The sequence below is a fragment of the Castor canadensis genome, chromosome 12, assembly GCF_047511655.1.
Source record: "Castor canadensis chromosome 12, mCasCan1.hap1v2, whole genome shotgun sequence".
NCBI lineage: Eukaryota > Metazoa > Chordata > Mammalia > Rodentia > Castoridae > Castor > Castor canadensis.
The window spans coordinates 84070039-84313831 of record NC_133397.1 but is presented as its reverse complement, the minus strand read 5'-3'; the positions used below and the strand labels follow the sequence as shown (position 1 = coordinate 84313831).

Here is a 243793-nt window from a genome sequence, read left to right as displayed (position 1 = left end):
CTCTCTCTCTCTCTCTCTCTCCCTTCCTCTCTCCCTCCCTGTCCCTCTCCCTCTCTTTTTCTTCTTTCAGGGACTCACCCTGTGTCCCTTCACATAGTTCTCATGTGGTTTTAAATCTGCCATCCTGATACTTCTGCCCTGGCTTGTGATTCAGGACAATAATATAGGATGGCCATACAATCTGGGTGCATAGCTATTATTGCTTTGTTTTGTTTCTTTTCAGATTGAATTTATTTTATTCCTTCTTATGTGTGCTAAAAGTGCAGGTTTATTCAGTGAAAAATCAAACACACGAATCACAGGAGAATGTGCATCTGGGTGTCTACTCAGGATTGATAGAAATGTGCCATCACACCTACACCATTGCTCTATAAAGCCAATAATCTTTTTAGTATAGTAAAAATAATAGTAAAGTTTGTTAGGAAAGAAATTTAGTATTACAGAATAAAAATGGGGAGAAATGGGTTAAAAAAGAAACATTTCCTGTCCCCCATACAGTAAATGGGAATAGAGAGGCTCAAATCTTTTTAAATCTCACACTGTACTTTATTTATTTATTTTACAAAATTAACTGGACAGACAAGGGAAGTTTAATAGCAATGTGAAATTTTTCAGCAGCACAAAAAAGTGCCATTATATTTAACCATAGCCAACTGGAGATTTGCTTTATCTTAACTATGTAAAGTATGTTTAACATGTATTTTTGTATGTATAGTGTTGTACATATCAGCCACCCCTAAAAAGTATCAACCTTAAAAGCAGTCCATGGAAGGTAAAAATTATAAAAATCTTGGTAACTAAAGATTTTAATAAAAAAACTCTTATTGTTCACTTATTTTAAAACAAAAATAAACCACATTAACTCAAAAAAGCAAAACTTAGTTGAAAACTCAAGAAGATACTATAATAAACCACCAAATGAAAGCTACCCCAAAAGGAATTTAATCAGCTATCCATCTTTCAAATGCTACCCTGGAGGGCAAAACCTACTGAAAGGAGCTAGTTGGAGGACCAATACAGATTTCCTAAACAGGAAGGGGCATGCATGGTGTCCTGGAGCTGTGACACTGCTGTTCTAATAGTTAACAGTACCAAGACTTCTAATAAACTAGCCTCTTCATCTTTCATGAGTGTTTTTGTCTTCTGTACTAAGCTTGGTATACAGAACAACCAGAGAACATTGACTTTGGGTAATTTTTCTAGGGTAGTCATGATGAATTGGTATGGTACCATTCATATGCCATCTGGTTTTCTTTGTGTCTAGTGAGATGCATATTTTATGGTTGTTGAAAGACATGGAATAGAATGATTTGTTGGGTAAGGCTAAGGAACTTGTATAATCATCTACCCAATTCAGTTTCACATTGCTTTATTTAATTTCAATTTTTTGTATTATGTATAATAAACATTCAGAAACAGATGTCCCTACCAACCAGAAGGTTGTCATTAACTATCCTTTTGGTTAAAATGAAAGACTTACTGTTAAATGCCCATGAGACATATTCATCTTAAAACTACCATTGAATGGCCATACTAAGCCAGATGTCGAACTGTGCCAATGTTCCTGGAATCTAAATGTGCTTCAGAACTTAAAAATGATTTTAAAGTTAATAATCTTTAAAAATGATTTCAATAATAAGGACATCATTTTTTTGTTTGTTTTTTTGAGAAAAGGCCTTGCTGTACAGCCCAAGCTGGCCTTGGACTTGTTATATAGTTCAGCATGGCCTGGAATCTGTGATCCTCTTGCCTCTGCCTCTTAAATCCTGGGATTACAGGTGTACCACCACATCCAGTTTAAAAATGTATTTTATATGAGCCAGCAGTTACCATTTCTGGGACTTTTTATCTATCTGTGTAATTTCTGAGTTAATTTAAACCGAGTTTTTTTTTCCTAATTTGTGTTGTATTTTTCTTGCTTCTTTGTGCATCCTTGTTTCTAGGCCAATTTTTGAGTGGATGCCAGACAGCATAAATTTTACCTTGTTGGATGGTGTATATTTTTGTATTTCTTTAAGTATTTATTTACTTATTTAATTTTGATGGTATAGGGGTTTAAACTCAGGGCCTTGCAGTTGCTAGGCAGGTACTCTAAATATTTCCTTATTATACAAAACACCTTTTTGTTGTTGTTGTTTTGGTGATACTGGGGGGTTTGAACTCAAGGTCTTGTGCTTGCTAGGCAAGCACTCCACTACTTGCACTACTTGAGCCATAACCACAGTCCTCCTCTAAGTTTTTTTGTTCTGGGGCATGGCATAGTTATTTGGAAGCAGTGTGATCCTTCCAGGTTTTTCTTTGTAGCTTTGTTAGTTGGGACTGGAAGAGCATTTAGTCTGGGTCACTTTTGCTCTCCTGTGCAGGCAAAACCACCTGAGCATTTTACCTGATGCCCCGTTTACAATAAGGGTTTCCACTCTGGCTGGGGGAAATGACAAATACTCCAGCCCTGTGTGAGATGTAAGAACTGCTCCTTCTAGTCTTTTGGAGCCTTGAGTAATTTCCTTATAGCCAAACTGTCCACTGAGCTGAAGACTCAAGGGGTCCCTATGCAATCTCCAGAGTTCTCTTTGTAGCACTCTTCTCTTCCACGCACTACCCCGTGAACTCCAGCTGCTTTAGTGCTCTCAGGATCCCAACCTCCATCTCCTCAATTCAGGAAGTTGCCAGGCTCTGCCTGGGCTTCCTCTTTCCTATGCTGCAGCTTAGAAACTATCTCTAAGGAGTAAGCTGGGGCACTCATATGACTTAGCCCATTTGTCTCTCAAAGACCATTGGCTTTGATACTGTTCCACACATTTTATCAGGTGTTTTAATTGCTTTGGATGGCAGTCCTAATATAGTTTGTTATTCCCTATTGGCTGGAAGTGGAAGTACATGGTTGTAATTGCAATTTCTCCTAGCTCATTGAATTAGGCATCATCATCAAACATATCACATAGAATCAGTGAACACCATGCATTGTAATATAACACCATTACACTAATATGTCTATTTGTCCTGTGGTTCTTTATTTTTATGTTTTGTTTTTGAGTCAGGGTCTCATTATTATTTTTTTTATTGTTTCATTATTCATGACAGGGTCTTATTATGCAGCCCAGGCTGACCTGGAACTTTCTATATAGTGCAGGTTGTGGTTGAACTTATGATCCTCCTGCCTCACCTTCCTGAATGCTGGGATTATCAACATGTGTCACCATGCCTGGCTTCCCTCTAGTTCATTATCCTTGAACATTCCCTACCACCAAACAATGGTGATTGATCCAATAAGAAAGTGGAGATGAGGGCTGGTGACATGACTTCATGTGGTACCACATGAAGGCTCTGAATTCAAACCCGGTACCATCAAAACAAAACAAAACAAAACAAAAAAAGGAAAGTGGAGATGAAAAGAAAGAGATGGAATAGAGAGAGAAAGTAACCACCTTCCCAATGCCTGATGGCATCTCTCTGGAGCCTAACACATTGTCAGCACTCGCTTGTTGAGTGATTGATTGAATGAATTCATGCAGACTTAGATGTTTGCTTCAGCGAATGACTGTGACTGGATGAATGTTTTTTTCCCTACCCACCAGTTCTCCACTGGGCAGAATAAACACCCTGCACCCTTCAGACCCTTCTCCCAGGACACAGACTTGGAGTAGAGGATTGCTCCAGAGCCTTCCTGCTGAGAAGAAAGCTGGGTTTTGTTTTTGGAGTGAGGTTCCGGGGAGGTACCTCCTCACACAGGGTCTCCTGCCTTGTTTTGGTTACTATTTTTAGCCTGATGTTGAGGCTTCCTGTTTTTGAAAGTGGATTCTTCCTTTAATTCAAGAATGTGAATACCACTTAACTATGTTGTAAATGAGCATCACAACTCTGCCCTATTTTTTTTCTATTTGCAAAAGGCCTCCAATATGTTTCTGATTAGTGATATGTATCTAGTCCCGGGGCTATTACCAATTAGAAAAAAAGAGAATTGGGGAGAGCTATTTCAGCTTTGAAATTAGTGAGCAGAACTGAATACTTTTATATGTCATTGCTAAAATGTGTTCAAATAGTAACAAGTGAACAGCTCACTAGTTTTGAAGTGTTTCAATGTAAGAGTTTTTATTCTGGTTCTGCACACTCAATTAGAGAGACCTAAAACAGACTACAGACAAAAATAATTAGGAAGGGCTCAGTAAAAATGTCCAGAAAACAGTAACATAGAGAATATCCAGGTTTACAGAGCTGAGAGGTTATCAGGGCTTAATTTCAGTCCTCACATGAGTGACCAAATCCCTAATTTAGGTAGGATATTCAACTTCAAACAAGACTGCAGGCTTGGATTCTAAGTACAATGACTTTCTCCCAAAACTGAAAATCCTATGACAGTAATCTATCAAGTTAGAACTAGGTATGCAGAGTGTTCCAGAAGATGGAGAACAATTTTGGAAGACTGGGGAAAAATAGCATAAAAAATGGTCAGGAAAAGCTAGAACTAATGAGCTCAAACAGGTAGCAGGCAAGATTGGGGAAGGAAAGGGGGGGCTACACCTTTGTTTCAAACGGGGAAGGCACAGATGGAATGAAGGTGAAGGGGGCCTTACCTCAGCAGAGGACTTGCTCCACAGGGTTGAGTGCTGAGGTCTGGGCAGCCCTGGAGGAACATTGGCTCGCTTAAACTTAGTTACCACTAGCCTGTTTTAGGTTTCTCGTGATAGTCCTCAGCCCTTTGCTGCTGTGGGTGGCTCAAAGGGGGCAGGACAGGGGCTGCTTCAGGGAGAGGTGTGGCAGTGAAGGGGAGGCTGGCTGAGCAATAGGCCCTGGGCCTAAGGCCTTTTCTGAGGAAGTGGACATCAGCATGACTTCAGCGGGCTACTGGTTTTGCAGTGTGGGGACCTACACTGGCCTGGAAACTGGGGAATGACCTCACATGCACTATTCATGAAGGAAATTCCAAAGTGCTCTGGAGATTCACAGAGTTAACCCCCCCCACCTCCCACCTTGAGCTTGGGCTCCATCTTGGGGTGTAACTCTTGGGACCTGTTGTCATGGGAAGAGCCACGTGTCTCTGCGGACACCATCTCCTGGAGAGGCAGCTTTTTGGTAGGTTTCTTTTTCTTCCTTCTAGGGTTTTCCTCTCTTGGCTCTTTTAAATTCCCCGTGCCAACTTCTTTCACTGGCCAGAAAGTAGAGCTCCTCTCCTTTTCCTCCTCATCCTCTCTAGAGAAAGAGAAGAAGGGGAGGGGGAGGGGGAGAGGAAGCGGGGGGGGGGGGGGGGGGCGGGAGAGAGAGAGAGAGAGAGTTAGTTATCAGGTATACTCAGGCCTTAATGGCTGCTGTGTCCACAGAGATGTCCAAGCCAGCTCCATGGGGTTTCCTATCTCCTTGTCCACTGTCCTGAGGCCAGTACTTTTGGCTATATTTAATTCCACTCAGTGCCCTTCCACAGGCCTTTGGTGTTTGGGAGACTTGTATAGCAGGGAGAATCTTACCACATGGACCTTGTCCTGACCACGTCAATGAAGGAAAAACTCTACCCTGGAAGTCTCTGAGCATGCCTCAGCATCAACCCTGTTTACCTGGAAAGGACCAACTTGGTCCTGGGGACTGGAGCTTGTACCATAGAATTACGTCTAATGACGTAATTCAAGGTGTAACATCAGAAACACTTCAATAAATGCCAACAGTGATCTGACTTTTAGTTACATTTCATTGAAAAAACTTAGGCCTGAATATGAAGTCATAGAGCTAGACATTTGAAAAATGGGTAAAACTTATTTATCCAGAGGTATTGTATTTCAAAGGTGGCATCTTGGGAATGCATGACCTCATTCCAGTCCTCCAACCATGGCTCACTGTTTTGGGAAGTCACCTCTTTCAGGACTCAGGATAAGTTAAGGGTACCAGATACCTGGTGTTAAACCTTATTTTGTTCTCTTGTAAGCATCAGCCACCTTTCTCTCTCTGCCTTCACTCAGAAAAATTTTTGTTTTGTTTTGTTCTTTTTTTTTTTGATGGGACTGGGGTTTGAACTCAGGGTTTTGTGCTTATAAAGTAGGGTCTACTACTTGGGCCACACCTCCAGTCCACTTTGCTGTGGTTATTTTGGAGATGGGGGCCTTGCAAACTGTTTTCCCAGGCTGGACTCCAACTGTGATCCTCCTGATCTCAGCTTCCCCAAGTAGCTAGGATTACAGGCATGAACCACAGGCCCAGGGCTCTTTTGTTTTGTTCTTACTCTGAATAACTTTGAAATCTTGCTGCTTCAGATACTTCTGGAAGATGTCAGGAAAGTGACAATAAACTCAGAAAAGATTTTTAATTATTTCCAAATAGAAAATTCTGTCATTCAAATCTTTCAGGACTTACCATACATGATAACTTTCAAAAATTGGCTCAAAGATTCAGGAGTGAATTTCCCAGAGGGATTTAAAAATTACCCTCTGAGCAGTAGCATAGAGGAACAAAGGCATTCCTGGAGGCCACAGACAAGTCATCTTTAAAGGTAAGGCCAGTGTTTGTGTGGATGTGGATATACTCCGTGATATTAGGTGCTTAAACACGTTTGACATCACACTTTGAGGTTACAGTCACTGTGCTTGCTCTGTGAACTCTGAAGCCTTGTCCTCCAGAGCAGAGAATTTTCTAGAAGTATCAAAAGAGTAAGGTAGAGGAGGGCCCTCCCTATCTGCCTGCAGAAACCCCAGAAGAAGGAGGAAAGGGGGAAAGAGAAGGAGGGAGAGGAAGTGGAAGGGGTGGTGGTGGTGGCTGAGGAGGAGGAAGAGGAAGAGAAAAAGGAGGAGGAGGCAGGGACCAATGGGCAAGTGCACTCAGCCTCAGTAGGGCTTGGTCACATGGGTAATGAGGCACCTCAGTAATGGAATTCTAGTGAAGCAATAATGAAACAAGAAGTGTCACTACCATGGAAAGAAGCAAATCACACATGGTTAAGTGGGATAAATGTTACAGAACAGAATGCAAATCACATTTTCACTGCTGTTATTAAGGCTGTGAATATGCAGGGATGGGTGGAAGCCTTTTGGCCCTGGATTCCAGGCACTGTGTCTTCATTAGTTCTTCAGAAGGGGAAAAAGCATGGAACAGCCACTCCATACTCTCTTCTAGGATCAAAATTCACCTTATTCACTTTCTCCGTAGTTTTTTTTTAAAGGATGTTTTTTGCAGCTGTCATACATGAAAAGGAAAAGTAATACTTTTTGTTTTCAGGATAAGTAAGAATCAACTTACTTAGAGGAAAATGTGGATAGTGATTACTTTTGAAAAAAAGAGGTCAGGGATGATTTTTGTATTTTTTCACTTGTTTTTAATTTATACATTATATTAACTATGAGTTACTTCCCATAGTTAACAATAAAACAAGTTTGTTGATGAGAACAAAAAGCAGGCCAGGGTTTTGATCAAGGAAAAACCGTTACATGAATCAAGCAGGTATCATGTGGGACCCTGGATTTCACTTGCTAGAATGACATTGACCAAGTTCAAGTTACTAACAAGGAAATGTCGCCTTATGGGGTGTGGGTAGGAGAAAGGAGCAAGGGAGCTGTGAATCTGAGGTGGAAGCTATTTTTCTTTTCCTTTTTTGGATGAGGGATTTTGAGACATGGTTTCATTATGTAGTCCAGGCTGGCCTCAAACTTGTGATTCTCTTGCCTCTATCTCCCCTTTTGTAACTGGATTACAAGTGTGCACCACATGGGTGTGTGATATGAAAGTTCTTATCCTCTTCCCAATGTACCTCACTGTTTTTTGGCCCACACCCACTCTGGGAGAAGGGAAGGACCACCATGATCTTGACTTTCAGCCAATGGGCATTCTCCATGAGCACGTCTGGAAACGACTCATAAAAGAACTTTCTTTTGTTCAATCTCATACCAAAACGGCATTAAATCATGTGCCCTATTAATTATTTTAGGCTACAGATTTAGCTGAATACACATTAAGGGTCCCTTATCCAAAAGGGACCAGAAGTGTTTCAGATTTTTTTCTCTGATTTTGGAATATTTGTACATTCATAGCGATATTCCTTGGGGATGGGACCCAAGTCTAAACACAACATTTATTTGTGTTTCATACACACCTTATACACATTGTCTTGGGTAATTATATACAATATTTTTGGTGTGCCTGCATTTTGACTGTGACCTGTCACATGAGGTCAGGTGGGGAAATTTCCACTTGTGTTGTCATGTTGGTGTTCAAAAAGCTTCATATTTTGGAACATGTCAGATTTTGGATTTTTGGACTAGGGAAGCCCAACCTATAAACAGGACAAAAATATGGAGATTGTGGGAGTGGGGCAGGGATCCAGGTATTGTGTTTTCACTGGCTTTTTAGAAGGGCTGGCCCCAGGTCTGGGGAGAAAACACTGAGCACCCATTTAACACTCTTGTGGGGTCAAAATCCACCTAATTCACTTAATCAAGCATTGCTATGCTGGTGTTGTTACTGACTCCCTGAAGCCTCATTTTTACACTGTCCCCAGGCTGTCTGTCAACAGGCTGTCTTGGACACAGAGAAAAGGAATGGTCACCAAAGAGATAGATGTCTGAGGAGGATCAGAGGCTGCTAAGTTTAACAACTGAAGGGACAGAAAATGAAGAGACTGACACCATTGGCTGAAGTTGGAGAATCTCTGTGACTCTTCATGTTCCCTTGTCCCATGTATTAGGATACCATAGATGCCTCCTGAAAGTAGGCAATGACATTTATCTTCAGGGATATTCACAGATGGATTTATTGCAAAGCTGCTCATTTTTCAAGGCTTTGCTCCTGATAGAAAATGGGGCTCCTAATCTGACCAGAAGGGACGAAGTGGCTTAATGACTTCAAATGTACCACTCCTGCTAAGGATAAAACTGTCAGGAGTGACTAGGTAGGCTGGAGAGAAGTGATTCATGTCATGTAATGTCAGAGGCAGTGCTGAACCTGGAAGTTTCAGTCAATGACTTAATTTCATTGCTGTCAGGAAGACAATGTGAGGCTAGACCACATGGAGTAAAGGAAGGAGGGTTAAATAATGTAGGAATTATCACTTCCATTGGGACATGCTCCTGAAGCCAATGGCTTCATGAAAAATTACTGAATTGCTCAAAAGAGAGATAATGAGAGTTTTTTTTCTCAGTGGTACTGGGATTTGAACTCAGAGCTTCATGCTTCCTAGGTAGGTGCTCTTCCACTTCAGTCACACACACCGCCCCTCCCCCAGCCTTTTTTGTTGTAGATGTTTTTGGGATAGGGTCTCGTGGCCTGGACAGCGATCCTCCTACTTATGCTTCTCACATAGCTGGGATTGACAAGTGCATGCCACCATACCCAGCTATTGGTTGAGATGGGGTCTTGCTAACTTTTTGCCTGGGCTGACCTTAAACCTCAATCCTCTTGATCTCTGCCTCCTGAGTAGCTGGGTTTATAGACATGAGTCACTGTGCCCACAGAGAGGCTAATATTTTGTGTTATAGGAATTGGGAAGTTGCCCATAGATGCAGCCAAACCACATCTAAGTCCTGTGAGGGTCTTACTTATTACCACGTCCCCAACATCAAACAATGACAATCAAGCAGTAAGGGAAGAACATTCCTTGCTTTAGAGATCTCAGGACCCAACAACTTTCTTCAGATGCCTAATGGTTTTTCTGGAGCTCAAAGGACCTGATTAGTCCTGATTAATCCTATTTGATTTTCCTGAGATCACATTTGGAGTGATAATTCTTATTTTGTAAATCACATTCCTTCTAAAGAAAGTCTAAAGAAAGGGGGGGTGGGATCTTGGAGAGTTAATTTGCCTAAGCCTAGCTCGTCAAGAATGCAGGGAAGGTAGCTGCAGGGATTTCCAGCTAGTTGTAGAATGAGTAACACCTGGTAGAGGCAGCTCTCTTCAGAGCAAAATACAAGAAGTTAGAGCAGCAAGTCTACCAGGTCCTTCCCCTGCAGCAGTCAGAGGCCATTTCCAGGGGAGGCAGCCAGGGAAGAACATGGTCTATGTCTCCTGTCCTAGTGAGGACAGAGGATGCCAAATGGGGAAGGGGGATTCCTTTTGCTCTACTTGCTTCTTGTAGAAGCAGAATTGAGATCACAACAGGGAAATTACACATGTGTTCTCTAAGTGAAGTTATAGACAGGTTAGAGAATATTTTCACTCAGAAAAAGCATCTATGATGCCACAGAATATAGATAGACACTAGTGAGGGGACTGGAAAAGGAAAAGCAGTCATTTCCTTCCATAGAGACCCGTTTTCAGCTGTGGAGTCAGAAGAAAGAAGAAATCTGCACAGCCTGGCCCATTTGTGTTGTGAATATGGTGATGACCTTGCTCTCCCTTGAGAAGTAGCCATTTGGAATTTGGCAATATAGGTGACATATTTTTGCAAGTCCACCCATGTTAAAAGTCTTTGAGAATTGTTTAGGTAAAATGAATCTTTTTGGGCCATACTGGATCAATTTTGAACCCTTTACCCTCCAAATACTTTCCTTCCTGTCTGTTACTGTGTCCCTTCTCCATCAGGAACCAGAGGTCAAATGGATGGGACCACGTGATTTTGGACTTGCAGCCTTCAAAATTGTGAGCTAAATAAAACTCAATGACAGGATTGAATGCTTTCTGAAGGGCCAAAAAAAAAAAGTGATGTTGAATTCAAGATTAGAATAAGAAGGAGCAAGAAACTGCAATTAAATGTGTCAGTGAAGGGATATAGTCTCCCGCCTCTGCTTTTCTCCTTAGTATTTGGAGATTATGGACTTAAACTCAGGAACAGATTAAAGGTACAAAGATACAAGTTAACTTTTAAGGAGTAAGAGGTGGGTAAACTTACACTTTTGGATCCTCCTCAATTGGGGGTGGTCTTATATGAGAACAAGAGAGAGCATACTTGCTTTGGCTGATCTTAATAAGTGCACTCCGAGGGCAAAATTCCTGTAATAATATCAAAAGAGTTCACTTAATTTAAATCAGAAAAGCCCAGAGTTCAGAAATAATTTTATTCTAGTGCAAACCATGATAATAGCAACTAGTCATTATCCTAGTCAGGGTGACACTTTTAGGAGAGCAGGTTAAATTCAAAGCTTTGCTTGATAATTATTTGCTAAATAAAAGTCATTGTTGATGCTGCCATTTCTCCAAATTTTAGGTTAAATGCCAAGTCTGTCCACATAAATTCCACAGGCACACACATCCTTTCTACCTTTCTTCCTTTCTATCTTTGTTTCAGCTGTGGCCATCTCTTTCCTGAATAACTGCAACTACCACCCTTTTGATCAATGCCCCACCTTTAGTTTTGTACCTTTCCCCAGAATCTCCAGCAGAACTGTCTTCCATGTCCTCTCCCCTGACCACACTACTCTGGCCCCTAGGGACGCCCTGCCCTATGGGTTGGCTCCAAAGTCCCTCCCTGGGCTCTGAAGCTTTTCCTTGGGCTCCTAGGCCAGCTCATTAACTGTCTCTGCAAACTGGTGTGTGCTTGGGAACATCTTTTCAAGTGTCCTTTGATTTGCTCTCTCCCCTTACGCAGTAGATGGTCCAGAGCAGTGCCATGTGCTGGAAACGCTTCCTTGTGTTCTGCTCTTCCAGACTGCTCCACTTTCTCTAAGGGGCTTTTCTTGAGTTGATGGGAAGACACCCCCTTTTCCCTCTTGTTCTGTCAGATTAGACACAGTGCGCCTGCGGCCACTGGCCCTGACGACCTTCACCTTTCTCCCGTACCTTAAAATTAATTTACCACAGCCTATCCCCTAATGGAATTACCTCATGCTACAGTTACGAGTTTACTGGATATTTAGATTCTGTGGACCAGGCAGTTGAACACAGTGGTTTAGAGTGCAGGTCATGGAGCCAGAGATTCAAACATCTGCACAATTGCTTACCAAGTTTGTGACTACCTAACCTTTCTGCCTCAACTTCCTTATATGAAAACGGGGATAAAAAGAGTCTCTACCTCACAGCGTGCTCAAGAGTCATTTGCTTAGTACCTGTAAAGCACTTGGATTAGTACCAGTGGCAAATAACAAAGGCTTAATAAAGTTAGCCTTGTTACTTTGGTTTTTTTCTGCTCACCAATATATTTCACTTTCCAGTCAATTTTCCAGGCATGTTAAGTGGCCTATCAAAGCAATGTCACTTTCCATTGGAAATGTCATTCATTCAACTAATATAAAAACCACTGCGAGAACCTTCTTGTCATCAGGGGTTTCTCTGGGGGAGCATGTAGAGAGGAATAAACCAGAGTCCCTGCCTGTGTCAGGAGATTGGTGACAAAGTCAGCGTGGGGGGAAGGCTGGACAGAAGAACCATGAGGGAGTCCAGCAGGAAGTTAATAACTGGGCAAGTCTTTAGGACAACAGGAGTTTCCTATGAAAAGGAGATGGCAAAATCAGTCCAGGAAGACAGAAATATCCTGAAGCTTAGAAAAGTCCACTGTGTTCAGGCAGTGGCAAATCTGCTACTTGCTGGAAGTCATGTTTTTGGGGCAAGATGAGCCCATGCTGAGACCAGAATGGAATTCTCCTGGAGGGTGATGAAAGTATGTGTGTGGTCAAGAAGCCACAGGACAATCAGATTTGTAAACTTTTTTGAAAACATAGGAAAAATGCATGGAGAAATATGTTATTAGGAAGGATTTCTTAAAATATAAGGCAATTCAAAAAGGAGAGGACAGACAGATCTGACCATATTAATATTTATAGCTTCTCTATCAACAAAGATTCTAAAATTTAAAGATAAGCAATAGAGCAGGAAAAGAATATCGGTTGCATATATTTTCAAGAATTACTATCCAGAAGACACAGGGAGCCTCCACAAATCAATGAAAGAGATAAACGATCCAATAGAAAACATAGAAAACATAGACCCTTCACAAATGTCTGTGCAGTGAGGGAATCAATCTAGAGGGGAGGGAGTTAACCAAATGGCTCCCATTCATTGACCATGGGGAGCACAGAAGGAAAATAATTCACTGAGGCTACTAGTGCAGCAAAATCATCACTGCTATACTACCTATTACAGGCTTGTCATGCAGGTCTTCTATAGATATTTTACTTAAGCCTCACAATCACCCTGCAAGATACAGATAGAGGGAAGGAGAGGGGAGGAGGATAGATAGATAGATAGATAAATAAAATATTCCTTTCATATGCGATGAAACAGGCTCAGAGAGGTGAAGCAATCTGCCCAGGTCAGACAACCAATAAAGAACAGAGCTAGTGTTCAATAAATCCAAATGCAGGTCTTTTAAGAGGCACAACCTGGATGAATCCCCCAGCTGAGAGGGTATAAATAGCCCCAGGACGCTTTGAGCCTCTTAGCTTCCACCCTCTGCATGCTGAGGGGTGCTCCTTTTATCCCTTTCTATTTCTCTCTGCTTTGTCCTGCTTTGCTAAATAAATCTTTGCTGGGCTTCTTAAAGAAAAAGAAAACAAAAGTACATCCTGTGTTTTTCTACCTTGGTCCACCTTACCCCTGTGCTCCCCCTTCACCTTCAGTTCAGGCCAGCCCAAGGGTGTTTCCACTAGGTGGTGGTACTCCTTGATATTGGGAAGATAGGAGGAAGAACGCTCCTGGAGGCAAGGTGACATCCCTGCCTTTGACACTTTGACTTTGAGATGCCTGTGGTTCATCCACAGGGAGTGGTCTAGTAGGACCAAGCTACAAATGCAGGGTTGGAGCTCAGGGTGGGAGTAGGGGCTGTCTCCCAAGCACAGAGCAGGGGTCCCAAGATGGAGGCTCACCCAGGAGACAGGCCATGAGGTGGCAGAAGAGAATAGGACTGGGAAGGACCTAGAAGGCAGCCATATCTGCAGGACTTGCAGAGGAGCACAAGGCAGGAGCAGGAGACAGGCAGCAAAGGTAAGAAAGGGGAGGGCAGAAGTGGGAGGTGTTACAGGAACCCAAGTGAGCCCACCCAGATGTCAAATCCAAAGCACAGAGGCAACCAGAGTCAGAAGACTGTCCTGTACAGGAGAAGGAAGGCCATGACCATTTCACTGTGTGCAGAGTCCATGTGATCTCCTACACCAGTGGGCAGAATCCAAACCACAGAGGGTGCTGGGGGCAGGAGGGGGAGGAAGATGCAACTGAGATCATTCTTTGAAACATCTGCATGCCAGGAGAGAGCAAGGCACTGCACAGGCAAGAGCCACTATCTGCCTAGTAGGTAAGTCCTTTTCTAAACAAAAGTCTACTTACCCTCCGGTTGTTAGATTTCAAAACTGTGTAGAATTTTTCTGAGGCCACATTTTGATCTGGAAGTGCTATGACAATGGCAGGGACGTAGAAGTCAAATCCTTTGGGTATCACAATTTTGGCAAACACATAATCTCCGATCTATAGAGGATAACATATTTGATATTAAACCTAATATTAATATCAGCTTGTTTCAAAACAACCCCCAATGACTGCTAACTGATGCTGAAATTCAAATACACATTTTTTTTTCTCAGATAAGAAAGAGTTCCAGAATTCTCTGGGTTCTTTGGGCTGTGTCTGGAATTTTTTTCTTTTCTTTTTTTCAGTAGTACTGGGGATTGAACTCAGGGCCTCATGCTTACTAGGCAAGTACGCTACCACTTGAGCCGTGCCTCCCATCCCACACCGGGACTTTTCTGATCAGTTTGGGGAGACCCCATTTTGGTAGGACTTCAGCAACTGACAAGGGTCCAGGGGACAGCCAGCAAGATTGTTAGGGTTCTAAAATGTACATCCTACAAAGACATAGGAACAAAGATTAGATGGAAGGAGCTGACTGGGATATTTGACATAAAGAGATGTCAGCAGTGCCTCATGTGTCAGAAGGGCTGTCACTGATACAAAGGAAAGCAGCAGGCTTGGTTGATGTTGTTCCAAAACATATATTTGGGTTCCAAGGGTAAAATTTGCAAAGAGGCAACTTGCAGCAGAAAGAGAATCTTGTAGAGGGCTGTTGGCCCTTTGTCAGGCACCAGGGGAAAAGTGCACTGAGGTGTGCCGGGGTCAGTCCAGGGAAGGACGACCAGCTGATCAAGGTTAACGCCTCTGATTCCTCCTCCTGGCTGATACCAAGAAACGGCAGCAAAGGTGATTTGCAAGTCTTTATCTCTACTCTCTAGTCTTTGTGCCAGACTGGAGGACAGGCCAGGCACAGTGTAGCTTTTATGAGTTCGTGAGCAGATGAGGACAAGTCAGTGTGGCTCATCTGTGCGGTGTGCACAGGGATAACTGTGTATGACAGCATCATAGCCTGATGTCAACTGACTACAATGTCGTTGTTGTTCTGTATAATGCAATATTATCTTTCATAAAGTGTCAAGAGCATAAGGAGCTACAGCAACTCCCTTCCCCCAACTCCTTCTTGTCTTGTAATGTGACAAGTGCTACAAGGGGTGATATAAGCCAGTCTGCATAGTGGTGAGCTGCGTAAGAGGGAGATGATGGCAGATCAGTCATGAGCAAAGAAATGTCCAAGCAATGGGGCCCAGAAACAGTGACCACCGCTCTTCTTGCCCAAATGCAAGCTTCCTGCAGGAACCCATTTGAGTGCAGCAAAAGGCCACATAGTGGTTCTGCCATCTTCTGTTATCCAAACCCCCGTGGATGGTGAAAAAGGACCCCAGCAGGTACCTGCAAAAGTGGGCAGGGCATGGCGCCCCCAACAGGTGTGATGAAGGAGGTGGGCACAACCTTGGTGTCTCCATACCTGAAGCTCACCAGTGCGTGGTTGGGGCTCAGGCCCCTCTTCACAACTCCTGGGAAGAATCAAAGAAAACATAAAATACAGAGACAATAATGCCTGCTCCTTTAGGCTTGCCTCATCCTAAATTGCACTGAATCCTAAAGTGCACTGAATTCTAGCACTTTGCCTGTTTAAATCAGCATACCCCTTTGATTTCTCTAGGAAATAGTGCAGGCTGCAGTCTGGTCCTGCTGGGGTTGAGCAGTGCAGAAGGGAACCATGGAATGCTTGTCTGGAGTGCCCTGAGAGAAAGCCAAAAGGATGGAGGGAGCTTGTCATACAGCACCACCAGCCTGTGCCCCCTGGGAGCACCATTCTGAGAAGCAGGGATCTTCCTCCTGGACACCTCTCCATTGCATTTTCTTATTTAATTATTTTAGCCTTATTTCCTTCCATAAAGACAGAAAATGGATGTTGTCAAATTGTGAAAGTACAAAGGAAGTACAAACTCCCACTCAAATCAGTTTTCATCTGACATTAGAAAACAAAACGGCAATCAGGTTGAACACATCCTTTGGCTTCCTTAAAATATGCGGCCAAAAAGGAAAAAGAAGCAAGAAGTTTGCCTTTTAGTTACATTCAGAGGACTTTATTATATGATCTTTGCTTATATAATATTTCACACATGTGCAGTGGTGGGGATTATACTCAGGGCTGACACATGTAAGAAAAGCACTCTTTTACATATAACTTATATGTTACCATTGTACATACTCTAGTATAAGAGATTATTAAAATAGGGAGAGCTACTATAATAGGAAAAGTAGATACCCATGTTAACATTGACATTTTTGTGACTTATCCAAGTTGAGATTTACTTTCCCATTAATAAAAGATTCTAAATTTTAATTCCAATTAGGGAGATATTTGACATCGGACACTTTCCCTGGCAGTCGCAGCTGTTCATGGCTCCCACCCAGTTTACATATTCACCTTGGCAAAGTCCCATGTCATTTCATGAGGTGAAGAAATAGCTGTTGACTTTCATGTTGACTCATCTCTCTTGTTTTAAATGGCTGATGAAGAGGAAATTTTTCTATTGTATGTTTTCTTATTGAACTAAAATGTTTAATTTGGGTTTGAAGTCTTATTTACACATTTTCTATTGTAAACTGGTTTTATTTACACTTTTAATATGAAAAAAAGCAATGCTACTTAAAAAAATTTTTTTGGTGGTACTGGGGTTTGAACTCAGACTCACACTTGCTAGGCAGGTGCTCTACTGAGTCACTCAGCCAGCTGTAAGTTTAGGGTTTTCTGACCCTATATATGACACTTGAGGAGAGTATTCAGTTCTCCCTCCTTTTCCTTCTTTCTCCTTCCTTTTCCTTCTGTCCTAACTTGTTCCTATGGCATGGGGTAGAAAACACCATGACTTTCCTCAAATAAAATGTTTCTTGTTACTGAACAACAAGAAGGATGACCCATTTCCACAAGTAATGATCTCATGTGGCTTAAAATGTGCTTCCTTCTTGCCTGTCACAAGCCAGGCTAATGATCAGCTTGTCACTTCCATTCTGTATAAGGTAGTCATTTCCTCCCCAAGCAATCCACACTGACCCTAGAACGGAGGTGGCCACATGTAAATCCCTTCCAAGATGACAAGGTTGGCAGCAACAGCCAGCCAGGTCAACTATGCTCCATTGTAGACCTGGCCTTAAGCAGACACACAGCTCCAATCTCTCCAAATGCCAGTCATTTTTAAAGCCAGTCATTTTTCACTAGAAATGCCTTTGAGGTTTTGAACAACAGTTACTAGAAAAGGAGTCATCAATGACTTGTGCTCTATCAAACTCTATTTGATCTTCTTTTTGTTTTACGAGAGAAGGGAGATAACAGCATAGAGTGACCAGGTGATCTAAACTGATATCACCTGATATCAGTTATCTAAACTGATAACTAATGAGGGCACACGGACATCATATAGTTGTCTGGGTAGGATGACATCCTCCCCGAGTGACAACACTCAGGTAGTATTCTGGCCAGGAATGCCTAAACTAAATCTTATGTAACCTAAATTGAGTAAGACCATCCTATAACTGGTTGTAGTCTCAAATAATGTCAATATCATTAAAGATTATAGACGAGTCCAAATAATGATTCTAGATTAACGAGGACTAAAACGACATATTAACAAAATGCAATACATGACTCTGGATTAAGATCTGGAATAGAGAAGAAAAAACTATAAAGGCTATTATCAGGACAATTAAGAAAGTCAAAATATATAGATTAGATAAAAGTGTTATGATAATGTTAAATCTCCTGACTTTAATCTTTATTGTGATTATATTAATATAACACCTGTTCTTGAGAAAATGGCATGATGGAAGAAGTGTGTATGTTGAGAAAAAGAGAGTAAGGAAAATAAAAAGAGAGAGAGAGAGAGAGAGAGAGAGAGAGAGAGAGAGAGAGAGAGAGAACGAAATTGCTTCTCTAACATTTTCTGTTGGACATCTCACAGGCACCTACCCCAGGCACAGCTCTGGTTTTCTGTCTCCTCTACCATCTCCCATGGGTTCCTATCTACACAATGGCCCAAGCCAGAGGCTGCCATGACATCCTAATCTAATTTGCAGCCACTTTTCACCTGGCAATGGACAGGATCCTTTTTAGACTCCATGTGTTACTATACTTCTCTCTGCTTAAATGTGGCTTTTAATGCCCTTAGAGTGAAGTTCAGATAGGACCTGTTATGAAAGACCCCATACCTACATCTCTGAAGAATATTACTATTTTCTACCCTTCTTTTGCATTCTAGGTTCCACCCAGAGTCCATTGTATGTCTCCAGAAATAAAATATCTTTATTCACCCTTAGCTCTTCATACAGATTATTTTCACTACCCACAATGCTTCTTTTATTGTCCACTTCCTGCTGAATTGCACTTGGCTGATTCCTTTAGGAAGCCTTGTGCGAATCTCCCAGGTTTAGTCAGACTGGTCTGCTTGCTCTTCTTCCAGTATGCCATGTGCACCACAGCCTTAGATCTTGGTCCTACTGCTCCCTCCACTTAGATCTCTCTTTGCCCAGATAGTCTCATGGTGTCCCCTCCTTTAAGTCCTTATTCATATGTCACCTTGCCCAGGAATGCTTCTTTAACCATTATATTTAGAATTGCAACCTTCACCTTGACACTCTCAATTCTCTTTGTGGCTTGAATTTTCTCTACAACACTGCATCTGACATACTACATATTTTTTACTTATTTATTTGTTTCATAAGAGGTAGAGTCCATTAACACAAGAACTTTCATGTGTTTGCTCACTATATTAGGGCAGTACTTTCAGAATAGTGCACATACAAGAACATAGAAGGTAATAATAAAAATTTGTTTTCAAAGCAAATGAAAGATTAAAATAACATTTTTTCTGGCTATTTTTGCAGCAAATTGCCCATGATAATTTCCTATTTGAGAAGTAGAATACTGTAGTCTATCTCATGACATGTCAGTTTTCTAAGGAAAGCACATGTTGAAACCTCTGGCTCCTAGAATGAAATTACTTAACAAAGGAGTCTCACAAAATAATTTTTTTAATTACCTGGAAAATAAAAGCCATTTTCATCACATCTTGCAATAACCTTCTGGCCTTTGAGAGGATCTACTTTTTTTGATTTGATTTTCTTTGTCAGATTTTCTTGCAATTTATGTTGCTGAAAAAGACAGTAACAATTAATGAGAAAAACTCAATGCAGATAGTAAAAACCATAAGTAATGTGTAGCCTGAGATTCTCACCCGAGTATCACAGGATTGATGAGTTACAGAATCTATGTGTACTATATAACTCACTTTGGAATACTTTCTGCTCTATGTTAATTAAAAGTTACCTTTTTGGTATTTTATGCCCTCCATAATTTTCATACTTAGCTCAAAGTTAAAGGAGAATTGGATAATTAACTGAAGGGAAATAAAAAAATATATGCAACTAGAATTCCTAAAATTCTGTGATAGCTTCAAACCTTCAAAGCAGTCTTTGCTTAAGAAGCAAAGAATCATGGCCTATGTTGCTGTGCTTCCTAGAATTGTGAGAGGTGAATGAGTCCTTCAGCAGAAAAGATGATCATCAATTGGCGACTTTGAGAGATAAGCACAGAAGCACAGAAGTTTACAGAATCACAATAGTCCACCCCACTTCTTCAGGACAAAGAAAACCCCTTATTGCAATCACCGTCTTACAAAGAGGAAAGAAATCCATGAGTTGAGATTGACTAATGAATGATTTTTGCTCCTCAGACCTGATTGTGCTGAGTGGGTGCTAGAAGGCAATGGGCCATGCTTTCAAAGTTCCGAGACAAAGTAGCTTCCAATCTAGAATTCTAAACACCAACAAACTATCAAACAAATTAAGCAGAAACTTTTTCCTACCATTCATCCTGTCTTTGGAAGTTACTTGAAAATATACTCCAGCAAAATGAAGGAGTGAAGCAAAAAAGAGAAATACATAAAATCTAGGAAACATTGGACTCATCCCAAGAAAGAAGGGAAGAGAAATATTAAGATGATGGCTGTGTGCAGGCCATAAACAGCAGGAAGTCTCCTAGAGAGGAGGGGATAGCTCAGTGGTAGAGAGCTTGCCTAGTATTTGTGAGGGTCTGGGTTTGAGCCTCAGCACCTCAAAAAAATACTGAAAATACATATACATATAAAAGCATGCATATATATGCAAAAATGGTTCAAAAACAGAGCAACATTAGGGCATAATATTAAATACCAAGGGAGAAAAGATAAAAAACCCCTTTTCTTGATGCTATTAATATTTTTTTTAGTTGGCTGACATATCACCTAAGACCTTCAAGAAGGCCAAGTACTTTGAATCTATGATTTGTCTCAGTATTAGACAAGATTGATCCAATTATAATAAAACATTATTTTGTTTTATTATTTTGTGGTTTCTTGAAAAGTTAAACATTTCCAATGAAACTGTGGAATGAGGCACACAACCAACACACAGTGTTCTAAGTGCAGGTCTATTCAACATTGTACTTGTGGCTCTAGCCAGCAATCAGACAAGAAAAAACTGCATCCAGATTGGAAAGGAACAAGTAAAACTATCTTTATTGATTGATAATATAATTCTATATGTAGAAATCCCTAGGGAATCCACCCAAAAGCTATTTGAATTAATAGTAAGTTCAGAAAAAAAAGTTGTCATAAGATAAATATTTACAACTTAGTTTTTCTATATACTAGCAATAATCTGAACATAAAATGAAGAAAATTTTACTTATAATAACATTAAAATAAAGATAATATTCCCAGAATAAATTTATTGATATGCACTAAACTATGAAACATTACCAAGAACAATCAAAGACCTAGTAAGTGAGTTAGTGGAGTGATATGCCATGCTCATGGATGAAAAGATTTGACATTATTCAGAGAGCCATTTTTCTCAGATTGATTTATCCATTCAATATATCTCATGTTGAAATCCTAACAACTTTTTTTTTGCATAAATTGAGGTAAACCATAAATGCAAGGACCCAGAATTTTGAAAAAGAGCAAACTTGAAGGTCTTATACTCATTGATTTCAAAACTCACTACAAAGCTACGGTGATCAAGGTGTGTGGTATTTAGAAGGACAGGCATGTTGGCCAATAGGCAGGATCAAGTGTCCATTAATAAATTCTTACAATTACGGTCAATTGATTTTTGGGAAAAAAATTGGAAAAAATTTGATACTTTCTTACAAAAATAAATGAACTTACAATATGACCTATGGATAAATCAAGTAGATTAGATATTTAGCCAAGAGAAACAAAACATGTACCCGTATATTTTGAATAAACAAAATATGGTATATGATAGGATTTTATGCATCCATTTACATATAAAATATGTAAATTTAAAGAGCTAGAAATTGATTAGTGGGCACTTGGATTTGAGGATGTGGACAGAGGTTGATTGGAAATGGGCACGAGGGATCTTTTGGGAGATCTAAAATGAGATTGCAGTGGTGGCTGACAACTCAGTTTTATTAAAAATTATTGAATTGAAATAGGTGAATTTTATGGAAGGTGAATTATACTTCCACAAATCTGGGTTTGTTTTTAAGGTAAAAATAGATGGCTGTTTACTTCTAGTTTGTTCTATATAACCATTCATGGTATTTTGCATACAGTGAGTGGGCTGAATGAATGAATGAGCACAGATAAATGTATAAAAATTAGTTTTTCTGAATCTACATTGAGCCACATCCCCAGTCCTGAATCTTTTGAAATCAAAAGATAAACCAAATAGGCCTCTCCCTCCAAATTTCTATGCTGCAGAAACCAGAGATTTTCCATACTAGCTTTTCCTTTACTTACTAATTGCAGGGTTTCTTAAAGAAATTAATTAGAATGATCAGCAAAATTATTCTCTTCTTTGCAGACTATCAAATGCCCCTCTTCTCTATGATGCAAAGCTCACTATAAAACATCTCCACAAGCATTTTGATGCCACTTTTTTCTGCAGTGTTAGCTATATAACTAGAGCTACGTATTTGCAGTGTTATAGTTATATCATAAATAAAGTATTCAATGCATACTTTATGAGTTCAGCTGCAGGCCCCCACTTAAGGAAGTCTCTAAGTTATGAGGCAGTGGACTATAACAATTTAAGTAACTTCAGGCAGCATGAAGACCACATTGCTCCTGGGTCATTACTCATGCTTAGTACAGTTTGGGCTCTGATAATTAGAGGGCTCATTTCCACAGTACTCTGATTGACTGGGTTCTGTTGTTGCCATCTATCACTGAGATCTGTTTGGAGATGCTTTTTAGGTTCATTAAAAGAAGTGGGAGTACGGTTTATTTTCCTCAGAGATGAAAATTCAGATGGAGTGAAGAATTAATGAACTCAGTGATTATAGTCTCTTCAAGGGCTTGTGGGATAATATTGTCAAGTCTTCAGGTTTAAATTGCTCGTAGCCTCTGAAGTCATGGATAAAAATGTACAATGAATACTTCTCTTTTTTATGATATTCCTATTTATTCAGCTTTTGCTTGGTCTCCTCCCTTCTCTGGAATTTGTACTTTCACTGAAATAATCAGTATATCAAAGAGAATGGACCAACATCAGTGGTGGATGACAAAGGCTGCCTTCTTACTCTTGGGGTTTCATCCAGAGGAGAAACCTAAGCCCTCTTCCCATGGGAGATTCAGAATGACATAGTTAAGTCTAAAAATGGCCTCACAGAGAGGATCCTGGTCCTCAAGACAGGAGAAATAGGACTGAGTGGTGCCCACCTGGCTGTGTGACTTTGTCACTATCTTTGACCTTCCTAGGCTTTGGTTTTTGCATATGCAAAAGGGGAGGAGAAGCGGAATGATGTGTAACATCCTCTAGTTTCCTGTTTCTGTCCAGAAAGACCTGAACCTGTACTCCTGGAGTATCTGTTAGGCTGTGAGCATTCAAAGGTAGGGATACAAGTGTGCCACCAGAGTTTATGGTTTCCCTAATGGAAGAGAAATGCAGCGAGCAGAGATTGTTCATCGTCAGAATCCAAAGAGTGGCCCCACACAAAATTTTCTACCATCAGTAACTCAATGAGAGACTCCATGTAAGCATTCCAATCAATGAGAGAATTTAGAAACTGGACATGCCAGGTTAAATCAGCTGTTGCTTAAAGACCTCACCTTCATGCAAAGTTTAACTCCCAGAGCCAGTTTGCTTCTTGCCACTAGTGTTCACATCAAAAACCAACTGTCTGTTCATCTCTGAGGACACCAGACAGCCTCCAGACATCTATCAACCTGTTATTCTGCAGACATGTCCACATTGATTTCAGAAAGATATTTTATTCCTTTAGATTTCACCAGAATGACAAGTTGCTTATTAAAATCTATGTCTAGATACACTTAAAGATCCTTCTTAAAATTCTCAATGAGTGTAATCACATAATTTATTTAGCTAGCTCCTTTTAATCTTTGGATTCCAAGTATTGATTCTCTCAATGTCCACATCAGAAACTAATGGATGAGATTGCTTCTTAAATTTTTGGAATGGGTTGGAGGTATAAATCTGTGAAGTCAGTTACCTAAAATAATCAGAGACTCACTTTTTCTTTTCTCTTTTCTTCCCCTTCATTGTTGCTCACTTCTCAATTCATGGTGTGTAGACTGGCCATTGTGGAGGCCTTCTCCATGCTTGGGCAACAATGAATGGCAACAACCCAGAGTGCTCCAGTGCTCATTTTTAACACTAAAAATGTCCTTCTAAATGGCTAAAAGCATCATTCCCCTTCAAATCATTCACAGGTGTGTGAGTTCATCTGAAAGGACCAGGAAAGGGTTTTGTACCAGTAACTCCAGTTTTTGTCTCCAATTGTTCTTATTTTTGACACTTGAATGAATGAATTTCTGGTTGATTCCACAGAATGTGGTGCTATGGAGAGAACCACTCACTATGGCCTCCTTAATGACACATTTATACCCCAGCATGATCAATTCAGCTCCACCATGAGTAAAGCACAGTAGCCAAGGTAAAAAAAAAAAAAAAACTTATCAGGTCAGCTTTAATACAATGGTTTGTCCCATAGAAACAAACAGTGGCCTTCTCAGGAAGGAAAGACCTTATTAGGGCAGCTAGACATGCCATCTCTTCAGCCAGAATATTGATATCCTGCTGCTTTTTGAATCTCACAAAAGGACTTCAGAGCTGCTGTACAACCCACGCTAAAGAACAGCCTCCAGTCCTGTTCCATTCCTGCCATGCCTCACCTATGCATACACACACAAAACCTAAGCAAACTATTCAGTTTTAAAAAGAAATCCATAGAGGACGAGAGGATCAGAAGAGACAGAGAGAACAAGAAACTCTGGCACTACAAGAGAATACTCTGGCACATGAAATAGCTGCAAACCAGTTTTGGTGAGAAGCCAGATGGACAGACCCCAGCAGAAGAGGTGCTCTCCACTGTGCAATTTGACTTAGACCTCTCTATAAAATCCAGAGAATCCAACTCAGTTCCTTGCCAGCTTCAATCACCACATGATGCACAGCAGGGTCCCAAGGGATGCTACTCTCCTTTCATTTCATTGCTTTGTTTTAAGATCATGCTCTGGGGTTTGTATGGGTGGAGATAGTGAAGTTACTAAACGTCTGATGCTTTAAAACTTCCCATGTCATAAGTTCCATGCTTCCACACTGGGTATAGGACACATTTCTACAATTTAACTACAACTTGTCTCCGGCTCAAAAATTGTATTAAAAAATGACTAGTAAATGTTTTTCCTGTCCTGAATCATTGAACACCACATACAATTCCCAAACTGTACAGACAGTACCTTCAACATGCTTCTCTGTCCAGGTGTTGTCCTTGGGGTCAAGTAAAGTTTGTGACTGCTGTAATTAAGACAATGGATGTAGAGTCAGTATGTTTTGACCCTTCTCTCTAGGATTTCCAATTATGATACCTGGAAATTTGTAGACTGTCTCTGTGAATAATTCAACTCCATTTAGAGTCTTGGTGAGCAGGACAGAAAGCAGCCTGGAGAATTTTCTGCATTTCCCTCTCTTTCCCCTCACGTAAATCCCTAGGGGCTTCCTCTACCCAGAAAATAGCCTGGGTCTTTATCTCTTTAAGAAATAGAGAATAAAAAAAAATCTATCAGGAAAATGTACATCAGGCCCAATCCCTGGAGGCCCTGAACTGAGTGATCCTTGGTAAGTGAGTTAGACAGCCTCAGAGTATTTGCATTTTAGTAGAAGGCAAATAGTGTGCCAAAAAAAGTGAAGCTCTAAGCAGAATCTCTTACCTTAGCCCTGAAGAGGAAATGAAGTCTTCTTGCAAGTCCCCTACAAGTAGCAGTTCAGGACTGGGGTTCACAGGAAAGTTGGCCTCACTGCTTATGAGTCTGAGGTTTAGGGGATTTTTTTTTTTAATCTCCTCCCCTTTTGTTAGCCTTAGGCACTTAACCTTGCTTTTAGAAACAGAGGGCTGTAGAGGTGTGTTTCTGTGAATCTGTTTGTCTTTTCCCTTCCTCGAGGAGGGTGAGAAAAACAGGTCCCCCAAACTTCCTATGCTTTACACGTCTCTCCCCCGGGGCTGTTTTTTGAGTAGATATCAGACCCAGCAAGTTACTGGATTTTTTTGCTCATCTGGTTTGGTGGCACTTTGTGTTGTGTGAATGGCTGTTTAAGATGCACAGGAACACAGAACAGAGATGAAGCCCTGAGGTAGGAAACGGCCCCTTTTCCTCCCCAACACCCCAGGGCAGGCTGGGCTCTGGAGAGGAGTTAATCACTCTGAAAGTAAAATCTCCAAACAAGTGTTAATAGCAACTTCCAGAGCTTTTATGAAAAGATGAATATTTCCTGATTGCTTTTTTAGAGAAAAATCAGAGAGAGAGAAATTTGAAATGTTTTAAATATTTTATGCTGAAAATCACCAAAGCCTGGAGGATTTGTAATTTGGATGTCACTGATACATCTTCTGCTACTCCAGAAATGAACAAAAGCCATACTTCAAAGTCACATTTGTGACACTGCCTGATGTGTGGCCCACCACCAGTGGAGAGCGTTTTACAGACACTAGGGAGCTGGTCTTCCCACAAGACCCAGATATCAGAGCAGACTAAGATTCTACTGGTAGAATGAGAAAAGCTGACGAGTGGGTTAAGGTGTGATGTCTCCCACTCCTTTTAAAGAGGGAGTCTGGAAAACTAAACAAATGGGTTACAGAGTAAGAATGGCAATTGGTCTAATTACTACATGGGGACAAAGATAAAAGCTTTGTATATATGGCTTCATTTTATATAACTCAAAGAAGTTTTCCTCTATGTCTCTCCAACTAGCATTCTCCTGTAGGCACCGTGTCCAAGTCACAACCCAGCATAATATTCCCAAATCCAAATGGTCTCTCTCCTCTCCATTCTCCCAGTTCCACCTCACTCAGCCTCACCTGTACCCCCTTCCCATGTGCATTTCCCTAAAACACTTTCTTCTGGACAGTTTTTCATGGATCAGAACATCAAGCTTGCCATTTGTTAAAGCCACAGACCCCAGTATCCTGGTTAGTCATGGCTTTGAGAAGTAAACATGTGTAGCCAGTTGTGAAGGTGCAATTCCAAGACTTCTTTTAGGGTTGCTTACCACTGCTTACAACTTACACAAGATTTTATGCCTCAAAATTTTCCAAGGTGGTCAAAGACATGGGTGTAGAGAGGCTTTGGGTCTTTCTGGGTCTGGAATCCGTAGGATTTGCTCTGGAGAACAAGCTGTACTTATTAAAAATATGTTCAGGACAGCACATCTGAGTTGCCCTAGACCAGGCTCCCAGGGAGCCTGCAGAAGGTTAATTATAATTTCCAGATGCTCCTCACTGCTCAGCTTGGAGGGCTCAGGATTGGCTAGCAAGGGTAAAATCTATAATCATGGCAACAAGACCCAAGGAGAATTTTATAATTTCAAACTTCAGAGTTCTTCTTTCATTATGTGGCCAATGAGCCAAGGACCTGTCTCTAGGGACACCACAACATCAATGGACTATGGAAATAGCAGAGAATTATTATTTGATCAAGCATGGAATGTGACCAGCATGGGATGCCAGGGGGAGCAGGTGAGAATAAAGTTTTTCCTTAGATCTGATATGGAGCCAGCTAGGGACTGTCGGTGGAAACCTGGGGGTTGAAAAGCCAGCCCAAATTCGCAGCCATAGCATTTGCAATCATGCCTCATTTCCACCTCTGGATCTTACATACAGAAAAATTATGAGTCTGTCCCAAACTCAGGAACCCACAGGGCAGCTATGTTGGGTGACAATATCACTTCTGAAGATGGTATGAGAAAGCCTCAGAACAAGGCTTAATGGCTCAGGCCTATAATCGTAGATACTTGTGAGGCAGAGATTGCGAGGATCATAGTCCAAGGCCAGTCTGGGCAGAGTTCACAAGACCCCTTCTCAACCAATGACTGGGTGGGCGGTAGACATCTGCCATCGCAGCTACACGGGGAAGGACAAATAGGAGGATTGTGATCTAGGCCAGCCTGGACATAAAGCAAGATCCTACCTCAAATATAACCAATGCAAAAGGGCTGACGGAGTGGCTCAAGTGGTACAGTGCCTGCCTAGCAAACTGTGAGGCCTTGAGTTCAATACCTATCGCCTCCCAAAACTCCAAAACAAAAGAGCCTTAGAACCCCAAACTTCATAATGCACACTGTAGTGGGCCAAGCACAGTTACCGCTGTCCTAACAAACACGGGCATTTCTGATTGGATTCCATTCCAGAGGAACTTCTTTTTTCTCGACAGTACTCAAGTTTGAACTCAGGACCTTGTGCTTGCTAGGCAAGTGTTCTTCCGCCGGAGCCATGCCCAGCTTCCAGAGGCACTTTAATCACATTTCGCTGCATTATCAATAAACCCTAGGGGGTCTTGATGATTAGTGAAAGTTTCTTCTACTCTAATTTGCAATCATTGATAAAAATCTTTGGCCTTTGCTAAAAGAATTTAAAAAGAGGCTATATTTATATATGACTAAGAATGACTTGGCATCTGCGGTGCATTTTCACCCTAGGATCTTAAAAGGCCTCGGAACTTGACCTTGCAACCTTGAGCTTTGTACCCACCAAAATTTTTCACTCTGGAGGTTGACCTGCTAGTGGGTTATGAAATTAAATCAATGTGGCATGATAAAAATGGGATGAAAAAAACCCAGAGTATATCAAACATGGTAAAAAAGTATTTTTTATAATTGTGTTAGCTTTTTATTATTTTTTCAATTGTGAGTAAGTGTGGTTTTATTGTGAATCCAGAGCACAGACAACAATCGCCCAAGGACCACACATTCTTCAGGTAGAAGGTAAGGGATACATGGTAAATTGAGTACATCAGTCAAAAGAGAAGCGTCACTGTTTCTCCTGTTGATTTTTCTCCTGTCTCCCCTCTATTCCACTTTCATTTTTCTTTTTATTAATTATTGCTGCACTGGGGGTACACTGTGACATTTCCAAAGGTTTGTACAATATATTATAGTTGAATTCACCCCTTACATCATTCTTATTCCCCCTCCTCCCATTCATGGAATAGTTCCAACAGGTCTCATTTTTCGATTTTAATACCTGAGTACAAAATATTTCTACCACATTCACTCTCCTACACCCTTCCCTTATAGCCTCCTTGCTCCCACTGGTACCAACTGCCAGATAGGACCTGTTTTACCTTTCTATCCTCCGTTTTTTGAAGAAAAAAAAGACATTTTTGTTTGTTTAAGATAGCTCTACAGGATGTTTCTTTGTGGTATTTCCATGTATATATGTATTAAAACCTGAATTTGCTCATACTTCTATTATTCTCTTTTCTACCTTAGTTCCCCTTTCATGGTGATTTCAACGGGTTTACATAAAAAGAAGCATTGTTTCAAGGAAACAATATATAAAATTTTCCATTGCAGAAGACTGTTTTCCTGAGGTGCAGAGGCTGGAAGAAGTGATTAATAGTGACTGTTCTCCCGATTGTCTGAGGCAGACAGTATGTGGGCATCTCCAACTTTGCTCTCAGTCACCCCATACATTCAACTTTCCAGCAGCACATGTCTCTTTTACATGTTCTCTTCCCACTTTTCCTTCTTGGTTCAAAGACTCAACCCCTCTCAATTGGAGAGCTGTACGATTTTGGTCTTTTTCCTGTACACTGGGTCTCACTTGTTACCAAGATAAAGCAAGACACAAATCTGCTGATGTCTTGCACCTGCTGAAAAGCCCTCCCTGGGTGTGGATTCCCTACAGGCATAAGTCCCTAACCCTAGCAGAGAATTCTGAACCTTTCCTGTTCTGGTGTCAGCTTCCCTGTCCTTTCTCCTGCCACGACCTAAGTGAACATCCCATCTTCTTTCCAACCTCCCTGCCTTTGCACAGGCTGTTTCCTTCACTCAGAAGTTTTCTCACACCCCAACTTCCAATTCCTACACATCCTTCCAGACCAAACTGGATTAGTCCCCTTCTGTGAAGCCTTCCCCAAGTCCCAGTCAGAATTGGTCACTTTTTTCATTGTCCTATTATTCTGTGGGTATGCCTCAGCTGTCAAGTTTACAGTACTCTGCTTCAAAGAGCTGAGTTTCAGTCATTCAATACGTATTTGTTGAGTGTCCACTATGACCCAGGCTCCATTCTTGGTGCTATGGATAAAACTACAAATTGGGCTAGACAAAGGCACAGCCCTCATGGTTATTTTCTATTCCAGTATGTCTCCTCTACTACGATGGGCCCAAGTCTTCAGTCAGTTAAGAACTCTCAATTTTATGGCTAATATATAGTCTCACCCAAGACATTCCAGTGTGGGAGAGAATGAGACCAGTTACTCACTGCCTGGTATCACCTATGCCAAACATACTTGCATCCATGGTAGGGAATGAACAGATATTTTTGAATGAAGAAATCATGGAAATTAGTTTTGAGAAGGGGAAAAACAAAAGTTAATTTAATTAATTTGAATTCTGTAAAAAGTGATCTTTTGATTGCCAGGATTCCAGACAAATTCAGTAGAATACATCACGTTTTTCTGATTCACAAGAAGCTTCTTTTCACTCCACCAGCAACATTTTCTTTTTGCAAATTTAATGTAAAGCATAGCTAACATAATGCTAGCAAATTCTGCTGTTAGGCAGTGCTGTCTCCACAGATCAACATGAGGAAGTCCATCACCAGTAAAGATCTGTCTTCCCAGTAGAATGAGGATAAGACTTAGTGTGTTGTGTTCTAGGGATCACTAATGTCCAGACTTGTAAATATTTCAATGAGTAAATGAAAGAACAAGAAGACAGAAAGATACATGAAAGGGCATGTTTTCAGGCAGAGGTAAGTAATTCACTTTGGCCCTCTTGATTCTGAGGACCACAGGACATTGAGGTAAGGAAGACCAACAGACAGAGAAATGTCTGACAGCATCAAATAATGCTTCTTTAGGAAAAATTGGGTAATTCTATGAGGAAGTCTCTTTGTTTGAATAACATTAAGAGACATAAAGTGTTTTGTGATAAAATTTTGCATTCTTCACAAAAGATACAACTTTTAACACGGAAGGAAAAAATGTGATTTGCCGAAGAAAAAATAAAATGAAAGGAAAACAAACAAAATACCAAGAATCTAAAGCAGTAGATATAGAAGTTGTAACCAAGCAAAACCTGTACCACTTAACAAAGACTGAAACTAAAAACATGACCTAAAGGTCAGTTCCTTGGGAATGATTTTTAGCTTATCATATGATGAATACATGAACATTACCAGGATTCAGTAGATTTTGGATAAACTATCCCACACCCATGCATATGCAATCAGAAAGGGGCATTTCATATTGGCAGTATATTGGCCTCCAATGTTCATGCCCTTTAATCCAGGAATTCCACTCCTAAGACTGTCTTCTAACAAAATGATTCTACTATATGCATTACAAGAGCTATGAAGTATGAGAAACAGCAAAAAATGGAAAATAACCCCAAAGTCCAACATGTAGTAAAGAGTTAAATTATATATACCATGGGCTGGGCACTAGTGGCTTATGCCTATAATCCTAGGTACTTGGAAGACTGAGATCTGGAGGTTTGCAGTTCAAGGCCCCATCTCCAAAATAATCCGAGCAAAATGGACTGGCTCAAGCTATAGAGCACTGTGCTGAAAGCATAAAGCCCCAAGTTCAAACCCCAGTCCCACCAAAAAAAATTATATATATATATCACAGAATATTATTTAACCCTTAAACATTCAGTAAAGCATAAAGAGAGTTAATAAAATGCTGTTACATTAAAAGCAGAAAAAGCAGCCTCTTCAACAAAAACTGCTGGGAAAACTGGTTAGCAGTCTGCAAAAAAACTGAAACTAGATCCATGTATATCATCCTATACCAATATTAACTCAAAATGGGTCAAGGATCTTAATATCAGACCACAAACTCTAAAGTTGGTACAGGAAAGAGTAGGAAATACTCTGGAGTTAGTAGGTATAGGTAAGAACTTTCTCAGTGAAACCCCAGCAGCACAGCAACTAAGAGAGAGCACAGATAAATGGGACCTCATAAAACTAAAAAGCTTCTGTTCATCAAAAGAAATGGTCTCTAAACTGAAGAGAAACTAAATTCTTCCAAAACTAATGAACCAATAAAGAAATGGGCAAGTGAACTAAAAGAACTTTCTCAAAAGAAGAAATTCAAATGGTCAAAAAACACATGAAAAAATGCTCACCATCTCTAGTAATAAAGGAAATGCAAATTAAAACCACACTAAGATTCCACCTCACCCCTGTTAGAATAGCCATCATCAGCAACACCACCAACAACAGGTGTTAGCGAGGATGTGGGGAAAAAGGAACCCTCTTACACTGTTGGTGGGAATGTAAACTAGAACAACCACTCTGGAAAAAAATTTGGAGGCTACTTAAAAAGCTAAACATTGATCTACTATTTGATCCGGCAATACCACTCTTGGGGATATACCCAAAAGACTGTGACACAGGTTACTCCAGAGGCACCTGCACATCCATGTTTATTGCAGCACTATTCACAATAGCCAAGTTATGGATACAACCAAGATGCCCCACCACTGACGAATGGATTAAGAAAACGTGGTATCTATACACAATGGAATTTTATGCAGCCATGAAGAAGAACGAAATGTTATCATTCACTGGTAGATGGATGGAATTGGAGAACATCATTCTGAGTGAGGTTAACCTGGCCCAAAAGACCAAAAATTGTATGTTCTCCCTCATATGTGGACATTAGATCAAGGGCAAACACAACAAGGGGATTGGACTTTGATCACATGATAAAAGCGAGAGCACACAAGGGAGGGGTGAGGATAGGTAAGACACCTAAAAACTAGATAACATTTGTTGCCCTCAATGCAGAGAAACTAAAGCAGATACCTTAAAAGCAACTGAGGCCAATAGGAAAAGGGGACCAGGAACTAGAGAAAAGGTTAGATCAAAAAGAATTATCCTAGAAGGTAACACACATGCACAGGAAATTAATGTGAGTCAACTCCCTGTATAGCTATCCTATCTCAACCAGCAAAACCCCTTGTTCCTTCCTATTATTGCTTATACTCTCTCTTCAACAAAATTAGAGATAAGGGCAAAATAGTTTCTGCTGGGCATTGAGGAGGTGGGGGGGAGAGGGAGGGGGTGGAGTGGGTGGTAAGGGAGGGGGTGGGGGCGGGGGGAGAAATGACCCAAGCCTTATATGCACATATAAATAATAAAACAATTAAAAAAAACCATCAAAAAAAATAAAATAATTATACATTTTTATGTCACCTGTGTAGAACACAGTTGTTTAAGGAGACAAAACTAAAGGAAAATGCTCTGAAGTGGTGCTAATAAGATAGTCAGGTCATACAATGCTTTTTTTTTTAAAGATTTGTTTTGTTATTAATAATAACTGCTAACATTTATGTGAAGCTTTTAATACTAAGTACTTAAAGTCCTTATTTTATCTCATAACAGAGATAAAATTAGTAGTCATATGAGACAGACACTACTAATGCTCCTATTTGAAAAACAAGACTACTGAGGTTTAAAGAGAATGAGTAGCTATCCAAGATCACCCACAGATCAGGTGACAGATCTGAGACTCCAGTCTGTGGCTCCAGTCTAGAAGTCTAGGCTTTTAATCACTATACTATCCCTTTTTTAAGTTTTGTTTTTCAATTAAATGATGTGTTGTTTTTAAAATAAGATCACATTAAAATCAAATGGCATTTCCTTTGTGATTAAAAGATGTACTGAGACCTTAACTGGATTAGCTCTAACTCTTAGAAATCAGTGTGGTGAAGGGTGGGAGAGAGAAGGGAGGTTGATGGAGGATGGCAGTCATTGGGCAGGCAGGGAGGGAGGGAATGTGGAGAGCTCCCTGGCACCCACCTCTTCCATAGCCTTTCTCATGCAGTTCTTCTTGGCAGCCTCCTGCAGCTCCATGGCCTGCTGAATGTACATTTTCCCAGTCAGAATTTCATTTTCCAGCATTGACAATTCTTTCAATGAAATTGGCCAATTCAATCGTTCCAATGCCTCATTTAAAGCTGCCTTGTTTTCCAAGTACTGTATTGGCTTGATTGCATCTAACCTGAAAAATAAACAAACAAAAATAAACAAAAGGAAAATAAAAGATCACAATAGAAAAAAATATATAACAAAATGGTTTCTCAGTAAACTCTCCCCTGAAAAACAGGCACTGATGTCAGATGACAGTCTCAGCCATACCCTCTGGTCCATCAGGATTTTGGAAGCTTATATAGGTAAAAAACCAATCATCTTTGTAAGTTCCGGTAGATTCTTTTACATATTGACTCATTTGATGACCTGGTTTTAAATATGTTTGATATACACAATTATTTTCAGTAACATTTCCCAGTAGATTTGGAGCCAATTTCTTTTTCCCTGTGCCTAACATCTAGAAGAACCAAACATGAGCTTCAAAGAGAATTCACACTACTATGCCTAGCACTGATTCTAGAAAGCAAAGTAAGATAAAGAACAAAACCAGACATTTACCTCAGTGAAGTAATTCTACTAGCTTGTTTTAGCTATTATGATCTTCTTTCCTCCACCTAAGCCTAAATAGACCTGGTTTTGTTGTCTGGTTACATAAGGAGCAGAAGCCAAACTTTCTATAAATCCATGAACAGTCTATTTTATCCTAGAGGAAGCTAACATGGTGTGACAGCCCAAGTCCTACAGTCTATTTTCAGTCCCAGCTGTTCTGAGTCAGACATCTCTGGAAGAGGAGGGACTTGGAGGTAAAAAAATCACATTTCTTTTATTACTTAAAGCATCATGCTGGGTGCTGGTGGCTCATACCTATAATCCTAGCTACTCAGGAGGCAGAGATGAGGAGGATCACGGTTTGAAGCCACCCCAGGCAAATAGTTTGTGAAACCCTGTCTTGAAAAACCCTTCACAAAAATAGGGTTGGTGGACTGGTTCAAGGTGAAGGCCCTGAGTTCAAGCCTCCAAACTGAAAAAAAAAAATTTAAAAAAGCATCACTTATTCCTTTAGATGGCAGATATTGGCAGAGTAAACTCAGCAAAACCACAAGACTAAATCCATAAACAAAACTTCTCTAGAATACAACACAAAGTTCATATTAAAATTTAAATTGGAAAGATGTCACCAAGATGGTGGACTAAGAAGCTCCAGGCCCTGACCGCCCCACAGAAACACAGATTTAACAATGATACACTGACCAAATTTGAGAATTCTAGAGGCCAATGAAATTGCAGCACTTCAAACAAGTACAAAGATAAGAGGAGTCACACCTAATGGGGTAAAAAACTTTGTTGCATTTTGCCTGTCACAACTTCCACCTTTCCCCAGAACAGTGTAATGCAGTGGAAGAAAACTCCCAAATTCTGGTTTCTCCCTTAGAGGGAAAGAGAATGGAATGTGTACCCAAAGTTCTCAATTTTCAGGTGCTCCCTAAGGAATTGGTTTCTGTCTTGTCTGACTTACAGTGCTGACAGCAACAATGGTATGTTTTGGATTCAAGGTTGGGGTCTGCTGAGAACAAATAGGAGTGTCACTGTTTGCAATGGCAGTAGAGATACTATAGTACTATAGAGACACATTGGTGGAGCAAGAGCTTTCAAACTCCTGAGAAAAACCAGGGAAAACTTAAGAGAAATTGCACACTTAAGACCAGCGAAGACAAATTCCCAGAAAAAGTTTGTGAGATTCCCAGAATCTTTAGATGAGATGGGATGATTAGTAAAGTCTTTCCCCTGTAATAAGCCAGTCTTTTCTTCCAGTAAAGACTGGAAGAGGTATCATTTTTCAAGTACCCTAATCTCAACTAACGGTCACAAAGCATGCAAATATATGGGGAAACATGGCCCAATCAGATGAACAAAATAAATCTCCAGAAACTGGCCCTTGAGAAATAGAGATATATTAATTACCTGACAAAGAATTTTTTAAAATGTTAATGATGCTTGATGAGCTAAAAGAGAAAATATATCATGAAAGAAAATGAGAGAAGTATGCATAAACAAAATGAGAATTTAAACAAACAGAAAGAAACTATAAAAAGGGACAGAAGAACAGAGCAGAAATTCTAGAACTGAAGAATGGAACTAAATTGAAAAACTCACTAGATGGAGTTCAACAGCATACCTGATCAAGAATAAAAAAATCAGTAAAGTTGAATAAACTTTAAATAATAAATTGTTGTAAAAGATAAAGAAGGACATTATATAGTGGTAAAAGGATCAGTCTACTATGAAGATATGACAAATACACACACACACATACACACACACACACACACACACCCCTGACATCAGAACTCCCAAATATATGAGTCAAACATTCACAGAATTGCAGGAGAAATAGATGGCAACCTTAAGAGTATAATATGATACTCTACTTTCAATAATAGAACAACCACAAAGAAGATCAATTAGGAAACAAAAGACTTGAATAACAGACCAATTGCACCTAACTGACATAGATAGAGCACTTTGCCAAACAACATTCTTATCAAGTGTACATGGAATATTTTTCAGATTAAATCACATATATTAAAATCACATGTATTTTAATCACAAGTCGTAAAAATTTTAAGACTACTGAAAGCATAAAAAGTATGTTTTTCTGAGCAAAGGGTAGTAAAGGTAGACATAATAACAAAGGAACAATTGGAAGACTGTAAAAATTAAACCACCTACTCTTAAATAACTAATGTGTCAAAGAAGAAATCAGGAGAAATTAGAAGATGTCTTAAGATATATGAAAATGAAAACACACATACAAAAACTTGTGAAATGGAGTGAATGTAGTATTAAAAGGGACGTTTATAGTGGCAAGTATTAAAAATGAAGGAAGATCTTGAATAAACAACTTAGCTTTACCTCTCAAGGAACTAGAAAAAGAACAAACTAAAGCCAAAGTTAGCAAAAGGAAGGAAATAAAGATTAGAGTAGAAAATAATTGAAATAAAGTATAGGAAAACAATAGAAAACTCAACGAAACTAAGAGCTTTTTTTTAATAGATCTATAAAATAGGCAATTACTTAGCTAGATTAAGAAGCAAATGGAACCCCAAAGCAAGCAGGAGTGGCTCTATTCATATCCACAAAGCACACCTCAAAACAAAATAAGTCATAAGAGACAAAGAATATTACTTAATGGTAATAAAGCAATACATCCAGATGATAAAACACTTGTAAATGTACCCACATCAAATGTCAGCATCCCAATTTCATTAAAAATATTGGACATAAAGGCATAAATAAAATAATAAATGAAAATAATACTGGGTGATTAATACCACATTCTTACCAATAGAGAGATAGTTCAGAATCACCAAAGAAACTTCAGGGTTAAACTACACCAATGTCCATTTGGACTTAGCAGACATCTACAGAGTAATCCATCGAATAACTGCAGAATATACAGTCTTCTCAATAGCCATGGAATGTTCTCCAAAACAGATCATATTTTATGATATAAAGGAAGTCTTAACAAATATAAGAAAACTGAAATAACTTCTTGGTTTTTTAAATTCAGATCACAATGGAATAAAACTAAACATCAAGAGCAAGAGAAACTTGAGAAAATATACAAACACATAGAGACTGAACAATGCACATTTGAACAACCAGTCATCAAAGAAATCAGAGGGGGGGTTATAAAAATTCCTATAATCAAATGAAAATTAAAACACAAGTTACCTGTGGGATATAGTGAAAACAGTTCTAAGAAGGAAGTTGGTAGCTATAAACGCTTACATTAAAAAATCAGAGCTACTCAAATAAATAACTTAATGATACACCTCAAGTTCATAGAAATACAAGAACAAGTCAATCCCAAGTTTAGTAAAAGGAAAGAAATAATAAAGATCTGAGCTGACACTAAAGAAATACAAAGGATCAGTGAAATAAAGAGTTGGTTCTCTGATAAGATAAACAGGACTGACAAAACCTCGTTCACACTAACCAAGAGAGAGAAGTTACAAAGTAATAAAAGTAGAGTAAAAAAGGAAATATCATAACAGATGCAATTAAATTTCTACACAAACATGACTTACTAAAATCAACCCAAGAAGATATATGAAACCTTGTTGCTATAGTGAGCAACAAGATCCAAGCAGTAATAAAAGTTTCCCAACAAAGAAAAAGCCCAGGACAAGATGGATTCACTGCTAAATTCTACCAGACTTTTAACAAAGAAAATCCTCTAAATATTCCATGAGATGGAAAGATAAATAATGCCACCAAGCTCATTCTATGAAGCCAGTATACCCTGATACCGAGACTGGATATGAACACAACAATACAAAAGAAAACTATAGGCCAATTTCTTTGATGAACATAGAAAAATTCTTAATAAAATGCTTCCAAACTGAATTCAACAAGACATTAAAAAGAACATATCCATAATCAGTAGTGCAGATGTCTATCATATATATGTATATTATATATACAAAGAGAAAGAACAGTATGAATAGTTACATGCCAAAAAATAGATAATCTAGATAAAATGGACAAATTCCTAGATAATACAAAGGACCAAAACTGACTTCGGAAGAAATACTTTTCAACAGTGTATAACAATTAAAATCACTGAATAAAGACTCAAAACTTCCCCCAAAAGTTCACTTCAGAGGTGAATTCTAAAAAGAAAACATCAATTGTTCTCACACTTTTCCAAAAAATAAAAGAGGAAAAACACAGTCACAGAATTACCCTGACACCACCGCCAGGCAAATATTCCCAAGAAAACTACAGACCATTTTTCCTTATAAATATAGACACAATACTCTTTTTTTTTTTGGGGGGGGAGTGGAGAAAAAAAGAAGCTGGACGGGGCGTCCGCCCCCGCGAACCTCGGGCGATCGGGAGAGCCCCGCCCCGCCCCGGTCGCGCCACCGTCCCCCCCCCACGCCCCCTCCCCGCGTCCCAGTCCCGGGCCCGCGAGGCCCCGGCGGGGTGCAGGGAGGGCGCGCGCGCTCCCGGACGCGGGGACGGCGGGAAGAGAGAGGCCGGGCCGCGGCGAAGGGAGGGAGGCGCTTGCCGAGGAGGCGGGGGGGGGGGGGGGGGGTGGGGGGGGGGAGGTTTTTTTCCTGGGGTGATGAAAAAGGTTTGAGCCTAGGAAGAGGTGGTGGTTTGCACAATGTTTTGAATATTCTAAATACCATTGGATTGTACACTTTGAAATCATTAGTTTTTGCTTACACAAATTTCATTGAAATTAAAAAATAGTGATGAAGGAATGGAACATGGCTTACTTTTCTTTCTCCTCTTGCGATAATGCTTGCCAAACAATTTTATTCAAGCGCCTGTTTTTAAAAAAAAGCAATGACAGTAATTTAGAAACAAAACTTCATTTCATGGCAAAGGATTAACTCCAGGCAGAGCCCAAGCCCAGCGCCATCCCACTGGACCAATGCCACTGAATTCTGCTTAAAAAACACTGGATATGAGTGCGTCCCTCTCCCAGAACCACTGCAGGAAACTTTGGCTTTGTGGCAGCTGTGTCAAATGTTAAAGGCAGGCTCAGCTCTCAGCTGTCAGAGTAAATGCAGTAAACAAAACTTGTCCTTATCTTTTTTGCATTAAGTTTCTAGACACCCACTCTTTTCCCCTGAGGGGAACATAGCTGTGTCCTTAGATTGCCTTCTGTAGACACTCTTCTGCCTGGATTCTCAGAGCTCTGGCTTCAGGCGGTAGTCTCCATGAAAAACTGCTTCAATAAAATGAGGTGGGGAACACCACCCTCTCCAGGAGGAGTTCTGCCCATGCTGCCAGCATGTGTTTGGATGGAGGACTTTACCTGCTCTGCTGGCCGGTCATAAGCCTGGGGAAAAGGCCAAGGGAGTCTGGCATGGAGGAAGGGCACAATCCAAGCCGTGCAGGGGCCCAAAGCTCAGTTAGCATTTCCCTTTCCTAGCTGTGAGACTGTGAGCCATTATCAAACTTTGCAGTCAACTGAGGTAACAGTAGTGTCTCCTCCTAGGGAGCTGAGGACTCCACGAATTCGTCTGTGCACAGCACATGTAATTGTGTCTGACACAGGAAAATGCTTGTAAGAGTCAGGAAGAGGGAAACTGGTACTTCTGTGTCACTTGAACTGTTCTTTGGAGCCTATTTAGAAGCTGGGTTTCTTTAATTGTGTGGTTCCTATAATGGCGTCTAAGACTTAGTAAAAGATTCATGGCATGCTTTTCCCTAAAATAAAACTTCAAAATCCTCACAAATCCAAACTAGAAAGTGGCTCAGTGTAATGGGAGTGGCTAGAGTGTGGGCAAGGCTTTACAGCAACATGGGTCTGTGATGTTGACTTGCAATTAGAATAAGCTGCAGAAATATAATTCCAGAACCCAGATGGCACTGGAAATACTCCAAGCATCCTTTTGCTGCTTTGAAATCCTGTGTTACAGAACTGTTGTCTCAGTTATTTTAATTGCAATTCTAAAGTCAAGGTCACAGCCCTAAATATCCCCAGGAGAAACCTCAGTCCTAACCTGGCTCAGAGACCACACGTAGAAAACTATGGTCACCTATTTGTTGAGTTACTGGCTGATCCAACATCTGAAGTGTCATTAGTCACAAGTTGCTTTGTAAATGAGTTAATCATTGGTACAGGTAGATTTGAATACTAGATACAGAATGCAACCCCTCAATTGACAAAGCACGGAAAACATTACCTATCCTTGGCATTGAGAGGATGAAGTAAGATAAATATATAAAGTGACCTGGGATAACTCAGTGTTCCTTGTCTCCAGGCTTAGAAACTTGGAGAAACCATTGGTGAACGTGGGTCCAATAAACTAGAAAATGTCTCAAATTTTAATCCCATCCTTCAGAAAACATTTTTGTAAGAGCACATGATTGTAACCTCTGTTATTCCTCTATTGTCTATCTCCACTGAAATATTTTAATGCTCTACTGAGCAGGGTGGTGGCTGTAGGAAACCACTAAGTGTATGAGATGAGGAAAGTTCATTTGGCATGAAAGAGGGTCCTGGATGTGAGGGCTTCTCTGAGACTGGTCCAGCCCCTTGATTCAGGGTTTTTATTAATTTATTATGTTTTCACGTTTATTGTAGGAAAGTGAAATTTTATTGAAGGGTTGCATTCACTGTTTCTGTTTCTAATATTTCTAGTATTCAAATCTACCTGCACCAACAACTGACTCATTTGCAAAGCAACTTGTAGCTAATGACACTTCAGATGTTGGATCAGCCACTAACTCAGCAAATAGGTGGCCATAGTAACGTTTTCTAAGCCTGGTTCCTGAGCCAGGTTAAAACTAAGACTTCCTCTGTGGGTGTGAGGGCTGTGATGTTGACTTGCAATTAAAATAAGTTGCAGAAATATCATTTCAGAACCCATATGGCACTGGAAATACTCCAAGTTTATGCTCAGACATGAAAAGCCAAAATTGCTGACTCAATTCTTGGCCACATATGGACACTAGGACCAAAATGGCTAGTAGATGTCATTATTTTGGCAAAAGACTGAACTTCCCATTTACTTGGTCATCACTAACTATAATGGATTTAAGGCTAGGTGAAGTTTACATTTAAAGTTATATCTAGGACTGGCTATGTAGCTCAGACAGTAAAGCCCTCGCGCTGCAGGCGAGAAGTCCTGAGTTCAGTCTTAAAACTGTGGAACTAACTAACTAACTAACTAACTAACTAACTAACTAACTAACTAAACATTAAGTAATGAAGTTACTTCGGCTTATTTTTGCTGGGAAACTCCTTTTAATGTTACATTGGAGACTGGAGGATTAATCATTTCATCACTTTTCATGCTTTACATACCTTGAGAAAGGTAACCTTAAGATATAAAGGGAATTAACATTTACACCAATAAAATTCTTACCTTTTTACGGTATTAAGGATCAAACCTACGGCCTAGCATATGCTGGGCAAGCACTCTACCACTTGAGCCAGGCCCCAGTCCTTGAATGCAAAAGATAAGGAAGTTTTTGTTCGGTGTGACATTAATGTTAATCTTGATATTAAATTAATATTAATTAAGCAATCTAATATGAGCACCAAATTAATAATACTATGTAATCAATGTTAAACCAATAATCTTAAACATTACTGTACATAAGTTATATTAAAGTTAATTTTATGAATATTAAAATTATTGTCATTATTAGTAATAAAAATATATGGGTTGAGTCTCTTACCTGAAATTTTAGGAACCACATGTGTTTTGGATTTTTTTCAGATTTTGAAATATTTGCATATATATAATTAGACATCTTGGGAATGGGACTCAAATCTAAACACAAAATTCGTTCATGTTTCATCCACACCATATCCACATAGCCTAAGGGTAATTTAGTCAGTATTTTTAGTGCACCTGCATTGTTTTACTGCAACTTGTCACATGAGGTCAGGAAGAGAATTTTCCACTTTAGTGTCATATAGGTGCTCTGAAAGTTTTGGGTTTTGGAGCATTTGGCATTCTAATTTTTGAGTTAGGGATGCTCAATTTGTAGTGACAACATTGCTCTAGAGGATACTAACAGGCTTTTCCAGACTCACTCATTGGGAGTAAAGAGAGGGACAGGTCACTTACTAAATCTGTATTTTCATTTTGCTTTTAAGGAGGCAGCACTTTTCTGCCTGAGAACGGGTGTGTGTCCGTGTGTCCGTGTCTGTCATGGGACACTTGAGAAAAAGCTCATGTACTGCCAAGAGCTGTGTGACTGATTATACATTAGGTGTTTGTGGTTATTTTAGGATCAGCAGATTCAGGGGATGAAGGGGGCCAGTAATTCACATTATTGCTCTTTATATATGATTTACATACGCCTCACAACAACCCAGTGAGATCAGTTCTGTAAATAAGGAATTTGAGGCTTATGAATGTCATGTACTTTTCCAGAGTAGATGTCAAGCCAAGAATGAAACCCACGAGTACTGGCTGATCTCCACTTTCTAGCTTGTGGCCCCACACCAGGTGCTCACAGATGAGAACTCAAATAACTGAATTATTCAAGCAAATTACAGGAGAGTGTGAATGTTATTATATTACATTTTGAATACCTGAATTTGAAAAATTTTAATAACTAAACTGGAATCATATCAAATTTGAATTAAATTAAAATAGCCAAATACACAGACAACCTGCTAAGAATACATGAAGAAAAGATTGGTCAACCCTATGGCCTAAAAGCTGTAACCTAGTGGACAGAGATGTTTGATAAGCCATAGGCCTGTGCAGTAGCTATGAGGGCTACAGGGGCACACACACAGAAGGCATGGCGAGGGACTAATGAAAACCTCTCTGAGGAGGCCATTGAATCTAAGACAAGAGTTGATGAAAGACCAGCTAGGGGACAGCAGCATGGCAGGAAGGGGAGCAAAACTTGGGGGCCCTTAAGGAGAAGCCTGCCTGGAAGGGTCAGATCTATGGGACAGGTGGTGAGTCATAGCACAGTTCATCCTGCCATCAAGAGAAAGGAAGAGAGCAGGTTAAGACTCAGGGAAGTATGGGATGAGCATTCTTAATTAAAAAATCCTAAATGATCAAAATCTAAAAGCTTCTAAGTGGTGATATGACACTGTAAGTGGAAAATTCCACATGATAATACTTCACACCCTACACAAAATTATTTAAAATACTGTATAAAAGTACCTCCAGGTTCTGTGCATAAGGTGTACAAAAAGTAAATGGATTTTGTGTTTATCTTGGGTCTCATTTCCAAGATAGCTCATCATGTATACACAAATATTCTAAAATCTGAAAAAAATATCCAAAATCCGAAACACTTCTGATTCCAAAGCATGTTGAATAAAGGAGACTCAACCTATACCAAAGAGCCCACGGAGGCTACTGAAAGAACCCACATAAGACTGTGTCAGTCCTTATTGGGAGAATGGTGGGAGAGGCTGAAGCTGAAAGGGGTTTGGAGAGGCCTGTGCTGGCATGGTGGGAAAAGGCCTTTCAGAGGGCTGGATTGTGACTCCCTGTGGGCACGAGTCAGGTCTTAAGCTTGTTTTGAACATACAGTAGAGACTGCAAAATGACGACTAATAAATGCTTAGCTGAACACATCAATCCTTACATTGGGCTTCATTTCATTTTGCCTGTCACGTGATGGTAAAAGAAAGCATAACTGCACAGCTTCCAGAATGAAGAAGAGGTTTGCCTGAAAAATCTGGGTGTGGTCGAAGTTCAATGAACTGCTGTATACCAGGATTAATTCTATGCTAGGGGTGGGGGTGGTTAGGTCATGGGCAAGGGGGGGTGACTGGATCATCTATTGCTGAGGAGCATGGACACAGGAACTGTGGGAGAGTAGAATTTTCTCTGTAAGTCAACTTGATTATCATCTTGAACTTGACACAAAAAATTTAAATAATAATCTGTACTTATACAGTCATCCCCAGAATCCCTGGGGGCTTGGTTAGGAGGATTGGTTCCAAGGATGCTCTGGCCCCTTACATAAAAAAGCATAGTATTTGCATGTAATCTACGTACACCCTCCCAAACGGTAAATCATCTCTAACTTATTATGATACCTAATACAATGTAAAATCTATGTACATATTCGTCATGCTATATTATCTAGGGAATTGTGACAAGAAAACAAAGTCTGGACATGTTCAGTATAGATACATGTTTTTTTCTGGATAATTTTTGAGCTGCAGTTGGCTGAATCAGCAAATGTGGAACCCAGGGATATGGAGGGCCAACTGCATTATCTCCATTTACTCATTTCTGTGGAGTTTTATTAGTCACTTTACAGAATGTCAGATGCCAAAATGGTCACCTTCGCTGTCATAAAAGGAAAAATTTAAAGATCTCATGGATACAGGAGATTTCAATGGAGTTGGGAAAGGGAAATTGCTTCTTTAAAACCCTGAGACAGTCAGGTAAAGGATTTAATGCACTGTCTGGCACATGGGACGTCCCTATGTGAACTGCCTGCTTTTGTTAGTAGACAATTTTTAAGTTGCTGTTTTCAATAAGACAATTTAAGCTAAAACAAGAAAATAAGCTAAAACAAATACCGCATCCATTTAAGAGCAGTCAGGAATGATACTCACTTTTCATAGGATTTAATTGCCTGTTCCACTTTTTGCTTGTAGATGTTGAGTTTGACTCCTTGGGGGTTAATTAATGTCATCTTATTTGTGTCATTGCACACATGTGCTAGAGGGAACACCTGCACATCAACACGAAAGGAAAGGAAGTGTCACTTGACAGGTTAACACGAACCTTCAGAAGTCTGTTCACATGGCTGTATGTTTTTCTAATTAGAAAACAATAGATTAAAAATAGAAAGATTAGGGCTGGAGACATGGCTCAAGTAGTGGAACATTTGTCTGGCAAACATGAGGCCCTGAGTTCAAATCCCAGTACCACCAAAAAACATGTACCAAAATTACAATATGTAGTTAATCACAAAGAAAAAATACCAGAGATATCATTGCTAACCTTTTCCTTCCAATTTTTAAAACTATGTATTTTAAGTCACTATCACGACACACTTACGCAAACTAAAAATGACAACAAAACCCCCAAAACTATTTCAGGAAACCCTAATCAGATTGAGTATTATCTTTAGAAGCTTCTATAACAAGTTGGTAAGAGCAGGCAATAAAAAAATAGGATGCCATAAATATATATAATTTTATGTGTTAATAAAATTCAAAAGAGAAATAACATATTAAGCACTGTGCCATCACATATAAAAAAGGAAAAAAAAAGAAATAGGCTCTCACTGTTGCTTCTTTGTAAATTACTAGTTGGGTAAGTACCTTTTTCACATGTTTATTTCACATTTTATTCTCATTTGAGAATATCTGATTATAGTATAACCATTTCCTTATCAGTTTGTAAGATATTTTTATAGATGTCAAACAAAGAAGGCTTACTGGTCAATGAGCCCACATGCTACAAGAATAGCAGACTGCCAGAGATTCTTCTTTTGAGTTCTGTCTGATACAGGTGTTTACCTCTGATTTTTGAAAAACTTCTGATTCTATGACAGGTAATTCCAAGGGATAAAATTGTAAACTTATTGCTGGTAGCGAATTCTGGCCTCCCTCCTCAATTCTTTTGAGACCATTCTGATATTAAATTTCATTCATTGCAACTCCATGTATTCTGTCCAAGATTAGTAGTTGTTATTCAATGGGAGAGTCAGGGTGAATGCTTACCCCACCAGAATCAGAACCCTCTGACAGTCTTCTCTTTCCAACTCTGCTTTCATCCTAATAGTACCTATAATTTTATGTTTACCTAGCTCCATACTACCCATTTCTCCTTAGCAGAACGTGAGCTCTTTAAATGCATAAACTTTGTTTTATTCACTACTGTGTTCCTATTGCCTAGCACAGTAGCTGACATAAAGTGTACCCTCAACAAATATTTGTTGATAAATGAATGAATTCATGATTATGAAGCATTATTATTCCATACTTAATATTTAAAAGAAAAAGTCTAACATGAAAATACTAAACTATACTATCATTGTTTCAAAGTTGTGTAGATTCTGACCATTAAGTAGTCTATAGTTATTTTAGAAATGTGAGGAATTACTTTTAAGAAGGAAATTTTTTTAGTTTCAATCAAGATGATATAGTTCATGCTTTTATGTTCATCCCTTGCCTTTAAAAATCATATAAAAATTTATGATACTATTATAGTTCAAGAAAATAATTCAAAGAAAGAAGAGAAGAGAAAGAAATGTGCATGGTTGATAAATAGATTTTTAGAAATAAAAAGCTGAATAGAAATGTGAACAAGTGAGGAGGGTGGAAGCGGTGGGCTGTTGGCTCTGTGCCTGAAGATGGCAAGACAATGGGAGCTGAACTGGAAAGCAAGTGGGACTGAGTGCTCTGAAAATCAGGGCCTGCATCAGGCTCAGTGACTAAGCTCAGCTCTGGTAGGAGGGCCTCACACCTGAAAGAAGACCTATAATGGGATGGGAGCAGGGGCAGCAAGAGGATGGACTTAGGCAACTACAAAACAGAAGGAGAAAGAAGAAAAAGAGTAGGTTTCAAAATCTTGTTAAAGTGAGCCAGCATACAAAAATTCTCAAACACACACACAAAAATAAGATGTTAAAAATGATAGCTGAGTAAACCAACAATCAGAATGTCAATGGACTTAAGAAATTAATTTTATGAGCCATCTAACAATGACTTTAAATTAATTATGATTAAAATGACTTATGATTAAGCTAATCAAAGACATAAAGGACATTTAAAATTATAAAAACTTATTGAAGTGAATGCCATAAGAAAAAATGGATGCGGAAAAGCAAATTTATCTATTTATTTTCTTTATTCACATGTGCATACATTGTTTGGACCATTTCTCTCCCCTGCTTCCCGCCCCCTCCTTCTCCCCCGCACCTGCCTCGCTTCCAGGCAGAACCTGTTCTGCCCTTTTCTCCAATTTTGTTGAAGAGTAGACATAAGCAATAGTAAGAAAGACATAGTAGAAAAAACAAATTTAAAAGCCTATCTTGAAGAAAAGTCATTGGAACTGAAACAAAAAAAAAATCATCCTAACAAAATAATCTTAATAGTCTAAACTAGATATATTGATAATTGAGAAAGGATGGAGAACTAGGAGATAGTAATAGATTCCCCAGAATACAGCATAAGAATTCAGACAGTAGGTGATGATAGATAGATGGGTAGATAGATAAGAGGCCGAGAAACTTCAACATTCTTCCCAGAGAATAGAAGATTGTTAGAGAAGCAACATTTGAAAATGTGCAGGCTTTACAAAACGGTGGCTGTTGTTATAGTGTTAAGTCACAAGGGCGTTGGATATTATGATTAGGGCTGGCAAAGTAAAGCTGTATTATAAGAAAGCGATTAGGTGTGGTCACATTCTTTGTGTTGTTTGGGGGAGGGGGTCCATTGTACAGCAAGTGCAAAGGCTGCCTGCTAAGGTCAGCTCAGATGGGATGGGGTGGGCTGCATGCAGCTCGGGTCAGAGGTTCAGCTGCTGTCTATCTGAGCTCTAACAATGACCTTCACAACTCCATTTTCAGTATCCTGAACGGATACTACTCCATTTCGATTCTTTTCTTGACAGTATAAAGTTGTAAACCTATACATTTTAGTACTTTTGTATTAAAAATATTAAAACATATATGGAAACACAGGCTATTGTTTATCTCTGGGACCAGACAAGGTGGCACAGGGGTCCTCAACTTTACCTGCAATGGTTTATTTTGAAAAGTATCTAAAACATACATAATATTAGATATAAAATTATCAACAGTGGTTACTTCTATAACTTTTCATGACAAGTGAGGAGGTACATCTTTTACTTCTTACTGTTTCATTTTTTTAAAACTACATATATTAATTTTATAATTAAACCATCAAGACACAAAAAACCCAAAATAATAGGCAAAGATTTAGAAAGCTGAAGAGAAAGAAATGAAGTTAAAGCCTTCATAGTCCAACCTAGCTACTTACAAACCACACGAATTTTGCATGTGGTTTCTAAAAAATTCTTATCAAAGGAAAGAGACCAGAGCAGTGGGCTAAAGGTGAGATAACTGGACTTTGAAACTGAAGCTTGCATAAGTAGAAAAAATCATCTCTCAAAATAGAGCTAATGTTACATAAACTTTCAGAGGAAAAAAATCAATCCCAACAAAATGAAAGGCACTTATGTTTTCTTTCCCCTGCAAAAAAATACCCTTTTAGAAGTCTATATATAGTTCTCCTAGTTTGCCAACTATGGCCCAAGTGCAAATCAATTCCACAAAATATTTAGCAACATTATAACATTTCACCATGATCAGCTTCACTCCTGACTTCATGTACTTAAAGAAAGTCCACTGTGTTCTACTTTCCTCTCTCTTGGATTTACATCTCATGCCTTGTGTGGCCATCATGCACTTGGGTGCTGTAGTTCAGATTTGACCTGTGGGCACCCTCTCTCCTTGCTTTCTGCATGTAGGTTTAGGAAAAGACAAAGTCATACTCCACACCTTCAATCTGTGGTCCTAGTTTTCACAACATGACGGTGACATGTGGTCAGATGAGGTATTCTCTTTATGATGTCAAATTGAGTGTGAGATCATAAAGGGCTTGCTCAGGTTTTGGGGGATCAGAATTATGGCTCCCCAGCTTCTGTAAGGAACAAGTGTTTCCAGAAGTGGGGTTTGTGAAGAAGCCTGGGGCTCTGTTTGAGGGGGAATAAAACCACCTAAGCATAGTGCCTTTGGAGATGCTTTCTTAGGACTTCTATGATGCAAGCAGGGACCCTTCTGGACAATGTGGTAACAAAAGGGAGCCTCAGGTATTACCTACTTCAGTTCTCTTGAGATTAACCCAGAGGCCTTATCGAATGGAGGCACAGCTAGAGGGTGTGTGTGTGTGTGTGTGTGTGTGTGTGTGTGTGTGTTGGTGGGTGTGTGGAGAAGGAGAAATGGAGGGAGGGAGAGGAGGAAGGAAGGAAGGAAGGAAGAAAGAAAAGAAGGAAAGAAAGAAGAAGGAAGGGAGGGAGAAGGAGGAAACCAATGACCATAAAAGCAGAAGAAATTGTTGGAATTCATGAGGAGGTCAATTTGGGCTGATTGTTAGAGTTTTTTCCACTGTTAGATGAAATTCCCTAAAGCAATCACTGAACTCAAAATAACTATTGATAATGCTAGGAACTAGGCTTTCTCTACATATTTTGTCATCTAATCCCTCTATAAACATTTAATATAGTTTTTGTTATATGACTTTTCTTTCCACCAAACTCTGTAGTTCTTTATTTTCTTTTTAAAAATAATAGTTTATGGCACTATATACAAACAAAATAACTTTATTGAATGCATGAAAAACTAAAACTATATATAAATTAGAATGATGACTGAGGCCTCTCAAGTTTTTAAAAGATTATCTTATTGTGAAATGTTATTAAGTTTGTATTGCATTAAAATTGAATTCTCAGTAATTGGGGCACAGGGTGAACTGCAATTTTTACCATTTTTAAAGAGAAGCTTGCTAAGAACATGAATAATATGAGTTTAAACTCTAGTACTGCCAAAAATTTTTTGGCTGTCCCATGCTATTAAATTACTTAGGGCTGTTTAAGATACTTCCATGTTCTGACATTTAAGACCTCTTGTCAGGTAATGTGACCCTATTGGGAGTGTTCTAATTGTGATCCTCATTTTAGAAAAAAATAACACTGTTTGTTGTAGCAGTCATTATTTATGTTTGTCACTTTCATTCTTCAAAATAAAATCCACATGGAGAGAGATCCCTGCCTCAAAAAAATATGAGTAACGTGAAAAAGATTTTAAGAGGTGCATTTAGCTTAATAAGACAACTATTCAAAAATGACAAAATAATTAAAGTATTGTACTCTTTTACATAGTGAATGGGAGAGTTGGAGGTTATTTTTGTTTGTTTTGATTTATTCTCTATTGAGAGCAAAAAGATATTGGAAAATGAACACTACTGAAATTCCAAGTAAGCTGCTCAATAGTGGAAGAAAAAATAAATTGTAGCCAATAGTGTAATTGAATATTAGAGCAATCTTTAAAATCCACCAACAAATTATCTCTACTTGGAAAATGTTCAGAACATATGCTAAATGAAGAAAGGAGGGTGTATAATTATATACCCAGCTACTATGGTTAAGGTAGAATAGGGAGAATTTACCAGACAGCATTCCAGATGTGTTTAAAAATCAATCCCAAACATTTTCAAATTGAAAAAACAGTGTGAAAGTAGTGATTATATCTTTATTGTTCAACTCTGACTGAATTCACCAAATTCAGTGGTTCTTAACTAAATCAGTAAATATTCAATAAGTATTCCAAAAAATAGCTCAGAACTTATGACCAGATTGATAAAGAGAGGTTCTGATTGGACATGTGTAATGGAAATGCAAAAGCTACTCAAATTTCACCTGGATAAGTCTTTGAATATAGATGCATGGCTTTGTAGATATCACATTTGTACAAATTGCTGAGTGCCGAATCTTAAATGTCTGCTTTTCAAACAGAAATATCTGTAGGCTCCATAGAACAAAGTGAAGGCAGGGCCACGAAATCAACTGGCAAAGCGTGTATCAGTAAGATCACTCATAAACCCATGAACATGGATTACTGCAGGATAGATTGCACCTCACAGTTTTAACCCAAACTTTTTTTTTGGCGATACTGGGATTTGAACTCAGCATTTCACATTTGCTAGGCAGGTGCTCTACTGTTTGAGCCATACCTCCAGCCCTTAAAGTTTTAAAAAAATAGATGAGTATATACTGGCATTGAGTGATGTTCTTGATAAGTAGTGAGTAAAAATGCAGGTAAAAAAATCATATATTCAGTTTGACTTCAATGTAGTAAAAACAAAAAAGAACAAAGGATACATATGTAGAGGAAAAGATCTGACCAGATAACCATCAGATGATTCATCTCTTGTGGAATTATAACTCTGTTGCTTCTTTTAATTTACCTATATTTCCTAATCTTTCTGTACAATGAATATATGCATATATATGAGTTTTGTAATAACTGTCACTTAAATTTTTAATTTCAAAAAGCTTTTCAAACAATATATAGTTTATATTCAAGCTTCCTGGGTTTTAAAGCAACAAAATATTATGATTTTAACAGCATTCTTAATCTCTTTGCATTCTTTATCAGCTAAATGATGAGAAGAATGGCTACCTCAGAGGTTGCTCTGTTTTAGAACAGATACTTTAATGGTATCAAATGCTTTGCTCGGAACCTAGTATGTGATGAGGGTTCATTACATAATAGATCAGGGACTTTGCCAAGGTCCTTTAGGAGTAAATGACAGAGCTGGGGAATAAATTCACAAAGCTATGTGCAGAATCCAGAGTAGGAAAAAGCAGGAAGCCCTGATGAGATGTTGTAAAAGACATGATGATGATAACAACTCCAGTAATGCAGGCTAATCTTCCAAATTATTTCCATCTTTTTTCAAAGGAATTAGCAATAAAGGGTTTTGAATTCTAGGTTCATCAAATTTGGCAAAAGCAGTTTTATTCTGTATATGATTTGGTGATGAATTAATCTTTTTGAAAGAGCTAAGAAAATTATCTGGCCCATTTCATATCTTGTAATGAAGAGTTGCTAGGGCAACCCCTTTGCTCAATACTCATCTCCAAGGTGACAGATTTGATGTTGGTCCAGGAAACTTAAAACCAAGACAGCATTGTGTTCCAGAAGAAGAAAGAGCCCATACATAAATCATGAATGAAACACAGAGCAGGGGACAAAGCCAAACACTGCTTCTCAACCCAGGCAGATGTGGCCATGCATAGAACAGAGAAGGAAAAGTCTATTAAAATTCTCAGGAAGGTGGGGTAAGATGCCAGCATGCTTCCTTTTCAGTTTCATTCTGCTGTTGGTCCACTCTTTCACAAAATGCTAGGTCTAAATCTCAAAAAGCTATACATCTCATAAAGTAGGAAATATTTTAGATTATTTTATTCTATTCTTTCCATTTATAGCCAAAGGTCTCTTCCAGACAATATTAGGGAATAAAAGAAACAAAAGACATTTGAAATTTACTCTTAGTTGTTTTAGAATATGTATTATTTATGACTATAGTCACCCTACTGTGCAATAGATCTCAAAACCTACTCTTGTCCATCTAAAACTTTGTACCTTTTGATCAACAACTCCCGATGGCCTCCCTCTCCACATCCCCACTTTAGCCTCAGGTAACCATCCTTCTTCATTCTCCTTGTATGAGTTCATCTTTCATATATTCCACATATAAGTGAAATCATGTAGTCTCACCACAAAAAAGAATAGGTAACAATGAAAGAAATTATTTTTCACAATTAATATATATTGAAAAAGATAAGTAAGCAAGGTGATGGATATGTTAATTAGCTTGATTTAATCACACCACATTGTATACGTGTATCAAAATACTATTGTACCCCATAAATATATGCAATTATCATTTGGCAGTAAAAATATTAACAGCATGAAATGTGCTCTGGAGGTGGAATTGGAATTTATTGCACCACATTTGTATCATCATCATCATTTTTGTACCACTGCCACTGCAGGTTTGTGATGAGAATTTACAGTGCCACAAAAGGCACCAAGCATAAGTGCCCATGGAATGCCCTTGAGCAATATCTATCCCCCTCCCTTGGCTTTACTTTCCAGAAGCTTCTGGAGAACAGGATCCTCACTCCTCCTCCTCCTCCTTTTTTTCCTTCTCAATAATCCAGGTTGGAATTTAAAGAATTTCTCTTGAAGCTGGGCATGTGGTTTATAATCCCAGCACTCAGGAGATTGAGGCAGGAGGATCACAAGTTCAAGGCCTGGGCCAGATACCGAGGTCCTGACTCAAAAACTCTCCCACTCAAAAAAAAAAAAAACCACTAGACACTTTTCTCTCTCAGTCCCACATTGTTCAGTACTGTGGATCTGACTTCACAGCTTAGGTTTATCCCCAGGGTTGCCACTGTCCTCACCACCTACACTTGCCTCCTGAATGACCCCATCTTCCCAGCCTCGCTCCTCCTCAACTATCCTCCACAGGGCAGCCAAAGTCCAAAGCTAATCTCTATCCTGCTAAAACCCTCCCATTCCCTTGGGGACTAAATTCAAGATCCTCATCTCAACTATGTCTCTTCTTTTCCCAATCTTTTTTGCAGTACTGGGTTTGAACTCAGGGCCTCCACCTTGAGCCACTCCACCAGCCCTTTTTTGTGATGGGTGTTTTCGAGGTTGGGTCTCACTGTTTGTCTGAGCTGGCTTCTACTGCGATCCTCCTGCTCTCTGCCTCCTGAATAGGTAGGATTACAGGAGTGAGCCCCAGCACCTGGATCCTTCTCCAATCTTAATTCCTCCCTTCAATCAGGCTGCCCCTCAGCTCCTGCTGCTTGGGACCCGCTTCCCTGTCCCCTCACTTTCGTGACTTCCCTTTTCCCTCAGGCTGACCCAGGATACCACTTGCTGAGGCAAGTCTTCAACACCTGGGTGAGGCATCTCTTGCACCTGCACTCAGCACTTCTCACTCATCACCTTCTTCTACAACTTTTACTTTTCATAGCTTTTTCCTCCACAAGACTGTAAGTTGTTCATGGGTAGGAATGTTGGCTATTCTTTTTGACACCTATTCTAGGGCCCAGTATTTGGTGGTACTCAGGTCTGCACTGAGTTTACTTGAGCCATTCCTCCAATGGCCTTTTAGTTTATTTTTCAGATAGGGTCTTGAGCTTTTTGACTAGTGATGGCCTCAGACCATGATCCTCCTACCTCTGTATCTTGCCTCCCTGAGATTATAGGCATGCACCACACCAAGGTTGTTTTTTGAGATAGGGTTTTGTTAACTTTTGCCTTGGCTGACCTGGAACTGTGATCATATCTTATGGCTGCCTCCCATGTAGCTAGGATTACAGGTGTATTGTTGGCTATTTTTATAATAAAGCCAACATTTATTGAGTGCTTTCTAAGTACTACCCATTACAAGCAATACTCCTTTGAATCCTGTAACAACTGGAGAGTAGGCAGTTGTTAGGGTACAGGTACATTGCATACATTATGAAGAACAGATTTCTTAACATTGGGCTGTGTTACTAAATTTACTCTTCCCCAGCATGGAGCCAGTGAAGAAGGGATGAGTTGAAGGAGGATTTTTTGTCTGTATACTACTTTCAGGATTTTCAAAGTGTTGCTACACTCATAGAGGTAATGATTATCAACAGGTAGTCTATGTAGTTCCTCTTAAGAAAAGGGCATTATTGTATGCTGCCTGTGCAGATGCAAGCTGGTAGAAATGTAAAATATATAGGGAGAATAATTTGGACTTATCAAATTTTAAATGCACATACCCTTTGGGTCCAGCAGTCCCGTTTGAGGGAATCTATCCCAAAGACAGACTTGTACATGTGTCCCAAAAGCCTTTGTACAAGGAAATTTGTGACAGGATTATTTGTAATAAGGCAAGGAAGGAAACAGCATAAGTGCTTGTTAATAATGGGGAAGAATCTTGCAACTAATGGAAAGGAGAAAGACCCATCTCTATTTTTTGTGGAAAAGTCTCTAAGATGTTCATTGTAAAATATAAAATGGCAATCCATATGGTACTGCCTTATTTATGTTTATTAAAATTCATGCATATGTATGTATACATATGTTCTGCATATGCATATACATATGTGCATGCAGAGAAAGGACTGAGAGGACATTTATCAATTTAGTTAGTGCTTTCTCCATGGATGAGGATGGTTGTGAGAGAGGTACCCATACTTTCCTCAAAGGACTTCTGCACAGTTTACATATCACACACTGAGACTGGATTCAGGTATTACTCATCAAATGAAAATAAAATAATTCAAAATTAATTTCCTTCTATATTTTCACCATTTCCATTTGCTTTTCTCCTTAACTCTTTTTTCAGTATATAATAAATATATGTTCAGAGTTTAAAGTACTACAATAAAAGTTTAAAAAGTATATAAATAAAAACAAATACCTCCTGTATTTGTTACCTGTTAACATTTAGGTAAAAGAAGAAACGGAAGGAGGAAATGCTGTTTGTCTCTATCATACATATAATAAAATTGCTAACATGCTGTATATGGAGTTTTGGACTCTGATTCTTTCTTCTTTGTTTTTTTGTGGTGCTGGGGTTTGAACTCAGGGCCTATACCTTGAGCCACTCCACCAGCACTTTTTTTGTGATGGGGTATTTTTAAGATAGGGTCTGGCAAACTATTTTCCCAGGCTGCCTTTGAACCATAATCCTCCTGATCTCTGCCTCCTGAGTAGCTAGGATTATAGGCATAAGCTACTGGCCTGATTCTTTCTTTTAGTAAGATATTGAGGACTTTCCCCCATGTCATTACTTATTCTTCATTTAATGAATGTACCTTCTAGGTATTTAGGCTGATTCCAAGTTTCTCATTCTTAGATAGTAGACAGCAATAACTATTCTCTGCATATATTTGGATCTCTATTACTGTATTTCCTTACATAGATTCCTAATAATATATGGACCTGTAGGGACAAATGTTATCTCTTAAGTCTTCTGAACATATTACACCAGTTGCACCAATTTAAACTTCCACTAACAGCATATAAAATTTCTTAGTTTGTTTTTGCTGGCATTGCTTATTGGTATTTTTTAACCTTGCCAACTTAATGAGGGAGAGGTTGTCTAATTAATTTTCAATTTGCATTCATCTGAGTCATATATTTACTAAAGTCAAACCTTTTTGTATAAAGTTTTGGCTTTTTCCCCTGTTTTTCTCTCTAGGTTTTCCACTGAGACAATCTCATTTTCTTATTCTTTTCTGGTGTGGATGTATGTGTATGTGCACATACATGTGTATGTACACTGACCACTGATTTATATATACATACTGACATACATTAAAGATATTCTTATGAACTTTTGTCCATTGTAATATCACAGATTTTTTTTGACATCTGCATTCACTTTATATGTTTTATGCAAAATATAATTTTATGTATTCAATCTATAAATCTTTCCTTTCTGATTTCTTCCTTTGATTATATGCTTGTACTTCCCTAGCCTATCATATTTATTTTTGAGAAGTTTACTTCCTAGTGTATCTCAAGTTCTTAGGTGCGCTAGGAGGGAGCATGATGAGCCCAAGACAATTCTGTTCCAGCAGAGTTCACTAAATATGTTTGATTCCACGTACAACTCAAGAATGTCAATCCAAGAATGCACACAATATGAAGGAACTGTCACCAAACTTCTGAGAAGAAATCAATCCCTGTCACTTGCTCTGTGCTGCTTCTGGAATCTTGAGGCACAGTAGGCAGAGACCAGGGTAGTGATGCCACCACAGCCTTCAGAGTAAGACTGGTGATGTCCACAGGATGTGTGTGGACTTCCATGGATTTTATTTTAAATGCGACTAACTGAAAAAGAATTCACTGGCTCACCTGCTTTGTCCAAATATATTAAGTCTTATCTATTTCAAGGCCAATTAGATAGTCTTTTCTTTTTGAAAAGTTTTCCTGCTTTTGATTTTTTCAGTATTTTTATATGGAAACTTTGAAATATACAAAAAAAGCAGAAAGAATAGTACAGCAAGCCTTGCACCCCTCAATCGTCTTATTATCCAAATTTAGCAATTATCAACTTACAGGAAATCTGTTTCATCTATTCCTACCCTCCTCCCCCAACACTCCTCCCACCATCTAGATTATGTGGAAGCAAATCCTACACCTTATCACTTCCTCTGGAAACACTTCAGGATGAGAAAGCCTTTAAAGGCCTTGCTTCTATTTAGCAAACAAGCCTGAAGTGTTGCTATGTAAGTCAATTGTTGCTGTTATATTTGCTAGGAAGCAGTGGAGGTCAATGTTCATGTTCACATTTTTTCTGTGTTTGTCATCTAACTGCAACCTGGATTCTCCACTGGAATTGTTTTTGCTACAGATTCAATGGTGACTTGTCCTTTGGAATGGGCAGGGGATTCCCTTCAAATGCCATATTCCACAGATGCTCAAGACCCTTATGCAAAATGGAATGCTGGCATACAAACTAGGCACATCCTCCCATATTCTTAAATCATCTCCAGATGGTTTATAAGATTGGGCATGAAGTAAATGGTATGAATACTGTATTAAATAATAAGGACAAGAAAAATATTCATGAATGTTCAGCACAGACGCAGTTTTTGATTAGAGGTTTGTTGAATACATGGCTACAGAACACACAGATACCAAGAGCCAACTGTGCTTCCTCCACATTTAACTCTATCACACCCTTCTCCTGGAAGCTCTTTCTCCTCTGGAGGACATGACTATCACTCTCTGGAGGCTCCCTCTCTCACACAATCAGTCTCTCTCTCTCTCTCTCTCTGTTTCTCACCCCCCCCACATTTCTGCAGCTCCACATGCTCACATGTCTGCAATGAGCTATGAACTGCCAACCTAACAAAGGCCAGTTTCCTCTCCACTTAAAAAGAGAATTCTTAAGAGCCTTTCTTTCTCTTTCTACAAATAATTGAAGCAGTTTATTCTTTATTTGAACAGAAAATAAAAATTACCTCAAGTATGGACATATAGGCAATCAGATTACCTCATCAAAGACTTTAGAAACAACATGCTTGTCCAGAACAGGAACATAGGTGGGACTGTGTGGCACGGCGGTCACAGACAAGGCATCCATGATGGTGAGTTTCTTGGCCACCAGGCTGTGTGTCTGGAGCCACTTTTCTGATGACATCTCTTTAGAGCTTAAGAACACAGATTGTGGGGTTTAAAAACTTGCAATAGGAAGGGTAAAAAACCAACAACATAACAAAACTGTCCTGTGAAATTAGAGCACTCACTTGTCATAAACTTGGCTCCCTTCTCCAGTCAATCTTATTGACAATTTGTCGTCCAGACACTCATTCATCAGCAGGAACCTCATTTCTGTGAAAGGGGAAATGGCAGTTGTGTATTTTCCTTATATGTGGGGTTTATATTAAAATGAAGAAGGATCTACTTGCTCAGTTCAATCGTGACTGAGGGCTAATAAATGGACCATATTTAGAGACCGTATCTTGACCTGTCAGAGTGGCTTCTCAGGCAATATTAATTTGCAATTTGCATTAAAGACCAAGGCACAGGTAATTATGACTCTGTCATTGTTTTGCTTATCTACCTCACCCTACATCTGTTGAGATCTCTCTCCATGAAAGAATCAGACATACTCATTCTCTCGCCAGAAAACACATTTTTAAAATGTTCAACGAGAACACCATTAACCAATGATTGTTCACTGTTGACTTCATTAGGGTCTCCCACAATTACAGAGGGCCTTGATCAACATTTTAGAGTCTGATAGTTTGTTCTGTGGTTCCTCAGCTCTATGTGGAAAACCAAAGACTGTTAGGTTCTATTTAAGTTCAAATTTTAACATTATTTGGGGTTTTACCAAATCTTTTTTTTTCTTTTTGGCGGTACTGGGGTTTGAACTCAGGGCCTCACGCTTGCTAGGCAGGTGATCTTACCACTTGAGCCACTCCACCAGCCCTTGGGGTTTTAAATGTACATACTTTTGTAAACTTGGATTTATAAATGGAAAAGAATATTATCCACTGAATGAGCAACATCTAGAAGGAGGGGTGTTTGGGTGTGAGCTGGTTAAATGCCTAAGAAATCATGTCCTATTCATCTTATCATAAGATCTTTAAGGACTGTGGATATGGCTGATTGAGAAAATACAGGCTAATTGAGATTGAGAAAAAGATATCACACAGAACAGCACTGAAGAAAACGGCTTGATTAAGGTATGATGAGTGACAACAGGAAGACTGTCACTCATGTGCTTTCTACTACCTAGGGGATTGTGTACAACATGTGTGTTTGAGATTTATTATTTATCAACTATTTGAAATGTAGCAAGATACAATAGGACATAAGCTTTTTATTTTAAGAATAATAATTTTGACCAACAGTGAATATTGAGTCATGCTTTCCTCACATTTAGCCCCCAGAGTTTGAAAATTTAGACTTGAGAGGGGCTCACTGGGTAGTATCACCTGTCATGAAGAGATAAAAACAAACCCGCTATGAAGGATTAGAGTTTCAAAAAGCACAGCATGGCAAGCATTACCAATAACACAATAGTTTTGTGAGTCACAAGTGTGTTAAACACCCAAGCATGAGTAACACAAGTCTAGTCCTAAGAAAACTCAGCGTGCTGAAGCTGGCAGACCTGATTTACAAGGGAGTATTTGAATAGAAAGCAATCTGTGAGTATTCAAAATATCATTTGTTTTCCTCAAACATGGCTATCCCCAAGTCTTTGAGGAATAGCTATATTGGGCTAGAGGCTGGCCTGTGTTTCATGGGGTAGGGACCTTCTGGGCTTGCCTTTGTCACTCAGAAAAGTGTTCCAGCGTCTGGAGTTGGAGCGGCTGTCCTTCCTTTCATTGTCAGCAAAGCTCTTGAGGGTGGACATCTGACTTCTGAGGAGGCTGGTTTTGGTTGATTCTTTGGCATCGCAGGGAGACGGGTTAAAAGAATTTGGTGAGATGGAAGGAAATACTTTATTAGATACAATTATTTTGTTGGATCCTTAGAAAAAGAATGCAGCTTTAGTTTCTCAACCCTCAGAGGATGGTCCTGCCACAACTCAGTGCTTCAATATGGCTTGCTCCCTTTCTCTGAATTCAAGCTGTGACCCTCTTGGAAGAAATCCACTTCCAAGGTCATTCAGGTTGCTGACAGAATGGTTTCTTGCAGTTGCAGGACTGAGGTCCCCATTTCTTTACTGGCTCTAGGCCAGAGCCTTTCTCATCTCCTTAAGGCACTATATCACTTCCATGTGGCCCCACTATCTTTAAGTCAGCAATGGTGCAGTGCATTCTTCTCATGGTTCAAATCTCCCTGATTATCTTTTCTGCTACCAGCTGGAGAAAGCTCCTGATTTTAAGGTACTTCATGTGAGCACCCTGGGCCCACCAAGACAATGTTTGTCTTTAGGTCAATGCAGCGTAATCATGGGAGCGGTGTCTCATCACAACCAAAGGGTGCAGGGTTTAGGGTAGACATCTTTGGCAAGTCATTAAAAAATTCTGCCTACCTTTTCTATCCAGGCTTCTATTTACATCATGTTCTACTTTTTGTTGGGTCTCTTCAATTGGCAAGTAGACATTTTCCAAATATTGACATTTGGTCTGAGTATTTTAAGGGATTATGAGCCTATGACAAAATATCTTGATAACTTCTCATATCTGATAACACAAACACATTGATCAGAAATGTGTTTTGTGTTCTTCACAAGTTAGAGGCACAAGTACCATGGCTTTATGTAAGGATATGTGAATGAAATGTACCCATGTTTTCAGTGAGAGGGGACTCATTCTTTCCTACAAGAAGTTAGACACTGGAGTGATGATTAGTTAGTAACCTGCAAATGGTCTATCTTTTGCACAGAACAGCAATACCAATGGTCTCTATACATGAAGAATGGAAACTGGAGCATGAAATTCATTGTTTTTCTAGGCAACAAAAGGGTGAGACCTGTCTTGACAACCTCTGTAACCAGGAATTTAGAAAGATAATTTTTCTTGGGATCTATGTCTGTGAGCACAAGAGACTGATGATCCACATAAGAGAGACAAGTCACAGCTGCTGACCACACTGGTAGGCCGCCTTGACCAAAATCACTAGGCAGAAACAGTCACATACACAATTGTGCCAGCAAGCCCTCAATGTCCCCAAACATAAACATGGTACTAGTCCCAAACCCTGCAAATACTGAATAAAAACATTTATTTATATGTGAATTCAAGCATTTAACTACTCCCAAAACTGTCTAGTCACCACATTTCATCACTCTTCTCCATTAAAAATGGAGATGAAATAAAAATCCAGCACAGGGTTGCCCATCAATACCAAGGATCCTAAATTTAAGTGGAATGATGAAAGTGACAAAAGGCCATTAAAATGTTTAGAATAAGTATCAAAAACAGCTGTAGCAAAACTTATGTTTACTGGGGTAGGCAGGCAGGACTGGAAAAAGGGATGAGACACACAAGTGGCCTGGTATGTTTGTCCTGATGGGCCTTAGACTCTCTTCTCTTAAAGAGATATCAGAAACAATGAGACAGCATGCAAGAGCAACAGCGATTGACCATTTGAGGAATTCTTGGGTCCCTGCGAGGTAAAGGCTTGCTCTCTTCTCCACCTAGAGACATAGAGACATCTAAGGGACAGCATTGGAGAGGCCACCACAACCCTCTCCCTGTGGGACATCTAGCATCTGGTCTGCAGAGACCTCTGCTGCCATCTCAAGTGGTACCAGCAGGGAACAGTAGGAAACCCAGGGACACCAAAAAAAAAAAAAAAAAAAAAAAACCAAAAAAAAAACAAGTACCAAAATAATTCTGCAAAGGCTATGAAAATTAAATTGCCCACAGCAGCAGGCCAAGGCCTATATGCTAAATTTAAACAGTGACTACTTTTCAAAATAAAAGACTGAAATAGGACCCAGTATTGCTAACATAACAGACAAAATGCCTGTAGTATTATACCAAATAACCACTCATTCTAAGAACTAAGAAAATCATGCATTAAATAAGAAAAAACACCAAATGATGACAACTCCAAGGTGAGTCAGAAATTAGAATTATCTGACAAGGATTTCAAAGAAATATAAAAATGCTTTAAGGATTTAATTTTTGAAACAAATGAACAAATAGAAAATAAGAACAAGTAGAACCAAGACTGAAAAAGAAAAAGAGAAGATAGATACAAAGCACTCTTATTAATAATTGAGACAGGAACATTGCAACAGGTCTTGCAGTGACTAAAGAGGTAATAAAGGAATATAGTGAACACTTTGCCTCATACATTTAACAAATTAGGAAAAATGGGCCAATTTCTCAAAACCCACAAATTTTAAAAATGCAGATGAAATAGAAGAATAATCTTAAAACCATTACAGAAAGCTGGGCATAGTGACATACAGCTATAATTCCAGCATTTAGGTGACTGAGGCAAGAGGATCATGAGTTCAAGGCCAGCCCATGATACATAGTAAGACCCTGTCTCAAATCAAATGTGGAGAAATTGAATTCATAATAAAAACTTTCCTGAAAAAAAGAAACCTCTAGATCCAAATGGTCCCATGATAATTTTACCAAACATTCAAAGAATTACACCAGTTTTTCCAGACATAGAAGAAGAAGAAATTTTCTCAACTTATTTGATGAAAACAGTATTAGCTTAATACTAAAATTGGATTAAGTATTAAAAAAAGAAAGGAAAGAAAATCTTGGACTCCAAACTGATCTGTAGATTTAATGTAATTCCTAACAAAATTACAAGGTTTTTTTTTTTTTTAGAGGTACTGGGATTTGAACTCTGGGCCTCATGCTTGCTAGGCAGGCACTCTACCACTTGAGTCACTCAAGGGTGTTTTCTTAAAGAAACATAGATGAACATAGCAATGTGTACAGAAACTTTAGGCCCTAGAATAACTAAAAATAATTTTGAAAAAGAAGAATAAAGCTGAAGGAATCACTGTACCTCACGTTCAGACTTTCCATGTAACTACATTGATCAAGACCATGTGGGATTGGCAGAGGAACAGACATATGGATCAATGGAGCAACACAGAAACTAGATTCAACCCACACAAATAAGCCCTATTGATTTTGACAAAAGTGCAAAATTAATTCAGTGAACTGCTGCTTTTTAAATAAATGGTGTTAGAGAAATAATTATAGCACTCCCCCTCCATAAAAGAAAGAAAAGGAGAGAGGGAAGAAGGAAGGAAGGAAAGAAGGATGCAGGAAGGAAGGGAGGGAGGGAGGAAAGGAGGGAAAGAATAAAATAATTATGACATAAACTTCAAATCTTATACAAAAATGAACTTGAACAGATCATGGACTTTAATGTAAAGCAGAAAACTATAAAACTTCTAGAAAAAAATAAAACCCTCAAGAATTAAGGCTAGTTCATTAGATTTGACAGTGAAAGTGGGATCAATGAAAGACTGACAAATCAGATTATCAAAATTAAAATCTTTTGCTTGAAATTAGAGATAAGGGCAAAATAGTTTCTGCTGGGTATTGAGGGGGGGAGCGGGAGGGGGTGGAGTGGGTGGTAAGGGAGGGGGTGGGGGCAGGGGGGAGAAATAAACCAAGCCTTGTATGCACATATGAATAATAAAAGAAAAATGAAAAAAAAAATAAAATAAAATCTTTTGCTTGACAAAAGCCCCTGTTAAGAAGATAAAAAGACAAGCTACAGACTAGGAGAAAAGATTTGCAAACAGCATATCTGACAAGGGTCTAGTACATAGAATATGTGAAGAACTCCTAAAACTCAACAGTAAAGAACAAATCATTCATTTAGAAAATGGGCAAAACACATGCACAGACATTTCACTAAAGATGATCTACAGATGTCCAATAAGTACATGAAAAGAACCATGAGCAATTAGGGAAATACAAATTAAAACCACCATGAGGTATCACATAATCCTCAGAATGGTTAAAATTAGAAAACAGTGACAGCATCTCATGCCAGTGATATAGAGTAATGGGACGGATCACTCACTCATTGTGTGAAATGGCAGTTACCATGGGAAACAGTTTGGCAAAATATCCCTATTTGCAGACAATATGATCCTATACCTTAAAGACCCAAAAAAACTCTACTCAAAAGCTCCTAGACACCATCAACAACTATGGCAAGTTAGCAGGATATAAAATCAACATAGAAAAATCATTAGCATTTCTATATACTAATAATGAACAAACTCAAAAAGAATATATGAAAACAATTCCATTTACAATAGTCTCAAAAAAAAATCAAACACCTAGGAGTAAACTTAACAAAGGATGTAAATGACCTCTACAAGGAAAACTATAAACTCCTGAAGAAAGAGATTGAGGAAGACTATAGAAAGGGGAGAGATCTCCCATGTTCATGGATTGGTAGAATCAACATAGTAAAAATGTCTATACTCCCAAAAGTAATCTACATGTTTAATGCAATTCCCATCAAAATCCCAATGACATTCATCAAAGAGATTGAAAAATCTACCATTACATTTATTTGGAAACACAAGAGACCACAAATAGCCAAGGCAATACTCAGCAAAAAGAACAACTCTGGAGGTATCACAATACCTGACTTCAAACTATATTACAAAGCAATAACAATAAAAACAGCATGGTACTGGCACAAAAACAGACATGAAGACTAGTGGAACAGAATAGAGGACCCAGATATGAAGCCACACAACTATAACCAACTTGTCTTTGACAAAGCACTAAAAATATACAATGGAGAAAAGACAGCCTCTTCAATAAAAACTGCTGGGAAAACTGGTTAGCAGTCTGCAAAAAAACTAAAACTAGATCCATGTATATCACCCTATACCAATATTAACTCAAAATGGATCAAGGATCTTAATATCAGACCCCAAACTCTAAAGTTAGTACAGGAAAGAGTAGGAAATACTTTGGAACTAATAGGTATAGGCAAAGACTTTCTCAATGGAACCCCAGCAGCACAGCAACTAAGAGATAGCATAGATAAATGGGACTTCATAAAACTAAAAAGCTTCTGCTCAACAAAAGAAATGGTCTCTAAACTGAAGAGACCACCCACAGAGTGGGAGAAAATATTTGTCAGCTACACATCAGACAAAGGACTGATAACCAGAATATATAGGAAACTTAAAAAACTAAACTCTCCCAAAATTAATGAACCAATAAGGAAATGGGCAAGTGAACTAAAGAGAACTTTCTCAAAAGAAGAAATTCAAATGGCCAAAAAACACATGAAAAAATGCTCACCATCTCTAGTAATAAAGGAAATGCAAATTAAAACCACACTAAGACTCCACCTCACCCCTGTTAGAATAGCCATCATTAGCAACACCACCAATAACAGGTGTTGGCGAGGATGCGGGGAAAAAGGAACCCTCTTACACTGCTGGTGGGAATGCAAACTAGCACAACCATTCTGGAAAAAAATTTGGAGGCTTCTTAAAAATCTAAACATAGATCTGCCGTATGATCCAGCAATACCACTCTTGGGAATACACCCAAAAGACTGTGACACAGGTTACTCCAGAGGCACCTGCACACCCATGTTTATTGCAGCAGTATTCACAATAGCCAAGTTATGGAAACAGCCAAGATGCCCCACTATTGATGAATGGATTAAGAAAACGTGGTATTCAAAAATCGTATGTTCTCCCTCATATGTGGACATTAGATCAAGGGCAGACACAACAAGGGGATTGGACTTTGAGCACAGGATAAAAGCTTTAGCACTCAAGGGAGGGGTGAGGATAGGTAAGACACCTAAAAAAATTAGTTAGCATTTGTTGCCCTTAACGCAGAGAAACTAAAGCAGATACCTTAAAAGCGACTGAGGCCAATAGGAAAAGGGGACCAGGAACTAGAGAAAAGGTGAGATCAAAAAGAAATAACCTAGAAGGTAACACACACGCACAGGAAATTAATGTGAGTCAATGCCCTGTATAGCTATCCTTATCTCAACCAGCAAAAACCCTTGTTCCTTCCTATTATTGCTTATACTCTCTCTACAACAAAATTAGAAATAAGGACAAAATAGTTTCTGCTGGGTATTGAGGGGGTGGGGGGGAGAGGAAGGGGGGCGGAGTGGGTGGTAAGGAAGGGGGTGGGGGCAGGGGGGGAGAAATGACCCAAGCCTTGTATGCACATATGAATAATTAAAAAAAAAAAGAAAACGTGGTATTTATACACAACGGAATTTTACTCAGCCATGAAGAAGAATGAAATCTTATCATTTGCAGGTAAATGGATGGAACTGGAGAACATCATCCTGAGGGAGGTTAGCCAGTCCCAGAAAACCAAAAATCGTATGTTCTCCCTCATATGTGGATTTTAGATCAAGGGCAAATATAACAAGGGGATTGAACTTTGATCACATGATGAGGCGAGAGCACACAAGGGAGGTATGAGGATAGGCAAGAAATAAAAAAAAAATAAAACCAAGGTAGCATTTGATGTCCTCAATGCAAAGGAACTAAAGCAGAAACTTTAAAGCAACTGAGGCCAATAGGAGAAGGAAACCAGGAACTAGAAATAAGGTTGGTTTGCAAAAAATTAATTTAGAATGTAACACATATGTACAGGAAAGCAATGCGAGTCAATTCCCTGTATAGCTATCCTTATCTCAACTAGTAAAAACCCTTGTTCCTTCCTATTATTGCTTATACTCTCTCTTCAACAAAATTAGAGATAAGGGCCAAATAGTTTCTGCCTGGTAGCGAGGGAGAGGAAGAGGGTGGGAGAAAAGGGAGGTGGCAGGGGAAGGGGGGAGAAATGACCCAAACAAAATTGTATGTACATATGAATAAAAGAAATAAAAAAAAGAAAGAAAACAGTTTGACAATTCACTTTTTAATAAAACATTCAATTGCCATGTGACTTGGCAATTGTACTCTTGGTGATTCATCCTAAATAAATGAAAACTTACATGTACATAAATATGTACATGATTGTTCATAAACTGCTTTATTTGTAATAGTCAAAGTTGGAAATGTTTCAGATGTCTTTCAACAGATAAATTGTTAAACCAACAGTTGTCCATCTACCTCCTGGAGTACTACTCAGCAATAAAAAGGAATGAACTATTGATAAATGTTAAAACTTGATAAATTTTTAAAAAGCCAATCCCAAAAGGTTATGAACTATGATTATATTTATATAACATTTTTGAAATGGCAACATTTTAGAAATACAGAACTTAATGATTCCCAAGGGTTAGGGAAGGAAATGCAAGGGGGGGGAGTGTGGTTATAAAAGGGCAGCATGAAGAACCCTTGGGATGAGGGAATTCTTCTGTATTTTGAGTGTCTTGGTGACAACTGAAACATAGACAGATTACTGGATACACACACAAATGAGTACAACAAAACTGGGACAATATGAATAAAATCTGAGGATTGCATCAATATCAACATTTTAGTTTCAATTCGTAATGTTAGTTCATAATATTTTGGGGAAGTATGGTACAGGATGGGTTTATGGGATCATATCAACATATAGTTATCTTAATAAAAATTTCAGTTAAAAAACCCTACAAAAGGCTGATTATAGCTCAGTGATAGAGTGTTTGCCTAGCATGCACAAGACCCTGGGTTTGATTCCCAGCACTGCGAAAAACAAACAACAAAACCCCACAGATTTAGGGCTTCTAAAAATACTATGTGGGTTTGGTTTTAGCCTCTCTTGTTGAAGGAAAACCAGCAGAATCAAGTCATTTTGTTCACTGATACCTGCATGGAGGACTTTCTTTTTCTGAGTTTTTTGATTCAGAAGGTCCCATGGTCCTTTCAGTATATTTACAGGTGAGGTAACCGTTGATTCAACATCACATTGAGGTTTTGCACATTTTTCTGGGGTTGAAACCATGGAAGAGATTTCCTTTTGATGCCTGTTTTAATTTAGATAAAAGGTAGACCCAAAAATAGAATGGAGAACAAAAACAAAACGGAAGAAAAAAAAGATTTTCATCAAGAAGGAAGAGGTAAATCAAAACATTCATGTTGAGCATTACAAACTTAGAGAAATGACCTTTCCCTATTTGAGTTAATATAAAGGTGTGGCTCCCATCACACATCTGTTTCTTCCCAGATGTGTGACCTCATTCAAGTTGTTCAACCCTCTCTAAGCTTCTTCACGTTTGTCATCTGTGTCACAGGAAACTTCTTCACCTGTGCGTCAACTACATAGAGCCGAAGTGATGATTAATGGGTTACATTACAGAAACCCATTTCTCTAACCAAAGTGTCAACCAGGAAGCTCTTATAAAAGCAAAAGAAAGGATCTCCTGTCTTGGACCTCCCATGCCTGTAAGATATCATAGTAAGCCATTCTGGAGAAGATCTGGGGCCAGAGCGACCCAGAAATTCTGGAATATTTTCCAAAACATTTCTTTCTCTGAAGCTCTGAACACAGCAGCCACAGAAAGGAAAGTCTCCAGAACAAGCTCCTACTTCAACACTGTTAAGTGCACTCTTCCTCCTTCACCAGCCTCCCACCCCACTCCCACTCCAGGAGTGCCCACCCCACATTCTGTAGTCCTTTGTGTGCCTGTATGCACACTGTGCAATCCGGTGGCAGAAAGGACCAGGCTTACATTCATCTGTGCATCTCAGGTCTCCTGGTGCATGATTTGTTCTCAATAGATCTTTCAAGAAAGATTTGGGGGCTGGTAATTTTTTTCACCTAATGGAAAACTAGAAAAAGCCAGCTTATTGTTAGCTATAGCTAAGTGAGAGATTAAACTTTTAAAAAAATGTTGTTTAATTAAAAGAAAGTATGGAATCATGGTATCTATAGAATGATGTGATGCTTTTTACTCTTTCCTTTATATTAAGTTAGAGCTCTTATTATGTGCCAAGCACATCCTCATTTAATCCACCCAGGGGCCCTGTCACTGCCATTACTGCCATGTTTAGATGAGGGATCTGAAGCTTAGTGAAGTTAAGTAATTTTCCCAAAGTCACTTATGATGTAATAGTTGGAATATTGAAACGTTTCTCTGCATGACTTCAGAACTGCTCCTTCTAGCCCTCAAAAAACAAACAAAACAAGCCTGCATCTATTATTAAAACTGCAAGCACAGTCAACTGACCAAGTCAACTTCCAAGCAACAGCTGGTCACTTTGTCCTGAGATTTTAAGTTTGATTGAACAAGGGGAAGAAGACATCTAGGGCACTGATTGAAAGTATGGAGAAGGTAACTTATACTTAAGTGATGCTTATTGGTTTAAAGTTGCCAAATTTAGAAGATCTATTTGTGCTTTCCCAAATTCTTAAAAAGTAATACAGTAAGATCTTATTGTAACATGGCCCATCACATTCACCTCTTTTTTCCTAATTCCAAACCATGCTCTGTCCTCGCCCCCAGCCCACATTCATGCTTGGCTTGTTAATAAGAGGACAGTAAATTTTGATGAGCAATAAATTATGATTGATACGTGTATTATCATGCCTTCACTTTGCTATCACTCTTTTAATTAAAAAGACATCCTCCTGGCATGGTAGGTTGGGACACTTGAAGATATCTATACAAACAACCTTAATCATTTTAATAAAACTTGACACATTTCTTGAGTGTCATTTAAACTACTAATTAGAAACGTATTATAATACAAGCTAGAGAAAGGCCCCTAGAAGTCATCTATCCTAAACCCACCTCCACAGCTGTCATTTTAAAGATGAAGAAACAGACTGGCAGTGATGGAGAGGAGCAGAAAGAAGTTAAGGCATCCGCGAGGTCACACTCTGTGACCTGGTCCACCTGGTTGCTGAATTAATTCTCCTTCATGGCACAGCACATTCTCTGCCCTGGCTCTGCTTGGGTTTGGGGCGCCTGTCCACTCTGGTGTTGCATATGTGGCTTCCTCAACTCCATTGTTATAAACTACTAATTCTCCTTCCTTAAAAATAATCCTAACTTAATCACACTATGTGGTTCTTTCACTGAAAGCTCCCAAAGCGTTTCAGGAAGCAGGTTGTCAGAACAAGCAGAGCATCTGAGAGGACCCTCAAAGAAGGGGGATCAGGCAGCTAGCTCACTCACTTGCTCTCTCCTTCCTTTTCTTCATGGTGCCACCAGTCCATGGCCAAGCACTCAGAATAAAGCGTTTGCACCTTCTCCAGATCACTATACCCCTGTTCCATTTCCTGAATCAAAAGAGTCAGGTCTTCATTCTGCTGAAATGAGAAGTAGATACCTCATGAGATTGCACAAGAGTTCAAATTTCAAACACTTTGAACTGAAAACCAACTGCAACAGGAAGAGAGAATCTAAGGAACGTCATGGGATTCTCATATTATTCCATGTCTATCCAGCTTTATGGACATATAATTCACGTAAAAGAAACTGAACATACATAAAGTATACTGCTTGAAAAGTCTTGACATTCACACGTGTGAAATCATTATGATCAAGGCAATGAGTATGTCTCTCGCTCCCCAAAAGTTCCCTTATGTAAACCTGCCCTTCTTTTTGCAATGCCTCTCCACAGTTCCCAATGAACTACTCATCAATGTTCTGACACTACACATTAGTTTGACTTTTCTGTAAATGGAATCATACAATAAATACTCTTCTTGTACGACTTCCTTTACTCACGCAGTTATTTTGAGATTTACTCACATGTAGTGTGAATCAACAGATCATTTTGCTGCTGAGTGTTCTATTGTATATTAAATATCAAAATGTATTTATCCACTCACTTATTGATAGACAGTTTAGTTTTTTCCAGGTTTGGGCTATTATAAATAAAATATGGACATTTGTGTTCAAGTCTTTGTATGGACATTTTCCATTGATCTTGGGTAAATGAGGAGTGGAATAGTTGTATCATATGAATGGTGATGTCAAGCTTTTGGAGAAACTATCGAAGTGTTTTCCAAAATGGTGGCATCAGTTTGCATTCTACCAGCGATATATGAGAGTTTTAGTTCCTACTGGTATAGTCAGTTATTTAAATTTTAGGCACTCAAATACTGTGCAACAGTGTCTATTCATGCTTTTTATGTGTGTTTCCCCAGAGGCTGATAATCTAGAGCACCTTTTCATATCCTTACTGACCATGCATGTATCATTTTTGTTGCTGCTGTTTTGGTTTGGGGGGTATTTTTTATTTTGTTTGTTTTTTGGTTTTGGTTTTTGAAGGTCTGACTACTTACCCCAGGCTGGTCTTGAACTCTCAATCCTCCTGCCTCTCACTTCCAAGGATTAGGATTACAGATGTATACCACTACTCCCAGTTCATGAATATATCCTTTTTGAAAAGGTTCCTGTTTACACTTTTGCCCACACTTTGAGTTTCACATTATAGAGTTTTGAGAGGTCATTTGAATATTCTGGATACAAGATCCTTATTAGATACACAATTTGAAATTTTTTTCTCCTACTACACAGCTTTTATTTTTATTATTGAAGCATTACCTTTAAGATAAGAAATTTTTAATTTTGTTTGATTCCAAAATTTATCAGTTTATTGGTCTGTGGATTATACTTTTGATATACTATCTTAAAATATCTGTCTACACAAATTCACAGATGTTTTTTCATATATTGCACTCTAGAAGGAGAATAAACATAGTTTTACATTTAGGTCCATGAACCATTTTGAATTAATTTTAAGTATGATATGTGGTTTAGTGTAAAGTTCATTTATGTGCATGTGGAGTTTAATTGTTGGGGGGAAAATGGGGAGATAGGACTATCCTTTATGAACTTGCCTTTGTACCTTTTTCAAAAATCAGTTGTTCATATATGTGCCAGTCTATTTCTTGTTTTTTCTCTCCTGTTCTGCTGTATCTTTATGCTAATCCTGCCCTATCTTGATGGCTATTGCTTTAAAATGAGTCTTGATATCAGGTGGTGTTAGTCCCCAACTTTGCTCTTTTCAAAGTTGTTTTAATGATTTTAAATCTTTTGCATTTCCGTAGAAACAGTTTGTTAAATTTTACAAAAAATCCTGCTGGGTTTTTTATTGGGATTGTGTTGAGTCAATAGATCCACTGGGAAAGAATGGACAATTTAACATACCTCTCAACAGTATTTTGTGGTTTTCTATGTAAAGGCATTGTACATATCTTGACTGATGTATCTCTATAGAGTTGTTATTTATGATTCTCTTATGAATTATTTTTATTTAAACTTTTGATTGTTTTTTGCTAATATATAGAGAACAAATTCATTTTGTATATTTTCCCTTATAACTTATAATTTTGCCAAATTCAGTAATTAGTTGCAGTAGCTTCTTTGTACATCCTATAAGATTTTCTACATAAATGACAGTTTTGAAAATACAGTTTTGCTTCTTTCTTTCCATTCTGGATGCTTTTTTCTTCCTGTTTTTGTTGTGCTAATTAAAGCCTCCATTACAATGTTGAACAGGAGTAGTGAGAACATGGCTTGTAATTTTCCTGATATCAGGAGGAAAGCATACAACTTTTAACATTAAAGTATGATGTTAGCTATAGGTTTTTCATAAATGTTGTGTATCAGAGGTATATTCTATGCATATCTTGCTGAGAACTTTTATTAGAAATGTATGATGAATTTGATTTTTAAAAGTTTTTTCTGTATAGACTGAGATGACTATAGCTTTTTTTTTGTGGTACAGGTGTTTGAACTCAGGGCCTCACACTTGCTAGGCAGGTGCTGTACCACTGGAGCCACTCTGCCAGCCCCAGACTTTTTTTTTTTAAGTAAGTGTGCTAAAATGGTGAATTATGTGTTGATTTTCAAATGTTAAGCCAGTCTTGTGTTTCTGGGATAAACCCAACTTGGTTCTAACATATCAAACTTTTAATACATTACCATCTTTGTCTTTGACCTGTTAAAATTTGTTTATATTGTTTACATCTCTATGCATGGGAAAATAAATTCCTTTTCTTATAATGTTTTTGTGAGGTTTTGGTATTGGGTTAATGTTAGCCTCATAGAACGAGTTGAGTAGTCTCTCCTTTCAAATTTCTGGAAGAGTTTGCATAGAATTTATATTTTTCTTTGTTTTGTGGTTCTGGGAATCAAACCTAGCACTCTACCACTGAGCCACAACCCCAGCCCTAGAATTTATATTCTTTTCTTCTTAAATGTTTGGTTTAAATCAGCAGTGAAGCCATCAGGGATTGAGGTCTCCTTTGTGGAAAAGTTTTTAGCTATGAATTTAATTATTTTGATAGATGTAGGGCTACTTCCATTTTATTTGAATGTCACTTTTTATTCTTTGAAATATATGTTCAATAAACCAAGTATTGGGTAATAAAGTAATTAAATAATTAGGGGTTTTGCTCGTTTGTTGGTTCTTGCAGTACTGGGGTTTGAACTTAAGAGCCTGTGCTTGCTAGGCAGGGGCTTTACCACTTGACACTTAAGTCATGTTCCCAAGCCTTTCTGCTTTAGTTTATTTTTCAGATAGGGTCTTGAACTTTTGCCCCAGGCTGTCCTCATATCAAAATTCTCCTACCTCTGTCTCCTGAGTTGCTGGGATTACAGGCATGTGTCACCACATCTAGCTAAATATTTAATTTTTAAGGAAACTACCAAATTATTTTTCAGTGTGACTGGGCCATTTTACATTCCCGCCAGCAAAGTATTAGTGAACCAGTTGCTCTTCGCCATTGCCAGCAGTGATAGCTCATGGTGGTTTAGTTGGCATTACTTTAAGACTAATGATGTTGAAGATATGCTTATTTGCCATCTGTGAATCCTCTTCAATGGAATCTTTGCATACATTTTGCCTATTTTCTGATTTAATGTTTTGTCTTTAACTGCTGAGTTGTGAGAACTCATCATATATTCTAGGTATAAGACCTTTTTTCTGTGTTTTCAGGTACTCTCTACAAGTGTGTAACTTATCTCTTCATCCTCTTAACAGGATCTTTCACAGAGCTAAAGCTTTTAAATTTGAAGATGTCTAACTTATTAAAACTCTTTTTATGGTACTTTTTATATACCAGGCATTTGGTATCAGGACTAGGAATTCTGCACTTAGCTCAGCCCATCACATTCTTACCTGACCAGCCTCCTGAGGAATAGGGTTCTTGTAGCCAAAGTGATAAGAATGGAACTCGCCTCCAGTCAAAGAAGCAAGCTCTTTCAAAAATCCATTTGCAGTCTCATCATTGTAACTGAAGGAGATGGTATAAATAGGAATTGTTTGAAAAACTTTGACTTGGTTGATCACTGTTTCAGGTGGCTGAAATGATAAAAAAAATACAGATAGGAAAAGAAGAAGAGAAAGAAGAAAAATAAGCTGTGTAAACCTTTACCATTTGCCATAGATGGTGAAATTCTTAAATACTAATTCCTTGTATAGTGGTGAGCAGCGTTCTATAAATGTGTCAATTCAATTCAGTAAACAAACACTGCCAGACAGACAGTACAAAGACCCTTGCCCTCTGAGGTCACACACTCTGATGAGGAAAAGAAGCTAGGAAAAAGATCTGTCTAACCAAGTCACCGACTTTAGGTGCACCTAAGTTTAGAGCCTATGCTGTTAAGGTGTTGGGATGAGCTTTTAGACCTCTTAAAGTGCTTTGGCCAAAACCCATGGGTAGAATATTCTGGCTATTGGGATTCCAGAGTGGGCCCTTGGAGTCTCAGTGTGGCTTCAAAAACATCTCCACCAAGAGAGTATTTCACAGCTTCCGTGTGCTATGGGCATCTTGCTTCCCACAGAGACTGAAGGAAGAAACATTTATTAAAAGGCCTTCCTTATGCTAGGAATTTAGTTTGGGGTCTACACTCCTGGTTAATTCTCACAAGCATCTTGTGTGGTAGTTACAAAAAGAATGATCATTTGCCCATCTATATCCATTTCTCTTCCCCATTTATATTGTCAGAGCCCTGGTTTTCTTTCCATGGCAGCAATGTACCTAGGTAAAAAAACAACACAAATAAATAATGACAATACACACACACACACGCACACACTCTTTACCTTCTTATATATTTCTGCAGCTAGAGATGGCCAATGAGATAGGCAGAAGTCCTCAGGGAGAGATTTCCTTTCTCCAATCAAAAAATAGAGACTTACAAGGAAAGAAACTAACGTCCTTCCCCTTCTCCTTCAATGGGAAATGGCCCTACTCCTGGAAGGAGAGCAGCCAAATTGTGACCATGAGGGTGGAAGTAATATACAAAGGTAGTGGAGTGTGAAGACAAAGGAAGCATGCTTTCTAGGAAACATTCTAGTAACTGTACAACCTAGACTAGTTAACACTGGACTTAGCTAACACTGCAGTTAGGACTATCTCTTGGTAAAGGTCAATTCTCAGCAAACGACTCTCAGGAAAGATTTGCCCTACCATCTTCCTAACCATCACCACAGCCCAGCTGACAGCCATTAGAGATGATATCCAATTATCCTGGTCCCCTTCCTCTGGGCTTCTCAGTGTCAGGTATCTCTCTTTGATGACCTCACTTGTTGGCTCCTTCAACCAGTTCCTATACTCTACCTGTAGCTCCTACCCTTTGACCTTTAACATTTCCTCATAGAGTTTTCCACTGAGCCCTGGAAAGACGGGGTGATTAATGAGAGGGGATTCTGGACTCACCACTGGCTGGCCCTGGGCATATCACACCTTGCCAAGGAGGGCACTGGTTAAAAGGTCCCCCAGCACATGATCTCATGTAAACCATAAATTATGCACAGACTATCTCTGCACCCAGCTCCAGCCTCAAGTCTGCACTTACCCATAAGTTTATTTCTCCCTGACCTTCAGCTGGTTTCCTAACTAAACACCAGCCTAACCTAGCTGAAGAGCCCATTCCTCTCATCCAGTGCAATAATGGAGCAAAGCCCCTAGTGCTATCTCCTCTTCCTTCAGCTCAGCTTCCCTTTCTGAGAACTTTCTAAGTGCTAGATACTAAAAGCTCTACTTGCATCCTTCCTACTATTGCTATTGCTAGTCTCATTTCTTACCAGAGACTTCCAGCCTCTGCCCATCATCCCCACATGCCAGACTAGAGACTGACCTAAATTCTGCTAATTTGATAGACACAGTGTCAACCAGGAACTTCTCCTGCATTGACTTATCACTGAGATATTGGGGAAAGAAGAAAAGGAACATTGACTCAGTACTGACTGTATGGGTGCTAGGTACTGTGAGCAGCTTTTCCACCTTTTCATATGCTACCTGGCATCATATATTTATTTGCTCATGGCTGCACTCTGCATTAACATATAAGCTTCCCTGAAGGCAGGCACCTTGCCTATCTTGCTCACTTCTGTATCCCCAAGCTGATAGCCATGCCCTGCTACCAAACAAGGTACTCAGTAAATATCTGTGGAATGCCTTCAGTGAGAACACCATCTCATTTACTCCTCATGGCAATCCTGGGAGGCTGAGGAAACCCACATTAGAGAACAGTTGACTAAGGTCATTCAGATGGACAGTGCTGGGGGTGAACTTCTAGCCCAGGTTTCTATCTGTAAGCAATTTCTATCACTGCATGCAGTTATAGAGTGAGAACACATGAGAGACCATTGGGTGTATCACTGTAAGCAACACCCAGCCCTGAATGGCCCCCTTGTGCTAAGCTGGCATGATGTTCCAGTGCCCCATACGGTGTTAGAGAGCTGGGCAGAGAGGACGGAGTGCCTCTCCCGGGCAGAGCAAGCTTCGTTCCTGCAACGGGAAAGAGCCACACCTGTCCTCTGCCCCTGAGGATTCCTTTAGCTAGTTTACAACTTCAGAGCTTTGAAGAGCTCTGACTCTTTCCAACCATTTATTCTAGGAGCTTCCCAAGGCTGTGAAGTGGAGGGTCCACACCCTGTCTAGCCCCTGTACAGCAGCGATGATGATTGTCCTAGCCCGGGACTCCCCTATACACCCCTGACAGAGGCTGCCTGCTCTGTGAGAAGTATACAAGGCAAGCAGCACAGAGGAGCAGCCAGAGCTCCTTCCACCTCAAGCGTCAACCTGGAGCAGCAAGAACACAGGGAGCCAGTCTTCACACGGCCTAAGGAGGTCTGTTTGTGCAGGAAGATGGTCCCGGGCCAGTCCCATCCCCCGGCCCTCCCAGACTCAGGCCAGGCTTTAGCTATTACTTTATGTTTAGAATGATTCAGATGTCTTCATCATGTCATTTTCATGATTCCTGCCAGGGCAAGTCTATGACTTTGAAGAAGTCCTAAAATGACCACAGCCAAAGCTGGGTTAGGCTTCTCCTAGAAGAGCCCTCCTATGTCTGTGCCCTCCAAAGGACACCTATCTAATGTGAATCTGATTCCATTTTCATGAAGACTGATATTCTAGAACCCCTGTAAGCTGGTTAATTTTGAAGACTTATGTTACTTTTTAACACTGGCCTGGCCACTTAATAAACAAACAGTAAGCTGACATCCTTGCAACCAAATCCAGAATAACATTTTTGTGTGTTCTTTCAAGTAGAGAATTCTGCTGAATATTTTGAGTAATAACATTGGTCTTACACATTCAGTTCCTTCAAAGTTGGTGAAAATTCAAAGACAAATGGAGACTGAGTGGCACATCTTAGTATCTTTAACTAGAACATGAATCTCTGATATCCATTTGCTTTATTGGGAGGATCTAAGAGGTAATTCAAAACAAACAGATGTATGTATAAGAAGGCAGATATACATACAAAAATCCTCAAGAGTTTATAAATTGTTTTGGGTAATTTATATACTTCTGATTCCAACTATTATTCATATCCTGAGTTCTTCATCTTTAAATGGACCATAGATTTTCTGAGGATCTAGTAGAAGCTATAAATCTTCAGAAAAATGTATGCTCATGTTTTGTGTACACTATCGGGGATTCCAGACTCTAGGTAGTCTATGAAGGGCTGTAGATTGAGAATCCTTCTCAACATATTGCCTGTAGGAGTGTGACTTGGGATAGTGTCCTGGGGGAGTTATTTGCAGTATCTATCAATATGCATAGTTTATTTTTTTTAACTCAAGGCCTTGTACTTCCTAGGCTGGTTCTCCACCACTTGAGCCACACCTCCAGGTCAAAACATATACCTTTTGACTGAGTCTACTTCTCTACTCACACACATGCAAAATGATGGATGTATACAGTTCCTTTTTCAATATTATGCATAATGGGACAACTGGGAACAACCCAAATGTCAATCTCTACAGGTCTGGCTAAATGATAGAAACATATAAAAGAATGAGGAGCTGGGTACTTGTGGCTCATGCCTGCAATCCTAGCTACTTGGCAGGCTGAAATCTGGAGGTTTGTGGTTCGAGGCCAGCTTGGGTAAATAGTTCACAAGACATCCATCTCCAAAATAACCAGAGCAAAATGGCCTGAAGGTGTGTCTCAAGTGGTAGAGCACCTGTTTTGCAAGCACAAAGTCCTGAGTTCAAACCTCAGTCCCACAAAAAAAAGAGCTTATTAAAAATAAAAAGGTCTCATGTTCAGATGACTCTGAAATTGGAATCCCTAATCCATCTTTCTCAAATCATATTCAACCTCAAATCTCTGGGGACTTCTGAACATCCAAGTACCACAAATGCACAAACACAGCTTCCTTCATCAGCACTCCCCCTAAGCTTGCTCCTTGAAATTTAAATTTCAATTAGCTTACTTCTTGAAGTTTAAATTTCAATTAGTTAATAACAATCATCATAAATAATAAATCGGCAATCTTGATTTCATTCTACCTTGTTCCCACCTTCCACTCATCCCTATCTTCTGCTCCCAAACGGATCACCAAATCCTGTTGATGCTACTTCTGCCATCTCTTCTCTGGAGACAGTCCCCTCTTCCTTATTCCTGCCACTCCTGCCCCAAGGCTGAGTCCTTATTAGCCCTTATCAAGTCCAAGCAACAGCTCTGGCAGAGCCAGCCTGTCCCTGGCACTATTAGGACATGTTTCTAAACTATGGACAGGTGGGACAATCTGCTACTCTGAGAGTCCCCACTGCAGTGACTCTCTTTCAATGACACATTCAAGGACTTTCACAACCTCCTCCTGCTCACCTTTCTCAACTCAGCCCTATACTGCCCTACCTCAACTTGTTTCTCTAAACTGCCCTTCATATGTCTACACCTCTGTCCCTACTACCCAAGACATCATAATCAGATAAAAAACTGCTTCTCCTCTTTCCAGACACAGTTCAATGTCCCCTTCTGGGTGGGCTCTTCCCTGATCTTCTTTCTGATTCATACAACAGAATCCATTCCTCTGTGCCACCAGACATAGCATAGCAACCCCGTTCCCTGGATTGTGTCAGAATTAACTGTATACATCTAGCACATTTCCCTAAGTGTAAACTTCCCTGGGCGAGGGTGACCTATTCATCTTTGTAGCCTCAAACCTTGGCACCATACAGGCAATCTAAGAGAGACACAATAAACTCCTTTTGAAGAGAAAACACAGTGAAAGTGATAGGAAAACCATTTGAAATAAAATTTCACTTTACACACCACTTTTCTCTCAGTCATAAAGCTATTCTGTGGTAAAATCCAGTTGCTTTAGAATTTAATCCCTGAGCTATCTGACAAAGGATATTTTAGAATATTTGCTTGGCAGTCTGCATATATAAACATTTTACAAGGAAGGATACAAATTGATACTAATTCACTTTAGCACTTAATTTACATTGTGCCTGCCTGGAAAAATCTTTCTATTTATTTAATGCCTAAAGCACTGGTCTTTCACTCACAAAGCTCAAAAGAAGCTGAACAGTCTCTAAAACTTTTCAAATATTTTCCTGTCAGGCTAAACAAAACAAAGAACATTTCACTAGAAAGGCATGCTTTTGTTTAAATTAGGACTAAGTTAAAATTAGGGGTAAAACTGAGGACGTTGCACAGTGACAAGTTTAGATTGAGTCCTCAAAGGAAGAAATCAAAAACATTCTCCTCACTGTTAAGTTCGTAGTAATATAAACCAGTCTTCAATGGAAGGCAGATGTCTCCTTTCCTGGGTTATGTCACCAGGCCTATGAGAATGTGTCACATTAAGCAGACAACATTCACCATCACATAGATGCACCTCAGAGTATGGAAGACAAAGGAATTCCTCAGTGTGTTTTCTCACCATGGTTCTGGGTCCCTAAGCCAAGGAAGTACTGCAACAACTTTTTGATAGCACTTGTAAAGGTCCCCAAAACCCATTCTCAGCACTGGCTTTCAAAGTATTGGTGAGTTTCTCTTTGTTTCCAGCTTTGATAAGTACCTGATCAGGTCTCCCATCTGTCAAAAGATAGATTACTTGTGTTTCTTTATCAGCAAAAGCAATTTTCAGGGCATTCAGGGTGTTTGTGGAGCTTCCAACCTATGAAAAAAAAGAAATACTGAAAAAACAAACAAGTGAAATTTATTTTCTGCCTCCAGAAAAGAAGAAGGAGGCAGAGAAGGAGGAGGAAGTGAAGGAGGACTTGTGATTCCAAGAAACCAAATAGTGAGTGTACCATAAAAGTCTCTATCCAATCAGTCTAAGGCAAGAAACCAGGACTGTGGATTTCCTGTCTTGATGACAGAAATCTTAATGCAATTTTATCTTTGTGTGCTTCTATGTGAGATGCAAACTCAGTTACAGTTCGCCCAGCTTTCAGCAGAGCCTAAACATGCAGCTCAAATGTACCCCAGTGGGGATCATGTTTGTTTCAATCCAGGATTTATTTGTGACATTCAATATTTACAAATATGGGTGTGGTCTCATTAACTATCTAACAATTGACATAAAGACATATACCATCATAACTTGAATCCATACAGGTTTTGAACAAATACTATTAGGTCTTATGTGAGCACACGGTCTTAAGTGAGGGACTCTAAATGTTCTACTTTACATATGATGGAAATAAACAGTATGGGCACTCTGTATCCATACAAATAAATACAGTGGGCACTCTGTATCCATAAGCTTCATAGCCATGGATTCAATCAACCAGGTTAAAAAATATTTGGAAAAAAATCATACCTGCACTGAACACGAAGACTTTTTTCCTTATCGTTATTCCCTAAGAATACATTAGAGCGACTGTTCACATATCATTTATATTGTATTTTATATAAGTAACCTAGAGATTATTTAAAGCACACAGGAAGATGTGCATAGGTTATATTCAAACACTGCTCCATTTTATGTATGAAACATGAACATCTGCAGATTTGCGTATTCACAGGAGTGGGGGAGGGAGTTCTGGAACCAATCCTTCATGGACACCAAGGGACAACTGTATCAATCCAAATCAAAATCAGACATGACTGAAGGCAATAGGTTATGGCTCATTGTCTCTCCCACATGTAATTTTCATTGTAACTCCACCCACAACTCTTTATGCAAAAAAGAAAATGCATACATTGTATGTCAAAGGAAATTCATAATAGGTTTTAAAGCAATCTGTACAATCATATTAAACAATTACAAATTAGAAAATATCCTGAGTGTTTGTCAATATAGAAAGGCATGTACTTTCAGATAAATATAAATCCACTGGAATGTGCTTTCCTTAATGTGTAAAAATGATCCTTACCTAGATATCTATGATATTCTCTATCAGTGAAAAATACAGGACTGTAAGACTCCCAAAAGCCACATTAAGCATTCCCCCTCATCTCAGACCCAGGGTATCAATTTAACATCAGTGCTAAGCATGAACACCAATTGTGGTTGATTCAAGCAGAAAGGAATTTATGAAAAAGGCATTGGGGTGGCAGGAGAACCAACTTGGGAACTCACACCAAGAGCAAGGGCCCCAATATCCTGCTGTAGATTTGCCTTGTGGGGTTCCCACAGCAATACCACTGCCAAACACAAGACCAGCAGCCCACTTCCTCTTCTAGGAGCTACATCAGTCTGTATCTGCCACCACTGCCACTGTTCTCCCTGCTAGGCCCACCATCTGGAGTCACTGCCAGTCATTTCAAAGCTTAGGTGGTCATTTTTACTGGTGGTGCCTGGATCACATTACTCACACCATAGTTCAAGGGAGGCTAGAACTTTCAACTTCAATAGGGTGAATAGATTCTGCTTCCCATACCAAGAATCAGGATAAGAAGGGAGTAAAGACTGATGACCAAAGGAATGACAAATACCCAACACATATCCAAGTCCTGACCCAAGCTGTCTCTAAAACCTCACTATATACTGTAGACTCCCTCTTTGTTAAGAGTTTCTCAGACCCAGACACAAGTGGGGATGCTATGCCCTGACCCATCCAGTTGCTCCCATCTAAGGGGATATTAGTAAGTTCCAAGTGCTAGATATTTTGCTAGATCTAGAACATAACTTACAAAACCAGTCCAAATTCTGTATCTTGAGGCTTAGAAACCACTACCAAACACTGTGCTAAAGTTGCCAGATATCACACCCAGAATTAAACAGAACTTGCTCTTGTTAAGTGGACAGCTAAAGACATATCATGGGAGGATTCCAAGATGGCGGCTAGAGGTAGGAAGCAGAAAGCGAGCCTCCTATAGTGAAATCTTGGAGAGACGCTGGAGACACACTTTGCAGGCATAATCACCGAGAAAAGGCATAACTTTGACTCCTTCACATCTCCAGCCGGTGCAGAGAATCTCCACTTCACGTTAAACGGAGAACCGAGGAGGCCCCCGGGGCCGCCAGTGGCCGGTGCCCATACGGCTTGGGAACACGCGGACCAGGTGAGCTTCGCGGTACCGCGGTTCCCCCACAGACAAGCCTGGGCCAGAGCAGCATAGCCCCCTGGACAGACTGACCTCCACCCGGGGAAAAAAAGAGAAACTGAGTACTAAGCAATAAGAACAGTTAAGACACGCTGGAAAGAGGGTGGGGCGCCCTGAGCGCTGAAGATTGGGGGAAGGGAATCCTTCCCGGGACTGTAAATAAACGAGCCGGGCGGGCCGGAGAGGCTCTGGCGGGAGCGGGGCGCACCCAGCAACCAGGAGCGGGGACGCTTGTGAGAGGAGGGAAGACCCACTTCCCACGTGAACTGTAAATAAACACGCAGGCCTGACAACGCGGGACAGTGTTACCTTTCCCAGTGCTTGGAAAGGGAAAAGCCTGTAGCAGAGGCCGCCCTCCCCCGCACAGGAGAACTCTGAGCAAACAAAGCCTGTGGGACCAGGTGAGTGCTAAGCTCACCCCAGAGATCTGCATAAATAACGCCGCCAGCTACAGGCTGAGAGCAGCAGGCAGGCAAGCCACAGTTGCAGATACCACTCTCAGAACAGCCTCCAGACGCTTTTTTTTCTTTTTCTCCCTACCTTTGATGAGAGAACAACCGAATTACACCTGCAAGCCGAAAAACTTACTGAAACTATTGCATTTGAACTGGGGACGCTTGGTGGGGCTTTTTTTTTATTTTTTCTTCTGTGTGTGTGTGAGTGTAGTTTTGTTCTACTTTATGCATCCCCTTTGATGAGACAACTACAGAACAACATCTGAGGCACCAACTCCAGGACTGGAGATTAAGACGGACATCCAAATTATTAAGACTGAAATTGCATTGCATATAAACTTGGAAGTTTTTTGGTTTTTTTTTTTTTTTTTTTAATTTCCTATTTTCCATTTTATTTTAATTCATTTTTATAAATAGATATTACTTTCATATACTTATTTTTTATTTTTTTTATCTTTGATTTTCAGTCCTCTCTCTGTCTCTCTATTGTCTGTTCAGCTTACTGTCGATTAGTACACTAACACTCCCTGTTTATACCTTTGAAACTCTCTTGTCTGATACCTTGTTCTGCTTTCTCCCTCTTGTCTGTATATTTGTTTTCCCCTTTTCTTTAACTTCTTGCTTTCCATCTCAGCTCACTCTTCCGTTCTCAATATTACCATTGTTATTATTACAAGCTAGAAAATACTTAATTACACACAGTACAGGGACAGTAACAACACCAAGGACAATGACAGGAAGACAGAAAAAACAAGGAAACCAGTTTCCCCACAGCAAAAAATTAGTACAGGAACCAGAGGGGAATGAAGAGAACAGAAACTCAGAGCCAGACTCCAACAAAATGAAGATAAACTATGCCAAAGGACCCAATGAAGCCTACAAGAATAATTTAAAAGAAGACATACTACAAGTACTCAATGAGAATTTTATAGAGATGATACTGGATAGGGTCAACCAAAATGTACAGGAGACACTCAAGAAATTCCAAGACAATAAAAATAGAGAATTTGAAAAAGCAAAAGAAGAAATAAAGGAAACCATAGAAGCACTGTATAAACACCAAAGTGAAAGAGAGAACACAATGAATAAATGGATAAATGAACTCAGGACAAAAATAGACAACAATAAAGAAGAAAACAGCCAGGATATGGAAAACCTCAGAAAAAAGAACGAAACAGAACTGCAAAACAAAACGGAAAGCCAATCCAGCAGAATAGAACAAACAGAAGACAGAATCTCAGAACTTGAAGATGAAATGGTAATTAAAGGAAAAACCGAAGAACTATTAATTAAACAACTCAAGACCTGTGAAAAGAAAATGCAAGAACTCACCGACTCCATCAAAAGACCAAACTTGAGAATCATGGGCATCGAAGAAGGAGAAGAGGTGCAAGCGAAGGGAATGCGTAATATATTCAACAAAATAATAATGGAAAATTTCCCAAATCTAGAGAAAGATATTCCCATACAAATGCAAGAGGCCTCCAGGACACCAAACAGACCAGATTAAAATAGAACTACTCCACGACATATCATCATTAAAACAACAAGTTCAGAAACTAAGGAAAGAATATTGAAGGCTGCAAGAGAGAAAAAACAAGTAACATACAAAGGTAAACCCATCAAAATCACAGCAGACTTCTCAACAGAAACATTAAAAGCAAGAAGAGCGTGGGGTGAGATCTTCCGGGCACTGAATGAAAATAACTTCAACCCCAGGATACTTTACCCAGCAAAGCTATCATTCAAAATAGATGGAGCAATAAAAGTCTTCCATGATAAGCAGAAACTAAAACAATATGTGACCACAAAGCCACCATTACAAAAGATTCTGCAAGGGATCCTGCACACAGAAAGTGACACCCAACTTAACCATGAAAAGGCAGGCAGCACCAAACCACAGGATAAGAAAAAGCAAGACAGTAGAGAGTAACATCAAGTTAGGTACACACAATCAAACCTTCAAACAACTAAGATAACTAAATGGCAGGAATCACCACATACCTATCAGTACTAACACTTAATGTCAATGGACTTAATTCACCCATCAAAAGACACCGTTTGACAAAATGGATTAAAAAAGAAGATCCAACAATTTGTTGCTTACAGGAGACTCATCTCACCGACAGAAATAAGCATATGCTTAGGATGAAAGGCTGGAAGAAGATTTACCAAGCTAATGGCCCCCGAAAACAAGCAGGAGTAGCAATACTTATCTCTGACAAAGTAGACTTCAAACCTACATTGATCAAACGAGACAAAGAAGGACATTCCATACTAATAAAAGGGGAAATAGACCAAAAGGAAATAATAATCATCAATCTGTACGCACCCAATGTCAACGCACCCAATTTCATCAAACATACCCTAAAAGACCTAAAAGCATATATAAACGCCAACACAGTGGTTGTGGGAGACTTTAACACTCCATTATCATCAATAGATAGGTCATCCAAACAAAAACTCAATAAAGAAATCCAAGATCTAAAATATGCAATAGATCAAGTGGACCTAGTTGATGTCTACAGAACATTTCATCCAACTGCTACACAATATACATTCTTCTCAGCAGCCCATGGAACCTTCTCCAAAATAGATCATATCCTAGGGCACAAAGCAAGCCTCAGCAAATATAAGAAAATAGAAATAATACCATGCATACTATCTGACCACAATGCAGTAAAAGTAGAACTCAACAACAAAAGTAAAGACAAAAAACATGCAAACAGCTGGAAACTAAATAACTCATTACTTAATGAAGAATGGATCATCGATGCAATAAAAGAGGAAATTAAAAAGTTCCTAGAAGTCAATGAAAATGAAAACACAACCTACCGGAACCTATGGGACACAGCTAAGGCAGTCTTGAGAGGAAAGTTTATAGCCATGAGTGCATATATTAAAAAGATTGAAAGATCCCAAATCAATGACCTAATGATACATCTCAAACTCCTAGAAAAACAAGAACAAGCAAATCCCAAAACAAATAGAAGGAGAGAAATAATAAAAATAAGAGCTGAAATCAACGAAATAGAAACCAAAAAACCATACAAAGAATTAATGAAACAAAAAGTTGGTTCTTTGAAAAAATAAACAAGATCGATAGACCCCTGGCAAACCTGACTAAAATGAGGAGAGAAAAAACCCAAATTAGTAGAATCAGGAATGCAAAAGGGGAGATAACAACAAACACCATGGAAATCCAGGAAATCATCAGAGACTACTTTGAGAACCTATATTCAAATAAATTTGAAAATCTTAAAGAAATGGACAGATTTCTAGATACATATGATCATCCAAAACTGAACCAAGAGGAAATTAATCACCTGAATAGACCTATAACACAAAATGAAATTGAAGCAGCAATCAAGAGTCTCCCCAAAAAGAAAAGTCCAGGACCTGATGGATTCTCTGCTGAATTCTATCAGACCTTTAAAGAAGAACTGATACCAACCCTCCTTAAACTGTTCCATGAAATAGAAAGGGAAGGAAAACTGCCAAACACATTTTATGAAGCCAGTATTACACTTATCCCAAAACCAGGCAAAGACACCTCCAAAAAGGAGAACTATAGGCTAATCTCCTTAATGAACATTGATGCAAAAATCCTCAACAAAATAATGGCAAACCGAATTCAGCAACACATCAAAAAGATTATCCACCACGACCAGGTAGGCTTCATCCCAGGGATGCCGGGGTGGTTCAACATACGAAAATCAATAAACGTAATAAACCACATTAACAGAAGCAAAGACAAAAACCACTTGATCATCTCAATAGACGCAGAAAAAGCTTTTGATAAGATCCAACATCATTTCATGATAAAAGCTCTAAGAAAACTAGGAATAGAAGGAAAGTTCCTCAACATTATAAAAGCTATATATGACAAACCTACAGCCAGCATTATACTTAACGGAGAAAAATTAAAACCGTTCCCTCTAAAATCAGGAACCAGACAAGGATGCCCACTATCTCCACTCCTATTCAACATAGTACTGGAATTCCTAGCCAGAGCAATTAGGCAAGAAGAAGGAATAAAAGGAATACAAATAGGTAAAGAAACTGTCAAAATATCCCTATTTGCAGATGACATGATCCTATACCTTAAAGACCCAAAAAACTCTACTCAGAAGCTTCTAGACATCATCAATAGCTATAGCAAAGTAGCAGGATATAAAATCAACATAGAAAAATCATTAGCATTTCTATACACTAACAATGAGCAAATGGAAAAAGAATGTATGAAAACAATTCCATTTACAATAGCCTCAAAAAAAATCAAATACCTAGGTGTAAACCTAACAAAAGATGTGAAAGACCTCTACAAGGAAAACTATACACTTCTGAAGAAAGAGATTGAGGAAGACTATAGAAAGTGGAGAGATCTCCCATGCTCATGGATTGGTAGAATCAACATAGTAAAAATGTCGATACTCCCCAAAGTAATCTACATGTTTAATGCAATTCCCATCAAAATTCCAATGACATTCATTAAAGAGACTGAAAAATCTACTGTTAAATTTATATGGAAACACAAGAGGCCACGAATAGCCAAGGCAATACTCAGTCAAAAGAACAATGCAGGAGGTATCACAATACCTGACTTCAAACTATATTACAAAGCAATAACAATAAAAACAGCATGGTACTGGCACAAAAACAGACATGAAGACCAGTGGAACAGAATAGAGGATCCAGATATGAAGCCACACAACTATGAGCAACTTATCTTTGACAAAGGAGCTAAAAATATACGATGGAGAAATAGCAGCCTCTTCAACAAAAACTGCTGGGAAAACTGGTTAGCAGTCTGCAAAAAACTGAAACTAGATCCATGTATATCACCCTATACCAAGATTAACTCAAAATGGATCAAGGATCTTAATATCAGACCCCAAACTCTTAAGTTGGTACAAGAAAGAGTAGGAAATACTCTGGAGTTAGTAGGTATAGGTAAAAACTTTCTCAATGAAACCCCAGCAGCACAGCAACTAAGAGATAGCATAGATAAATGGGACCTCATAAAACTAAAAAGCTTCTGTTCATCAAAAGAAATGGTCTCTAAACTGAAGAGAACACCCACAGAGTGGGAGAAAATATTTGCCAATTATACATCAGACAAAGGACTGATAACCAGAATATACAGGGAACTTAAAAAACTAAATTCTCCCAAAACTAATGAACCAATAAAGAAATGGGCATGTGAACTAAACAGAACTTTCTCAAAAGAAGAAATTCAAATGGCCAGAAAACACATGAAAAAATGCTCACCATCTCTAGCAATAAAGGAAATGCAAATTAAAACCACACTAAGATTCCACCTCACCCCTGTTAGAATAGCCATCATCAGGAACACCACCAACAACAGGTGTTGGCGAGGATGTGGGGAAAAAGGAACCCTTTTACACTGTTGGTGGGAATGTAGACTAGTACAACCACTCTGGAAAAAAATTTGGAGGCTACTTAAAAAGATGGACATCGATCTACCATTTGATCCAGCAATACCACTCTTGGGGATATACCCAAAAGACTGTTACTCCAGAGGCACCTGCACATCCATGTTTATTGCGGCACTATTCACAATAGCCAAGTTATGGAAACAGCCAAGATGTCCCAGCACTGACGAATGGATTAAGAAAATGTGGTATCTATACACAATGGAATTTTATGCAGCCATGAAGAAGAACGAAATGTTATCATTCGCTGGTAAATGGATGGAATTGGAGAACATCATTCTGAGTGAGGTTAGCCTGGCTCAAAAGACCAAAAATCGTATGTTCTCCCTCATATGTGGACATTAGATCAAGGGCAAACACAACAAGGGGATTGGACTATGAGCACATGATAAAAGCGAGAGCACACAAGGGAGGGGTGAGGATAGGTAAGACACCTAAAAAACTAGCTAGCATTTGTTGCCCTTAATGCAGAGAAACTAAAGCAGATACCTTAAAGCAACTGAGGCCAATAGGAAAAGGGGACCAGGAACTAGAGAAAAGGTTAGATCAAAAAGAATTAACCTAGAAGGTAACACCCACACACAGGAAATCAATGTGAGTCAATGCCCTGTATAGCTATCCTTATCTCAACCAGCAAAACCCCTTGTTCCTTCCTATTATTGCTTATAGTCTCTCTACAACAAAATTAGAGATAAGGGCAAAATAGTTTCTGCTGGGTATTGAGGGGGGGAGCGGGAGGGGGTGGAGTGGGTGGTAAGGGAGGGGGTGGGGACAGGGGGGAGAAATGAACCAAGCCTTGTATGCACATATGAATAATAAAAGAAAAATGGAAAAAAAAAAAAAAAGACATATCATGGTGGAGATGGCAGGAAGACAATTAAAAGATGAGTAGAATAGGGAGGCAAATGCAGAAAAGATGATGGGTGCCCTAGGACAGATATTTTGTTCAGGATTTGAGAGAGGCTAGAAAAGTGATGGTAGTAATAATAATCATAAAATAACACCTATTGAGTTTGTCCTGGGCTAAGTACTTATTTTTCCTGCATATACCTTATTGCAAAGACACTCAGCCTCAGCAACTTCTGTCCCTGTGTCTGCAGAAGGTCACCCAGCAACAACAGGCGACCTGGGGATATGCCTTCTACGCCTGCAGGCAGCACCAAGGAGGAGCATGAGGTGGCTCAGAAAACTAAACTGTCACTGAACATGATAAACCTAATCACAGTGGCTGATTGCTAAATTAGAAGATTAAAATGAGATTAGAGTCTCCTAATAAATAATCAAATTGTCAAGGATGCAATAAAAAAATCACTCATCATACCAAGAACCAAAATGCCACTTTTGACTAAAAAGCAATAAAAAATACCAATACCACTACAGCCTCAGAGATCTCTGAGAAGATACAGTACTCAGACCATGAAAGCTTCAGAAAAGAGAGAAGAAAGCAAAGAACTTGAAAAATATTTAAGAAGCAATGGCTTAAAAAGCCCCAGATTTGGTGAAAGATACAAAAACTACAAATCAACAGCTGAGAAAAACCCCAAATAGGATGAAACCAAAGAAATCCACATCAAGACACACTGTATTTAAATTTCTGAAAACTAAGACCACCAGCCCTGGGAGTATCGGACATGAGATGGACTAACAGTCCACTGCCTCTGCCAGCCCAGGAGAAAAACCCTAAAAACAGTCAAAGAGAAATAACAGGTTACAGTACCTACAAAAGAACACCAATTCAAATGACAACCACTTCTCATCTGAAACCACTGAGATCAGAAGGAACAGACACAGCTTGTTTCAAGTGCTGAGAGAAGTGAATTGCCAGCCATAAGTCATGTATCTGGTGAAAATATCCCCCGGAGCTGGAGAAGACTTGGGAGAATCTATTGCTGCAAGACTTATCCTTAAAAGATGGCAAATGGAAGCCCTGAAAATAGAAAACAGTAATGGGAGAAATACTGGCTTTCAGAAAACATAGAACAAAGGAATGAGGAAACATGGAAGTTAGCATAGTAAATAATCCTTACCTTTGTGAGTTTCTTAAATCATGTCTTATGATTTAAATGAAAATTAACATCATCTAATATAGTGTATAGTGTAAAAAGAAATACTTCAATTATATATATTTAAAATAAAGTAAAGAGACCTAAAATAGAAGTAAGGTTGTGCACTTTAAGGAGGAAAACATGAATATCAGAAGGCTATGATCAGTAACATGTATGTATAAGGAAATCCTTAGAAGAACCATTAAAAGAAACTATACAAAGCAACTTCCTAAAACATAATATAAATAAATTTAAACAGAACACCAAAAATGCTAAATAACTTGTAGGAAGGCAAGAAAAAAGAAAGAAATGAGAAATTGAGGACATGCACAGAAAGCAAGTAACCAAGTGGAAGACATAAGCCTTAAATATCAGTAAGTGTATGAAATGGCCTGAATATACAGACTACAGGACAGAGGTTGAAGAGTGAACAAAAACAGATCAATTTTGTGCTGTTTATAAGGAACTCATAACAGCATAAGTGTAGTTTAGTTGAAGATGAAAAGATGGAAAAGATACACAAACATTTTTTTGGCAGTTCTGGGGTTTGCACTCAGGTCTTCACACTTGCTAGGCAGGCATTCTACCACTTGAGTAAAGCCTACGTCACAAACATTTATTTTTTTAAGAAAGCAGCAGTTCACTATATTAATAGCACACACAGTACACTTTTAAGAAAAGAAAATTACTAGGGACAAAAACGACATTACATAACGATATAAGGTTCATTCTGCAAAGAAGACAGAAATCCTAAATGTACATGCACCAAACGACAAAGCTTCAAAATGCACAGAGCAAAGTCTGATGGCGCTGTAAAGGTAAAGAGATAAATCAGCAGTTATGACTCTTTTGTCATGTTTCCATTCTTTTTTTATTGGCCTACGTTAAATTGTACACCATAAATTTCCATCATGACATTTCCATACATGCATATAATCTACTTTGATCATATTTCCCTTAGCCCATTTTCTTTCTTAGAGTTGACAGAACAACTAAATAATGAACAAGAGTATAAAACAATACAATCAACTAACCAGATCTAATTAACATATATAAGACACCCTACCACTGTACCTTGAGTCATCAGACAACACTATAAACTTAAAAGAGCAGAAGTCATGTAAAGTATATCTTTGACCATCATGGAATCAAAATAGAAAGCAAAACAGAAAGACAACATGAAAATCTCCAAACACTTGGAAATTAAAGGGCATGCTTCAAATAACTCTCCGTTCAAAAGACAAAATAAAAGGAAATTACTATTTTCTTTTTGTGGTACTGGGGTTTGAACTTAGGACCTCACACTTGCTAGGCAAGTGCTCTACCACTTAAGTCATGCCCAGTCATTTTTGCTTTAGTTATTTTTTGGATAGAGTTGCTTTTTTGCCTTTGATGTCTTCAGACCCCATTCCTCCTATCTATGCCTTCCATGCAGCTGGGATTACAAACATGAACCACCATGCCTGGCTTGCTTGTTGAGATGGGGTCTTACTAAGTTTTTGCCCAGGCTGGACTCAAACCATGATCCTCCTGATCTCTGCCTCTTAAGTAGCTGGGATTAAAGGTGTGTGCCACCATGCTTTACCCCACAAATAAAATTTTTTAAAAACAAATCAAGTTTAGTGAAAGTTAAGTAAAATATTTAAATTTGTGGGATACAGCTAATGCAGTGTTGATGGAGAAACTTGTGGTACTAGTAGCTTACATTAGAAAAAAAGGAATATCTCAAGACAAGAATCTATGCCCTAACTCAAGAACCTTGGATAAGAAGAACAAAATAAACAACCAAGCAGGAGAGTAAAGAATGGGGTTGAACTGACCAAAGTCAAGTGTACACACAGAGGGGACACATTGAAAAACCCCTTTGAACATTGACTTAGGAATTAATAATGAAAGACAGGACTGTAAAACAGGTACAATGTGTGGGGTTACTTGTGGGAGCAGGAGAGTGGATGGAGGAGATGAAGGTGAGAGTATATGGTTGATGAACTTCATATACTTACACGAAATAGGATGATGAAACCTCTTGCAATTGTTTGAAGTGGAGTGGGGAGGGTGTTGCGGGGGAGGATGCTGGGGCAGGGAGCAATGTAACCAATGTACAATGTAAGCCTATTTGGAATTGTCTTAATGAATACCCCCCGTACAGTGAATATATCCTAATTTTAAAAAAACAAGCAGGAGAAAGTAAATAATAAGGAGCAGAAATCAATGAAATTCAAATACTAAATCAATACAGGAAGTTAGTGAAAAAAGGACTGATTGTTTAAAACTATCAACAAAGTTGACAAACCTCCGTTAAGATTGAGAAGATAAAGAAAGAAGACACAAATCACCAATATCAACTATAAAACAGAATATCATACCATTTCTTATAGTCACTGGACAGGATAATAAGAGGATAATATAAATTAAAAAACCTTTATGCTCATTGTGCTAGTCCTCTTTCTGTTGTGACAAAATACCAGTGAAGAACAACTTGAAAGAGAAAAACCTAATTTTGGCTTATGGTTTCAGTCTTTGGTCACTTGGCCTTGCTACTTTTGACCAATGGCAGCACAGTTCATCATGGAGAGAACACGTAGTAGAACAGAGTGGAGGAAGTCTGTTCATGTTATGGGAGCTGGAAAATAATGAGAGAGAGAGAGAGAGAGAGAGAGCGATGCTACAATCCCAATATGCCCAATACTCCAACTTTGCTCCATTAGGCCTGCCCTCCTAAAGGTTCCACAGCTCTCAATAGCCCCATAGGCTGGTGACTAATCTTTCAATACACGGGCCTTTAGGGGACACTGCAAAGCTGAACTATAGCACTCATAAATTCAACAGGTTGGAAGTGGAATGATTTCTCAAAATCTACAAACTACCAAAATTCCACTGAGACAATATATAGCTATAACTACTAAAAAATTGAATATGTAATTTTAAAACTCTTCCAAACAAATCTCCAGGTCCATATGGCTGTACTAGAGACTTTTATAAGCACTCAAAGCAGAATTAGCACAAGTTTTACATAATCTACTCCAGAAAACAGAAGAGGAGGAAATACTTCCCAATTTACTTTATGAGACCAGTATTACAGTGATACATGAACCAGACAGACAGTGTACACACGCGCACACACACACACACGCACACACACACGCACGCACACACAAGATCAACATCTCCCATTGAACTTAAACAAAAAATTCTCGACTAAACTTAGGCAAATTCAATCCAACAAATGTATAAAATCAATAATCCACTACAAGCAGCCGGGATTTGTTCAGGCATGCAGAGCTGGTTTGGAATTCAAAAATCAATCAGTATAATCCACTATGTTAGCAGGTTAACAAAGAAAAATCATACAAGCACATCAATTTACGCAAAGGATATGACAAAATTCAATCCCACTCAACATAAAAACTCAAGATATTAGTACTAAAATGGAACTTTTTCAATTTCACGAAGAAAGTGTACAAAAATCCTTCAGCTAACATCATTCTTAATGGTGAAAGATTGAATGCTTTCCTTTCATGACTGGGCAAAAGGAAAGCATGCTGCTGTGTAATGCTTACTACATGTACTACTGGAAGTTCTGACCTCTGCAATAAAGCAAAGCAGTAAAAGTCAAAGAGATTGGAAAAATGACTCTAGTTGCCAAATATCAGATTACATACATAGAAAATCTCAAGAAATGTGCCAGAAAGAAACAAAACAAAAAACAAAACTCTTAGAATAAGTAAGTCTAGTCAGGGCTATTGCATATAAAACATATAAAAACAATTACACTTTTACAGGGTGAAAATGAACAGTGATATCCAAATAAAAATGCAATACATTTGTTATTGCTCCAAAAAATGGAATATTTAGTGTACGTTTAAACATATACAGGATCTATATGCTGAAATTTACAAAATGCTGATGAAAGAAACCAAAGAACTCCTAAATACTTGGAGGGACATACCATATTCATGCATTGGAAGAATCAATGTAATCTTCCCAATTGGATCTATAGGCTTAACATGATTCCTATCAAAACATCAGCAATAGACATAAAGAATCTTGTTTTAAAGTCTTATTTTGAAAGTAAATGCTTTTGAATAACCAATTCTGAAAAATAAATATAAAGAAGTAATTTAAAGAGAAGTGATTTTTTCCCCTGATCTTAAGATTTGCTATACAAATAGTTATCAAGAAAGTGTGGTCCTAATGGAGACATAAACCCAAAACAATAGAACAGAACAGACAATCCAGAGCGAAGCCACAGATATACCTGCTTAGTGTTGTATATTTTAATTGGCTTCATCAAGACATTTTCATGCATGTATATAATATACTTTGATCATATTTACCCCATTACCTGCTCTTGCCCCCCACTTCCCCTCCCACTGATCTCCTTCTTCTTCTTAAATAGTCTTTCTTCTACTTTAATGTCTTTTTAAAAAACACCTAGATTCTGCATATAAGAGAAAAAGTGATTTTTTACAGAGTCTGGCTAACAATCTGCAAATGACATAATTTCTTTCTTCTCTATGGCTAAATAATATTCAATGTGTATGTGTACCACATTTTCTTTATCCATCCATCAGGTGATGAGAATGTAGGCTGATCCCATACTTGGCTTTGTGAATAGTGTTGCAATAAACACGGATGTGCACTCCTGATTAATGTTTGACAAAGCAACAAATGCAACTCAAGGGAGGAGGGACGTCTTTCCAGTGTGTGATGTTGGAGCAATTGAACATCCGTGGGCAAAAAGGCAAGCCTCAACTTAAATTTCATTCCTTGTATAAACATCAATTCAAAACAGATAATAGATGTGTGTGTAACACATAAAACTATAAAATTTCTAGGAAGGAAAAAGCACAGGAAAAAATTTCAGTATCAAGGACTAGGTAGTCCTTAGACCTTGACATCTTGAACTGAATGAAAATAATTATGAAATAGAAATTTGTAGGATAAAACTAAAGCAATAGGGACATTTAATTAGCATCAAATTCTTAAATAAAAATGGAAGTCTAATTTTAAAAAATGAAGCAAGTAGAAGTAGGAAAAATGAAGATAAAAGCAGAAATCAATGAAATTATAAACATTTTTTAAAATTAGAAAGTCCATGGGTTGGGGCTATAGCTCAGTGGTAAAGCACTCGCCCACATGCATGAGATCCTGAGTTCTATCCCCAACACCATAAAATATTAGAATGTTAATAAAGTTGAAAGAAAAAAACCTCTTCAAAATGTCAAGAAATAAAGAGAATAGGAGGGGAAAAAAGCCAATATCACAAATGAGTAAGGGGACATCATTATAATTCACACAAATGAAAATAATAAGAGAATATGATGATATTCTATGTGCCTAAATTTGACAACTTGGAACACATGGATGGCTTCCTTCTAAAAGACAAATGACTAAAACTAACACAGAGAGATACAGGTAGCCTCAACAGCCCTGTATTTATTAAAGAATTTGAATTCATACTTTTAAAACTTCCAAGGCCCAGATGGTTTTATTGGTATATTCGAGGAAACAGTTAACGGAAAAACACCAATTCTTCTAAAAAAAATAGAAGAGTGAATAGTTTCCAGCTTGTATTATTAGGTTGGCATTCTCAGGTACCACAACTAGACAACAATTTCTAAGAAAAGAAATCTACAGACCAGATTTCTTCATAAACACAGACAAAATATCCTCAATGAGACATTTTAGGCAAATTTATTGTAGAATATATAAAATGCACAATATATCAATAGAAAGTGGATATTATTCCAGAAATGCAAGGCCAATTCAACATTCAGAAATCAATCGATTAGTTGGTGGCATAGCTCAAGTGGCAGAGTGCCTGCTTAGCAAGTATAAGGCCCTGAGTTCAAACCTCAGTGCCATCAAAGAAAAAATATCAATCAGTGCACTTTACCATATTTATAAACGACACAGCTTACCTCAATAGATATAGAAAATACATTTGACAAAGTTAAACATTCATTTATGGTAACAATTCTTATAAATTGGGCTGGGGATGTAGCTCAGTGGTAGAGTACTTGCCTAGCATGTTCAGGGCCCTGGGTTCGATCCCCAGCACCACAAAAACAAACAAAACCAAAGCAATAGAAAGTTAACGTCATTAACTTGATGCAGCACATCTACAAAATACACATAGGAAAACGAACCCTACAACTAGCAAAGTGAAAGGTTGAACACTTTGCCTTTGAGATTAGGAACAAGGTAAGGCTGTCCCTTCATCATTTCTATTCAACATCATTTTCAAAGTCCCAGCCATGCACTGAAACAAGAAAATGAAAGGAAGACTATACAAGTTGAATAGGAAAAGTAAAATCATCCTCTATTCATAGACAGTATCATTGAAAATCCCAGGTAATCTAAAATAAAGCTTCTAGAACAAGTGAACTTACTAAGGTCAAAAGATATGGGTCAAAAATCAATTGGAACACATAAAATTTAAAATTATATATATGAATGAACAAATAAAGGGAGAAAATGAAACCATTCTTTATAGAATATTCAACAAATAAATGTAAAAGGAAGGAAATAGAAGATCACTGCTAGTTTAGTAATAATTGCTACAGGGAAGATCTACCATTGAATGCCAAAATTAGTGGGGAAAAGTGTACGGAACGAACTTTGTAGAGCATCAAAATATCTCCCCCAATCCCTTTATTATCTACAAAGGTAAAAACAGTACTTTTACAGGGGAGAAACCTGGTAGGTGCCATCTTAACTAAATGGTCAATGCCAACCTCACTGATGACAAGGCATTTCTATACAAACCTGAACACAACACATTGAGAAGACATATCACCTCTGTGGTATTCTTCCTCAAACTCTGTAACTCCAGTCTAATCATGAAAAAACATCAGACAAACCCAAACTGAAGGATAGCCTACAAAACAACCAACCAGTGTTCTTCACAAGTGTGGAGGACATGAAAATCAAGGGAAGATGGAGGAGCTGTCACTCCTGGAGAAGACTAAGGAGACATCACAACTAAGTAGTGTGAAATCCTAGAATATTAACAGAAAGCACACTAATGAGAAATCTGAATAATGTCTGGAATTTAGTTAATAGTGTGAATGTGAATTTCTTAGTTTTGACAAATATACTACATCTGTGTCAAATGTTAACATTAGAGGAAGTCAGGTGAAGGGTGCATGGGAACTCTGTACTATTTTTTGGAACTCTTTCAAAATTACCTCAAATTTGAAGTTAAAAACAAAAGAAAGCCAAACCTTTGAGCATGATTTGGGCAGCAGAAATGTAGCTCCAATGGTCAACAGAACAACTTTTCCCGCAGAGCCCAAATCTAACAGGCTTTGGTTGAGAAGCCTGTGGTTGGGGCCATGTTGAAAAGATGGCAGCACAGCTGGTCGAAGGCCACACTTAGAGAACCCCAAGAAACATGGCAATTAGTTGGTGCCTGTGTTGCATGTGCTTCCTCAGAGGCTTCTGTCAGACCCCACAGCCACGTACCCAGCAGGCACCGCCAGATTTTGCTTCCCTGGCCTTAGTAATAAGCTTTGCCTGCTACTCTATGACACCAGTGCAGAGCAAGCTGAGAAAGCCACAGGTGGTGTCCTGAATTTACTGAGTTCATTGCTGAACCAAATTAGTCAAAGAATAACAGAAGAATTTAGCCTTCTTTATTATTCTTATTACCATTATTTTAATTGACAAAAATTATATATATTAGTGGTATATGACATGATGCTTTTATATATGTATACATTGTGAAATGATTAGGTAAAATCAGCTAATATGTCCATTAACCCACAATTTTTTGCTGTGAGAACATTCAAAGTCTACGCTCAGCAATGTTCAGTTATACAATACATATTATAGTCACTATGATGTGGAAGAGATCTGCAGAACTTATTTCTCCTGCCTACCAAACTCTGCACCCTTTCTGAAAGTCTCCTTATCTCTTTGCCCCATATCCTAGGCCCTGATAACCACCATTACATTCTCTGCTTCTATAAGTTCTACTTTTTTGGATTTCGTATATGAATAAGATCATGTGATATTTGTCTTTTTGTGCTGGATTATCTCACTTAACATTCTCCAGGTTCATTCATGTTGTTACAAATAAGATTTTTGAAAGATGGTATAGTATTCCCTTGTGTATATATACCACATTTTCTTTATTGTTTGTCATCTTGAAAATGAATTTGGGACACTCAGCCAGCAAGTAAGAAAGCATTAATGAATATTTTTGAAGACAGCGGAGTTATGCTTTACAAACACAATTTGAGTTATGGCTTTAGCTGTATGGCTAAAATGTAAACATATGGTTGACTCTGTTCCTTAGTGAGTTTTATATATAGTAGAAGCCATTCTGTTCTTGTCCAATGAGATTACCTGTATAATTTCTTATTATAACAAACCCTAAGAAACAGTGTGCTCTGAATTAACAAGTTACTTCCTATTACCTATACCTCATAAATAGAGAGAACATGTGTCATAAGTAAACTTATTGCTTAATCCTGGAAATTTAACAAGTTCTGTGTGAATTTAATACTAATTTCCAAAATAAGGTGGCTAGATGGGACAAAATCTTATAGGTCTTATTTTTTTTTTCATTTATTCATATGTGCATACAATGTTTGGGTCATTTCTCCCCCTTACCCCTCCACATCCTCCCTTTCCCCCGCCCCACCCCATCTCTCTCCCCCCCACCTCCTCGCTTCTAGGCAGAAACTGTTTTGCCCTTATCTCTAATTTTGTTGAAGAGAGAGTATAAACAATAATAATAAGGACAGAGCATTTTGTTTTTGAGCTATACAGGGAGTTTACTCGCATTGCTTCCATGTACATATGTGTTACATTCTAAATTAATTTTTCTCAAACTGACCTTTTCTCTAGTTCCTGATCCCCTTTTCCTATTGGCCTCTGTCACTTTAAAGTTTCTGCATTAGTTCCTTTGCATTGAGGGCATCAAATACTATCATGTTTTTTGGGTTTCTTACCTATCCTCATACCTCCCTTGTGTGCTCTCGCTTTATCATGTGACCAAAGTCCAATCCCCTTGCTGTATTTGCCCTTGATCTAAAGTCCACATATGAGGGAGAACATATGGATATTGGTCTTCTGAGCCTGGCTAACCTTGCTCAGAATGATGTCTCCAGTCCCATCCATTTACTTGCAAATGATAACACTTCATTCTTCTTCGTGGCTGAGTAGAATTCCATTGTGTATAGATACCACATTTTCTTAATCCATTCGTCAGTGGTGGGGCATCTTGGCTGTTTCCATACCTTAGCTATTGTGAATAGTGCTGCATAAACATGGGTGTGCAAGTGCCTCTGGAGTAACCTGTGTCACATTCTTGTGGGTATATCCCCAGGAGTGGGATTGCTGGATCATATGGCAGATCTATGTTTAGTTTTTTAAGAAGCCTCCAAATTTTTTTCTGGAGTGGTTGCACTAGCTTGCATTACCTCCAGGAGTGCATGTGGGTTCCTTTTTCCCCACATCCTCACCAACACCTGTTGTTGTTGGTGTTACTAATGATGGCTATTCTAACAGGGGTGAGGTGGAATCTTAGTGTGGTTTTGATTTGCATTTCCTTTATTGCTAGAGATGGTGAGCATTTTTTCATGTGTTTTTGGCCATTTGAATTTCTTCTTTTGAGAAAGTTCTGTTTAGTTCACTTGCCCATTTCTTTATTGGTTCATTAATTTTGGGAGAGTTTAGTTTTTTGAGTTCCCTATATATTCTGGTTATCAGTCTTTTGTCTGATGTGTAATTGGCAAATATTTTCTCCCACTCTGTGGGGTTCTCTTCAGTTTAGAGACCATTTCTTTTGTTGTGCAGAAGCTTTTTAGTTTTATGAACTCCCATTTGTCTATACTTTCTCTTAATTGCTGAGCTGCTGGGGTTCTATTGAGGAAGTCCTTGCCTATACCTATTACTTCCAAAGTGTTTCCTACTCTTTCCTGTACCAACTTTAGAGTTTGGGGTCTGATATGAAGATCCTTGATCCATTTTGAGTTGATACTAGTACAGAGTGATAAACATGGATCTAAAGAAACTGTCAAAATATCCTTATTTGCAGACGATATGATCCTATACCTTAAAGACCCAAAAAACTCTACTCAAAAGCTCCTAGACACCATCAATAGCTATAGCAAGGTAGCAGGATATAAAATCAACATAAAAAATCATTAGCATTTCTATACACTAATAATGAACAAACTGAAAAAGAATATATGAAAACAATTCCATTTACAATACCTCAAAAGAAACAAAATAATTAGGTGTAAACCTAACAAAGGATGTGAATGACCTCTACAAGGAAAACTATAAACTTCTAAAGAAAGAGTTTGGGAAGACTACAGGTAGTGGAGAGATCTCCCATCTCATGGATTGGTAGAATCAACATAGTAAAAATGTCTATACTCTCAAAAGTAATCTACATGTTTAATGCAATTCCCATCAAAATTCCAATGACATTTATTAAAAAGATTGAAAAAAATCTACCGTTAAATTTACATGGAAACACAAGAGGCCACGAATAGCCAAAGCAATACTCAGTGAAAAGAACAATGCTGGAGGTATCACGATACCCAACTTCAAACTATATTACAAAGCAATAACAATAAAAACAGCATAGTACTAGCACAAAAACAGACATGAAGACCAGTGGAACAGAATAGAGGACCCAGATATGAAGCCACACAACTATAATCAACTTGTCTTTGACAAAGGCACTAAAAATATACGATGGAGAAATAGCAGCCTCTTCAACAAAAACTGCTGGGAAAACTGGTTAGCAGTCTGCAAAAAACTGAAACTAGATCCATGTATATCACCCTATACCAATATTAACTCAAAATGGATCAAGGATCTTAATATCAGACCTCAAACTCTAAGATGGTACAGGAAAGAGTAGGAAATACTCTGGAATTAATAGGTGTAGGCAAAAACTTTCTCAATGGAACCCCAGCAGCACACCAACTAAGAGATAGCATAGATAAATGGGACTTCATAAAACTAAAAAGCTTCTGCTCAACAAAAGAAATGGTCTCTAAACTGAAGAGAACCCCACAGAGTGGGAGAAAATATTTGCCTGCTACACATCAGACAAAGGACTGATAACCAGAATATATGGGGAACTTAAAAAACTAAATTCTCCCAAAATTAATGAACCAATAAAGAAATGGGCAAGTGAACTAGACAAAACTTTCTCAAAAGAAGAATTTCAAATGGCCAAAAAACACGAGAAGATGCTCACCATCTCTAGCAATAAAGGAAATGCAAATTAAAACCACACTAAGATTCCACCTCACCCCTGTTAGAATAGCCATCATTAGCAACACCAACAACAACAGGTGTTGGCGAGGATGCGGGGAAAAAGGAACCCTCTTACACTGCTGGTGGGAATGTGAACTAGTACAACCACTCTGGAAAAAAAATTGGAGGCTACTTAAATAGCTAAACATTGATCTACCATATGATCCAGCAATACCACTCTTGGGGATATACCCACAAGACTGTGACACAGGTTACTCCAGAGGCACCTGCACACCCATGTTTATTGCGGCACTATTCACAATAGCCAAGTTGTGGAAACAGCCAAGATACCCCACTACTGACGAATGGATTAAGAAAATGTATTTATGCACAATGGAATTTTATACGGCCATGAAGAAGAATGAAATGTTATCATTCGCTGGTAAATGGATGAAATTGGAGAACATCTCTGAGTGTGGTTAGCCTGACCCAAAAGACCAAAAATCCTATGTTCTCCCTCATATGTGGACATTAGATCAAGGGCAAACACAACAAGGTGATTGGATTTTGATCAAAGATAAAGTGAAAGCACACAAGAGAGGTATAGGGATAGGTAAGACACCTAAAAAACTAGATAGCATTTGTTGCCCTCAATGCAGAGAAACTAAAGCAGATACCTTAAAAGCAACTGAGGACAATAGGAGAAGGGGACCAGGAACTAGAGAAAAGGTTAGTTCGAGAAGAATTAACTTAGACACATGCACAGGAAATCAATGAGAGTTAACTCCCTGTATAGCTATCCTTATCTCAACTAGCAAAAACCCTTGTTCCTTCCTATTATTGTTTATACTCTCTCTTCAACAAAATTAGACATAAGGGCAAAATAGTTTCTGCTGGGTAGCGAGGTGTTGGGGAGGGGTAATGGAGGGCTTGGGGGAAGGGGGGAGATATGACCCAAACATTGTATGCACATATGAATAAAATAAAAATTAAAAAAAAATTAAAAACATGTCCTCCTCCCAATTTAAAGAACTAATCCCAAGGGCACACTGGTGCATCTCAATGTCAGTTGAGACCCTCCTTTGGTCTTTAGTCAATGAGATCTGGGACTCTAAACCCAGGGACTAAGCCATTTTAAAGATGTTTATGATCTATATTTGTCCTGCTAACAACTCAGTCCCAATTTTAGTGTCTCTCAAATATCTGGAATGCCATGTGGTTCTGGAGAACTTTTAAAATTAAAATAAGCTGAAGGCAAGAGAAAATTTAAGGAAAGGAAAATTCTTCCCAATAATCAGTGTGACAGGAACAGTGGCTTTACTGGTCTCCAAGTAAAATGCAGGCCTGAGAAATTACTTCCCCTCATAATAGTCTGCTGCCCTTCTTGTGTTCAGTCCTAATTGCTCAGCTTGTACTATGTGTCTGTACTAGTTCATCACTTTTGAACAAGGCTCACTGCTAAGAATAGCTGTAATAGAGCCTCTAAAACAATAATGAAGTATTAGATGGGACAAATATCAATCTGAGTATAAAAATATTATATGTTGAAATCCGTTTTCATCAGGTGGCTGAGACCTGAGCCAAGAACAGATTTGGAAATAAAGTTCACCCTCCGTGTCTGTGGGCTCCCCAACTGGGGATTGGAAATATTTGAAAAAAGATTGTGTCTATACTAAACATGTACAGACTTTTTTTCTTGTCATTATTCCCTAAGTGATATAGTTTAACAATTATTTTCATGCATTCATTAAATATCATAGGTCATCTAGAGATGGTTTGAAGTATCTGGGAGGAGTTATATAGGTTCTATGCAAACCCTCCATCATTTTATGTAAGGGACTTGAAAATCTGTGGGTTTTGGTGTCCTTGGAGTGGTGGTCCTGGAACCAATGTCCCGTGGATCCTGAGGGAGGACAGACTGTGAATAGAGGCCTATCTACACTATAAGAGATTGGCTACCAATCACTGTATAGTGGTGAGAAAAGATTGGCTAATAAGATTAAATTAATGTCTATGTGAAACATACTATCCCTGGGCTTGACACATTTCCCAAGAATTTCCATGCTGTGAGTAAATTCAGTACACAGGTGAAAAAATCAGACTTCTCCCAGATTCATTCTCCATTTTACCTTAATATCTTTAATCCAGGACTGGGCCTGTTCCAAATTATCTTCATTGATTTCAGCAAGTTTTTCCCGCCAAGCCACTGCCTGACCATCAAATGTCACAAAATTAAATTTACTTTTATATTTCAGTTGTTCCTGTAAGAAACAATTATTTTTAACCATAAAACCACTCAAATTTAAGAAAAGCTTAGGACAGCTCACAGTTTGAGCCTCAGTACAATATTTTTAGTTCTAAAAGCTAAAACTTAGGTTCAATAGAATAAATCATTTCTAGTGCAAAAGACATTTTGGTAAAAATTACAGATAGTTTGGATGTTAAGCCTTTTAAAAATGTTACATGTGAATGTATGCGTATGTATTATATATGTCATATATATGTATATATGTAATGTGATATTAAATATTGTTTTTAATACTGATATTGAGAGTATGCTGGATAGGTACACTAAATGCAATAGGCTTAAAGAAAAGAAATTCAAAATATCATTTTGGTCACCATCTTTTTTGGGTAAGACTATTATTTGGTTATGGATCTATTCACTTCCCTCCCACCAGTCTTACTTCTCTTGTAGAGGTTTGTCAAATTAAACTGTATTTTGTATTTCTCAAACCTTCACCAATATTATTCCTGTGGTTAATATTTATATCAGTACAATGTGAAATGCATTTATAGATATAGAAACTGAGTTAGGAAATATAAGCAACTTGCTTTTGAGTATACAACTCACAAGTAGAGTAAGAATTGGGAGCCACTATTCATTAGCCTACAATCTTCCCCTGCATCAATTCTGGGGCCAGTTGACACAGTTTCCCCAATAAACATTGGAAAATAAAATAAAAATGTCAAGATGATAAATATCGGGAAAGCAACGGAAGTTTCCATATATCACAGATTTCAGGATGGAGAAAACTTGAAGCAATGAATGCAGAAATTCCCTTAACCAACCCGTGTGTGTGACAGAAGAATCCAATGGAGGGCAGCTCCAGTGATTGGAGGGAGAACCAATGATTTTCTAACAGGCAAAGGGGAGCTCTCTTGGAACTGGCTTTTTAATGGATTCTTTAGTGCAAAACTGCCCTGTCTCCTTCTCACAGTCACTAAGACAGTGATTGGTGGAGATACATTTATAATACCCAGAACCCCAAGTGCACAAACCTGACAGTCCCATCTCACCTGTATAAACTGAATGATCTTTTCCTTCACTAGGTCCAGTTTGCTCTTCATTGAGTGAGATGTATCGATAAGGACATAAATGTAATCTTTATGAACTTTTCCAAAGAGGATTTGGCTTCCATCTTGTAACCATTTGATCCTAGGCAGGAAAGTTTCAAAGTGAATGGTTAGAGACTATGGGCAACAGGTCATCTTTCTTAGAATTAATGGTACACCTACAGAGACCAGGGTTATGCTATATTGTTTATACCCATTGTTGTTGAGTGGCTTATTCACTTTGAGGTGTTTCTGCAGAAAATCCTACATTTGGACTGGCTCCCTTATCAGCTGCCTCCACTACTCATTATTAGTTCAAAGACAACAGAACTAAGAAAATCAGTATGATAGAAACATAAATTCAATGTGGGTGTCAAGTTCAAAATAAATTACTTGTAGTGAAACCCTCAGCTATGACTTCAGACCTGCAGAGTGCAGTCAAGCTAATGAAGCCAGCACAATCCCAAAGCAGTACCAGAACAGTATCAAGCAACCCCAGGACCTGGAAACAACCAAGTACCAGGTGGTTGTATGAACAAGACTGCTGCTGTGGCCTGTGCTCAAGTGCCACCACAGGATACAGCAAAGCTCATGGCTACAGGTGAAGCCTAGGGAGTGGGGTTGGGGCAAGAGAATAGAGCAAATATCTTGCTGAATAGAGTTCATCAAGTCCTAGGGAACTAGAACTTGTAGGGCAAAATACTGAAGAAGTGTTTACTACACAGGAGAGTAGAAAGAGAGAGTGGGGAGGGTACACAGAGAGAGACAGAGAAGAGAGGAGAAAGAGGAAAAAAAGGTACGAGAGAGAGATGCTTCAGAGATCTGCAGAAGAGTGCCCTTGATTTTGGCTAAGCAGTGATCAAAGTATACATGTGAAGAAACTATAGAAGCCAAGAACGAAATCACCAAAAGGGAGCAAATGAATCAGTTCCTCAGTGTTAACACAAGGATGGAACTAGTTCACCTTCCAACCTTCCCCTTAACATGTGAGGAATCAAATAGAGTCCTCACAAGGGTGGGTATGACCTTACTAGTAGAATCAAATCTATCCTGGACCTATACTAACATAACTTAAAAACAAGACTTAAAGAGATTCAACGTGATTCCAAGTAATGTAACTGTATCACAGAATACACATAAAAATACAATGAAATCCATCACCCAACAATGTAACTGCAAAATGTCTGGCATTTAGTAAAAAAATTAACAGGCATGCAAAAAAGCAGAAGAATATGACCCATAATGAGAAGAAAAAAACTCATCAATAGAAAAGGATGTCACATGGTTACTACAAATGTGATTCATATGTCCAAGAAGTATGAACAGAGTCAGAGGAGAAACGGATGATATAAAAAAAGATGCAATTTCTAGAGGGGTACAATATTTGAAATGAAAAATGTACCGGATAGTATTAACAGCAAATTAGACATTAGGAGAAGAAAAGATCAAAGAAAATTTTAAAGACACAGCAAAGGAAAGAATCCTAAATGAAACAGAAAGAAAAAAGTCAAAAAAATTTAACAGAGAATAAGTGGCCCATGGAATAACATGAAGAGTTTAAAACATGTAATTAAGAGTTGACACATGACAAGAAAGGGGAAAACAGACAACATATTTGAAAAGGCATGATCAAAATGTTTCTAATCTTGATTTAAACAATATACCCTCAGATCCAAGAAGGTTAAAGAATTCAAAGAGAAAAAAAAATGAAGAAAACCACACCAAGGTACAGCATAATAAAATTGATGAAATCCAGTGATAAAGAGAAAAATCTCAAAGGCAGCCAGAGACTATACGTAGAGGAACAAGCCTAAGAATAACAAGAACTTTCTAATCATCTAAGCCAGAAGGAAGACATTAAAGAAAGATTTTTATAAAACAAAAAATAAAAATTTAAAACTAGCATTCCATGCTTAGCAAAAATATCTTTTGAAAAATAAGGATAAATTAGAGTTTTTCAGAATAATACAGCTGGTAAAATTAATGACTACCAGACCTACACTACAGGAAACATTAATGAAATTTCTTCAGGTAGAAAGAAAATGATGCCAAATGGAAATCTAGAGGCATACAAAGGAGTAAAGAGCATCAAAAATATCAAATATGTGGATAAATAATTTTAATCTAGTTATAACACAATAGATTGTTTGTAATGTATTGTGGGGCTTATAGGACATATAGAAGTAGAGTCCAGGATAACAACGGAAAAGACAAAGGGTGAAATGGAAATTGTAAACTTATACATGAAGTAGCACAAGATTACTTGAAGGTAGACTGTGACAAGTTAAAGATGCATATTGTAAATGCTAAAAGGTCACACACATCAAAAGAAAACATAACAAAGAGTTAGGGTTAATAAGACAACAGTGGTGAAAAATGGAATCTTAAATATAAAAGATGGCAAAAAAGTAAAAAGGGAACAAAGAAGAGATGGAATAAATAGCAAATAACAAGATCTCATATTTAAATCCAATGAAATTAATAATCACATTAAATGTAAATGATCACAACACTCCAATTAAATGGCAAAGATTACTTGTATATAAACAATACTTGTATATATTCTAAGTACAAGAAACTCAGTTAAAAAATTAGAGATAAGGGCAAAATAGTTTCTGCCTGGTAGTGAGGGGTTGGGGGGTTAAGGGAGGGAGGGGGGAAAGTGGGGGAGAAATGACCCAAACATTGTAAGCACATATGAATAAAAAAAAAGTGATGCAGCCAACCATCAGTGTCCAGTAAGCAATGAACCAACCGTCCAGAGCTGAAAGACGAAACCCCCTCCCTAACACACCTGCATTAACCATGACCTCCTGCACACCTGCCCCGAAGACCAACTTCTGAAACAACCTGCACAGCCACATAAATCGCAAGCCTGTTAGAGGAGGCATTCTGGTCTCTCCCTCTGACTACAGTCCTCTCAGGTTTATCCCGAAATAAACCTGCCTCCGTTGTTGAAAAAAAAAAAAAAGAAAGAAAGAAACCCAGTTAAGAATAAGACACAGACAGGCAAAGGTAAAAGGATAAGAAAAAAATAAACCATATAGGCAAGAATCACCTTGCTGGTGACTTGTGGTTATACTGATATCAGGCGAAGTACATTTTATAACAAGGAAAATTACCAGAGATAAAAAGGGACAGTTCATAATTGTATGGGAGTTGATTCATTGAGAGAACATAACAATCCTAACTATAAATGACCTACTAACAGAGCTTCAAAATAGATGAAGGAGAAACTGATAGAATTGAAAGGAGAATTGGACACAAAACTACACTTGAAGATTTCACCTTGCTTTCTCAATAATTTATAGAACAAATGATGAGAAAATCAGTAACAATATGGAAGACTTGAACACCACCATCAACCAACTTGAGATAGGTGATATTTACATAGTACACTCCACCCATCAAAAGCAGTCTTTTTTTCATGTTTGGGGCATAAAACAGGTCCCAATAAATTTAGAAGAATTGATATCATGCAGTATTTTTCTGCTCATGGTGTAATTAAAATATAAATCAATAACAAAAAGCTATCAGGAAAATTCACCAATATTTGGAAAGCAAACAACACATTTCTACATAACGCTTTCGTCAAAAAAGAGATAACAGGAGAAATTAGAAGACATTCCGAAATAAAGGAAAATGAAATACAGCATATCAAAATTTGTGAGAGGCAGTTAATACTCAGAAGGAAATTTATAAAATTAAATGCTTCTATTATAAAGAAAAAAGTCTCAAAAATCATTGATCTATGCATCTGCCTTAGAAAACTTAAAACCAAAAGAAGGAAACAAAGATAAAAGTAGAAATCATTTGCATAATAAGTATATATATATATGCATATATACTTATATGGCTGATTATTGGAAAAGATCAATAAATAAAAGGATAATCTCCAGCCAGTCTGATTAGAAAATAAAGGTGAACTAAATTACCAATACCAGCTCTATGTGTAGATGAATATCTGCAATCTATGGTTTTATAAAAAAAATCAAAGAGGGATGTAAGGAGCTTTCATTTTCAAATGGTTATTGCAGGATGGTACTGGTTTAAGCTCACTAGATTTTGTATATTTTATATATATAATATAATTTAATATATATTAAATAACATATTAATTATACATATTATTAAATTGTTTTTCTAAATATATATATTATTAAATTGTATTTCACAACATTGTTATTGTTGCCTTGAAATATTCAAGAGGACAGGTGTAGTACAGTCTGCACTACTCCTGTGGTCCACAAAAAATCCAAGGTGTGACCAGAAGCATTCCTTAGCCTCCTACAGTGCAGCACAGCTGATTCTAATATTCCACACCAGCATCAAGGCAGCATGGAATCTGAATCCAAATATCTCCCTTTGTTGTTAACAAGGCCATCAGTAAACTATCAGGTGGCCACCTTGGCTTAACAATGTTTAATTGGTCATTTCTCATAGTTGAGTTTTTACCTGGAGATCATGCATATTTACATTTCAAGAAGGATTAAAGGCTAGGGAAGGTGGCTCAAACCTATAATACTAGCTTTTTGGGAGGCTGAGATAAGGAGAACCACAGTGTGAGGTCAGCAGGGCAAAAACTTCACAAGACCCCATCTCAACCAATGTCTGGGTATGGTTGTATGCGCTTGTCATCCTAGTGACATGGGGAAGCTACGTGGTCCAGGCCAGCCTGGGCATAAAGCAAAATCTTAGCTCAAAAATAACCAATGCAAAAAGGTTGGCAGAGTGGCTCAAATGGTAGAGCACTTGTCTAGCAAGCCTGAGGCCCTGAGGTCAACCTCCAGTACTACCAAAAAAATAATGATAAAATGATACTGCACTTTCCTAGCATGCATGGTGATGAGGCACTGGGTTCCATTCCCAGACCCAAAACAAAACAAAACAAAATGACAATACAAAACAAAACAAAATGAAAGCAAACAAAAAAAGAAACACTAGACTGCTTGTACCTGCCTAACAACATACTAACCTCCTTTGGATATTGGCCAGAACTGTGTGAATTCGCTCACTGTACCATTTGCACTTCTCTTTGGTAATGTTGACATGAACCAAGCTCCCATCCTTCCAGAGAGCGTGGACAAATTTTTTGCAGTATTTTGCATGGATTGTCTTCTTGTTGGTCTCCTAAGGAAAGGACAAGGACAGAGAACACAGATAAACCATTCAAAGAAGAAAAGTACTCTAAAGGCAACTTCATCTCTGCCTTATTTATACAGCTCTGAGCATGCACCCCCACTGTAAGATCATTCAGACATGCTCTGGTGCCTGCTGCATAGGGGAGTCCTGAGCTTGGTATTGTGGACAAGGTCAGAAAGGCATGTGTGATCTCATTTGAGCCCCAGAGAAACTAATGATTCCAGCAGGAGAGAGACCACACACACACACACACGCGTGCACACACGCACACACACACACACACACACACAGAGAGAGAGAGAGAGAGAGAGAGAGAGAGAGAGAGAGAGAGAGAGAGAGAATGAGCAATGTGGAACGTCAGATAAGCCATACCTGGTGTCAGGTTGAGGCAGTGAGGACTGGGCAAGTACTGGCAAACAAGAAAGAGCTCATAGTGCACCAGAGGCCTGGGGAGACCAATCTGGAAAAGGTGTTGAACTCAGACCCCAAACCTCTTTCCATTGCTATCCTCAGCCCCAAACAAAGCAAAGTAGCCAAGATTTCCATACCAGATCTAGCACCCTTTACTGATATACACAGAACTGGTCCAAGGACAGGGGCTCCCTACAAGGAGCCCTCTCATAGGGTCTTCCACACTATGCCATGTCAGGAGCTCTTCTAGGCACCAGAAATACAATTCATAAGCAAAGACCCCAGGTCCTGCCTTCATAGAGCTCACCTCACAAGGGAAGAGCCAGACAATAAACAAAGCAGAATATAGCAAGTCAAATGATGACAAATGCTATGGAGAAAAATAAGGCAAGGAAGAAGAATATAGAATGCTGAAAAAGAGTGTAGGGGACAGGGACAAGTTAGAGCCTAAAGCCTAATAAAAGGAAAGCCTTGTGGAGAAGGTGAAATGTGAGGAAAGACCTGAAGGGATAAGTGTGGCCATACGGATGTCTGGGGGAAGTCAGAAGACACAGCAAGTACAAATCCCTGAGTGAAGAGTGTGCTTGACATGCATGTCAAATTTTAAGAAAACCAGTGTAGTCAAAATCAAGTGAGTAAGGAAAGAAAGAGTGAAAGGAAGCTAGAGAAATGTAAGAACAGGGGCCAGGAAGCATATCCCATAAATCCTGATAGCTGCTGGAAGTGACTCTGGCTTTTTCTCTTACTGAAAAAGGAACCATCTCAGGACTTTTGCAAGAGAAGGGACATCTCTCCTTTGTGATTTTCCTGGGTAGCCCAGGTTGTTCCATTGGGAAGAGACTGCAGAGGGCAGAGCGTAGAAGCAGAGTCAAGAGATCAGTTAGGGGCATGGACCACAGGTAGCAGGAGCAGCAATGGTGACAAGTGATCAGATTCTGAATGAGAGATACATTGTGAAGACAGACTGATGGGATTTTATGACAGATCACATGTGGCATGAGAGAAGAGAGAGGAGTCAGGATGATTGTGAAGTTTTCAGCCCTAGGAAGTGACAGGATAATGTTGCAGCAAATTGATAGGAAGAAGGCTGTGAGAGAGCCACTGTGATGGGGAAGATCCAGACTTAGTTTGTGATGTGACAGGAAAAAGGTGTTATTAGACATCCAAGTAACATGGCAAGTAATGAGGCGGAGATCAAGGAAGGACCTGGCACTGGAGATGTGCATTTGGAAATTGTCAGCATGCACACGGCATCAAAAGTCATAGCACTGGACAAGGTCACCAAGGAAATGAACTTAGAGAAAAGGGGCTGAGGACTGAGTCTTCATGAGTTTGAGGCCAGCCTAGGTCATAGGAAGAGAACTGAAGAGTTGGAGAAAGGGAATGTATGAAATTCTTTTGAGGAGTTAAATTCTAAAAAAGAGCAGAGGAATGAATCAAATGATGCAGAGGCAAACATGATTAGAGACTATATGAGAGGTAGTTCATTCATGGAGAAATAATACAGATGGGAGACCCTCAAGTGTATGCACGATATCAAAATACCATACAAATGCATGTTTGTAAGCTGACAGAAAGCTCTAGAAATGGGGGCAACATTGAGAATGTGAAGTTGAAAGGGGCAAATGAATGAATAGGAGAGAGAGAGAGAGAGAGAGAGAGAGAGACTCACTATGTACCTCAAGATGGCTTTAGTGCAAGGATAGTTCAATCTGGGAATAGGAGAAGTAAAGGTAGAGCACACAGGTTCAGACATTGGGCGTGCAGGTGCGAAGGTGCAGATGAGGAGGGAGAGATTTACAATGCTCACATCACTGTCCCATGACATGAGAAGCAAGCTCACCTGCTGAGAGTGAGCAAGGAGGAGAAGGCTGGAGATTGGAAGAGAAAAAGGTCAACATCTCAGAGGTGAGCGCTAAGTGGGTTGTTGGGTAGCACAGCCATCATGTGTGCTCTTTCCTCCATATTCTCCAGCACAGTCAACTGCATGGGCACAGGCCAGAAAAGGCAGAGAGTTGGATTTAATACAGATATAAATGCATATAATCTGATACAGAAAATTATTTGGGGATGTATGAGAGGGACAAACAGATGGGGAGGCCAGAGAAAAGGCAGTAGAAATGACAATTTGTATGTCCCAGTACTTGACAGTGTGGTAGAACTAAGCCAGTAGAGGAAATGCCCTAGAAAAGCTACCAGAGAGTGTGATATTTAGAAGTGATTACGTGGGTTTTTTTACATAGTCATTTGTAATGACGAGGTCAAGGGTATGCCTATGGCGGTGATGGTAGTGACGGAGTGGAGGAGGAAGTCACCAAAGAGGAAGTAAAAGAAGTGAAAGGTAGAATACTGTAAGAGTCATCCACTGAAACCACTAAGAGTGAAAACAGGTCCTGGAGCCAGTGATAGCAAGGAAAAAACTATGATCTTAAGGACTAATGGGGAGAGCTGGGTTCAGCAGATGGCAGCCACGAGGAGGTGTAGTGAGTGACACTTTGATGATGTGGGAAGAGGGAGGGAGAATGGTCAAGAAGCCCACTGCCCACCTCCAGGGGCATAGGAGCTTGGGGAATAGGAGAGAAGCCAGTCCTACGCCCCCAGCTGTGGAGGGATAAGAACTCCTAGATCCACACGGGGATGAGAAGCAGGAGACCAGTGGTGATTGAGGATGGGATTGAAGGGTGTGATGAGATCAGCCCTGTGCTGTCAAGGGGGCAGGAGAAGCGAATCATGCCTCTACTGCAGTGCAAAACATGCCTTCTCTCTCCTCACTACTTGCCTGGGGCTGTCCCACAGAAGTGTTCTCATCGCACATCTCTCAGTACCCACATGTCATTTCTTGAGTGTGCCTTAGCTACAGTCAAGTAGAAAACACCAGACCATAAAGCTGCCTGAGGCAGGTTGTTGGGTAGCTGCATAGCAGAATGGGATAATAGTGTGAGAGCCCAGCAGACCTAAATTCAAGCCCTGCCACCGGATCAACTGCAGGTGAGTTACCTGAACTGTAGGAGGCTGGGCAACATCATTTTCTCTGGTGTGAAAATGAGAGCATAGATATCCGCCTTGAATATAAAGTATAAAGGCATCCCATGCATGCTAATTCTTTAGTCATAATGTTAATGTTTGTAATACGGAAAAGGTACCAGCTACTGGGTCTAAGCACCAGGGTCTGTGCTCAAACATTTTCTAATTTGCACTTTACAATATCCATTTTATAGATAAGAAGAATGAGTCTCATAGTGGTGAAAGTATTCCCACTTATTCAGTCATCCTAAAAATGCTACATAGCATTACATTTTTTTTTTTTGGTAGTACTGGGGTTTGAACTCAGGGCTTCATACTTGTTAAGCGGGCACTCTACTATTTGAACCATATCTCCAGCCCTTTTTGCTCTGGTTGCTTTTGAGATACGTTCTTGATTTTTGCCCAGATCAGCATGGACCATGATCCTTCTGTTTATGCTTCCATCATAACTGGGATGACACGGGTGCCATAACACCCAGCTATTGGTGGAAATGGGGTCTTAAGAACTTTTTTTGCTAGGGTGGGCCTGGAGCCATGATCTTCCTGATCTCTGTCTCCCACACAGCTAGGATGACTGGTGTGCACCATTTTGCCTAGTTTTTGATTGAGGTGGGGTTGCATGAACTTTTTTCCTGGGCTGGTCTCAAACCACAGTCCTCCTGATCTCAGCCTCCCAAGTTTCTAGGATTACAGGTATGAGCCACTGGCACCCGACTAGATCTTTTGAAGTCATTTATTTCTCAGTATAAATGAGTAGCTGGATATGTAAGCCAGTTTTGCATTTGTTTTGTTTTGTGTTGTTGTTATGGTTGCTTAGATTTGAACTCAGGGCCTGTGCTTGATACGCTGGTGCTCTACCTCTTGAGCCACACCCACAGCCCTGCATCTTTATAGTTCTTTACTGTTTTTATAGGTAAACATTTAGGAGATCCAGAGAGCCTGGAGGAACCCTAAGCAATCCACCTATTTCATAGCTGAAGTTTTTTCCTACTTCATACACATTGAAATTTTAGGGGTAAATCCAGTTTCAGATCTGTAGTTCTGAATACCAAACATAAAATTGTCCTTTTTCATTAATATTTACGAAACAGGGCAGCTATATGTCAGAATTCTCAGCCTTTACCATATTATTATTCATTAGCCCAAGAAATTTAAGATAAAATTTCCCTTTCATAAACCAAATTCTTTAAAACAAATTACTGACCCTGTAAAATTTCATTGAAAATTGTCATGAAAAAATAAATAAAATAAAATTGTCAAGAAAGAGTGAGGAAGAAATCAATAATAGACTTAGCCTGAGTCTGCCTTCTTGTCACAAGCTCATAGTAAGCTATGACCAAACCAACAAGGATTCATATCCTTAAATATCCAGGGTATAATGTATTTTTTGAAAGGAAAATTTAGTTATGTCTGACTTCCTGCACATTACTGAATAATGTCTGCAAAACTAGAAAACCATGCTGGGGAGGAAACCCACAAATGAGATTTTCCCTGCCCTGCAGCTATTACTCTGCATCCTAGGTTACACCAGGAAACAAGTCTTGCATCAATTCTGCAATTTTCTAATTCAATTCTTATGCTTTCCTCTGCAGGTCACTGTAAACACACAGTGGTAAGAAAGCAAGAACACCACATGGTGTGGCTAAAGTGGCCCCACAGGAGAGAGCCTTCCTGGGATGGAGGGAGTGTGGAGCTCTGACACAACGATATCAGAGACTGGACTTTCCCCTCAGTTAGATCTACAAACATCTCAATAATGATCTTAACACTGAGTCTGAGCCTTTGAGAGCACATCAAGTAACACTGTACCTGAGGAGGGCCTTGGTCCCTACCCAAGTCTGTCACCATAGGCCTGCAGTTACCCACAGGTCCGCTCTGTCTCTTACACTTTGGCTTTTATATCACAGTGCATAGCTGGGACTTTACCACCTCCCAAAAGAGCCTTCCTTTGCTTTTGTAAATCTGGAATATTCTTTTTATCCTGATCTTCTGTTTCATGTTGTGACACTACTAATCTTTCCATCCTTCTAAACTTTTGATTCTTACTCGTTTTAAAATTTTTATAGCATATATTAATCATACAAAATAATGGGCTTCATGAAAACATGAACACATGTATATAATGTATTTGGTCACATTCACTCCCCCCATTACCTTCTCTTCTCCCTCGTTCTACACATGGGTGTTTCTCGATGCATAGCCCCTGAAGCAGCAGCTTCAGCATTGCCTGGGGATTGTTACTTGCTATGGCCTGTCCTCATCATGTTGAGGCCCCTAATACGGCACTATTGGGAGGTGGTACCTTTAAGGTGCTAGGTCATTAAGAGAGATGAAAGTTTTTCTTGCAGGAGTGATCGGGTCTCTCAGAACTGGGTTAGTTACAACAACAGTGGGTTGTTGCAAAGCAGAAAAGTCCCTCTTCTGTCTCTCCCTCACACACATGCTTCTCCACTCATGCTTACTTTCCTTCTGTTTTTCTGCCATGAGTTGACCACGTATGAGGCCCCCACCAGAAGCCAAGCAGATGCTGGCTCCATGCTTTTGACCTCCAGAACTGTAAACTAAATAAACCTCTTTTCTTTACAAACACACCAGCTTCAGATATTTTGTTATAGTGACACAAAACAGACTAAGACATTATTGATGCAAATCCTTGGGCCCCACCTCATGTCTACAAACTCATACACATGATGCTAGACTTTGGAAACCATTGCCGCTGAACATTATCCTTTCCCTGGGAGCCAGAGCACTGTGAGAAGCTGCATTCCCATGAGAGCCATTTGGCACAATGACACTATAGCATTCAAAATTCTCAATATTCACTCATCTGGCGCTCTATCCCTTCAGAAAATCTAATTTTATATTTATTGGGAAGCCACTATGTGCCAGCAAGTGGTCACTAGGATAACACATTTTAGAGATAGTGGCAATTCAAGAGGACCAATTAAATACCTGCTTTGGCATACTTGCCAGCAATTCCTTCCTTCCATTCAACATGGGGGAAACCAGGAGCTTCTCTTTCAACATAATGTTGAATAATTCAGCAGCACGCAATGTCTGATCTCCATGGGCCTCACTGGTGGCTTATGCATAATTCACTTATATCTAGTGCTATGGTTTGGAAATGGTCTGAAGGTGTCCCCCAAAGTTCATGTGCTGGATGTTTGGTTCCCAGTGTGGCAGTGTTGAGAAGCGGGGGAACCTTTAAAAGGTGGGGCCTAATGGAAGGTTATGGGTGCATTGCCTCTATGGGACTAATGCTGGCTTGTCATCAGAGCAAGTTGTTACAAAATGAAACCATCTCCTGCCCTTGGTTCTCTTCTGCATATAAGCCATTTTGCTTCTCTGCTATATTGTGACATAGCCAAGGGAACTTCACCAGAAGTCAAACAAATTGGGCTGCCTGATATTGGACTTGCAACCTCTTTTCTGTATAAAGTACTCAGCATCATGTGTTCTGATACAGCAACACAAAACCAACTAAGACATCTAGAAACCGTTCCCAGACTTCATCTCCACTCCCACAGGTAACACTAGAGAAGAACAGGGAAGCAGAAGGAACACCTTTCTTCATGGAACCCAAGCTGATTTCCCTCTCTGCTGCCTTTGTGTGGTGCTGGCTTTGGCTTCTGATCTGAGGGAGGCCTGACCCACCCAGGGCATGAAGGGAAGGCTGCTGCCCCACCAGAGTTCATTTCACCTACCGCACTGGTCTGCACAGACTCGTTCTCTGGTTTGGCTTTTATGTCAACAACTCCATCAGCATGGCGGAAGGAACAGTCAGCAAGGACATCATAAAATGACAGCTTCTGGGCCTTCAAGCCATATTTATGTAGCCACTTCTTAGAGTCCCAGGTGTCTTCTGGATTTGACTCATTCTCAACAGACGGTGCTTCTGACTCTGTTTTTAGAAATCAGTCCATCAGCCATTCATATTACACTGTCGACTTCATATTTACTGAGCTGGCACATGCTCTTTGTTAGATCACAAAGGTCACAATTCATTTTAGGAAATACACTTTCCAAAGCAGGACTGGCAAAGAATTAGGTCAAGCACTGGACAGCAGAAATCTGTTACTTTTCATCTCATTTCTTCCTCTACTCAAGTTGACTGGCCCCGTGCCTGGGTGGAGCTGGACAATAACTAAGGCTGTGTGTCAGGAGAACATTAAACTCAGGGTCACAAGGTCTGAGTTCAAGTCCTGATTCTATCATATTCTACCTTAGGCAAGCTGCTCAAAGTCAACTCATTTGACCTCTCTAACCTTAGTCTTTACCTGCAGTTAAAAGATGGTATCCACTTGGCCTTCCTAAGTACACTGTGGCAGTTCAGTGAAGAAAGTCATATGGAAGTGCTTTGTAAAGAGGGGGAAAGAGAAGTAGGGGCATGTAGTCTGTGGGGAGCTGAGGTCAGTCAGCCCGCAAAGGCTGGTAGGTTGGCTCTCACGAAGCCTCTTGATACCTTGGTGAAGTTGGAACCTGGCCCTCAGCTCTGCAGGCTCAGAGAGCTTATTCTTCAGCTCAGGCACCTGGATCTGTATCTAGGACATCTCACCTTAATCAGGCTCTCAGATTATGGTATAACCCAGAATGTCATTTGCCCAAATGTTGCCAGCCTAAGGCACATTCCCTTGCATAGTCACACCCAGTATCCAAGAAGGATTGGTTCCAGGACCCCCTGCAGATACCAAAATTCAAGGATGCTCATCTTGTATGTTTTCATGATGTAGAATTTGCAGATAACCTACATGTATCCTCCCATGTACTTCATATCATCTCTAGATGCCTTATATACCTAAAACAATGTAAGGGTTATGCAAATGTTTCTGTGGTGACAGAAAAAAATATCTGTATGTGGTCAGTACAGATGTAATTTTTTTTGTGAATATTTTTGATCCATAGTTGGCTGAATCTCAGATGTAAAGTGTGAGAATACAAAGCATTGACTGTAATTAAAAAGTAGTACCCACTATTATGGAAACAAATTATTACTCAGACTTAGCCCTTACTATATTTAAGGGGTTATATGATTAGAATAAGACTTGAAGAACTAACACAGTTTGAAGCCAATTATTGCTTAATAATCTGTAAAAGTGTTGCCTGTAGTGCTTCCTGTGAGGCATGTGCTCACATTTTAATAGAACGCCCATGGGAGAATTCATTCTGAAACCTACTGAAGTTAGAACTCATCAAAGAAGTTTGTTTCAGCTTTTGAACTTGAAACCAACATGGCATCAAAAGCCCCTTTGAGCACCATCCTGTATATCAGCAGTTGGTTTCCACTTGAATCACAAAGTGTCTGCAGTCACTCTTCTTGGGGAGCTCAGGTCAGAGGCCTCCCAGATCTTCTACTCCCTGGGGTTCCTTTGCAAGCTTTCCTGCATCGCAAAGAAGCAGGAAAAAATGGGGTGCAGCACTTTGTGGGGAGATCAGCCTCATTGCAGAAATGTTTTCGTGACTATCTTTCCTCCATTGTTAATTACTCTCTAAGCCCTCTTTATTCCTTCTTAGAGAGACATTTTCTTCCCTTCCTTTTTCCTGATCAGTAGTGTAATAGGAAATAAAAATTCATTCAATTATTTCCATACTTCTTTGATAAAGCACATACTTTATCGGATCCTTCTGCTCTGTGTTGCCTTGATTTCATAACAAAAGATGAGAGTCCTTGATCAAATAAAGGTTCAAGTTTATGATAAAAGAACATCCTAAAGACACATTCAAATCAATGCTCTCACAAGGGTTTTTAATGAGCCAGAGACTAACTTTTAACTCCCAGTTTCACTCAGGTCCAAGCAGTGCATCTCCTTGAGGGCAGGATTCAGGCTCCTGGTTGCCATCTGAAAAGGGGGCTCAGATGAATACCCCAAAGCAACTTGAACTTTCAAAAAGGAAAGAAGGGGCAGTCAAGCAATTACAAAGAGCCCAGGTGCCCCAAAGCTTGAAGAAAGGAGGGGAAAAAATGAAATCTCTTACTTTCAGTGCTAATTACACCGGTTAATGGCTGAGACTCATTTTCCCCAGGAGGGGCAGAGAAGGGCATCATCTGTTCATTAGAGTCACTTACTAAGGGGTCCCTTCCATTCCTCTGCAGTTATCTTAATTAAAAGTGTTATATGAATTCTCACCTACAGAGCCTCCATTTACTATGGAGGTGTGAGCTCACAGCTAATGCTCTATTTCCTATTCCACTTGACAGATTGCTAAAGATTTTCTTTCAGTTCTGGGGAGAGGGAAGCAGATGGTGGCGCACATCTTCACCTCAGAATTTACTTTCCTGGTTCTCCCCAACCTATTTATCAATCTCAAAACATTTTTCAAGGATTAAACTATATTGGCTAATGCTTTTGAAAACCATCACTACTATAGCTGGGACTATCAGTTGGGCATGGTTTATCACTGCTCACTTCCTTCTCCCATCCCTCAGCCCCCTACACTCAAGGTTCAGCTCCCCAGGAGCCCCAGGCCATCAAGGATTTGCAATACCCCTAACTGCCCTCCCCCACTGAAACCTCCTCCTCCATTGAAAGTTACTTGTCTGGTCTCTTCCTGCCATGCTAGGTCCAAGAGTTTTTCAAGGGCACTATCAGCAAACAAATAAACTAGATCTCTAGAGAGAGCATCAAGTTTGACTTTCCCTTGGCAGGTTCCACAAAACTGCTTTCACTGCATGCCAGTGGCTGCCACTCAGAAAGATTGCTCCTTAGGCAAAAGTATGGAAGCTTGAAAATAAAAGTCTCAGAAGATTCTTGGTCACAGGTCTTCTCTAGGCCTTTCCTCTGAGAATGAGTGGAGGAGGGGATTCAAAGCTGTTTGAGAATCCAAACCTGTTTAGCCCCAGAGTCTTTCTGCACAGGATACTGTAGAGGGATTGTATTTTATAGATTATAGCTTGGTATACATTGTCCAACACCCCTATTCATCACAGGTGCCATGAGACACTGAACAAACCCTTAGCCACCATAAGGGAAGTGGTATAGGAAAAGGATGGTGTGAAACAGTTGAAAAGGAAGGAGGAAAGAAGGCAGGAAGGGAAAAAAAGGGAGGGAGAGACAGACGGAGGGAGGGAGGAAAAGAGGGACAAGAGATAAGAAAGAAAAGAGACTTGAGGACATCTGGGAAGGGAGGGAGAAAGGCAGCAACTATCAGGAAAAGAAATCTGGGTCCCTCCTGCTGGTGAGATGGGTGAGGTTTGAGCCATGTGAGCCATTGAGCAGACAGCAGCTGCAGGGCCATAGCTCCTCTGAAGGTGACATGAAGCCTGTCCTGGTCTGAGGCCAGGGGCAGGTGGTGACAGAGTGGCATGAGACATGAGCAGCCTGTCCCTGAGCAGTTACACACTTTGGTGGGCTGTTGCCTGGTATTTTCAGTTACTCTATACTTGGTAAAGCACCATGTGCTAAGCAAATCTGTCTGGCACATCAGGGATGCTAGAAAAAGGGGGAGGACAAAGGAGATGGAAGACCATAACCCATCAATACTCTACAAAGCTGATTTGTTGCAGAAATGGGGTAACCAGGTGGTACACACATGAGGCCCGAGACCCATGGGATGTGATGGTCTGAAATCCCCTGTCTAATGTGTGACAGTGGCCAAATGAGCAGCTTTAATGTCTGTTCTGAGTGGACTGTCACATAACCTTGGAGAAGCCTTATTAGGGTTTGCAACCACTAACTTCATGGGAGAACTGGAGAGAATCCTGGTGAATTCTTGGCTCTGCCTCCCTGGAATGCTGTAAAATGATTTTACTTTCTCCTTGCAAAACTTATAAAATCAGAGTAAAACCTCTGTTGTAATGAAGGGCTCCATGGCTTATCCAACTTGTTTATAAACCAGTGGAAAAGATGATTCCAACCCTGAGGGCCCTAATTCCTATAATCCTCAAGTGCAGAGGGGGGAAAAGAGAAAAAGGAAATAAAGAGGCAGAAAAGAAGCAGATGTAAAAATAAAGAACAGAAAGCACCAATAATGAAAAGAACATGGGAGGGGAGCTGGCTGCCTTTTAAAGACATAATTCTACATTTCTCTCACTTGCTCTTTTGCTTCACAATTCTGAAAGAAGGAAGCCATTAAAAATTACTTTAGGCAAAGAATGACACAGTTGCAGGAAGAGCCTTTAAACTACAACACCTGCTGCCGACTACTGAGAAATACAGAATAGTCAATTTCATGACAAACCTGCAGGAAGACTGAGAATAAACCACCAATGGGAGTGCAGACAGAAGAAGAATAATTACAAAAGTCACTTTTTTTGCAGTTCTGAGGTTTGAACTCAGGGTCTTGAGTTTCTAGGCAGGCACTCTACCACTTGAGCCACCACCTCAGTCCTTTTGCTTTAGTTTGTTTTTCAGATAGAGTCTCAAACTTTCTTGCCCAGGCTGGCTTTGGACTGTGATCCCCTTGTCTCTGCCTCCTAAGTAGCAGGGATTATAAGCCTGCATCACTGCACTTAGTTCAAAAGTCATAATTTAAGGTGTCTATTTCTTTCTCTTTTTTTCCTTTTTTTCTTGTTTATTCATATGTGCATACATTGTTTGGGCCATTTCTTCCCCTAAGGTGTCTATTTCTAAATGGACATTTTGAATTGAAAATAGTTGAGAATCAATGAGGGAGGCACCAAATTGTACCTTAAAAAACTACTTTAAAAATAGCTAGAACATATGAAGACCTGGGTTCAATCTCCAGTACTGCCAAGAAAAATAAAAGCCACAATTTGGCAAGATAAACACAGAAAAAAAAGATGTTTGGTACAAAGTGGAAGAATTGAATTTAAGAAGTGATAAAAGAACTAATGGAGTAGGGAAAGGTAGGCTAGGACACCTGAAATGCACATGGTAAGTCATGAGGATTGGGCTATTGGTCTTTTTTACTGTTGAGTTGTGATAGTTCTTTAGATTTTTTGCACCTGCCTTACCAGATATATGATTTGCAAATAATTCCATTCTGTGGGTGGTCTTTTCATTTTCTTGATAGTGTCATTGAAGCATAAAACATCACAAATTTGTAAGGTCTGATTTGTCTCTTTTTTCCTTTGGCTGCCTATCCTGTAGCTGACATAAGTAAGAAACCATTGCCTAACCTAAGATTGTGGACATTTGTACATAGGTTTTCTTCTAAAAGTTTTAGCTTTTACACTGAGGTCTTTTTGAGTTAAGTTTTTGTTTTAAGTGTAAGGTCCAATGACGTTCTCTCAAGTGTGGGTATCCAATTGTTCCTGCACCATGTCTTAACAGATTGTTCTTTCCCCCCAAAATGATGCCCTTGATGAAAATCAATTGACAGTAAATATTCAGATTTTCTTCTGAGCCTTTAATCCTATTCCATTGATTTCTGTGTCAATCTTTATACCAGTATTTCATTGTCATTATTATAAGCCCAGATGGTTTTAAAGATGGGAAGTGTATGCCCTACAACTGTTTTTTTTTCCTTCAAGATTTGTTTTTGGCTATTCTGTATTCCTTGCATTTCTGTAGGAATTTAGGAATGGTTTGATAATTCCTGCCAAAAAGCCAGCTGGTATTTTGCAGGGATTGTGTTGAATCTGTAAGTGAATTTGAGAAGTATGTCCATCTTTACAATATTAGGTCTTCGTGAACATGAATGTCTTTCCATTTAGTAAGGTCTTGTTAATTTCAGTGATGTTCTATAAGTTTTTTTCACTGTCCAAGTCTTGTACTTCTTTCATTAAATTTGTTCCTAGTAGTTTAATTTTAATATTTTTATGCTATTTTAGGCAGAATTGTTTTAATTTCATTTCAAGATTGCTCATTGCTGGTATGTATAAATACAATTGATTACTGTCTATTGATGTTCTATTCTACAACCATGCTGATTCATTTATTAATCCCTTAGGATTTCTATATACATAACTATGTCATCTGCAAATAGAGATAATTTTACTTATTACTTTCCGATATGGATAGTTTACTTCTCTTTCTTGACTATCTGTTCTGGCTAGAATCTCCAGTATGCTGTTTAGTAGAAGTAGCAAGAGTGGACAGCCTTGTGTTTCTTCCTGACATTAAGGGGGATGTTCTCAGTCTTTCTACATCCATATTTCATAGATACTCCTTCTCAGGTTAAGATGATTACCTTAGATTCCCATTCAGTTGATTTCTAAAGAAATCATAACAGGCTATTATATTTTGTCAATTGAGTTTTTCTACATGTATTGAGGTGATTATTCTATTAATATAGTAAAGGATATTGATTAATTTTTATATGCTGAGCCAACCTTGTATTTCTTGGTTAAGTCCCACTTGGTCAAGATGTGTAATTCTTATTTCTTATTGGATTTCGCTAGCTAGTAATTTGCTGAGGATTTTTTTCATCTTTACTTATAAGAAACATAGTTTTTTTCTCATAGAATCTTTGGCTTTGATGTTAAGTAACAGTGGTCTCATAGATTTAGAAAGTATTTCTTTTTATGTTTTCAGAGATTGTGGTTTAGTGGTATTAATTCTTCTTTAAAGACTTGAAAGAACTCACTAGTGAAGATACCTGGTTGGAACTTCTCTTTGTGAAGAGGTTTTTCTTATTCAGTCTCTTAGAACAATGCAGAAGTTCCATTACTTCTTGAGACAGTTTTGACAGTCTGTATCTTTCTAGGAATTTGTCCATTTCCTCTAGGTTATCTCATTTGTAGACATATAGTTGTTTAAAGCAGTCTCTTACAATTTCTGAAATGTTTGTAATTATATTAGTAATATGTCTCTCTCTCTCTCTCTCTCTCTCTCTCCCCCTCTCTTTCTGTTTCCCCCCCTTCTTCCCTCCCTCCTTCCCTCAGTGTAGTTAAGGATTTTATAGGTATTTTATTGATCTTTTAAAAGAACCAATGTCTGGTAGATTTGGTTTTCTCTATTGTTTTCTACTTTCTATTTGATTATATCTTCTCCAATCTTTATTATTGCCCCCCTTCTGCATTTTGTTTGCTTAATTCCTGATTTCTTAAGGCAGAAGATTAAATTATTGATTTGTGATCTTTCTTCTTTTTAATATAGGTATGTATTAAGATAAACTTCCCTCCAAAGCACTGCCTTAGATACATCCCATAAATTTTTGTATGTTGAACATTTTGTTTTCATTAATCCTAAAGTATTTTCGGTTTTCCAATTTAGCGTATTTCACCCATTGGTTATTTTGGAGTATGTTGCTAAATAGTCACATATTGTCAATATCCAAAAATCCCTTCTTGTACTGATCATACTTTCATCCCGTGTGATCAGAGCAGGTAATTTAAATTGATTGAGGCTTGTTTGTGATCTGGTATGTGGTCTGTCTAGGAGAATGATGCATGTATACTTACTGTGTGTTCCGCTGCCTATAGTGTTCTGGAGATGTCCACGAGGTTTAGCTGATTCATCGTGTTACTCAGATTTCTGTTTCCTTGGTGATATTCTGCTAATTATTCTACCCATTATTGAAAGGAGGATAATGAAGTCTTCAACTGTTGTTGAACTAGAGGAGAACTTTCAATTCTGTCACTTTTTTTGTTTCCTATTTTTGGGGATCTGTTGTTCTACACACATATATATAATTTTTATATCCTTTTGGTAAATTAACTCTTTTGTCATTTCCAGATATCCTTCTCTGTTTCTAGTATAACTTCTGTCTTAAAGACTATTTTGTCTGAAATCAGTATAGCCACTTCAGCTCTTTTTTGTTACTATTTGTATGGTATAGTTTTTCCATCATTTACTACTATTCTGTATCTTTCAACCTACTTTAATCCTGTATCTTCCAATCTACAGTGTGTCTCTTGTATAATCCAACTTGTATAATACAGTTGGATTTTTTTTACCCATTCTGCCTATTTCTGCCATTCAGTCGAAGTATTTAATCCACTTATATTTAATATAATGAATGATATGGCAGAATTTACTTCTGCCATATTGCTATTTGTTTTCTATATGTCATATCCTTTTTATTCTTCTATAATTGCCTTATTTGTGCTAAGTACATATTTTCTAGCATATCATTTTATTCCCATGGCTTTATTTTACTATTTCCTTATGTTATTTTCTAAAGTAACTTCCTTGGAGATTATAATTAACAATTCATTTTATCAAAATCTTGTTCAAATTATATCAATTTCAATAGTACAGTCATATGTCAATTGGGTGATGGGGATATGTTACGAGAAAGGGAACTGTTGAGCAACATTGTCATTTTGTGAAAGTTATACAGTGTACTTCCACAAACCTAGATGATATCGCCTACCAAACACCTGGGATATGTGGAATAGCCAATTGCTCCTAGGCTGTAAACCTATACAGCACGTTTCTTCACTGAATGCTTCAAGCAACTGTAACATAATGTTAAGTACAATGTCATTAGATGATAGCAGGTTTTCGGCTCCATTATTATATTATGGGATCAACAAGCAGAATAGTACAGCGGAAGCATGCCAAGATCATATAATCTTATTGGATCACCACAGTATATACAGTCTATCATTGATCAACGTGTCATTATATGGCACATGTCTGTATAAAAAATGTTGAATCTATGTAGCTCCTTTCTCTTCCTCCTCACTGTGCTGTTATTCTCATACAAATCATAGGTTTATATATGGGCCATCACCACAGATTTAAGGTTATTGCTTTACGAACATTGCCTTTTTAAATCAGATAAAAGAAAAAACAGCATATCCTATTTAGAGTCACTGAACTTCCTGGATAGGTAAAATAAGGTTTTCATCAAATGTGGGAAGTTTCCAGTCACTTTTATACAAATATTCTCTCTGCTACTTTTCTCTTCCTCTCCTATTTTTCTAGTACTCCTATTATTCATATATTGGTATATTGATGATTTCCTATAGGCTCTGTTCATTTTTCTTCACTGTATTCATTTTTTCCCTAAAAATGGGTAATTTTAAGTGAACTATCTAAAAGTTCATTGATTTATTCTTAATCCTGGCCAAATCTGGTGGTGAATTCCTTTAGTGGATTTTTTATTTCAATTTTTTTTACTTTCCAACTCTAGAATTTCTATTTGGTTCTTTTTAAAAATCTCTCATTAATATTCTGTATTTGGTAAGATACTGTACTTACATTTTTTTCCTTTAGTTCTTTGTTTGTGACACATGTTTAGCTGTCATTATTTACATATAATAATCATACAAATCAATAGAATTCACTATGACATTTCCATACATGTGGCATTGTGCACTAATCATGTCCATCCACTCTTCTTCTACCCTCACCTCTCACCTAGGTGTTTTTAGTCTTTTCATTATTGAAGAGTTCAAAAATATCAGATTTGTTGTGATTTCCCAACAACTTTCTAACAACATGATATTAAATTGACATTTTATCATACCTTGCATCACATTCCAGTATCTTTCCTAAACTAAATGTATCACATCTACAAAATTCTAGTGGACCAATTCTCTCACTATGTGGAGAAATATTTGACTCTTAATTCTGACTTGTGAAAGCACATCTAATGCAGATGTTTTGTTGTATGTGTATTTTTTTCCCTATAAAATACAGAAGTCACTATCAAGGAGAAAATGCATGTTTCAGTAAATATAGTCTTGGTCCTTTCTATCACTATTTCTTGCTTCATATTAACCAGCCTTATCAGTATTCACTTAATTGTAAGGAAAGCTTAAAGGTATAAAAGCATTTATTTAGAAAATGCAAATTCTGGGAAAGAATATGATTTTACCCTTTGCCTTGTGTAAAGTGTGAAATTTGACAAATGTATCACTTACTTCTGGTTGCATAAGAAACCAGCCTTGCCCCAGATCTTATCGTGCAGTCCTAGTTGAGCAGAGAAAGTGTTAAAAAAAAAAAGATACCTTCTTGAGAAGGTAAACATATACAGCAGACCCTTGCTGGGCATAAGCCTGGTTCCAAGGAGACAGTTGTTGGGGAAACCCACACAAATGCTCAGGATGCATAGAGTTCAGTATTGTACGGAGGATGTTTGATTAATTTTCCCAGAATGCCACCCAACCTCCACTAAAGACATGCTGCCTTTCAATAAATTTTAAATCTTCACTTTATCAAATTAAGCACATTACATGTCTTTTGTGTTTGGGAGGATTACCATAACTTTTACCTTGCTTTGGGACATTAATTGCTTTTGAGGAGGTATATTTTCATAAAATTAAGGACAGGGAAATATTCCACAGATCACACAATGATTCAAACACAGCTGACAATAATGTGGGACTGACTTAGAGCTTCTCTGCATCAACTGCACAATGCACATGTGGGAATTAAAAAAATATTTTTGAAATTTCTTTTGATATTTATTTTTTTATCTTGATCAGACTATGCTCAAACTATGTGCAAATAAATCTTTGAATAAGGCAAGTTTACTGTACAAACACTCTGTAAACTTGTTCTACACTTGACTTGTAATTCACCATGTTGGTCAAAGTCTTCCTCTAGCGTATCAATTGGACATCTACCATTACGTGAGACAGAAAACTCCAGTGACAGGTTCTTCTCTATAAAAACCAGAAGCCTAAGAACTCAAGGTCAAAGATTCGGAAACATGGGATTCCCACTTAATATTTATCTTTATACCAAGGATATTCCTTTTACCCCAACAATGTGTCACTAACAGGGATGTGAATTCCAGGCCTGCGTAGTCAGTCACCTCCCTTACTTCTCTGTGGGGGTCTCTCAAAGAAATTCCATTCTCAATAGATCAAAACAAGATTCGTCATCTTTCCAAGCCTGGTTGTTCTCAGCACAGTGGACTGCACCATATCCATAAAAGAACTTACTTTACACACCTCCATCTCTACCCCTAAGTCCAGCCAGTTCAATGACTGAATCTTCCTTCAGAGCTGTCCATGTAGCACCTTCTTCACATGCTACCCTCTAGTCCAGGGTGCCATGATCTCTCATTTCTACTAACTTCTTAACTCTCTGCCCTCCCAACCCCCATTCTTATTTGCCCTTCCTCTCCACCTTGTTTCCTATCCAGGGGAAAGTGATTTTCAGATGCAAATCTGATCTTATTTCTCTGCTTAAAATCCTCTAGTGACTGACCACTGGTATTAAATTGAGGGATGACATCTGTACCATGGCCTCTTCCCCACAGGATCTAGTCCCTCCCTATCTCTCCAGATTCATCATTGAGCTCTGAGCTCCAACCACACTTCTTTCCCAGTTGTTCTAAAGTGTCAAGCTTCTTCCTGCTTCAAGGAATATTCCTTTCTGCCAGGTATATACTACCCTTATATGAAATCCCTTCACCTTATCTCTCAAATACTTAGATATCATCTCTAAGATCATTTTCTTAGAGAAGCTTTCTTTGACCCTAGAGAAACTTCAGGAGTTTCTACTTTTCCTTAATCATTATGCTCCAGTTGGTAATTATTTTCATGTCCATTTGATTTTCTACCTTCACTGAGCAAGAAATGGTCCTATAGCTCCTGTTCTATGAGAGTCCATTCCATGTCTACTTTATTCACCGTCTAGCCCAGAGCTACATATAGTAAGCAGTCAAAAATGAAAAAATATGGCACATGCCTATATGCCTAGCACTTGGGAGGTTGAGGCAGGAGAATAGTGAGTTAGAGGCCAACTGGGCAACATAGCAAGATCCTGTCTCAAAAGTAAGTAAATAAATAAACAAACAAATAAGTGGATTAATCTTTTCTGTCTGGTTTTAAGTGTTTTTAAATTTAATTTTCACAACAGCCCTGCGATGTAAGTGTCATTACCATCCATATTTTGTAAGTAAGGAAACTGAGGCACAGATAATAAGTGTTTTGCACAGAATCACATGGTAGGAATGGGCAAAGCCAGGTTCAATATATTTCTAACTCCAAATCTGTGTATTTTGCCACTACCGAGCATTATGAAGAAATCTTGCTGGTTGTTTAATATAATTCCAATAAATATAAGCATCATCCCCTCTTTGTTTAAAAATTATGTTCTCGAAACTCCTATTCAGACACTGGTTGGAGCTGCCTGTCAAGCTTGAATGAGCTTCCTTGTCTTTTGACATTGAGTTTGATATTTTGAGTCAAATCTTGAGTCAAGGTGGTCATCTTTGGGACTATCCCTGTTGGTGAAGAAAGCATGACTACTCAACATGATTAAGCTAATTAACTCTGGTGGCTCATGAAATCTCTGAACTGTAGCATCATACAAGAAAAAAGGGTACAACTTCTCTAACTTTGACAAGTTCTTTAACATTTTGTGAGAAAAGTCATGTTCTTGTTTCAGAGCCATGCCTGGATCATACACACATACAGGATGATCAGGCATGATAACACCCATGTCTCTGAGCAGTATGGTGCCTCAGAAATAATTTTATCATAAATGTCTTAAGGTATAATTGGTATAAAATAATACAAAGACATTTAAAATATACAAGTTGATATATGTGCAGTTAGGTTTTGTGTTTATCTTGCTATTTTTTTTCTATTGTCCCTGTGTGTTCCTTGTTTTCTTTATTATTATTTTATCTTTCTATTTTCTATTGGTCCTATCTGTTCTTTGTTTTCTTTTTTATTTTTTTTCTGACAGTTTTTGAGTTGAACATTTTAAATTCTGTCTTATCTCCTTTATTAGATTGTTTTGGTATTTTAGTGGTTGTTTTAGGTTAAACATGCATGCATCTTCAACTTATCATGGTCTAACTTAAAGTAGCATTTGCATACATAATATGTACTAGTGACAAATTCTTTCAGATTATATTTGTCTGAAAATGTTTTTATTTTGCCTTTCGAAAAAGATGTTTTCCAATCAATATAAAATTCTAGGCTATAATTTTAAGGTACTGAAAAAAACCAAAAGATGCTGCTCTATTGTCTTTTCATTTGAATGACCAGTCTGCAGTCACCCTTTCTTTGTTCCTTTGTACACAATAGTTCTTTGTTCCTCTGGTTGCTTTTAGGACAACAAAGCAAACTAATTAGGATGTCCCTTGGTGTAGTTTTTCATTTTCTTACACTTAGCATTCATGGAACTTCTTAGACCTCTGGGTTTGTAGTTTTCATCAAATTTGGAAAATTTCAAAAATTCTTTCTTTCTTTTTCTGTTTCCTGTTCCCTTTCTCTCTTCTTGCTCCTGTAACTCCATCTCCATGTGCATTTGACCACTTGAGTTGTACCACAGCTTGCATATGCTCTTTTATTTCTTTGTTTTCATTTTTAAAATTCTTTCTTCTCTATGTGTGTCATTTTTCTATAGTTTCAGCATAGTTTGTACTACTGTCTTCAAGTTCACTGATCTTTTCTCCTGCACTATCTAATCTGCCATTGAGTAGAGTTTCATCTAAGATATTTTCTTCTCCATAGGTTTGATATGTGTCATTTTTTGTATCTTCCCTGTCTCTATTTAACTTTTGAAAATATGGAATATGTTACAACTTTGAATGCCTTTTCTGACAATTCTAATATCTGTGCCAGTTCTCAGTCAAGTTTGAAAATAGTTTTTACATATTAAATGAGACATAAATCATAAAAGTCATACCTACTAATGGAGTACATGTAATACCCCAATATATACATGCAGTGTGCAATGCTCACATCAAGTCAAATATATTTATCTCCTCAAACATGCATTGTCTCTCCATGGTGAAAACCTTCAATATCCTTCCTTGTAGCTTCCTGAAGTATACAGTACTTCATGGGATACACAGTCCATCTGGTCTAGGGTACAATTTAACTCTGCAGTTTCTTTGTCTGGATGACCCATCTATTGTTGAAAGTGGGGTTTTAAAGTCTACAGCTTTTAGTTTTAGACTCTATCTCTCCGTTTAAGTCATTACTATTTGCTATATATATTCAGGTATTCTGCTGTTGGGCATGTACATATTTAGAATTGTTATTTCTTTTTGAAAAATTGATTCCTTTATCATTATGTAATAACTTTCCTTATTTCTTTTTACTACTTTTGATTTAACGTCTATTTCATTTGATACAAGTATGGCTACCCCTTCTTTCTTTTGGAGTCCATTGGATGCAATCACTTTTTCCATCCCTTCATTTTCAGTCTATGTGTGTCCTTAGAGGTGAAGTGAGTTTCTTTTTCTTTTTTTTGTGGTACTGAGGTTTGACTCAGGGCTTCACACTTGCTAAGCAGGCACTTTGCCACTTGGGCCATACTGCCAGCCCATGAAGTGAGTTTCTTAAAGCAACATATAATTGCTGTTGTTGTTGTACTTTTAATTCATTCAGTCACCCTGTCTTTTGATTTTTATTTATTTATTTTGGTGGTACTGGGGCTTGAACTCAGGGTTTCACACTTGCTAGGCAGGAGCTCTGTTGGTTGAATCATACCTCCAGCCCTCACTCTGTCTTTTTTTCCTTTTTTAAAATTTATTTAATTTTATTTTATTCATAAGTGCATACAATGTTTGGGTCATTTCTCCCCCCCTTCCCCCCACCACCTTCCTAACACCCCCACCCCCTCCCTTACTCCCCTAACCCCTCACTACCAGGAAGAAACTATTTTGCCCTTAACTCTAATTTTGTTGAAGAGAGAGTATAAGCAATAATAGGAAGGAACAAGGGTTTTTGCTGGTTGAGATAAGGATAGCTATACAGGGAGTTGACTCGCATTAATTTCCTGTGCGTGTGTGTTACCTTCTAGGTTAATTCTTCTTGAACTAAACTTTTCTCTAGTTCCTGGTCCCCTTCGCCTATTGGACTCAGTTGCTTTAAGGTATCTGGTTTAGTTTCTCTGTGTTGAGGGCAACAAATGCTATCTAGTTTTTTGGGTGACTTACATATCCTCATACCTTCCTTGGGTGTTCTCACTTTTCAAAGTCCAATCCCCTTGTTGTGTTTGCCCTTGATCTAATGTCTGCATATGAGGAAGAACATAGGATTTTTGGTCTTTTGGATCAGGCTAACCTCACTCAGAATAATGTTCTCCAGTTCCATCCATTTACCTGCGAATGATAACATTTCATTTTCTTCATGGTTGCATAAAATTCCATTGTGTATAAATACCACATTTTCTTAATCCATTCGTCGGTAGTGGAGCATCTTGGCTGTTTCTATAACTTGATTATTGTGAATAGTGCTGCAATAAACGTGGGTGTGCAGGTGCCTCTGGAGTAACCTGAGTCACATTCTTTTGGGTATATCCCCAAGAGTGGTATTGCTGGATCATATGGTAGATCTATGTTTAGATTCTTAAGAAGCCTCCAAATTTTTTTCCAGAGTGGTTGTACTAGTTTACATTCCCACCAGCAGTGTAAGAGGGTTCCTTTTTCCCCCGCATCCTCACCAACACCTGTTGTTGGTGTTGCTAATGATGGCTATTCTAACAGGGGTGAGGTGGAATCTTAGTGTGGTTTCAATTTGCATTTCCTTTATTGCTAAGGATAGTGAGCATTTTTTCATGTGTTTTTTGGCCATTTGAATTTCTTCTTTTGAGAAAGTTCTGTTTAGTTCACTTGCCCATTTCTTTATTGGTTCATTAATTTTGAGAGAGTTTAGTTTTTTGAGTTCCCTATATATTCTGGTTATCAGTCCTTTGTCTGATGTGTAGCAGGCAAATATTTTCTCCCACTCTGTGGGTGTTCTCTTCAGTTTAGAGACCACTTCTTTTGTTGAGCAGAAGCTTTGTAGTTTTATGAGGTCCCATTTATCTATGCTATCTCTTAGTTGCTGTGCTGCTGGGGTTCCATTGAGAAAGTTCTTACCTATACCTATTAATTCCAGATTATTTCCTACTCTTTCCTGTACCAACTTTAGAGTTTGGGGTCTGATATTAAGATCCTTGATCCATTTTGAGTTAATATTGGTATAGGGTGATATACATGGATCTAGTTTCAGTTTTTTGCAGACTGCTAACCAGTTTTCCCAGCAATTTTTGTTGAAGAGGCTGTCTTTTCTCCATCATATATTTTTAGCGCCTTTTTCAAAAACAAGTTGTTATAGTTGTGAGGCTTCATATCTGGGTCCTCTGTTCTGTTCCACTGGTCTTCACGTCTATTTTTGTGCCAGAAGCATACTGTTTTATTGTTATTGCTCTGTAATACAGTTTGAAGTTGAATATTGTGATACCTCCAGTGTTGTTCTTTTTGCTGAGTATTGCCTTGGCTATTGATGGCCTCTTGTGTTTTCATATAAATTTAACGGTAGATTTTTCAATCTCTTTGATGAATGTCATTGGGATTTTGATGGGAATTGCATTAAATATGTAGATTACTTTTGGGAGTATAGACATTTTTACTATGTTGATTCTACCAATCCATGAGCATGGGAGATCTCTCCACTTTCTATACTCTTCCTCAATCTCTTTCTTCAGAAGTGTATAGTTTTCCTTGTAGAGGTCATTCACATCTTTTGTTAGGTTTACACCTAGGTATTTGATTTTTTTTGAGGCTATTATTTTTTTTTTTTTCTGATGTTGACTTTTTTTTTCATTTTTCTTTTATTATTCATATGTGCATACAAGGCTTGGTTCATTTCTCCCCCCTGCCCCCACCCCCTCCCTTACCACCCACTCCACCCCCTCCCGCTCCCCCCCTCAATACCCAGCAGAAATTATTTTGCCCTTATCTCTAATTTTGTTGTAGAGAGAGTATAAGCAATAATAGAAAGGAACAAGGGGTTTTGCTGGTTGAGATAAGGATAGCTATACAGGGCATTGACTCACATTGATTTCCTGTGCGTGGGTGTTACCTTCTAGGTTAATTCTTTTTGATCTAACCTTTTCTCTAGTTCCTGGTCCCCTTTTCCTATTGGCCTCAGTTGCTTTAAGGTATCTGCTTTAGTTTCTCTGCATTAAGGGCAACAAATGCTAGCTAGTTTTTTAGGTGTCTTACCTATCCTCACCCCTCCCTTGTGCTCTCGCTTTTATCATGTGCTCATAGTCCAATCCCCTTGTTGTGTTTTCCCTTGATCTAATGTCCACATATGAGGGAGAACATACGATTTTTGGTCTTTTGAGCCAGGCTAACCTCACTCAGAATGATGTTCTCCAATTCCATCCATTTACCAGCGAATGATAACATTTCGTTCTTCTTCATGGCTGCATAAAATTCCATTGTGTATAGATACCACATTTTCTTAATCCATTCGTCAGTGCTGGGGCATCTTGGCTGTTTCCATAACTTGGCTATTGTGAATAGTGCCGCAATAAACATGGATGTGCAGGTGCCTCTGGAGTAACAGTTTTTGGGTATATCCCAAAGAGTGGTATTGCTGGATCAAATGGTAGATCGATGTCCAGCTTTTTAAGTAGCCTCCAAATTTTTTTCCAGAGTGGTTGTACTAGTCTACATTCCCACCAACAGTGTAAGAGGGTTCCTTTTTCCCCGCATCCTCGCCAACACCTGTTGTTGGTGGTGTTGCTGATGATGGTTATTCTAACAGGGGTGAGGTGGAATCTTAGTGTGGTTTTAATTTGCATTTCCTTTATTGCTAGAGATGGTGAGCATTTTTTCATGTGTTTTTTGGCCATTTGAATTTCTTCTTTTGAGAAAGTTCTGTTTAGTTCACCTGCCCATTTCTTTATTGGTTCATTAGTTTTGGGAGAATTTAGTTTTTTAAGTTCCCTGTATATTCTGGTTATCAGTCCTTTGTCTGATGTATAATTGGCAAATATTTTCTCCCACTCTGTGGGTGTTCTCTTCAGTTTAGAGACCATTTCTTTTGATGAACAGAAGCTTTTTAGTTTTATGAGGTCCCATTTATCTATGCTATCTCTTAGTTGCTGTGCTGCTGGGGTTTCATTGAGAAAGTTCTTACCTATACCTACTAACTCCAGAGTATTTCCTACTCTTTCTTGTATCAACTTAAGAGTTTGGGGTCTGATATTAAGATCCTTGATCCATTTTGAGTTAATCTTGGTATAGGGTGATATACATGGATCTAGTTTCAGTTTTTTGCAGACTGCTAACCAGTTTTCCCAGCAGTTGTTGTTGAAGAGGCTGCTATTTCTCCATCGTATATTTTTAGCTCCTTTGTCAAAGATAAGTTGCTTATAGTTGTGTGGCTTCATATCTGGATCCTCTATTCTGTTCCACTGGTCTTCATGTCTGTTTTTGTGCCAGTACCATGCTGTTTTTATTGTTATTGCTTTGTAATATAGTTTGAAGTCAGGTATTGTGATACCTCCTGCATTGTTCTTTTGACTGAGTATTGCCTTGGCTATTCGTGGTCTCTTGTGTTTCCATATAAATTTCACAGTAGATTTTTCAATCTCTTTAATGAATGTCATTGGAATTTTGATGGGAATTGCATTAAACATGTAGATTACTTTGGGGAGTATCGACATTTTTACTATGTTGATTCTACCAATCCATGAGCATGGGAGATCTCTCCACTTTCTATAGTCTTCCTCAATCTCTTTCTTCAGAAGTTTATAGTTTTCCTTGTAGAGGTCTTTCACATCTTTTGTTAGGTTTACACCTAGGTATTTGATTTTGTTTGAGGCTATTGTAAATGGAATTGTTTTCATACATTCTTTTTCCGTTTGCTCATTGTTAGTGTATAGAAATGCTAATGATTTTTCTATGTTGATTTTATATCCTGCTACCTTGCTATAGCTATTGATGATGTCTAGAAGCTTCTGAGTAGAGTTTTTTGGGTCTTTAAGGTATAGGATCATGTCGTCTGCAAATAGGGACATTTTGACAGTTTCTTTACCTATTTGTATTCCTTTTATTCCTTCTTCTTGCCTAATTGCTCTGGCTAGGAATTCCAGTACTATGTTGAATAGGAGTGGAGATAGTGGGCATCCTTGTCTGGTTCCTGATTTTAGAGGGAATGGTTTTAATTTTTCTCCGTTAAGTATAATGCTGGCTGTAGGTTTGTCATATATAGCTTTTATAATGTTGAGGAACTTTCCTTCTATTCCTAGTTTTCTTAGAGCTTTTATCATGAAATGATGTTGGATCTTATCAAAGGCTTTTTCTGCATCTATTGAGATGATTAAGTGGTTTTTGTCTTTGCTTCTGTTAATGTGGTTTATTACGTTTATTGATTTTCATATGTTGAACCACCCCTGCATCCCTGGGATGAAGCCTACCTGGTCGTGGTGAATAATCTTTTTGATGTGTTGCTGAATTCGATTTGCCATTATTTTGTTGAGGATTTTTGCATCAATGTTCATTAAGGAGATTGGCCTATAGTTCTCCTTTTTGGAGGTGTCTTTGCCTGGTTTTGGGATAAGTGTAATACTGGCTTCATAAAATGTGTTTGGCAGTTTTCCTTCCCTTTCTATTTTGTGGAACAGTTTAAGGAGGGTTGGTGTCAGTTCTTCTTTAAAGGTCTGATAGAATTCAGCAGAGAATCCATCAGGTCCTGGACTTTTCTTTTTGGGGAGACTCTTGATTGCTGCTTCAATTTCATTTTGTGTTATAGGTCTATTCAGGTGATTAATTTCCTCTTGGTTCAGTTTTGGATGATCATATGTATCTAGAAATCTGTCCATTTCTTTTAGATTTTCAAATTTATTTGAATATAGGTTCTCAAAGTAGTCTCTGATGATTTCCTGGACTTCCATGGTGTTTGTTGTTATCTCCCCTTTTGCATTCCTGATTCTACTAATTTGGGTTTTTTCTCTCCTCATTTTAGTCAGGTTTGCCAGGGGTCTATCGATCTTGTTTATTTTTTCAAAGAACCAACTTTTTGTTTCATTAATTCTTTGTATGGTTTTTTTGGTTTCTATTTCGTTGATTTCAGCTCTTATTTTTATTATTTCTCTCCTTCGATTTGTTTTGGGATTTGCTTGTTCTTGTTTTTCTAGGAGTTTGAGATGTATCATTAGGTCATTGATTTGGGATCTTTCAATCTTTTTAATATATGCACTCATGGCTATAAACTTTCCTCTCAAGACTGCCTTAGCTGTGTCCCATAGGTTCCGGTAGGTTGTGTTTTCATTTTCATTGACTTCTAGGAACTTTTTAATTTCCTCTTTTATTGCATCAATGATCTATTCTTCATTAAGTAATGAGTTATTTAGTTTCCAGCTGTTTGCATGTTTTTTGTCTTTACTTTTGTTGTTGAGTTCTACTTTTACTGCATTGTGGTCAGATAGTATGCATGGTATTATTTCTATTTTCTTATATTTGCTGAGGCTTGCTTTGTGTCCTAGGATATGATCTATTTTGGAGAAGGTTCCATGGGCTGCTGAGAAGAATGTATATTGTGTAGAGGTTGGATGAAATGTTCTGTAGACATCTACTAGGTCCACTTGATCTATTGCATATTTTAGATCTTGGATTTCTTTATTGAGTTTTTGTTTGGATGACCTATCTATTGATGATAATGGAGTGTTAAAGTCTCCCACAACCACTGTGTTGGCGTTTATATATGCTTTTAGGTCTTTCAGGGTATGTTTGATGAAATTGGGTGCGTTGACATTGGGTGCGTACAGATTGATGATTATTATTTCCTTTTGGTCTATTTCCCCTTTTATTAGTATGGAATGTCCTTCTTTATCTCATTTGATCAATGTAGGTTTGAAGTCTACTTTGTCAGAGATAAGTATTGCTACTCCTGCTTGTTTTCGGGGGCCATTGGCTTGGTAAATCTTCTTCCAGCCTTTCATCCTAAGCATATGCTTATTTCTGTCGGTGAGATGAGTCTCCTGTAAGCAACAAATTGTTGGATCTTCTTTTTTAATCCATTTTGTCAAACGGTGTCTTTTGATGGGTGAATTAAGTCCATTAACATTAAGTGTTAGTACTGATAGGTATGTGGTGATTCCTGCCATTTAGTTATCTTAGTTGTTTGAAGGTTTGATTGTGTGTACCTAACTTGATGTTACTCTCTACTATCTTGCTTTTTCTTATCCTGTGGTTTGGTGCTGCCTGCCTTTTCATGGTTAAGTTGGGTGTCACTTTCTGTGTGCAGGATCCCTTGCAGAATCTTTTGTAATGGTGGCTTTGTGGTCACATATTGTTTTAGTTTCTGCTTATCATGGAATACTTTTATTGCTCCATCTATTTTGAATGATAGCTTTGCTGGGTAGAGTATCCTGGGGTTGAAGTTATTTTCATTCAGTGCCCGGAAGATCTCACCCCACGCTCTTCTTGCTTTTAATGTTTCTGTTGAGAAGTCTGCTGTGATTTTGATGGGTTTACCTTTGTATGTTACTTGTTTTTTCTCTCTTGCAGCCTTCAATATTCTTTCCTTAGTTTCTGAACTTGTTGTTTTAATGATGATATGTCGTGGAGTAGTTCTATTTTGATCTGGTCTGTTTGGTGTCCTGGAGGCCTCTTGCATTTGTATGGGAATATCTTTCTCTAGATTTGGGAAATTTTCCGTTATTATTTTGTTGAATATATTACGCATTCCCTTCACTTGCACCTCTTCTCCTTCTTCGATGCCCATGATTCTCAAGTTTGGTCTTTTGATGGAGTCAGTGAGTTCTTGCATTTTCTTTTCACAGGTCTTGAGTTGTTTAATTAATAGTTCTTCAGTTTTTCCTTTAATTACCATTTCATCTTCAAGTTCTGAGATTCTGTCTTCTGTTTGTTCTATTCTGCTGGATTGGCCTTCTGTTTTGTTTTGCAGTTCTGTTTCATTCTTTTTTCTGAGGTTTTCCATATCCTGGCTGTTTTCTTCTTTATTGTTGTCTATTTTTGTCCTGAGTTCATTTATCCATTTATTCATTGTGTTCTCTCTTTCACTTTGGTGTTTATACAGTGCTTCTATGGTTTCCTTTATTTCTTCTTTTGCTTTTTCAAATTCTCTATTTTTATTGTCTTGGAATTTCTTGAGTGTCTCCTGTACATTTTGGTTGACCCTATCCAGTATCATCTCTATAAAATTCTCATTGAGTACTTGTAGTATGTCTTCTTTTAAATTATTCTTGTGGGCTTCATTGGGTCCTTTGGCATAGTTTATCTTCATTTTGTTGGAGTCTGGCTCTGAGTTTCTGTTCTCTTCATTCCCCTCTGGTTCCTGTACTAATTTTTTGCTGTGGGGAAACTGGTTTCCTTGTTTTTTCTGTCTTCCTGTCATTGTCCTTGGTGTTGTTACTGTCCCTGTACTGTGTGTAATTAAGTATTTTCTAGCTTGTAATAATAACAATGGTAATATTGAGAATGGAAGAGTGAGCTGAGATGGAAAGCAAGAAGTTAAAGAAAAGGGGAAAACAAATATACAGACAAGAGGGAGAAAGCAGAACAAGGTATCAGACAAGAGAGTTTCAAAGGTATAAACAGGGAGTGTTAGTGTACTAATCGACAGTAAGCTGAACAGACAATAGAGAGACAGAGAGAGGATTGAAAATCAAAGATAAAAAAATAAAAAATAAGTATATGAAAGTAATATCTATTTATAAAAATGAATTAAAATAAAATGGAAAATAGAAAATTAAAAAAAAAAAAAAACCAAAAACCGCCAAGTTTATATGCAATGCAATTTCAGTCTTAATAATTTGGATGTCCGTCTCAATCTCCAGTCCTGGAGTTGGTGCCTCAGATGTTGTTCTGTAGTTGTCTCATCAAAGGGGATGCATAAAGTAGAACAAAACTACACTCACACTCACACAGAAGAAAAAAAAAAAAAAGCCCCACCAAGTGTCCCCAGTTCAAATGCAATACAGTTTCAGTAAGTTTTTCGGCTTGCAGGTGTAATTCAGTTGTTCTCTCATCAAAGGTAGGGAGAAAAAGAAAAAAAAGCGTCTGGAGGCAGTTCTGAGAGTGGTATCTGCAACTGTGGCTTGCCTGCCTGCTGCTCTCCGCCTGTAGCTGGCGGTGTTATTTATGCAGATCTCTGGGGTGAGCTTAGCACTCACCTGGTCCCACAGGCTTTGTTTGCTCAGAGTTCTCCTGTGCGGGAGCCTCTGCTACAGGCTTTCCCCTTTCCAAGCACTGGGAAAGGTAACTCTGTCCCGCCTTGTCAGGCCTGCGTGTTTATTTACAGTTCACGTGGGAAGTGGGTCTTCCCTCCTATCACAAGCGTCCCCGCTCCTGGTTGCTGGGCGTGCCCTGCTCCCGCCAGAGCCTCTCCGGCCCGCCCGGCTTGTTTATTTACAGTCCCGGGAAGGCTTCCCTTCCCCCAATCTTCAGCGCTCAGGGCGCCCCACCCTCCTTCCAGCATGTCTTAACTGTTCTTATTGCTTAGTACTCAGTTTCTCTTTTTTTTTTACCCGGGTGGAGGTCAGTCTGTCCAGGGGGCTATGCTGCTCTGACCCAGGCTTGTCTGTGGGGGAACCGCGGTACCGCAAAGCTCACCTGGTCCGCATCTTCCCAAGCCGTATGGGCGCCGGCCACTGGCGGCCCCGGGGGCCCTCCTGGTTTCTCTGTTTAATGTGAAGTGGAGATTCTCTGCACCAGCTGGAGGTGTGGAGGGGTCAAAGTTATGTCTCTTCTCAGTGATTATGCCTGCAAAGTGTGTCTCCAGCGTCTCTCCAAGATTTCACTATAGGAGGCTCGCTTTCTGCTTCCTACCTCTAGGCGCCATCTTGGAATTTTTTGAGGCTATTATAAATGGAATTGTTTTCATATATTCTTTCTCAGTTTGTTCATTATTAGTGTATAGAAATTCTAATGATTATTCTATGTTGATTTTATATCCTGCTACCTTGCTTTAGCTGTTGATGGTGTCTAGGAGCTTTTGAGTAGAGTTTTAGGTCTTTAAGGTATAGGATCATATCATCTGCAAATAGGGATATTTTGACAGTTTCTTTATCAATTTGTATTCCTTTTATTCCTTCTTCTTGCCTAATTGCTCTGGCTAGGAATTCCAGTACTATGTTGAATAGGAGTGGAGATAGTGGGCATCCTTGCCTAGTTCCTGATTTTAGAGGGAATGGTTTCAGTTTTTCTCTGTTAAGTATAATGCTGGCTGTAAGTTTGTCTTATATAGCTTTTATAATGTTGAGGTACTTTCCTTCTATTCCTAGTTTTCTTAGAGCTTTTATCGTGAAATGGTGGTGGATCTTATCAAAGGCTTTTTTTTTGCATCTATTGAGGTGATCAAGTGGTTTTTGTCTTTGCTTCTGTTAATGTGGTTTATTATGTTTATTGATTTACATATGTTGAACTATCCCTGCATTTCTGTGATGAAACCCACTTGGTTGTGGTGAATGATCTTTTGGATGTATTGTTGAATGTGTTTGCCTTTATTTTATTGAGGATTTTTGCATCAATTTTCATTAAGGAGATTGGCCTATAGTTCTCCTTTTTGGAGGTGTCTTTGCCTGGTTTTAGGATAAGTGTAATACTGGCTTCCTAAAATGTGTTAGGCAGTTTTCCTTCCCTTTCTATTTCGTGGAACAGTTTAAGGAGGGTTGGTATCAGTTCTTCTTTAAAGGTCTGATAGAATTCAGCAGAGAATCCATCAGGTCCTGGACTTTTCTTTTTGGGGAGACTCTTGATTGCTGCTTCAATTTCATTTTGTGTTATAGATCTATTCAGGTGATTAAGGTCCTCTTGGTTCAGGTTTGGATGATCATAAGTATTTAGAAATCTGTCCATTTTGTTAACATTTTTGAATTTATTTGAATATAGGTTCTCAAAGTAGTCTCTGATGATTTCCTGGACTTCCATGGTGTTTGTTGTTATCTCCCCTTTTGCATTCCTGATTTTACTAATTTGTGTTTTTTCTCTCCTCATTTTAGTCAGTTTTGCCAGGAGACTATTGATCTTTTTATTTTTTCAAAGAACCAAATTTTAATTTCTTTAATTCTTGGTATGGTTTTTTTGGTTTCTATTTCATTGATTTCAGCTCTTATTTTTATTATTTCTCTCTTTCTATTTATTTTGGGATTTGCTTGTTCTTATTTTTCTAGGAGTTTGAGATGTGTATCATTCGGTCATTGATTTGTGATCTTTCAGTCTTTTTAATATATGCACTCATGGCTATAAACTTTCCTCTCAGAACTGCCTTTGCTGTGTCCCATAGGTTATGGTAGGTTGTGTTTTCATTTTCATTGATTTCCAGGAACTTTTTAATTTCCTCTTTTATTTCATCAATATCCCATTGTTCATTAAGCAATGAGTTATTCAGTTTCCAGCTGTTTACATTTTTATGCATTTTTATTGCATTGTGATCAGATAGAATGCATGGTATAATTTCTATTTTCTTATATTTGCTGAGTGCCCTAGGATATGATCTGTTTTGGAGAAGGTTCCATGGGCTGCTGAGAAGAATGTATATTGTGTAGAAGTTGGATGAAATGTTCTGTAGACATCAAGTAGGTCCATTTGATCTATTGTATATTTTAGATCTGGGATTTCTTTATTGATTTTTTGTTTGGATGACCTATGTATTGATGATAATGGTGTGTTAAAGTCTCCCACGACCACAGTGTTGTAGTTAATATATGCTTTTAGGTCCTTCAGGGTATGTTTGATGAAATTGGGTGCATTGACATTGGGTTCATATAGGTTGATAATTGTTATTTTCTTTTGGTCTATTTCCCTTTTTATTAGTATGGAATGTCCTTCTTTATCTCACTTGATCAATGTAGGTTTGAAGTCTACTTTGTCAGAGATAAGTATTGTTATTCCTGCCTGTTTTGGGGGGCCATTGGCTTGGTAAGTCTTCTTCCAGCCTTTCATCCGAAGCCTATGCTTATTCCTGTTGGTGAGATGGGCCTCCTGTAAGCAACAAATTGTTGGATTTTCCTTTTTAATCCAGTTCATTAAATGGTGCCTTTTGATGGGGGAATTAAGTCCATTAACATTAAGTGTTAGTACTGATAGGTATGTGGTGATTCCTGTCATTTAGTTGTCTTAGTTGTTTGAAGGTTTGATTGCGTGTACCTAAGTTGAGGTTACTCTCTACTTTCTTGCTTTTTCTTTTCCTATAGTTTGGTGTGTATGTCCTTTCATGGTTATGTTGGGTTTCACTTTCTGTGTGCAGAATCCCTTGAAGAATCTTTTGTAGTGGTGGCTTTGTGGTCACATATTGTTTTAGTTTCTGCTTATCATGGAAGACTTTTATTGCTCCATCTATTTTGAATGATAGTTTTGCTGGGTAGAGTATCCTGGGGTTGAATTATTTTCATTCAGTGCCTGGAAGACCTCTCCCCAAGCTCTTCTTGCTTTTAATGTTTCTGTTGAGAAGTCTGCTGTGATTTTGATGGGTTTACCTTTGTATGTTATTTGTTTTTTCTCTCTTACAGCCTTCAATATTTTTTCTCACGTCTCTGTACTTGTTTTTTTAATGATAATATGCCGTTTGGTAGTTCTATTTTGGTTAGGTCTGTTTTGTGTTCTGGAGATCTCTTGCACCTGTATGGACATAGATTTCTCTAGATTTGGGAAATTTTCTGTAAGTATTTTGTTGAATATATTACGCATTTCATTTGCTTGCACCTCTTCTCCTTCTTCGATGCCCATGATTCTCAGGTTTGGTCTTTTGATGGAGTCGGTGAGTTCTTGCATTTTCTTTTCACAGGTCTTGAGTTGTTTAACTAATAGTTCTTTGGTTTTTCCTTTAATTACCATTTCATCTTTGAGTTCTGAGATTCTGTCTTCTGCTTGTTCTATTCTGCTGGATTGGCCTTCCATTTTGTTTTGCAGTTCTGTTTCATTCTTTTTTTCTGAGGTTTTCCATATCCTGAGTCGTTTCCTCTTTAATATTGTCTATTTTCACCCTGAGTTCATTTATCTCTTTTTTTTATCATGTTCTTTGTTTCACTTTGGTGTTTATACAGTGCTTCTATAGTTTCTTTTTATTTGTTCTTGTGCTTTCTCAAATTTTCTATTTTTGTTGTCTTGGAATTTCTTGGGTGTCTCCTGTACATTTTGGTTGACCATATCCAGTATCATCTCTATAAAATTCTCATCGAGTACCTGTAGTATTTCTTCTTTCAGATTATTCTTGTGGGCTTCATTGGGTTCTTTGGCATAGTTTATCTTCATTTTGTTGGAGTCTGGATCTGAGTATCTGTTTTCTTCATTGCCCTCTGGGTGCTGTACTAATTTATTACTGGGGAGAAACTGGTTTCCTTCTTTTTTCCATTTTCCCATCACTGCCCTGGCTATTGTTACTGTCCTTGTACTGTGTGCAATTAAGTATTTTCTAGCTTGTAATAATAACAATGGTGACATTTAGAATGGAAGGGTGAGAGGAGATGGAAAGCAAAGAAGGTAAAGAAAAAGGGAAAAACAAAGAAACAAACAAACAACTGAAGAAAACCCAAACAACAGAAAAAAAAAAACCAGTGCCAAAGAAATAAGCAGGGAGAGATCGTCTACTAATCAACAGTAAGCTAAACAGGCATTAGAGAGACAGAGAGAGGATAAAAAAAAAATCTCCAAGTTCAAATGCAATAAAGTTTCAGTCTGAATAATTTTGGTGTTAGTCCCTCAGCCTCCAATCTTGTAGATGATGTCTCAGAAGTAGTTATGTTGTTGTCCCATCAAAGGGGAAAAAAACAAAGAACAAAACAAACAAAAAACAAAAACAAAACCAAACAAAATATCCCAAATTCAAATGCAATACAGTTTCTGTTAGTCCTTCAGCATGCAGTTGTAGTTCAGTAATTGTCTCATCAAAGGAAGAGAAAAAACAAAAGAGTTTGGAGACAGTTCTATGAATGGCTATCTGAGGCTGCAGCTCACCTGCCCGCTGTTGACAGCCAGCTGTTGCTGGAGGCTTTATTGATTGCAGATCTCAGAAGTGAGATTATCACTTACCTAGCCCCACAGAATTTGTTTATTTAGAGTTCTCCTGGGCGCTACCGCCACTGTTATAACTTTCCTCTCTCCAAGCACACTGGGGGAGGTGGCGCTACACTGGCATTCTCCAGCTGGCTTGTTTATTTACAGTTCGTGTGGGAAGTGCCCCTTCCCCACTTTCCAGTGGAGCTTTCCTCACAACAGCCACTGTTGAAAGCTTTCCCGCTCCAAGGTTGCTGGGTGGGGGCTGCCACTCTTACCTTCTCCGGCTGGCTTGTTTATTTAAAGTCCCATGAGGGATTGCTCCTTCCCCCCTCTTCAGCACTCAGGGCACTCCACCCTCTTCACTACATGTCTTTTGTTGTTGTTGTTTATTATTCAGTTTGGGTTGTTTTCTCTTTTTTCCCTAGGTGGGGGTCAGTCTGTCCAGGGGGCTATTCTGATCTGGCCCAGGGTTGTCTGTGGGAGTACCACTTGCTGCTTAGCACACCTGGTGGTCTTCTTCTCTTGAGCCAGTAGAAGATGGCATCTGGTGGTGCAGGAGCCCTCCTGGTTTCTCCATTTAATGTGAAGTGGAGATGATATGAGCAGGCTGGGGGTGTGGAGGAGTCAGAATTTTGCCTCTTCTTGGTGGTTTTTCCTGCAAGGTGTTTCTCCAGTGTCTCTCCAAGATTTTACTTTAGGAAGCACACTTTCTGCTTCCTCCCTCTAGTCACCATCTTGGAATCTCTTCGATTCCCTCACTCTGTCTTTTAATAGAATTTAATCCATTTACATTCAAAGTAATTATTGGCAGGTAAGATCTCACTACAAGTATTATGTAACTTGTTTTTTACTTTTGTTGTATTTTCTTTCTTCCTCTCTTACAGTCTTCCTTAGTACTTAAGTGAATTACTCTAGTAGTGTGTTTTATAAGTTTTTAAAATTATTTTTGTTGTGTATATTATAAAAGTTTTGCTTTGTGGTTAACATGAAACTTACAAAGAACATCTTTTGATTTTAATAAGCTGTTTTGAAATGATAGCAACTAAACATGATGATAAAGATAATAACAGAAACAAACAAACAAGAGAAAATGTATGCTGTGGTTTGGGTAAGTGTTCTCCAAAGGCCTGCAAGTTAAAGGCTTGGTTATTAGCCCGTGGAACTATTGGGAGGTAGTGGAGGTGGGGCCTAATTGGAAACCTTCCAGTCATACAGGGGTGTGCCCTTGAAGGGGATATTGGGAGCCCAGGCCTCTGCACATGTTCTCTCTTTTTGCTCTCTCTCTCTCTCTCTCTCTCTCTCTCTCTCTCTCTCTCTCTCTCTCTCTCTCTTTCCCCCTGCTTCTTTGCTGCCATGAGAGGATCAACTTTCTCTACCATGGTGTGCTGCCTCACCACACCTGAAAGCAATGGGGCCAAACTCATAGCTGGAACCTCTAAATGTAGCGAAATAAGTTTTTCCTCTTTTTAAGTTGATTGTCTCATGTATTTGTTACAATAGAAAGCTCACTAACACAGTATGCTAAGAAAACTCTATACCTGCAAGAATTCCACCCACATTTTGAATTGTTGATGCCCCAATTTACATCTTTCTGTATTGCCTTTTAAAATATTAATGTGATTATAACTATTATTCTTAATTGTTTCATTTTATCATCTTCATGCTAAAGATAAGAATCATTTTCTCATCATGCTAGGAACAACATTCTTTGTTGACATTTTTTTCCTTTAATACTGCAAAAATTTCATGCCACTCTTTCCTAGTATGTAAGGTTTCTACTGAGAAATCTGCTGTTAAGCAAATGGGGACACCCCCAAGTTTTATTTATTTCTTTTCTCTGGCAGTCTTGAGAATCTTATCTTTATCTTTCACTTTTGAGAGCTTGATTACAAGATGTCATGTGGTAGACTTGGTTGAGTTAAACTTGACTGGTGACCTTTAATTTCTGGTATCTGGCTATTATACTTTTTTCTAGGTTTGGAAAATTTTCTGTTATTATTTCTTTAAATAAGCTTTCTACCCCTTTGACATTCTGAAGTCCTCCTTGAACCCAAATAATACAATTATTTGTTTTTGTAATACTGTCCCAAAGTTCCTATGAGATTTCTTCATTTCACTTCATTCTTTTTTCTCCAACTGTGTGTTTTCAAATAGCTTGCCTTCACACTCACTAAGTCTTTTATTTATTTGATCTGTCCTGCTATTTATGCCTTCAACCATGTTTATAATTTCACTTAGTATTCAGCTCAAGAATTTGTTTCATTTTTTTACAGTTTGCTTCCATCTCTTCAATTGTTTCTGCTAGAGTGTTGAAATGTTTCCCTATGTTTTCTTTAAGCCCATTGAGCTTTCTTAAAACAGCTGTTTTAAATTTTCTGAGAGTTCTTTCATACAGGTTACTATATGGTCAGTTTCTAGCACGTTATTAGGTGAGGTAATGGTTTTGTGAAAGCCCTTGATGCTTGTTTTATATCCAAAGTTATCTGGGGATTGAAGGATTAAGTGTTTATTTCAAACTTCCTTATATGTCTTTGTTTGTACCTGTCTTCCCAGCAATTCTAGACAGGCAGATTATATTTTTCCTTCAGGCTACAGTTGCTTCCACTACTTCAACTTTGGAAAGTATCCAAGTCCAGATTAGCCATGAGTCCACTACTGGTATGTCGTCATTCTTTTAGCACTAGAGGGCAATCCAAGTCCAGGTTTCTCCCAAATATACTATTGGTGCATTGTTCTGAAAGAACTAGAGGAGTACCTAAAAAGAATTATCTGTCCTCACAAACCTTTCCTTGGGGCTAAGGTAGGCTCAGAAGTTTTATCCAATTTACTGGCCTATGATCAGGCATTAGGGAATTCTATCTGCCTCTGAGCAGAGTCACCAAGAATGGCCCAGTCCTGGGCTCCTATATCAAACCTGTAGCTGCCAATGAAATGAAAGTGGATTATACCCTGATCCAACAGCCTGGCAAGACGAGCACAAACTGGTGTAAGACCAAGTCTCCCCACTGCTGTGGACTGCCTCTTGAGACTCATGGCTCAAGACCATTGCAACCAGTCTCAGGTAATGCTAGCTTGAATAGGAGCCTAATATCATAGGGTGGTATGTCTTCCCCTGGCCCTGGAGCTGCTCTAGAGGCTTTATCCACAGACAGGCCTGGGGATGGAGATCATTAGGATCTGCCCAGTATTAGATTTCACCACCTTAGCACTAAGTTCCAGAACAAAAATCTTAGGATTACTATTTTATCCTACTCCATCAAATGGGGTCTTGTACTGTGCTGTGCTGTTTGAGGTTGAGGTAGTGTTGGTGAAGGCAGTCCCATGGCCATGTAGGCTGACACTAAACTGGGCTGTGCCTGAGTCTCACAGCTTCAAGGGCCTGTGCACTATCAGAAACTTGCCCATGCAGGCCCAAACTCAAGTCTGTCTCACTAGAGTGTAGTCTCTGTCTGGTACTGGGGCAACTCTTGAGCTCCATCTATAAGCACTGGCCTGGTAATTGCTGTAATATCCAGGGATAATGGGTGGTGGAAACAGTCCTTTGTTCACCAAGAGGGAGTTCACTTGAGTCTTATAGTAATAGGGGCATGTGCAGCCTTGGAAGGAGGGCAGGTGTGTCCTGGGCCCACTCCAAGCCTGGAAATAATTCAGGGCAGAACTTGAATCTGTCCCATCAGCATGCAGGTCTCTGACTGATGTTGGGATCAGTTTAGATGCTCTGTCTGTGGCTCTGGCCTGTGTACAAGTTTCTACCAGGTTCTGGGTCTTACCACCACAGCAGGCCTGGGACTAAGCCCAAAGGCAAAGCCCTCTGCTAGGTTTGTGCCCTGCTCCCCAGCAAGTGGAGTCTTGTTCTCCACTCTTCTGCCAAGAGTGTGCAAGGTGTGGTGGAGGCAGTCAGCCACCTGGTCTAACACAGTTCCCGCTGCACAGTCTGCAAGTATTGGCCTGATGATAGGTGTAGTAGGGCTTTGCCAAGTGCTGGGTTTCACTATGACATGTTAGCTATTTTTACTAGGGTTCAAGTCTAAGGCTTGGACTTAACAGTGGGCTCCTTAGAGTTGGAGGAGGGGTGACACAGTCAACTTTTTCTTTCATGCCTTCTTCAATATGTGTTTTTGTCATACTAAAAGCAGTCACTATGGTCTCTTACCCAATTTCCTTAGCTCTTGTGAAAATAGTTTGGTGTGTCCATTGGGAGACAATTACAAGAGGTTCTTAACTCAGCTCCCATCTTGCTCTGCCTCTCTCTGTCAGTTTTGATTGACTGATTTTTCTCCTTATTAAGGGTCATATTTTCCAGCTTCTTTTCATCCCTGGTAATCTTTGATTGAATGCTAATCATTGTGAATTTTATCTTGTTGGGTACTGTATGGTTTTGCATTCCTATAAATCTTTTTGAGCTTTGTTCTGAGATGCAGTTATGTTACCAAGAAACAATTTGTTCTTGTGTCTTGTTTTGATGATTTCCTAGTTTGATGATTTCCTCAGTTTAAAGCTAATCATTGCCCATTTTACTAAGGCAAGATTTTTACTAAGGTAAGAACAAGCTCTATTTCTGAGTCTGCGTGAACTCAATGCCTTTTTCTTCAAATTCTTTTCAATAGCTCCTTTCCCCAGTGTCGGGATTCACATGATGATCAGTACTCAAATGAATCTGCTGAAGATTTTTCTCCTCTCTGGCATTTTGTGCTATGAATTGTAGCTGTGTTGGTCTCTCCAGACTCAGTTCTATCTCCCAAACTCAAGAAGTTTGCTGTGCTCTCCTTGGTCTCTTGCTCCATGCACCATGACATGTAAACTCTCTCAAGGAAGTCAGCTGGGAGAATCTACAGCTCACTTAGTTTTTGTGCTGTATCTCATGGATTTTTAGCCTTTGTTGCTTGGTGTTGAGTGTGTTTACAAATGTTGTTTTGTATATTTTTGTCAATTTTTTCCTATTCTTGGGAATTAAAAGAGGTCAAAATGACCAGTTCTTGGCCATACCATCTTCTCATCCCAAGCATCAGGTTGGGGAGAAGGAACATGGGGAAGGCTATCCCCATGTGTAATCAACTGAAGGTTCCCCATGGAATGAATGGCACCTGGCCAATATGCCCCTTCCCCTTTCCCACTGGCTGCCCTCTGTCCTGAGGCCTTGAGTAGTCAACTTGAAGGAATGGCCACTGCCTTCCCACAAAGCAGACATAGGATCTTAGACTAAGTCAAACTTTGCCTCACTAACACTATGTTGTGGGTAGGAACAGGAGCATACCAGATACTCAACATGCAAATACTGGGGCCAAATCAAGGTTATAAAAGCTTAGATGATTACCCAGTAAGAGGAATAGTTCTGACAAAGTTTTCCTTTTAAAATATAAATAGTGTATTCAAAATATTTTTTTTGAAAAATGTCTGCTTAGTGTTATTTCAGTTTTTAGATTTGGGGATGTGTATATGTTATATTGAAACAAAGATCATTGTCCAAATTCAGAGGCCCATAGTTCTTCCATTTCCTTAGGAAATAACATATAAAACCTTCTATTAATCCTTAAAACTAACTATGCCAAACTTAAATATTCCCTGTGTTATTTTCTTGGGCTTCCATATCACTGACTGGGTGACTTAAGCAACAGAAATTTATTTTCTCAAGTTTCTGGAAACTGGGAAACCAAGACGAAGGCGCTGGAAGTCTTGGTTTCTGGTGAAGCCTTTATTCCTAGCTGACTGTCACTATGTCCTCACATGGTACTTGTGGAAGAAAAGAGCTCTCAGATGTTTCTCCCTCTTCCTATGAAGACAGTAATACTATTAGATTAGGGTCCCACCCTTATGGTCACACTTAACTTTAATTGCTTCCTGAAAGGCCCTATCTCCAAATACAGTCATATGGGGTTGGAATTTCAACATATGAATTTGGGGGACACAATTCAGTCCATAGCACTCCCACAAAAAAAACACCTTAGCAGCAGGATCACCATCCTCCTTGTCTGGCAGAGGTATTTACTTGGTCTGAGTCCCTTGCTTAATTTTCATTTCTAAGGATGACTGGGGACTCTCCTAGTTTTTGGGTGTGGTGTCCCTTCAAGTGAGCAGCAATTCCAGACAAACATGGCTGGTCCTTCCTTTGGAGCCTCCAGAGAGGTGGTAAAGCAACCAGATTCTGGTGCTCCATCCCACACTGGGCACTCAGTCACAGGAAAAAAATTCACTGTCACCAGGACTCTATCAAGTCACTCTTGGCAAGCTTGCCCACGCCTAAACCCCTCCCTTCCTCCCTTTACACATATCCTTGTCCCCATTTCTCCTCTTTCAACACATCTTTGTTCCCACCCAGCCTGGTAGTCCATGGGCACCTCTGTTACAGGGGGCACTGTGGCCTTGCAGTGGTTCTAAGCTTTGCTGTCTGTTAGGCTCACCTGGGGAATGCGCAAAAATCCCAGTGTCATTCCATATGAATTAAATCAGAATGTCTTAAGGTAGGAGGTAGACATCATTATTTTTATAGATGGAGTAGATTTTAAATCCAAGCTTTATCACTTCCTATCAATGTGGCCTTGGGCAAGTTACTTAATCCAAATTGGAGAAAATAATGTAGTAGAACCTTTCTCCTAAGATTGTGGTAAGAATTAGATGAGTTAATGTGTGAAAGAGCCTAGAACGGTGCCTGATATGGAAGGTATGTGCTTCTACTGTTCACTATTGTTATTTCCAGGAATAGCAGTAGAGAGGAAAGCCCTCCACTAATTCAGGAATTCACATAGGAGGACCAGTCTACCCACACCCCTGAATGAGAAAGGGAAAAGAACAAGCTGGCATTTCTCAAGTGCCTGCATAGCACCAAACACACAATTTTATTTCATTTTTATAGCAGTCCCTCCAATTGATATCATTATAGTCCCTTAACAGAAGAGCAAATTAAGACAGAAAGAGATTAACTCAGGTTAATCTACTAATGAGTTTGGGATTTATAACTAAGTCTTTCTCACTCCAAAACTCAGGCCCTTTGTTATGAAAAATGCTTTAGCTGATGGAGTGGGTGGGGGGAGAAATGGGGACGTGGATACTTTTCAATGTCATTCATAATAAAAACACCTCGAGCTTGCTTTTATGGTGAAGTGGGGCTAGAGCACATCTAACACCAGGCCAGAGCTTTGATGTTTTTCAGGATAGGATAGATGTGATGTAATTAAAAATGAAGAAAGTGATGATCCGATGAACGCTGCATCACTGTTAACTTTCTTTTACAAATATAACTAGGCAAGAAAGTGTCTGTTCTACATTTTGGTTCAAAACCAGATTATACATTTGCTGACTGTTGTGACTATGGGCCAAGGACTTAATTCCTTGGTGCCTCAGCTTTCTTACCTGCCAAATGGGGACAATAATAGCAACTCCCTCTAAAGTTATGAGGATTAAATGAACGAAATTTGAGCTTAGTCCTTAGGGCAACACCTGACACATAAGTCCTCACTAAATGGTCATCATCATTGTGGTCATTACCATTCAGAGAGAGTGAATCAGTCATGTGAGCTCTAAAATTTCAAGTGGCTATTCCCAATTACAAAGAAGAGCTCTAGGCTAAAGACCAAGAAATGCAAGTGGACATTAGTCCTCTCTTTTTAATATTACTAATACAAATGCATACTTACCCTATCCCTTCCAGACAAACACCCCATGTTTCTTCCCTGGCCTGAGCCCCCTTTCTGCAGTGAGGTTCTTCAAAAAAAGGAGATGGACTTAAATAAGAATTGAAAGGATGAATGTAGCCTTCCTGGTAGTTATCTGAGGGTGCATGGATGACTGCTTGCCCCAGTCATTTTGAGTATGAGCAGTCTGCAGGAAGGGCCAATGTTGATGACCTGATCACTGAGTTCTCCTTTGCTCTTTATGGTTCCTTGAAGAACACAAGCCTCTTCATAGATTCTCCCCTTGGCCAAATTTGAGTCAGGCTCCTCTGTGTCCTCTTCTCAACTGGTCCCCAACCTTTAGACTTCTGTGCAGTGTCTGAATATCTGCGCTTTGGCCAAATGCTGCTAAATCTGATCACCCTTGGTATTTCATCAAGCTCCTCACCACCACCACCACTCCTGCCCTGGAAGTGTCAGATTACCGAACCTGCCTTCAGCAAGAATCCTGCTGTTAGGCTATGCAGCATCCTCCTTAGCAGTGAGATCTCTTCTTAATAATTTTCCATCTACTGCCCCCCATACCCCAGTTCTGTGGCTATAAATTCCCATTGTTCATGTTGTACTCAGAATTGAGCCCCCATTCTGGACTCAGACCTATTTTCTTGCAACAGTTCCTAAAGAAGCATCTCTGATTCTTCTTTGAGAATCTACACATGTGTGCACATACATGTACACACATAACTCTGGGGGGTGCTCCCCAAAAGCTCCTCAGAGCTGAGCTAAGAACCTCTCTCTGGTTAGGAATATGGAACCACCCCCATCCCCAGCTACTAATATTTATGGCTTTTTTACCCTAGGGACCATAAACAGCACCCACCATTGTCTATTAGAGCCACCAGCCTCTGGACCTGGGCCAGTGTGCTGCAGGCTTCCTCCATCTCTCTCCAGATGAGATACACATCCTCTCTGACTCCAGCCCCTGGAAAGGAAAGTACAGTGTGAGCAGCCAGGTAGGACAGGCCCCAGAACTCTCCTGTGGTCCCAGCAAGCCTGGTACATTCTAACTGAAATTCTAGGACATTTCTGAACATCCAAGTTTATTTTCCCTACTAATCTCTTTCTGAGAATCAGAACTGAAACCCCCAAGGCAGTGCCAACACCTCCAGAAACCATAAGTGCAGACTTTAGAGTGTAATAAATTATTGTAAATATTTGCAGCAGCCAGAATATTTTAAGATAAATTATAGCTGATAGTCAAATAAGGAATAAAAATAGCAAAGCCATCTAATAAAAGCCAGGGTCACCATTGTTATTATGTGTCTGTTGGGGGGGGAGGATATTCAACAGTACATAAAAACAACAAACTCTAATTCTTTCTTGATTTAGGTTTCCTCTTCTTTGATAACACTGTTACAAGTCTTTCTTTTAATCAAACAATGCTTCTTTGGCCTTGTTTTCTAGACCTTTGCTCTTTTATTAAATGGGTTGTTTGGCTGTATGACATTTTTTAATGACATGACTTAATTAATATAGATTGCTAGAGTAAGTAGTAAAAGGTTAATCTGGTTAAAGCATGATATATACATGTCTGAAATTCCAAGATGAACCCCCCTTGAACTATCAGTATACACTTAAAAGTGAAGAACAGGAAGGTAAAACAGGTCTTGTCCAGGGATGGGTAGCAGTGGGAGTGGCGAGGGCATAAGGAAAGGGTGAAGGAGGGCGAATATCGTGGGTTTATTTTGTATTCATGTATGAAAATAAGAACAATGAAACCTGTTGAAACTGTCCTAAGAAGGGGGAGGTAGATGAGGGAGAAGGATGGAGGGGGTGAATTTAATTCAGATATATTGTAAACACATATGTAAATGTAACAGTTATCCACCCACCCCCCGTACAACTATTATATGCTAGTTAAAAAACATTTAAAATATATAGAGATAGCTATATCTCTCAGTGACTCAATCAAAATGTATTCTGTGGGTAAGCAGTACAGGCCTGTACTGAAAGCTCTGCCTTCATCCAGGTTGGGCCCTGTCAGTAGTCTCCAGAGGTTAAGGAGGTGTGGGGGCAGGGAAAAATGGATGTGATGATCAAAGTACACTTAAAGTACTCTTAACTGTATCAAAGTCAAGATCTGGGTGTGAAGATGCACTGTGATTTTGCAAGATGTTACTGAGAGGGAAGTTAAATAAAGGGTAGTCAGGTAACTCCGTGCTGTTTCTTATAATTGTATGCAGATCTATAATTATCTCAAAATAAAAAATTTAACTTAAAATTTTTTAAATGTTTTAAGTTCATGCTCTTTCTATCTTGCTTTACCATCACAGCACATCTTTTTGTCCTGAGAGTCATCTCAGCATTCAAGATGATTTCTAGAATGTCAAGCAGCACATCCAGATTAGAGTCCAAAGCCTGGAAGGACACTGGAAGGACCAATAATCTCAACCTCCGGTAGAGTCAGTCCTCTTAGCACACTTCTCAGAAGTCCCACATGACAGCTTCTTTCCTTAACCAGAGCCAGAGCCTTGTCACAGGCCCCTCCGGCTGCAAGGGAAACTGGGAAATGTAGCTCCTCAGAAGGACACCCTGCAGCCCTAAGTAGACGTGAGGCTATGTCCTACAGAGAAAGGGAGTGGCAGTTGGCAGATTCTGCCACACCACTGAGGCCTGTTCTGTTGCCAGGGCACCCAGCAGTGTCAACCTGGACATCTGGAGCTTGTGGCTCCTTCTCAGCCCCATTTTGTTGCTGTTGACAACTCATCAGATCTGCATCAAATCATGGTCAAAACTGCTCCCTCCCTCCTTACCAACTGGTTGACTGCCTATTCTGAATGCCCCTTAAGAGGGAGCAAGAAGGAATCTTTATTGTCCTACTGTCAAGTCAGAAACATCAGTAGTTTCTCTTAAAGAAGCAAAAAAAGGTAGGACAATTTCAGGAGGGCTTATGAATGCTGATGACAGATGGCCTTAGCTGTGGCTCTTCCTGCCCCCTACCTAGCTAAGCTTCCACAGCTCTTGACCAGAGCTTGCTATCGTGAGACCCATGGTGAGCCCAGGAGGCCACCATGGCTCGAAGACACCACTCCCCTATTTTCAATGGCATCTTTGGGACCAGCCACAAGCTTAGCACTACTTAGGACATCACTGCAGGGGAGCAGGTAATAGGAATCCCTGCTCTGGAGGTTACTTCCAAAAATATGGTCATCAGACAAGGATTCAGAAGATGTTTTCTCTGGTTTAAAACTCCATTCCAGTAAAAGCTCATTTAAAAACACTCTATTTCACAGACTATAACTCAGAGATCAATGATAATATTATCCCTAAAGGCAATAGCTGAGTCCGAACACTCCAAAGATAAAATACCTTTGGGGGATACCCAAAGATTACATGTTTGGCATTGTGCTTTTGCCTTTCTAAACATTTTTTTCATTTCTCCTCACCACAACTCTGTACATATTTTCTTAGCCCTGAGTAAACTGAGGCAGGGTGAATTGTCCAAGGTCACACCAATACATGGCAGAGCAGGGAGTGAAAGCCAGGTGGGTGTGACTACACCAACTCAGCTGCCTGCACGGTTGCCTAGGAACTAGGATGATTAGGAAGTGGCTCTGCAGCCCTCCACCAGCTGTCCATGAAACCCCACTGCCCAAGCCTGTCTATATACTATTCCACAGAGGCCTGGATTCCATAATCACACGGCGTGGGACCATCACTCAGTGTTGGGGACATGCCAGGAGATTTATCCACCCAGAGCCAAAGAACTGACTTTAAGCCACCAAGAAAGAGTAGTAGACCAGGGTCCATGTCTCAGACTTTTAAAACGCAGTCAAGAAGGGCAGGGCAGACACAAATAACCCGGCTGAAGGTGGCTAGCTCAAGTGAGAGGGTATTAAGAGCTTTCTTCCTGAAGAAGCAAGTGACAAGTCCTGACAGAAATGGATGGTCAGCATCGCTTTGCAGCCATCCGGAGCCCAAGGAGTGAAACCTGATGTGTGCTGAGCTCCATGTTGGAACTCCAAAAATATCGCACACTGCTGCTAAATGCGGACTATAATCCCACAGGACTCCTGACTGCTGTGAAACCAAGACTGGTGTCTGGTTGCCTGCTTTGGTGTGGAGGTGTTAAGTAGCGGATTCTCTCTTTAAAAGTTTCAAATGAGACAAGGCTTTCCTCCACACACATGCGTAACATCTCAAGAGCAAGTATTCCACAGGTCAGCATCAAAGGCAAAGCTTCCAAGGAAATACAGTTAGCTCTTGATCACTGAGGGACAGGGAAGTGTGCCTCAGGGGTAGTGGTGATGGGGACATATTCTCTGTGTAGGCAGAAGCTAGATCATCACTACACTGTGCTCAGGCATCTATGGACTGCTGCGTGCACTGGTGATCAGAAAAGCAAAACAACTTTAACCTGTCCATTTAATTAGCTTTCCTTTAAAAAGAAACCAACCAAACAAAATATCTGGTGAAAAAGAAAAACAAGGGTCCATAAAAGCATAACTTAGAATGCATAAGTTTAATTTCAAGTTACTGCCCAGGCAGTGAGGAGGGGCTATCATTTTTATCAGGGTTTCTTCCAAGGGATTTAGCTGGGATAGCCAAGAGTCACTGCTGAGGAAGAGAGCCTCACAGGAAATACAAGAGGATAGAGGACAAGGCACAGGAAATCTCAGTGTCAGAGGACTCTGGGAATTTGAAATTCTCTAGAGTAAACTTTGTATATCTTGACCACCAAGAAATAAGATAGTTGAGGTCTGCCTTACTCAGAAGCAGAATGTTCATCTGTAGAGACATCCAAGAAGACTCAAAGAGTCTCCAACCCATGGCTTCCACCTGTACCAACCTCCAACGTATGTATGCCGTAAAGCAATAATTTGAAGGCTTGTGTTAAAATGCCAACATCCCCTGGGAGTGAGGTCACCTGAAACTACTGTTTTTCATTTGGACCTGGTACTGACTTGTCCAACTGGTTGCTGTGACAAGTGAAACGTGACCCAGGACAGTTACATTTTGATATGACAAAAGAAAGAGTTCACAGAGCACCTGCTGCCAAGGATCTCTCTGTCAAATTCTCTGCATCTCACATAGAGGATAAAGCCTGGTTGGAACAATCCAGTTGATTAACAGATTCATTTAGCAAAGATGTGCCAAGCACCTACTATGTTGGGTGGGCACTGGTGCCTCTGGGGATCCAGCAGTGAACAGGTAAGCTGGACTGAGTCCAGGGTTCAAGGTCTCCCACTATGCTCCCCCAACTCTGCCCTTATGATCCTGGACTCCCAGTCTCTAGGGTCCCTGACCTCCTTAACAGAGGGTTCAGCCCTCTACTGCATTCAACTCATCCTGCCCTTCATTCAAAACACAGTTCTGAGTCCACCACCAGCAAGTTTTCCCAGCTGCCCAGGGAACTGTGATCTGCCTCCTGTTTCCATGGAATGTACCAGGCACAACCACTGTTCTCTATCCCTGCCAGGCCACCCTCTCAGGCCACACCCTTGGTTAAGCTGTCAAGTGTGTGAAATTCCTGGCTCTGTCACTCCACCCTCAATTCCAAGGAGCACAAAGAAGCATGAGCCCATGACGGCGACATTATTATATGTATAACCCTGAGTCTGGTTTTATCTAAGGTGATTCTTCACAAACAGGAAGCTTGTATTTAGGAGGCTTCTCCTTATCACATGGATCGCCACTCAGCGCAGTCTCCTGCTCTCCTCCCGTACTTAGCATGCTGTCTGGAGTCACTGTTTGTGTCTGCACAGGCTGACTCTGCCCACTGGATTGTGAACGTCTTGAACCTAAAGATGATGTCTTGGTTTTCTTTGTATCCTCCATGGCCCTCAGCATAGGGTCCATAGGGAAGAAGTCCTATGCTTCCTCATTTTTATTTTCCTTATGACAGGAGACAGTTGTTGAGGACTTCTTTTCTCAGGGACTTGCCCTGTTCCATAAGTTGCCTCTGTTCTGAGTGGTACAAAACAGACACCGATCATTTAAGAATCTGGCTATGCCCCAGGTATTACAGACAGTAATCATGATGTGTCTGAAAGCAATGTCATTTTCTTTTAGGTCCTCGTGCCACAGTGAGGCTAGACACCCCTCCCCCACGTGCCTGAACTACTGCCAGTCATAGGTTAGGAATAGAGATACAATTAGAAAGAGGCAGGTGTGGAACTGTCAGAGGGACAGCGCCATGTAACTCTGGGAGAAAGCAATCCAGAAACAGAACCACCCTGAGCAACTCTGGAATCCCAGACTACCTCCTAGGTCCCATTGCAGGCTCACTTGCTTGTGGCCTTTTCACTTCCCCCAGGACTCCTGCATAAAGGATTGGCCTGCATGAAGGATGGTGAGTTTGCCTGAGCCATATGTTCCTATTCAGTCAGGCAGATCTAAAAAGACATCAGCATCACCATAAAAATATAGTATTTTCAGGAAAACAGTAGCACATAATTCTATTTTCAGAAGACTAGGTAACATTTTTAAAAATAATGAATTTGGCTGGGCATGATGGTAGACACCTGTAATCTCAGCACTCGGGAGGTGGAGGCAGGCAGATCATGAGTTGAAAGCCAGCCAATCTCAAAACAAAACCAAAGTCCTACAAAATGTAAAAAATTCCCAGAGACCTAAAATTACAATGTGGATCTGGTTAAAGGGGACACTTTACATTCATACAGTGATAAAATCAGAAGTTTTGTTGTAATAAAAAAAATCCCCAGTTGCATGTGTTAAATCGCATATTAAATTATTTTGTTGTTAAGAGGTATTAAACACCTGCTGGCCACACAACCTTAGCCATGGAGGCACAGTTGGCGCTGTGCTTAGTCCCACCCTATGGAAATTAACCATTAATTGATTCCAAGCAAATACAGAGTCATCCGACCATCTGGCTATGCATGTAATGTTTTCTTGGGCCAATAAATATGTATGTTTCACAGGGGCCATTAAGTTATTTTAGAAGCAATTTCAAATACAAAGTACAAGCAACTTGAGCTGTACTCTAATGTGCACATGTGGGACTGTCTTCTGGGTCCTTTCTTTCTGTTCTAAATGGAACATCATAAAATGCAAGAGCAATGCAGCCTAATCATCCAATATTCACTTAGTAAACCTGAAAATAACAGTCCCTGATCGTGATCAGAATGCCTCTAACTTAGAAGCATAAACCCATGCTCTGGGTACTACCAGTAAGTAGACAATAACCTGGGCAAGGAACAGAGTCAATATAGAAAGACCAAAGGCAAAAAAAATAAAGTCCATCAATAAAGTTTAGTTGAATAAATATATTCTATTTAGAATAAATTGATGCCATTAATAAGACACCAACTCAAGGGGTCTTTTTAGTGGCATGGTAAATTCAAGGGAGCTTTATGAGTTTCCTTTAGAGCAAGTTTACAAAAAAAATCATTTTTCCAGATTTCCCATTAAAAAGAGGCCTGAACTTTCAATTCAAAATGCAGAAAAAGAACAAGACAGTCATCAATCTTCTCCCCTAATTTCTTATCAACCAACTCTGAATAGGGAGTGAAAGAGTAAGGCCAGATAAAGAATGACATTATGTCACTTGCAGGAAAATGGGTGGAACTGGAGATCCTCATGTTAACTGAAATAAGCCAGACTCACAATGGCAAATATGGCATGTTCTCTCTCATATGTGGAATTTAGGGGGGAAAAAGGATATAAAATTAAAAGGGGGACCATTAGGAATGTGGAAGAGAAAAAAGGGAGGGGTAAAGAGGGCAAGAGGATACTGGAGGGGGTAAATATGATCAAAGTACATTACATGTGTGTATGGAAGTGTCATAAGGAAACCCACTACCATATACACTTAATACCAATAAAAATTAAATTTAAAAAGGATATGGCCAGGGTATTATTATCAGGGAGTCACCCTCAGTGGCTTCTACTTGGTCTTCATCCTCAAAACCATCATTGTGCACTGGGGACATGGCTCAAGTGGTAGAGTGCTTGCTCAGCAAGTGCAAGGCCCTGAGTTCAATTCCCATACTGACCAACACCACCACCAACAAAAAAACCCCAGCATTGTGAATGTGGTCACGTGGATGAGCTAAAGGGCCCTGGGTGTTGTCCACATAGCGGGGTGTGCTCCTAGCTCTGCCGGGTCATTTAGGACTGAGCAGGTTCTTGGTGTTGTCCTCAAACTCATAGAAGCATGATGTAAGAGACCGGAAAGATCATTATTTTATAATATCCTCTTCTCCTTGGAGAATCACCATTCATCTATTTATTCAACAAAACCCAATCAGTGCCTATCATACCTGGGCACTGGAAATACAGGTGAGCAGGAAACTGCCCCGGCCCTCAGGCAGTGCTCTCTCCAGCGTGGTGCTTAGAAACTGCTGAAAACCACGTTCAAATGCCTGTCAATGCGGGTTCCTAAGCCCACCTCAGACTCAGGTCTAGAGTTGGGGTTTTGGAAACCTCTAAAGGCATCCCAGTGATTCTTTTGCTACAAAAGTTCACAAAGCTTTAGGCTAGTAGCTAAAATAGGTATGCAAACAAAAAGTTGATTTTCAGGAACAACGTTCTTATACACCTATTGTTCCAACTTCTTGATACCAACCTCCTATGCTCCATAACGTTCTACTGTTTCTAAGAGTGTTGTTTAAGTATATTTTAGAATGGCTGCTTCCTGACGATATGTGAAGAAAGAAGAAAGGGGGAGAACTAAAATTTACTACATACCTATATAAATGGAGTACCGTGCTGCACATTTAGACACATTACTTCATTTATTGACAACAAAAGCACGAGTCAGGATCATCATTCCCATTTTACAGATGAGCATACATGACTCAGAGAAATTGAGGAACCTACAAAGGCTGTGCCACTCAATGCTGAAGTCAGGATGCAAGCTGTCTCTAAAGCCCCCATCTTTCTTTCTCAGTGGAACACAATCCTGTATTCTCACAGTTATTACAGCGCAAGATCTATGTTAGCAAATGCATTATGTGCTGGTGATTTTTAGTTCCCATCAACACTCATTTCTTCCTAGGAGGAAACCAGCCAGCCTATCACTCTGATATAGGTGATGGTAGTTGGTGAACTGTGGCTCCAAGGTCACACTCCTAATGCCTGAGGTGACATTCTGATGAGTGATAATGTGTCTACTAACTCAGCTATAATCTGTTTACCCTGGGATTGCAGTCACCCACAGGTCAGGCCTGCTGGGGTTGACTCTAAGAGCTCTCAGTGGTTGGGCTTTTGCTCTCTACATGTTTGTCTTTACTATGGTTTGAAAGTGGTTTGTCCCCAGGGATGGTGTATTGAAGGCTTGGACCTCAGTGTAGTGAAATGAAGGTGGTGGGACTTTAAGATATAAGGCCTAGTGGTAAGTCAATGGGAGTACTACCTAGAAAAAGCCTAAGGAAGTTTTTGTAGGACCCTAGTTAGTTGTCATGAAAGGGTTAACATAAAAGAGCAAGACTGCCCCCTCTCCATCTCTCTGGTTCCCTGTTTGGCCATGTGGTCTCTGCCTCCCACGGTACTCCTGCCATGACACCATCTGCCATAATGGGATGTAGTCAAGGAGGCCCTAACCAGAGCCAGAAATGTGCAACTGGACATTAAACATTCAAAAGTGTAAGCCATATAAACTTCTTGTGTTTTTTGGGTGGGCAGGGGAGAGAGTAGATTGCTATTGTTGGTGGTGTTTTGGTTTTGGATTTCTTTTGTTGGTGCTATAGTTTTGAAACAGGGTCTTACTATGTGCTCTACACTGGCCTCAAACTTGTGATACTCATGCATCAGCCTTCTGAGTGCTGGGATTACAGTCATGTACCATCACACATGGCAACTATTTTTTTTTTTTACAAAGTACCCAGCCTTAGGTATTTCATTATAGTAACTAAAACTGACTTCCTTGAGGACAGAACTATGTTTATCTATTTGTGCAATTACTCTCCTTGTCATATCCCTGATACCTGGTCAATACTTCCAAATGTTAACAATTGTCTGGCTGGGACTCTCTTGCTCTACCTAGATAGAAATTATGACTAGATGAGGTAAAACTCTTCCAGTGCTGGCAGTCTTGAGTGCCCAAGACCCAGGCTCAGGACTGTCAAACCAAAGGCTTATGCTCCAGGCCCCAAGAGCTAGGGGCCTATTACTTTAGGCTCTAGGTGCTCAGGTTAGAGTATTATTGCTTTGGGCTTTAACCACTGGTGGTCCCAAAACTTGGCAGGTATTGTAATCCTCAGCTACCTACGGCAGTGAGTGGCAGCAGCAGACACCAGGCAGCACCTGCTAGTGTTACCGTTCCTGAGTAGGCGTCAGATGCTGGGACTCTCTGTTCACAGCAACTAGTGTTACAGATCCCATGTGGCTGTGTTACAGCTCTTGGTCCTGTAGTGTCAGGACCACTGACTCTTGACAGCAGCTACCGCTATAACTCTACGATGTGGTAGAGTTCAGGCTTGACAGTTCCCTCAGGCTTGGCAGTTCCCTAGAAATCCTTCAGCAACAAGACCCACAGTTTCTCTTCTCTGACTCTTCACAGCCTTCTATCTTTCTTCAGCCTCAGTTCTCTACCTCTCTTGTTTCCTCTCTACTTCTGCCATCCCTTGTTATCTCTGACGTCTTTGCACTCCATTTTTTTCTGCCCCATCCAAATACTCTTGGAGAGAGCTGGGTCATTTTATCTGTCTCACAAATAGGCTGTTCTAGAACACAGGCTTCTTAAGGGAATTCCTTTTTCATTATTATATCCCCCAGAGCCCAGCAAAATCCTTGACTTTTAAATAACAAATGTAGAAGGATCTCTTACCCTGAACTCAGAACAAGTTTATTCAAATGTAATCAGAATTTACACTGGCTCTCTTTTTCTTAGCAACTTGACTCAATTTTAAAAGATTTTTGGATGAGTTTCTCTGGGCCTCAATGTGTTGTTAGGTGATATAGGATGCCTGGATCCACTAGAATATTTCAGCATGATTCTAAGGAGTTGAGCTGAGCCAAGATCTGGGTTGAGTCTGCCAAAGGAGAATGACAGTGAGCAGGTCACACTGCAGCTGGGAGCCTAGAATCAAACAAGGAGCCCAGGACAGGAGTCCAAGATGGGGACAAGAATACAGGGCTTCCCTGCTCTTAGGGACTGACTCTCTAGTTAGGAAATCAAGCCTGTACAGACATCAGATGAAGAAGGGAACTGAGGGTAGAAGAGAAGGAAGGTGCAAGTGGGTAGTTCTTAAGAAAAAACTCTTAAAAAACTCTTGGAGTTTTGGAGCGGGGGCAGCTCTAAATCACAAAGCAGAAGCAAAATCAACATTCTGAGAGGCTTGGAGTCCCTGATTGGTAACTTTGTCTTTTACTCCCTTTGAATCTCCTTTTCCTCACCCCTTGTGACACTCTAAAGCCCACAGAAGATGTTTAATAAATACTTGTTAACTAACCTGAGGCCTGTCTTAGAGCTGCAATAAGAATTTCAAGGTACCCATTGTCAGAAGGGGCAGGATTTTGGAGGTAATTAAGTCTCTTGGCCTAGTAAACCATAATATGGCAACAGTTTTGGAAGTACAGATGCTCTGGCTCCATCTATTGAATTAGACTGAATTCTAGGGAGAAGGAAGGAGACATCTGAGACAACCTCCTGCTGCCAGTATAAACAGCTATAAACAGGCACCAACCAGTGCTTCTAAATTAAATTGGAGATTAGAAAGAAAGAAGCAATGCCAGGCCTGAGTGATGGACCAGTTAACTCAATATCTAATTAAAGATCACAAGTGCCTGCCAAGAACAGGACTTGGTTATTTTTTCTCTTTAAACACAGCAATCTGACGTATGCTCAAGTAAATAAAACCTAATTTAAAAATATTTACTCTTGGTTCATACATTTTTCTCCACCAACACACAAAAAAGTGCAAGCTTCAAAGGTAGAACCAACAAAATTTTATAGTTACATTTTTAGACTTAAGAGTGATGCTGGCAGAGCAGCTTTTCCAATACCATTTTGCCAAGAGTACTGAACACAAACAAAACACTCCCAGAAAAGCACTGCCTTTTGCTATTGCCTAACTCCTTGCTTTTAATGTATTTACTGCAATGTCTTCTCTCTTGTCTCGTAAGCAAAATCTGGTGATAAGCACAGTGACTCTTATTTGTTGTGTTGGTTCTGCTCAATAAGCAGGGGCTGGTAACTAAAAATCTCTCAGCCTAGTACATGCTGTACTGAGAGGGGCCCAAGGCCAGTGGAAGAGTGGTGATGGGCTGATTAGTAATAGCTGCCATGGGTAAGGGTAAGCCTAGAAGTGAAAGGATTCTAGGCTTTTGAGAGGGTTCTGAGCTATTGGTGCTTTGGGTTGTACACATGAAATCACATTAAAGTTAAAACTATGCACCAGCTGTTTGAGTTTGCCTGCTGACCCCCACAAGTATAAGTTATGATACTCTTGCTTAAAGTAGCCAGAATTCTAGGGTTCTGAGTATGACTTTCATCCTACTTCTAGGATACTTAAATTTCTGAGTCTAAAGAAACTGACATCATAGGCCACCTCAAGTCCACTGTCAGCTTCACTGATTAGTTCAGAGCTGGAGTTATCTGCATTAATGCTAAAATTATCTACTTTTATTTAACCCAATGATAGATACCCAATGAAAATTTTTACTCTGATATAATTTTACAAATCCATATTTCCGATCTCAATTTCAAGTTTTTGAGGATAAAACAGGAAGAGAAAACCAAAATAAAAGATGTAGCCTGCTCTAAACCCAGAAGATTAGAAGCTGCCTTCTTTCCTGAGAAAGAGACCAGTAAATAGACCCTCACATCAGGCCACAGGGCCTAATAAGCAGCTGTCCAGAGGGTTAGAAATGCACTCTTTGAAAGCAGCAGCAGCTAGAATTCCCTCCAAAACACTGATAAGCCCAGCCCACATCCAGAACAACCCACCCTACATGAAAGTTTCTAAGAATGGAAATGCTCAGGCAGGATTTATAAATATGTCACTGAGTTCATACTCACACAGAGAAATGGGTAAAAGCCATGTCCAGAAAGGAGCCCACAGTGGAATCTTACTTTAGGGAAGGTAGGATTCCACTTCTGGGAGAAGGACAGGTTCCTCTAACCCTATGTTTAGCTTCAGCCTTGACAAATGGACCTGTTTTCCATCAGCACACAGTTTAACACTACCATATTCACTTCCTTGTTCCAAATTCCAATTCCATCCCTCATTGTGCATGCAAATAAACTCATTAGTAACATGGCTATTAAAAAATGTTCTTTATAATATAGAGACTTTAATCTATACCTTTTTGGATTATTTTACTTTCAAGAAAAAAGCTCATTTGGAGCTCCAAGAAGGAAGAAGGAAGTTACTATTTATTGAATTCAAATTCAATAAATGTCCAATGCCGAACATTTCAACGTGTGTCATATGTTTTAATTCTTTCAATAAACATTTAAGGTAGATGCTATTATTCCCATTTTTATAACTGAGGAAACATAGCTCAGAAAGTTTTAATAACCAGTCTAATGTCACACAATTATTTAGTGGCAAACCCAGGATTTGAATCCAGGTCTGATACAAAAGTTGATTCATTTCCCAGCAAACACTATCTCCCAAGGCTAAAATCAGAATCAAACAAGAAAAGATTGGTAGTAGCTTGCATTATTGTTTATCCAATATTCACTTCCCTCCCCATTCCAGATGGGGGTGTATTCCACCCCCTCTCCTTAGGGATGCAATTTGTCATGGAATTTGCTCTGGCCAAAGGGATCTTAGTGGTTGTAACATGAGCATTAAATGTGACTGCAGGCTGACTGCAGCTCTTATGCACACATTGTTCATCACAATAAGAATATGCGCTGGATAGACCAGTTAGTAGGACAAGTCCATTCTAAGTCAATCAAACTGCAGTTGACCTGTAGACTCATGATAAAAAATAATAATAATGACTGGATATTTTCCAGATTTTATGAAAACTATAAGCCAACCAGCTCAGGAAGCTCAGGGAGCCACAAGTACAAGATATTTGTCATTAGGAGTGGAGGGAGGACTCGGTGATCTGCTTTGCTTCTGAAAAGAAATGGTGAGAATTTTCAAAAAGTACAGACGAAAAGATGAGTGGAGCCAGAGAGGATGCTCTCTATCTCAGTCAGTAGCAGCCATTAAACTCATACCTAATAAAGAGGAGAAGACAGGATGGCAGTAGAAGGAATAGAGGAGCTGAATTTTCGTCAAGGTTAATGTGGAGAAACCAGACATAATGCATCCCTAGAGGTTAGTGATGGACAGAGATGCCTCCTCTTCAGAAAGTCACAGAAACGTGAGGAAAAGGGTCTCAGCACCAGATCACAGAATTGAGGGGTAAGAGGCAATTTCCCTTGATCCCTGATGGGGGCAGGCACATCTGAGTCATATCTGCCCAAGTGTCTTGACTCAGCAGGTACTCTGGACTCAGCCCCCTTCCTGTCATTTATCTTAGAAGGAAGATTGACCAAAGAAGATTGACCATACACTCAGAAACTAATGTAAGAAAAACTAAAGTGTAATACACCATTAAATTAACTGTTAATCAGACTTTGTGTTGCTGTGACAAAATACCTGACATAAACAAGCGAGAAAGGATTTATTTTGGCTCATGGTTTCAAAGGGGTCAGGCTGTGGTCATCTGCATCCATTGCTGTGGACCTGAAGCAAGACTGAGCTTCATGGCAGGAGCATGGGGTGAGATAAGCAGCTCACCTCATGGTGGACAGGAAGCAGAGCAAAGTGACTGAGAAGGATCGGGGGACAAGATGCATTCTTCAGAGGCACGCCCCCAGTGACCTACTTCTTCCACCCAGGCCCCACCTCCTATGGTTTCCATCACCTCCCAAGAATGCCATCAGATTATGAATCCACCAAAGGATAAATCCAATTACTTCCCAAAAAGCCATTCTCTGAACACTGCTTACATTGGGGACCAAGCACTCAATACATAAGCCTTTTGAGGGGAACAAATCATATCCAAACCATAACAATAACTACCTTAAGCATCAAATATTGTCTGCGTCATCATCTGAAAAGCACAGCCCTGGAAACACAAACAAGAAAAACTTAAATGTAGGGAGAAATTCCTTCAAGGAATTAATATATCTATAAGAATCAAAAGGATATATATATATATGGATATATCCTTTGCAACGAAGCAAGAAACAAGGCAAAATTGCTCTCAGTCTATAACTACTTTTTGTTTCCTCAGGGGAAAAAGTTGATGTAAGGAATCACCTCAAAATACAAGACCTAAAAGTTAGTAATAATCCACACATAATTCATTTATCTGCAGGTATTATTACAATTTATTTATCAAACCTGTTACAAGGTTTGATATGTATAGATTCCTATACATATCTATTTAACAAGTATCAAATATCAGATTAAATGAAATCAGAGTTCATAGCAATGCATGTATCTAACTTATTCAGGCTTTTCCGATTTAGGTTGGAGCAATTCAAAGTCTTTTGGGCACTTTAGAGAATAGTTACAGACTTTTAAATCTCCAGTTGATAATGGGTGCAAATGCAATGTTATTGTTCCAAATTTTAAAAGGCTTTACTACACCAACATGTGAAACTGTTGATGTAGTTCAATTTTTTGTTTGCCTTTCAAGCTGTACTAGCTACCCGTGTCTGCAATAATTAATATATTATAAAAGTGAGAAAGAAAGGAAGGATAAGTATTTGGGGAAAAACTCCAAAAGCTTAGAATGTCAATGGTTACTGTGAAAAAAATCATATGCATTGTGTAAGATGGCATGGAAAACAACCACACATGTGCTCTGCTCTTACAAAATTCAGCTCAGCAAAATACAAAATGAAGGTTTATTTGGATAGCATCAAACACATTTTTCACATCTGCAATAAATACACAAGGCAGATGGTAAAACCAATTAATGTCAAAAGGTCATGCATGACCAGCCTCAAACTAGAAAAGGAAAGAGCCCTGAAGCAGAATAAATGATTCATGAGAAAGCCCCTCATGTATAAGAATACAATTCCTTACACATAATGCCATATCAATGGAAGAAGAAAAGGTGAGTGTGTGAAGATAGTTGTTACATGTTTAGATAAAAATTAACATATCCTTATATCACATTGTATTTCAGATAGATTTAGATAGACCAAAAAGATATTTGCTTCTGTTTAAACTCAGACCACAAGAAAAGAAAGGAAAGGAGGGAGGAAGGAAGGAAGAAGGAAGAGAGAAAGAGAGAGGGAGAAAAAGAGAGAAGAAGGAAGGAAGGAAAGAAGGAAAGAAGGAAGGAAGGAAAGAAGGAAGAGAAAGAATTGCAAAGGAGCTATAGGATTTATAGATTGAAGTTACTGTGCAAACTTTAAGATTGCATATAAAAATAGCCAAAATGAAAAGAAACATAATAATGATTACAAATTATCCCATAAGTAATACATCAAATAAATAATGTTATTAATATACAAACAGTTCACATGGTGTGATAAGAAACACAAGACCCTAGCAGATAAATGGACAATAAACAAAAAGGCAATTTACAAAAGAAGTTAATAAAGACAAAAATGTTCAACCTCACTACTATTCACTACTAAGTCACATTACTTTCTTTATCAAGGAAATCTCAATGGAAACAATGAAGTACCATTTTTATGTTATTTCATGATTCCCAAATGGGGATTTTCCATACACTGTTGATGTGAATTATATTGTCTAAAACCAAGTTTTAGAAAATATCTCAATGTGAGAGATTACCCTTTATCTAGTGTTACACTTTGATCCAGTACTTTCACTATAAGAAATCTATTTAAAAAAAAAGAACACTGAAATACATCACACAAAAAAGAAATAATATCCCTAATTGAAAAGTTATAAATTATCTAAATGTCCTAAAGGAAATAATCAATAAAACTGTACTTTATAACTTTAATGAAGTATTAAATATTTTGTATGTCAACTACATTATATGTAACATGTGAAAACACTTCCCATAATATTAAGTAGAAAGTGAAATATTTAAATTGTCTAATAATTTGATATTGTCTTAATTATTTCAAGTGTATAGCAAAAAGACTGTTGAATCAAAATGTTCAACATCAAAAATCTCTGAGTTGCAAGAATATTTTTTCCTCTGTTCTTCACTGTCTCCAGATCACCTATGTGTACTACAACAGAACAGTGCGATATAGTCAGATGCTCAGGACAGCCATGGTCCAGAACTGCAGCTCCATCCATGTAATTGCCACAGGTTACTTCCAGGCTGTTTCTCTTCTGAAAGATGTAAGGAAATGCTGTCTTCCACCTCATACAGCTGTTATACCTTTTAAATGAGATATGGTGTGTATGTGCCTGGCAACACTTGAGTGCTGACTAAATGGTAACAATTATAATGGGGGGAAAACACACATGCGCTGAATTCTGATTGTCCTGGGGAAAAAAGCTTTGACATAGCAAGAGTTAAGCATTTAAATGGTTAGTACACCTCATCATCCTCACCCAATAACTAGAAATGATTCCATGGTTTCTAGTTAAAAAACTGACGTAATGCTAAGAGAACAAACCAGATGACAATAAAGGTTATTTTCTGATGTTTACAAATTATCTTCTCTTTTGAAATACTAAAATTACAAATAACTTTTGAAAAATTATTTTGGAATTTAAGAAATTGACAATGGATGTTTAAGTGTCTAAGTGATATTTTACTAATTTTGTACAAATAAGTGAGCATTGACATAATGTATGACATATAAATATATGACCAAAATCAAAGTGACATACACTATCCAACTGCACAGGACAGATGAAAACTTCATATTTGCTCTTAGAGCTCACTCATTAATATATATTTGAACATTTAGGATTTAGCCTTTACTTCTAGGATGAACATAGCTATGTAAGTCAATCTTTTAGAAATTATGGCAGGAAGATGAGAATAAACAAAAAAATACAGGGATGGAGACATGATTCAAGTGTAGAGTACTTGCCTAGCAAGTATAAGGCTCTGTTTCAGTCTCCATTACTGCCAAAAAAAGAGGGAAAGAAAGAAAAGAAAATACAAACACCCTTCTCTGCCAAATTCAGAGACAAAAAATAACATTCATATCAAAACTGTTAAGAGCAGCTGAGCTATGGCACAGCTGTGCAGAAATCAGAGTGGCTCACTCCTGTAATCCAAGCTACTCAGAAAGCAGAGATCAGTAGGAATGTGGTTCAAGACCAGTTGGAGCAAAAAGTTAATGAGACCCCATTTCAATCTATAAACAGAGCATGATAGCAAATGATTGTAGTCCCAGATACACAAAGGAGGTATAGGAAGGTATAGGTCAACTGGGGCTAAAAACACAAGATTCCATCTCAAAAATAACCCATCAAAAAGGGCTGGGGGTGTGGCTCAAGTGGTAGAGCACCTGCCTAGCATGCAGAAGGTCCTGAGTTCAACCTTCAGTACTGAAAAAAAAAGAAAGGAAAGAAAGAGAAATCACAAAAAATAGTGCACATGGGATGTCAAAAGGTCTGTGGCAGATTAGGAAGTTGGAAGCAGGGCTTCCCTAAACTCAAAGGAGAGCCTTGTTGACAGTGGTGAGTGCTGGAACCTCAAAAGTCTGCTTACATGGTTAGACAGGCAAAAGAGACGGGGCTTCACAACTCATCATCTGTAACAGCAGATACATAGAATAGAGTCCTTGAGCTCTGAGGAATGGATGGATGCTTGTCTTAGCCCCTTCCCTACACTGTCTCCCAAAAATCCACCTGTCAGAAATCTTATCTCCATTCAGTGGTGAATAATATAAAAGAAGCTGGCTCACAGCACTTGAACAATGAAAATGTAAAAGAATTATGGAGGAAAGAGCAGCAAAACTATCAAGAGATGGGTACTCCACTACAAGTGTTACAAAGGAATACACAAAATTATGCTCTGATACTTTTCCATGAATTATAGCAACACATGTGTGTAGAACAATGAATATATATATATATATATATATACACATGCCTGTCACGTCCATAGTAGAGGAAGACAAAGTGGAAATTCAGAACTCAAGAATAAGATGGCAAGGCAATAGGAAGAAACATGAAGAAGTCAGGAAAGAAGAAAAATCATAGAAGTTGAAATTGGCTTAAGGAAGAAAAGGTTATGAAACTCACTGCTAGAAACTAGAGGAGGTGAACACAAGCAGGAATAACGTGTTTTAAAATATTAGACAGAAAATGATAGGTGGAGAAGACTGCTAAAGGAGATACACCAGACACACAAAGTGAGTCTCTGAGGAAGAAAAGCAGCATAGCACAAATGGTCTTGAGCTTGGATTCTGACACTGCCATTTACTAGCTAACTTAATTTGAGCAAGATTCTTATCCACTTTCTTCCTTGGTTTCCTTCTTCCTAAAATGAAGATAATAATATCACCTACTCCTTAGGTTTGTTGTGAAGATTAAGTAAGTTAAAATTTGAGAAGGCTAGAACAGTGTCCAACACAAACCAAGCAGTATGCAATGTGTTTGTTAAATTTCAAAATAGTAATAAAACAATGGAGCAGGACAAATGCTTAAAAATACACTTTAAGGAAATTTGTATGAAATAGAAGTCTTGCATGTACATATGCAAAGGGAAAATCTCCACAGTTGCCAATGCTAGGATGAATCTTAAAAATTCATGGATTTATGATAAAAGCGAGAGCACACAAGGGAGGGGTGAGGATAGGTAAGACACCTAAAAAACTAGCTAGCATTTGTTGCCCTCAATGCAGAGAAACTATAGCAGATACCTTAAAAGCAGCTGAGGCCAATAGGAAAGGGGGACCAGGAACTAGAGAAAAGGTTAGATCAAAAAGAATTAACCTAGAAGGTAACACCCACGCACAGGAAATCAATGTGAGTCAATGCCCTGTATAGCTATCCTTATCTCAACCAGCAAAACCCCTTGTTCCTTCCTATTATTGCTTATACTCTCTCTACAACAAAATTAGAGATAAGGGCAAAATAGTTTCTGCTGGGTATTGAGGGAGTGGGGGGGAAAGGGAGGGGGCGGAGTGGGTGGTAAGGGAGGGGGTGGGGGTAGGGGGGAGAAATGACCCAAGCCTTGTATGCACATATGAATAAAAAAATAATAAATAAATAAATAAATAAAGGAATAATGCCTACAAAAAAAATTTATGGATTTAAATTCTTTTGAAAAAATAATTCTTTGGGCAACCAGGCAACCAGGCACTTTTGCAAAGTCATCTGCAAAAGTGAAAAAAATCAAGCTAATCTCAGATTTTTTTCTCAAAAGCACCTAACCTGAGAAGACATTGGAGCACAATCCAGGAAATAAAATAAAATAAATAAATAAATAAATAAACAAACTGAGCCAAAGTCTTTGTATCCTGCCAAGTTGTCCTAAAAAACAAGACTGTAGGAAAGAACATCTGAAAACCATGGAATATTGTTCCTGTGAGCCCTTCTTGAGGAAACTACAAGAAGTTGGACTTCAGCCAACTAAGAGATAACTTAGGAAACCAAAGTAAGTAGACTACAAGTGAGAACTGAGTACATTTACTGATAAAACTAAAACTAGAACAAGACATCCTAGAAAACATTTTGCATATCCTGAGATGTGTAAGTCTAGACATATTCCTAAAAATCCATAAGGTAAAAATCATTATACCATTCATAAATAAGAAAGCAGAAGTTCAAGCTGGGTACAGAGCTCACACTTGTAATCCCAGCTATTTGGGAGGTGGAGATGGGGAGAATTGCAGTTCAAGGCCAGCCCAGGGGAAAAATTAGTAAGACCCCATCCTATCACAACAAACAAGCCTGGTGTGGTGTTACATACCTGCAATCCCACTACCCTGGAGGAATAGGTAGGAGCACCCCATACTAGGTCAACCTGGACAAAAAGCAAGACCCTACCTAAAAAATAATCTAAAAGCCAAAAACGGTTAGAGGCATGGCTCAAGTGGCAGAGCACTTGCCTGGCAAGCACAAGGCCTTAGGTTGAAACCCTAGTTTTGAACCCTAGTAACAAAAAAAAAAAAAAAAAAGAAAAGAAAAGGCAAAAACTGAGCACCTTGAACAAAATCATACAGCTAATAAATGGGTCTGACTCCAAAGCTCTGGATGTATGTTTTACTACATTTTAATTCCTTAAACGTAGCCTAGGACAGGGTCTTATTCCTGTCTGCATCCTCATCACATAATGCAGCCAGTTCAATAACAGCAATTACAACAGCAGTATCGCTTCGATTCCCACGCTATCAAAGGGAAAAAGGAAGCAGATGCCTTACATTACCTGCCAAGGCTACATTGCTGTTGAAGTGATAGACCCAGTTTGGCTCTAGAGCACCCTATGATGCAAATCATGTATATAACTTAAATTTTCTAGTGGCCACACTTTAGAAAATCATGCTAAACTTAATTTCATTAACATATTTGATATAACCCAATTTATGCTTAATAATACCATTTCAATATATAACCTATACTAAAAATTACTAATGGACGATTTATGGTTTGAGGTTTTTCTTTTTGGCAATACTATGGTTTGAACTCAGGGGCTTGTGCTTGCAAGATAGGCACTCTACCACTTGAGCCATGCCCCCAGCCCTTTTTTGTTTTAGCTGTTTTTTGAATAGGGTCTGGCAGGGACTGCCTGGACTGAAATCCTCCTGTTTATGCTTCCTGCCTAGCTGGGATGACAGGTGCATGCCACTAGCTTATTTGTTGAAATGGGGTCTTGTGAGTTTTTTGCTCTGGCAGGCCACAAACGGCAATCCTCCCAATTTCTGCCTCCTGAATAGCTGGGATTACAGACATGCACCACCACACCCATCTGTGCATTATAGTTTTTACACGAGTCTTTCAAATCCTGTGTGTATTTTACAGCACATCTCCCTTTGAACTTGCTATACTTCAAGTGCTCTATGGTAACATATGACCAGTAGTTTCTGAACTGTACTCCAGTGCTACATGCTTCACCACCTCAATAGCATGCAAACTCTACTTTCTGACTCTAGCATCTACTCCTGAAGTATTATTTCAGAGCACCAAAAAACAAGGTAACTAATTACATTATCTCAGTGGTCTCCTTCTCCATCTGTGGTAGGATTTAATACTGCATTCCTGGCACCTCTAGTGGATTTCATTTATACTCTTGGTTGTATTCTATCAACCATTTCTCCTATATTTTCTCTTCTCCATCCCCAACTCCACATGCAAGCGGCTATGAGGCTCATTGCAAACTTGCCCCAGAAGAGGCCTACAGCAGAGAAGAAAGATGAAACAGCTTGCAAGGCATCCCAGGAGAGATGTTAGGGTTTATAAACAGGCAGCTTGGAAGAAGCAGGAGGAGAGAGGCTGTTCTACAGATAAAAGGAGGCTGGCCTGGGGAGAATAGGAGTGGGTTCCCAGGAGAAGATGGGAAGAGGTTCCAGTTCTTTGAAGCACCTTTGGATGGAAGGTTGCTGTGAATCCAGGGAGGTGGGGTAGAGTCTTCAGAGGCCAGCAAGGGAACAACAGAGAGCTACTTGTCATGAAGTGGCCATAAGGTGAGCACTGGAAGGATTTGCTAGAACAGGAGTCTAATTCCCAGAGCTCCTACTGATGCCCACCATCTTGGATCACTGAATGGCAATGAAGCTCAGGCAGGGTCCTGGGCTCAGCCTCTGGTAGGGTAGAAGGGGACTGAGGCACCATTTTGATTATCAGGAATTTTTGTGTGAATCTTGAATTTTTAAAACACTGCATTATAGTGTTATTTTTTCAACAAGCCATGAAAGACGCTCACTCACTTGTCATTGGGAAAACGCAAATCAAAAGCACAACGAGGCACCTTCTTGCCCATTTTGATGGTTACCATCAAAGACAGAGAAAGTAAGTGTGGCAAGGGTCTGAAAACATTTGTGTGTTTTGGTGGGAATATAAGTTGGTGCAGCCACTATGGAAAACAGTCTGGAGATTCCTCAAAAACATTAGAAGTAGAATCACCATTTATGAGCCAGAAATCCCACTTCGGCGTATATACCCCACAATAATGGAAAGCAGAGTCTTAGATGTCCTTATACCCATGTTCATAGCAGTACTATCTGTGTTTCCAGAAGGTGGAAGCAACCCACATGTCCATTGTAGATGACTGGATAAACAAAATGTGGTAATAAACACATGACAGAATGTTATTCAGCCTTAATTCTTTTTTTTTTAACAGCAAAGTTTATTAGGAGAGAAACAGGAGGGAGAAAAGAGAGAAGCATTTCCTGTTCCCCACACAGGAAATGGGAGCAAAGACTCCCAGCCTTAATTCTGACACAGGCTACAACACAAATGAACCTTAAGGACATCTCATGCTAAGTGACATAAGCCACTCACAGAATGACAAATACTATGTGATTCTACATATTATGAGGTGCCTAAAGTAGGCAAATTCAAAGACAGAAAGTAGAATGGCAGTTGCCAGGGACTAAGAGGAAGGTGAAATGGGGTGCTGTAATTTGAATGTATGGACCCTTCCAAAATACCAAAATATGGTATTAAGTTGAGACCAAAATGTGATTACATCAAGAGATGGGGCCATTGGGGAATTAAATCATGAGGTCTGTGCTCTCATGAATGGATTTGTGATCTTATAAGAAAGGCTGAAAGGAGACTTCTCAACAGAAACATTAAAAGCAAGAAGAGCGTGGGGTGAGATCTTCCGGGCATTGAATGAAAATAACTTCAACCCCAGGATACTTTACCCAGCAAAGCTATCATTCAAAATAGATGGAGCAATAAAAGTCTTCCATGATAAGCAGAAACTAAAACAATATGTGACCACAAAGCCACCATTACAAAAGATTCTGCAAGGGATTCTGCACACAGAAAGTGACACCCAACTTAACCATGAAAAGGCAGGCAGCACCAAACCACAAGAAAAGAAAAAGCAAGACAGTAGAGAGTAACATCAAGTTAGGTACACACAATCAAACCTTCAAACAACTAAGACAACTAAATGGCAGGAATCACCACATACCTATCAGTACTAATGCTTAATGTTAACAGACTTAATTCTCCCATCAAAAGGCACCGCTTGACGAAATGGATTAAAAAGGAAGATCCAACAATTTGTTGCTTACAGGAGACCCATCTCACCGACAGAAATAAGCATATGCTTAGGATGAAAGGCTGGAAGAAGATTTACCAAGCCAATGGCCCCCGAAAACAAGCAGGAGTAGCAATACTTATTTCTGACAAAGTAGACTTCAAACCTACATTGATCAAATGAGATAAAGAAGGACATTCCATACTAATAAAAGGGGAAATAGACCAAAAGGAAATAATAATCATCAATCTGTATGCACCCAATGTCAATGCACCCAATTTCATCAAACATACCCAGAAAGACCTAAAAGCATATATTAACTCCAACACAGTGGTTGTGGGAGACTTTAACACCCCATTATCATCAGTAGATAGGTCATCCAAACAAAAAACTCAATAAAGAAATCCAAGATCTAAAATATGCAATAGATCAAATGGACCTAGTAGATGTCTACAGAACATTTCATCCAACCTCTACACAATATACATTCTTCTCAGCAGCCCATGGAACCTTCTCCAAAATAGATCATATCCTAGGACACAAAGCAAGCCTCAGCAAATATAAGAAAATAGAAATTATACCGTGCATACTATCTGATCACAATGCAGTAAAAGTAGAACTCAACAACAAAAGTAAAGACAAAAAACATGCAAACAGCTGGAAACTAAATAACTCATTACTTAATGAAGAATGGATCATCGATGAAATAAAAGAGGAAATTAAAAAGTTCCTGGAAGTCAATGAAAATGAAAACACAACCTACCAGAACCTATGGGACACAGCTAAGGCAGTCCTGAGAGGAAAGTTTATAGCCATGAGTGCATACATTAAAAAGATTGAAAGATCCCAAATCAATGACCTAATGATACATCTCAAACTCCTAGAAAAACAAGAACAAGCAAATCCCAAAACAAATAGAAGGAGAGAAACAATAAAAATAAGAGCTGAAATCAATGAAATAGAAACCAAAAAAACCATACAAAGAATTAATGAAACAAAAAGTTGGTTCTTTGAAAAAATAAACAAGATCGATAGACCCCTGGCAAACCTGACTAAAATGAGGAGAGAAAAAACCCAAATTAGTAGAATTAGGAATGCAAAAGGGGAGATAACAACAAAAACCATGGAAGTCCAGGAAATCATCAGAGACTACTTTGAGAACTTATATTCAAATAAATTTGAAAATCTAAAAGAAATGGACAGATTTCTAGATACATATGTTCATCCAAAACTGAACCAAGAGGAAATTAATCACCTGAATAGACCTATAACACAAAATGAAATTGAAGCAGCAATCAAGAGTCTCCCCAAAAAGAAAAGTCCAGGACCTGATGGATTCTCTGCTGAATTCTATCAGACCTTTAAAGAAAAACTGACACCAACCCTCCTTAAACTGTTCCACAAAATAGAAAGGGAAGGAAAACTGCCAAACACATTTTATGAAGCCAGTATTACACTTATCCCAAAACCAGGCAAAGACACCTCCAAAAAGGAGAACTATAGGCCAATCTCCTTAATGAACATTGATGCAAAAATCCTCAACAAAATAATGGCAAACCGAATTCAGCAACACATCAAAAAGATTATTCACCACGACCAAGTAGGCTTCATCCCAGGGATGCAGGGGTGGTTCAACATACGAAAATCAATAAACGTAGTAAACCACATTAACAGAAGCAAAGACAAAAACCACTTGATCATCTCAATAGATGCAGAAAAAGCCTTTGATAAGATCCAACATCATTTCATGATAAAAGCTCTAAGAAAACTAGGAATAGAAGGAAAGTTCCTCAACATCATAAAAGCTATATATGACAAACCTACAGCCAGCATTATACTTAACGGAGAAAAACTGAAACCATTCTCTCTAAAATCAGGAACTAGACAAGGATGCCCACTATCTCCACTCCTATTCAACATAGTACTGGAATTCCTAGCCAGCAATTAGGCAAGAAGAAGGAATAAAAGGAATACAAATAGGTAAAGAAACTGTCAAAATATCCCTATTTGCAGACGACATGATCCTATACCTTAAAGACCCAAAAAACTCTACTCAGAAGCTTCTAGACATCATCAATAGCTATAGCAAGGTAGTAGCAGGATATAAAATCAACATAGAAAAATCATTAGCATTTCTATACACTAGTAATGAACAAACTGAAAAAGAATATATGAAAACAATTCCATTTACAATAGCCTCAAAAAAAATCAAATACCTAGGTGTAAACCTAACAAAAGATGTGAAAGACCTCTACAAGGAAAACTGTACACTTCTGAAGAAAGAGATTGAGGAAGACTATAGAAAGTGGAGAGATCTCCCATGCTCATGGATTGGTAGAATCAACATAGTAAAAATGTCAATACTCCCCAAAGTAATCTACATGTTTAATGCAATTCCCATCAAAATTCCAATGACATTCATTAAAGAGACTGAAAAATCTACTGTTAAATTTATATGGAAACACAAGAGACCACGAATAGCCAAGGCAATACTCAGTCAAAAGAACAATGCAGGAGGTATCACAATACCTGACTTCAAACTATATTACAAAGCAATAACAATAAAAACAGCATGGTACTGGCACAAAAACAGACATGAAGACCAGTGGAACAGAATAGAAGATCCAGATATGAAGCCACACAACTATAAGCAACTTATCTTTGACAAAGGAGCTAAAAATATACGATGGAGAAATAGCAGCCTCTTCAACAAAAACTGCTGGGAAAACTGGTTAGCAGTCTGCAAAAAACTGAAACTAGATCCATGTATATCACCCTATACCAACATTAACTCAAAATGGATCAAGGATCTTAATATCAGACCCCAAACTCTTAAGTTGATACAAGAAAGAGTAGGAAATACTCTGGAGTTAGTAGGTATAGGTAAGAACTTTTTCAATGAAACCCCAGCAGCACAGCAACTAAGAGATAGCATAGATAAATGGGACCTCATAAAACTAAAAAGCTTCTGTTCATCAAAAGAAATGGTCTCTAAACTGAAGAGAACACCCACAGAGTGGGAGAAAATATTTGCCAACTATACATCAGACAAAGGACTGATAACCAGAATATACAGGGAACTTAAAAAACTAAATTCTCCCAAAACTAATGAACCAATAAAGAAATGGGCATGTGAACTAAACAGAACTTTCTCAAAAGAAGAAATTCAAATGGCCAGAAAACACATGAAAAAATGCTCACCATCTCTAGCAATAAAGGAAATGCAAATTAAAACCATGCTAAGATTCCACCTCACACCTGTTAGAATAGCCATCATCAGCAACACCACCAACAACAGGTGTTGGCGAGGATGTGGGGAAAAAGGATCCCTCTTACACTGTTGGTGGGAATGTAGACTAGTACAACCACTCTGGAAAAAAATTTGGAGGCTACTTAAAAAGCTGGACATCGATCTACCATTTGATCCAGCAATACCACTCTTGGGGATATACCCAAAAGACCGTGACACAGGTTACTCCAGAGGCACCTGCACACCCATGTTTATTGCGGCACTATTCACAATAGCCAAGTTATGGAAACAGCCAAGATGTCCCACCACTGACGAATGGATTAAGAAAATGTGGTCTCTATACACAATGGAATTTTATGCAGCCATGAAGAAGAACAAAATGTTATCATTCGCTGGTAAATGGATGGAATTGAAGAACATCATTCTGAGTGAGGTTAGCCTGGCTCAAAAAACCAAAAATCGTATGTTCTCCCTCATATGTGGACATTAGATCAAGGGCAAACACAACAAGGGGATTGGACTATGAGCACATGATAAAAGCGAGAGCACACAAGGGAGGGATGAGGATAGGTAAGACACCTAAAAAACTAGCTAGCATTTGTTGCCCTTAACGCAGAGAAACTAAAACAGATACCTCAAAGCAACTGAGGCCAATAGGAAAAGGGGAACAGGTACTAGAGAAAAGGTTAGATCAAAAAGAATTAACCTAGAAGGTAACACCCACGCACAGGAAATCAATGTGAGTCAATGCCCTGTATAGCTATCCTTATCTCAACCAGCAAAAACCCTTGTCCCTTCCTGTTATTGCTTATACTCTCTCTACAACAAAATTAGAAATAAGGGCAAAACAGTTTCTGCTGGGATTGAGGGGGTGGGGGGGAGAGGGAGGGGGCGGAGTGGGTGGTAAGGGAGGGGGTGGGGGCAGGGGGGAGAAATGACCCAAGCCTTGTATGCACATATGAATAATAAAAGAAAAAGAAAAAAAAATACATTATGCTCTGTGCATAGATTGAATACATTGGATAGAATGAATAAACATAAACTATGTTTCAACAGAGATCTTTAAAACATACTGTGGACTAAATAGAGAAATTTACAGTAAGATTCACATAGCATAACATTTGTATAATTTTAAGCATTGAAAGCACTATTACATGTTGTTCACAAATTTCTATGTAGTAATATTAAAAAACATGGACAGGGAAAATGCATGATTCTCTGTGTTGGGCTGTTAACTCTGGAAAGGGTGGTACATAGGAGTAAAAAGGAGGAAAAGGGAGATTTTGCCTCATTCATAACGTTCTGCTTATTATATATGTAAAGACATAGAAATAAAAATAAAACCACAAATTTTTGCTAAAAAAAAAAGAAAGGCTGAAGGGATTTCCCATTTTACCCTTTCTTGCCCTTCCTTCTGCCATGTAAGGACACAACATAGGTCCCCTCTGGAGGGTGCAGCAACAAGGTACCATCTTGAAAGCAGAGAACAATCCCTCACTGGATACTGGATCTGCCAGACCCTTGCTCTTGGACTTCCCAGCCTCCGGAATTATGATAAATAAATTTTGGTTCTTTATAAATTTCCCAATCTCTGCTATTTTGTTATAAGCCACACAAACAGAATAAGACAAGGGAAGTCATTATTTAAGAGGTACAGCATTTCAGTTGGAAGAGATGAAAGGAGGTCTGGAGATGGGTGGTGGTGGTACTGGTTGTATGACAGTGTGAATATGTTTGTACTACTGATCTGTGCACTTAAAAGTGGTGACAAATACTCTTTATCTTGACTAAAGAGTGGTTCTTGTCTTTTGCTTTGTTTTTGCTTTTGAATTAGTGCAGAGCATGGAGCAAGGGTAAATCAGACTGTAAGAGTCAATTATCCAGAGTCTAAAAAGTCAATAATAGCAGACAATCTCCCTCAGGTTGCCACGTGGGTTTTCTATGCACTGGTTCTCCAACCCCTCACTCGAAGGCCTCTACTTTCTATATGATACAGGTAAAGTTATCTCTTAAGGAAGAGGGAGGGCGGCCTGGAAAACTGATCATGATAAATGCTTGTGACTGTTGACGCTGTAATGGGCAGGAGCCCAGGTGATGTAGGAAATCACACATTTTCCAAACTCAAATAGTCTGTCAAAGATTTCTGGGCAGTTTTTGAGTGGGAGAAGCAGACTTTGAAATGTTGGCATTTCTGGGACATTGTGATGGATAGAGGAGACGAGATTGCATATTCAGGATTTGACACTCTTCCCGCAAATTCAGAACTTGTGACCACAGAGATGGATTTGAAATTCCAAGCATGTTCAACATTATATTCTAAGAAAGGTGTTTTTCTCTGTAATTTAATTTAATTTGTATGCTTCACAGGACTGGAAGATGGTAATTGTGAAAAATACAAGTTATGTGGCTAGGTATGTTTTCTTTTGTAACTCAGTTGCTAAGAGCTATGGTTTGAATGTGTCCTTCAACGTTCATGTGTTGTAAACTTAATCATCTCCAATGCCACAGTATTGGGAGGTGGGTCCTAAAAAGAGGCAATTTGATCAAGAGGGCTCTGCCCTCGTGAATGGATTAATATCACTCTTGTGGTGTAGATTAGTTATTGTGAGAGTGGATTTATTTTTTCAAATAATTTTGTTAGCCTATAATAGTTGTACAGGAGATACATTGTGGTATTTACATATGTGCTTATAATATGCCTTAGATGGATTCACCCCCTCCATTGTTCTCCCTCTTCCCTCCTCCCCACTTCTTAGAACAATTTCAACAGATTTCATTCTTCTATTTTCATATATGGATATAAAATACATCCACCACATTCCCCTTCATTCCCCCTTTTCCTTGTGATCACCCACCTCCTGTTAGTAGCCATCCCCAGAAAGACTTATTTTCTCCCTCCTGTCCTTCATTCTTTTTATTAAATATATATTGATAGTCTGGGGGGGTTGCATTGTACTTCAGGTATGTATATATCATGCTTTAATCAAATTAAACCCCTCTCCTCTATTACTTACTCATTCTCTATCACCAAGCTCCCCTAATATTCAATAACTTATTATACAGTACATTATATTATGTTCATATATAGATGTGTTATTTCAATATTTTTCATTCTCTAACATTTTCTTTATCTCTCCTGCCTTCTGTAACCCCCTCAGACAGACTCCCTAATACAATTTTGTTGTGAGTGAACTTGTTATAAAAGCCAGTTCAGCCTTCTCTTGCTCCCTTGATCTCTTGCTTTCTTGCCCTTCCACCTTCTGCCAAGGGAAGATATGGTGTAAGACCCTCGCCAGATGCTGGCACTACGCTCTTGGACTTCCCAATCTCCAGAACCATGAGCCAAATAAATCTCTGTTCTTTATAAATTGTCCCTTCTCCGGTATTCTGTCATAGGAGCAGAAAACAAAGTAGGAAACCAAGAAATACATTAAGCCAAAGACAAGCCCCATTTATGGTAATTAGCAAGCCTTGGTGAGCTGGTGACATCTCATATTCTTTACTCTGACTGAGTCATTGCCCATTAGGCTTCATCTTATAAATCACTTTCAAAGGCATACATCCTGAATTAATTTTTCTTAGATTGGCATCAATCTTGCTTGTCATTTGGCATTTTCTCAGATTCTCTCGAGCTGTCCACTTCATGATGAGAACAAAGGTGTTGGTTCTATATAGTAGTGATCCAGCAAGTTCTCTCTGGCTCTGCTCTAAGAATTTCAATCTGAAAATTTTTGTGAGTGTCAGGAACAGGCTTCTGATCCTATTCCCTGCCATGATTTCCATCAACCCACTGTGCAACTGCTCCTAGGTAGAGTCCCAGCACCCTTCACCCAGGAACCTTTGCAACACCACAAGGTAAAGTGAGGAAGCTGCAGCTTCTCCCTATCCCCAGAGAAGTCCCCGTCTTATGTTGAAGCTAGACGTCTGTTTGACAACTAAAAATATGCAGGAGTGTAGATCTGGGAGGGGCCTTTGTAGACTTCTAACTAATCACTGTACCTCATCATCTGACAACCAGACAGGGAAGGCTCCCTTCCCTGCTTGCTTGGTGGTATTTACTCAGTGTTTTCAACACTTTGCAGTTTCATCAGCCCAAAAGAAGTTCCAATCTCTTGGCTTTCTGACAACCTTCCATTACTGCCTTTCTGACTCATAGCCCTATTTCTCACTGATTTTGTGCCCTCATTCTCTAGACCACATTGAATGAAAAAGGGGGTTCATTCAGCCTCCATAAGGGTCCCTCATAAGGAGCAGGTCCACCCCACATGCTGGATCCCCAAATACTGCTTTCATTACAGGAAGGACAGGGGACCTGCTCCTAACAACTGCAGGTGCCCTCAGTATAGCCTCCCCACAGAGCGGCTTTTCCTGGCCTAGAACTAACTCCAGCATTGACATGGCTGAGGCCACATCTCCAGAAGGTTCCCAAGTTAGTAAACACCTAGCACTTAGGCCTTTCCCCTGGGCAATAAACTTATAGCTGGTTGCTAGGCTGGCCGATTCACCATTAACATCTGCTGGCTTCACCCTTGTACTACATAAATAATGCAGAAGACATGGGGGGTCCCTAGTTGCTATTTTATTTCCTAACTGAATTTCAGCTCCCCTGAAAGATATAAACTACACTGCTCCTTTAGGTACCTGGAGGGAGTTTTCCTTTCAGTTTCCAAGTAATCACACTGTCACCATCCTTTGTGGGGAACTCAGGAAATTCTATGTACCCCGTTCTCTCAGCAAACGCGTGGAACCTGAAAAGTGAGGGATGTTCAGAATTAGGCTGGTAGAGAGGTTTCTGCGCGTGCCTGTTAATCCTCCTAGGCCTGTGAATTTGTTCTTCTTGGTGCTAAGCATCTTGGTCTTTTGTTTTTGTTTCTGTTTCTTGATATGGCGGTCTCACTGTGTTGCCCAGGCTGGCCCTGAAACTCCCAGGCTCAAGCCATCCTCCTGCCTCAGCCTCTCAAGTAGCTGAGACTACAGGTATGCAGCACAACACCTAGTGCCATACATCTTAATCTTAACCATATTCACTGCTTTCCCTGTAGTTCGGCTTGTCAATTCCCACAAGCAAAGACAGAGTATGAGAAGTGAGACTGGTTTGGGATTTTAAGTGATGATATGTCTTTTCATTAGAGAGTAATTAGCTCAATCAAATGGTATTTCTTGATCCTGGGAAAAGATACTGTATTTATTCTCTTGTTCCTAGGGCACCATCATATCAACACAGTCTGGATGAGCCAGAACTCTAATGTGGGACCCTAACAGCAGCCATCAGCACAGTGGGCTCAGTGTTGAAAGCTGGTGACACTGGCAGCATTGATTAATTTGCTTATAGCCCAGAGGCCGCAGTCAACTGTAACTCAGCAGACACACACTTCCCAGGATTCAAGCTTAACTGGTAATGAAGGGAATTCCTGTGTGGGCGAACTTTCAGGACCCGCCTACTTAACATGCAGCCCAAGGAGCAGCAGCAGCACTGCCTGGGAGCTGGTCAGGGATACACGTTCCCAAGCTCCCACCGTGACCTGCAGTCAGAATATGTACTCTAAAGAGATCGCCAGGAAATTCATGTGCACAGTATAGCTTGACAAGTGCCTGCTGGTGTGGTATAGGGTGACGGTCTAAGTCACTCTCTTGAAGCCCTTCAACTAATCCAAAAAGTCAGTAACAGCTTGACATCAGTTTCTGATTAGCAGACAATGTTTTGGGTAATGCTAAGAGTTCCACCTCTGTTGTTACTCATTCAACTCAAAGAGAATCCTGCAGCATAGCTTGGAGTGGAAAGAGGAATGAACAAATGGCTCAAGAGGTCTAGGGGCTGTCTGGACTACAGAGGACCTCTGTCCTTAGAGGGTTTCAGATGAGACTGGAATAATGACTTGGTGGCAATGAACAAGTCAGCCTCGTTCCAGTGGCCCCTCATGAGGCCAGTGGTCTCTCAGCCTGGTTGTGCCCACCTTCTCTAGAAGCTTCATCCAAGGCAGAAATGGCCAGTTTCCATCTCCCCATGACCTCCTGTCAGGGCAAGGAGGGGAGACAGGTGAGGTCTGTCCTAGCAGGCCCTACACCTGAACACCAAGGCCTTCGTTCCCAGAATTTTCCATTCTTCTAATCTGAAGAACAGAACTGTAAGTCAAAATAAACCTTTTCTCTTTATAAATTGGTGTCTCAGTTATTTGTAATAGTTAACAGACTATCATACCACCCAAACAGATTGCAGCAGTTTCCAAGAGGTGGGGGCATACCAGGCCACCTAGAGCCACAAGGTCAGGAGGTTGAAGAGTGAGGCAGAAAGACAGGTAAGATCCTTTATTGTGGTTTTCTTTGGAAAGAACAGACAAAGCAAACAGGTTTAAGATTAGCTAATTTGAATAATTTCAGTGAGTTCAGTGGTGTAAGGCTGTCTCTAGTTATCTGGTATTGGCCTTGGGTGATCAGGGCAGAGGATAGAGATTCTGAGAGAGAGCTTGTGGGCTCTGGATTGGTCAGTTGCTATGAAAGGTGCATACCCAGGCCAGTCTTTTACTATCTCCAGGAATTGTTGACCCTGAGAAGGAAGTCTCTCCAGTGTCAGTATAGCTCCGTGATGTCCAAGCATCGAGATCACAGAACACAGAGGCATGGTTAATACATGATAGAGGGAAAAAGGTACATAGAGACCAAAAACTATGTGATAGGAGGGCAAGAACATAGTAATGGATTAGTTAAGAACACCACAAAGAATCCAAGATGTCGTGTAAGTGAATCACTCACTCTCTGTCACTCACGAGCGTACCTGCCATGGGTCTTGGCACTCAGATCCTTCAGGAAAGCTATAGTGGCTTCTCCTCTGGCGTTGAAGGACACTGTGCAGACAGGACATGGGATCTCCGAAGCCCTCTGCAGGAGAAGCTCCTTGGATTCTTCTGGGATGTCCCCCACCACAAAATAGTAAACGGATTCAATCTGCAAAACAGAGGCACCAATGGCTTAGCTCCCTGACGCACCCCAGCCTTACACTGGGCTCAGCAGCAATGCACTTTCCGCAGAACTTCTGAGGTTTGTTTGTTTAATGTGCAGAAAGAATAGCAGCCCTGCTCCGTGTTCTCTGAGGATATTGGGAGGCAAAGCCAGCCAGTGATGTATTCAGGAGGATACCTTGACAGAGGCAACATATTTTGGCAGATTTGGAGGACAGCTTCTTCTGGGACCACAAGTACATTTTACAGGTTATAAGGGGTTATTTTCAAGTCAAGAAACCATATTTTGACCCAGCCACTGAGGGAAGAAAGTTTATTAGCTATCTCCCAAGTCGGGGCCAGAATACTACAGTGCAAATTCACACATCTCCAATATGAGGCAGAATGTAGAAAGGGGTGTATATTCCCAGTTGGTTCATCCTCTTGTCACATCCCACCAGGAAAACACACTCTTTGGGAGGTGTGGCTGTCCTTACTTTATGCAGGTGGTTATGAACTAGGACTTCCCACTACTTCCTGCCTCACAATGCCATGCCAGGCCAGGCCACGAGCAGAGTGGGAGAATGAGCAACCCAAGCCACCAGGACATACATACACACACACACACACACACACACACACACACACACACATACCCTTAAACCAGGGATTCTGGGAGATGCATAGCTGACCTAGGTGGGAGACAATCCCAAAATAAGTGCTCTCTGCCTCGTTTAGACAGCCATAAAACTGTAAAGCCCACAACAGGAGGCTGTGATGACTGTCCTCCCCCAAACTCAACAATACCACTCTTGCTCTTCCCCAGGCTTCCCCTGTGTTCATCTCCCCTGCCACTAATGAGTTCTGTGACCTTAGGAAAGTGACTTAGTTTCCATTTCTTCACTTTTTTTTAAAAGGAGACAGTGCAGTTCATTCTTTATGACTGAATTTGTATATATTTATATAATCTCAAAAAATGAAAACCCAAGGAGATCCAGGAAGACACATCACCTCAACCTGTCTTAGAACATTCTCATTGATTGTTTCCACACATAAGTAGGGGGAAGGCCCCAGTAAATAGATTGGGTTTTAGGGAATAAATAGGTTCCATCTGTTTAGGATTCATGACCCTCTTCCTATTTTAATCCCAAACCCTAAATACCTAAATATAGTCACTAAATGATCTTCCCTCCTTCAAGCCTGGGACTTAAACTCACTGGCAGAGAAAGGGGTAGACTCACAGTTGGTCCCCCAGTGACTTAAGAGTCTCTGCTCGCAGTAGACAGGGCAGATTGTATGCACAAGAGGGCAGGGACAGCATGGGTAGCCAAGAGCCCAGACGGGGAGTTAGGAGAAGGTGAGAGTGGGGGCTGAAGCCAGTCTTCTTCAGCAACACTCACCGGAGAGCTCCCATCTCCTCCTATGCCTCATTCCTGCAGCCATTTCAACACCAGCTCCCTGGCTTTAAAACAGATGTACTGGGAAGTAAAGAATGGGGAGTATTGTAACTTTCTTCAGCTAGCCACACAGCAGGCCAAAACATTCTCCAGATGACTTATTAGGTGACCAAACTGTTCTTCCAGCAAATGCATCTGTTTCCTCCTTTTCCTGGTAACACACACTACCTTGTGTGGGATGTACTAAATGGGCCCCCACTTGGCTGCACTGTAAGTCACAGAGCTTTCCAGCTGGATCTGTGCCCAAGGTTATCATGAAGGCTGAGCCATCCTGTCATAAACCTCTAAAATGAAATATGACCCAAGACAGGATTGCCATGGAGAATCTCCCAGGGTTGTGAAGTCAACAGAGAAGTGAGGACAGACAGCTCTAGGTGGTATTGGCAGCTTCTGACCTTCATCGCCCTTCCATGTCAAGCTTCTCTGCTCTAGCTATCGCCCAAGAACCTGAAATCCTTGAGCAGAAATGATTTCCTTCAAGATTTCATCAATCTAAAAATTGTCATGACCATTATTGAGTCAGAATTTCCTTCCCTTTAACTATAGCTTTATCAACTATTTATTAACTTCATTACTCAGCTTCTTAATTGTGTATGTTTTCAGTCAACTCTTGGTTATCCATGCTCAGAATTCATGGGGCATGCTTTATTCAGAGGCCATCTATTCCACCTCACTCTCCTATACACAGCCTTTCAGCCTCTCCTTTCTGCTCATGTAATGATATTTAGAAAAACAGAAAGGAAGATGAATATGCCACTTACCCCTATCTCCCCACAAATGGACAAAATGCCTCTTAAAGCAAAAAGGCATTCAGATTATTTATTTGAGATGATAAGCTAAAGTGACTTATTTTATTCAAACTCACAGCAGACCCTGGAATACAAATTATTGCTATCATGCCCAGTTTAAAGCTGAAGAAACAGGTTAATTGACTTGGCCTTATAGTTGGTATACCCAGGCTTCTGGCCTGTGATGAGATGGATATAAATCCCAGAACTATGAAATCAAGGCCATGGGGCACAGAAGAGAATGAAGGAAGGCACTCTTTCACTTTCTGGGTTCCCTCATCACCCAAGGGTTCAGGCTTCTACACCCAGCATCATCACTGCTGACTAAAAGTTCGATGCAGGAGGTTGTGGAGCTTAAGGAAGATTCCTCATGGGAATCTTCATCCCTTAACCAGGACCTTCAAGCTCCTGGAGGAGAGGACCACGCTTGAGGCTCAGTGACAGCTTCTAGGCCAGGAGCTGCTTCTCCACTGACCAGACAGATGATGTGCACTGAATTTGATAAAAATAATGCATGGGCTCCATTCAGCTTCTTTAGAGTGAGTCAAGGGCTCTCATTACTTTATACTATATAAAACAAGGTGGCATTACTCCATAAAACAGGGTGGCACCTTTGTATGTTCACTTGAAATGTCTCATTCTGTCTGGGCCATTTCTTCTGCAGCTTCACACAGTAAACTGCATTCTTCCCAGTCAAGGAGGCCTTGACATCTTCCCAGCTGCAACTTGGGGAGGAAAAGAAGAAACAGAAGGAGAGCAGCTGCTTCTACCCTGACTTCCTTCTGCCTTAGCCTGCTGAAGCCTGCTTTCTCACCCCCAAAGCCTCCGGGTACAAAAATCTCCACTCTCCAAGGAACAAAAATGAAAGTCCAGAAGAATAGCAGCAAGAGGGCTAGAAAAAAATTTCTCTCTTGTTCTTCATTCAACTTTGAATACTGCAATATTTTTGGCTGACTCCAGACCCTGGGATCCAACCTTCAGATCCTCCCTGTACCTGTGCAGCCCTTTCCTGGTTTGAGCCTTTTTGATTTTCTGATTCCCTCCACGGTGGTCAGCACTCCTCATGATCTATACTAAGTCAATTCTACTTGGCTACCAGATCCTTCCTAAGACCTTTGACCATCACTGACTTTGTGGCCTTTCAGGCTGCAGGATACTTGTTCCAAACCATCATATCCACCAGAGTCCAACAAGGTTTAGCAAATTCACCTGCCCAATACTGTGCAGACCACCTCCCTTCAATTAAAACACTCAAATATGTGACATACCTTGGAGATGGGAATCCCTTGGACCCACATTTAGCTACTAAGCTCAAGCATATCAACATTATTTCCTTTCTATTCCTTCAATGTCCAACAAACATTTATAGAGCCCTTGTTAGACATTAGGTACACACAATTGAAATGTTTGGTGCCTCTCCAAACTACTACAAGGAAGCAAGTGAGGTGCCAGCTCCATGGACTGATGGGCCAGGCCTTCAGCTTAGGATCCAGAAAAACAGGCTCCTATGGGATCATGCAATCCTGTCTCTAAACTCACACACTTAGTTTTCCAGTGAATATGATTTAAAAAACTAAACATATGTATGCTATGAGGTAGTTGGAAGAGAGGCTGAGAGAACAAAAACAGACAGGTGCCTTGTAAGCAGATGGCCTTCTGAAAGCAGAAAAAAAGCCCTTCTGAGGCAGCCTAGACCACGGCTGCCCGGAAAAACAGCCTTCTCCCTCCCACAAATCCCTGCATCTGGCGTTAGCAGACCTTCCAGGATCTCCTGGCATATTGCCTCTCCTCATAAAGACCAGGGGAGCTACTAACTTGAAAAAGTCATATATCCTGAAACCAGAGGATACTGAAGAGCGGAAACCCTGTGCTGGCCAGCACAGCTGGGTTGTGAGGATGTCAACCCCTTACCTGCCAGACATTCCTCAACAGCCCACAGACTGCCCTTCCAGGTCCTTTCCCACAGGAATCAAAAATAATTCGTCCATCAGTAGTGCTCAAGTGCTATTATTTAAAGAGACCCCCATATTCTTCCTTGGCTCTTCTTAGACTCCAAAGATCACCTTCAGTCATCCATCCTTGTTCAGTCTTCCAGGTCTACTGTGGTTACAAAGCCAGGTCCTGAAGGAAGCCACTGGCCTTGACACAAATAACAGACTTGAATGTTAATTTTTGGACACAAGGTAATGCCCACTTTTTTGGTTCCTTTTAGGACCTACTTGTGCAAGGAGATTTTAATTCAAAGCAGGTTGTCATTATAGGAAGTCTGTATGTTTACATATACTGATCACAAAGTTTCTTAAGCCTTTTTCATTCCCTGCAGACTGCAGCTACATGATGGATTTGAAACTCACTGGGGTGTACGTGACTGGCGCAGAGCAGAGAAGCAGGCCCTCAGGGGACTCTATTTCCTCTCCCTCCCCTGCAAGCATGCTTTTTAAAAAAAACTCATAAAATATAGGGCATGGCATTTTATACATGAGGCAGTTGCTTTTACTAGACTTTTCCTTGGGACCACCCTCAGATAAAGATTGTAGATGGAGGAACACTGTGGTCTGTATTTTCTTCGAATTTGCCATATGCCACAGTCTCTTCTCAGGAGCTTTCAGGTTGTGTTTGAAGATCAGTGCTTGTGAACTTCTTTCTTGGTTCTTCACCTTCTGTGGGACTCCCCTGGAGCTCACTGAATTGTTCCATATTTTCTATACTTTGGATGAACCAAAGAGAAAGGAGAAACACAAACCAGAGGGAAATAAAGAAGAAAGGCAAGGTCACTGGAAGGTCTTGTAGCCACATCAGGTGACCGGAGTCAACTGAACCAACACAGTCATGTTCATAAAGAAAGAGCATGGAGGGGGAGGGGGAAGAGAAAAAAGAAAGAGCACACTTGTATGTGCACACACACACGTGCACACATCCAAAGCCTAAGGACATGTTCCATTTCTTGAATGCTTATTAAGGTGTCCAGACACTTGGAATTTTACAGATGTTGAAATAAGCTTGAAGGGCCAAAGAACAAAGTGGCTTATATTCAGTTCTCCCTAATGGAAAACATTTGCTTGTCTGGCTTTGTAAGGAAAAACAATGTGTTTCCAATTTCAAACCATCACCCTCAGTATTGATAAACATAGGCTGGTGGCAGCTGTGAGGGCTGTCCTTTAAAGATGCCAGTACATGGCCTCTTTGTGTAAGAAAGGACTTCTGAATGCAGTCAGGCAAAGCTTAACGCCTACAGAAACCCCAGACTTTCCGAGCAAAGCAAGCATCTGTATCCCAAAGGCATGCAGACCTACACCCAGCTGGGGAGGTGAGGGTGTTTAAGGGACCTCTCCTGCCCAGAGTACTTCCTCACCAGCTTGCCACTGCTCTGAACAGTCCTATCACTAGAGTCACTCACAGAAGCACTCACCCTGTGGCTGAAAGAGACATGAAACACCACCATTTAATCACTTCTTCCATGTAAAGCTTTATTTCCAGAAGGTCTCTATTAAAATACATATGTCATTACATTAGCACTCAAAAATGACCAGACTTATCAAAGTGGGTATACTTTACCTCTTAAAAAAGCACATGAAAGATCCATATATGAATAAGAAGAACTGGGAAAGATTTAGTACATGGGGGCTAGGGAAACCCTATTTCCTCACCCTCGGTGTTCTTTGAGGGTCTTCCAACCTCCCTCTTCTCCACCATGAAAAACAAGTTAGTTTCTCTAATTGAAAGGAGGGCAAGAGTGGAATTAATGTGTTAGAGATGCCCAACAATGGCCTCACTCCTTGTCTTTTCTTGATGCTCAGTAGAAGTGAGCAGTACTTGTCTCTCCCAGCACTGGCTACATAAGGTTCTGCCCTGAGCCCCAGTCAGCCCAAAGAGAACCTAGCTAGGCTCAGGAAACAGGTATTAGGGGGTCTCACTTTGGTTGGCACCAAAGCTGCCATTTTGATCTCCATCTGGGACCTGGAGTCTGTTTCTCAATTAGTTACAAATTCAGGGATGAATAGGATGATGACCTCTGGGGTTCTTCAATGCCAATGATGGGGCCTTTGTGGGATGCTCCTGGGAGGGGACCCAGGTTAGCTGAAAGGCAGTGTGAAGATAATAAGTGTGCAGAGTCTGGCTTGAGGCCACTTTGGTGATCTGGGCCAGTCAAAGATAGACACTTACAGTTTGATCTTTCCCAGCTTCCATCAGAGCGTCCAAACATCTAACTCTGTGCATAGTCATTGGTTTAAAAGTCAGTTTCTCAAGCCAACTGATGGCAGCTGCTATGGATTGTTCCGTCACAGTAGTGGCATGATCCCGCCACTTCATGGGCTCTTGAGAGACCCTGAAAGGAATCACATGGAGCAGTCACTGGGCAGTGGTCAATGCCACTCAAGGAGCACCAATCCTTAGTCTCACAGTCATGAGCATCAAGCTAACATCAATGTAATGAGAAAGGAGACACAGGAACAGTCCCCCAAAAGTCACCAATAAAATGTGTGAGCTAGCTTGTTAGGGAAAAAGTGCTTTCTGAATGCATTGCATAATTCCAAAGCACATTATCTTCCATAAACTGTAGTAAAATAATGTTTACATGAGAACAACAACAAAAGAAATCCTAAAAGGTATAAACATTAACAAGTGCTTTAAAAATACTGTGAGAAGGTGTTTTCACAAACAGGTTTATGTCAAAATATCTATCAACAAAATTACAATATTAAGATTTGCAAATTAGTAGAGATTTTATTGCCCGAAAATTTTATTTCTAATTCTTTCATGACATTGTTTACATTGTCCTGAAAGATGCCCATCAGCTACCTTTTTTTTCGGTTTAAAAAGTATATTGTTTGGAGTTTGGCACTGCAGTAGTTTTTAAATCCTGAGAAAATCTGATTAAACTATTTAGAGATTGAAAATGATGGATGAATCCCCCAACCTCAAAAACAAGAGCCATTTGAATTTATCTGTGTTTAAAATTGCAAATAAACTGGCCCAAATGGTCCCTATAGCCCTCCTCAACAGGCAGAGCTGGCTCACAATTGTGTGTGTCTTCTCTGGGCTGAGAAATCTGACTGAGTTGCATATATGCTAGAATCAACTTCCCATGAAAACAAAAGCTCTGAAGGCCTTAGCACTAAATTCCTTTAAGAATATACCGGAATAGGCTCTGAACTAGAACATAATTAAGTGTCATCCCCATGTTGTTCTCTATTGAGCTAAAAGTTTTTTATTTGAAAAAGAAAACTCCATTTGGTAGGTGTCCCCCCACCTTCTGATCCAGATGTTTCTTGTCAGGGAGGTACAACCACTATCCCAGATGAGAAATTATCACTGACATCCAAATTCTCATGAATCCAAGAATCCATAAATAATTGATCATGAAAACTCTAAAATACAGGAAATTCTATAACGGCAGCCAGCTGTTGCTCTGATTAAAGGGGTCAACTCACAGAAAAGGTCAATTTCAGTTGCAAATTCAGTCTGGAAAAATAGTAAAATTTGTGGCCTTGAAGTTCGTTATCCAAGCTAAAGTCTAAAATGAACAAAGATGTCTATCTATCTATCTGTCTATAGATAAAGAGATATATGTATATATATAATTTGAATATAGAATTCATATTCTCATATTTTGACCTTCCCTTGCATTGAAGAAAAGTATGTTTCTAAATCTCTTTTAATGTGAAAACTAAGATGCTGTGTACAAAGCAGATACAAGTTTCCTAAGATTTATTATTCACTGTGGAATTTCTGCTGAAATTGAACATTCTAGGAAATCATAAGATAGCACCTCCTTTCTCACCATAGTGAACTGTATTAGCTATGCTTCTTAACTCCAAATACGTGCAAACTGGAATGAAATTTCAGTGAAATAAATGCCGCCTCTGGGCACTCACCATATGATATTGAACTTGGTTATGTGAGCCACCTGCTCCTGGAAGACCATTGTCAGAGCGCCTTGGCACAGATTAATCTCCCCTTTCAGAATGTCACTGAAATCCAGCACTATGGTGATGCACTGTTCCAAGATGACACCAAAAATCTGCCGGCTTTTGCTGGTGAGCCAATCCATCCGCTGCTTGTAACACTCCACAGCCTGTGTCAAACATTCCACAAACTGATAGATCAGCTCTGATTTAGCTGTCAGCTTGATGAAAATAAAAGTAAAAAATGAAAACAATATGAGAGTACCAAAAATAAGTCACTGGAACCACAGTGATACCACCAACAATGGTGCATTAAAAACAATTCTATAAATGAGCTTCCAAGCCTCCCAGGATCCAAGAGGAAGAGTTCTGGTCTTACAACAGAGAAACTCTTCGATGATTCCTCACAGAAGAAAATATCTATTCAAAATACAGCACTCTTTAAAAAAAAATCTTCCAGATTGTGTCTTATTTTTATAGCTATAGATTGCCAGAAAATGTCATGGGGGTACTTTTAAGAAATTAAGCAGAAGAATAGGAGGTCATCAAAAGCAGATGGAAAAAAATAAGTCTCACTAAAGGTTTTCCTAACTACATCATGCCAAAACATTCCTGAGAATGTTTCACAGCATGCCAGCACATCTGCCTGGCTCCCTTTAAGGGACCAGCCCAGTTCTCAATCTCCCACTCATAATCTTTGTCTCTGTGTCTTCTGTCTCCCAGGCCAAGATCCCCCATACCTGGGTCACCCAGTGACAGGGACTTGCAGGCTATTTCTCATATGAATAAATAATTGGGTGGAGGGAGAGGGAATAAAGGAGAGTGATGGGGGGGTAAATTCAACTATGATACATTGTAAGAACTTTTGTAAATGTCACAATGTACCCCCAGTACAACAATAATAGAATTTAAAAAAGAAAAAAAGAAAGAAAGAAAGAATCCATCCTTCAAATAGATCAAGCACAGTTTGTAAGGCCTTTTAAAGTATAGGAAGGTAGAAGATATAGAAAAAATTACACCCCACTTTGTGAGAAACCAAATTTTAAAAGATCTGGTATTTTAGAAAAACAAAACAAAACAAAACTTTAACAACTCCTAGAACATACCCATACATCTAAAATGGTAAGGAAATGTGCTTTCTGAATGGATCACATAATTCCACATTTTTATGGCTCAGCTGTTTACATTTCTTCCCTTGCCCTTCCCCATGTCTCTCTCAAGCTCATTTTTCATGGTCCAGAATCCTTTTTCTGCTGCTTCTCGTGGCCCCATAAGGCACAATTCTTAACTCTCTCACCAGCTTCCACCACCTGTACTACAACACAGGAGTCATGTGGGATCAGATCACAGGGGATGCGGACTTAGGTGGTAAAGACAGGTGTTTTTAATAGTTCTGTAGTGATTTTAACACAGCTCAGTTTAAAAATAGACTTAGCAAACCAAATGAAAGTTTTCACAAAGATTCTTGCTTAGTTGGGGTCAGGTTTACTTTAAAAGGTAATTTAATTTTAAATAGAGTCAACCCTCCATATCCACAGGTTTAGCATCCTCAGGTTCAACCAACCTGGGATGGAAAATACTGAAAAACAAATTGCATCTGTACTGAATATACACAGACTTTTCTCTGCATTATTCCCTAAACAATAGCATTTACATTGCATTGGATACTATAATTCATCTAGAGATAATTGAAGATATACAAGAGGATATGCACAAGTTATTCAAATATTATGCTATGTTATATAAGGGACTTGAGTATTCCTGGATCTTGGTATCATCTCGGGGACTAGGATCCAATCCCCTAAATGGATGGAACAGTCCTTGGTGGTGCATGGATGCACCTTCATATGAACAAATATCTATATATATAGCCATGATGGAGCATGTGTCTCCTTCAGAGACTACTGTCATATTGCTTTTTCCCCTTATGTTCAAAGTAAAACAAAGTGTTGCTATGCAAATGTTTTCATCTCTGGTCAAGAGCTTTCTGTGCTAATCTTTTGCAGATCAAGGACTTCCCCAGCTTTCTTGGTCATGACTTTCATCATTGTACCAAAAGAAAACCTTCAACCTGAAACTTTGCATCCTCTGTGATCTGATGTGACCTTAGTATCTTGTCACAAGACCTGCCCATCTAGGGTATCATGACTTACGTTGTATATTCTGCCATCTTCTGCTCTACAGAACTGTGGAAATAGGCCATCAGCATACCGAGAAGCCACAAGTCTCCCCAGGGAAGTCACGTAATCTGCATTTTATAAAGATAATCCAAATGGCATATTACCAAATTTCTTATTTTTATTTCTAAATATTTTTCTCTGACACCATTCAAAGCATATCCCCAGTGACATCAACAATTTGTGATGCTTTGTATTCTTTGCATTTGTATTTGCACACACTAAATCATTGTTTCGAGGTACCATGAAAAATGTGACTATTTATGATGTGTGTAGACTTTTAACACACAAATGAATAAGGAAGAAGAAAAGAAATCATTTCTCTGGTTTCCAAGTTCTTTTATCCAGAATGATTAAGCAGAGGTCAAAAAAGACAAATGGAAATTATGTTTAATTCCTGAAAATTTTATTGAAGAGTTGGACTTAGTTTTCAGAACTTTAAAAATTCAACTTAGATGCCATCATTTGTCCTTTCAAGTGGATTCTGACTGAGTGAAATGAAGCAAACAATAGGTTCAGAGTAGCCAAGCACAATGTCAGAACTACAAAATTTCATTCTCATCAGAGAATATATGCATATGCTCATATGCTCTTCATGTATCCTTTGCACACACACACTTATTGAGCACCCACTATGCACTAAGTACAGAGCTATCTGATGGGAATATAATGCTAACTAAAACATATTCTTACTCCGTTGTGAAACTGCCAGAAGGTCACAGAGGCTTCAAGGATGAACCATGACTTGTCAGGGAAGATGAGGTAAGGTTTCTCAGAGACGTTCTTATAATGATAATGTGTTATCATTATCATCCCAAAGGTAAGAATAGACACTCGAATTCCATCAGCAATAAACCCACTCAGAAGATCTCTTAAATGCTAAAATCTCTATAGCCATGATTTCAAATTCTTAACTGAAATGATGTAAAGGCTTCCAATCACCAGAAATATTCTCTTTGTCAGTGACATTTATCTAGACTCAGGAGAGGACTGTTTTTTCAAGGCTTGAAAGAGGTAAGTCTATGGAAGGCTCAATAAGCTGTACTGCCAATTGAAATGCAAGACATTATGAGTTCTGTATCCAATGACAGTAAAGTAGATTTTACTGGCTAGCCCTCACATAATGATAAACTCTAGATAAAATTACAAAAACAACTCTCTGAAGGCATTAGAGGGCAGGCAGAAACTGGAGTAGCATTCATCTTTGAATGTCTTCTTTGAAAGGAAGACACTGGTGTGATGTGCATTTATTTAGCAGGAGAAATTAACTGCCTGCTAGAATAAAAATCAGCTCTCAATTTATCAACTGTTTATAGGAAACAAATTGTGGACTATCCATACAATGAAGTATTGATACATGCTAAAACATGGATGAACTCTAAAGAAATTATGTGAAGTGAAAGAAGTTAGTCATGAAAGACCACATATTATGAATTCCATTTGTATGAAATGTCCAGAGCAAGCAAATCTAGAGAGACAGAAAGTAGATTGCTTAGAGTTTGGGGTGGGGGAGTAGAGAGCTAAAGAGTCCAGAGTGGTTTCTTTTTGAGGTGATGAAACTGTTCTAAAGTTCACTATAGTAAAGTTTGCACATATCTGTAAGTATAGTAAAAACCACTGTGCTTAGAGCCCATAGCTCACACCTGTAATCCTAGCTACTCAGGAGGCTGAGATAAGGAGGATCATTGTTTGAACCCAACCTGGGCAAACAGTTCTGTGAGACCCTATCTTGAAAAACCCATCACAAAAAAAAGGGCTGGTGGAGTGGCTCAAGGTGTATGCCCTGAGTACAAACCCCAGTACAGCAAAAACAATGACAACAATAACAACAACAAAACTCCACTAAATTGTACACTTCAAATGGGTGAATAGTGCATGAATTAAATCTAAATAAAGTTATTATCTTTAAAAAATCAATTTTAAAATGGGAAAAACCAGCTTTCTTAGGAAAATATAATACAACCCAAGGTCTCTACAAATATCCATACTGTCCAGCATAAAATAAAAAAAATTATCACATACACAAAGAAAAGGAAAACTGTGTCAAAAGAAAAATCAGTCAATAAAACCTACCCCAAGATAAACTAAATGTTGGAAATAGCAGAATATGGCTCCAACATACTTATATTATGGGCATTTTATATCTAAATATATGCATATTATAAATATTTATATTATAAACATTATAAGTGTGTGGTTTTTTTCTTTTATTATTCATATGTGCATACAAGGCTTGGTTCATTTCTCCCCCCTGCCCCCACCCCCTCCCTTACCACCCACTCCACCCCTTCCTCTCCCCTCTCCTCAATACCCAGGAGAAACTATTTTGCCCTTATTTCTAATTTTGTTGTAGAGAGAGTATAAGCAATAACAGGAAGGGACAAGGGTTTTTGCTGGTTGAGATAAGGATGGCTATACAAGGCATTGGGATAAGAAAAATATGATTTTAGTAAGTGAAATATTATGAGTATGGATGATTTCTCTGATGAAAAATAGAAGTCAGAAGGCAACAGGTTTACATGTTTAAAGGCAAAAAGATAACAAATCTCAACCAATAATTCTATATCCAGAAAAAACATCCTTTAAGAATAAAGGTATTTAGTTGTAATACACTTGTGCATGGAAGTAATGATAGGAATCTCTCTGTATAGCTATCCTTATCTCACCTAGCAAAACCACTTTGTTTTTCTTATTATTGCTTATGTCTTCTCTTCAACAAAATTAGAGAAAAGGGCAGAACAGGTTCTGCCTGCAAGTGGGATGGGGGGGAAGAGGGGGCAGGGGGAGAAATGGCCCAAACAATGTATGCACATGTGAATAAATGAATAAAAAAAGAATAAAGGTATGGGGGGAGGGAGATGTGAGAGAAGGGTGGAAGGCTGGAGTCTAACCAAGGTACTTTGTGAGCATATATGGAAACGTCACAGTGAAATTCCCCTATACAGCCAATCTATGCTAATAATTTTTATATACAACTAAAATAAGTCTAGGCAATGCCACTAGTGATGACTTTGTAAGAAGAATATTAAGGTAATTAAAAGAAAATTGTACCCTTAAAAAAAGAATGAGGGTAAGGCCTTCAGTGTTTAAAAACATGGATGAAATGTACTTTTTCCCCTTCAACCCCTAAGTATAACTAAAAATCACGACTATATATAAAGCAATATAAGAATAATATAAAATGTATAAAGTAGGAGACAGATTGACTAGGAGAAAAACTACAGTAAAACCTCTATCTCAACTAACAAAGGCTGAGTGGAAAGCTTAGATTTCTAACCTTGCCAGGCTATAATAAAGTGCCCTCCAAATGCCTGCCAGGGTGATATCAAAGAAGACACAGTGGGGATGAAGGGCTTTCACTGCTGCCAATCAGTAAGAAGTTTCCACACCAGCATATCAGTGAGGACAATATAGGTGACCTATATTTCCTGTATCACCTGACATTAATGAAGCATCCTTTGCCTCTCTCATTGAGGTAGAGTCAAAGAATCCCTAGCAAGGAGTCAAGACATTTCCATCACTCAAAAGTAATAAGACCTCTCATCCAGTGTCAGTCAAGGCTACATGGAGAGCAAAAAGAAAAAAAAAATATGACCCTCTCTTCTAGCCAGAGTAGTATCAAAGAAAATCTAGGGGGAAGTTAGAGCTACCACCACTGCTATCCTTTATAAGAATCTCCAATTCCTATGAATGTCAGCAGAGTCTGAAGGGAGAACCTGGACTTCTATCCCTATCTGACAACAATTATAGGGTATCTCCCTTTATCCACCAGAGCATTATCAGAAGAGGTCTGCTAGAATACAGAATTAAATAAGATCCAGAGGCTAATTACAAAAAAGAAACTGCCTTTGTTTCAGTAAAAAAAAAAAATCACTCATCATCCACAAAGCCAGCAATATCTCAACATAAAAAACAATTGTGTCAACACTGAGATGGCACAAATGTTAGAATGATCAGACAAGAACTTTTGTAAATGCCACAATGCCAACACCCAGCACAACAATAAAAAAGAATATATGAAATTTTAAAATGAATTGATTAAATGATAAAAAAATTTTAAACAAATCACAACAAAAACACTTTAAGAAGCAATTAAAAACATGTTTAAATGAATAAAAACATATAAAGTCTCAGAAAAGAAGCAAAAAATACATAGAAAAGCCAAATATAAATATTAGAAAAAAAATATCTCATATGAGTAAGGGAGAAAAGATGAAAATGTATTCAAGTCATCAGGGAATAGCCCACCCTCCCCAGATTACAGAAATTATCACAACTTCTCAATAATAACCCTAAATGTAAATTGTCTTAATTCTCCAATTAAAAGACACAGACTGACTAATGGGTATATTTTTTTAAAAATCTAACTGCTGTCTACAAGAAGCATACTTCACTGGCAATGACACACACAGACTAAAAATGAAAAGATGGATAGTGATGTCACAAGGAGATAGAATTCAGCAACAAGACAGAGTAGCTATACTCATATCTGACAAGGCAAAACTGAAGCAAAAATTAGTCGATGATAAGTCACTACATATTGCTAAAGGGAAAAAAATCCATCAAGAAGATATAACAAATGTAGATATATATGTGCCAAATTTTGGGGCACCCAATTTCATAAAACAAATACTACTGAATGTAAACAAATAGGCAGATCCAGATACAATAATAGTGGGAAATTTCAATACCTCACTGTTATCACAAGATAGGTCATCTAGATAAAAGTTTAACAAAGAAACTTCAGAGTGAAATTGCACTATTGAGCAAATGAACTTAACAAATACATAATATTCCATCCAACAGCTATAGAATATTCATCCTTTTCAGCAGGCCATGAGACTTTTCCAAAATATATTACATCTTAGACCACAAACCAAGTCATAGTGAATATTAAAAAACTGAAATAATTTCTTGTATCCTATCAGTTCATAATGGCATAAAACTGGAAATCAACAAGAGAAGCTACAGAAATTATACAAACACACAGAGACAAAAAAAGACACTTTTGAAAGACCAATAGGTCATTGAAGAAATCAGGGAGGAAATTAAAAACTTCCTAGAAATGCAAGAACTCACTGACTCCATCAAAAGACCAAACTTGAGAATCATGGGCATCGAAGAAGGAAAAGAGGTACAAGCGAAAGGAATGCGTAATATATTCAACAAAATAATAACAGAAAATTTCCCAAATCTAGAGAAAGATATTCCCATACAGATGCAAGAGGCCTCCAGGACACCAAACAGACCAGATCAAAATAGAACTACTCCACGACATATCATCATTAAAACAACAAGTTCAGAAACTAAGGAAAGAATATTGAAGGCTGTAAGAGAGAAAAAACAAGTAACATACAAAGGTAAACCCATCAAAATCACAGCAGACTTCTCAACAGAAACATTAAAAGCAAGAAGAGCATGGGGTGAGATCTTCCGGGCACTGAATGAAAATAACTTCAACCCCAGGATACTCTACCCAGCAAAGCTATCATTCAAAATAGATGGAGCAATAAAAGTCTTCCATGATAAGCAGAAACTAAAACAATATGTGACCACAAAGCCACCATTACAAAAGATTCTGCAAGGGATCCTGCACACAGAAAGTGACACCCAACTTAACCATGAAAAGGCAGGCAGCACCAAACCACAGGATAAGAAAAAGCAAGACAGTAGAGAGTAACATCAAGTTAGGTACACACAATCAAACCTTCAAATAACTAAGACAACTAAATGGCAGGAATCACCACATACCTATCAGTACTAACACTTAATGTTAATGGACTTAATTCACCCATCAAAAGACACCGTTTGACAAAATGGATTAAAAAAGAAGATCCAACAATTTGTTGCTTACAGGAGACTCATCTCACCGACAGAAATAAGCATATGCTTAGGATGAAAGGCTGGAAGATTTACCAAGCCAATGGCCCCCGAAAACAAGCAGGAGTAGCAATACTTATTTCTGACAAAGTAGACTTCAAACCTACATTGATCAAATGAGATAAAGAAGGACATTCCATACTAATAAAAGGGGAAATAGACCAAAAGGAAATAATAATCATCAATCTGTACGCACCCAATGTCAACGGACCCAATTTCATCAAACATACCCTGAAAGACCTAAAAGCATATATAAACGCCAACACAGTGGTTGTGGGAGACTTTAACACTCCATTATCATCAATAGATAGGTCATCCAAACAAAAACTCAATAAAGAAATCCAAAATCTAAAATATGCAATAGATCAAGTGGACCTAGTTGATGTCTACAGAACATTTCATCCAACTTCTACACAATATACATTCTTCTCAGCAGCCCATGGAACCTTCTCCAAAATAGATCATATCCTAGGGCACAAAGCAAGCCTCAGCAAATATAAGAAAATAGAAATAATACCGTGCATACTATCTGACCACAATGCAGTAAAAGTAGAACTCAACAACAAAAGTAAAGACAAAAAACATGCAAACAGCTGGAAACTAAATAACTCATTACTTAATGAAGAGTGGATCATCGATGAAATAAAAGAGGAAATTAAAAAGTTCCTGGAAGTCAATGAAAATGAAAACACAACCTACCGGAACCTATGGGACACAGCTAAGGCAGTCTTGAGAGGAAAGTTTATAGCCATGAGTGCATATATTAAAAAGATTGAAAGATCCCAAATCAATGACCTAATGATACATCTCAAACTCCTAGAAAAACAAGAACAAGCAAATCCCAAAACAAATAGAAGGAGAGAAATAATAAAAATAAGAGCTGAAATCAACGAAATAGAAACCAAAAAAACCATACAAAGAATTAATGAAACAAAAAGTTGGTTCTTTGAAAAAATAAACAAGATCGATAGACCCCTGGCAAACCTGACTAAAATGAGGAGAGAAAAAACCCAAATTAGTAGAATTAGGAATGCAAAAGGGGAGATAACAACAAACACTATGGAAGTCCAGGAAATCATCAGAGACTACTTTGAGAACCTATATTCAAATAAATTTGAAAATCTTAAAGAAATGGACAGATTTCTAGATACATATGATCATCCAAAACTGAACCAAGAGGAAATTAATCACCTGAATAGACCTATAACACAAAATGAAATTGAAGCAGCAATCAAGAGTCTCCCCAGAAAGAAAAGTCCAGGACCTGATGGATTCTCTGCTGAATTCTATCAGACCTTTAAAGAAGAACTGATACCAACCCTCCTTAAACTGTTCCATGAAATAGAAAGGGAAGGAAAACTGCCAAACACATTTTATGAAGCCAGTATTACACTTATCCCAAAACCAGGCAAAGACACCTCCAAAAAGGAGAACTATAGGCCAATCTCCTTAATGAACATTGATGCAAAAATCCTCAATAAAATAATGGCAAACCGAATTCAGCAACACATCAAAAAGATTATTCACCACGACCAAGTAGGCTTCATCCCAGGGATGCAGGGGTGGTTCAACATACGAAAATCAATAAACGTAATAAACCACATTAACAGAAGCAAAGACAAAAACCACTTGATCATCTCAATAGATGCAGAAAAAGCTTTTGATAATATCCAACATCATTTCATGATAAAAGCTCTAAGAAAACTAGGAATAGAAGGAAAGTTCCTCAACATTATAAAAGCTATATATGACAAACCTACAGCCAGCATTATACTTAACGGAGAAAAACTGAAACCATTCCCTCTAAAATCAGGAACCAGACAAGGATGCCCACTATCTCCACTCCTATTCAACATAGTACTGGAATTCCTAGCCAGAGCAATTAGGCAAGAAGAAGGAATAAAAGGAATACAAATAGGTAAAGAAACTGTCAAAATATCCCTATTTGCAGACGACATGATCCTATACCTTAAAGACCCAAAAAACTGTACCCAGAAGCTTCTAGACATCATCAATAGCTATAGCAAGGTAGCAGGATATAAAATCAACATAGAAAAATCATTAGCATTTCTATACACTAATAATGAACAAACTGAAAAAGAATATATGAAAACAATTCCATTTACAGTAGCCTCAAAAAAAAATCAAATACCTAGGTGTAAACCTAACAAAAGATGTGAAAGACCTCTACAAGGAAAACTGTACACTTCTGAAGAAAGAGATTGAGGAAGACTATAGAAAGTGGAGAGATCTCCCATGCTCATGGATTGGTAGAATCAACATAGTAAAAATGTCGATACTCCCCAAAGTAATATACATGTTTAATACAATTCCCATCAAAATTCCAATGACATTCATTAAAGAGATCGAAAAATCTACTGTTAAATTTATATGGAAACACAAGAGGCCACGAATAGCCAAGGCAATACTCAGTCAAAAGAACAATGCAGGAGGTATCACAATACCTGACTTCAAACTATATTACAAAGCAATAACAATAAAAACAGCATGGTACTGGCACAAAAACAGACATGAAGACCAGTGGAACAGAATAGAAGATCCAGATATGAAGCCACACAACTATAAGCAACTTATCTTTGACAAAGGAGCTAAAAATATACGATGGAGAAATAGCAGCCTCTTCAACAACAACTGCTGGGAAAACTGGTTAGCAGTCTGCAAAAAACTGAAACTAGATCCATGTATATCACCCTATACCAAGATTAACTCAAAATGGATCAAGGATCTTAATATCAGACCCCAAACTCTTAAGTTGATACAAGAAAGAGTAGGAAAATTCTCTGGAGTTAGTAGGTATAGGTAAGAACTTTCTCAATGAAACCCCAGCAGCACAGCAACTAAGAGATAGCATAGATAAATGGGACCTCATAAAACTAAAAAGCTTCTGTTCATCAAAAGAAATGGTCTCTAAACTGAAGAGAACACCCACAGAGTGGGAGAAAATATTTGCCAACTATACATCAGACAAAGGACTGATAACCAGAATATACAGGGAACTTAAAAAACTAAATTCTCCCAAAACTAATGAACAAATAAAGAAATGGGCATGTGAACTAAATAGAACTTTCTCAAAAGAAGAAATTCAAATGGCCAGAAAACACATGAAAAAATGCTCACCATCTCTAGCAATAAAGGAAATGCAAATTAAAACCACGCTAAGATTCCACCTCACCCCTGTTAGAATAGCCACCATCAGCAACACCACCAACAACAGGTGTTGGCGAGGATGTGGGGAAAAAGGAACCCTCTTACACTGTTGGTGGGAATGTAGACTAGTACAACCACTCTGGAAAAAAATTTGGAGGCTACTTAAAAAGCTGGACATCGATCTACCATTTGATTCAGCAATACCACTCTTGGGGATATACCCAAAAGACTGTTACTCCAGAGGCACCTGCACATCCATGTTTATTGCGGCACTATTCACAATAGCCAAGTTATGGAAACAGCCAAGATGTCCCACCACTGACGAATGGATTATGAAAATGTGGTATCTATACACAATGGAATTTTATGCAGCCATGAAGAAGAACGAAATGTTATCATTCGCTGGTAAATGGATGGAATTGGAGAACATCATTCTGAGTGAGGTTAGCCTGGCTCAAAAAACCAAAAATCATATGTTCTCCCTCATATGTAGACATTAGATCAAGGGCAAACACAACAAGGGGATTGGACTTTGAGCACATGATAAAAGCGAGAGCACACAAGGGAGGTATGAGGATAGGTAAGACACCTAAAAAACTAGCTAGCATTTGTTGCCCTTAACGCAGAGAAACTAAAACAGATACCTCAAAGCAACTGAGGCCAATAGGAAAAGAGGAACAGGTACTAGAGAAAAGGTTAGATCAAAAAGAATTAACCTAGAAGGTAACACCCACGCACAGGAAATCAGTGTGAGTCAATGCCCTGTATAGCTATCCTTATCTCAACCAGCAAAACCCCTTGTTCCTTCCTATTATTGCTTATACTCTCTCTACAACAAAATTAGAAATAAGGGCAAAATAGTTTCTGCTGGGTATTGAGTGGGGGGAGAGGGAGGGAGCGGAGTGGGTGGTAAGGGAGGGGGTGGGGGCAGTGGGGAGAAATGAACCAATCCTGTATGCACATATGAATAATAAAAGAAAAATGAAAAAAAAAAATTTAAAAAAGTAAAAACTTCCTAGAATCAAATACAAATGGAAACATAACTTCCTAGAACCTGTGAGAGGCAGTGAAGGAAGTTCTAAGAGGAAAGTTTATAGCTATTACTGCTTACATTTTTTTAAATCAGAGAAATCTCAAATAAATAATCTAATGATAGACCTCAGAATCTTAGAAAGGCAGGAAGTCAAAACCAAAATTAGTAAATGGAAATAAATAATAAAGACCAGGGTGGAAATTAATGAAATGGAGGATAAAAGAAAAATACAAAGGATCAATGAAACAGAGTTTTTCTTTAAAAAGATAAACAAGATTGAAAATCATTTAGCTGCTGTATGCTGGTGGCTCATGCCTATAATCCTAGCTACTTGTCAGGCTGAGATCAGGAGGATCAAGGTTCAAAGTCAGCCCAGGCTATTAGTTTGCAAGAGCACATGTCTTAAAATAACCAAAGCAAAATGGATTAGAGGTGTGGCTCAAGTGGTAGAGTGCCTGCTTTGCAAGTTTGAAGTTCTGAGTTCCAGTCCCAAAAAGGGGGGAAAAAAAACCCACTAAACCACTTAGCCAGACTAACCAAAAGAGATAGAAGTCTCAAATTAATAAAATTAGAGGTGGAAAGGGGGCTATTACAACAGACACCACTGAAATCTAGATCACTGGGGATTATTTTTAAAAATTATGTCCCAACAAAATGGAAAATCTAGACGAAATGAAAAAATTTCTAAACACATATGACCTACAAAAACTGAACCAACAAGATACAGAAAACGTAAACAGATCAATAGCAAGTAATGAGATTGACATAATAATAAAAAGACTCCCAACAATGAAAAGCCAAGAACCAAATGGATTCAATCTTAAATTCTATCCAATTTTAAAGGAAAACTATCACCAAAGAACCTCAAACTATTCCATAAGATAAAAAGGCAAAGAAAACTTCCAAACTCATTCTATGAAGCCATTATTACTGATACCAAGACTGGGTAAGAACACAAATGAAAAACAAAACTATAGACCAGTTTCCTTGAGGAACACAGATGCAAATATCCTCAACAAAATATTTGCACACTGAATTTAAAATCAACTTACAAAGATCTCATGTTGATTTAATTCCTCAAAGATAGGCCAAAACACACAAATCAATAACTGTAATGCAGCACATAAACAGAATCAAGGACACAAATAATATGATAATCTCCATAAATGCAGAAAAAGCCTTTGACAGAATTCAACATCCCTTCATGATAAAAGCCCTGAAAAGAACTGGAATAGAAAAAAAAAATCATGCTTCAGCATAATAAAGGTTATGTACAATAATACTAAATGGGGAAATTTGAAAGCATTTCCTCTGAAATCAGAAATGTGACAAATATGTCCACTTTCTACTCTTTTTTATAGCATAAAAATATTCTATTTTATTATGACTATTAATGCAATATCTACTTTGATACTTTCATTCAGATAAAAATGATGACATAAATATGATTCAAATACAATTTTATAAGCTTGTTTTCAGTTGTGACTGTGCAATGTCAGCCAGTGCACTTTGGACCTTTTCCAGAAGCATGTCTTTTCGACAAACAACATCCTCCAGACATATAGCAGCTTCATGGTTATCTTCTTCTAGCTTATATAAGCAAGCCACCTGTAAAGCAGCTATAGATTCTTCACTGGGTATCAAAGACTGATGATAAAAACATCAATGTCTTTTGCTGTTTGTGCAATCAGTGTTGCAAAGATCTGGTCATACTCTTCTGTAGGACTAGCTGGCTGGTCTTTGTCAATTCCTGTTTGAATGTTATTAAAAGAGGCAGGAGGATCACACTGCTGCAACACTCCAATTGCATTACAAAACTGATCAAGTTTATGGAATCCTATAGCTGTGTGAGCCAATTCCCACTCTACACTCTTATTCAAAATAGTACTTAATGTTTTAGCCAGAGCAATAAGGCAAGAAAAAGAAACAAAAGAGATATAAATAAGAAGTCAAATTATTCCCATTTGAGACAATATGACTGTACACTTAGAAAACTAAAGACTCCATGAAAAGACTTCTAGATATAGCAAACACTTTCAGCAAAATAGCAAGATACAAAATCAATATCCAAAAATCGGTAGCCTTTTTACACACCAATATTGAACCCACTATGAAAGAAATCAGGAAAAACAATTGCTAAAAGAATAAAATATCTAGGAATAAACCTAACCAAGATCTATACAATAAAACCATAAAATATTAAGGAGATAAATTGAAGAAGACGCTAGAAGACAGAAAGACCTCCTATGTTCATGGATAAGTGGAATTGATATTGCAAAAATGGCTATATTGCTGAAAGTGGTCTACAGATTCAATACAATCCCCATCAAATACCAATGACATTCTTTACCAACTAGAAAAAAATCCTGAACTTCATATGGCAGTGCAAAACAACCTTAAGCAAAAAAAAGGCAATGATGAAGATATCACAATACTAGATTTCACATGATTTTTTTTGATGGGACTGGGGTTTGAACTCAGGGCTTTGAGCTTGCAAAGCAGACACTTTCCCACCTGAGCCATACCTCCAGTCCCAGATTTCAAATTATACTACAGGGCCATAGTTTAAACAGCAACAATAAAGCATGGAATTGGCATAAAACAACATATAGACCAATGGAATAGAGTAGATGCCCCAGAAAATAAACCTAAACATCTTTAGTCATCTTATTCTTGACAAAGTTGCCTAAAACATACATTAAGAAAAGACAGCTTCTTTTACAAGTGGTGCTGGCAAAACTGGGTATTTATAGGTAAAAGATTGTACTAGATCCTCATTCTTCACCTTACACAAAAATCAACTCAAAATGGATCAGAGACCTTTAATGTAAGATATGGAAGTTTGAAACTATAAAATGAAAACATAAGAGAAACACTTCAAGAAATAGAAATAGGTAATGACTTCCTGAATATCAGGACTCCAACATCTCCAAAAATAAGAGCAAGAATTGACAAGTGGGATTGGATCAGATAAAACAGCATCTGTACAGCAAAAGAAACAATTAACAAAGTGAAAACACAAACTACATAATGGAAAAAATCTTCACTAGCCATTTGTACAAAGGGGGCTTAATATCTAGAATATACAAAGAACTCAAAAAACTAAACACCAAAAGAACAAATAATCCAATCAATACACAGGAAAATGACCTGGACAGTTTTCAAATGAAGAAATACAAATGGCTAATAAAAAGAGTGGAAGATGACATCTAGAGGGAGGAAGCAGAAAGCATGCTTCCTAAAGTAAAATCTTGGAGAGATGCTGGAGATACATCTTACAGGAAAAAACACCGAGAAGAGGCAAAACTTTGACTCCTCCCCACCTCCAGCCTGCACATAGCATCTCCACTTTACATTAAATGGAGAAACCAGGAGGGCTCCCACACTGCCAGATGCCAGCACCCAGATGGCTTGGGAAGACGCGGACCACAAGGTGAGCTAAGCGGTACATGGTACTCCCACAGACAATCCTGGGCAAGATCAGCATAGCCCCCTGGACAGACCAACCCCCACCCAGGGAAAAAAGAGAAAATGAATAATAAGTAATAACAAAAAAGACACAGAGAAAAAGGGTGGGGTGCCATGAGTGCCCAAGGGTGGGGAGGGGAAATTCCTCACAGAACTGTAAATAAACAAGCCGGCTGGAGAAGGCAGGAGCGGTGGCACCCGCCCAGCAATCAAGAGCAGGAAAGATTGTAAAAGTGGCAGTGGGAGGAAAACTCCACAGGAGAGGGGAGAAGGCCCACTTCTCACGTGAGCTGTAAATAAACACGCCGGCCTGAGAAAGCGGGTGCAGTGTCACCTTCCCCAGTGATCTTGGAAAAGGGAAAGCTTGTAGCAGTGGCAGTTGCACCCAGAAGAACTCTAAGTAAACATAGTCTGCGAGGCTAGGTGAGTGTTAAGCTCACTCCTGAGATCTGCATAAATAAAGCCTCCAGTAATGGCAGGCTGACAGCAGTGGGCAGGCGAGCCACAGCCACAAATAGCCATTCACATAACTGTCTTCAGACTTTTTTTTTTTCTCTCTTCCTTTGATGAGACCACAACTGAACTACACCTGCATGCTGAAAAACTTACTGAAACTGTATTGCATTTCACCTTGGGACACTTTGTGGTGTTTTTGTTTTGTTTGGTTTTGTTTGGTTTTTTTCCCTTTGAAGAGACAATGACAGAACTACTTCTGAGACACCATCTCCAGGATTGGAGGCTGAGGGACAAACACCAAAATTATTAAGACTGAAACTTTATTGCATTTCAGCTTGGAGATTTTTTTTTTCCCAATCCTCTCTCTGTCTCTCTAATGCCTATTTAGCTGTCGATTAGTACACTATCTCTCCCTGTTTATATCTTTGAAACTTTTGTTTGTTTTTTTACTTGTTTATTTGTTTTTCCCTTTTTCTTTAACTTCTTTGCTTTCCATCTCCTCTCACCCTTCCATTCTAAATGTCACCATTGTTATTACTACAAGCTAGAAAATACTTAATTGCACACAGTACTGGGACAATAACAATATCAAGGGCAATGATGAAAAGACAGAAAAAACAAGGAAATAAGTTTTCCCATAGCAAAAAATTAGTACAGAAACCAGAAGGAAATGAAGAAAACAGATACTCAGATTCAGACTCCAACAAAATGAAGATAAACTATGCCAAAGAACCAAATGAAGCCCACAAGAATAACATAAAAGAAGAAATACTACAGGTACTCAATGAGAATTTTATAGAGATGATACTGGATAGGGTCAACCAAAATGTACAGGAGACACTCAAGAAATTCCAAGACAACAAAAATAGAGAATTTGAAAAAGCAAAAGAAGAAATAAAGGAAACCACAGAAGCACTGTATAAACACCAAAGTGAAACAGAGAACACGATGAATAAACAGATAAATGAACTCAGGACAAAAATTGACAACATTAAAGAGGAAACCACCCAGGATATGGAAAACCTCAGAAAAAAGAACGAAACAGAACTGTAAAACAAAACAGAAGGCCAATCCAGCAGAATAGAACAAACAGAAGACAGAATCTCAGAACTCAAAGATGAAATGGTAATTAAAGGAAAAACCAAAGAACTATTAGTTAAACAACTCAAGACCTGTGAAAAGAAAATGAAAGAACTCACTGACTCCATCAAAAGACCAAACCTGAGAATCATGGGCATTGAAGAAGGAGAAGAGGTGCAAGCAAAGGGAATGCTTAATATATTCAACAAAATAATAACAGAAAATTTCCCAAATCTAGAGAAATCTATGCCCATACAGATGCAAGAGGCCTCCAGAACACAAAACAGACCAGACCAGACCAAAAAGATCTACCTCAAGGAATATTATTATTAAAACAAATACAGAGACCCGAGAAAGAATATTGAAGTCTGTTAAAGAGAAAAAACAAATAACATGCAAAGGTAAACCCATCGAAATTACAGCAAACTTCTCAACAGAAGCATTAAAAGCAAGAAGAGCTTGAGGTGAGATCTTCTGGGCACTGAATGAAAATAACTTCAACACAAGGATACTCTACCCAGCAAAACTATCATTCAAAATAGATGGAACAATAAAAGTTTTCCATGATAAGCAGATACTAAAATAATATGTGACCACAAAGCCACCACTACAAAAGATTCTTCAAGGATTCTGCACACAGAAAGTGAAACCCAATATAACCATGAAAGGGCAGGCAGCACCAAACTACAGGAAAAGAAAAAGCAAGAAAGTAGAGAGTAACCTCAACTTAGGAACACATAATCAAACCTTCAAACAACTAAGACAACTAAATGACAGGAATCACCACATACCTATCAGTACTAACACTTAATTACTTAATTTCTCCATCAAAAGGCACCATTTGACAAACTGGATTAAAAAGGAAGATCCAACAATTTGTTGCTTACAGGTGACCCATCTCACCAACAGAAATAAGCATAGGCTTAGGATGAAAGGCTGGAAGAAGACTTACCAAGCCAATGGCCCCCAAAACCAGGCAGGAGTAGCAACACTTATCTCTGACAAAGTAGACTTCAAATCTACATTGATCAAACGAGATAAAGATGGACATTCCATAGTAATAAAAAGGGAAATAGACCAAAAGGAAATAGCAATTATCAACCTATATGCACCAAGGTCAATGCACCAAATTTCATCAAACATACCCAAAAGGACCTAAAAGCATATATTAACTCCAACACAGTGGTCATGGGAGACTTTAACAACCCATTATCATCAATAGATAGATCAACCAAACAAAAAACCAATAAAGAAATCCTAGATCTAAAATATACATTAGATCAAATGGACCTAGTTGATGTCTACAAAACATTTCATCCAACTTCTACACAACATACATTCTTCTCAGCAGTCCATGGAACCTTCTCCAAATCAGATCATATCCTAGGTCACAAAGCAAGCCTCAGCAAATATAAGAAAATAGAAATTATACCATGCATTTTATCTGATCACAATGAAATAAAACTAGAACTCAACAACAAAAGTAAAGACAAAAAACATGCAAACACCTGGAAACTGAATAACTCATTGCTTAATAAACAATGGGTCATTGATGAAATAAAAAAGGAAATTAAAAAGTTCCTGGAAGTCAATGAAAATGAAAACACAACCTACCGGAACCTATGGGACACAGCAAAGGCAGTCCTGAGAAGAAAGTTTATAGCCATGAGTGCATATATTAAAAAACTGAAAGATCCCAAATCAATGACCTAATGATACATCTCAAACTCCTAGAAAAACAAGAACAAGCAAATCCCAAAACAAATAGAAGGAAAGAAATAATAAAAATAAGAGCTGAAATCAATGAAATAGAAACCAAAAAAACCATACAAAGAATTAATGAAACAAAAAGTTGGTGCTTTGGAAAAACAAACAAGATTGACAGACCCCTGGCAAACCTGACTAAAATGAGGAGAGAAAAAACCCAAATCAGTAGAATCGGGAATACAAAAGGGAAGATAATAAGAAACACCATGGAAGTCCAGGAAATCATCAAAGACTTCTTTGAGAACCTATATTAAAATAAATTCGAAAATCTTAAAGAAATGGACAGATTTCTAGATACATATGATCATCCAAAACTGAACCAAGAGGAAATTAATCACCTGAATAGATCTAGAACACAAAATGAAATTGAAACAACAATCAAGAGTCTCCCCAAAAAGAAAAGTCCAGGACCTGATGGATTCTCTGCTGAATTCTATCAGACCTTTAAAGAAGAACTGACACCAACCCTCCTTAAACTGTTCCACAAAATAGAAAGGGAAGGAAAACTGCCAAACACATTTTATGAAGCCAGTATTACACTTATCCCAAAACCAGGCAAAGACACCTCCAAAAAGGAGAACTATAGGCCAATCTCCTTAATGAACACTGATGCAAAAATCCTCAATAAAATAATGGCAAACCGAATTCAACAACACATCAAAAAGATCATTCACCACGACCAAGTAGGCTTCATCCCAGGGATGCAGGGGTGGTTCAACATATGAAAATCAATAAATGTAATAAACCACATTAACAGAAGCAAAGACAAAAACCACTTGATCATCTCAATAGATGCTAAAAAAAGCCTTTGATAAGATCCAACATCATTTCATGATAAAAGCTCTAAGAAAACTAGGAATAGAAGGAAAGTACCTCAACATTATAAAAGCTATATATGACAAACCTACAGCCAGCATTATACTTAACGGTGAAAAAATGAAACCATCCCCTCTAAAATCAGGAACTAGACAAGGATGCCCATTATCTCCACTCCTATTGAATATAGTACTGGAATTCCTAGCCAGAGCAATTAGGCAAGAAGAAAGAATAAAAGGAATACAAATAGGAAAAGAAACTGTCAAAATATCCCTATTTTCAGACTATATGATCCTATACCTTAAACACCCAAAAAACTCTACTCAAAAGCTCCTAGACACCATCGATAGCTATAGCAAGGTAGCAGGATATAAAATCAACATAGAAAAATCATTAGAATTTCTATACACTAATAATGAACAAACTGAGAAAGAATATATGAAAACAATTCCATTTACAATAGCCTCAAAAAAATAAAATACCAAGGTGTAAACTTAATAAAGGATGTGAACGACCTCTACAAGGAAAACTATAAACTTCTGAAGAAAGAGATTGAGGAAGACTATAGAAAGTGGAGAGATCTCCCATGCTCATAGATTGGTAGACTCAGCATAGTAAAAACATTTTTACTACATGTTTAATGCAATTCCCATCAAAATTCCAATGACATTCATTAAAGAGATGAAAAACCTACCGTTACATTTATATGGAAACACAAGAGGCCACGAATAGCCAAGGCAATACTCAGTCAAAAGAACAATGCTGGAGGTATCACAATACCCAACTTCAAACTATATTACAAAGCAATAACAATAAAAACAGCATGGTACTGGCACAAAAATAGACATGAAGACCAGTGGATCAGAATAGAGGACCCAGATATGAAGCCACACAACTATAACCAACTTGTCTTTGACAAAGGCTCTAAAAATATATGGTGGAGAAAAGACAGCCTCTTCAACAAAAACTGCTGGGAAAACTGGTTAGCAGTCTGCAAAAAACTGAAACGAGATCCATGTATATCACCCTATACCAAGATTAACTCAAAATGCATCAAGCATCTTAATATCAGACCACAAACTCTAAAGTTTGTACAGGAAAAAGTAGGACATACTCTGGAATTAATAGGTGTAGGCAAGAACTTCTCAATGGAACCCCAGCAGCACAGCAACTAGGAGATAGCATAGATAAATGAAACTTCATAAAACTACAAAGCTCAACAACAGAAATGTCTCTAAACTGAAGCAACCACCCACAGAGCGGGAGAAAATATTTTCCAGCTACACATCAGACAAAGGACTGATAACCAGAATATATAGGGAACTTAAAAAACTAAATTCTCCCAAAATTAATGAACCAATAAAGAAATGGGCAAGTGAACTAAACAGAACTTTCTCAAAAGAAGAAATTCAAATGGCCAAAAAACACATGAAAAAATGCTCACCATCTCTAGCAATAAAGGAAATGCAAATTAAAACCACCCTAAGATTCTACCTTACCCCTGTTAGAATAGCCATCATTAGCAACACCACTAACAACAGGTGTTGGCGAGGATGTGGGGAAAAAGGAACCCTCTTACACTGCTGGTGGGAATGTAAACTAGTACAACCACTCCGGAAAAAAATTTGGAGGCTACTTTAAAATCTAAACATTGATCTAAACTTAAAAATCTAAACATTGATCTAAATATCTAAATACCATTCTTGGGTATATACCCAAAGGAATGTGACACAGGTTAATCCAGAGGCACCTGCACACCCATGTTTATTGCAGCACTATTCACAATAGCGAAGTTATGGAAAGAGCCAAGATGCTCCACTACTGATGAATGGATTAAGAAAATGTGGTATTTATACACAATGGAATTTTATAGAGCCATGAAGAAGAGCAAAATGTTATCATTCGCTGGTAAATGGATGGAATTGGAGAACATTATTCTGAGTGAGGTTAGCCTGGCCCAAAAGACCAAAAATTATATGTTCTCCCTCATATGCGGACATTAGATCAAGGGCAAACACAACAAGGGAATTGGACTTTGATCACATGATAAAATGAGAGCACACAAGGGAGGTATGAGTATAGGTAAGACACCTAAAAAACCAGATAACATTTGTTGCCCTCAACACAGAGAAACTAAAGCAGATACTTTAAAGCAACTGAGGCCAATAGGAGAAGGGGACAGGAACTAGAGAAAAGGTTAGATCAAAAAGAATTGACCTAGAAGGTAACACACATGCACAGGAAATCAATGCGAGTCAACTCCCTGTATAGCTATCCTTATCTCAACTAGCAAAAACCCTTGTTCCTTCCTATTATTGCTTATACTCTCTCTTCAACAAAATTAGAGATAAGGGCAAAATAGTTTCTGCCAGGTAGCGAGGGGTAAGGGGGGTAAGGGAGGGAGCAGGGAGGGGAGGGGGAGAGAGAGAGGGTGGGGGGAAGGGGGGAAAAATGACCCAAACATTGTATGCACATATGAATAAAATAAAAATTTTAAAAAAGAAAAAAAATAGCTAATAAATACATGAAAAAAATGTTCATCATTTTTAGCCATCAGTGAAATGCAAATCAAAACAACATTGAGATTGTCTTTCATACCAGAAAAGAAACAACAACAAATGCTGAGGATGCAGGGGGAAAGAAACCCTTGTTCTCTGTTGGTGGGAATGTAAATTGGTGCAGCCATTATTGAAGAGGGTTTCTCAAAAACAAAACAAAACTAAATAGAATGGTGACCCAGCAATACCACTCTTTGGTGTATACCCAAAGGAATCAAAGTCAGCATAAAATAAAGATGCCTGCTTAACTATATTTATCATGACACTATTCACAATAGCCAATGAGTCAGCCTAGGTGTCCTTCAATGGATGATGAATAAAGAAAATTTTGTATATACACAGAATTGACTATTTTTTGGTAATAAAGAAGAATGAAACTATGTTGTTTATAAGAAAATGGGTGTCAAAATAAGCCAGACACAGAAAGACAAGTATTACAAGTCTTCTCTCATCTGTGGAATTTAGAGGTGGGGAAAGCATGAAAATAAGACGAGGACTATTAGAGAAGGAAATGGGATTGGGGTGAGGGAGAAGAAAGAATAAGAAAGTAATGGGTGGTGAATATAATCAAAGGACAACATATATGTAAACAAAATGTCAAAATGAAACCCATAATTTGGTATATTTAATGTATGCTAATAATAAAAAAGTTCTAAGTAAAAAAATATAAATGAGACAGATATATTCCTTTTTTAGTTCCAAATATTCTTTTAAAAATTAGGATAACCCAAATCACAAACTCAGTGCATCGTCTCAAGAGCAAAATGAAAAAAGGAGGAGGAGGAGGAGGAGGAGGAGAAGTAAATTTGAAGACAGAACAATAAAAGTTACCCAATCTAAATAATAAAGATAAAATAAATTGAAAAAAGATATGTGAGGTCCTGTGTTTGATCCCAGCACAAAAACAATAACAACAAAAACCAGACACATAGAATTTTTTTTTGATGGCAGCCAGCTACCTAGGATTTTTTATGTGATGTAAGGCTGGGGATATAGCTCAGTGGATGAACAGTTGCCTAAGACGTATGTGAAGCCCTGTGCTCAACCCCTAGCACCACACACACACACACACACACAATTATTCAAGTCACTGGACTGTTGAAAAGAGAGTAAGGCTGAAAAAGTCTTCAAAGATATAATGTTCTAAAAATTCCCCAATCCAAGAAGCTGAGTGAAATTCAAAGACAGCAAGCCATGTCTTCAGAACAAACTTCTGAAAACTAAAGATGAAGAACTTTAGAAAGCAATCAAAGAGAAATGACACATTACCAAAAAGAAGAAATCAATTCTAATAGTAGTGGTTTTCTCTCTAGAAACCTTGGAGGCTCGAAGAAAGTGGCCCAATATTTTTTTAAGTGCTAGAAGAAAAGAACTATCAACCCCAAATCCTACATGTGGTGAAATTATTCTTCAGGAATTACAGAGGGACAGAGACATTCTCAAATACAGAAACCAAAAGAGTTTGTTGCTCTTAAATAATGAATAAAGAAAGTTCTGTAAGCATAAAGAAATGACAAAAAGAGGAGCCTTGGAACATCAGAAAAGAGGAGCAGAGTGACAAAACTATGACTAAATAAAGTGGACTTTGCTTCTCCTCTTCAGTTTTATAAATTGTGATTGAAGGTTGAATCAAAATTATAGCAAAGAGTCTGCTGGAGTGACTCATTCCTGTAATCCTAACTACTCAAGAGGCAGAAATCAGGAGGATCACAGTTCAAAGCCAGTCAGGGAAAATAGTTCATGAGACACTATCTCAAAAAAAAAAAAAACAATATAAAACAAGGCTGGTAGAATGGCTGAAGTGGTTAGAGCACCTGCTTAGCAAGCATGAAACCCTGACTTCAAATCCCAGTACTACTCCCCCGAAAAAAATTATAGCATGTCTAATTTGGTTCTTAACATATGAAGAGAAAATAATGCATTTTATTGTAAGTGGGAAGTGTAAATGAGCACAAAGACAAACAAAATTTATGCTTGTCACTCAAACTGACAAAATGTAGACAGCAGATTTTTGATAATTTATGTACTCATAATGTAATACCTAACACAACCACTTTTTTAAAAGTCACATGAACTGGGTATGGTGGTGCACCCTACAATCCAAGCATCCAGAAGGCTGAGGCAGGAGAACTCTGTGTTCAAGGCTAGCCTAGGGTACATAGTAAGTTCCAGGGCAGCCTGAGCTATATAGTGATTCTCTCTCTCTCTCTCTCTCTCTCTCTCTCTCTCTTTCTCTCTCTCTCTCATATATATATATATGAAAAGATACACTGGAAAGCATGATAGATAAAATAGAATTCAACAAAATGTTTAAAGAAACAAAAGTAGGCAAGAAAGCAAAAACAGACAAGTGAAAGAAAGACAGGAAAAACACCAGAAAACAAAAAGATAAAATGGCAGACAAGCCCTCATGTATCAATAACTACATTAAGTGTAAATAGAATAACAATTAAAAGACAAATTAGCAAAGCTAATTTTTTAAAGAAAAGACAATAATATACTGTCCACAGGAAACTTCCTTCAAATATAACTAAATACAAATTTTTTTAAAAAGTATCACGCAAACATTAATAAAGTTAAATCAGCTTTGACGATATCAGAAAACTAAACTTTGGAGCACAGAATATTCCTAGAAACAGAGTCAGACACTACATAATTATAAAATGCTAATATCCACCAGAAAGACATAACAACCCTAAACATGCATGTAACAAGCAGTAGTACTAAAAAATAAGTGAAGCTGAAAATAATAGAACTGAAAGAAATACATAGACAATTATAGTTGGAGACTTCAACACCATCTTCTCAACAATTGGTAGAACAAAAAGAAAGTCTGCAAGATACTCTAAAACACCACCAATGAAGAGAATCTGGTTAACATCTATAGAAAACACTACACACCAACAGCAGAATGGACATTCAAATATTCATGGAATGCAAACCTCAAAAAATTAAAATAATTGAAACCAAATACTGTATGCCCTCTGTTTAAAGTGGAAAAAATACCTAGAAATTAATAACAAAAAGATAACAGGAAAATCTCAAACACTTGGAAACTAAAGAACAGTTTCAAAAAATTCCATTGGGTTAAAGATGAAGTCTCCATAGAAATTAAAAATACTATGAACTGAATGGAAATGATAATGCAACATATAAAATTTTTGTGGAACATGACTAAGGAAAAGTTGTATCATTAAGGGCTTACATAAGAAAAGATAAAATACCAGAGGTTAATTATGTAAGCTCATACCTGAAACATAAAGCTATAAAAAAGAAGAGCAAAAGAAACCTGAAACAATCAGAAGGAATTATATAGCAGAGAGAAAAGCCAGAGTCAATGAAAACAAAAACAAATAGAGAAAATCAATTAAAATGCTGTTGTTTCAAAAGGGCCAATAAAATTGACAAACCTCTAACAAGACTGACAAAGATTAAAAAAAAAAGTGAAGGTATAAATTACTAAAGCCAGAAATGAAACAGCATTCCATAGTTGTAACAAAACAACTGAGGAAGTCAACTTAAAGGAGGAAATTTTAATTTTGGCTCACAGTTTTAGCATTTTCAAACCATGCTCACTTGGACCCATCACTTTGGGCCTGTGGTGAAGCAGTGTATCATAGCAGAAGGGTGTGGCATCTCATGCGGCTAGGCAGGGGAGAAAGAGAGAGAGAGAGAGAGAGAGAGAGAGAGAGAGAGAGAAAACCTCCCATGGCAGGCCCCCAGGATCCTAGAGACCCACTTCCTCCAACTAGGCCCCACCTCTTAAAGTTTCTACCATCTCCCAGCAGTGCCTTCAAGTTATAAATCCATCAGTGGATCAATCCCCTAATGATGTTCCAGCCCTCATGATCCACTGCTTTCCCAAAGGGCCCATCTCAGAATACCACAGCTTTGGGGACCTACCCTTCAACACGTGAGTCTTTGGGGGACATTGCAGAGGCATCCAAACTGTAAATCAGTGAATGTCACTAGAAGCCCTCTAGATGCCAAAAGGATAAGGAAATTTTACAAACAATTCTATAGATAGAAACTGGACAACTTGGATGAAATGCATCAAATCTTCAAAAACCACAAACTACCACAACTCATCCAATGTTTAATTAACAATTTGAATAGTCTTATTTTTATTAAGGAAGTTGAATTTGTAATTTTAAAATTCTAAAAAAGAGAAGAAATCCTGTGCAGGTGTGGTGGTGCATACCTAGCTACTTGGAAGTCTCAAAGGCAGCCAGGGAAAAAAGTTAGTTTGACCTTGTCTCAAAGAACAACCCAGGCATGGTGGTTCGTGCCTATAATCCCAGCTACTTGAAAGGCAGAAGTAGGAGGATCACAGCCTGAAACCAGCCAGGGCAAAAGCACAAGACCCTGTCTAAAAAACATACTAGAACAAAAATGTCTGGGGGCATGGCTTAAGTGGTAGGGCTCTTGCCTAGCGAGCACAAGGCCCTGAATTCAATCCCCATAGTGAGGAAGAAAGGAAGGGAGGGAGGGAGGATCTGCAGGGATTGAACTAAACATTTAAAAAATAGTTAATATTAATTCTACACAATGTCTTCCAAAAAACAGAAGAAGAGGGGACACTTCCCAACTCACTTTATGAAATCAGTATTATTTGATAGCAAAACCAGTATAAGAAAGAAAAAAACTAAAGACAATACCGCTCATGAATGCAGACACAAAACTCCTTAACACAATACAACCAAATAGAACTCAGCAATATATAATATATAAAGAATGACATAGTCCCTCTTATTTATGGAACATACATCCCAAGACCTCTTCAGTAGATAAAATTTAATTTATAAATTAGGCACAATAGAGATTAATAAAAATAACTAATAACAAGATAAAGCAACTTTAACAAAATACTATTATAAAGTCATTTAAACCTAGTTACTTATTTCTGGAATTTTTTCATTTAATATTTTCTGACTCTGGTTGACTGTAAGTAAGTGAAACCACAGAAAGTAAAACTGAATAAGGAAAAACTACTGAATACAACATGACCTATTGATCTAGATGTAAACTAGTACAGCCACTCTGGAAAAAATCTGAAGGCTTCTTAAAAATCTAAACATAGATCTACCATATGATCCAGCAATCCCATTCCTGGGAATATACCCAAAGGATTTCGACACTGGTTACTGCAGAGGCACCTGCACACCCATGTTTATTGCAGCACTATTCACAATAGCCAAGTTATGGAAACAGCCAAGATGCCCCACTACTGATGAATGGATTAAGAAAATGTGGTATTTATACACAATGGAATTCTACTCAGCCATGAAGAAGAATGAAATGTTATCATTTCATTCTGAGCGAGGTTAGCCACGCTCAAAAGATCAAAAATCGTATGTTTTCCCTCATATGCGGACTTTAGATCAAGGGCAAATACAGCAATGTGGTTGGACTTGGGTCACATGATAAGGTGAGAGCACACACGGGAGGTATGGGGATAGGTAAGAAACCCAAAACATGATAGTACTTGATGTCCTCACTGCAGAGGAACTAATACAGAAACTTTAAAGTGACAGAGGTCAATATGAGAAGGGGATCAGGAACTAGAGAAGAGGACAGTTAGAGATGAATCAACTTAAGATGTAACACATTTGTACATGAATCAATGCTAGGAATCTCTCTGTATAGCTATCCTTATCTCAACTAGCAAAAATGTTTTGTCTTTCTTATTATTGTTTATACTCTCTCTTCAACAAAAGTAGAGATAAGGGTAAACAGATTCTGCCTGGAAGTGAGAGGGGGTGGGGGGGAGAAAGAGAGGGTGGGGGAGGAGGGGAGAGAAATGGCCTAAACAATGTATGCACATATGAATAAATGAATAAAAAAATCAATCAGTATAATCGACCAGATAATAGGCTAGCAAAGAAAAAATTACAGGGTCCTATCAATTTATGGAGAGAAAAAAACAACAAAATTCAAGACCCATTCATTTTGAAAACTCTCTGATTACTAGGAATGTAGGAGATCTTCCTCAATTCTAGTTAGAAAAATCTACAAAAAGCCCTCAGCTAATATATTTCATTGAAAGCTTTTCCCTAACTTTAAGGATGTCCACTCATATCATTACTATTTGCCGTGGTATTTAATGTTCTAGGAAGCACAAGGCAAGGAAAGAAAATATAAGACATATAGACCAAAAAGAATGGAATAAAACTTCCCCCATTTGCAGATGACATGATGGTCTACCTAGAAAAATCCCTTGTGATCTCTAAGAAAACAAACATTCTTAAAACTGGCAAGTGAGTTCAGCAAGATCACAGGATAGAAGATTAAAGGCAAAATTCAATCACATTTCTATACACTAGCAATGGGCTGCGGAAAACAAAATTTTAAAATATAACACTATACACAATTACTCAGAAATGGAATGGTGTAACTCTAAAAGAAATGTACTGCTATGTAATACACACATATTGGAGACTCAAGGCAAACTCTTAGCTGTGAGCCCCTGTAAAATAAAAAAGAAAATTACATACTTCCAATATACAAGAATACAGAATAAATATTCACGTTCCAAAAAGGAGAAATGGGGTCATAGAAGAGAGAGATGGAACCAAAGCAAGACCTAAACCCAGCAGGCAAAATTAAATCCTGTCGCTCCATGTCTGGCATCTAGGGCAGGTGTTGTTGTAATGTGAGCTCCTACAAGGCTTGGCAGTCCCACCACTATGGACCTATCATGTGCAGCTAATCTCTTTAACAGTCATTCCCTTCCGACAGCAAATTTAAAACACTCCTTTTCTGGCCAAACTGAATGTTTTTCATATTGTTCCACTCTGCTTTTGGCTCCTGATTGTTATTGTAAGCTTGAGCATCCAGCAATAACCATATTACAACCTGAATGTTATACTGTCTTGAAATTTCTTCCACCAAATAAATTAGCCCATTGCTGTTTAATTCAACCTTGCTCAAAGTCACAAGACGCAGACAAAATGTAAATAGACTTGTTGCCAGAATGCAACACGAATGCCTCTAGTCCAATTCCCAGTAGAGTTCTCATTTCTACTTAAAATCTAAGGAGCACCATCTTTACTATCTGCATTTCTATCAGCATTCTGGTCTTCTGCGCTTCCTACCACAACTGCCTATTAGGTTCTGCTTACAGCATTCTAGGGCTTCTCTAGCCCACTTCTCCAAACTTTTCCAAACTGCTGTCACAAACAAGTCCCAGATGCTTAAGAACCACAGGGTCAGGTTTAGTCACAGCAACAACCCCACTTCTGGTACTAATTTGGTATTAGTTACCTGACAGAAGCAACTTAAAGAAAGGAGGATTTGTTTTGGCTCACCATTTCAGATATTTCATTCTATAATCCTTGGTTCCATTGATTTTGGGCCTGTGGTGAGGCAGAACATCATAAAAGTAGGAGCATGTATGTGGAGGAAAGAGGCTGATCACTTCGTGGCCAATGAGAAGCAGAGGGAGGGGAGGACTGGCATCTTGGTATAACCTTCAAAGACACTCCCCCAGAGGCCTGTTTCCTCCAGCTAGGCCCCACATCCTAAAGTGTCCATCACCTCCCAAAATAGCACCATCAGCTGGGGGCCAAACATTTAACACATGAACCTGTGGGGGACAGTTCATAATCAAACCAGAACAAGAGTCAATGTAGGGAATAAAAAAAAGATGCAAAAAAGTGGAAAGAAATTCTATGACCATGAATTGGAAAATTCAGTACAGTAAAGATATTAATTCTCTTTGTATTGATATACAGGTCTAATGCAATTTGTATTGGATTTTTTTTGCAGATATGGACACAATTATTTTGAAATTTAGTTGGAAAGACAATTTTTAAAAAGAATAAAGTAGAAATAATTCACTTGCCCAATTTCAAGACATATATAGTTATAGTAATAAAGGCTGTGTAGTATTGGTAGAGAAACAGGCACAGATAGAGGACCCACAAATAGTCCCATAAAGGTACAACCAACTAATTTTCAACAAGGATGCAAAAACAATTCAAAGGAGGAAAGATAGATTTTTAAATTAAAAGTGCTGGAGCAACTGGTCAAAAGTGAATCTGACATAGATATTATCTCAAAATAGATCACAGGCTAAATGTAAAACTTTAAAAAACTTTTTTTTAAAGCACTGGATCTGTGGCACATGCCTGGAACCCTAGCATTTGGAAGGCCGAGGCAGGACAATCGCTGATTCTAGGCCAGCCTGGACTATATGGTAAGACCCTGTCACACACACACACACACACACACACACACACACACACACACACACACACACACAAGACAAGTTTGGATTGATTGGTTCAATTAATCCAAAAGGGATCTGCACATCCCAGGGGATAGACAAGCATCTGCTGGGGTATGGATAAATTCTTTTTAAGTCTATTTGTTTTGTAATTTAAAAAGAATAAAATTAAGTATTTCCAATATTGAATATGTGGACTGACAACTGTACTTCTGTGTAATACACACATATTGGGGGTGCATGCACAAGTATTTTCTACTGACAGGACTGTGAAATCAAAGCAAGTTCAGAGACCTGTGGTTTCTGTGTAGTATTCAGAACTCACCCAGCCTTCTCCATGGCTAGAGAGCAGCAGTCTGGCTGTTTGTGAGTACCATACCTTCACATTGAGGGAACCCAATTTGTGACAAAATCTGTGTCAAGGTCAATTTGTTGCTCTTAAGCCCATACAGTTGAAGCCATTTCTCAGATGAGATGAGACTCTGCTCAGCCAAGTCTGTCTTGATGTTTCTCAGTCCCTCGTGTCTCTGTTGGTGCTCAGAGATGATAGGAGATAAGCCTGATTTCTCCATCTCTGAATCAGGACTTAAGTCACAGGGACTTCCTGTAAAAACAATTGTCAAGCTCACACTTCCTGAAAGCTTGGAAATAATGTAATATAAACATTGGGATCAATTTATTATAAATTATAATATACCCATGAAGTGGAATTCTATTTACCAGCTAAAATTATAGTTTAGAGCAGGGCACCGGTGGCTCACACTTGAAATCCTAGCTGCTTAGGAGGGTGAGATCTGAAGGATTGTGATTGAGACCGGTCTAGGCAAATACTTCGCTAGACCCCATCTCCAAAAAATACAAAGCAAAATGGTCTGGAGGTGTGGCTCAAGCAGTAGTGCACCTGCTCTATAAGCGTGAAGTCCTGAGTTTAAACCCCAGATCCATGAAAAAAGATACATTTTAGATACATTTGGCAAAGAACATATCCACATATATTACTAAGAGGTATCTATAAAATTCAGTACACATATGTATATATACGTACCCACAGAAAAACAAAAAGATAAACACCAACAGGTTTGTAGTAGTTTTCTGTATGTGGTAGAAGTGTCACTTTTGCCTTTTCTACATTGTTTGAACTTTTGAATTATTTGAACATTTCTAAAACAAGATTTGCTCTTATAATCAGAAAAAATACACAGCTTTTTCATTTTGGAAAATAAATACTTTCCCCAGAAGCTGCACTATACATAAGTAAGCCAATTATAACCACGCCTGATATTTTGAGTCCCACAAGGATAAAGCAGGTAGAACTCTGAGAGAAAGAGTACCTGTTCCACAGGTGGAGTGGCTAGCTGAGAGGTGATGGTAGGTGGGAGCCAGACCACAGCTCAACCCCACTAGAATATGTACATCTACCTTCTGAATGTCTTATTTTCTGGGACTTTGCTTTAAAATTGGATTTAACCATTCTGGCTCATGGAGCCAGCTGTTCTGGGATCAACTGGACTCAAGGCAGTGTGTGACATATTAAACTTATCTCTGCCTGCCTAAATATAGCTAGGATGCACAAGAGGAAGGGAGTGGCCAAACTGTAATGCAGTCTTAACCTACTGGCCACAACTGAGCAGGGCCAGATAGCCTGGAGGAAGTGTAGAAATCTCTGCTAACTTCTATGTCTAGAGTGTGCAGTGCATATACATTGGTGCCCTGGACTGTGAACCTTTTCAATGATGAAAAAATACTCCCTTTTCCTATTTCTAAAACTCTATATTTTCTGAAAGTCTTCATGTTATATCATGGAAATTTGGTCAAACACAAAAATCAGTAGCACCTGAGCCAGGGAGATTTTGTGAAAAGTTCAAAATATTACTATTAGTAAAGACTTATGTAACATTATCATGTGCACAGTGTACATTTAATCCTTATGAGGCAGGTATTGCTCTTATTCCCATTTTACAGATGAGGAAGTCAACTAACTTGCTCACAATCTCATGACTGCTAGGTAAGATAGCTAAGATTCTGACCAGGCCATTCAGCTCTAGAATCTGTGTGCTGTGAAGCAGCTTCCATTCATTGACCAGCCATGGGGCAGAGCCCTTTATATGCACTATCTCACAGATTCCTCATGACAGTATCAGTTAGGCATTGTTAAGACCCTGCTTATATTTAAGGAATCAGAAGCTTTGAGAGTTTAAAAGACCTTGCTCCCAAGTTCTGCCACAGCCACAGCCACAGCCACAGTGGCAGAAGCAGGAGTTGAAGCTATTTCTTAACTACTTCATTATCTTTAGAACTAGCGTCCTCCAACCTGATACTATGGGACAAGCCTGTAACTGCATTCCACCAGTAAGAGTGGATTCTAATAGGACTCCTTAGTCCTCATTAAAGATAGGGAGCACTCACCTTGATTCTCAGATGTCAGGCTCAGCAGACTTCCTGGCCTGGCCACTCACAAGCTTTTAAAGATAATGATTGTGTTTCAAGGTTTATGTGAATTAGTATTGTCTGTATATGTTCACTTCCAAAGGTACACACAATTATCTGACTGATGAAGACCTTGTCTTCTTACAGTGCTCAATTTGGTAAGTATGTTACGAGATTACTTGGAAAGCATCGTGCAGAAGGGGAAATTTAGAATCAAAGCTCAATGTAAGCTTGTTCTACTACTTTAGGAAGTGACTCCACCTCTCGGATGATAACCTGCCTAATGCCCTAACCCAAGACTACTACAAAGAACAAATATGATTATGCATGTTATGCTTGGATAAGTAAAATATTGGAAAGGCCTATGTACAAATAAATTATCCAAAAGTCATTATCCTTAAATAATTGTATTTTGTTTTAAGATATCCACTTTTACTCCACACATTTGTTTTAGCCCCAAATTATCAGTCATTGAGCTATGAAGTTTAGAATAAATCACACAGGCATTAACTTTCTCTTTGGGATCTGACCACAAAGACTGCAGCTGAAGTTCATTTTAAATTGGGTCAACTGTTCCTATAGAAACAAAAAGAGAAGCTCAGAAGAAAGATTTCTAATTATTTCCTCATTTTCAGTGATTTTTTTTTTCTCTTTCCTGAAACACACCCACCTCCTACATTCTTCTTGCTGGAAGGAGATACTTGTCTTAGGTTAAAGGGAACACTTTTATATAAACTGCCCTAATAAGGTTTTCTTAAAATAGGTTTTTTACAATCTTAAAGAGAGGCTCAGAAAAAATTTAAATATTGAATTTTAATTAAATTAAAAAGGACACATTCTTGTTCCCGCACAAAGCAACCAGATTCCCCGAGTTAACTAAGATACATGTTCCAGTCCCCTTTGTGCTAGTATGACTTTTTGCTAAGGTAATTTTTTTAACAAGTGTGATTGGTTTCACTGGATCTGAGAACCCGAATGACTCATTCTGATTTAGACTTAACTCTAGGGTTTTATAGCCTGAAAATACTTGTATTGTCAGAAATGAAAGGAACTAGAAAATTGGAAATCAGCCAGAGAAAACAAGTATGACTAAGAAAAGAAAAAAGGCATCTCCCAACAGTAAGGGAAAAGAGCTATTCTGTCAGAGGAAGGAGGTCTGCCAAGGCAAAGACTTCACAAGGACCCTCCCCCGCACACAGTCACCTGCTTTCCCACATTCAAGCTGATGGAAGGCCTGGTCCTTTGTGGAATCTCAACCTGCAGGGCTTCTTCTGCAACACCTCTACAGATGCACTCAGCAACCTCCCACGCCTCTCCTGGGAGAGCCCTAACTTCTGCTTTGATATGTCATCCCTGTGGTCTTTTACACTTCATTTGTCCTTTCTAGACTAAAAGAAGATTCCTTGACTATAAGCTATATGAAGACTCTCTCCGCATAGTGCCTTATATAAAGCAGGACCTTTGTATGAGTGTTGAGATGAATTAAACTGATCACTCAGAGCTACTGAGAGACTCTTGATTTTTTACAAACAAGGAAAATATTCTCAGTTCTAATAAAGCTAAGATCAGGAAACAGGTATCTCTTTTAAATATAGACATATTATTTTCTGGGTGCAAATATGCTATTTAGTCAGGGTTTCCTCACATGAGATTATCACAAATTGGGGAACCCAGAAGTCAGAAACAACAATGTATTCCAGTTGAAAACTGTCTTAAGTTTTAAAAGAGATCCCAAGAGCTAATTTGGAGAGAGATGAAAGGATTTCCTTAGTAGAAGGAGGAAGTGAAAAGGAAAAAATGGAAGTGAAAGTCGTGGACAAGCCAAGTTTTGGGGGAAAATAGAAAAGCTAAGCTGGCACAATTCTGAAGGCCCCAACCAAAGGAAGTCTGGCTTCCATGTCCAGTCAGTCCTGTGCTGCTGGTTTTCTGCCCATAGTGGGCAGCCAAGAGATGCCCCATGGCTGCTCTAGGGTGAATCATGTGGAAGTCCCCATGCCCTAAGAGAGAAGATCCTATGTGGTCAGAGGTTGAAGAACAATACAAGGCTTAGAGTCCATTAATTCATGGACTTGTCATTTGGTAAGCTTTGTGATCAACATCCCAAACTTCCTATATCCTTGTCAGTTGCTAAAAATGTGGTCTTGGCTAGGTGGATATCTTGTGATTTATGAGAGTTTTGAACTCTGATTATTTTGGGAAGAAAGGAAACTGGGATGATGCTCCTTGTTGTATCCTGTTGCAATTCTCCATCTCCTCCCATTTTTCTGCCCTTAAAAGGCAAGTTAGGCTATGCTCATTGACTGCAATAAGGTTGGCAGGGGTAGAGAGACTGAAATGGACCATTCCACGGATGACAAATTAGGGCCAAGAAAAGAAAATTTAAGAATAATTGAAGTGCTTAGGGGTAGATCATTACTGAGAAGAAAGAAATGGAGAGCTCCCAAGAAGATGAAAGGAAAAACTCTACCAAGTGAAAACTAAACCTAGTTATTTAGTTGTATGTCCGTATTAAAAAGAGTGAAAGAAAGTGATGTGAGGAAGCCAGAGGCTTTTCTGGGAATGAAAGTTGTAGTCCACTTTTAGTAAAGCAGGTCACTTTTGGGTTTTAACTGTTCGTTAAAGTTATTGGTTAGAAATAAGTTTCTCCTGCTTCTCATATTACTTCCAAAGCCCAAGTGGACGTTGGCCTATGGTACAGACATAAAGTAGGCACAGGGCAGGGGACCCTCTAGACTTTGGAGGGTCCGGTGCCTGTCTCTGGATTTGAGCCTACAACCAAATAATCAAGTGAGTGGGCCAGGTCATTCAGTTATCCCGGTACTGTTCCGCATCTGTAAAGTAGGAGTGGAGGCCAGCTCGGAAATTACATTCTTCCAGGTTTTCCCTACGCAACTTGGTTTTCCCAGGCCTGGGAGGCTCTGGCGTGGAAGGGGTGTGACCCACACTTACTAGGCAGTCTGCAGATGGAAGGCAAGGTGACTCCGGCTCAGCAGCCCTCCTCACACCCTCCGGGGTCCCTCCAACCCGAGGGGGTGGGCGACGTAAGCACCCGCGAGGGCTTCCCGCGGGCTGAGGGTCTGCGCTCGGCTGGATGTGTTCCAGCGGGTCCTCGTCTCTATGACGACGGCGTCACCGCGGTTGCTAGAACACAGCCAATCCTAGTGAGGCTCGCGAGCCGGCCCCGCCCACGTAGTGAGAACCAGGGAGGAGGTTGGCAAGGGGCCAGGGGCGGCTCCTCTGGTCTGTCAAGGATTGAGCACGCTAGAGTCGCAGCCCACAGAGGGACCCCATCCCCAGGTGGGGGGCCATGCTAGAGGGACCCGGCCGATGGCTTGTCCTTTGCATCTGCAGTCACTGGGAAAGTTAACAGTGAAGAATATTAAGAAATCAGGTTTACAAATAAATACATGACCCTTGGTAAGCAGCCAGGACGCCAGCTGTTTGTGGAAGGAGCCAAGGCAGAGGGGAGGCTACCAGAAAACGTCTTTTCTCGCCTTTCAGCGGGCGGAGCACTCTCCCCTGCCTCATTTTGCTCAATTTACGCTTCAACGCTGTGAAGAAGTATTTTCTTCGTTGTCCACTGAGGGAAAGAAACTTAAGAGTTGGAGAAGTTATAGCTGCTCAGTCAAGGATACGGGTGAAGCTGGGACATGAGGGACAGCGAGCCGCAATTTTGCAAATTTTCAATTTTGCATCTTTGGAGGCAGGAACTAAATTACCAAAAAACTTATCTCTTAGATATGAATATCCTTGTAGGCATTATATTCTCCATTCATCCTTATTTTTAACCCCTATTTTAGTTTTGCCTTATCAAGTAAGCAAAGGGTTCAAAATACATACCTATTTGTGCTTATGAAAAACATCTTTGCATACTTAATGAAAGATCCCACAAACAAGTACTTTAAAATGCTAACCTGTGTTTTAGATTTTTAAAACTGAAGAAATGACTAGACCACTTGTAGGATTTTTGAGTCAAAGATCTAGTAAAACATTTAATAGTAAAACTGAGTAATTCTATCCCAAATACAGAAGTCTGCCTTTGGAGTTTATTATTTCATTTCATTCTTTTAATTCCTTTGTAATTTAAAAGAGTACTGAAAGGTTTGACTCCAGATCACAGATCATTCTGTAAAGTTATTACTGTTGCCAACTGCACCACCAAATAAATAAAAATAAAAAAAAAAACAAGGAACAAAATCTTGACAGTACTAAAGATTCTGTTCAGTTCTGTTCAGAAGAGTAAAAGTATGCAAGCCATGCCCACATTTGTCAATGCCACAATAACCTTGCTGTCCACACCGTGGGTCACCAGGATGACACAGAGCATACAGCATCACACAGCCAAACACACCACCTCACATGGTTACACCAGGCACTCCTGCCTCACCCCTGTCTCATGCCTTCATCCTTCCCTGGACACTTGACAGAAACAGGCAAATCACTGCAGATGACTGTTTCTGCCTATTAGATTTATGTGTCTAGAAGCATACATTCTTATGAAAACATTAAACATTACTTAACTTGTAGAAAGAGAAGTGAGCAAAAGTTTAAGGTCATTTTAAAGTACCATATAGTTGACGTCAGTTCAACTAGCTGCAGGATGGATTCCATTACTTTTGTTTCTTTAGTGATCAAGAATCTGATATACTTTTAACACGGTTGTGATATACTATTTTACTGAACCTTAACAAATTTGTTTTAAATTTATGTTTTTACAGACAACCATCAACCTCAGTAATTGACCTTCATCACAATATTACCAACCTTAAATAATGCAGTATCTAAATGCTGAGTTTACCATTCAAGGCTCAGATTACACTTTCAGCCTTTTTACACATTGGCCTCAATCCTAATCTCCCCAGTGAGAGTAACATGGTCTCTGCCTCCGAGTATAGATGCCTTTTCTTTTCTTTTTCTTTTTACCTTTTTTTTACCCAGGCTACCCTCTTGATCTAGATTGCCTCATCTTGGGAACCACAGCCCCTCAAGCCAAGTCTTCCCATGAACCTCCAGCCCCACTGATTGTTCTCCATATGTCCAGCTCTGACAAGTGCTGGACAGGTGAAGAAACACCCACTGCCTTGTGACAGCCCTTTCATTGTTATTTGTCCTTTGTGCTATTTACTTTTCAGGTTGAGTGCTTTTCCTGTTTCTTTATACAAGTCTATCCCTGGCACTGGGTTTATGACCATGATTGATTAGACTTTTTTGGGAGGTGGGGGGGGTGATAAATGATATAAAGGGAGAAAAAGCAATTTTCCTAAGCCAACTACAAAAACTGGAACCAGAGGAAAAGGAAGTGCTAATCCAAGGGAATTGTATATACGTATGAGAGACTGAGATGAAACTGAAATGGAGGCACTCATTCTGAAGAGGAAGGGTAATTTGGGCATGGAACATCTCTTATCAGGTAGCAGTCCCTACTGAGCATGTGCTGGAACTTCTGGTGAAGGGAGTTTTATCAGGGGCAGCTGCGGAGAGGTGGGTGGGGGTGGAGGAAAGCAGAGTCCAAGCACACATTTGCATATACAAATACAACTGGACTTATGATGGGGTTACATTCCCAGTAAACCCATTGTTTTAGTTGAAAATATTATACATCCAAAATGCATTGGATCAACCTAACTTATACCAGCCAATATGTGGTGTGCAATGCAGCTCAGAAAAGACCCAAATTCAAAATTCAAAGTACAGGTCCTACTGAGCGCATACAACTTTTGCACCATCCTGAAGAAAAATCAAAAGTCGAACCATAGTAAATTGGGAACTACCAATCCTTTGATATTTTTTAGTTCAGTGTTCCTTATTTGGGGAGAGAATGCCAGCTCCTGGCCTCCAATCTAGTGACATTCATGAGGAACAGAGCTGGTAGGCTACCATAATTATCCCTATTTTATAGATAGTTTAACTGCTACATAAGATTAAGCAACTTCTCCCCTGGAGTAGTGGCTCCAGAATTTGAACCCAAGCAGTCTGAATCCACATTCTGTCCTCTTAATTATGTATAGGCTGTGTTGACCCATTCTTGGCTTTTCATTTTCTCCAAAAGGAATTTTCTGTCATCTGAGTTGAAGTGTTCATTTAGAACTGTATATTGCAGCCAAATGGAAAAACTCAGTGGATTTGATTGGGGTTTTAGCCAGACACATTTCATTTCTTTCTCTGTTTTTTTAATTCAGTGCTAAGAATTGAACCCAGAGCCTTGAGGTAAGCACTCTACCATTGAGTTAAATCCCCAATCCTTATATTTCAATGTTAAATGAAATAGAGCAGATTTGTTTTCTAATTACCCTTCTCTGCCACTCTTATTAACAACACTTTTGTGATGTTGCATTTCTTTTAAATGAACTGGATGCCTTAAAGGCTAGTTCTATATCACAACAGAAAATTAAAAACTCAAAATATTTTGAGTTATAAATGTTTGGAAATTTAAAATCACTCTTCAATGATAAAAGCGAGAGCACACAAGGGAGGGGTGAGGATAGGTGAGACACCTAAAAAATTAGCTAGCATTTGTTGCCCTCAACGCAGAGAAACTAAAGTAGATACCTTAAAAGCAACTGAGGCCAATAGGAAAGGGGACCAGCAACTAGAGAAAAGGTTAGATCAAAAAGAATTAACCTAGAAGGTAACACCCACACACAGGAAATTAATGTGAGTCAATGCCCTGTATAGCTATCCTTATCTCAACCAGCAAAAACCCTTGTTCCTTCCTATTATGGTTTATACTCTCTCTACAACAAAATTAGAAATAAGGGCAAAATAGTTTCTGCTGGGTATTGAGGGGGTGGGGGGAGAGGGAGGGGGCGGAGAGGGTGGTAAGGGAGGGGGTGGGGGCAGGGGGGAGAAATGACCCAAGCCTTGTATGCACATATGAATAATAAAAGAAAAAATAAATAAGGAAAAAAAAAATAAAATCACTCTTCAAAATAGATACTGATACTAAAACCTGGCAAAGACTATACACTTGGGATGAGATTTTGATTACATAGACTTGATATTCAGGAGTGGGCTACATCTTGCTTTGGCCTTCTTCTTTCCTCTTCCCCTGTGGTTCTTAGGAGTTGTGTCGATACTACGGATGATGGCAGGAGACAATATGGTATCTTAGGTGCCCTAACCCTGGTGCAAGATGACCTGGCAAGGGCACAGGAGTTAGGCACAAGGATAAAGTCTCTTCTTCTTCTATGCTAGACTCTACCTAGAAGTTCCTTCCCAAGCCTGGAGGGAGATGTGCAGCAATGCTTGTGTGGGAACAAGAGAGAAAAGAGGGTCTTCCCTGGAAAGAGGGAATCTTGACCTCTCTTCTCCTTGAGAAAGATGAGATTACTGGAGGGAGAACCACACTAGGGTTTATAACTCATAAACTTGCCACCTGGAATCTGATCCACTTACATCAGCATTCCCCTCCTTAAGGACTGAAGAAAAGAGAAGAAAGAAAGGAAAAGAACATTAGAAGAATTAGAAACTTGTGATCAGAGAATCTAAGTGTAAAATTTCTAGGAAAAATGCCAACACATTGGGTTCGCTAGAAATTTTTAGACAATTGTTTTTAAAGTTTGTAAAAATTCCTACCTTTCTCCCAAGCAATTCCATTTCTGGATTTCCTTGAGAACACACAGAAGTTGTGTGTGTGTGTGTGTGTGTGTGTGTGTGTGTGTGTGTGTGTGTTGTTATTGTTGGTTTGGGTTGGTTTTTTGCTTGGTTGGTTTTTTTATACTAGGATCATACACAGGGCCTTCCTATGTAGGCACCAGTGTAAAGACACTAGATGAGTGGCCTTAGTCAAGTTGACTACACTCCTGATCACTCGCTGTGTCTCATTTGTCAGGAGTCATAGAATATGCCTATATCCTGTGGTGTTGTAGGTTCAAATGTGAAAGGGAAATCACTATTCCCAAATACTATTTATTAAAATGATACCAAACATCTGAGAGTGAATCCCTACTACAGGAATTGTATTATTTCCAGGAAGGGATGGAGACAGGAGTCTTCTTTCTGCACCCAAAACTGTGAGAGAGAGTAAACTAAATACATTAGTTCATAGATTCAGAAGTCCTGGGCTATCCTGGCCCAGAGAAGAAAGCCCAGGAAAAGAATACCTGGAGAAGCATGGAGGAAAGGGGCTTCAGAGAGTTAATCATGAGGTTCAGAGGAGGGGCCTGATTGGCTTCAGTTTCTCTATGGCTGTGCGTCAAGTTGGCAGGACAGACCTAGGACAGAGATAGGAGGGAGGAGCCTGACTTTGGGCCAGAGGGTGGAATGCAAACAGACCAAGGGTAATACCCACAGCAGGCCCCACAGTCTGGAAAGAGTAACAAAGACTGCCCAAAACCATGGATGCTGGCAGACGGACCAAACAAAGCCAACTGTGCTAGGACTGCCCTGGATGGCCCATAGCCAACTGCTCTGATGTTTACCATGGCCAGGTATTGTGCCCCTGGGCCTCCCCTAGGTACTGGTCTGGAGTTTATGAAAAGAAGGGAGCATCAGGGGCACCATGCTTGGGGATAGTCACTGAAGAAATCCTCCCCTGCTCCCATACACCACAGGGTTGACCAGACTAAAACTTGGTAATAGGAGAATTGTAAGCTGGATGGAAAGAAGTCTTGGATGTACTCATGTGGGCTCCTGGGAGGCTGCCTCCCTCACTTAACCATGTGACTCACTCCCTCCCCACCCTCAAATACCACGTTCTCACTGAGGCCGGCCTTGATCAGACACTGAAAATCTCAGCCACCCCTCTTTCTCCCCTAACTCTCCGTCTACCTGCTGTGCTTGACCTTTCTTCATGGCACACTTCTCCGCTAACCTCTGTGGCGTTATTAACTTTTCTTCTTATCTGTCTCTCTGCAACAGGACATGAGCTCTGGAGAAGAGGCTCCCACTGCATCTTTGTGGAACGAATACAGGTGTGATGGCTCTATGTCCAATCGCTTTCTTTTGAAAGGGTGTTTCTACAGGGTGACAGCTTCATTAGGCTAATGCATTGTGCTTCTTCATAGCTTTTAGCAGAGTCCACATGAGAAGACTCATCTTCCTTTCAATGAGCAGAAATGGAGGGTCCACTGGGGATACAATGGAAACTTTATTTTTTTTTATTATTCATTTATTCACATGTGCGTACATTGTTTGGGTCATTTCTCCCCTCTCCCCCCGTCCCCCACCCTTTCTCCCCCTGCCCCCTCACTTCCAGGCAGAACCTGTTCTGCTCTTATCTCTAATTTTGTTGAAGAGAAGACATAAGAATAAAAAGAAAGACAAAGCATTTTTGCTAGTTGAGTTAAGAATAGCTATACAGAGAGATTCCTAGCATTGCTTCCATGTACACATGTGTTACAACCCAAGTTGATTCATCTCTAACTGATCTTTACAGTGGTTCCTGATCCCCTTCTCATGTTAACCTCTGTCACTTTAAGGTTTCCATATTAGTTCCTCTGGAGTGGGGACATCAAATGCTTTCATGTTTTGGGTTTTCTACCTATCCCCATACCTCCCATATGTGCTCTCCCCTTGTCATGTGACCCAATTCCAACCACTTTGCTGTATTTGCCCTAGATCTAAAGTCCGCATATGAGGGAGAACATATGATTTTTGATCTGTCTTCTGAGCCTGGCTAACCTCTCTCAGAATGATGTTCTCTAGTTCCATCCATTTACCTGCAAATGATAAGATTTCATTCTTCTTCATGACTGCGTAAAATTCCATTGTGTATAAATACCACATTTTCTTAATCCATTCATCAGTGGTGGGGCATCTTGGCTGTTTCCATAACTTGGTTATTGTGAATAGTGCTGCAATAAACATGGATGTGCAGGTGCCTCTGGAGTAACCTGTGTCACATTCCTTTGGGTATATCCCCAAGAGTGGGACTGCTGGATCATATGGCAGATCTATGTTTAGGTTTTTAAGAAGCCTCCAATTTTTTTTCCAGAGTGGTTTCACCAGCTTGCATTCCCACCAGCAATGTATGAGGGTTCCTTTTTCCCCACATCCTCGCCAGCTCATGTTGTTGGTGGTATTTTTGGTGATGGCTGTTCTAACATGGCTGAGGTGGAATCTTAGTGTGGTTTTGATTTGCATTTCCTTTATTGCTAGACATGGTAAGCATTTTTTCATGTGTTTTTTGGCCATTTGAATTTTTTCTTTTGAGAAACTTTAGATCAGTGACAATGCTGCTGCTGCTATAAACAAAGCAAATCCAGAAATACAGACAGCTTCAAATACAATGGAAGTTTATATCTTGCTCATATAAGGTCTACAAATGATATTCGTCCAAGCAATGATCTCCTTATGTCTTCTGGCTCCCCCTTCTTTATCAATGACCTTAGGGGCTTGTCTCCATCAAACTTGCAATAGGGGAAAGTGGTAGGTGCGAGGTGTTTATGGGGCAGACCTGGAGGAGATGTTTGTCACATACATTTATACTCCATTGGTTAGATTCAGTGCTATGGCCACACTAACTGCAAGAAGGCTGGAGTATGAGCTATAGGCCCAGGAAGAAAGAAGTGTGTGAACGAACAGCCAGTATGCTCCACACTCCCTGAACTGGACTTCCTCAGCATGCTCACAGGAATAACCAAGTATGGTGGACTGAATGACCATGGCATCATCAGCCCCCAGGACCGGCAGATCAGCCATAAGCAATGCTCCAGCCAATTGAGCTGATTGTTTATCCCATCAGATATGTTTATTGTCAAATTCACTGATGCTCGTTAGACTCTTGTTATGCAACTTAATGAAATGTTTAAGTTAGTAAAATATGTGTTAAAAGAGAAGAAATTCTTAGTTCTATGAAACAGGATGAATGTGCTAGAAATCATTGATGACTCAGATGATAGAGTCACTTAGCCCATTTTCTTTTGCTATAACAGGATATTTGAAATTGGGAAATTTATAAAGAGGATTATTTAGCTACTGGTTCTGGAGACAGGGAAATTCAAGATCAGATGTCCACATGATGACATGGCAGAGGGAGTCACGATATGGGAGTATGGGGGAAAGAAAGAGCTAGGACAGCTGAACAGTAATCCTACCTTTTCTGCAGGTTTATTACATGTGGTTTTGACCAGGCACAGTAAAAAATAATTTTTAATCTAAAGAAATTTCAAAAACGAATTTTTTTAAATTCCTGCGCACATGTTCCACAGCTCAGTGGATGCAGAGAAGCTCTCAGTCAGTCAGTGTTACATTCAGTTGTGTTTAAATCATGTGATCTGCTGAGTGTTTCCCTAGCCTTAATTTTGTGAAAATATGTCTCTCAAACTTCAAATGGTGCCCCAAAAGCAAGGTAAAAGTGAATCTATTTAATTGAAATGACAAAGGGAAAATGTAAGATCTGTTAAAGGCACATGTCTTTAGTGGAAGTTAGACGGCATTACAGGCCATCTTGATTCATAAATCAATGAAGCATCTGCAGGACAGTGCTGAGCCCTGCGCGTCCTGAGCAAGGGCGTTTTTCCTCAGTGGGGGTCTCCTTGGAACCACAGACCCACCGATACCAAGGAGCTGCCGCACTCACTTTGTAACAACCTGCTTTCATGGTAACTAGTCCGGTCTCATGAGAGCAAGAACTCATGAAAAAAGCATTAATCCATTCCAGAGAGCTCCGCGGCCATGACCCAAACACCTCCCACTGGCCCTACTTCCCAACATTGAAAGACTGGGGCAGGAGACAAGGAGTCACACAGGTCTAAAGGCGTTTCAATCTCAAAATTCTTGTGCATATTTTATTAGCATACATTAATAGTACAGGGGGGTTCATTGTGATAAATTCCATAGATGTGTACAGTGCACTTTGAACAAGTTCACCCCTCCCTTATATTCCCTTAAACCCCTTCCTCTTCTTTCTTCTTCCCCCTTTTCAGTGTATGTGCGTGTATGATAAAGAAAGCATAATGAACTCCACCAAATATATACATATATACACATATATGTATTTATATATAATGTACTTCCATATCTTCATCCCCAAGAACCCTCTCTCCCTCCTCCCCTTCCCTCATATCCCCCTTTTACACTCATGACCCATTATTATTATCATAATCATCATCACAATCACCATTATCATTTAGTTAATGATAAAGTTAAAAAAAAGATGCTAGATTCTGCATCTGAGCAAAAACACATAATATTTGGCTTTTTGAGCTTAGCTAATTTCACTGAACATGATGATCTCCAGTTCCATCCATTTTCCTTCAAACAACATAATTTCATTCTTCTTTATAGCTGAGTAATACTCCATTGTGTATATATAGTACATTTTCTTTATCCATTCATTATTTATTGGTCACCTAAGGAAGGGAAGGGAAGGGAGAAAGAAAGAAGAAAGAAAGAAAGAAAGAAAGAAAGAAGAAAAGAAAGGAAGGAAGAAAGGAAGGAAGGAAGAGAAAGAGAGAAAGAAAAAGAAAGAAAGAAAGGGAAAGAAAGAAAACACAAAAAGAATATGTTTGATATTTCCTAGCATAAAAAACAAGTCAGGCATGGTAGCATTTGCCTGTAACCCCAGGAGACAGAGGCAGGTAGACTGAGAGTTTGAGGCCAGCTTGGGCTACACGGCAAGACCCTATCTCAAAATTTTTTTAATACAGTAAAATAAGAATTGGTTATCTTTTCCAAATATAGTAACCTGAAAAAATGATCATCAAACAGGTAACCTCTGGGAGACACTTGGTGAAAGATACACAGGATTTCTCTATAACTGTTTTTTCCAACTTCCTGTGAATCTATAACTACTTATGTAAGTTTCTTAAAAAATGAACATTAAAGTACAACACCAAGAGAGACCCCCAAGGATGCCACCTTCCCAGTCCAGCAGCACTGTGGGAAGTTGTTTGGCACAGAAGCATCGTGAAGGCTGGGATCAGCACAACTGACAGCAAATAGCATTTTTCTGCCCAAAGAAAATATCGTTCAAAACCAAAATAGCCAGAGCAGGGTGGGATGTGGAGAACTTGAACCTGGTAGTCAACCTTACTAGATGGACTCATTCCTTTTCTTAGGTTTTATGGCTTTCAATTTTCAGTTTTTATAGTTTCAGATGTCAAAAAATAATAATGACAATAGCACCAAGGTCAACACCAGGTTCCTGGTTTTTACAGTGTACTATAGTTCTCTAAGGTGTTAGTTACCCTTGGAAGCTGAGGGAAAAGTATAGGGAACCCACTATACTATTTTTATAACTTTCTGTGAGTCTACAATTATTTAAAAATAAAGTTAAAAAAAAAGAACAGTGGCATATGTTTGAAGGTTTTTTGTTTGTTCTGTGGCAGTGTGGGGTTTGAACTCCAGGCTCTGTGCTTGCTAGGCAAGTGCTCTACTGCTTGAGTCACACCTTCAGCCTTGTTTCAAGGTGTAAGTAGTTGATTTTATGAACTTTTGCTGATTGTATCTCGCACCTGTCAGAAGCAGAACTGTAGCTTCTTTGGTATGTTGGGTCCATTGTGAACTCAGATGCATGTGGAGAAAATGTGAACCCCTTTGAAAGTAAAAGTATCATTCTTAAGGGTGATCATTAAAAAATTAATGAAGAGCCAGGTGCTGTAGTTCATACCTGTAACCCTTGCTGCTTAAAAGATTAATAAAGAGATGTGCTTTTTATACTTTCAGATAAGGGCAAACCCAGAAAGATTTTCCTTCTGCAGATACTGGCCCAACAGTCCAGTTTCCAGGGAAGAAAAGACCCATGACTGTTTCTCTTCTCTTTCTGTGAATGGATTCAAAGTCAAAGGTTGCAGGAGACCTCATTCCAAGTACACAAGTCTAACCCAGCCTGGGCCTGGTTGTGCAAGTTGCCTTGGGAAGCAACAATGATAAAAGGTGCCCAAGTGTTCAGTGGACCCTGCTACTATTGTTACAACAACTGGGCACTCAGTGTTCCTGGCCATCATGGACATCTCGATAGCTGGGTGTGGGGTTTTGTCAACACAGCAGGGATCTGCAGACATTGTGGGATTTGAAATGTAATCTCAAGTTCACAAGTGGAATGTCCCTAAAACCCTGATCTGCCTACCCTCATAACTTCTCTGTTCTTTGTCTCAAAGCACCTTTCTTTGTTCCCACTGTAGAAACTCACAGTTTCAGATGGGGAAAGAGTTCTTTGCTGACTGGACAAGGAACAAAAGATTCTGTTGCTTCATTTAGAATAATAAAAAGACACAATTACCTAGTGACCATCAACTTTTAAAATACACTTTCCCTGTGGAACAGGAAATTGTTTTGAGGAAGTAGCTTTTAGTAACGTGTTAAATGGCCTTATTGTCTTATAGTCACTGATACAGAGAACATTTTATTTAACAGTTCTCAGCTGGTTCAAGTGGCCCCCAGCTGCTTTATCCCAGTGGTATAAAATGTACTCTTTTGTCCCAGTACATTGGGAATGATAGAGGATATGCACTTACTAAAACTGGAGGCTCTTTTTGTGACTTTGTTCTTGTATTTAGGACTCCAAGTCGCAATTATTTTCTATAAAGGCAAACAAACCCCAAGGTTTCTTGGGGTATCTCCAACAGCACTTGAAGCTATAGATAATACAATGTATCATGCCTTCCAAAGAGCAACTTAAATCAGAAACCCAGTCCTGCTGGGAGTCAGTGGCTGACACCTATAATCAGAGCTACTCAAGCGGCAGAGATCAGGAGGATCACAGTTTGAGGCCAGCCTGGGAAAATAGTTCACAAGACCCTATCTCGAAAACACCCAACAGAAAAAAGGGCTGGCAGAGTGGCTCAAGTGGTAGAGGGCTTACCTACCAAGTGTGAGGCCTTGAGTTCAAGCCCCAGTATCATCAAAAAGAAAGAAAAGAAAAGAAACCAGAAATTGAATCCCTTCTGAAGTTAATTTCACTTAAGACTTGCATTTTTATTGCAGATACAATCTTGTAAATTCATGTAACTAAGTACTGTGTTCTTGGAATTATGTAATTAAGATAAGTACAGTTCTCACTAAGAAACTTGCATGTAAATTATAAAATCATCAACAAATAAAGGAGATATATAGCTAGCTAGATAGATAGATAGGTAGATCTATCTAACTATATATATTTATCAAATGAAGGTTTATGATGGTGCAAAAATAATTATCAACCTGAGTTTCAAGAAAAGAGACCCTGGTTTAATAAATTATTTTATGTACAAATAAACCATTAAAAATGATACATAGAAGGCACATTAAATTACTTGGAAAGGTCAAAACACTGTAGTAAGTGAAAACAGAAAACACTCCAATTAAATATATTGTATATTGTCATAATCTGAATATGAAATGTCCTGTACAGGCTCATTTTTGGGGGGGTTGGTCCCCACCTAGGGGTGATATGTGGGGAGGTTCAAGAAACTTTAGAGGGTGGGGCATAGCTGGAGGAAGTAGGCCTCTGTGGACCAGTGTTTGGGGGTGTCTTATCCCTGGCCTCTTCCTCTCTCTCTCTGCATCCTGGCCACCATGACGTGAGCTGCTCTGCTCTGCCATACCTTCCACTATGATAGACTTGACACCGGAAACCATAAGCAAAAAACCTCCCTTGCCTTAAGTTGTTTGCTTAGGTATTTGACTCATGGTAGTGAAAAAGTCTAATACAGATATGTAGTGTGGAAATACCAAGAGGAAATATAAATAATCATAGGTCACTAGAGGTTATCTCCAGATGCTAAGATAACAGGCAATTTTCATTTCCTTCCTTTTTGTACTTTCTAGATTTTTGTTTGTAATAAATGCACACCATTTTGTAATTTAAAGAACAATCATTTCCCTTGAAGTAAAAGAAATTCATCCCTAATGTTAATTATGATATATAGTTATGACACTCACTGGAAAGAGTAGCTGAAGTGGTAGAACACCTGCCTAGCAACTGTGAGACCCTAAGTTCAAACCCCAGTACCGCCACACACAAAAAAATCTGACACTCA

The 243793-nt window shown here is 39.1% G+C and overlaps 1 protein-coding gene and 1 pseudogene across 1 annotated transcript; both read right to left on the bottom strand.

Moving 5' to 3' along the window:
* Positions 1–566: 566 nt before the first annotated feature.
* Vwa3b (von Willebrand factor A domain containing 3B) lies at positions 567–226049 on the bottom strand. Its single transcript, XM_074050295.1, has 28 exons — positions 225844–226049; positions 196988–197082; positions 194805–195055; positions 193093–193255; positions 186521–186690; positions 184390–184496; positions 153349–153450; positions 117063–117259; positions 109757–109911; positions 104746–104884; positions 103575–103706; positions 79784–79882; positions 73644–73817; positions 69677–69810; positions 67365–67522; positions 59444–59563; positions 57913–57997; positions 57660–57816; positions 44676–44794; positions 38884–38934; positions 33521–33722; positions 19224–19335; positions 15571–15695; positions 14161–14298; positions 10796–10896; positions 4968–5187; positions 4572–4621; positions 567–4132 (listed from the first exon to the last, which is right to left on the bottom strand). Exons 1-28 carry the CDS (start codon positions 226034–226036, stop codon positions 4123–4125), a joined length of 3759 nt encoding a protein of 1252 aa, XP_073906396.1. The 5' UTR covers positions 226037–226049; the 3' UTR covers positions 567–4122.
* LOC141414987 (mediator of RNA polymerase II transcription subunit 21 pseudogene) lies at positions 208755–225803 on the bottom strand (annotated as a pseudogene).
* Positions 226050–243793: the final 17744 nt, after the last annotated feature.

What these genes read in the sequence shown, in the direction of transcription:
- Vwa3b (XM_074050295.1), bottom strand. Translation starts at nt 226,036, where the DNA reads ATGGAGAAATCAGGCTTATCTCCTATCATCTCTGAGCACCAACAGAGA. An exon ending in AGTCTGTGCAGACCAGTGCG is followed by an intron (nt 109,912 to 117,062) that starts GTAGGTGAAATG and finishes TCCTTTCCTTAG; the next exon opens with GAGACCAACAAGAAGACAAT. An exon ending in TGAGAAAGGCTATGGAAGAG is followed by an intron (nt 19,336 to 33,520) that starts GTGGGTGCCAGG and finishes TGTCTTTTTCAG; the next exon opens with CAACATAAATTGCAAGAAAA.